At 35.8% G+C, this 288358-nt stretch overlaps 1 protein-coding gene and 1 long non-coding RNA gene across 2 annotated transcripts; one reads left to right on the top strand and one right to left on the bottom strand.

The window, feature by feature from the left end:
• Window positions 1-64209: 64209 nt before the first annotated feature.
• On the bottom strand, window positions 64210-269219 carry CPNE8 (copine 8). Its single transcript, XM_058558514.1, has 20 exons — window positions 268719-269219; window positions 240885-240925; window positions 239228-239274; window positions 218134-218237; window positions 210839-210878; window positions 196466-196542; window positions 169239-169302; window positions 162517-162620; window positions 157769-157873; window positions 156337-156378; window positions 130334-130409; window positions 125732-125785; window positions 124636-124697; window positions 108710-108756; window positions 102141-102322; window positions 94816-94943; window positions 81854-81956; window positions 80181-80238; window positions 74832-74905; window positions 64210-66090 (listed from the first exon to the last, which is right to left on the bottom strand). The coding sequence occupies exons 1-20, from the start codon at window positions 268853-268855 to the stop codon at window positions 65902-65904; spliced, it is 1734 nt and encodes a 577-aa protein (XP_058414497.1). The 5' UTR covers window positions 268856-269219; the 3' UTR covers window positions 64210-65901.
• LOC131416194 (uncharacterized) lies at window positions 141769-148685 on the top strand. Its single transcript, XR_009222555.1, has 3 exons — window positions 141769-141810; window positions 142475-142595; window positions 148328-148685. It is a non-coding gene; the product is annotated as an uncharacterized LOC131416194 (long non-coding RNA).
• Window positions 269220-288358: the final 19139 nt, after the last annotated feature.

Raw genomic sequence — 288358 nt, 5'->3', positions numbered from 1 at the left:
AGCTTTGTTTGATTTTCTCCTGTTATTCTGTCTCATGTCATTTTAATTCATAGCCCAGCCAGAAAGACCTAGAGTGGGTATAGGACATGTCTTCCTCCCCTACAGGGGGCTACTCTCTATTCTTGTTTCACTATTGAACACATGAGGAGTTAAAATCCTTTGATTTTATCCTTTTGTTATAAATTTCTATCACAACTCTGTTTGTCATACTAGTAATAATAGAATTGATTTTTTTAATCCAAATTTTAAGACTTTATATTTACCCCAGTTAAATATCACATGATTACACTGGGTGCATGTGGCACTCATGAAAACGTGCCATGCAGATACTCTGCTGTAGGGAGAAAAGTTGATTGACAGTTCCAGCCTCTGCCATCTGGATCCACCAGTGCCTTTGCACAGAAGTCGTGTTATCCCTGGCTACTCTGAGTAAATGACTGAACACAATGCGGGTGTTAGTACAAGTAATTCTAGCTTGAGGACTTCCCCTATCTCTGGCCAAAACTCAGTAGTCTGAGATGCTTCCTATCCAATCCTTCCTTCCTCTCTCCTTTTGCAGGTGTCAGATTTGCTTTACAATCTGAAGGCTATCCCTGCCTATTTCTGTTTCCTCCCCTTTTATTGTTAACAAATGTTTCCCCCAATAAAGCTCTTGCAACTGAATTCTACGTTGGCATCTACTTCTCAGAGGACTTGAAATCAGGCAGTAGGGTGGGGTTTGGAAACTGGCTCACTTGCCACAGTGGGCAAAGAGGAAGCTATCCTCAATGGTAAGTAGAGTATGGCTAGTTCGTGGTTCAGGGCACCAGCCTAAATGCTGAAGATTTCATGGATACTGACCTGAGAAGGCATCCCAGCGGATTTGTAATCACAGGACCAGGAGCAGAATTTGTCACCCCAAAATACGTCTCTTTAGCATAAGAATTATTTTATGCTGATTATTTGTAAGAAACAGCAGACACAGGGAAAGCTCTGAAAACCTAGAAGTTACCCATTTGTAAGGGAAATTTGCAATTATAAGAGAAATCTCCATTTGTAAAGATGGCCCCCTTTCTGTACCAGGAAGGAGTGGATGACTCTAAATCTCTAGAAACTCTTATCAATAGAGAAGGCAGTGACTTAAATCTGCATAACAACTTTAGCCTTGTTTGCTGTGCTTTTCTTGGTAACCACCCATAACTGACCTCATTTTAACAACAGGACCTTAAAAGCTATTTTTCAGGGGCTGTGAGCCAGCCAGGAGCATATGCAGAAGAGAAAATTTTGATCTGCCAATCGAAACTCATCCTGCCAGCTCTTCCTCATACCAGCCTGTCCTCCTTGATCCCTTAAACCTTATCCCATATCCTGGATTGGGGAGACAGAGTTGAGAGCCTATCTTTCTGTCTCCTTACCAATTGATTGCATGATAAACTGCTTCTTCTCTCAAAGACCAGCGTACCACGATATCAGCTTCTGTGTGCATCATATGGCGAGCCCTTGCTCAGTAACAGATGGGAACACCACAAAGAGTGGAAGATGGGCTACAGCCAAGAAGCACACTCAGGATTTGATAGAGAGGCACAGCCCCAGAGACTTCTCAGCCAAGACAAGTCTGTTATGCTAAGGTTAGGGCCCTGATCTGGGGTTCTGAAATATGGAATTGGAACATCTCAATGAATGCATCTGAGGATGTTGACTTTAAAAAACTCAATGGGTTTGCAGAAATGGCCTGCAAAGTCCTCAGGGCTTACAGACATGGTTCACCCCTCCCTAGTAAGAGCTAGCATCTCTAAGCTGGAAGATGCTGCAGAGCCTCCACCCACCCCCCACAACGTTAACAGTTGTCAATCTCCCTCCAAGAGCTCTTTCTACCTACTTTACTGGCTTCCAGGCCTAAAACTAAGACTAAATTTCAGCATAACCTAGCTGAGTATGTGCTGGGTTGATTAGGGAGGAAAGATATCATATACTGAAGGAACTGCAAGATTTAGCTAGAATGTACCAGCAAGATCTAGAGGAGTTCACAAATCCTGGGTTTGGGTTTTGAGGATGTTTGATCAAGGGGACCAGGACGCAAGCATAAATAAGCAAGAATTCATTGAGTTGGGGTCATTTACTTGGTATATGGGAATTAACACCCTGGCAAGAACCCCAGAGGACCCTTGAGGGCAAAGTCACTGCTAGGTGGCTATTAGAAGCCCAGAGAAAAGATTAGCTTGAGTTGAGTGAAGTGGAAATGACTGAATTTCCCTTATAGACAGTAGAAAGGAGAAATGAAGCTGATAGCAGTGAGCATATTGGAATGGATACATTATGTGAAGTCAGAAGACTTCAGAGGGTTATGTTCCATGTGAGAGTCCAGAGGACACACTTTCACCAAGGCCATCAGGAATGTACCAGTAAGAGGGGCAGTGGTGACTGTCACCTGCAAGTGACAACTGAGAAGTAGTCATGGAGCTCATTAATATCCATGTGGATGATGAGGTTCCAAAGAAATAGAGGCCAGCTGGCAGCACTTAACTGCCAGAAGTCAGTACACCACAATTACCATAATGGCCAGTAAGGTAGGAGGGACAGCCAAGGAGTCATGGTGTTGGTTAATAGAGCACAGGCAGCCAACAAGAGTGCCAATTAACATCTACAATCAGAAAAGTGCAAGAATGAAGGAGCAGGAGACTGAGCACATTTGTCCTAATAAAAAAGTCACAATAGCTTGCTCAGTTCTAGGATCTGAAACAATTTTCAGATCCAGAACCCATTGACTGAAGAGGTAGTTGAGTCCTTAGAAGGAAGGACCCTGCAACCCTGTGGCAAGTATATATGGTAACGATTGCCCTAGTCCTTTCTCCGTGAGGACCCACAGACATTTACTTGGGTAACTGCATCCCCAAGAAATGGTAATGTCCAGACATTTAGGGGACTATTAAATATAAGGCCTGAGTTGACATTAGTATCTAGAGTCCAAAATAATCATTGTGATCATTGATTACCAATTTATATTGCATCTGTGGACCTATGCAGTAGTCATTTTTCCAGTATCTGAGTATATAACTGAGATTGATATACTAGAGAATTGGAGCAACCCATTGGGTCCTTGGCTTGTGGGATAAGAGCTATCATGGCAGAGAAGACTAAGAGGAAATTTCTAAAATTTCCCCCACCCCCTGTAGCCTAAATACTAAATTGAAAACAATATTGCATCTTATAGAGGATGACAGATGCTAGTGTCACCATTGAAAAGACAAAAATACAGAGCTGGCTATCCCTATTATATCTCTGTTTAATTCACCAGTCTGGCCCCTGCAGAAACCAGATGAATTTTAGAGAATAACTGTAGACTATTGCAAGTTCAGTCAAGTAATGGAAGTGATCAAAGTTGCATAGTGAAATGTGATATTATTGCAGGAGCAGATGAATAAGACCTCAGGTACATAGCAAGTAAATTCATTTGGTAAATGTGTTCTTATCTGTTGTGATTAGAAAAATGGAATAAAACAAAATATTAATTTAAAGTTTGACTTTAGGGTATATTAACTCTCCTGTTTTCTATGTAATATAGTCCAAAGATATCTGAACTACTTGGGCATCTTACCAAACATCACATTGATCCATTACATTGATGACATCATGCTGATTAGACAGGATGATCAAGAGGTAGCCAGTATGGTTGAGGCCTTGGTAGGACACATGCACTCAAGCAGGTGAGAGAGAAACCCTACAAAGAATCCAGGAATTAGCAGTTTCAGTGAAGAATTTAGGAATCTAGTAGTCAGGAGCATACCAGATTATCCCCTCCAAAGTAAAAGACAATGCTGCATCTTGTATTCTCTATCATAAAAATGGAAGTATAGCTCTTGGTAGGCCTCTTTGGGTTCTAGAGGCAACATATCCACAGCTAGGAATATACCAGGTGACACTAAACGTTACAAGCTTTGAGTGGGGCCCAAAGCAGAAAAGATCTCCACAGTAAGTGCACGCTATATGTAAGCAGCCCTGCCACTTAGGTCATACAATCTGGCAGAGCCTGTGGTATTAGAAGTGTCAATGACGAGAAAAGTTGCAGTATTCCGTTTATGGTAAGCCCCAATGAAAGAATCCCGATCCTGCAGTGAAATTTATACACATTTTCAGAAATAGCTTCTGGCATGTTTTTGGGCCCTGGTAGAGATGAAACATTTGACCGTGGTGCACCAAGTGGCCATGCATTCATAACTGCCCATTATGAGTTGGTTTCTTTTGGACTTACTAAGTCAGAAATCCACATGGTCCCAGTAGCAATCCTTTGTAAGCTGGAAATTGCATATCCACTATTTAGCCCAAACCAAACCAGAGGAGATGAGTAAGATATAAAAATAGATAGCCCAGACCCCCATGTCAACCAATACATTTTCACTAGCGCTCATCCCTTAATTCACCCCTAATACAGTGTATTGTGTCTTATATGATGAAGGAGAAGAAAAAAGATTGGTTTTGGAGTATGGGTACAAATGAAAAATTAGTTGCAGCTGCATGACAGCTGCATTACACATTTAAGGATGCCACTGAAAAACAGTGGAGAGAGAATCCACCCAAATAGCAAAGCTACGGGGAATGTACCTGACCATCTACTTTGTGTGGAACAAGTGATTTAAAGTGAGAATATATATAGATTCCTAGTAGGCAGCCAATGGTATGGCCCTCTGATCAAGGGCATGAAAGGGAAAAGACTCGAAAATTGGAGACAAGGAGGTCTGGTTGAAGGCCTGCAGATGGACGTATGGGAGCTGGCACAAAGTGTGAAGATGTTTGCATCATATGTTAATGCCCAACGTAAAGCATTCACTATTGAAGAGGTGCTGAACAACCAAGAAGACAATATGAATCAGGTCACCTCACTGCTGACACAATAGGCACTAAAGTGAAATGGTCCCAGTGGTAGAGAAAGAAGCCTTATATTGGCCCAGAAGTTTGGATGCTCACTCCTGATCTAACTACTGCTGCCTCTGAACTTCTAAACTGTCAGCAACAGAGACCAATGCTAAACCTCTAATATGACACTACTCCTCAAGGACCAACCAGCCTCTTGGTGGCAGGTTGACTGCATTGGGCCCAATGACTTTGGTTTGAGGGCCAAAGTCATGGCTGAAGCTTTTTTGGAACGGCACAGCAGTCTGAAACCCTTCCTGCCCAATCCTCCTTCCCTCTCCATCTCCGTTCACAGCTGTCAGACCTACACTGAGTCCTGAAGGTGCTTCCTGCTTGTTCCTCCTTTCCCTTCTTTATCCTTCATAGGACTTTCCCCCACAAAAATGTCTTCTACATCTAGCCCCTTCTTGGGGTCTGCTTCTTGAGGACCCAGACTTATACATGACATTATTACATTAGTTAAGATTATTTGGAATGATGATTCTCTCATCTGCCATTTTAGCAACATTCATATCAATGCAAACTGTTGGGGGAATGACTCTTAACAAATCTCTTGCAGTTTATATTATCACAGGGGTGAAATTTTTTATTGTTGGCTATGTGTTTTCAGTTAGTTGTGAATCCACTCAAATGCCATGTACTGCAAATATTTAACTTATGCCTGAAGATGTCATGAGTTATTTGTTATAAAAAAAAATTCTGGAGTCAAAATACAATCTATGTATAAAAGTCTCATTAAATGTCAATGAATTGTTAAAAGAAAAGTGGGTGGTCTGATACGAATTGTCCTTTGTCTACTATTGGTAAATCCTTCTTATCACTGCATTGTGGCCTGCATCTTATAATTATAAAGCATGAATTATTTTACAGAGTTTTTTTTTTTTGGTGCGGGGGGGTAGCATTAGCCTGTCCATGCACATGGCTCAAAATTCAAAAAAAATAATAATACAGTGGAAAGTCTCTCCCATATCTGTTCAGATCCAATTGTTTCCCACCTCATGAAAAATCAATATTATTAACTTTTATATATTCTTCTCTTCTTCCATAGAAATTAAACACATGCACACTCATGTTTTGCTCTTTTGCTGATTTCCAGATCTTGGATAACTTTCCCTATCAATATTTGAAGATTTCCCAGTCTCATTTTTACCCCCAAATAGTATTCTCTTGGCTAACTGTACCATAATTTATTTAACCTCTTTTATGTTGATGACTCTTATCTTTTGTTCAACACTTTGCCATTAAAAATAATGCTTAAAGAGAAAACATAAATATCATTTTGCATATGTGTGAGTATATCTGTAAAAATCTGAAATAGAACTGCTTTGTCATAAGTTGTACATTTGTAGTTTTGATATTGCCCAATTTTCCTCCACAACAATTGTGCCAATTTGTAATCCCACCAGTAACGCAAGAGAATTCCTGTTTCCTCACACCCCCATGACCACAAGAGCTTATCAAACTTTTGACTCTTTCCCATTCTGGTAAAATATTTTATGTCAGTGTAATTGTAACTTGCATTTTTCTTACTAAAAATATTGTTGGATTTTTTTATGCTCTATATGCATTTATGAGCCATTTGGATATCTCTCTCTGGGTGTTCTATGTCCATAGTCTTTGCCCATGGTGGAGTCTTTTTCTTATCAATGTTGTAGCAACTTATTAGATTTTAAGAAAATTAGACCTTTATCAGCTACATGATTCACAAATATTTTTCCAGATTTTATGTAAATTTTTTTATTTGTATGGATTCGAATTTGTCACGTTTCTTTCACGGCTTCAAAGTCTTGTGTCATAGAAACAGATTCTCCACCACAAGACTATAAAAGAAGTCTCCCACAGATTATTCTAGTACTTTAATGGTTATGTTTTGTACATTCAAATCACAGGCCCATTTGAAATATTTCTCAAGTAAAGAATTGGATATAAATCCAACTTCACAGTTTTTTCTAGTAGCTAGTCATTTGTCCCCAAATCATTCGCTGAATCATTTCCCATTATGATTGGACACACTACTATTATCATATACTAAATTCAATGTGTATATACTCTACTTCTGTATTTTCCACTGTTCCATTGTTCTATCAATTTGTGCACTAGTACAACATTGTTTTAATTTTTCAGGATTTAAAATATCATTTAATACTTACACTAAACTCCTTCATTCTTTTTCTTCTTTTTATCAGAATTTTTCTAGCTGTTATTATTTGTTTATTTTTTCCGTATTAAATTAAGATCAGCTCATCTATTGCAAACGAAGACACATTTTCTGTTGAAATAGAACTGCATTAAATATACAAATTAACTTAGACTTAATTAGATGCTTATAATGTGCATCTACTTATCCAAGAACATGGATGATTTTCCATTTCTTCATCTTCTTTTGGGAGCTTATTAATTTTTGTAGATAAATCATGCATAATCCTTTTAGTGTTTGTTTTAAATATTTTATCTTTTAGTTGCTATTGTATGAGGTCTTTTCTTCCATGATTTCTTCTAACTAGCTATTAATTTTATACATGTGAACTATTGATTCATTTATACAGTATTTATTTTTTGCTCATTTCTTAATTCTCTTACATTTTTGTAATTGTTTTGTATTTGAAACAAAATTGCAAGTTGTTTTAATTCTCTTGTGGTTTTCCAATAATATAAATAGATTAGCAATAATTTTATATCGTTTTTTCCCAAATTTTATACCAATAACTTATTTATCTTTTCTAATCCCTTGGATTAGTACCTCCAGTACAATGATAAGTAACAGTGATGATAAAAATTATTCTGCTTTATTCCCTGATGTTAATGGAAATGTTTCTAGTGTTTTCTCATTAAAAATGATGTTTGCTTTTGATCTAAGATAAATATAATTTATCATTCTCTTATACTTTTTCAAAATTGATATTATATTCACATAACACAAAATTAACCAATTTAAAGCAAATAATTAGGTAAGTTCATCTACTCTATTTTATTAAATTTTAAAAATAAATAATGGGTTTTGAATGCTCCTACAGCATCTATGAAATATGGGTTTAGTTCACTAATATTTTATTTAGGATTTTAGCACTTGTATTTGCAAGTGAAATTGTTATTAATTTTCTTTTTGGTGAATTATTTTATGTTTTTTTGTTTGTTTGTTTGGTTGGTTTTTTTGTGAGGAGGACTAGCCCTGAGCTAACATCTGATGCCAATCCTCCCCTTTTTTCTTGAGGAAGATTGGCCCTGAGCTAACATCCGTGGCCATCTTCCTCTACTTTATATGGGATGCCACCACAGCATGGTTTAACAAGCGGTGTGTCGGTGTGCGCCCGGATCTGAACCTGAGAACCCAGGGCCGCCTCAGCAGAGCACGCGCACTTCACCGCTTGCGCCACCGGGCCGGCCCCCATTTTATGTTTTGATATCACAGTTATTTTGGCTTTGTAAAAAGAATTTGAAAGATTTTCTTTTTTTCTATGTTTGAGATGATTTTAAATGGCTTTGGAATTATTTGTTCTTCAAAAGTTTGATATAAGTCAATGTGAAACAATTTTGGCCTGGTGCTTTTGGGAAAAGCATGGAACAGGACATTTTGACAAATTTCTCAATTCAGATTAGGCATAATCATTCTTGGTCTTTGTTTTTCCTTTAAATTTTGCCATTTCTCCTGTCTTTAAAATGTATTTGCATAGAGAGAGCATATCAGTTTCTTGATTCTTTTGATATGGCTATGGTTATCCTTATCACTTCTTCTTTGTGTATTTGTGATTTCTCCAGTTAAAAAATGAATTAGTTGGGGGCGGCCAGGTGGCATAGTGGTTAAGTTCACGTGCTCTGCTTCAGCAGCCCAGGATTTGCAGGTTAGAGTCCCAAGCACGGACCTAGGCACTGCTTATGAACCCATGCTGTGGCAGATGTCCCACATATAAAGTAGAGGAAGATGGGCACAGATGTTAGCCCAGGGCCAATCTTCCTCAGCAACAAGAGCAGGATTGGCAGCAGATGTTAGCTCAGGGCTAATCTTCCTAATCAAAAAAAAAAAAAAAAAAGGAATTAGATTATTATTGCTTTATTTTATGACTGTTCTTTTAAGAAACAACTTTTGGATTTATTTATTGGTATAACTGTTTTTCTCTTTTGCAATTTATTAATTCATGCTTTTATTTTATTTTTTTTCTTTCACATTCTTTAATCATTTTCCCCTAAATTTCTTAAGTTGGATGCCCAGTTCATTTATTTTCTTTTTTCCTTGTAATTATTAAAAGCTATACTTAAATATAGTACAAATTTTCCTTTGAGCACAGCCCTAACAGATTTCACGTATTGCATTTTTTCTGGATATTCTGAACATTTTCTAAATATTTTTCTGGATATTTTAAAATTCCACTTTATATTCTCTCTTTAAATAATTGTCTAAGAGAAAGTTCTAAAACTTTCAAGTTTTAATGTCTTTCTTTTCTAGTTTTTAAATTAATTTCAAGTTTCTTTGAACAGTGAGAAGAGAATATAATCTATACTATTACTTTTTGACATTTACTGAGGTTTTCTTCCTAATACATGGTCAATTATTGCAAATGTTCCATAGCCACTTGAAAAGAAGGTCTATTCTCTTTTTAGGGTTCAGAGTTGAATATTTATCAATTATATTTACTCTTTTATTTATGTAATTTAAGTCACATATATTGCAGTCATTTTTCCTTTTTTTGTCTACCTAGACTGTCATGAACTAAGAGAGAGGAACCAAAAATTTCTATTATAAACATATCTTTGTCTATTTCTCATTGTATCTCAGAGATTTTTCCTGTATGAATGTTGATGGCACACTATTTGGTGAAAATATGTTAACAACTTTTGTCTCTTTACTTTCCACATTATAAAGTGCTCTCCTTGGTCTCACATAATGTGTCTTGCTCTCAGTTAGACTTTGCTTGATATGAACACCATAATTCCTTGTCTTCATTTTTCCAGTGCACATCATCACTCCTTTTTAACTTTAATCATTTTGAGACACTTTACTTTCGAGTGTCTTTTTTCATTAGTGTTGGGTTTTATTTTGTAATCCATTCAAATTTTTTCCTTTTATAAGTGAGCATAGCCCATTTATGTTAAATAATATGACAGAAATGTTTGGTCTTCATTCTCTTATACTTTTTCAAAATTGATATTATATTAACATAACACAAAATTAACCATTTTAAAGTGAATAATTCAATGACATTTAGTATACTAATATAGTATATTTAGTACATTATTGGGCTGCTCTGTTGTACTTGCAAATATTCTTTGTAGCATATTTTTAAATATGTTGTATAGATTTAATAAAATCCTTTACTGTGCTCCCCTTGCTTGTGTGGGTGTGTCTTTATATCTTAAGAAGGTTTCTATTTTTATTCTAATTTTACTTTTATAACTAAACTTTATATAATGCGTTTAATTCTGTTTCCTACCATTAGCAATATTATGTCTGTTACCTCAAAATACACATGTATTTATCTCTTACTTCTAGACAAAGTTACTAGATCATCTCTTTGTTAGATGAAGTTCATTATCTTAAGAAAGGCCCATTTTTTTACTTGGCTTTTGTATGATCACAGTGGCTGATCTATCATGTTTTTTACTTGAAAGACAAGCCAGCAAGGATAAGTAGCCATGGAGTTTTTCTTCCCAATATAAAGATTTTTCTCTGTCACCCTTGTTCTTGATGTTATATGCTATGGGTTCGAGTTTTACACTTCAGGATACACTCCTCAGTTTCAGTAAGCGTATTTTTGTTGTTTTTTCCTGAAGTCTATAGCCGCTGCCAACCCTTTCAGTGGGGTCTTTTTCCTCCCCTTTCTTTCGTGTGCCCACCTACTCCATTTATATTCTGTTGGACATCATTCCAGCTGTTCGCGAATCTGGAGTTTTAGTTGACTTCTAGTTTTGCCAAAAAATAGATTTTTATATTTTATTTCACATCTCTTTGTTGCTTATCAATTTCCAGAAAGAAAAGGATAAAATGCTGATGTTTTGTGAGGATATTCAAGCAGGAGGTCCAAACTCTTGCTTTTATAATCCATCCTATCACAGTTTTGTTACAAGGATATCAAGCATTCTCTTGGCTTTGACAGAATTTGCCTCTTTGTTTACAGCTTTCTGGTGCCCTTTTCATTCTTTGTAATTTTCCAACTGCTGTCATGACTCTGAACAATCAGTTTTGCAAATTCATTCAGCAGATTGGCTTATTATCTATTGGAACCAGATATTTGAATTCCTTGAAAGCAGGCTTCCTCTCAGTTCCCTGGCTAACTTGGATTTCAATGTCTATTTTATAGTATTTGTTCTGTTCTTTAAATTCTGTTCTATTCTTTCCATTCTAATTCTATTCTAATTTCTTTGCTAGAAAAAAAGCAGAAGCAAACTGAGAACACAAAGGTCCTGCTTTCTCTCTGTCATCTATTGACATTGTTATCTTCCCCATGCAGCATGCGATCCCTGTCTGTGAAAAGAAAAAGAAACCCTGATTATAAAATGGAAATCTGGCTCTTTTATTTATTTATTTTTTTGACATTCTTACATTGCTTTCTAAGTGCTCAAAAAATGAAATATACGTCTTGGAATCAGCTACGCTACCTAAGTGTTCATTTTTAATAAATGCTAGAATGAATATAATGATTTAATATTTTATACAGGAGATTAAATTTCTCTGTTTATCATAACGGTCTTACCCTACACCTTTAATTACACAATCTTTATCATTTATTCTCTTTATCATACCTCCCACTGTCATCCAGCCTCTAACACACTGAGATTCTTTCCGGGCATCAATGCCTTAAGATTCTCTCTGAGGCTATATTCCCTGATGTTAACCACAGTTATGTTTCATTCTGCTAAATTGTAGCTCCAGACTACCTTTGTCTAAATCATTCATTTGTGTCTTCACAAGGCTTAATGTTGCTTAATTCATGTTGCTAAAATCATCCTTTTGGCTATCATTCGCTCTCACTCAAAACTCACTAATTTATTCACTTCTCTCTATATCAAATTTTTAAACTGCAAAACCAACCCTTTCTTCAAACAAAGGTTTAGATGTAAGTAAAAATATGAACCAGCTATAAGATATTTTCAATATATGTCCCAAATAATATTTCATTATCTACGAGCAGGTTTTGATCTACTCTTTCATCACAGTTTAAGAAAGAGGAGACACAATGGCTACCACCTCAACAAGGAGAGCAAAATAATGTACAGGGAAGTCCTGGCCAGAGAGGAAGAAAAACCCCAACATTTCTGGCCAAATGATTTATAATGCAATGGATAACAGGAGACAGAGATGAGAGGCAGGGAAACCTGGGTCCTGTTGCCTCAGCAGATTTCAGTTTGGAAAGGTAGAGGTATGTTCAGTATATTAGGGAGATGCCCAAGGCAGAGTGCTTTCCTTTAGATTCAAGTGTAGGATTCTGGGAGGAAAGCTCTGTACCAGGCAGTCTTCAATGGGCATGAGGCAACTTCAGGGAAGTTAGGCAGAGGGAGTGTCTCCCTTACACAGTTGATTGATCCTTCCTCAGTTCCCTAGGAGTCTGCATGTTGAATTAATAGCCAGCTGGCCTGCCAGGTTCACAGAAGTGGGGGCACAGGACTATCCACAGAGGCTATAGCACTGACACCCCAGGCCAGGGGCAGGGTGAGGTATATAGCAGATACTCAGAGGCATCTGCAGGGCAACAGGAAGAGAGAGGAGGGAGAGGCCCCATAATTTTCTCAACCATAGACCTTAGTAGCCATGTAAAAAGAACACCCAAGTATTCAATCAAGCCAAGTGTAGCTCAGAAGATGCCAGCAAGAGCTCAGCTAAGCATCAACACATGACCAAAGCATCCTCTGAATGCCTAGATATTGTATATTTCCCTCCCTCCACAGCCCAATGCCATTTAGAAGAGGAGCAGGGGGACTGAACAATCATTCCAGAAAAACTGTGTTAAACCAGATAGTTTATGGAAGTCATTAGATTGGGCTAAATTCTGCCCCTGGTTTGACTAATTTTTGGTGTGTGTGTGTGTTAACTTCTACCCAGTAGGTGGGAATGGTTCATGAGAAAGATCAGGGAAGTTTTAGAGAAACAAAGAAGCTACTTTTTTTTGAATATAGAGTATGGCTTAATGAGTTTGCAACATCTCTAAAAAGATGATAGCAAAGGTGCTCTGATTAAATCTGTGGTAAGAGGTATATATTTATTTTCCTATATTTTTCCAATAAAATTGCTTTCATTTACATTTATTTTTTAATTTATATTTACTTTTAAATATTTGTGAGATATTTCAAATAGAGAAATGGAAAAAATATAACAAATACCAATCTTTATACTCATTACCTTTATTTCTATAACTGAACAATTCTATCTTTCACAATATTCCATCAAGTTAGCTTCACTTATTTTACTTTTCAGTTAAAGTGCTATATTTACTGTAGTATTTTTGCATTTATTAGGAATTTAAAAGTCTTCTTATTAATAAGTGTCCTTTTAACTTCTAATATTTTCATTGGAGAGTTATTATTTTGGTCAGCTCACTGTATAAGTTTTGAGTGGTCTAACCCAATCTGATTTTTCCTCCTAAGTTTTGCTATTTTTAACATGTGATTGTATAGAATACATATTTACTCATTTTTTCCAGGAACACTTACATTAGGTTATTTGAGAAATGCTATATATACAATTAGAGAAGAAGAACTAATTAGGTTGGTGACCATCTCTACTCCTGTAGAGATCAAAACAAAGTAGCATCTTTCCTGCTCATATCTAGCATCATTCCAGCTTGTGTTCCACCTGACTCGCTGAATCTTTTTTCTGTTAAAAATAATGGGAGCTCTACTCTGTCTTGTCCTTCTGTGCTTTCAAATACCTCAATAATTTATTTCATTTTCATCTTGATGAATTGCATTTGTTGGTCACCTTCTCTAGCTTACCAAGAGTATGCTTAATTATGATATTATGACTCCACAATCATAACAAATCAGGTTTTGTTTTATTTGTTCAACTATTCAGTAAGATCTTAGAGAATACTCAAAAAAAAAGTGAAGCAGATAAAAATCTCACAGACAGACCTCAAGGGTCCTATACTCCTCTTTGGTTGACATCACCATAGTCACCGCTTTGGGGCACTAATGCTACTTCCTGGTTAAGAGTGTGGTTGTGGGGTCAGACACCTGGGTTCAAATCCTGGCCCCACCATACTGGCTGCGTGATCTTGGGCTAATTCTTTACCCTCTAACCTTCAGTTATTCTGTCTGAAAAATGGATCATCTTCCTCTTGAGATTACTGTGACATCTGCTGTGATATTAATTGAAATAACACACATAAACCCTGGGCACATACCTGACACACGATGAGGATGCAGAAATATTAACTATTATTAGCCTTGTATGAGCTTTTGAATGTATAGTTGGGGGAAGAAGAAAAGTTTCATGAACTTCTGAAGAGTAATTTTGCTCTTGGGTAAGCCCCAGAACACAGACACTCTTTGATATTGCAAATAATAGAACACAACCACATAGATTTGGGTTGTGACCATCATTTTAGAAAAAACATAATTTTCTCTTATGTATTGTTATAGTCATTTAACTACTCCTTTCATTACATTGATAAGAACTCAAAATAGGATCTCTTGGCTTCATGTTTCTCCCCTTTCGTAGTCAGTGTTGAGAGTTGATTTTTCTTCTATACTTGCTTTTGGCTAAACATTGTTTTGCCCTTGCCCTCACACTGTCTGTTATAAGCACTTACTCTCACATAAAATGGCTTGCTGTCACACAGGCACACCCATATTAGCAGTCTGAACAGCTGCTGTGAAAGCAGGAATGGAAATTGGGGAGATTTTGCAGTCTTGCACATACGTGTTACCAAGGAAACCATCTATGTGTTAGCTCCCAGTCAGGCTGGCTTTTGTTTTGTGTCTTCAGTTCATAGGAGGAAAATAGAAGAAACTCAGATTTCCTAGGAATGCCTCTTGAACAATAGTTAAACTCTAATTAAAAAAAAAAAAATCATAAACCCCACCAGTACCAGAATGCAAGTAATAGAAGGGAAAGTAGACTTTCAATGTCGACCAAAATTCATCATTAACTTTGATAAAAATGCATTTGAGATTTCAAGTACAACAGCCAGATAGTTGACAGGGAGCAGGGAGTTCACATTACAGCAGAGGAGGTGCGACTGATTCATCTTCATTTCCAAAGAGATTGTCATGAAGATACTGTCAGGGGATAGATGAAAAGGCAGAAGACTGGCTCCTTACCCTGAATTCACCCTTAACATCTTGGAATCTCAATGACCTTAGGTTTAAAATGAGCATGAAGATACCTTCTCTGTCTGCCTCAAGTTAGAAAATGGATGTGAGATACATTGTAAACTGCTGAATTGCTATGTAAACAAGTATATATATATGTGACTTTTCTAATTTCCTAAGATGTTGGGAAAATACAAAGTCAAATTATTTTTTTTAAAAAAAGGAATAAATTGGGTATGCTTATCCACAGTTTAAGAATGAGAAAAAAGTAATAGGGATTTCTAAGACCAAAGATTTAGAACTTTACTTGTAATGAGACTGCCCAGAGCAGAGAAGATTAGGACCTAGAGATTATAACAGTCTCTTAGCTTTAGTTTCTGATTCAAGACATTCTTTGCTATGGGTTATTCTAAATGCTTCTAACAAACTCATTCTGCCATTGCCTTGATCAGTAACTTATGTTGTGTATCTCTATGATCTATCATGCCTGGTTTTTAAAGTCCTTCATAATCTAATCTCAGTCTCTTCAGCTCATGTCTCTTTATTTTCAGCATGTATTCTCTGTTCTTAGCATGTATAATTTATCCTACCCCAAAATCAAGTCATAATCATTTCTACTCTATTAACTATGAAATATATGTCTTTTAATTTTAATATTTGCTACTCAAGGCAAATAGTCTGGAACATATAGTAGGATCTTCATAAGTATTTGATTGCTCAGTTAGCCTGACAGCACCTGCCTTCTCAGAATCATTCATATCACCACCTCATGAGGTCAACATCAATTTCTCAATCAATATTTTTTAAAAACACAAATTCCAAATTTGGAGAAGTTAGAATTAGTGTACAAAATGACAGAATGTATTTTGGCCCAAACTCATATGCAATGGAAGGACTGAGTCATCATTGCAACAATCACGTTACTTTTTTCTAGAAACCCATTTATCTTCCTGGGTAACTAAAGCATTCTTATTATATATAACCTTGATGACAGTCATCTTTACTTGCTATATTAATATCTGTTGGTAAAAACAATTTTTCTAAAACCAAAGAAAATAAGTCACTATATGTAGTAGGATTTGAAATCACACAAAAGTGTATGTTTAAGTCTTGGTTCTACCAGTAAGAAGATATTTATTGGGCCAGCCCTGATGGTCTAGGGGTTAAAGTTCAGCATGCTCCACTTTGGCGGCCTGGGTTCAGTTCCCAGGCATGAAACCACACCACTCATCTGTTAGTGGCCATGCTGTGGCAGTGGCTCATGTTAAAACAAAAAAAAGAGGAAGATTGGCAACAGATGTTAGCTCAGAGTGAATCTTCGTCAGCAAAAAAAAAAAAAAAAAAAGAAGAAAACATTTATCCTGTCTAGATGTGTTAATCTAAAACTGGAAGAATATTACCAAATTGATTCAGTTGCAATGAAGTTTAATATATGGCAAACCACAAAACATCATATGGTACCTAGTACATGATCAACAAATGGTGGCAAGTTACTCAAAATTCTTGAATGTCAACTTAAATTTTAATCTGTGAATTTTCAAAACACCTGAGAGTCTTCTACTTTCTGGAGGAGACTGGTTCAATTTAAAAAAACTGTAAAAAAACAATACAGACTCACAGTTTTAAAAGTTCCTAAAGAACATCAAACCTAACTCTTCACTTCCTGATATCTTAAATAATTTGGAGGCAAAAATCATTCTTAATAAACGCATTACCTAATAGACTCTCCCCACTTTCTTAATTGAGGAGAAAATTATCTTTTCATACAAGAATTAAAAGGAAATTATCTCCTATTATGGAATAGAACTTCATAAAAGATTATTAGATGTTGGGGCTGGCCCGGTGGTGCGGCGGTTAAGTGCACACACTCCGTTGCGGCGGCCCGAGGTTCGCAGGTTTGGATCCCAGGCATGCACCGAGGCACCGCTTGTTAAGCCATGCTGTGATGGCGTCTCATATGAAGTAGAGAAGATGGGCACGGATGTTAGCCAGGGCCAATTTTCCTCAAGAAAAAAGGGGAGTATTGGCATCAGATGTTAGCTCAGGGCTAGTCCTCCTCACACAAAAAAAAAGATTATTAGATGTTTATTAACTTCCTTAATTTCTAGGGACACTGTAATAAGTGCCTGCATTTTAGATAATCTAGATTGTCTTGCAGAGTGATTTCTTTGAAAAAGTAGTAGATCTTCAAGTCAGATGTGTAAACAAAGTGGTCTCAACATAATGACCCACTTCACTCCTTTTAGAATTAGCATGAGACATTTAGACCTCTCCCGTCAACCTAAGTTTAGAACATAGGGGTGGAACATCTGTGGTCAGTATTTCACAGGATTTCAAACCAAGAGACAAAGTTACTTAGAATCTCTATTGGTGTTTTCTCTTCCCCTTCACTGAATATCCTACTGCCATGTATAATTCCTCAAAGCTTCCGTGCTCTCACAAGCCTCTATACCACTGTACATGTGCTTTCTTCAGCCTGCAGTGCCCCTTCCCTTGGTCCAACTGAACAATTTTCACTCAATCTTCCTAATTTGTTTTCTGTTCTCTCATAACACTTCATGCAAGCCCCAATTAGTCTACTTCTACAATTTTTTAGATAATTTGCATACCTCCATTATTAAATGTTGAGCTCCTGGACAGAATTTATCATGGCATATTTAGTCTTATTTCCTCATGACTTAGTACTATGCTCTCAGGTAGTAGTCAATAAATGTTTGTTGTATTGTTTAACAGTTTAAGTGGCTTTACTTTCCATTGTAAGTAGGATAATTTTGACACAAAATCCAGGAGTTAATGAAAAGAAAGGTCCTGTATCTGATGAAAGCACAGAAAGAAGAGACTTTGAATGAGAAGATGCTTAGGGAGGCAGAGCCATAGCCCAAATGGGACTAACTTGAGAACAGTTCAATTCTGAAATTCAAAGAGAAGAAAGACTTGTACACAATGCGAATCTTCAAGTCATAAATATTTTCTCTCAAAGTAATGGGGCTAGTGCGAAACAATATAAAAACAATATGTGTAGTCAAGAAGCAGTGCAAGAAAGTTGAAGTTGGCATAAATCAGATAAGCTGGGATATTTGGAATGCTGGAAATTCAGATGGTAACTGTACGTGGGAATATGTTATCAAACTGCACTGATTAGTTTGTCATATTTCTTGTGCCTTTGTATTTCCAGCTAGAACTATCCTTTGTGGATGCTAATCTTGAGTTTTTTGAACTTCAGTATTTAAGTGATCTAGTACTCAAAATTTCTTCCCACTAAGAGGAAGATAGCCAGTTAATACACCAGAGAAATATTCTAATAACAAAGCATTACTATCTTACTGCTGTACCTGGTGTATTAGTTTTCTATTTATAGCCATAACAAATTACCACAAACTTAATGGCTTAAAAAATATTAATTTATTATCTTACAGTTCTGTAGGTTAGGAATCCAACACAAAATCAGTTTAATGGAGCTACATTCCTTCTGGAGGCCCTAAGGGAAAATCCATTTCCTTGCTTTTTTCTAGCTTCTAGAGGCTGCCCACATTCCCTGGCTCATGGCCCCCTTCCTCCATCTTCAAAGCCAGCAACACAGCAGCTCTCTGAGCTTGCTTCCATTGCCACATCTCTCTTCTGCCTCCTTCCTCTACTTTCAAGGACCTTTGTGGTATATTGGGACTATCCTTAATAATCCAGGATAATCTCCCTATTTTAAGGTCAGATGAATAGAAACCTTAATTCTTCTACAAGCTTAATTCCCCTTTACCATGCAGCCTAACATATTCATAGATTCCAGGGTTTAGGATGAGGACTTCTTGGGGGCTGTTATTCTGCCTCACACACCTGGTAATGGAAATGTTTTTAGCCCTACTCATAAAGAACATATGGCTTAAAGGTTTCCTTGTGGCCAAGGTCTGCAGATTTAAGTATAAGTTAAACAGTGATCATATTCCTTGTTGTATTTGGCGCAAAAGGAAAACGTCCCTATCAAACAATTTTTACTTTACCCTAGCCACCTCCTTTTAAAATGTATACTCTTAAAGAATATTTTTCAGAATTTTCATAGTATGTTTTTAAATAAACCCAACAAAATATTGTAGAAAGATTTGCACTGCTGACTTAACTGGTCTAGAAATAGATCTGCAAGATGTTTCTATTGCTATGTAGGGCACAAGCAATCACGATTGTATTTGCCATTTTTTGACAGAGAAATGATATTAAGATCATTATCAATGTTAAAAATTATATTGAAACCATTATTAGTTTTTGTTTAAAACCTACTCCACTGTATTCAATTATGCTTGAAAAGATCAAAGGGGAGAAAAGAAAATCTTAGTTTCTGGAAAGAAACCACAGAGGATTTACAGGGTCTTCATAATTAAATTGGAATAAAACCCTGTGTTTGAAAAAGACTATTTAAAGCAAGTCATAATGCAGACATTAAGGGAGTTCTTCGGAAGAGTATGACATAGTTAATCTACAGGGGCTGAAAGCTCAAAACAGCAGGCTATGTTTGATCTCGGTTGGATAAAGTTAAAGTAGATAGACATAGAGCAGGAAGTCCCACAGAAAAAAGGGAGATGCTAGCAAGCAATTAATCTCTGTGCTCTGATAAGCAGTCAAGGACTAGAAATATGATTACATAAGTAAATAAATTTTTAGTTAAAAAATTATTTGCTGTCTAACTGAAATACTAGTTACTTTCGAGTTGAAATGCATTATCCATACCAATCTGTCCATTTAGTAATAGCCATCCAAGAATAAAAACAATTATTTTAAATAATGAAAGTACCCACAGTGTTTAGTAAATCTATAATTATACAGCTATACCATTATATCCCATGTTTCAAATTAACCAGATGTTGGCCCTATCTTCACAAACTTTATAGTTTGAATGATTTGATGTTAGTATGGATATTCATAAGAAAAATTTAAGCCTAATAGTGTCACCAGAGATAGTGTACCAGGAAGAACATAATTCAGTATAAATAATATGTACTGGTACATTTGAGACTGACAAACAGTCACACTCTTACTAACTTAATTTAAAGAGTGTCATTGCAGGAAGGAAGAAGAAGGAACTGCCTACTAAGGCTGCACATCCAGATGTCATAAAACATTGAAACATCACTGAGGTTACTGTAGTGACTGCAGCAATCTTCCAAATCAATCAAGCCCCCCAGATGACCTTTCTTACTTCCTACTCTAATGCCACCACCATTATGGTGACTCAAATGTTCTCTACCTATTTTACCTACACCACTCTCTAGCTCGTGACTTCTTCTTAGTATCTTCTCTGTTTGTATTTTGGCTTTTGCCTTAGTCTTTCTGTATCTTTTATTCATGTGCCCCAAGACGAAGAGAATCTGAGTGCTTTAGTAGTTACATCCAATAGAGATGCGCTCGTTTATCAACACAGATGAGAGATTTTGCAAAGCTCTCATAGTGGCCCATTTTAAGAGCCTCTGCTCTCTGCCTTACGTCCAATCCACTGAGACCAGGGAGTGGATTCATGTGGTACAAACGTAAAAGGAAGCACCCGTGGCTTTTTTTTTCCTAACAGAGGATTGTAAACATGACAGGAAATCAGAAAGTTTTATTTTATTCACATATAATAAATATTCTATGGAATTTTGGGAATTGTAATAGACTAGAATTTTAGAATTCCTAGAATGATGACCTTTAAAACAATATTCACATCCTAACCAGGTAGAAGCATGATACAATTGAAGTGGTGTGTGCATGTGTGTGTGTGTGTGTGTGTGTGTAGGCATTATTCATTCACTCATCCATTATTGGGCATTTATTGAATGTTGGCTACTATTCTTTACATTGAGAATACAGTGATACATCAGGCACACATTTTCTAAGCCCAAAGAAAGCTTAAAATCTAATGGAAGAGAAAGCTCTTAACCACAAAATCAGAAAAAGTAATTTCAAATGTAACAAGTACTATTTTCACATGCTGCCACAATCAAACATATCCAAACCATCTCCATCTGTATCTTTATGCCACGTCTTCCCTCCTGTTACTGTGGATCCATGACCCCTGATCCTACTAGGACTGAGTCTTCAAGTTGTGCACTGGATGACACACCCAACTCAAGGTCACTGTTACCACAAGTCTCCCTTTTCTCCCCTAACTCATCAATTTTTCCTTCTCCATTTGATTATTCTCATTAGTATTAAAAGATGTTATCATTCTTCACATCTTAAAAAACAAATGTTCTCTTGGGGGCCAGCCCCGTGGTCTAGTGGTTAAGTTTGGCACAGTCCCCTTCAGCAGCCCAGGTTCACGGGTTTGGATCCCGAGCGTGGACCTACACCACTCGTCAGCCATGCTGAGGTGGAAACCTACATAAAAAATAGAGGAAGATTGGCACAGATATTTGCTCAGGGCTCATCTTTCTCAAGCAAAAAAAAAAAGAGGAAGATTGGCAATGGATGTTAGCTCAAGGTAAATCTTCCTCACCAAAAAACCAAAAAATCCAAATGTACTCTTGATCCCACATGCCCTTCTAGCTACAGCCCATCTTCTATGCTTCCATGTACAACAAAATGCCTCGAAAGGATTGTCTATATTCATTGTCTCTCATTTCTCTTTTCTCATTCTTTTTTGCTGCCCGGTCCATCTATTTAACATCTCATTGAAGCTGTGATTGTGAAGGTCTCCAGCGACCTCCATCTTGCCAAATTATAGGGTCAACTCCAGTTTTCTCTCATTTGCCCTATCAGCAACATTTCCCATCGTTGACCATCTTTCCTCTAAAACATTTTTTTCACTTTGCTTCAGGCACACAAACTTCTCTTGGTTCTCCTTAGACTGGGCTCATGACTCCTCTTTCTCCTTTGTTGATCCTCATCATCCCCACATTAAGTGCTTAAGTCCCTAGTCCTTGGGCCTCTCCTCTATCTGTACTCACTATGTACGTGTGATGTGTACAGAGATTAAAGTTTCGATTGGTGGTTGCTGGGGGGGGAGGGGGGGAGGAAGGGGGGTGAAGGGGATGGTTCGGTACATGTGTGTGGTGATGGGTTGTAGTTGGTGTTTTGGTGGTGAACATGATGTAATCTGTGCAGAAGTGAAGGTGTAGTGATGTACACCTTAAATTTTTACAATGTTGTAAACCAATGTTACTGCAATAAACAAAAAATTAAAAAAAAAAAAGAGATTAAAGAAAATTTAGTTCCTCTCTTCAAGGACTTTATAGTTGAGTGACATAAAAGGAAAAGAAAATTAAGAGTATTTCAGGTATGAGTGACCCAATTAAATCCTTGTCTATTACATCCTTACATATAGATTCTGTTTTTGCTCTGAATCATCATAGTTTCAACCCAAAAGAAAAAAATTACACACATGCATCTTAGTGAGCAATCTAGATTTCACAGATGATTATGCAGGGAAAATATGGAGGAAGATTTATAGCAGAGCCAAAACAAACATATTAAAAGTTTTTATTATACAATTTTGTTTTGCAAAATCTCTGTCAACTGTCCAGCCACAGGAATTTTATGTTTTTATTCTTGTTGTCATTTGTTTTTATCTCTTTGGATTATTTGTGTGGATTTTTTCTCTTTTTCTCCCTCTCTTTACTCAACATTTTTGTTTACTCTTCTCCTTTCCTTGATTTCCTCCAAAATTTAAAATTGTTCTCTTCTCTATCATGAAAATAATTTAAGACCTTTGACTTCAAATCTTACGTACCCATACCCCATTGTTGCACACTATTAGAAAGGTTACTCCAAGTATCAGAAATCCATACTCTTGGAAGACAGTTTGCCATTTATATTTTGCTATTTGAATACGTTTTCAGCAACTCAAAATATTAGTTAGGTTTTCATTATGCTGCCTGTAACAGAGAAGCCACAATAGCAGGATCTTATACAAAGTATAAGTTTATTTCCTTCTGTCATAAGAGAAATCTCTTCCTTCACTCCCAAGCTGGTTTGATATGCCATGGAAACAGTAACTGAAATCCCCAAACTTTATTGCTCTGCATCCTCATAGGAGGGCTCTTATTCTATGTTTAAAGATGGCTGCTCAAACTCCAGACATCTGTGTTTCAATAAGCACAATGGGCAAAACAACAAAGGAAAGGGATGACCTCTCCGACCTCTCTTTAGGAATGTTTCCAAGAAATTGCACATACCACTTCTGCTTAATTCCGTTTGCCAGTGTTTCTCATTCGGTGACACAATAGCTTCAAGGAAACCTGGAAAATTATTCGGGGCATTTATGAGTCCAGCTAAAACCTGAAGGTTCTATTATCAAGAAGTAAGGAGAAAATGGATAGGTGGGGAAAATTAACTCACTCTCTGACCATGTCACCATTCATCCAAAAAGGTTTATTAATCTTTTTCTTAAAAAAATTTAGTAATATCTCCCATTAAATTTTGGTGAGTGAAATTCTCTCTAGTCTATATTATCTATCATCTATCTATCTATATATCTATGTAGGTATCTATCATCTATCATCTATTTATCTATCAAATTTATCTGTCTACTTACATATACATCCATCTAGTTATCAAGTCAGCAACTATCTATTTATTTTTTTAAACTGCATCACTGCTTCCTGCTTTCTCTGGGCAATCAAATTCTAAGATTTTTTGTTGTTATTATCAACAGTTAGAAAAGTTGCTTAGAATGAAGGTAAGGGCTGTAGAAACATTGGAACTATCTGGGAGTATTGTAGTTGCTTGGCACATGGGATTAATCAGCAAAGCTTTGAAAGTGTGTGGTGACAGCCATAGCCTCTCCATTGCTGCACAGTGTGCTTGGTACTAGTCAGATAAATGCTTGTGTTAAAGCTAAAGCAGTGCATATGAATCTGATGGGGAAATACAAGAATATCTCATCAGTACCAAAACAATTCCCTGATGAGAGGCATCAATTTACAGTATTTCCTATTTTGAGCTGTGTAAAGAAATTGATTGATCTCCATTATTATCTGTAAATTTCATATCTCTTTTTATTTGCAACAAAATGAGAGTAATTGGAGGTAGAGATCATGGCTTCAGAGTATGACTTTATTTTTCTTAAAATTAGCAATCAAGAGCTGAAAGCCTCTTTCCCTATTATTCCTCTGCTCATATCTAGTTCATTTAAAATAAATAATTAGTACCCCGTTACACTCAGGTGCCATAATTCCAGACCATACAGCATCTATCAGAGTGCTAAAGAAAGAAGATGACTAATCTTAATCTGCGTCCGGGGTCTTACAGGTATTATCAATGTAGGTGTTAAAGGTACTGAAGCTAATGGCAAAGAAGTCGCACTGGTTCCTTGGATGTATGTCAAGGAGAATGGGGACAGGATGTCTCAAGTAGTAAATGAAAAAGTAGTTTCCAAGAGTGTGGCAGCCTATACTCATGGGGAAAAGGGTGGGAGCAAAGTTTTCTCAAGATAAGAGTTTATTCACCCAGATATGGTGAAAGGCAGGATTCCAACTAGTGTACTTGTTTAGAAATTTTTATGATAAACTGAAGACTTTAAAAACTGAGAATGGCTTTTCAAACATTGGCTCAGAGATACAAAAAATCTAAACCCCAAAAATGTCAAGAAAAAGAGATCTAATCCTACTTTTTTTTCAATAACCACAAACATGTTTTGCAAATTTACTTGTAAAAAAATCTTACAGAAATCGGGACTCTTAAAATTTAATGTTATTTCATATGGAATACAATTACCAATCTTGCCTTGATAACTAATTAACAATATTCATTCTGTGGTCTTAGTAGCAGCTAAGTAACTATTTGAATTTTCTTTATTATACAGGAGAGTCGTTAATTTACAGAGTCTCCATGTTCTCCCTTCAGTTGATTATTAATGGCACTACTGATAGTAGAAAATAATTTGTCTTAAAAATTTGCATGTGAAATTTTGTTTTTACAGTTGATACACAAGAATCATTCTCTCTTCATCTGCACTAGTTCTTCATTTTGTATTCCAAAGTAGGAATCTTCACTCTTTGAAGTAAACGGAAGGAGAGTTCCCACAATCCTTTTGAATTTACTCCTCCCTAAAAAATTCCTCCCTAAATGGAATTGGAGGACAGCAGAACATACAGAATTCTGCCCATCATTCTTTTCTTTTGGACCTACCAGCATGCATAGAGAATATATTTGACTCAGTTCCTGATGTTATCTTGTAAGAACACTGATATCAGGACTCAGAAATGCCTTCTAGAGATAAGACTGAGGGAATCTGTCTTCCTTTCCCTCTCTACCATCCGGTCTGTATGGGCATAAGACAGCTACCCGTGGTGTTCCCAAGGTATAGAATTGCCGTTGCTAAGAAGCCTGAGGTGGTTTCATATCCAAATCACATTGAGTACTTTATTTTTAGTGGTTTGATCTCCTTTAGTGCTCAGTTGCAGAATCAAGGATTATTAGAGCTACTTATAATTTATTTCTTGTTTTATGTACATAACCACAAACATATTTCCCTCCTCTCCCTATTCCTTAAAATTTATACAGAAGCAAACAAGTAACGGTAAAATTTTTAATTTAATCCTAAGATTATAAGATATCTAGGTGGTAATGGTGATAGAGATAGAATAAAAATGAACATCACTCTAAGAAAAACACAGTGACAGATGGAATTTTTGTGTCTTTCTATTCGGGATATTGTAAGTCACATGGGACAGTTGTATTTTCTTAGTAAAGAAATTTTATTTATTTTTATTTTTGTCATTATTGGCATTGAGAACTTTATTCATAGAATCATATGTATGTATGCTGAATCATATTTATGAATGCTGAACAAACAAAGATGTTGACTGTACTATAAAGTAGGCGCACATCCATTCCACTGTCTTCTATGTTCCCGTCTGTGTTACAGGGACTGAGAGGTGAAGTAGTTTTCCCTTACAACTAGGATTCTGGATGTGCTTTTGGTTTTGCCCATGAAATTTACTCCCATAAGGTTTGGAAAGTGGAAATGAGATGGAGATCATTTTACTGTGGCTGTGACAGCTAACAAGAACGTTCTGACAGTGAAAAGTGTATGACGAAATGTGAGGCAGTTACGTCAGCAGCAGTGATAGAAGCACCAATCACAGCTTCCCACCTCTGGACCACAACTACAATAGCGTGACTTGGAAACCAATTGCCGTTGGAAGACTTGCATCTTTCCTACTCTTCCAACGATTTTGTAAGCACCTTTATTCTCTCTATTGAATCTCTTTCTGTTTGAAATACCTACGATGTTTTCTATTTCCTGCATGTAACATTGCTTAATATACCATGACACTGGCTTTATGACATTGAGGAGACCTCAAGTTTCTTCACTGTAAAATGCTGATTATGATACACTATAAGGCTCTGTGAGGACTAGAGAGAAGGTGTACAAAGTGCTGAGTTCTAATAAGTATTCAATAAATAATTGCTATTTTCACCGACACTAATTAATAAAGCATTTTTGTTTGAATATAAAGTACATCATCCCTTTATGAGTGTCCTATTATATTGTTAGGTCAAGAAGAATACTACAGATGAATATGTTTTTGTTTTATAGTCATTTCCACAAATTATAATTAAACGATTCTGTGATTCCCTGGAGTATATTAAGATATTTTCTTTGGAGTTTGTGGAATAATTTCCTGTCCCTCTACCTATCATGCAATCCTCCTGATTATAAATCAGGTTGGAGAGATTATAAAGTTTTCTATTTTCACAAGGATTACCATTCACCTCTCCTTTGTTCACGAGAACGATCTGACTGAGAAAAAAGGGAGATGAAAGCCTGTTATGCTATTCATAGATTTGGAATTTTTCCTCTGGTAATTTATGCAACATAGATTTGCCACAGCAGAGGGAAATGTCATTGAACTTATGCTTTGATTGTGTGTGTGTGTGTTGGATTCCATAAACCTAGAAATTTCTAAATCTATTCTCCTGCACTATGTTGAAGTCTGAAGTTGAAACACGCAGCTTCTTAATCTTTAAAATAATATCTTTGAGGAATTTGAGATCCACATTCCTCTGTAATAAAGTAAGAAATAGAGAAATCTCTCTGCATGCTGCTGTGAACTTTGACAAGCGTCATAGCTAACTGGTCATAGCAGCAGGATTTATTTCTTTCACAGAGGTTTGTGTTCTGCCAGGTGGAAATAATCACTAAAAATAAATGCCTCAGGTTTAAAAAAAAAAAAAAAGTGTTTGTCTTTTTATCGTGCTTACTCTGGCTTTGAGCGGTCGATTTGTTTGGTATCCCATCAAGTCAGAGTAAAAGGGCAGAGGAATGTTTGGAGTGAGATGAACTGTGACTAGTTCTAGATTTGTTTGGTTTGCAAATTGATGTCAGCTTTATAAACAAACCACCAGGGATTTCAAGAATTAACTTGTAAATATGTTGAGAACCTTTATTTCAGGGTATTTTCTTCCTCCACTCTTGCTCTCTCCAAAAACTGAGTCTTCAATTTCTACAAACATTTGGTCAAATTGACAATCCTGACTCATTTAGGGATCAATAAAAATCTGAGGCTCAGCTCTTCAGTTGGAACACATTACTGATGAGACCTAGCAGAGTCCATATGTCACGATCTGTAGATACAACTATGACTTGACTCACCCCAGCATTTACAAAACCTGGAATAGAGAGTCCCTGAAATTCCTATCACTGATGAACTCACTTTAGAATCTAACAAAAATTCAAATGTACTAGCATCATTTATCCATAATAACACCTTGGGGTTTTTTTGCATATCTATAGTTTCCATAGTCTCTTTATAATATCACAATAGTAAATAAAATCCTATATCCAACAAAATTGTCCTTCAAAAGTGAGGGAGAAATTAAAACATTTCTAGACAGCAAAAGATGAGGGAGTTCATTACCACTAGACCTACCCTGCAAGAAATGCTTAAGTGAGGCCTGCAGGTTGCAATGGAAGAACACTAGATAGGAACTAGAAGCCATATGAAGAAATTAAGATCTCAGTAAAGGTAAATACTTGGGCAATTATAAAAGCTAGCGGTATTGTAACTTTGGTTTATAACCCTACTTTTGGTTTTTTACTTTATTTAAGAGACTAATACATTTAAAAAATGATTAGTCTAAAAGCTAGTATTATCGTAAATTTGGTTTGTAACTCCATTTTTTGTTTTCTACAAGAAAATTATTTTTGTTTTATTTGAGACTGATGCATTGAAAAACTTTATAGTCTATGTTTTGGACTCAAAGTATAAAGATGTAATTTTGTGACATCAATAACTAAGTGGGGGTAGGGTGGAGATGGACAGGAACAAAGTGTTTGCACACTATTGAAGTTAGGCTGGTTTAAATTTAAATTGGAGTGTTCTATTTTAGGATGTTAAACGTAAAAACCCATGGTAACTGCAAAGAAAATAGCTATAAAATGTACACAAAAGGAAATGAGAAGGGAACAAAAACATTTCACTACAAAAAATCAACTAAACACAAAAGAAGACAGAAATGCATGAAATGAAGGACAGAAAAGAACTGTAAGGCATACACAAAACAAATAGCAAAATGACAAAAGTAATCCCTGCTCATTAGTAATTACTTTAAATGTAAATGGATTAAAACTGATCTCTCCAATTAAAAGACTGAGACTGGTAGAATAGATCAAAAAGACATAATCCAACTATATTCTGTCTACAAGAGACTCACTTTAGATCCAAAGACACAAATAGGTTGAAAGGGAAAGGATGGAAAAGGATATTCCATGCAAATCATAACCAAAAGAGAGCAGGGTGAATATACTAGTATCAAACAAAATAGACTTTAAATTAAAAAAGTTTATAAGAGAAGAAAAAGGATATTATATATTAATAGAATGTTGAATACAGCAAGAAGATACAACAATTATACTCATTTACACATCTAATAACAGACCATCAAAATATAAAAAGTAAAAACTGACAGAATACAAGGGAGTAATAGTTCTATAACGATAGCTGGAGACTTCAATACTTCATTCTCAATAGTGGATAGAACAAACAGACAGAAGATAAGTAAGTAAGTAAAGGACCTAAACCCACAATGAAACAAGTAGATGTAACAGACATATACAGAACACTCTACCCAACAACAACAGACTACACATTCTTCTCAAGTGTGCATGAGACATTCTCCAGTATAGACCATATATTGAGATGCAAATTAAGTTTCAACAGATTTAAAAAGAGAGATCATACAAAGTAAGTTTTCCAATCACAACAGGATGAAGTCAGAAATCAATAACAGAAGGAAAACAGGAAAATTCACAAATTCATGGAAATGAAACAGCACACTCTTAAACAGCTAATGGATCAAAGAAGAAATTATAAGAGATATTAGAAAATATTTAGAGATGAATAAAAGTAAAAACACAACACACCAAAACATAAGGGACACAGTGAAAGCAGTCTTAAAGGAAAAAATTCATAGCTATAAATGATTAAAAAAAGAAGAAAGATATCAAATCAAGAAACTAAATTTACAACTGAACTGAAGGATCTAGAAAGAAAAGAACAAACTAAACCTAAAGCTAGCCAAAGGAAGAATAATAGATTAGAGCAGAGATAAATAATATAGAGAATAGAAAGACAATAGAGAAAATCAACTAAACCAAAGGTTGGTTCTGTGTAAAAATTAATAAAATTGACAAACTTTTAGCTAGATGAACTAAGAAAAAAAGAAAGACGACTCAGATCACTAAAATAAGAAGTGAATGTGGGGATATTACTACTGATTACAGAAATAAAAAAGATTGTAAGAGAGTACTACAAGTAATTGTACATCAACAAATTAGATAACCTAAATGAAATGGACAAATTCCCAGAAACACAACAAGGCTGAATCATGAAGAAACAGAAAATCTGATTAGGCCTATAACTAGTAAGGAGATTGGTGAAAACAGGGATTCTTGCCTTGTTCTTGACTTAGACGAAAAGCTTTCAGTTTTTACCATTGAGTATGATGTTCTCTATGGGTTTTTCATAAATGGTTTTTATTATTTTAAGGTTATTTCTTTCCATGCCAAGTTTGTTGAGTATTTTTATCATGAAAGGATGTTGAATTTTGTCAAATGTTTTTCTGCATCAGTTGAGAGGTCATGTGATTTTTATCCTTCACTAGGAGATGTGTAAGAATGAATCTGTTTTCACTTATCCATCTTTTTTGAGCTTCTGCAATCTGAAAAATAATAACATTATTCAATATTGAAAACTATCTTCTCTTGGACAGTTATCTTTCCAATCTTCTCTTTAATACTAATTCTGGAATTTCTATTACTATATGTTAGATTTTTATTCATTATCTTTCATGTCCATAAGTATTTTCATCTCTTTATCTCACTGTACTTTGTTCTGCATAAACTGCTAAATCTATTTGCCAACTCACTATCCAGTTGAATTTAATGTTCCATATAACATGTCCGTTGTGTTCTTAATTTTGATACCTATGTTTGTCATTATGTTTGAGATTTGGCTTTGTTGCACATTTAGTTTTTTTATTTCCATACTGCTCTCATCATGGGTTTTATTGTTTCTTGTAACTCTTTAAGAACTTTAAATATTAATATCTGATTGTCGTGTTTATACCATTTTTATTCCTAGTTTTTCAGATATTAATTTTCACTTTTGTTGCATTTGTTGACTCTTTTTGCATTGTAATCAATTTTCATGTCTAGTCTGCATTTTTTTTATTGTATCTCATCTTTAGTAAGAGTGGATTTTCTTTGTGGGAGTCTCATGTATTGTGGGCTGTAGCTTCTGCTGGGACCAATGTTAATTTATTAATATTTGGCTTTCTACCTCATGAAGAGTAAACGTTCCGACCTCATAGCATGTGATTTGGGATTGGGATTTTCATTTCTCCAAATTACATTCTTTCCATTTATGGATCTGGTAATTGGCATGTTTCCTGATGCTTCCCTGGGTCTGTGGTTTTTCTGATCCAATTTCCACAGACATTGCAGCCAATAATGACATCCGTTTTTTGACTTTGCAGAAAGTTCAATTCCAGCTAACCTCCTCATGTGAAGCCAAAACCACAGCTCCTGTTCCAACATGAGGAACAATACTCCAATCTGTCCACTTTATCCCAGCTCCCATACCTCTGAGCCACTTCAGTAACGCCTAAATTTCTGTTATGTTTCCCCTTCATTTACAGCAATGAGAAAATCTCATTTCATTCTTCCTAGTGAGTGTGGCTGTGTATTTTTCTAATGTATTTTTGTCTTGGAATTCTGTTTTATCCTGTAGAAGTATAATATTTTTAGGAGTTTTATAGCAGTACAGATCAGAAGAATAGTGTTAACTGAGTTTTCCATATATAACCTCCTTTATCCACTTAATAATCAACACAGACATATTTGTATGTGATTGACCTTCTATTGTATCATTTTTACTAATTAAGACTATTTAATTATATTTATGCATCTTAATTTATTCAACTAAATCCCTATTTTGGTTGTGTCCAGTGTTTCTTTCTCATAAAAAATATTGCGTTACACAATTTTTTTCTCACATTCAGTAGAAAAAAATCAAAGAATATACATAAAATAGTAACAAAGCCAAAAAGAGCAGAAGGTTCTAGAAAGTAAGTGACAATAGTCAATGAAAGAGTTAATACATGTGAGAGTACCAAAATTTTTCTTTCTCTGCGGCAATGTTTTCACTATATCAAAAGAGTTTGTTTGTCTTTTGGAAATACATTTGTTGGTTTGTTTTTGCCAGCTATCAATGGTCCAGAAAATGAAAGAATTTGTAATAAACCAGGACCAAATTCCTTTGCTGGCACTGTATCTCAGAAAGAGACCTTTATGCTCTCAGAAAAACATTAACGTGACTGGAGCAGACATCACTCTTTCTTTCTTGCTGCCTTCTTCCTATTTTGAGGTGCCTGGCGGATGGTAACATATTGCATCCTGAGAAAAATGACTTTTATCAGTCTTGAAAAGGGGTGGCAGTGGTGATTAGGGTACCTCAGCTGAAACTCTGGTAAACTCGTTGGAACTAATCCCCCAAAGTGTTCCTAACACCATAAAAGCTATACTTGCTTATCAAAGCTGAGGCAGTCTAGCACTCTTTAAAGCTTCCAGAACTCTCTTCCATCTCAGAAGCAGTCTATTTCTATTACACGGAGTAGACATAGAGATATAACTAAAAACTTCCATAAGAAGCAGAATAAAATATTTTTTAAAATAAAACAACAAACTAACTGCAATTAAGAACACAACACATAAAACTAAGGATAATATACAGCACTCAAGACAAATGCTGAAAGAGACGAAGGAAGGGAACAATTAATTCCTACTGCTAATTTCTTGGGAAAAAAGTCGGTGACCCAATTGTCAGTGACCCAAAAGTCATTGGAAACCAACTCCATCATCTTTACAATCAAGGTTTTCTTCATAACCTGACAGTAGACCCAAGTTCTTAATAGCATTTCTTTCTACTCACTGTGGTCTACGGAGAGCAGATCTTCTAATACATTTTAAGTTGAAGATACTGTACTTTATTTTCTATTTGAAGGTCCCTTTTTTACTCCCACAAATAATGGAAAGCTAAACTGCCTTCAGCTGTCAATTGGTTAACTGATTTGAGCGTCTGTCAGTCACACAAAATACTCTTCCTGCTTGCTTCCGAGTTTAATTAGGTCCCTATAGTGTTACATGAAATGCAGCACTGCTTAATTTGTGGTGCATAAGCAATCAACCCAAGCAGAACTGAGTCTTATAATTTTTGATTTGGTCAGTAGAGGTCGGACAGGTTAAGTGACTTGCTTAAGTGACAGCCAGGACTGTCAGGCTGTTCTCAGGAAAGTTACTCAGGAAAGTCCTCACGGGGGAGATAAATTCTAACCAATTTTGATATACTAGAAGAATATAATTTTAAAAGGGAAGTAGACCATCCTAAAAGGAAGAAATAAAATTTAACATCTCTTCAAAGGCAAGAATTCTTTTTTTAAGTATAATAAGCAGGGAATAGAAGCACTTTTGCCTAACAGAGGAAATAGCAGAACAGGCGAGACGAGAACAATCTTCTCATCTGTCAAATGTGTGTGTATTTCAGATGGTTTCTTCATATAATCTTAAATTGCATAAAACTTATTGTGTATTAAATATTAGAGACAGCCTATCCATTGGGATATTTGAAGGAAATGTGGTGGGAATTTTTAAGTATTATTGGAACTGTGTAGGAGATGTGTTAGTTTCCTATTGATGCTATAACAAATTACTACAAATTTAGTGGCTTAAGACAGCACAAATTTATTATCTTACAGTTCTGGAGGACAGAAGTCAGAAATGGGTCTTACAGGATTAAAACCATGGTGTCAGCAGAGCTGTGTTCCCTTTGGAGATTCTAGAGAATTCGTTTCCTTGCCTTTCTCAGCTTCTAGAGGCCATCTGCATTCTTTGGTTTTTATTCTCTTCCTCCATCTTCAAAACCAGCAACACAACATCTTCAAGTCCGCCTTTCTCTCTGACCTCTGCTTCTATTGTCACATCTCTCTCTCTCTCTCTCTCTGACCCTCCAATCTCCCTCTTAGAAAGATCTTTGTGATTATATTGGGTCCACCTGTGTAACCCAGGATACTCTCTCCATCTCAAAACCATTAACTTAATCATGTCTGCGAAGTCCTATTCCCATTTGAATAAGGAAACATATTCATAGGTTCTGGGTATTAGGATATGGATATCATCGGGGAGTTGTTTTTCCATCTATCATCTAGAATGAGTATTATTTAAAACTTTTAAGGTTTATCATCAAATAAATAAACCGCCATTTACTTTGTGAATTGTTACTTTGTGAACAATTTACAATGTTACCGCACCAGGTCCGTTTTTGCCCGCCGCCCAGAAAGCCAATCACCGAGACGACAAGATTGCAGAGAGAGAGGGTTTAATCACAAGGCAGCCCAGTGAGGAAAACGGGAGAAGAAGTCTCAAATCCGCTTCCCCGAAAATAGGGACTTAGGGGTATTTATGGGGAAGGAGGGCAAGGTGGTCTGAAATGATTGGAGGTGAGGAGAGATAAGGTAACTGATGATCTGTGCAAGGGTAGTCAGCCTTCATGTTTCTTCGTAGGAGGCATCTTCACAGAATGGTGGCATTAGCATGCCCTGAGGGGGGAGTTCCAACCTCTTGCCATCAAAAGGGCCCAGTTGACGGGTTGGTGGTCTCAGTCCCACCTGAAGTGGACAAGGGGCTCAGTTCCTGAAAAAAAAAATAGTTCAAACACTCATTACCATGGTAACCTGGGCTCCAGGGAGATGTCATCTATAGGAACCTAGTGGGAGTCAGATAGCATATTGTCCAAACAGCACAGTTAACAATAAGTTTCTCATGCAGATTTAAGGCCTTGCCTTCCATTCCGATAAGTTTCTAGGTAAGACCATCCCCCCTTCTTCCTTGTGCAGGGAAGAAGATACCTTTACAAATGGAGATTTTCTTTACAAATGTAAATGTCTCTCATAAAGGGTAACTAGAACTAAGAATGGGTTTAGCACGACCCACTCAGGTACCCAGAGATGTCTATAGTAATGGCCTTTTCTGGGGGCAGGCCTCCCATCCCAAACTCCTTTGGTCAGTTAGTGGGAGTGGGAGTCAAAATGTCATTCAGGCAGAGACATATTTTGAGTTCGCAGATTTCGATGCCCCACAGTTACTAGCTGCTTAATCATCAATGGCTGTTTGCAGGTTTCAACAAGATATGAGAAAGTTGATAACATTTTATCACTGCAACAATGTCTGTCACCAATAATAATTTAAATGTGCCTTTCCATCACCATCATCGTAAAAATCCATCTACCAATGACAGCACACATTGTGTATCTTTTAGGTATCTTTCTTGCAGTGGTTCTTAACTTCTTTTTCGTACAGACCACTTTGAGAATCTGGTGAAAGTCATGCCTCTCCACTTGCAAAATGCACCTGTGGGCACATTCACCACATTTGTATACATATACAACTTTATAAAGCCCATTCATGGACCGTAGGGTTCAACTGAAGAATCCTATTTTATGGGGTTTTATGGATCATCCATTTACTCATACATTTCAGGACATTTCTGCTCTTGGAATAAAGCAATTAGATGGAACAAATGATAAGAATGAAGAGTATTAAAATCTATGGCTCCATTTTAGGGCAATTCCTTAACTAAAGACTTTGTTACAATTCTACACATAAAATTAAGCATCTGTGTTGGCTTTCAAGATTACTTTATCACTACATATCATGTAGTATAGGCTTACCAGATTATTCACAACAGAAGAATCCACAGTTAACACAACTCTGCATAATTTGAGATCCGAGTATCTAAATCTGTGATACTACAAATAGCCATCCTTCTCCTCTTTCCCCTTGTTTCTCCTTTTTTCTCTCTTTCTTATTATTGTTCCTCTCCTATTCCTCTGGCTTTTTGCCTTAGGGCTACTCCTCTGTTCGTTAACTTCTTTATTAAAGAATAAATCCAGGTCTAAAAAGGAGATGAAATTCAAATTTTTCAAATTGACCACTTAAGAATAGCCTGGCTGCGTGTTTTAGTCGGAGAAGGAATTGATAGAATTTCTATAATTGTTTGAGTACTGACCAAATAGAAGTATCAGTCTATAACAAAAGGCTATCTTCTCCAATGGTGCCCAAGGCAGTCTTTTTATTTACCATTTACAGAGACCTTATATCACTGGCTATTCTACTCTAGAAGCTACTGCTGTGCCAGTGATTTTAAATATATTTACTACAGGTATAGAAGTGAAGAGAAAAATTCATTGAAGTTCTGCATAACTGAGTTCATAGAACTATATCAAACATTACTTATTAAGTAAGTCTTTTCCATTTTCCTGAGAATTTAGGTTGATGCAGAAGAAGAACTGGGGAGCCTTTTAATTATATATTTATTTATTTGGCACTGGTTCCATGTGACAAGCACTCTGAGTGTTTTACAGATGCTAACACATTTACCTTTCCTAACAGCCATATAAACTAGGTACTATAATTATTCTCGTTTTACAAATGAGAGAATTGAGGCACAGAAAATGTAAAAACAGAGCTGGGAATGGCCAAGGCCGGGTTTTGAATCCAGGGAGCATGGCTCAAATAGTCATAATCCCTATTTTCTGCTCCTTCTGTTTTAATAATCGAGGGGATAGTGGTAAGAAATAGATGTTGTCAAAACAAAATTCTTAAGGCTCCAATAGAAACATATCACCAATGTCATGCAACTCCATGCTCATAGCTAAAAAGTCTTTTAAGATTGAAAAAGCACAGAAAAATAATTTATTTTTTTCCACTCTATTGAAATATTTAAAATATCTACACTACATTTTTAACATTTAGTCTACAAAAAAATTGTTCTATGTAGAATTAAATCTCTCAAGGTCCATCAGAATTACCTTAGATAATGGTTAAAATGCTGAAGCCTGGACCACGTTCCAAATCAATGGAATCAGAGTCTCCAAGATTGCAGCCTTGAAATATGCATTTTTAATACACATATCAGTTTATTCTAATGTTTTCTGAAATTTGAGATTCTATGCTGTCTAGGATGAAATGTTTTGCCACTATCCCAAAAACTTCACATTCTGTTAAAATGTACTAATATGGATATAGAGTCTAGGTCAGTAACAATGAGATAGATTCATTGGAGACTTAATTTAACCACACCTGGAATGCTGAATGCAAAGCTAGACACCATCCTTTGAGGGACATCAAGTTGGCAATATTATAGAGACTCCTGAAAGAAGTCTCCAGGATTATGATGGCTTGAACCCTGTACCATGTTCTGTATTATTTCTTCTTACTTGTATAATGGAAGGAATTCCTGCATTAAATGTCAAGTCTCTTCATCAATTTATGCATTCATTTATTCATTCAATTAAATTTATTGAGTGCTAAGTGCTGGGGATATATCAAGGCATAAATCAAAGTCCTTTTCCTCACGAAGTTAAACTTCTAGTGGATTGTCTAGGATTGAATCAGATACTTTAGGTATTAATTAGCATTAGGTTCAGCTGTTATTGTTATACCCTAAATAACAATGGTTTAATTAAGATTAGAGTTTATTTTTATCTCACCTAAAAATCCCCAAAATTGGCCCAAATAGATAATCTAGGACCCATTATCTTTTATTTTGTTAAAGCTCTGTGCATAGCCTTCACCTTATGATCCAAGATGTAACATCACTAACCAGGAAATAGGAAGGAGAAAGAAACGAAGAACAGTGGGTCAAGAGAACATGTGTTCTTTCCCTCAGGGGAAGCACTTCTGCCTGTACATCATTTGCTGCATGGCAACATCTAGGCAAAAAGGAGACTAGGAAGCATAGTCCTTAATTCAAGAAGTCACAGCTAAAAATCAGGAATTTTAGTAACAAAAACTCAGAAAATGGTTATTGGGGGACAGTTGTTAGACATGGGACAATCAGCCCCTTTGGCCTCCAAAATACTCAGGAGTACTCTCTCCTTCTCACATAACAAAATAACCTCCTCCTAAGTGAGACATGCCAATGTCCCATCTCCTCATTGCGTCCGGCCCAAAATCCAAGATTTGGGGGTGATGCATATCTCTTGCCATTTAACTCAATAGTATCTCTTTATGATCTATCCCATAAATTAGAAGACAGTGTTTTCCCTCATTTTATTTAATATAATATGGCAGAGTCAGAACAAAAAAAAGGCAATAAAAATTTGTATATGGAAAAGAGGAAAATGAGAAAAACACACAGATGCTGATCCTTAATTAACGTTATCAAATTTCTATGGGCAGACATCACAAAGACTTTCTTCTATGATAAATAAAGTCCTTGGAGAGCCCATCTTACAGCTTCTAGTTCATTCTCTGGGGTGAAATTTCTTATCTGTTCACCTCCACAGTCCCTGGATCTGCCTCTAGAAGTTTCTCTGAATGCCTTTTTTGGGACCTGCACACTTTTGGGACCCAGTGGTATTATTGGATGGTTGAGGATTAAGGGATTTCTTTAGAAATTAAACAAGCTATTTCAGACCAAACTGGGTTTCTTTAGCAAAACAATTCCCTTAAAAAGGTAATAAGCAACTGATCTCACTGCTTCTGGTCAGTTCTACGTGTGAATAACCAAATCCAAAGATCTCATTAGACATCATTTTTTAGCCTGGAAACTCCACCTTCTACTTATTGATGACTGCTGCCCATTCCCTTCTCTTTCGTTTAAATTGAGCATATCTTGAGGCCATATGAAACCACAGACTTGGGCAGAAAGGCAAAATCATTAATCTACTTTTTGCTTCTTCCATTTTTTGACAGAAAATCCTTAAAGGAAGCTACTTTAAAAAGCTGTTTCAGTCTTTATCATCTAGTAAGTCATTTTCAGCCATCATTTATAACTGTTTCAATTTGGGGTACAGAGTAGTTGGTTTTTTCAACCATTCAAAACCCCAAATTATAGACTTCCATCCATTTAAACACAGATCATAGATGAAAGTGCCTATTTTAGCAGAGTTATATTTTCTTCCATCCCTACTTTGTTGGAAGAGAAAGAAGCATCCAACATAGATGACATATTGAATTTTTCCTATTATTTCTCAGTGGGTATGTGGACTACCTTTCAAGACATCAATGGCAACAGTTTAACTACTTTTTTTTGCCATAGCATAATAAGGGTCACCAGCTTTCCAGTCTGCTATGTCTGTACCTTTCCTACTTAATACCTGACAAAACAAATGCCAAATGTTTTAGGTTCTGTTGCATGCAGCATCCCACTTTGAAGTTAAAATTTGTTTTATGTAAAATTAAGATTATCTATACATGACAAATAAAAATCAGAATAACATGGAATTAAATAAGATAGAAGTCTATTTCTCTCCTACATAAAACATCTAGAAGGTGATCTAGGACTCATGTGGTCCTCAAGATGTCCTGAACATCTTACTATCAAGTTGCACTTACATGCATAGATTCAATCTTATGTATCTGTTTTCCAGGCGGTAAATACGAGATGATTCCAAAAAGAAGAGGCAGACACAATATGCTACAGTCTCTTAAGGATATGTCACATGACATTTCTGCCTATACACCTTTTGCCAGATCTTAGTCACATGATTACATAAGTGTACAAGGAAAGCTGGAAAATATAATTTTTACTCTAAGGAGGAGCCATATTTTCAGCTAAAAATCAGGGATTTTATTATCATAGCAAAAGGAGAGAAGTGGATATTAGGATTCAATTAGCCATCTCTGCCACGTTCTATGACCATTTAAACTTTAATGATATATGATTTCAAAATACACTGGTTTTTTTTTGAAAAGATTGCATGATCAAGATCTTCAAACATAGGCTAATAATTGTTCCTTACTTGGGCCATTTATTCCTTCAGTCAATTAATTAGTATTAATCACACCCAAATTCATGCTATATTATTTAAAAGAAAATAAAAAGAGACAAACACTGACTCAGAACAAATGAACTTACAATTTGATTAACAGTATAAGAGAACTACATAGTTATTAGAAAAAAACTAAGAAAATGTACTTTAGGATCAGATACTAGCCCTCTATAGTTATATTCTTAATTATAGGAGTTTAAAGAAGCATGAGATCAGGGAGGTCTAATTTTACCCCTGGCTGCACTTGGGGAAATTCTAAAAATAATCCTCCTATAAAGTAACCCAGAACCCACCTCCTGAGAGCCTGATATAATTTGTCTGGGTTCAAGTAGGGACACTGGAATGAAAAACAAAACAAACATCAAAAAGCTCATCATTGATTCTACTGTACAGCCATCACTGACAATCACTGACTTCTGTCATTAGAGAAGATTTTGTTGAGGAGGTATAACTAAACCTAACCCACAAAGGATGGATAGATTTGGGGTTGGTAGATAGTAGAACGGCAAAGTAGAAATTGGGCATTTCAGACCAGCACCAGGAAAATGTCGATGTCTTTAATGTTTCCTTATAAAAAGCCATGCCAGCCACCCATAAGTTTAAGAAAATTATGCGTATTCCATCACCAACACTCCACGTCCATCTTTGATCTTGTTTAGATTTGTTGCTTTCCTCTGATGATTTATATACAGATTCTTCCTCTTTTTAGGGCCTTTTCATGAAGCAGTCATTGGGTCTTCTATTTGACTTCTCCCTGTATCTGCTTCAACTCCTTATACTTTAATTGTACAAACATACAGTCAATTCTGGCCAAATATTATTAATCTGGGTACCCAACCTAAGTTTCCCTGATACTTATCACCACACCCACCATCCGCCTGCATCCAGGGAAATGGAATGGCTTAGAAAAAGCTTTAACAAAAACAAGTGTCATCCAGTATGTAAAGTTCTGATTATAGATTATGAGTCTCCAACTCTTTTAGTCTAAGTGACTTCATGTACAGATTTTTAAAAATTCCTTTTTGCTTCCAGTATGTGGTCTCTATTCTCCTTAGACAGTTCACTTTTATCTGGACTACCAATCTCCATACTTTTTCAAGGGTCAGCTCCAAATTCTGTTTCTCAATTAAGTAGTCCAGTGCCTGTAGAGCTGATTGGGAGAATGCCAAAGTTGGTAGAGCAGCACTGTAGATACACCTTCTAGTTCCCTGGTTGACACTTGGAAAAATCCCGTTATTAGATAGTCTGTGATGTGAACTCAAAATGACCCTATGACAACACCTACTATTTTCCAGAAGTATTTGGAATTTAGTTTACTTATTTCAAGTAACTTGTTCTCAAAATTACCTTTCTTGTAGACTCAGGTCATTTTACATTTATTCTTTTCCAAATATGCTCCACATTAACTCTGAAATCTCTCCTCCAGAGCTTGGCCATATAATTATGTTGATTGCATTCTCATTTCTTTATTTCCAAAGTGCACCAGGTAATTACAGAGGTGCAGCAAAGTCTATGCTGGGTTCAGATTCATTTACTGTGCTAATAAAAGGTTTAACCCTTTGGTATTGGCAACTTAGTGGCTCTCCTTTGCATATGTGCCTAAATCTTATAGCATAAAGAAAATTCCTATAACTGGGAGGCTAAATTAATAATCAAAACAGAATTATTGATGGCATTTTTTAAAAGATTAAGATATTCAGATTTGATGCATCCCTCTTACTTGCCACCAGAGATGCAGTCACCAAAGCAAACTTAATCAGAAAATAGAATATTTTATAGCTCCTACGAAACACAAACAAAATCACTTTTCAAATGCAAATCTTCTAGAGTCTACTAGATACGGTAAATACGACACAGAATTTAAATAACGAGCTCTTGCAAACTAACCATAGTTATAAGTGCTGAATACCAGGAATTATTAAAAAGCAAAGCTATGAATTATTTGAAATTTTACATGATGTGATATGCCCACGGAAGCAGACTTTGTATACAGATACGCGTTCACACTATATGATCTGAGGTTTGTATCAGCCTAAGGTCTGACCAAAGAAGATGCAACTCTTCCTATATTTTACTGACAGAATTCTTTAAAAAGTATAGGAGACAGAAGATTTGACATAAGCCCTAGGATAACAAATGACAAACGACAAATATCAAAAAATAGACAAATACAGACATAAAATTTTTGCGTTTGCTTATAGATCCAACCTGCCACTCAGGAGTCTCAAACTTTAAAAAATACTTTGTCCTTCATCTATTGGCTAAGTATCAAACTCTACTGTCTTTAACCTGATTTTTCTTTTTTGAAAAAAAAGAGAGAGAGAGAAAGAATAAGGAGAGAGTGTAGTCATACAAGATATTTGAGCATATCGAAATACCACTTCAATTAAAGAAGGGTGGTACTGATGTAGGCAAACAGAGAGATCAGAGAAAGTGGAACAGGACCGAATATACTATATAGGGAATTTAGCATATAAATATCAGTGGGAAAAGATGAAATATTCAATAAATTTTGTTGGGACAAATAACGAGTAAATAAACCCAGTTCCCCTTGTCATCCATTATATCACAATAAATTTTACGTGGACCAAATATTAAATATTAAAAAATAAAGTACTAGAGAATGCAAAGGCAATAATCTTTGAGGGGATAAACTCCCTTCTACACGAAAGAAGGAAACTGAAGCTATAAAGTAAAGAAATAACAATTTTTACTGCACACAGTTTTAAAGTTCCGTATAGCCAAACACTATAAAGAAAAAATTTTTTAATCTAGAAAAATTATTTGCAGTAGGTGTAGACAAAGCACAAATTTTCGCCATATATAAAGAACTCTTCACGTTAACAACAGCTCCACCATTCCACATGTAGGAATTTATTTTAGATATGCAAACATGGGTGTGCAAATTAACTTCATTGAATGATAAATCTAAATACTGATTAATAGCAGATTGTTTATTACATGATAGTATAGCCAAACAGCCAAGAAAATATGGCACAAGCAAATAAATTATGGTTCACTGGCAGTCATAAATTAATTAGTCAATTAATTAATATTTATCTCTATGCATAAATAAAACATCCAATATATCCATTGATAAAGGCAAATTTCAGAAAAACAAGTATAATATAGTCATATGTATGTACGTAGAAGGAAAGAATATATCACAGATGCTTGTAGAGGAATGGATTGTGTGAAATGATATGAAAGAAACTGCAAACAGTGGTTACCCCTGAGGAGAAACAGTTGAGGACCCGGAGACAGGAAGCAGAGATGTACTGTTGACTTTAAACCTATCTGGACTATTTCATTTTACTCAAATATAAAAAAGAACTGGAAAACTCCAAAGAGCAAATAAACATATCAAGTTCTTCTGCTGTTGTTGCCTAATGCTTAATGTCCAAATGTTTTCCTCAGATCCTCATCCCTGGATGACCATTCTCTTTGGCCTTGAAACTGCTTGTGAGTTGCATCAATGAAGCATGTTTCTGTAGAGACTGACCCTGACTTTTCAAACTTCATTTCTTCATCAATAACTGCAGCCCAGGCAAACTAATCCTAAAGCCTGACATGAAGGTGACCACAGATTGAGGCAATTAATTCTTGTCAAGAACAGATGCATTCACTCTGAGTGCTCAGTACAAACTACCATTTGCCAAGCATATTACCACTGCCAAGGCTTCGCATGGGCTGCAGATGACAGTTTTATTCAAAGATTTCTGCCCTCTTAGCCAAACCAGTAGCTCCTTTGTGGCATCTTATTGGCTGACATTGAGAATTGCAAAATGTTAGACCTTTAAGAGACCTTGAAAATAATTTAGTCCAGCTCTTTTATCTGGTATATTAGGAGTCCAAGACTCAGCAATAGCCTGATCACTCAGTCAGGTGAGGACAGATATGAAATTACTGTTTCCTAAGTTCCAGTGAAGGGCTACTAAAAGTGGACACAATGGTGCTAGAAATCCAGTAATTTTCAAAGATGTAGACAGATAACTCTTGCCTCTTCCTTCTCCTGATCTTTATTAACACTCTAACTGAATGGTTTGGATGAAATTAAAATTTCATAACAATGGCATTTCTGTAACAACAGAAATTCTGAGTCCTAGCACCATAATTTTACAACTGTATAATCTTGGGTGTGCTACTTAGTCTCTTGATCACTCAGTTTCCTTAAATATACAATGGGAAAAAAATAACAATGCCCACTTCATAGAGTGGTTATGAGAATTAAGTAAAATAATACCTGTTAGGGTGAGAAAAGTACCTGGTGTGTGAAAAGTACTCAGTAACTACTAGCTCTTTCTACCACTAATACTATTATTATTACCAGTTCTTGGAATTTTCACCTGTTCTCCTAATGTGAGTATCTGATCCAAAATTTATCTGGTTTATTGAAATAACTTCCCAACATTCTCTCCACACCACAATGTTTCTTCATTCTTTCTCATCATTCTCACTGCTGTTAGCACTAACTTTATATGACGTTAAGTCTGGTAATGTTATTTCCCTTGTAAAACCTTCACTGGCTCCCTATCATCTAGTTAAAATCTAACCCCCCTGGCATGGCACACAGGCCATTTGTGTTCTGAGAAAGCTAACAGGTCATTGTAAAACAACAGCTCCTCCCCGCCTCCTCATGCATGATAAAATTATAAGGAAGAAAGAATGGTAGGTTTTGACTTGTTCTATCTTAACTTATAGCCCAGCCTCTTTTATAATATGACCTAATGGCATTAAAGTGTGATCCTGTGTAAAAGTTTTAAAGATATTCACATTTTGGATTCATAAGTTATAAAAAAAACTGTATATGTTTTTCATGTAATTTAGTTCATTGTATTTAGATTCAGTAGGTTTGGAGATACTGTAGAATAACGCTGATATGATGTCACATTTATGTGGCTAAACTGTACATTTTATAACCTTTTTCGACAGTGTAAGGGCCTAATGGTAGTGCTGAAAACCCTTAAATATCTGTATAGTCATATCTAGCCCAGAACTTCCTCCTTGGTTTCAGAAGTCTGATCTGAGTGGACACCTGTACATGGAGATACCACAGGTATTTCCAACTTGGCAATGAAATACTGCTTCACCTCCTTTATTCTCCATTCCTATACGAAGCATCAACATGCACCCAGTTCCCCCAACCAAAACCTGGGATGCATTTGATATTCCTTCTTCTCACTTCTCTCCAAAACTCAATCTGTCACAAATTCCTTCCTAATTGCTTTCAAAATTGTCTTGTCCTCTCCCTTCCAACACTCATTACTCTCATCATGCCTTCAGGCGCCCATCATTTCCAGTCTGGATGATTGCAGTGACTTCCCCCCAAAATCTCCCTGCCTCTAGGCTCATCCCACTCGAGTCTATGCTCTTCACAGTTACCAGAAGAAGATAGCTGTAATAAAAATCTGATCTGTTTAATCCCCTCTCAAAATCCTTAGTAGCCCTCCATAAAGCTTTAAGACAAAATTCAAATTCCTCAACCTAAGATGTAAGGTCTTTCATAAATCTTCTCTGATCTACCTCTTTAGACTTACCCTTGTTTCCTTAAATATATCCTTTACTCCATCCATATCTAAGTATTAGTATTTCCCTGCATGCTGTGCTGTTGCACGCCTCTGTGCCTTTGTACTCTTAGTCTTTTTATCTGGAATGCCTGTATCATTTTCCCTCTGCTACCATCCTCATTGGCTTAACTCATTCCTCCACATTTTTAAAAAGTAGCTTTAGTGTCCCTTCATCTCTAGGAAGCCTTAGTAACCCACCTGAATTAAAAGATATTCTGCGCTCTGTTAATCCTCCTGTGAATACCCATTTATAGCACATATCACATTTTCCTAAAATTATCAGCTCTCTTCTCTTTCTATCTCCCTCTGGAATATGAGCTCCTTGAGGATAGGGGCCACACATTATTTACATTTGCATTCTCTAATGCACTCACAGTGCCTGACGTTTAGTCTGTAAGGAAATCCTAAAGTCAGTGTGGCAGTGGCTGCAAGATTATGGAGCAATTCCCACAAGAAAGAGAAGCATGAGCATCCCTCCACTTTAGGGAGGGTCTCAGCTTGATTATATTAAGTAAGTTAGGAGATTTCCTTACACTGACGCTCAAGAAATATATTTTACATAAATGCATGAATGAATGAATGAATAACAAGAACTGAGTTCTATTGGGAATGCTTCATATTTCTTCCAATACATGAGCCCCTTCCCAGGCTGCATATTGTCAGATTCTACAAGAAGAAGGACTTCCCAGAGGAAGGATGCAGTTCTAAATCCATTATCACATAGACTAGGTGCTGTTGCATCCATTCATTGCATGTGGAATCAGGTGATTCTAATTATCCACATGGGTACCTCAGAGGGCTGCTGAATTTTCCATAGTTCTCATAGACAATTGTGAACGAAAGATAGAAACTATCTCCTATTGCAACAATGAAGGAAAATAGCATTTGTTTAGCAATAAAATACTGTTTTGTTGAGTTTGCTTATTCCCTGTCAATGCCTACCCCTCCCACACATAAAAATATCAAAACCTGGAAGTTTAAAGATTTTTCTTCTCATCTGAGTTGTGTGTCCTATTTTATTCACCCAAGAGACTTAGTAAGATAAGAGTGTTTTTATAGCAATTACCTAAGCCTTGCTTTAGTACAGAGAGTGGCCTATCTGAAGGAGAAAAAATGTCTTACAACTGAGTATTCCATCACAGATTTCGTGTGATAATTGTTTGAAAAGGACTGTTTCTCTTTATGTACATAAATCTCCTCATACTCAGGAAAATGGGTAAGCTATAAACATGATGGATTTTATTCACTTAAAGGAAAAATAAGCCATGTAGAATTTTTGTTAAAATACTAAAACAGATAGAATGTCTGTAACACCAACAACAAAAAATTGCAAGCCTCTTTTATGTTAAGAATCTATAACCCCCGAATAAAAGATGTTAAAAACATGTCTGGGTAAGTTAGTTGAAACTTGTTCTCCCCCCATCCAAATATTCTAGTTTATTCCTTTATTTTTGAGAATCTAATTCTCTAAACAGTGATGACTATGTGTAAATGATATTTTGAAATGGATCAATCCAGGGGCCAGTTTTATGAACTTAACTCTTGTTCTCTGGCTTTCCCACTAAGACGTAAGTCCAATGAGAGCAGGAGCATTTTTTATTTTTTCTATTCACTGCCAAATCCCCATTACCCTGTGTAGCTTCATGCAAATTGTAGGTTCTCATTAAATATTTGTTAAGTGAATAAATGGCATCCTTTGCGATAAAAAGTGTAGAAGTTAGGAGGACAAGAAATAACCCATTCAATAGAGTTAAACAAGTAATGCTTCATTGCCTATTTAATCCATCCAACAAGGTTAAATGGGAAATAGAGCAAAGAGAACATATATAATGCTGTTTGCACTAATATCTGACCAGTTATGACTTTGGATAATTTATCTCTCTTTTTGGAAGGGATAATCAGTCCCAGAGAGGCCATATTAAAGCTGTAGTCATCCAAGTCAGAGTTAATGGTAGAGTCATATAGAGTGGTGGCAGTGGAAAATGAGAGAGTTAGTGGATTTAGGAGGTATTCAAAATAGAGAATAGACCAAATAGATTGAGTGACAAGACGTGGGAGGAGAGGACGAAGGTTTAAAAGTGATTTCTGGGTTTCTGGATTGAACATGTATGTTACTGTTTACAGAGCTAGTAATTGTTTCCTTGATTGGCAATGGCAAGAACCAACATTGTTCTAACTCCCAAGTTGCAGCTAGGCCTCATCCAGAGAGAACACACTTGAACAGAGTAGCTTCAGTAGATGCCCTTGCCTCTCTTACTAAGTCATCATCCTTGGAGAGATGGTAATTCGGAACAGTGCTAGGGTATGGCAAACGCATAATTTGGATTTCAACAAATCCACCTGAGGTATGAGGTGTGTGAAAAAGTGGTGTTAGCTACAGCAATTAAAAATCAAAGAAGAACAAGGCAAATTTTGGTGAGAGTGTTTTTATGAATAGCTTTCCATTAACAATGTGTTTCAAACTAAATATGTCTCTGAGAAAACCCTTAAAAGAAATTTATATCAATCAGGTATTGAAGCACAGATAAAATTGACTTGACTTTGTATATTCTCATGCTTCAGAATACTCTCTCCGTCTTAGTATTTCAATAAACAATAAAACCAAGTATTAGTTTAACACATGACTGCTGAATAACTTTCAGTTCACTCAAGGATTCTATGATTTGAACGTTGAGTTTAAAGCTAAGACAGAAATTTTCTGTAGCTTGATAAGAAAGAGAGAGAAGTGAGAGGAAGGAGATTTGAGCTATTTTTCACTGGGTAGAGAATGGCTACAGCTATCAGGCATATGGAAAATGCAGATTTAGTTGATGCCATTAGAATTATTTTCTAAGACTTTAGAATGACTATCAAGATTTTCATCCCATAAAATTGCTAATATACTGTATTAGTTTGATTAAGTGTGCTAACCACAGCAAATATTCCTTGTCCATTCCCTCATTTTTTTGACAAGCATCCATGGATTACTCAGTATGAACAAACACTGCTAGGATCTGGGGTTTAAAGACAAATTATACTTATTATTTCCTCTCAAAAAGCAGAAGCATCCTTAGAAGTGAACAGCCACTAACTCCATGATGACAGCATTATGTCACAAACACTGTGATCAAGAATGTACCGAAGAGAAAGGGCAGAAAAAGGCTATGTTTTGGGAGTAAAAGTTAATTCAACGAAGAAGGGGAGAGTGAGAAGAATGAAAATCCTAAAGTGAGAAAGCTGAAGGCTCACAAGCATGATGTCCAAGGGAGCTACAGAAAGTCCCACATGATGAAAACAAAGATGTGTGGGGACCACAGTGGGAAATGAGCCTGAAGCAGCAGGCAGGAGTCAGGCATGTTATTAAGAACCTTGTATGCCAAGAAAAGGGGTTTGGATTTTATCCTGAAAGCTGTGGGGAATTATTGAAAGATTTTAAGCAGAGAAGTGACATAATCCAATTGGCATGTTATGAAAGTTGGCAATCAGACATGAATTGGCAGCAACAAGTTTTGAGGAGATGGAGAATTGTGCTTGCAAAGATCTACAAATATAATAACATGCTTAGGTCACATTTGATGAATGACAAACCTTAACTAAAGTGAAGAGTATACAAAGCATCAGTAGGAATTGGTCTGACCGTGGAGCAGATCTATGCTCAAAAAAAGAAAGAAAAGTCTTAGCAATGGGAAGACAAAATGTAAATATATATATATATAGAAAGCAGTTTTTGGACTACATCCTAGGGAGTAATAAGTAGCTGAAGTAAATGGTTTGAAGCTGATTTGCCGGAAACTGCTATTAGGCCTTAATCCCCAGCAAATGCCCTGTGGTCTTGTTGCTAATCTCAGACACTGAGAAAAAAATAACCAAAGGTGTATTGGGGTTTTAGTGGGTCACTCAAATTTAATTGCCAGTGTGAAACACTTCCAGACACGATTAGTTTTTACTCCAGCTATCTTGCAACACAAATACCTGAAGTAGTGAGGCCTTGGTTTCATATAATATCCAGCTGAGAGATAATGAGACTCTTTAATAATCAATAATAATATCTAAATGATGCTAATCGCCTTCATTAGAGGCCATATGCTTATTCAAACAATGCTCTTTAATAATTCCATGCATTTACTCAAGCAAGTTATGAAATTGGAAATTTTATGAAAACATTCCCGAACAACAATAGCAGGAAAAATTGGCTGAAAGTGAGTTAGAACAAATAGGAAAATGTATGAAAAAATTGTAAATCCCATATCGTTTTCTTTTTCTTTTATTATTTTATTTTTCTTTATTTCTATTGCCCTTTATTTTAAAATAAAAGGATACACTTAAGTTTTTTAGAAAACCAATGAAAAATAATACAGAAATTAACAAGAACTGTAAAATTCCATGGAGTGGCTAATATATCGATAAGGGAAAAATAGTCATCGGTGAGGTTCACTATGGACCAAGCAACAGACTAGCCAACTTATCTTTCTACACTTGTTGTTTACCACATTTTTGAACTTAATAAATGTTTGTCAATCTCCTTATGAATTTCACCTTGTTCCCTAATCCCTGCTGCCCCTGAACGTAAGCTAACATATGGCTCTCTTTGCCAGGGTCCTGCCTAAAAACCCTAGCCAATGCTTCTTTTTGTAGATTCGTAATGAATTCATGCCACAATTGTCCAATTATAAGACTAGTGGATTAAAGAGGGATTTTGGGTGAGCTGCAATAACTTTCAGAAGTTTATTAACCAAAAGTTCATTGTTGGAAGTACTATGGAAGGGGTCAGGAAGATGTGCAGCAAACTAGGTAAAGCATGACTCATGGAACAAATGATGTTTTATACTATCTAAAGTAATTGAGACTTCAAATAAAAAATGAGGTAATTCTTTTAGAGTAATCTCTCTTACAATGTTGGCTCCTATGGATCATAACATGTGATGTTTAAAAAACAGTTTTGTTGAGGTATAATTTATATACCATAAAATTCATTGATTTTAGTAAACTTACAGAGTTGTACAGCTATCATCACAATGCAGTTTTAGAACATTGCCATGTTTTGTTACGTTTATTATTTGGCAAAATCAACGTGTTTGAGATCTTTAATAAACAGAATAAGGTAAGAATATATCAGAGTAAGCCTAGGTCAGGTCTACCACTGGGCTCAAACCATCTGAGGTTATCAGGTGAATGGGTGGATTGAACCACTAAAGTCTAGTTACAGGAGGAAATGTGGCATCTCCTTCAGGAAAATCATTACAGAGGAAGAAGCAGCCAGAAATAACCAGATTTATTAAGTAACAATGTGTTAGTCAGCACAGGGACCCAGGATTCTGACTCCAAGCTGGGGTATGTTACTAGAGATCTGTTGTTTCTTCCACTCCCATATTCAATTCATGCCCAGTGGCTTTTTACCTGGTATATATTAGGCACTAAATAGATATTTGTTGACTGAAATATTTTTGAATGAGATAATTTGATTTATATAGAGGGAGCCAAAGAGCAGGTTTTGAGACAATAGGAAATATGGCGCAATTTAATAGAATATACCACAATAAGGGAAAGGGGGCATTTTATCTACTCTGCAACAGGACACTCAGCAGCTTTGGCATATGCCAGTTCCATTAGTTGGCTGCAGGAAGAAACCACACTACCTGCAAAGAGAGAGAAGTACCTGTGGACAAAGTTCAACCCGGGAGACGTGGTTTGGTGAAGGATCAAAGAGGAGATATGAAGAGTGCGACATCGAATCTTCCTCAACATATCAAGGTGTTTGATGAATCTCAACAACCGTGGAGAATAAGAGACCCTGCTCTCCTTCTCCACCTCCTTCTCTGCCATCCCTGCTCTTCTACTCGCTCCCTCCTCAGGGCCTTTTTGCTAACTGTTTTTCTTCATGAAATGTTCTTTTCTCCTTGATCTTGCGGCTGATTCTTTGTCTTCAGATTCAGTTGAGCTCCTGACTGCTCAATTTAAAATAAGCATCCAAACACTTTCTGTCTTATCACTTAGTTTATTTTCTTCGTTGCACTTAATATACAATAAAATCATATATATTATAAGCATTATGTCAGAAGACCGATGACTTGAGGGAAATAATAACAAAGTAACTTTAGTTGGATTAAAACTTTATGTTTTTCTTATAAAAATGTATTGCTAAAAACTTTCTATTACATCTCCAAGAGGTCATCCAGCTCTGCTGTTAAATAGATCCAGTAAGAGAAGATTTGCTATCTCCCAGGTCAAGCCATTCTGTAGTCGAAGGATTCTAAATTTTTTTATTTCTCATATTGATATAAAACATGCTTTCTTATAACTTTACAACTAATCCTGCTTTTTTCTCTTTGGAGCTACATAAAATAGATTGATGAACCATATTTACACATTCGTTTTTTCCAATATTTGATGGAATATAGGTTATTGCAGATCCAATCTTTAAACAGGAATGAGAACATTGTAATATTCTGGGAAGATGGTTTCTTGAGAGCTTATTAAATTATCTAGGTAACAGTAACCAAAGCAATACATTATCAGACAGAGAGCAAACATGAATTTACTGAAGTCACTAAAATGGTTGGTTGGTCCTTCATATTGCTGCCATGGAAATGGCGGGGAAAGCCTTAGGCACGAGGCAGAACAGATGCAAGCTCATGATGGTGGGCTGGACTGGTGGTTAGTAGGCTAAAATCTTCATCTTACAGTTTATTTTAATCAGAGGATGAAGAAATGTCAACCACTGAAAACAGCTTGAGGCTTTCAGAGCTATTTTTCTTTAACCTATGAAGATATTTTGTGCCCCAAAGTAATATCTTTCTGCTGTCTTGCTGCTTTACGTTGAGACTGGAGGAATTATTTCCATCATAACACAGGAAAAGAAACCATCTATGAAGCTATTTGCAATACTGAGTATATAAAAAAGGGATCAGAACAGTGAGAAACTGTTGAGCTTTATGCTTTTCCTGGAAAAGTTTGTAAAATGGGTGAAATATTAAAAATTTTTCTTTGAGTTAAATTTTATGCCCATGGTTCTGGACTGTTTCTATAATTTCAACTCACTGGACATTCAATTGGTTTAACGTATATTTATTGAGCACTGAATGTGTACCAGGCTCTGTGCTAGCTGTGAATAATCAACACAAAAATGCAATCACTGTCCTCAGAAAGCTCACAGTATGGTGAGGAAAAAGGCCTGTAAGTGAAAAAATATAAGTGTCACAAACACAGTTGTGAATAGGAGTACCGAGCAGTGGACCTTGTAGGAAGATACACAAAGGACATCTGTCCCAGTCTTGGAGGATCAGGTAAAGATCCTCAAGGAAATGATGTCTGAAATGACACCTGAAGAAGGGAAGGAATTAACTAAGAGAAGGAGGGTGGAGAATGTGAATGGGTCTACAAATATAAGAGACCATGACTCCCTTGAGACACAGCAAGGAATTCAGCATAGCTGAAGCACATGTATCAAAGCTGAGAGAGATAAAATTATAAGGCTAGAAGGATGAACAGAAAGCATATCTTGAAACATTCCGTGTTTGGTTATAAACCAAGGAGGAATAAAAAGCAAATGATTTCTCGTTCATATTCTCTGATTTCAGATTCCATTGCACCTGTGCAAGACCTCAGTTTTTCCTGTCCTATGTTTCACCATCAGACTATGAAATTTGATAAATATTTGAATGAATGAATGAATATTGCACATTGACTCTACTATTGCTCTAAAGTCAGATAGATGCCTGTTAATTCCTTTTCCTACAACTTCGGTCTTCTTACTTCCTCTCCTCAAACAATGTTCAGATAAAGATCAACTCTTTCTCATCTAGTAAATTTAATTTACTCATCATAAAAAGGGCATATTATTTGTCTTTAGGAAACCTTCATTATAGTAGGGAATACAGACGTGTTAATAATTCTAGGAGCTTCCATTTCTAACTAAGATTAAGGAGCTGTGACAAAGCAGTACTTTCACACACACAACAAACAAACCTAGAAAAGCCAAAGAAGAAGAGAAGGAGGAGGAGGAAGAAGAAAAGAAAGAAGAGGAGGAGACGGGGAGGAGAAGGATGAGAAAGAGAAACTTGTTGGAAGTCAAGTATATAAACGTTAGTAGGGTCCCTCAGCCTAGGATACTGTCAGATACCACCTCAGAGGATTAGGGAAAGGGTCTAAGAGGCAATGATGCCAAAGCTGAAGACTAACAAGCATCCAAGATCTCGGGAGAGAAGGGATGCTCATTTAGTTAAGCTCAATGTTCTTCATTGATATTTTTTCATTGGGGGCATTTGCTGATTCTTGTCTTGGTGGGGTGGGGTGGGTAGACAGAATGCTAAGATCAGAGCGAATCCAGCCAAGATTTAAGCAATCTCATGGAGCTAGAAAACAAAACTTAGAGTTCGGAGCCACCATAAAGGAAAGAACCTAGTAAACACCCTACAATCTTATTTGGAATCCTTGCAAATGTGCCTTCTAGAAGGATGAAGCAGAGGTAGAATCAACCTAATAGAGGATGGAGTCTTGCCTTGAAACAGCTCAGCCCTTGATTAGATTAAGGTGATCCACTCAACATAATCCATCTACCTACCTGTAGGAAAGTATAAGGAATATTCTATGGAGAAACAAACAAATTTTCTGGAAATTCTATGTTTTCCAGACATGGTTCAAGTATTAAACAAAAATTACTAGGCAAACCAAGAAACAGGACAAGAGACTAAAAAATATATATAAATAGATCCCTCGAAATCCTAGATATTGAAGTTGTCAGAACTAAACTTTAAAATAACTGTGGTTAATATGCTCAAAAAATAGAAAAGATGATGGAAATTTTCACTGAAGAACTAAAATTTATAATATATAACCAAATGGAAATAAAAAATACAATACAATCATGTGCCACAAAGCAATGCTTTGGTCAGCAATGAACCACATATGACAATGGTCCCATAAGATTAGTATCATATAGCCTAGGTGTGTAGTAGTCTACACCGTCTTGGTTTGTGTAAGTACACTCTATGATCACACAACGAAAAAGTTGCCTAAGAACACTTTTCTCAGAACTTACCCCCAACGTTAAGCAATGCATGACTGTAATAAAAATTGAGAATTCAATAGATAAGTTTTACAGGATATTGGACTCAAGAGAAGATTAATGAAATTCAAAATAGATTAACAGAAAATATCCAGCTGAAGCACACAGAGAAAGATGGATGGAATATTCTTTAAAAATGTATAATAAGTTATAGGACATGTAACTGAAGTCCCAGAAAGGAAGAAAAAGAGAATGATGGAGAAGCAATATTTAAAAGGATAATCACTGATAATTTTTCAAAATTTATCAAAAATATCAATCCATAATTTCAAAAAGTTCTATGGACCCAAATAAAAAGAAAATAAAAGGGAAACTACACCTGAGTACATCATAGTAAAATTGCTGAACACCAAAAACAAAACATAACTTTTTGTAGGGAGAGGAAGGCACATTACCTTTAAGGATAAACTGTAAGTCCTAGAGAGTTGATTTCTTAACAATGGAAGTAAGAAAACAACAGAATGACAACTTTAAAGTGCAGAACAAAAGAATAAATGTCAATCTAAGACTTTTTGCTCAGAGAAAATATCCATCAAAAGTGAATGCAAAGTAAAGACCTTTCCAGAAAAACAAAAATTGAGAGAATTTGTCACCAGTAGACTCTCAATAAAAGAAAAAAATACCATTCTTTTTTTTTTCTTGCTGTAACATTGGTTTATAACATTGTATAAATTTCAGGTGTACATCATTATACTTCTATTTCTGCATAGATTACATCATGTTCACCACCCAAATACTAATTACAATCCATCACCACACACATGTGCCTAATTATCCCTTTTCTTTCCTCCCTCCCCTCTTCCCCTCTGGTAACCACCAGTCCAATCTCTGTCTCTATGTGTTTGTTTGTTCTTGTTACTATCTACTTCTTAATGAGTGAGATCATACGGTATTTGACCTTCTCCCTCAAAAATAGCATTCTTAAGGCAAAAGGAAAATTATCCCAGATTGAAATACTGAAATGCAGGAAGAAATGAAGAAAAATGGAAAAGATATGTGGGTAAGTATAAATTAATACTAACTGTACAAAATTAATCATAGTATTTTATGAAGTTTAACATATATGTAGAATTAAAATATATTTTGACAAGATCATAAGAATTCAGAGTTAAAATAGTCTATGACCCTGGCATTATTTGAGATGTGGTATAAGTAATAGTTTCTCTGGAATCTAATAAATCAGGATACATATTACAATCTATAGTAACATTAAAAGAAGAGTCAAGGAATATGTAACTAAGAAGCTAACAGACTGGTAATTTTATTATGAAATAGCAAAAAATACTTGATTAATCAAAAAAAGGTCAAGTAAGGAGAAAAAACAGAACATAAAATGAGTGAAGCAAATTTTTTTTTCCTGAGGAAGATTGGACCTCAGCTAACATCCATTGCCAATCTTCTTTTTGTATGTGAGCCGCCGCCACGGCATGGCCACTGACAGACAAATGGTGTAGTTCTAGGCCCAGGAACCGAAACGGGCCACTGAAGCAGAGTGTGCCGAACGTAACCACCAGGCTACTGGGACTGGCCTTGGAGCAAATTTTTAAAAATAGTAAGATGGTAGATATTAACCTCAATGTATCAGTAATTACATCAACTCCTACTCTGGGAGATTATTTCCCTAATAAACTTCATGTGCCCAAATCTTACTTTTAGGCTCTTCTTTAGGGGAGAACACAAACTAAGAATTTGGGGTCCTATTCTGCAAGGTAGGGAGAACCCCAGGCAGGAGTGGCTGTGCAGAGCCATGGGGGAGATTGATTGTCAGACTGAATGTAGCAAAGATTGCCAGATTTATCAAGTAAAAATACAGGATACCCACTTAAATGAGAATTTCAGATAAACAACGAATAATGCTTTATAGTATAAGTAGGTCCCATGCGATATTTAGAAATACTTGTAATAAAACATTATTCATTGTTTATCTGAAATTCAAACTTAACTGAACGTGATGCATTTATCTGGCAACTCTAGTTGCAGCCTTATCATTGATAAAGTTATCCGTCCCGCTGGAGAACGTGACTCAACCTTAGCATCATGCAGATTTACCCATTCATAGCATTACCCCAGGCAGGCCTCCCACTGCAAATTCAAAGCCTGTACCTGGAGAAGCGGAAATATAAATACAAGTAAATGCTGCTACTAAAAGAGAAGTCTTAAATATAAGGATAAGAAAGACTGAAAGTAATAGAATGGAAAAAAGATACACTATGAGAGTACTAAGCAAAAGAAACCTAGCTTAGCTATATTAATTGCAGACAGAGTAAACTTTAAGACATGAAGCATTCCTAGGAATATGCTCAATAGAAATGGATGCATATTTGTTTCAAAAATCATGGACACTATTAGCCATAATCTTTCTTCATTATGTTCCAAAGCTTAAAATAACCTCAATGTCCATCAAAAAAGAAAGAAAAACAAATTATGATATATTAATACAATGGAACACTATACAGAATTTTAAAAACTGCTATGCACAGGCACTTGGAGAAATCCCATAAACAAGATATTAGATGAAAGAAATAATACAAATGAATACAAATTGTGTAATTCCACTTACACAAAATTTGAAAAAAAAAGACAAAACTAACCTACAGTGATAAAAGTCAAGATAGTGGTGACTTGGAGGGAAAGTTTGTGATTATGATGGGGCAAAGAGAGAACTGCAGGTAATATATTTTTGATCTGCATGGTGGTTACGTAGATATGTTCATCTTGTGAAAATGCATCAAGCAATGTGCTTATGATTTTTGCACTTAAAGTGTGCTTAAAAAGCACATTTTTAAGTATATTATGCTTCAATTAAAAAGTTATATCAAATAAATAGATATCATGGTATTTAATGTGCTAAATAGATACAAGTATGTAGATATACCTGAGCAGAGCTTCAGAAGATGAGTAGCAGTGAGAATGTTAAAAGATTGCCATGTGGGAAAGCATGGAGTATGAAATGAATGGTATATGTGTAGAACTGGATGCACTTTAATACAAGTTGCATTTCATGTGGGAAGGAGAAGTGGCAGGATATGAGGCTGGAAGTACAGGTAATGCCAGCTCGGTGTAGGTCTTGAAGGCCATGTGCTTCATATGCTCCTGATGACCCAACTCATTCTCTTAGCCTCACTTCTGATTTCAGCCACAGCTGGGTTAACGCAGGCTTCAACTCACTTTATGCGGACAATGTCTGACCTCAAGCACGCACTGCACGTCTTTAACTTTTCACCCTGGAAAGGCTCCAACGCCGTAGATGCTGGAGAAGCCCATTCCTCAAGCACGTGTGGGCAGCCCAGCAGTGCAGGGCACTCTCACCAGCAGAAGATGGGAGCTTACAGATAAATGCTTCTCCCAGTCAGTCTGCAGGTAGACGATCCTGAGAAGCACTCTATATGTTCCTCAGAGGTTCAGGGGCAGGAGGGAGCCTTGTTGCCTTCAATGACTTTGATAATTTACTCTTATAATGTATATCCCTGTTTCCATCCCTCTCCCAAGTCCCTCACTCCCACTCCGGGAGATTACCTTCCTAATAAACTACCAGCACCCCAGTCTTTGTCTCAGGTTCTGCTTTAGGGGAGGACACAAACTAAGAACTGTGGATTCTATCCTGCAAGATAGGGAGAATCGCAGTCAGGGGTACCTGTGCAGAGCCATGCAGGACATTGAATAACACTGCAGGCAGTGGACTCATTGGGAAACTGTTGGGGTCTTTGAGAGGCTGGATAAATCACCCCCTTCTCTCAAGCAATAAGAAATAGGACAAAGAAGTAAAGCAGATGGGAGACAAAGCATTACCTTTCTCTGTGGCAAAGGTCATATTGGAGAATGTGATTCATGTCTTTAGGCAAATGGGCTTTCTGTTAATGAACCTCAGACTTAGACAGATTGGCTCCCCACAGTGTTACGGTGGTAAGACCTCTCCACTGCAAATATAGCCTGCCCTTAGACAGGTAGAGCAGAATATGTATACACAGCCTGGAGAAAAAGAGGCGTTGATTCCTAGTAATCTAACGAATGCAGGAAAGCATTGTTGAAAAGCAACATTTGAGCTAAGCTTTGGTGGATGAGCAGCGTTTTGACAGGTGGAGACAGAGGTTACATGTGAGATAGTGCTTTGTAAGTGATTAAATGCTAAACCAAAGTCATTACTATGGTTTAGGAAATAGATTATCTAACGGCGGATATAGGTAAGATTTCGAGTATTTATTCATTCCTTCTTAGAAAGTTAAATGGAATTCAGTCTTGTCAAATGGTGGGTGGAATTCTGAGCTAAAATGCCAATATGTAATAACCACAATCCTCCACATTTCCTCCCCACAGCCAAATTCATATTCATTAAATCCTTCTCCCTTGTTGCTAAGCAGAGGATGCAAGAATACATTACAAATCATACATATTAGCACAGTAGGATTTGCAAGTCAACCTGTCCTATTATAAATGCAGTTGCAAAGTTATAACCTTCTGTGTTCTTGTCCACGTTCTGTACAGGCTGGGAATACTTCCCCCTGGATAGAGAATCAGCACCGGGAAAGGCAGTGAATGCTTGTCAAGCATTGTCATTTCTTCCGTACCAAATGCACTTGTGAATGTGGGTTCGCTGTTGTGTACACATAGATGCAGGTACATGTATGAGTGAAGGCATATATTCACTCCCCCTCCCCACACGCACGCACAATCCACTTGGAAATACACAAAACACAGATGAAATGCAAAGGTAAGGACACAGTATACTTTTCCAGTACTTAAAATATAAATTCTTGCTGCTTTCGTTTTAAGGTAGAATGTAGGCTAACATGCTTAAAAGATTCTTTAATTTTGTTTTGTTTTCTTTTATTTAGTATGCTTGGTCAAAAGAAATTTCAGGGCAGAAATGAAATAAGATCCTGGCATCTTGTGAATATTTTCTTTTCAGATCATACCAAGTCAGGACCTGTGGCTATCAGATGTGTCAAAGCTTCATTAATCTCTTCTCTGCTGCTGCCTGCCTGCCTTTTGACCATTTTACTGCTAATTAGCCCTGAGAACAGGTAGAGAGAGAGAAGCTGTTGATCTATTCATTCCCTTTCACAGATCTGGTTTAGAGGAGGGATAAATAAATGTGGGAAAAGTGAGGTTTGGTGCTCTTTTAAGGTTTACTGATCTCTCTTAGTCTGGATACACTGACATTCAGGCTTATCTTAAAATATCAAGTCATTAATGTCATTCTCAGTGATCAGTCTTTTAATTCAATTCACTTTCAATAATTCAATTGATGACCTACTAAGTGCTAGGCCCTGTGTGACATGTTAGAAGAGTGAACAAGACTTGCCTGCTTTCTGCTATCATGGAGTTGCTGAACAAACCTGAAATACAGACAACAAACAAGTAATTAAAAATGTGGTAAATTGGGGCTGGCCCAGTGGTGTAGTTGTTAAGTTCATGCGCTCCGCTTAGGAGGACCGAGGTTCGTAGTTTCAAATCCCGGGCACGGACCCACGCACTACTTATCAAGCCACGCTGTGGCTGGCGTCCCGCATAAAATAGAGGAAGATGGGCACAGATGTTAGCCCAGGGCCAATCTTCCTCAGCAAAAAGAGGAGGATTGGCAACAGATGTTAGCCCAGTGCCAATCTTCCTCTCAAAAAATTTTTATAAAATGTGGTAAATGATGGGAAGATAAAAACAGGGACACAGGCATGAGGGCACACACAAATAAACTCAAAGACATTCACAGAGCAATGGGACTGGGCTTTATCTCTCATCTTTCCCATATCCTCCAGGTTCTCAGGCCAAGAGAAGAATGGCGAGAATATGTGGCTGACTTAGAGTAATGGCTAAGCTAATGACCTGCCTTTTTAAATAAGAAGCTGAGGTTTTTCACTTGCTGACCAATCTCGCAGAAGGCTCTTTGATAGCTCAGTTCATCAAGTTCATTCAATAACTTCCTCCCATCAGGCTCATAAAGGGCCAAGCTTCAGGATGTGCTCCAATTAAAGTAATTTCTATCATTGAGAGAACCACAGAAGGATAGTGCTTTAAGGACCTTTATAAATATCACCCAGTGATATGGATGATAAAAATTAGGTTTGGATATTTAACGATATTTTTCCAAAATCAGACAGCCAAGATGGAAACTCAGATCGTTTGACTCCAATATATGGCATGGTAATGAGTTATTCTCCTTCTGGTGAAGCTTCTAGTGATTTTATAACCAGCGTGTAGAAAAGGCCAAGTACATATATAATCCTTTGGGTTTAGATTTCAAATCATTGGTTTAAAACTACTATACATCCTCAGAAAATAAATGAAAAACTAAAAAGTACCTATAATTCTTCATCTTTCCAGACTGCCATTTGATGACCTAACTCAGAATTTGTGAACTGATATCATAGATGTTTTTTGTTAGTTCTGTTTGTTTAGGGACTTGAAAATTTGTTCTTGATGAACCCAAAGGAGTTTTTAGTGATTGTCACTTTGTTTTCTCAGGGCTCCCTCACTTCCTTTTAAATCTTCTGGTGCAGAATTATCTAAAGGGTGTGTCGAATTTGCCCATCTCTGTATTATAGAATATGCCTTTGCTATTGTCGAAAACGATGAAATAGTGAAATAATTTTAGTAATTTTAAGTAGATTCAGATTTAAATATTTTTTAAAAGATTTGATAGATGCTTTATTTAGTGTTTCTTGTCAGAATTATCTTGTGGAAATTGTAAGAGTTATCAAACAGCTTGTTCTCTGTCAAAATGACTGAACCAGTCTTATCACTTCTATTAATTCACTTATTTTGGAGGCAGGAAGGATCTCTGCAAAGGGAGATATTTTTAGGCCAGCCCTAAGCATATTCCTTCCTTCATCCTTCCTCCTAATTTGTAAGGTCAATGATATCCACCTCTTTGACTAATAGCAAATCCTATCCGTATAAAATCAGCTTATCTAAATACGTTAGGAATGCCCAGCAGGCCTGTTTCATGGAAATTAAATTAGTGAATAACTTTGTGATGAGAAAACCAGGAGGTCATGACCACTGTTGCTTTAACACTAAATGAGCAAATCTTTACATCAGTTTGCTTTTGCTCCTTCCATGGGAAGAGCTCAGTGGTCATCTTTCTCTTAGATTTCAACATTCAGAGCAGCTCCAGGAAGTAAGGACAATGGCAGATGATGGGGTTGGGAGTGGTTCCATAGAGCGTGAAGTAAGCAACAACCCTGCCTTGTGACCTTTGAAGATGTTTCCTGTCAAACTGTTCAGAAGTCTGCGACATGAATTAGAACTAGCATGTCTTTAGGTAATAATCTTAGCACAAACAATATGTTTGGAGACTTCTGTGTATTATGCCCGTAAATTTTGTTTAATTACAAATAAATATTTCCCTGTAGTAAAATGATCATTGCAGGTCACATCAATTTAAAGAAAAATAATTTTGTTCTGGGGCATTTACCCTGCTCTCTATTGGCAAACACTTCTATTGGGTGGCTTCTTACTCCAGTTGTGAAACTTAAACTCTGAGATGTGGACGTTGCTAGGTTGATCATCTATGAAAAGAGTGACAAGCATAGCTCAGGCTTGTATTTATTGTTTCTTGTTCCCCTTTCACATTTTCAAAGGAAGTCCTTTCCAGCATTTGTCTGCTCATGATGTACCAAGTCTTCCCTCATCAAAATCATATCTTAAGAAAGGAACTGATGAGGAAAAGCATTTTCGAAAAAAATTCTTGGTGCAAACAATTACATATTTATAAAATGTGCTTATTAATTCTTAAAAGTTCCATGTCTTTCATCTTAGCATCTCCCTATATTTTGTGGAATGAAAGGATTTGCCTATTGTTAAATGATTTTCAGGGATCAGCAGAGCAAAAGGAGGAATATTTGGTAAGTAGATGGGGTGAGGGGCACAGCAATGCTGAGTAGGAGGGGAAGTCATCTAGAATTGTGTTGATTCTAAGGGGAAAAAACATCAACTTTGAATCCCTTTGATTTTATGCTTCAATGTCCTGTGGGTCATCTAGTGACACAGAGATTAAGGAATCCGTTCATTCTGTGAGTGGTAGAATGTTTGTGAGGAAGATGACTGAAAAGAAGAAAGTTTTCTCAGAAATTCTATAACGCAGTGTAAAAAGATGTACACGAATGAGGTAAACTTGAGATTCTCACGAGGACACTCACTGCATGTTCCTCTGGGCCTTGCTTTCCACAATAGATTTGTCAGGGAGTTGCATATGGAATATTCTTTCAATTTAATTGTAGTACAATTATACTAGGGAATATAAGTAGAAAAAGATTAAAGATGGAACCTCTTATAAGCAAAGATTATTTGAGAAATAATGTCTGTAATACAGGGCTTTCCTCCCTTTTTCAGTCAAGAGTTACATTTGAAAAAGGAATATTTGTAAAATATCCTGAAGTTCACCAATAAGGATGCCAGAGGCTGGGAGCCCCAACTACCCTAAAGTGTACACCAGTAAGCCATGTGCAAGATGTGCACCTGTAAACTATCTGTGACATACTAACGGGAAAGCTCTGTACACATGTAACTTTATACAAGTAGATTTCCATCCTTTCAATCTTTATTAAGTGATACCACAGGCATCCAAAGAAAACCAATTTGATCCACAGCTCTGTTTCTTTATTAGGGAGTGTATCTGATTTGTGCAAATGACAGAAATTAGTCTTTGAACTTTTAATAAGTATCTTGCCCTTCTGTGTCAATTATAGATATAAGTAGCACAAAGGCATAAAACAGTTAAAATGCACCCATAATGAGAGGAAAGGGCATGCTCTTCAGTAAAATTTTGGGTAGTTGATGGTCCTCTAAGAAATAACCACATCAATCTTATCCTTGTGAGAGAAATCTCTTTACATCCTAAGCTGATGATAAGACACAGTATTAAAAATGTACACTAGTCCACCTAATTATCTTCACTAAGTCTGAAGAATAAAATAATCTACACTCCAACTCTACTCCCACACATACATACACCACCATTCAGAATCATATCCACCTCTTCTTTTCTCCCTGTATTACATGCTGGAAGACAGAATTTTAAAAGTAGTGATTGAGTCATCCCACGTTCTTTAACTGCAGCAGGTATAGACCCCATTTACACATTACAGTAAACTGGGAAGCTTTTAAAATTTACCTATACCCAGGTGCCATTAAATCATATTCTCTGGTGTTGGGGAGACAAGATGACCCAGACAAAGTAAAATAGTTTATAAGTAATATGAGGTAACAAATACACTAAAACGCAACGCAAAGGTGAGTTCATACAAAGTACTGATTATTGGTAGCTGACGTTTTAAAAGAACACAATTAAGAGGAGTTGGGGCTTGAGCTAGAAGAGGCAAAGGATATTCTAGGTGGAGGCCCAAGGACAGAGGCTGACAGAAAGAAAGAGTATGAACTGTGCCTGAGACTCCAAATGAACTCAGATTGGTTGGGGGAAAGTGATGAGACAAGTCTGGATAGATTTAATATTCATTTAGGAAGCAATGGGAATTGATATTATATAATTGAGTGAGACCAGGTGATGGAGATGCTAGAACAGAAGGTCAAAGGTTCATCCTGGAGTTAAAATGGTTTTCATTAGAGAGGAAGGAAATGGGATTAGAGAGATAAGACAGCATTTAAAGCCTTCTGGGGTTCTTGAGGGTGCCCAATCATAGCCTGCTTTCTGCCACAGGTTTGATGACTTGGAGCTATCATTCTTCTCTCAATACATACCCTTCTCGTTGCTCATTACCTTCATGTCTAAATACCCCAGATACGTAGTTTGTATGTGCAAATGTTGGTATACATTTGCGTTTATAGAATATGTCTCTGAGACTTTGCATTGCACGTCCCCTAACGGCAACTCACAAAATTTGAGTACTTGTGCAATGGTAACAAGCTATATAGTCTTGGATAAATCATTCAACCCCTTCAGTCTTGGTTTCTTCATTTGTGCAATGAAGAGACAAGACTAGGTATTTTCTACATATCTCTATGTATTATCGTACATAGAGAACTAACATCGCATACGTTTCTGATGATTATTCTCAGCCATACAAAGGATACGATTTGTGACTGAGATGGTTTCATTCTTAGCCATCCACCCCCACTAGGTTTGGGCACACCATTATTAGATAAGAAAGTACACATCTTTCATTTTCTCTGATCAGTTCAAAGAAAAATAACTGAGTTTGACAAGCAAGAAAGAATATTGATCTTATTTATTTCTGATTTTTGGACTGATGAATGAAGGTAAATAAAAAATCTGTAGGTTAATAAACTATATTGGCATAAATATTTAAGATCAGTAAAGAAATCGTCAGACTCCATGTCATTCATACATAAAATTTACAGAGCAAAGTTATCCTTTTAAAGATTTTAATACATACTTAAAAATGGACAATTTAGTATTACATAATTGTATAATATTGATACTGTTAGATATGTGGATGTATATATTTTTCTTTTCAGTAAAATAGTTTCATGCTTATAAAAGTCACCCTAAGTCAATTTGGGACAAAGAGAACAACATACAGTAGAAATAAACCAAGTAGTAAATAGGGTATAAATAAGGAAAAATATTATAAAGCAGTTACATTGTTGACACAGAAGAAAAAAATAAATACACTTTTCTATTATTTGAAGGCAATTCACAATCATTTCCAGGAATTCTGTGAGAATTTAAGGCCATTTGTTCTAAAGAAATGCTTTAATTGAGACACAACGTCACAAAACTGTAATTCTTGTAAAAACTGTACATGCAAAAACTCTTTACAATTAATTGTGGACAGGCAGATCAGTAGATAGGAGTAGGTTATTTCACAAATGTGTTGTGCACTAAGTCACATGGTTGTGTATATTTAACTGGGAATTTCACAAAAAACTTCCAGCCTGTGCACCCTGCGTGGCAACGTGGAAAGGTGATTGATTACAAGGAACCCAAATCAAGAGAGCCAGTATCCCTTTGAATTAAAATATCTAGACAAGGTATAATGGAATAAAAAGTTTAAAACTTCTGCTACATAGTTCACAGTTAAATATTCTGGGTTTTAGTCTTTCTAAATAGCATTATAATATAAAGACGCTACTTTTTACACAAGGTATTTTCTGTGCATTTACAGTTCACGATGTTTGACTTTTTATTATTTTTACTTAGCACTACAAAACAAAAACTGACTGCAGTCTAAATTTAGAACCCAAACTCCATGAAAAATGCATGTTCTTACGGGATACACATCTGCTAAGCTTAAACTCCCATACTCGGCAAACAGTGCAGAGAGACTGATTCATAAGCAGACGCAGCTTCATAAGACAATTCACTTACTAAGAAATATGAAAGTATCTTTCCTTTCCCTTGTTTGCAATTGTATTTGTCCAGACAGTCATTCAAAGAGATATTGCTCTTGTGATTATAGCTATTGCAATTTAGAAGACAAAGGATTCAATATTCAAAACTCTTATTCTTAAGAACAGTTATAAAAGTATTGAAATTTAAAAAGTAGTAACATGTAAACATTGATACAGAGAGACTGCCTTCCTATACACACAGCAGTCGAGGACAATATTTGAGTTAAAAACATAGTTTGTGCTTTTTCCCAACAATACATTGGAAATTAGCTGTTTCTGTCAAAAAAAAAAAAAAAGTTAAAGATTCAGAGAAGACATCCATATTTTGCTTCAAGCATTTAAACAATTTTTCTGTTGCTCATGCAACAATCATATTTACAGTTTTGGTTTAGGAGGAGAATTAATTTTGGATCCCAGAAAGCATATTAACCAGTACTGCTGAAACCCAACTGAGAAAAGTTTATCTCATTCCCTGGTTCGTGACAGAGCACCAGGAGCAAAGAATTGACTCAGCAGTTCTAAGTGATGTGTAGTTAGCATTAGCATCTCAGAGCACAGTCATATTTGAGTCTGCAACAGATGTGTAGGTGGGGTGTACGGGGGAGGCGCAGGCGATGGTTTGATTCCTCGAGCCCTCATGTAGGAGAGAAACTGCTCAGGGATCTCGGCTAGGACATCTTTAGCCAATCTAGCCATGCTCAGGATGTGGTTTCCGCTTCTGTCAATATAATCCCTGAATGGCACGAACTAAAACAAAGGTGAAAGAAAGTTATTTCACAAACTTTAGCAAGCTATTTAACAGACACAAATATCAGCACATGCTGATGGATAATAATTACCAGGCATTTTAAAGATATTTGATTCATTACAAATAGCTATAACAGAGACCAAAATTTTCTAATATATATTTTATCTAAAAAGGGATGTAATTGTTTCCCCCCATAACTCATGTCTCCTGGTCTCGATACACCCATCACGTTGCTACATGTGTTCTGTAGTTTTGAGTTCTGTACCTAGCCTGACTCCCAATAGGATGGAGCACTGATCCTCCTCAGGGCTCAGTTTCCTGTCAAATGGAGTTAATAGATGACTAATTTCAGCTTTCAATGCAGAAATATTACCCAACGCGAGGTAAAAAAAAAAATAGTGTATATCGTTAAGGAGTCCTAAACACATGTAAAGTGTTTTTAATTGTTACTTGAATATCAAGGGCCAGCCCTGGTGGTCTAGTGGTTAAGATTCGGCGCTCTCACTGCTGCGGCCCGGGTTCGTTTCTTGATCAGGGAATCGCACCACCATCTGTCGGTTGTCATACTGTGGCGGCTGCGTGTTGCTGTGATGCTGACAGCTATGCCACTGGTATTTCAAATAACAGCCAGAGTCACCCATGGTGGACAGGTTTCGGTGAAGCTTCCAGACTAAGACAGATTAGGAAGAAGTACCTGGCTACCCACTTCCGAAAAAAACTGCCCATGAAAACTCTAAGAATAGCAGTGGAGCATTGTCTGATATAGTGCTGGAAGGTGAGAGGATGGCGCAAATGATTGGGCAGTATACAGCTCTGCTGTACACAGGTGTGCTAGGAGTCGGAATCGACTCAACAGCACTAACAGAACATCAAATCACACGGACAATGAATATAAAATTCACACAGTTCATATTAGTAGGAACCTGATATATTCAGTACATTGAGTCTTGCCCCAATCTTGGTTTTTTTTATATGTTATGTGGAAAGGCAAACAAACAAACAAAAGAACTCAGCATGAGATTTTGGCATATTTCTTATTGAAATATCATCATTCTTATTTTTACATCATATAAAAATGGTGGCTATATCTTTATGTAAGCAATTATGTGAGAGCCCTTATCAGCTCAGCACCAAATACTCTGGCAATAGATTGCTTGATTTCACTCTCATTTATAATGGTTACTTAAGTTAATAAACATCGTGCTGTTTGAGGGCATTAGTTCAATTTCCCCTTAAAGACATGATGATTCTTGAAGCAACTTGGAAATTTTTGGAACTGTTAATGTTGTGATAGTTTGGGAACACAGCAATTTTAGGTCTTAGATAAAGGCACAGTGAGGACATTTTAGGAGGTGGAATAATTTCTAAGTATAATATTTAAATGTTTGAATTAAATCATTTTTTTTCCTCCATAGAGTGAGCACCCTCTCATCTCATACTGTAACAGAACTATTTTAAATTTATTTTGAAAAACTCACTTTTGATTTAGGCAGTTATCAAGATGTGCTTTCAGAAAACAACTGTTATTAGGAAGTAGGTTTTAAAATGGTCAGGTTGCCAAGTTAAAATTCATCAAATAGCAGGCGTAATACCTTTTATGCAGTGAAAGCAGCCTCTTTTTTCTTTTTTTTTACAGGGAAGGATTCGCCCTGAGCTAATATCTGTTGCCAATCTTTCCTTTTTTTTTTTTTCCCTCCCCAAAGCCCCAGTACATGGTTGTATATTCTAGTTGTAAGTCCTTCTAGTTCTTCTATGTGAGCCACTGCCACAGCATGGCAACTGACAGACAGGTGGTGTGGTTCCTTGACCAGGAAATGAACCCAGGCTGCCAAAGCAGTGAGAGCACCGAACTTGAACCACTAGGCTATCAGGGCTGGCTCAAAAGCAGGCTCTTTTAAGGAAGAGTTGAAAATCACTTCTCTCTTTTTAAAATAAGACACACCATAGGCAGAAGCATACCTATACAACTATAACTATACCCTATCTCTGTTGCTACCAGGAGGAAAACTCAGCACAGCTTTTAGAAAAGTGTGATAGGAAGGTGACAAGTCTTTCTCTTAGCCCTGTAGGTAGCTAAGTAAGGGTAAGAAAAGACTAACAGAGCGAATATAATCTTCAGCTGAGAAGAGAAATAGGCAGATGTGAACTTTTGTGAAGTCATAGTATCTAACTTTGGACAAGACTTGACATTTTTAACAAAAAATCAGAGGTGCAAAAAAAAGCTAAGGTTTCTTTTTCTCTCTGAAACTATAATTAGAAAAGTGAGAAAATAGGAGTCAACATAGTTAAGGATTAATGAGAAAAAGATATCTAATTGCAGCTATAGTTTATTTCATCTGTATTTCAAAAGGCATGGTATTTTAAAAACAAACATTGAGTAATGTCGGTATGGTTAGTAAACGTGTAATTATTTTTTAAACTATTTTTTAATAGAGTTCAGGTTTTTGTTTTCCTTTTTTTTGTGAGGAAGACCAGCCCTGAGCTAACATCCATGCCAATCCTCCTCTTTTTTTTTTGCTGAGGAAGATTGGCCCTGGGCTAACATCCATGCCCATCTTCCTCCACGTTATATGGGACGCCACCACAGCATGGCTTTGACAAGTGGTGCATCGGTGCACGACCGGCATCTGAACCCGGGCCACTAACAGTGGAGCAGGTGCACTTAACCGCTATGCCACAGGGCTGGACCCTAGAGTTCAGTTTTTCAAAATTCTGTAGCTAATACCTACATTTCAGGGAAGTGACAACACCTCTGGCAAAAGTGGACACTTCTCTAGGGAAAGGGGAGATCTCACCTGCTAGTGTCTTTCCTTTGCTCAGCTTTGCTCTAATATTTTCCTTTGATTCTTTACCTTTCTCCTACACCACAGACATTAAACTCATTTATCTTTTTACCCCCTATTCATACAAACTCTGGAATTGGACTTCCCAGGTTCAGAGGCTGGTTCTGTGGCTTATTAGCTGCACGATCTTGGACAACTTACTTTCCACTCTTTGCCTCAGTTTCCTCTTCTATAAAATGAGGATAATGATAATAACCTCTACTTCATTAGGTTGTTGTATTAAATAAGTTAACATGTAAAGTGCTTAAAACAGTGTTCAACTCATATTATGTACTATATGTGATAGCTGTCATTATCATCATTACTATGGCTATTCATCCATTTGTACATTTATATTTTCAATATAAATATGATCTATTCTTTAATAGTTTTTTATTTACATTCATATCAAACATTAAATGGAAGGAATATTCTTATCAATTTTATCTCTTTCAAAGTCAGGTACACTACCAGCATTGTAATCTAAAACAGTAATTCCTGGCCTTTTTGTTATTTTAAACACCTGCTGTTTCACCTTTCCAGCAAATGATGTAAGATGTGCTAACTTTTTTTATTGAAGTGAATTAAAATTCATTTTTAAGAATGTTACAAAACTCTGGAATGTTAAAACTAAGATTCACAACCACTCTTCTGACAATACTTATAGTTCTACTCATCTTTAAAACATGTTTATAAATAATGGGTAAAAAGAAATCTTAGTTTCAGCCAAGGGGGGAAATATAGATCACATTTAACTTAAGTTTGTTAAGTGGGGGCACAGATCCTGTTACGCTCCTTCAGTATTAAGGGACCTTGCCCCCCATCCGGATCGAGAATCACTGTCATCGAAAGTTACTGTTATCAACAGGAGTACACCCCATCCACATGTGTGTTGGGAGCAGACAAAAACATGTTGAGAACTTTCTACTCATTAACCTAAATTATCTAAACCTTTTCCAAAGGAACATTCATCTCTTCAGTCACGTCAACAGGTACTCTCCTCAGTGAGAGATGAAAATGACAAGGGACTTCATTTCCTTTACCTCTTATTAATGTTGAATCTTACAGTTTTCATGACAAAATATGCCCCCTTTCTTCTCAGAACTACTGCTCGATATCCTTTTACAATCAGTTTTCCACTCAACTTCTCAGACCACTCTGTTTATTGTCTCTTTTAATCATCCATTTCTGACAACTGTCTCTGGGGATCTCCTGTTCAAAATAATGCCCGCATATTTGTGAATGCGTGTTGATCATTGACTCTTACCACAATTTAACCTAGACTCTTAAAATATCCAGTTTAGAGGAATAAATCAATTTTTCCTTTGTACTCATTTATCACATTCATATGAAGAATACCAATAAACGCATTCTGTCTGTAGAAATATCTATAAGTTGATACTACTACATCTCTTTTTGAGCATCCATTCAGTACAAGGAAAATGTTCCACATGGCTGCTCTCATGGCGGGCTTTGCCTATTTGTGAAAACAAGTTTGAATCAGTTTGGGCAAATGGGCTCTTAGTTGCTGTTCTGCTCAATTTTACTTGATTGTTCCCACTGTGCAGAGCTCCATTAGTGATTTTCAAGTCTCAGCCTTCAAGGTTATTATTCTCCTTTTAATGGAAAATATGATTTAAATATAATTTTTAAGGAAATGATAGGCTGGCCAGCAGCTGCATGCAACCAGGAGAAATGACACTGCACTATACACAATGGCCAATCCATAACACAAACAAACAAACAGAAAGCCTTCTACATATACTGATTTAAGAAAATAACTCATTTCACTTTTAGAATAACAACCACACGATCTTATCCTGCTTACTGTTTATACTGTAGTCATATGAGATTGAATCTTGAGGCAATGAATATAATCACACACAAGGCTGACTACAGCCTCATATGTAAAGGTACAGCTACTGTGAAATAGTCACATAAAAATGTCACTATTGACATTCCCACTGGACTATGCCAATGTACTAACTAATAATAATAACTGATACTGACATTAATGCATTTATTGAGCAACCAGTAGGTAGGAGGGCTTCTGCTAAAAGACACAAATATAATATCTCATTTAATTTTTATAAGCATGTTATCTATATTTTGAATTTACAGAAGAGGAAACTGAAACTTAGAGAGTTTAATTAACTTATCCAGGATTAGACAGTTATAAATAACAGAGTCATTATTTGAACCCAAATTGATCTGACTCTGAAACATTATCCACTACAGCAATATGAAAAGGAAAATAGATCCTAATAATCTCAGAGTTTTACCTTTTAGGAGAGTAGGTGTGTTATAACAGAAAGAACACAGGTTTTGGAATCAGAACTCTGTTGGAAATTTGGATCTGCCAATTTATGACTTAAACAATTTTGCCCAAGTTGTTTAACATCCCATCTTGGGACTCAGTTTCCTTATTTATACATTACTATAAGGCAAAAAGTGGTCAGTATTTTTAAGAAGTTATAAAGTGATATGTGAATAAAGTGAAGGAAAGGGGAAATTAGTTCAAGTGTGTGAGAGGGCTTTGTCAAAGGTTGTAGAGTGGGCAGTTTCAAAATGTAGGATTTTAATCGGCACAGATGAAGAGAAAGAGTATTCCAGGTAGAAACAGAGAAAATAAAAGCAAAAACAATGGAAATATGTCATAAAATGACAGTTAGTTGTCTTATTTGTCTAGACAAAGTGTGTGTGTCTGTGTGTGTGGGTGTTTGTGCGTTTAGCTAAAGAGGAAAATTGGGGTCAGGTTATGGAGAATCTTAAACGCTATGCTTAGGTTTCAGAACAAAGTTATACAGAATGCTTGTTAAGATCTTTAGAATCAGATATTTTAAGATTAAATCCTGATTCCACTTCTTACTAGCTAGGTGACTATAGACAAGAGGAATTAAACCTCATATCTTCTTTTGTAAAATGTGGTAATCAAAGTACCTGTCTCATAAACTCAAGTAAGGATTGAGTGAAGTAATGCGATAGCTCTTAGCCTGCCTAGTATATGAAGGACTTAATAAATGATTAAATATTATTATTATATGAAGAAATTGGATGCCACTTAAGATTTGACATAATGAAAACCCCATCTACTACCCCCAACTGTCCGCTGAAACTCAGCTACCTTAAGCATTTTTTATTATTTGCAGCCTTAAGCTTTTGTTTATCCACTTAAGAAATTGGAGTGTCACTATTATCTTGATTAGCTTCAACATGTAAGACATTGAAAGTAGCAAAAAAGTAAGAGAGCCTAAAAAGACCCGATTTTCTGATAATATTTTACCCAGCAGTGTTTATAGCATTGATTAGAATGGCTTAGATATTTTCTGATGTTGGGAAGGTTGACAAGGTTATCCTTGGTGTGCCCTTGCAACTCCAATATTCTAAGTATTCAAGAATATTTCTATTCTTGAAAATAACTCATTTGGAAAACGTTTTAGTGCATGGTACAACCTAGAAAACTGTGATTGGTGGAATGTTTTTTAAACCTCACTTAAGGAAGGAGGGAGGATGCTAATTCTTCTTCAACGCAATGTGATATGTAAATGATTACCTTGCTTACTATTTTTAAAAGACCAATTACCATTTAGGAACTTTGCCATGAAATTCGAAAAGGTGCACCAAATCTCCTTAACTAAATGTAGGCACGTAAGCCAAGATGTCACTTTCATTTAGGAGGCTACCAATTCTCTGGGAACATTTTAATTTCCTATTCAGTATGTGTAAGATCCAATGGCTCTTTCAGTTCAACTTTATGAGGTAGAATCCCTTGAGTGTTCACCTATACCCCAGGTGCCTTCAAAATCTTTGGGGATCCCAGTGTCACTTGATAGTGGTAGACTGGTCTCAAGGACTCTGACTTTCAAGGAGAGGAAACATATAATTATACTAATATATACCTTATACTGATGAGTATTAAAGTATTTTCATGTGTTATTTCCTCTGAGACTCACAACATCATGGAAAGAGCAGAGATGAAAGAATTTAAAGTCTAGACCTAATGAAATAAAGGCTTAGAGAGACTTATTGACTTGTTCAAGACCAGAGTGACAATAATATAATTTCATAGATCTGGGTCCTATGTCAATATTCTGTCCAATGTAGTGTATCCATTGGGAAGCGAAATACTTTTGTGATCAAGGGCATTTTTATTTTATAAATGCTAATAGGCATGACTTTTGGTTGTCACTAACATAACACATTAGTCCTCTTAAGGGAAACCTTAATGATATGAGCAATTTTAACTACTTCTTAAGGGAGAAAGTAATACCACATTTCTCATAAGCATCATTTAGATGAGACTATGAGATATGGAGTTGCCTCTGTCATCTTTGTAAAAATGCATTATCAGAGCAACCTAACGCATTTGAAAGGACTTCAAATTCATGCTTCCCTTCAGTAATTTGATTTTTTGGAAACTGTGAGCCAGACATTAAGGAGAGCTTTTAGATAAAGTGTAATTACTTGGACCTATAATTATGTTAATGAGGTTAAGTTGAATAATCATGTGTCTAATTATGAAAACAAAACACAATGAGATTCTTAAACAGATGACCACATCACCATGTTCCCTTTCTCAGCTGCTTTTAACCTAATCATTCATGTATGTGTGCTTTTTACTCTACCAAGAACATTAGGTTAAAAATTTAAATCATAATTAACTGTTTTTTTAAAATAGATATTTCTATTTGAAAATTAAATTTTACAGACTGATGAAGAACAATGCTTTTTTAATCTTTACCAACTTAATCTTTATGTTATCGTACTTACAGATTATTTTATGTTATTTTCTCCTTCAAATTATTTTAATCATTTTTCTAATTGTATTTTACTGAGTTCTATTTCAGGAATGTATTTTATATACATTATCTCATTTAATCTTTACAATAATGCCAGAACATTGAAATTTAGAAAGCTTGCCCAAATTATCACAGTGGACAATCCAGGATTTGAGCCAAATTCTGTTGGATTCCAAATTAAATTTTCTTAATCACTGTATTATGGGTGAATATATAGATTATTATTTAGGAGATAATACTGAAGTCCATTGTTTCCTCCTCCAAAACTTTTATATCATGTGCTTAAATGGTACTGAGACCTTCTTCCCTTTCCTATTTAAAAAGATGTACTTCAAAGTCTTTTTTCCCTTTTGATATCCTAAAAGATATGGAGACTCTGAAGTATGCAGAAATTTAGTTGAATTAACTCTTTGCTTTCAATTATAAATTTTAACTATATTGGTTACTGATTTTTTCCTTTCTAGTCACTCCCAGAGTAGTAGGCTTTACTTAAGTATTTTCTTGATTCTAATAAAATTATGAATCATATACGTATAATATATATTATTATATTTTATTATATATATTAATTATGGTTTTTATATTACTGTATTATTATATATTATTTATATATGACATATTTTATATATAATTTATATATAATTTTAAGATCTATTTCTCCACATTTATAATCATAATCTACAGGGGAAATTGAAAATATCTATATTTTTGCTTTTTTTCCTACTACGTTTACTTACTCTGAATATGTATCAGCTGTCTTAAAATATATTTAGTTTTTGATGAGGACTAAATAATGAATGGATAAGCATCATTAAAAAGCCCATTATGTTTTTAGCTTCTAATTTCACTAAAGATCTCAATAATATTTTCTGGTAATAATAAAGCAAGAAAAGGCACTTATTAACATTTCTATTTTGGATATGGTAAACCTGAAGTACAGGGGAAGGACCTGGGTCCTTATTCTAGGCCCTGTTACTACATGCACCAGAGAGAATCAACCAATTAAATTAAACAGCACCTGAGACTCCTGATTTCAATTTAAGTTGTTTATTTACAAATCAGAGCTGACACAGGCTCTTCACCATGCACAAAATAAATAATTTTCATTAAATTTCTTACCTGCACAATGTCCCTTTCAGCATATTTTCCTCTGGAGGAAACTCTTATATTGTCTCCATCCAATTCGATCATTGCTTGAAAATAAAATAGGATCATTTATCCAGTGCATTTTAGCCATATACTAAGACAATGTAGGCAACAAGGAAATCAAGATGTATGAAGTAGCAATACGTCCTCTGTAAAGGGAGAAAGCTTATTGATCTCTTCATCTTCTAAGTCAGTTTTCCCACAAAACTCAGGACTGAGTACAAATTTTACCAGTGAAGCAAGCAAGCCAAGACCTCATGCAACCCTTGGAAAGATGAGAAGAGCCAACGCAGTATAGAAGTCTTTAGGTACATCTCCCCATCCTAGGAGTTCTCAATTCTGGGTTACATGCTTACATGACTGATTGGGCAAGTCAGGCTAATCAATTCAATTTTAATTTTTTCTTTCTAATTTAGGAAACTTGGCACTAATCATTACAGAATTTCCAATAACAACTTGAACTTTATTCTCGTTGAAACTACAAAGTTATATATCCATATTGCCCAATTTCCACTTTATAAATAGATTTAAAAACAAACAGGCATTGGCTCTGCTCTTATATTGATTGGACAAAGTATAGCCTTTCTGAAGTAAAGTATGATATTTTTGTTGGTTAAGAAACAATTTCAACATTACAGACATCAGCTGGTATTTGGGAACGCTGTGATATAATGGGACAGCTGGTGATACAGTAATGTTATGCTGCAATTTAGAACATTTTCCAGAGTTTATTAAGTTTTCAGTGAGAATTCTCTAAATAATTAATTACATGAGGAATGCTAATTTGTGCTTAAAGTATAATTCTATTACCGATAATTCATTTTGTATACACATGACTTTCACCAGACTCTGGAGAGCCACTTGCAATTATGTTTGCCTCTTCACCTGCCAAAATATATTGCTCAATCAGAATACAATCCTCACCTTTCTGTTATTTTCTTCAGTGCCTGGATAATGCATTTGGGTTAAAAATTTTGTTTTAAATTTTATTTTTCTACATATCTTCATGAGTCAATGTGTGGGCTGAAGCATCACTAGTACACATAATTGATAGCCACCACTCAATAATTTGCTTAGATATACATGTCATAATTTAGTAAAATGTGTACATGACCAATAAGAAGGTAATTGACTTATTCAGAATACAGAAGACCTAGTTTTTCTCCCCTCCTTATTAGAGACGAAAATAAGAGAATTCATTATACTCAAATATTTTCAATAGTTAATTCCTCCTTTTGGTCTAGGTTTGTTTTCAAAATTTTCATATTACTTTGAGACATAAATATACATTGATGGTGACATGCCAGCAACTGCAGAAACTTCTTTATTATCTTAATTTGCTAATAACTCATAATCATTACCTTATACTCACTCTAAAATGGAAAACAAGAATTAGATGATAATCTGAGTCTCACCTCCCCACAGTCCCTTACAGTCTCCATTGGCCTTTGTGGATTTTTCATTCCAATTAAAGAAAATGACAGTTAATCAGACAATAATGTATTAGAATGAGATCCCATAAAATAACTTCCACTTTTCAGCATGTTCTTCGGGTTAGAAGGGTGCAGGTAGCAAGAATGGGAGGCTACACTTTTGAAAGCAGGAAGAAGAGAAATGGTGTTTAAGTGGTGGAAGGGTGACATTCACCCTTCAGGTTTTCAGATCATCTGGTCCACCAAGGAGCCTGAGATTATAAGCCCCAGTTCCCCACCAGTACCTCTCCTTGCAAAAAAGCTATATGAGAGATAGATCTGCACTTCTTTCTAGCCATGGGAGACACAATGAAATTAGGACTCCTTCTACTTCTCGCCTTCTCCCAACTCAGATCAAAGCAGGTAGCCAGATGCTGCGTTAATTTGCCTTTTTGCCTTTTCAGGATGAAGAAATCCTGCCTTGAGAAATCTTTCTCTTAATGAAGGTGCTTTATAGAGGAGTGAAAAATCATTGGGGGAAAATTATACAGAAAGTTTTACATTGTTCTTATTAAAATACAGAAATAAGAAATTTGAATACTCATTAATCTAATAGTTTATTCCTATTTCATCTACCTTCAAAGAATGAATAGCAAAATATTGCCTCTCTTGTCCATGCAAATAATGTCTTTCTGGTTAAAAATGTGTAGATGTTGGATTTAGGTGGTTAAATGATAAAATCTGCAAGTTTTAGGGCTGCCTGGTGTAGTGGTTAGGTACGTATGCTCTGCTTCAGCAGCCAAGGGTTCGAGGATTCGTATTCTGTGGCCAGACCTACACACCGCTCATCAAGCCATGCTGTGGTGACGCCCCACATACAAAATAGAGGAAGATTGGCACAGATGTTAGCTCAGTGACAATCTTCCTCAAGCAAAAAGAGGAAGATTGGCAGCAGATATTAGCTCAGGGCCAATCTTCCTCACCAAAAAAAAAAAAAAATCTGCAAGTTTTGTTTCAGTCTTTTCCTATGTCAGTTTACATGTGTGATACATAAACTTAATCTGTGGTAGATTTGGAGGTGCAAGAGAAAGGTTATTCTGATAGGATAGCAGCAATTTGAATGTTAAGTTAGAGATTTTCTATATTAAACATGAGTATTCTGTTCTTTTCTTCATAGTCATGGAGGGAAGAGATGTGTTTTGAGAGGAAAGAAAGAAAAATACTTTAGAGAAGCATCTATTGTCTCCTAGTGGAACAGTCTACTTTCTAGTACTGGGCCTGGAAGATTTTCTCTCCTCTAAAACCTCCATCATGATGCAAGCAGAAGCCAGGTGGTACAGGAGCCTAATTCCCTGTTTACATGTTTGTTGGAGGAAAGTTTCACTCTAACTCTGTGAGGAAACTCTCCTGGGAAGGCAACTTCCCTCTTTCTCTATAATGTTTACTTACTTTTCCACATGGAAAGAGGAGTGATTCACGGGATTATTAAGATTCAGGAGAAAGAACAGACCTTGATTCTCTTTCTTTTGGAGAGCCTATCCTCAGGTTGAAGGCAATTTCTCCCTGTGGCATGTTTAATAGGCAAGGCTCTGCCCCTGAATGGAGGAGGCCTGGAGATGAGGGGTGAGGTCATTTAATCTTGGGGGAAAAAAGGTAGTGAGAGGTCTGGTTCTGTGTATAGGTTAACCCAAATTCTCCAATTCTGCATTGCTAGCAATAAAGCTTATATTCTGGTGTCTGTCTGAGTGATTCCTGCATTTTTTTTTCCAGTTAGTTCAGAGAGGGAAATAACGAATTATCATACCTCAAAACTCTAATAAATAATTCATTGGGAACAAAAGACATGAAGAAAATAAATAGCCGTGGCAGTTGAGTGAGGGTAATACCCAAATAGCTGTGCCTGCCACTCTGAATAGAAATACACGACCAGAGGGCCGGCCCGGAGGCTTAGGGGTAAAGTGCACGTGCTCTGCTACTGGCGGCCTGGGTTCGGATCCTGGGCGTGCACCGACGCACCGCTTGTCTGGCCATGCTGAGGTGCCGTCCCACATACAGCAACTAGAAGGATGTACAACTATGACACACAACTATCTACCGGGACTTTGGGGAGAAAAGGGGAAAAAAAGGAGGAGGATTGGCAATAGATGTTAGCTCAGGGCGGGTCTTCCTCAGCAAAAAAAGAGAAATACATGACCAGAAATATACATCAGGAAGGGTCTGTGGCTCTGTCTTCATACATTATGTGTGGGGATTCTTGAAGAACAAGTGACTGAGATTTACCATCTCTGGGGTCACACACCTAACGGTGGACTTCCATAGGAGTTTGGGAGACCTGAGATGTACTCAATGAGAGGTGCATCCTTGAGAGGCAAAAGCAAATTAGTAGCGAAAGAAGAAAGCCTGAGTTATTTTAACCTAGCAATCAGTGACGTTTGTGAATCACAGTCTATCACTGATTAATGCAGATGATCAAGTGCACAAAGTGTTAACAAGAAAGATATGTCTTAGCTTTCCTGACTCCAAAGAGGTGGCTCAAATTCATGCCTGAAGCACAATGCAAACAGATGTGAATACACAGACAATGTTAGGAGAAGCAGCAGAAATTAGGGCTAAATGACTTTTGCTTTAGAAACTGGAAGATTATAATGATGCGAAGGGTGACCAGCCAAGCATGGAATCAAAGGTAGGAATTTCCAAAGTCAGCAATATGCCTGCCTGTGGTGCTTTACCTGAGACGGACTGATCTATACTATCCTCATGGAGGAGGCACTGGTGGTTAAATGAGAATCATCCCAGTGATGATCATCCTATAATTAGCCACCTACACGCCTAAATTAACCTGTAATGTACCAAAGGGTGTTCCAGATATTCTATAATTATTCTCATTTCCAAAGTCCCACGCTAAATAAACTGTCATTGTTGGTGTAAAAACACCTGAACCAGGTGAATGTCATGTGGTCATACAGTTGCTGTCTAGCATAGAGTTCTCTTAAAGGAATTCACCAGATGACTAGCAACATGTCCTTAAAGAAGTTTACCAGAGGGGAAGGGGGGAGGGAGGAGGGCGAAAGGGATAATCCGGCACATGTGTGTGGTGATGGGTTGTAATAGGTATTTGAGTGGTGAACATGATGTAATCTATGCAGAAATAGAAGTATAATGATGTACACCTGAAATTTATACAATGTTATCAACCAATGTTACTGCAATAAACAAAAAATTAAAATAAAAAAATAAGAAGTTTACCCAGATCGCTAGTTACACAAACGCCTGTCACTTAATTGGCATTTGAACAAGGCCTGGGCCAAACAGAAAACTGAGTATTAAGTCAATTTAGCATAATTATATAAAGTCACATTAAATCTCAGATGGTCAGTTCCATTTTCATCTTACTTTGCTCTTTCACGTAACAGAACTTATGTAGTTATAAAGCTAATGTCTAGCAACTAGCCAGGGTCTGGAAATCCATTAAAGTAGTATATTATGCTTGTGTTAACATTTCTATTCACAACCTAATGGTTTATTAATTTAGCACTCATTCTTCAAGGTTTTTAGTGAACCCAGAGTGTGTTTTGCCTTGGGAACAAAAACTCAATTTATCACTTTGTCAGTCTTAAGACATATTATTTTGAGGTACAAACCATCTCTAATGAAATGGAAAGCTACATGTTGAATTAATCTATACTAGAGAGATGATGTTCTACTTAGAGGACAATCTTTTAATTTGCTCACCTCGACAGACCTCATTGTGAGATATCTATATTTATGTCAACATGTACGTGAGCATTACACACAAATTCACATGCACATTCACATTCTTACATGTGAAAAAGAGTGATAGAAACCTAAGAGCATGTTGCATCAGATTTAATAAACTCCCAGGGAATACTACTGAAATTTTATTACTCACCATCAAATTCTGCTGGTCCAACACCTACTATAATTATTGACATCGGAAGTTTTGAAGCCTTCAAAGAGAACACACAATTAGTTCACAATCAAGAAACTGAGTTATTAAGAAAAGAGTTAAGAATTAAGAAGAAAATATCCTGAGTTTTAGTTGATATTTTTTCACAGATGTTCATTAAATAGTTTTGAACGTATTTAAAATTAACTTGATTCCACTTTTATCCTTTCTGAGCTCAGTACATACACTAATTCAGCAGGATGTTCTTCAGGAATGATCAGCCTTGAATAAGATAAAAAATAAAAAGCATGGAGCATCTGCTCTCACTTGCTACTCTCAGCCAAAATCTTCCTAAGCTGACTTTGGGTATCTTTGGTCTCTTTTTTCATGTTCTGTCTCCTTTCAAAAATCTTTCAGTTTCTAAAGGGAAAAAAAAAGGTGCCATATTTGTGAAACAGTAGTACCTCACTCTACTTCATTTATACCCAGGGTTAGGAAAAGCAATTTCCATAGTAAATGAGTGAATACAAATGATAATTACATCAAGTTATTATTAGTATGATTAATTGATGTATTAAATATCCATGAGATTGTGTGGGATACTGAATATTTGATGTTACGGTATATTTTTCCATCATATGTATCACTTAAATAATTTAATGATAAGAATGTGAGATCCAGCAACATACAGATGGAACACTACAGCAACCACATCTTCAGCTATAAAGGTCCCTGAATTATGAATAATTGTTCCTCAGTGCATCATGTCCTATTAGTTTAAACCTCAACAATTAAGTCCATATTTTAAAGTGTACACTAATGTCACTGAAAGAATATAAAGAAAATCAAGATAAATTCAGCCCAAGTGTGTCTAGTTAAAAAATAAACAAACAGATAAATGTGTAAGCCTTTACCTTTCCTCCTTTCTATGTTTAGTTTTTCTAAGTGTATGTCTATAAAGCATTTGATTTTTTTCCCCACATGTAATTATTTTTTTCTCACACCAAACAGCTAATTATATTTCCTCTATGCTATTAATAATTATGAGGTATGATAAACAATTCATTCATGCAACCCATTTTTATTAAATTTCTACTTTGTGCCAAACCTGGATATAGAAAGGTAAGTAAAAACAGATAATTTTATAGATTGCAATCTAGTAAATATAGATTTTATAGATTATAATCTAATAAAGAAGACAATCAATAATCATAAAAAATAAACACATAATTAGGAATTATAATGAGAAGAATGGTTTTTTAATCAAGTCCAGTTCCTATCCAGTTCTATAGAAATAGGAATTAGCCAGCACAGTTCTCTGGGAACTGAAACGTAAATACTAAGAAATAATCTGTACAAATCGTAAGATTGTATACAAGTAGGTCAAATTAACAGAGATAAACAGACTCATGCACATGAAGATAATGCTATTATATTATTTATTATTTTTTTGCTGGAAATAATTTTGTTATAACTCAATTATCCACACTCCTTAGCTTAGTCCTTATGGATCAACGGTAGAATGTGAGTTGTCTGGATAAGGTTAAGAACGCAATCGGCTGCAAAGGCGTGGACATTTTGTTTCTCTGTTAAGTCAGATAAGTAGACTCTAGTCTCAACCTAAGTAGCACCATGCTGTCACTTAGCCAGCCCAAGACTGAACGACCCCTACTCACGTTAACTATGGACTCCTTAGTTTGAGCCATATCCGAGATGACACCATCTGTCACAATCAGGAGCACAAAATACTGGGAGCCATCCTTTACGGAAGAAGCGTATCTGAAATGCAACCAAAAGTTAAGGAATACCATAGAAAATAAAACAGTTCCTCTCTATGTGATGGTTGCTAAATATAATTTAGAATAGTCAACAAACCTTTTAATCTCAAGAAAATATTTAAACATATGTTAGGAGCTTACATTATGCAAACTCTGAAAATATATGTTTTTCTGAAACAGCAGACTGGAATAACAGAAACATTACTACATGCCAGCACACAGAAATGCCTGGCTGCCTTAGAAGATCATTCACTAATAAAAGGCGAGCTGGATGACAGTATGTTTAGCACAGAGAAATGGATATAGATTTTGGAAAACAGATATCCTGGCTAAGCAACACATTACGTGTACGATCATCAGTAAATTACCTTAAGCTTTATTTCCTTACCTTTAAAATTGAGATAATATATCTTTGTATTACTGAATGAATAAAGAAATTGCATGTATGATACTTAGTATACAACACAATTCTATAAGTGGGAGAAATAATCAAAAATGCTTTTTGTTTCGGAACTAGACAGAGGTGAAGGTTGCACGACATTGTGAATGTGCTAAACATCATTGAATTGCACACTTTAAAAAGGTTACTTTTATGTTATGTGAATTTCACCGGAATAAAAAAATGCAATAGAAGAAATGCTTTTTGCCACATCCATAATTCAAGTTCTTAATACATGTTAAATTGATGAAAGATGGGAAGAATGATAACAAAGACAAAAATCAGTTATGTAATAAGAACATATTCTAGCACTTGAAGAAGTTGATCAGAATTCTCGCCAAATGATACTCAGTAATTTAGAGGGGAATTTAACAAATATGTTGTATGTTATTATATCTCTTTTTCCCATCACCTTCTATATTCTGGGTATCTAGATTATATTCTCAACAAGGATAACTTTTATGATTTTTAGTACTTAACTAGTATGCAGTTCATATCCAGTAATGAGAGAGCATTACCGTGCTCTTGGGAGATAGAGAATAAACAAGAAGACTTTAGTCTACTTTTGTAAAAATCTTTGAGTAAATCATAGAACAACTGGGTTCAAGAAAAATCCCATTGATTGGCCAATGAAATTCCTTCACAACCTGAAGGACTCTAAGTGATCAAGTTTGAACAAATCTGGGACACACTAATAGCATAATAAGTCAGGGCAAAACTTATTTCTTGGAGAGCATAACTAACAACCACATCAACAAGAAAAAATTTACAGCTTTGCCATAGACTACAGAAACTAATAATTCCCTGTGCTGCTAATAAAATGATTGGTAATTTTACAGATTGATGAAGAGAATACAGTAAGTGTGGCATGTTCACACCCTGTAAAGATAATGTTGAACTGGTTCTACAACGTATGGCCAAAAATATTCCCACAATATTGAACGATTGATCTTGGACATTAAGGAATTTGTATTAATTTGACACAATCAATGGAAAACAATCCAAAGCAGATAGATATAAGCCTATTCTCCTATTTTACGCTTAATTCTTTTTCTTAAGAAAAGAAGTCTGATAACCTCCCTCAGGAATTCATTTTTTAATTTTTAAATATCCATTATATTTTTTGTTTTAAAAAAGCATTTCTTACTGACTATACTTCAGAAACATAGGGTTTTATATTTCATGTGATTAATGGAAGGCTAAAAATAGCAGTGAGAAGAGCTTCTACGAGTACAACAGTATGGCTTTTATGCTTTTCTTACCAAGCGATTCTCTTAAAATGGCAAATTTCTACTGGATTCAAAAGCAAGATGAAAAGTTGAATATTATACAGTCTTGTAAATACCACTTCAAGTGGCTTAACTGTCTGATTTTCTTTCTTTTTTTTTTTTTGTATTTACTTTTTATTTCTCATTCAATGCTTCTGGTTACCCATGGAGAAAGTCTCAGTTGTTGTTAGTATGTCTTTTTTCTCCAGCTTTATTAAGGTATAATTGGTGTTAATAAAACTGCACATAATTAATGTATACACTTTGAGGAGTTTGGACATATGTATACACTTGTGTTACCATCAAAACAATCAAGGTAATAAACATATCCATCACCTCCAAAAGTTTCCTTGTGTACCTTTGTGTGTGTACGGGTGTGTGTGGTAAGAACACATAACATGAAATCTACCCTCTTAGTAATTTTTTTTTTTTTTGTGAGGAAGATCAGCCCTGAGCTAACATCCATGCTAATCCTCCCCTTTTTGGTGAGGAAGACCAGCTCTGAGCTAACATCTATTGCCAATCCTCCTCCTTTTTTTCCCCAAAGCCCCAGTAGATAGTTGTATGTCATAGTAGCACATCCTTCTAGTTGCTGTATGTGGGACATGGCCTCAGCATGGCCAGAGAAGCGGTGCGTCGGTGCACGCCCGGGATCCGAACCCAGGCCGCCAGTAGCGGAGCACACGCACTTCACCACTAAGCCACAGGGCCAGCCCTCTTAATAAATTTTTAAGTGCATAATACCTTATGGTTAACTAGAGGCACTATGCTGTATGGCAGAGCTCATGAATTTACTCATCTTGTATATCTGTAATTTTAGACCCATTGAACAACTGCTTCTCATATCCTTTCACCCATCCCCTGGTAACCACCATTCTACTGCCTATTTCTGTATGTTTGACTATTTTAGATGCTTCATCTAAAAGGAATCATGCAGTATTCATCCTTCTGTGACTGACTTACTTCACTTAGCATAATGCCTTCCAGGTCCATCCATGTTGTTGAAAATGGTAAGACTTCCCTCTTTTTAAGGCTGAATAATATTCCATTGTATGTATATACCACATTTTGTTTATCCATTCATTTACCAATGGATATTTGGATTGTTTCCATGTCTCAGCTGTTGTGAATAATTCTGCCATGAACATAGGAGTGTAGATATCTTTTCGAGATCTGATTTCGATTCATTTGGATATATATGCAGAAATGGAATTGCCAGATCACATGGTAGCTCTATTTTTATTTTTTGCGGAATGTCTATACTGTTTTTCATAGTGGCTGTACCAATTTACATTCCCACCAACAGTGCACAAGGGTTCCAATTTCTCCACATCTTCACCAACACTTGTTATCTTTTTTTTTGGCTGGGGAAGATTGGCCCTGAGCTAACATCTGCGCCAAACTTCCTCTATTTTGTACGTGGGTCATCACCACAGTGTGGCCACTAACAAGTGGTGTAGGTCCACGCCCAGGAACCGAACCCGGGCTGCCAAAGCGCAGCGTGCTGAACTTAACCACTAAGCCACAGGGCCACCCAACACTTGTTATCTTTTGACTTTTTGATAATAGCCATCCTAACAGGTGTGAAGAGATAGCTCATTGTGGTTTTGGTTTGCATTTCCCTGATAAGTAATAATATTGAGAATCTTTTCAATACATGCACCTCTTGACTATTTGAGTGTCTTCTTTGGCGAAATGTCTACTCAAGTCTTTTGCCCATTTTTAAATCAGGTATTGGTTTTTTGCTATTGAGTTGTAGGAGTTCTTTATATATTTTGGGAATTAACCACTTATCACATATATAGTTCACAAATATTTTCTCACATTGCATAGGTTTCCTTTTCATTTTGTTGATGGTTTCCTTTACTGTGCAGAAGCTTTTTGGTTTGATGTAATCCCATTTGTTTATTTTTGCTTTTATTGCTTGTGCTTTTGGTATCATACACAAGAAATCACTGCCAAGACTAACGTGAAGAAGGTTTTCTCCTATGATTTTTCTAGGACTTTTACAGTTCCAGGTCTTATGTTTAAGTTTTTACTCCATTTTGAGTTAATTTTTGTGAGTAGTGTAACATAAGGAACCAATGTCATTCTTTTGCATGTGGATATCCAGTTTTCCCCAAACCATTTATTGAAGAGGTTATCCTTTCCCCTTTGTGTATTCTTGGCACACTTGTCAAAGATCAGTTGACTGTATATTTGCAGGTTTATTTCTGGGCTCTCTACTCTGTTACATTGGTCTATATGCCTATTTTTATGTTAGTTCCTCACTGTTTTGATTACTGTAGCTTTGTAGCACAGTTTTAAATCAGGGAGTGTGATGCCTCCAGCTTTGTTCTTCTTGCTCAAGATTGCTTTGGCTATTCAGAGTCTCTTGTGGTTCCATATAAATTTCAGGATTGTTTTTTCTATTTCTGCAAAAAATGCCATTACATAACAATATTAATTCTTCCAATCCATGAGCACAGGATGTCTTTATTTGTGTCTGCTTTAATTTCTTTCAACATTTTATAGTTTTCAGTGTAAAAGTCTTTCAATTCCTTGCTTAAGTTTATTCCCAAGTATTTTATTCTTTTTGTTGCTACTATACATGAGATTGTTTTCTTAATTTCCTTTTTGGATAGTTTGTTGTTAGTGTATAGATACACAACTGATTTTTTTGTATGTCAATTATGTATTTTGCAACTTTACTGAATTCACTTATTAGTTCTAACAGGTTTTTTTGGTCTTTAGAGTTTTCGACATATAAGATCATATCATCTAAAAACAGAGATAATTTTACTTCTTCCTTTCTGATTTGGATGGCTTTTATTTCTTGTTTTTGCCTAATTGCTCTGGCTAAATCTTCCAGTACTATACTGAATAGACGTGAGAGAGTAGGCATCCTTACCTTGTAGATCTTAGAGGAAAAGCTTTCAGTGTTATACCATTGAGTATGATGTTAGCTATGGTTTTTCCATAAATAGCCTATGTTGTGTTAACATAAGTTTATTCTGTACCTAATTGGTTGAGAGTTTTTATCATGAAAGGGTGTTGAATTTTGTCAAATGCCTTATTTGTATCTCTTGAGATGATCATATGATTTTTGTCCTTCATTCTGTTAACGTGATATATCACATTTATTGATTTGCACACTTTGCACCATCATTGCATCTCAAGGATAAATCCTCCTTGTTCATGGTGCATGATTCTTTAATGTGCTATTTTACTCAGTTTGCTAATATTTTTGGTTAAGGATTTTTGCATCCATGTTCATCAGGGATATTGGTCTGTATTTCCCTTTTCTGTGGTGTCTTTGTCTGGCTTTGGTATCAGGGTGATGCTGGCCTCATAAAACGAGTTTGGAAGTGTTCCCTCTTCTATATTTTTTGAAAGAGTTTAGGAAAGATTGGTATTAATTCTTCTTTAAATGTTTGGTAAAATTCACCCGTGTAGCCATCTTGCCCTGGGCCTTTTTTTTTTGTTGGGAGGTTTTTGATTACTGATTCATTATTTGTTATTGGTCTGTGCAAGCTTTCTGTTTCTTCTTGATTCATTGTTGGTAGGTTGTATGTTTCTAGGAATTTATCCATTTCTTCTAAGTTGTCCAATTTAGTGGAGTACAATTGTTTAAAATAGTCCCTTATGATATTTTTTATTTCTGTGACATCAGTTGTAATATCTCCTCTTTCATTTGTGATTTTGAGTCTTTTCTCTCCTTTCAAAAAACCAACTCTTAGTTTCATCAATTTTTTCTATTGTTTTTCTGTATTTTCTATTCTGTATTTCATTTATTTCTGCTCTATATTATTTCCTGTGCTTAGTTTGTTCTTCTTTTTCAAGTCTCTTGAGGTGTAAATTTGGGTCATTTGAGATTTTTCTTCTCTTTTAAAATGTGGTGTTTATCACTATAAACTCTCTTAATACTGCTTTTGCTGTATCCCATAAGGTTTGGTATGTTGTGTTTTCATTTTCATTTGTCTCAAGACATTTTCTAATTTCCCTTTTGATTTCTTCTTTGACTCAATGTTAATTTTCATTTATTTGTCAGTTTTCTTGATTTCTTTTTGTTATTGATTTCTAGGGTTTTTTTTCCATTGTGGCCAGAAAAGATACCTGGAATGATTTCAATCTTTTTAAATTTGTTAAGACTTATTTTATAACCTAGCATGTGATCTCTCCTAGAGAATGTTCCAAGTGTGCTTGAAAAGAATGTATATTCTGCTGCTGTTGAGTAGAAGGTTCTATATATGTCCGTTAGGTCCATTTGGTCAATAGTGTTGCTCAAGTTTGCTATTTCCTTATTGATTTTCTGTCTGGATGATCTATCCATTATTGAAAGTAGGGTATTGATGTCTTCTAATATTATCATATTGCTGTCTGTTTCTCTGTTCCGATATGTCAATTTTAGCTTTACATATTTAGGTGCTTTGATGTTGGGTGCATACATATTTATAATAGTCATATCTTCCTGTTGAACTGACCCTTTAAAAAAACTTCATTCTTTTTCATAAAAATTGTATATATTTAAGGTGTACAACATGAAGATTTGACATACATAGTGAAATGATTACTACAGTCAAACTAATCAACATTCATCTCTTCACATAGTTACCATATTTTTTTGTGTGATGAGAGCACCTGAAATTACTCTCTTAGCATATTTCCAGCATCCAATACAGTATTAACTATAGTCATCGTGCAATAGATCTCTAGATTATTCATCCTACATAATGCAACTTTATACCCCGTGACCAACATTTCCCCATTTTCCCTCCCTCACTGCTCCTGATAACCACCATTCAACTCTCTGCTTTGATGTATTCGACTTTTTAAAATTCCATATATAAGTGAGATTATGCACAAATAGCAGGCTCTCCTTTTATAAGGCTGAATAATATATATATCACATCAACTGACTTTTTTATCATTATGTAATGACCTTCTTTGTCCCTTGTGACAGTTTCTGACTTAAAGTCTATTTTGTCTGACATAAGTATGGCTACTCCTGCCTGCTCTCTTTCGATTACCATTTGCATGAATAACTTTTTTTCATCTTTTCATTTTCAGCCTATGTATGTCCTTAAATCTAAGTTGGGTCTCTTGTAGACAACATATAGTTGGGTCTTGTTTTTTTAATCCATTCAGCCACTCTATGTCTTTTGATTGGTGAGTTTAATTCATTTACATTTGGTTTTCTTTTGATTCATCAGAAAGTATACCTAAGAGAAGGGGTGAATATGTTTATACTACCAAGAGAGTTATGGATAGAGCCTGAAGCAGACATAGTAAACTTGGAATTTCTCTGAAGTTTGTTGTTTTATCTTAAAAACTCATAGAAATTTTGTATTTTACTTTATAATACATATGTGCTTGTATTAACGCTTTATATTTCTTAACTTTGGGGAAAATTAGTGTTGTAGAAAGAAACAAATGTTTATTGTGTGGCTCTCACTACAGCTAGACACATTAATTTGAAAATAAATTACATTTTACATAAGAACTATTCAATCCATTTAGTCTTTATCATCATTAGCACCATAAATTAATCTTTTTACACTATTCATTGTTCCTATGGCATTTGCTCTACACATTGGCATATTGTTGCACTTTGCAAGTAAATCTAAATTTCAAATAAAATAATATTTTGTACTATCATTTCTTCTAATTTAGCCTATTTTAAAATATTATATATTTATGATAAACTAATTAAACTGCTACAAAAATGTATGAAGTAGAAAGTAGAGGCTGATCACACCCCAACCCTTCTTCAAGGAGGTAACACTGATATATAACTTGCAGATTCAAATTATATTTTAAAGGTATTAAAGAAGCTTGCTTCTTAAAGGAAGCTGATGATAAATCTTTTTGTAAATTACCTAATTAAATCTCATTAAAAGCCTGCCAACTGTCTTTTTTCACATACAGGCAATCTATAATTTATATTTTAATATTACCATGACAAATCTGAGGGAGAAGTTAACTTTCTCAGAGTTTTAAAATCAAATACATTTCTTTAGAGTCTTTGTCAAGTAAGTTTCTGGGATTGGTTCTATAAAAGTTCATAAAAGGTTGGCTCAGATTTGTGGAATATTCTTTCAGCTCATTATTAGTTCACAGGAAGCAAGAGGACAAGATAAGAAACTGACTCAGGCGTGTTTTATTTAAGTAGTTTAATTTTGATATACACAATGAATTAAATCTTTTTAATACTAAATGAAGGGATGCATTTAAATATTTCAATACAAAGTAACACAGCAACTTTTCTGTTACTAAATTGTTACCCAAACTACTTTTGGCAGTGTAATGAAGTGACCAATTGTATACACAATGATAGATAGTTTTGTTGCACTTTCTTCTGTGTGTCTTTACCTCTGTAGCAGAGATAGAAAGGTTTAAGTATGCAAGTCATCATAACAGTGATTTGGAATCAGATTATTCTGTTTGGAATTTTAGCTCCACCACAAATGGCCACTCTCCATATTTATCTTGTCACCAGTAAAATAGGAATAATAACACTACTGTCATCTCTTAGAGTTGTGAAGATTAAAATCTACATTCTAGCACGGAGGTTACTGCCTGAGATAGACTATAATGATTGCATAATGATTGTTGTTTTGATTTTATTATTATAAATCATACAGATGGAAGAGATAAAATATAACACATTCTCTAGGCTAATTTTAAAATTTAGTTGTAGAAATTCTAAAATAAAGAAATGTTATTTCCTGAAAAATGAAAATTAATTTTAGCTCATTATCTGGGTCCTGGAACTTTCTCAATATCAGAAAAAAAGAAAAAAATACAAAAGTTTAGTCAATATTTGGAAATTGATAGATCCCTCTTTAATTAAAAACTGAAATGTGACAGTCTCAAAACAAGTAACTGGTTAGGCATGGGAAAGAAATGATTAATAATTAAGAAACAATGAATATTATGTAAGGTAAGTGAAGAAAACAGGGAAATTTTCATGATAGCTTGAAAAGAGAATTGATGTTTTCACTGGTGTATTAGTTTTATTTTTGAAGTAATAAGCTGATAAAACATACCAACAAAACCTATTTCAAATAATTTGAAATTACTGAGGTAGAATTTTAGATGAAAAGAAACCTTTGAAAAAATTACCTAAATAGGAACGTAAAAATGATAATTGCCATATCCAAGAGGAAAATGAAATTAGTCAGGGCATGAGGAAACCTCTCTTTTATTCAAACCACATATCTATAAATACATGATTTCCTTAACATTTTTCTTCCTACTATTATTAATTAATGAGATTTAAACAGTGTTACAGACATTACATATATTATTAAGTTCATATATGGAATGACTTGAAAGTATTTACCTGATTTTAAATTTGTTTTCAATTTACAACATAATGGTAACACATTTCTCTTGTGGTAGCTGTGATGGTTAGTCTTATGTATCAACATGGCGCTATAATATCCAGTTATTTAGTCAAATGCTAACCAAGGTGTTGCTGTGAATGTATTTTGTAGATGTAGTTAACATCTACAATTGGATGACTTCAAGTAAACGAGATAATCTTTTATATTGTGAGTGAGCTTCATCCAGTCAGTTGAAGGCCTTAACAAAAACTAGTTTCCCAGAGAAAAAAGAATTCTGACTCAAGACTACAACAATATCAAATCCTGCCTGAATTTCCAACCTGCCAGCTTGCCCTACAAATTTCTGACTTGCCAGCCCCTACCATTCCACGACTCAATTCTTTAAAATAAATCTCTTTATCTATATATGTACATCTATATATCCTATTGGTTCTGTTTCTCTGGAAAACCCTGACTGATACAGTAGGTATCAATCACAATTGCATTTTCCACAGATCGTTAAGATTGACTAAGCATTATCATTAACAGTTTCTTTAGTTTCCTATTATAACCTTGCTTATTAAAATGTACTCATAATGTATAGTAGACAGAAAGTTCAATTGAAGAAACAGGTGTGGATTTCTCAGTATATGTAAAGTATTGTGTTTTCTATTCTTAGATATATATGATAAGGCCAAAATTCCTGTCTTTAATGTGGAAAAGATCTACAAGTAACAATGGAGTAGGATCAAATTAGTAAGTGCGGTGACAGAGGTAGACATGGAGTGACATTATAGACCAGAAGAAGTAGCAATTCTCTATGACTTAAGTGCAGCACATTTGGGAGAATGTGGAGGGAAATGAGCTTGGATGAGTGGGAGGTAGTTGGATACTGGAAGTTCTTGAATATCAAACTAAAGTGTTTGGACTTAAATTTGTGACAAGGCATCAACAGATGTTGAGTAGGATTTTTACATCATTTGAAATGCTGTTCTCCGGACAGCTCTGTGAACCGAGGACTGGGAAAGCAGGAAATTAGAGAGAGAGGGTTGGAAAGCCTCCAAATAACACATAAAACCTTCAAGTTTCGTAAACTTGATGCCTTGGGTCTTGACTATTTCACAATATTGTTATCTCATTATATCTTCTCAAAAGTCAATAGTTTTACATAAATTTCAGTTTTAAAAATGAGCATGTGCTTAAAATTATTATTCTTCGAAAGAAAAAACAATGAGCATTCTTCAAAGTGCTTATAGAGAACTATTATAAATAACTAAGCTTTTACTAATATAGAAAATACACTTTTTAAGGGGAAAAAAATCAAGCAAATAAAAAAGTATGAATATGTATTTGCTTTTGACTTTGCAAAAATAATTTTTAATGACAAATATCTTAACATATACAGAATTCATTTATCAGAAGTTCATTGAGTACTTATCTCCTATACACTGGGCGTGGTGAACTACTGTTAAAATCCATTTAAGAGTGACAAAATGCACTGGGAGTTTTATATAAATAGAGGTCATATACACTGTAACTTTTGCACTTCTCTCTCTCTCTCTTTTTTTTGTGAGGAAGATCAGCCCTGAGCTAACATCCATTCTAATCCTCCTCTTTTTGCTGAGGAAGACCGGCTCTGAGCTAACATCCACTGCCAATCCTCCTCCTTTTTATCCCCAAAGCCCCAGTAGATAGTTGTATGTCATAGTTGCACATCCTTCTAGTTGCTGTATGAGGGACCTGGCCTCAGCAAGGCCAGAGAAGTGGTGCGTCGGTCCGCGCCCTGGATCCGAACCCGGGCCACCAGCAGAGGAGCTCACACACTTAACCGCTAAGCCACGGGGCCGGCCCGGCACTTCTCTTGATTTAGAAACAAATAGTAGCTTGTCTGTTAGTTGATAAATTTTTTGGATGACAATTTTGGGTCAGACAGAAATTGTCTGTCTTAATAAAACCTTAAAAATAAAATTAAACATAACTCTCAAAGATAAAAGAAAGGAGAAAGGTACTTCTTATACAGATTCATAATAAGAGATATTCAAATTGTATTGGAAGGAACAGATGACTCCCCCAAAGCTGTATCTTACTGTGTTTCTTATTTTCTCTCATTAAAAAATAATAATAAAGAATTATTAGACCATAAATTATTTTCAAAGAGTCTGAAAGTGTTAGCTGGCAATTACCCCTGTATTTGAGAATTTTAAAAATGCTGGACAAAACATAAAATTAGTAACAGAACAGAGCCTACAGTTTTAAACAGTATATAGAAACGCACCTAGAAATTTTATCTACAAGCTTAACTTTTACAGTAGAGATGTACCAAGACAAAAAATACAAAATTAATTAGTAAGCACTGATAAGAACATTTATAACTAGCATGAGTTCACACAAAATAGATCCTATCATTTTTCTGTTATCTTTTTATAAAAAACAGTGATCTGTATGGTAGTATGTGAGAGAGAGAGCCAACTATAATTTATCTTGCATTAAAATTATTTTGGATTCTGCTTTATTTGACAGCCATCAAAAAACTAGGAAAATAGAATATAGATAACACTACTAATATAGGCTAATACAATAAGCTAGGATGTGTTTTTCAAATTACAGGTAATGCCCATTAGTGGATTCTGAAATCAATTTTGTGGGTCAAGATCTGCACTAGAAAAAGGAATTGAAAACAATAGGATGCCCTATAAATAAAGAGAAAATATGAGATAAGGATAAATATTATTTCATAAATAATCTTTTTTTAGTTATGTGTGTACAGAGTTGAGATGTAAAATTCATAACTTAGTACAGATTGTTGATGAAAATATTTGAAAAACCTGAGCTAAAGGGTCATACTCAGAGAATGATCATCAATGTATCACTGTCAACTCGAGGTGGAGTTCCACAGGAGAGGTCCACTGGGGTCAGCCCTGAGTGCAGCAGTATTTTAGCATCTTGTCTATGTCCCAGATAATGAAAAATAGAACACATTTAAGTTGTTGGTGATGAGGGAGATAGTAAAGAACCAGAACCTTCAAACAGAGAACTGAGGTTTCATATTGCCTATACATTGATAAACCGATCTGAATGCAGTATTTTTTCAAGTTCTGGTTACGTATTCAGAAGGATACGAGATACAAGAGCTATGCTTGTTTGATTATCTAACAATAAGGCAGAGTTTCATAGGATTTGCAACTGGGTCAAGCCAAGCTTTAGAGATTTTAAAAATGATGTCTAATTTATTTATGCACTAATAAAAAAAATGGTAAGTAAGCATATATAGATTTTTACATTTTAACATTTTTTTCCAGAACGTGTACTTGGAGTCATAAGCAATTATACTCTGATCTCAATACTATGTACTATATACAGGTAGAGCTCTGGGAATTTATAAAATTAGCTATTACATTAATTTCAGAGAGGTTAAAATAATGTGCCCTATATACCACTGAAAGTCTTCAGTCATCTTTATGGAATTCAGTCTCTTATTATCTCTACGTTACTATGGAATGTAATATTAGACATAAGTGATGTACAGTTGAGAGCATGATCGATCTCGTTATGCTCTCATGGGTGCCTTTTCAAAAAAAAAACACACACATTTTCCTTGGTTGAACAAATATAAGTCCTAACATAACCCAGTATATATTTCTTCACTTGAGATTTTGATGTAAAGTTCTTAGCAAAGTATCATGATAGCTCAATGGAGACTCTTTCTACGGTATATCTTTTTCCTCACTTTCTTGGAGGTGAATTAGAAGAAAGCAACTTTTACATGTGGAGTCACGCTAGCAATAATGTTACGATTTCACTGTGGTCCGGTACACTAGAATAAATATCTTGTCTACTTCCGCTTACCTGGCTACGTGATTAATTACAGGAGCAAAGTTGGTTGGCCCATAGAGTTGTACAGATTTCAGACTTCTATAATAAGCCTCCATGACTCCCTCAATGCCTTCACAGTAGGGGTTTTGAGGGTTCCCATTCTGTAGAAAGTTACAGGCAAAAAACAGTGAAAAAGTAATAGTGTCAATAAAGATCAACTGGAAAAGAGAATAATACACATTGATACTCATAAAGATTTTTTTGGAAGAACACTCATTTATATATTAATAACAACAACAAAAAATAAAGTGGTCAACAATACATTACAATATACTATGTAGATTGTGATATGTTGATATAACATGCAATCATTAAAAACGGATACAAAAAAGGGCAGGAGAAAATTCTAAATAATCTTGACAAGCTGAATATCACAACATTTTATAATTAATAATATCTTAGTTTTACACAGGTCTGTGTACATATAGAGATGAACATATCAAAATCCTGAAAAGAAGTAAACAAAATATTAATAGTGGTTAGCGTTAGGTGGTTATATAATTGGTGACTTTTATTTCATTCTTTGAAGTACTCTATATGTTCGATTTTTCTGCAGTGACATGTACTAAAACCAGAAAAAAATGCTATCAATTCAAACAGGTTTACTTTACAAAAGGAAAATCGTGAAATATCTGCTACACGCACATTTTCATGCCCCAAATGATAACCTCAACTAGACAAGCGTTCAGAGGGAATGTAATTTGATCTGAGAAATATCAAGACAAGATAAAAGGAAAAAAATCAAAGAAACATATCCATGTTGTTCAAGGGAAATGGAGCTTGCTACCAAGAAGTTCTTATTCTAGAGATGGCATCCAGAAGGGCAACTTTGAAGCTGGAGACCTAGTCTAGCTTTTTCATACTTTGAATGCTCTGTTATTATTGGGTTTGATTCTCCTAGTTCAGATTCCACAAATAACATAAATAAGGCTGTGTATTAGTTATCTATATACGTAGAAAATTACCGCCAAAATGAGTGGCTTAAAACAATAAGCATTTATTATCTCACACATTTTTGGGGTGTCAGGAATCCAGGAGCAGCTTAGTCAGGTAGTTGTTGCTCAGGATCTCTCTAGAGCTTGCAGTCAAGATATGGACCCAGGCTGCAGTCATCTGAAAGCCTGACCAAAGTCAGAGGATCTGCTTCACTTACATGGCTGCTGGCACGAGGCCAACCTGAACTGTGCATAAGGCTGACTGAGTGTTCTCACAACATGGCCTAGCTTTTTCATACTTTGAATGCTCTGTTATTATTGGGTTTGATTCTCCTAGTTCAGATTCCACAAATAACATAAATAAGGCTGTGTATTAGTTATCTATACATGTAGAAAATTACCCCCAAAATGAGTGGCTTAAAACAATAAGCATTTATTATCTCACACATTTTTGGGGTGTCAGGAATCCAGGAGCAGCTTAGTCAGGTAGTTGTTGCTCAGGATCTCTCTAGAGCTTTCAGTCAAGATATGGACCCAGGCTGCAGTCATCTGAAAGCCTGACCAAAGTCAGAGGATCTGCTTCACTTACATGGCTGCTGGCATGAGGCCAACCTGAACTGTGCATAAGGCTGACTGAGTGTTCTCACAACATGGCCACTAATTTCCCCAGAATGAGCGATCCGAGAGAGAGAGCAAAGAGGAAGCCCTAATGCCTTTTATGAGCCAGTCTCATAAGTTTCATACCATTACTTCTACTTTAATCTATTTGCTAGAAATGAGTCACTAAGTGAAGCCCGCACTCAAGGGAAGGGGAATCAGGATCCATCTCTGGAAGATGGGGGGATATAAAAAAATGCATAGAGGGACCAGTGCCATGGCATAGTGGTTAAGTTTGGTGTACTCTGCTTCGGTGGCCAGGTTTGCAGGTTCGGATCCTGAGTGTGGACCTACAGCACTTGTTGGCCATGCTGTGGCGGCGACTCACATACAAAATAGAGGAAAACTGGCACAGGTTAAAAAAAAAAAGGTAGATATATTTTAAAACACAGTAACTGTATTTTTTTTTTTTTCTGAGGAAAATTCTCACCCTGACCTAACATCAGTTGCCAATCTTCCTCTTTTTGCTGAGGAAGATTAGCCCTGAGCTAACATCTGTGCCAATCTTCCTCTATTTTGTATGTGGGATGCTGTGACAGCATGGCTTGATGAGCAGTGTGTAGGTCCACGCCTGGGATCCAAACCCATGAACCCAGGCCACTGAAGCAGAGCACATGAACTTATATTCAGTAAGCATATTTTAACATAGCAATAATTTTAGCATGTATGTTTTTACCTGAACAATCACAAGTGACTAGTAATTTATAACTCAAATTTGTTGAATTCTATACACCAAGCTTTATATTAAAATATTTACACACATTATATTATTTTTATAACAACCCTAAAAAAGTAGATAAAATACTATCATCATCTCCACTTTACAGATGAAGAAACTGAGGCACTGAGAGCTTAGATATTGTGCCCAAAGTCACACACCGCCAGTGAGAAAGCCAATATTTGAACCCACATAGTCTAACTCCAGAGCCCAATCTCTTCACCACCACCAGGCACCTTGTTATGAAATCCTAGGCATTTGGAAAGATTGGGAATTTTAGAAAACTAAGCCAGATGTTACCAACCACTTCAATTTTTTCATTTGTGAGCCAGAGATTTACACCCACTTTTGCTTTTTAATTTTGTCTTTTCTTCAAACGCTTTATTAATTAACCCTCACATAAATCTTTAAAAACATAAAAATAATAAAAGTCTTTATCTTATGAAAATGGTTACATGAATTGACTGAAATTAAAATGTAAAAGTTTAATATTTAGCACAAAGCAGTTAAAGGTTGGTTTTGATGTTAACCTGAGCTGACCTATTTAACTTTCCTTTAAATAAAATTTTACAATGTTCTTTTCCCTGGGTAAGGTATGAAGCTAATTAAAATTAAAACTCATTATTGATTTTGGGCTTATAAAAATGTATTATACATCTGCCTTAAGGGAACAATTATAAACCAGGATAGTTCTGAGCTACTTTTTGATCATTTTAACATTTTGACTGAGGGTTTATATTTCTATAAGACTATGTATTTCCTCTATTCCTCTGGAACTGAAATTACCAAAGTCACCATTTTTCTCACCACTTCATTTATCTTAGTGGAATGATAATTATTGGATGTTCTATTCACCATTGTGGGATATTTAAAGCACTGATTTCTGCATTAGTTCTAATTCCATAATAAATTGTTCTAAGATTTCCTCATATGCCTTGGATGATAAGAATACTTTATTACATAAAATTATACGTTCTTTTTAATATATGCTTTGCATTCTATCAGGATTCTTTTAAATCATTTACAACCATTAAAATGAGATTTTCCTCTAAATGATAGAGCTGTAATGAGTTATAAAAAGAGTTTTGTCTTTTTTAAAACTTGTTTCTTAAAATAATTATGAAGGAAATTAGTTTTTGCTTGTTAAAACAAATTAAAATAGGCTTATGTGTGGATCTAGTACAAAAGCAAAACACAGGATGTTTTTGAAAATAAGTGCATTCAATTTTTTGTTTGTTAATAAAGAGGGCAATGGATGCCCTATTTTATATTTCCCTTTTAATTCACAATCTTTTCCATTTATCAAATAATGAATGTTAATTTGTAGAACACATAGAATGTATAAAGAACAGAATTCAAAACGAGCAATGACTCTACCACGTAGATTTAAGGGGGGAGTGTCCAGCTCTCACCCGTTTTTCCCTCCATTTGGCTGCCTGGGGATTTAGATTCAGTTTTGAGAGAGAATCCTATAGTCTCTGTTAATGCCTCCAGCCTGTAACAGCCTTCAGCAGGGCTAACACGCCGAGGAAATGCTGAAGAGAAGCTGTGACGAGCTGTTGCTTTACTCTTTGAAATGCATCTGTTACTGTCTAGAGATTGCTTAGAGTGGGGAAAAGCTGAGCGCAATCTCCCTTTTATTCAATAAATAAACATCTATTGAGCTTCTATTTTATGCATACAGTGTTAAAGACCCTTGGTTATCAAATTATTAGCATCTAGTTGGGAGAAAAGGCATATACATAAATATTAAATTGCACAGATTTCTATAAATGCCAAAATAAGAGAAAAGTATGCAAGTGCTTTTAGATATTTAGTAGGAGAAACCACTTGGACAGATGTAGCATTTCTCTACTGATCAATGCAGAAGACCTTCTTTTAAGGGTCACTGGCCACACGCCCAGTAGAAGTACTGCCTCTAACGCCCTACACTATGGTATTTTCAGTTCTAACACCAACATAAGGAGTTATCGAGAATCACAACAAGAGGAGAGCAATGACTTACTCTTTTCACAGCCAAAAGTGCTAACATGGTGATTCTAGGACATTTTTCCTTTCCTTTTCCCACTATATCTGTTCTTATACATATTTCACATGAAAAGCTGGGGTTTTCCTGAGACCCTTTTGATTGACCAAAGCTCAATTTCAACATTGGTGCTAACCCAAAACTCACACACCAGGATTTAATTTTTAAAAAGGCCTCCCCTGGTATCTAAAAGATTGTTTGAACTTGGTGTGATAAATAGATTAATGGTTGTCAATATATATCACAAATTCTTACCATGGAAATATGAGGGTTTGTTAACATCAGATAGTACATTAATTGCCAGATTGACTTGGGACTGAGGTTTTTGTATTTGCCATTTTTGGCACCTATAGATATATATTGCAATTATTTAGATGAGGTTATCACAGAATACTTTAATAGAAATCAAATCAAATACTATCTCATTGAAGACCTACTTAACCTTTGTCTGCCTTTCTTATCCAAGAAAACCAAGAATGCTTTGAAAAAAATTAAACTAATATAATCATTAGGTAATATTAAATTTGAGGCATTACTATCACTATCATCATTGTTGTTTTCATCATCAATTTGGGAGACTATTTTTCATAAATTTAAAAGGGTATAATCTCTATCCTATAAGTATTTGAGCTGGGATCAAAGAATCATTTAAGACGCAAACAATAAAAAAAAAATCCTTCCTTAGCAGTAGATATTTGCATAGGTTTGGTTACAAGGAATGAATGTAGAGCTAGGAAAAGCAGAGAGGAGAGGATTAGAGGGAGAGAGAAAGGAAAAAAAAATCATACACGAGGTTGAGAAGACACTTACGGAAGGGAAATTAATAAACCTCATTTAGCTTAACATAATTATTCCTTTTCTTAGGCTTTAAAATAGCTCATGACCTTTTTCCTGAGGCATTTAAGACTTAAGATCACATGAGTGATTTTCATGGTCTTATAAGTTCCTGAGAGATTTTAATTCTCTAAGACACAACAAAATCCCAACAGATATTCATTTTTATTTGACATCGGGAATGTGGCATGTGGGCTATTTCATGGAAGAAAAAATTAAACCCTCCAGCAACCTTTCCTGAAATTGTGTGGGCGATGAAATAGAAAAGCAAGAATAAATATAGAAATAAAAATGCAAAAATATGGCTCTTAAAATATATTTAAGGAAGATGAAATCTAGTCACTTAAAAGCTTCTGAAAGTGTATGTGTGTGTGTGTATATATACACATATACGTCATGGTGTTAATAAAGCACATTTCTGAGAGATAATATTACAGGTAGGTACTTTTATAAAATGTGGATTAGTAGTGGTTAAGAGAATGGATTCTAAAATAAGACTGATCTGGGTTCAAGTCCCCTGGAACCCTGGCTAACCTCTGAGCCTCTGAGCTGAGTGCAGTCTTTTTACTGTATTCAATATGAGTGGCACTTGCTCGAGTGGCACAATGTGACAGCCATGACCTATGTAACACACAGGAACTTTATAAAGATTATATAAGAAAACAAGTGTAAAGTGCTTAGCTTTATACTCAGTAATTAATAAATGGTAATATTATTATTTACTTTTGTCTATTTTGCTTGGAGAACTTAAAAAAAATCCCTATAATGATGATGCATTGCTTTTGTAATAAGAATAAAAACAACAAACAAAGACCTAAAAAATATTGGAGATGGGAGAGTTTACCTTTTACAACACACAGAGGGTAGGCTAGGGAGGCACTTCTATTAGGAAAAGCTAAATTTTTTCCAAAATGATAGCTAACCATTTCTATATTGATTTTTCTATTATTTCACCAGAAAGTGTAAGTAAGAATAAGGCTGACTGGGCCTACAAGTATTATCTTTGTGGAGTTTATTTTGAAGGTAGACTGCAGCACATTGCTTATCTGTAACCATATAATACGGAAGTAGATCTATGTAAATTAAACATTAACTAGAGAAATAATTATTTCATTCACATCTATTCCATTATACTGAAATCATAATTAACTATAGCCATAAGTATTGCTTCACATTTGAAGACATTAATTCCAGCTGTAACTAATCCTTTAAATTTGAAATATCATTTTAGAAGATGATAGATTAAGGATAGCCACACAGTCTTTGATACTCCTCCCATTGAGAGGTGAAGGTTACTTCCCCTACCTTGAAACTGGACTGGCCTTAGAACTCGCTTGACCAAGAGTATGTGGCAGAAGCAGCATTCTGGGACTTCCAAGGCTATTGTATAAAGAACTTGGTAACCTCTGCTGCAGCCTTTTAGAATACTCACTCTGGGGAAGCTGGCTGCCATGTACGAAATCTGACTACCATGAGATCACCGTACTGTGATGAAGCCCATGAAAACAGCATGGGCAGACAGTATGCAGAAAGAGAAGAAAATGTCCAGGCAACCCAGCTATTTCAGCCAACCCAGCTTGGGCATCAGACATGAGCAAGGAAGCCATGTTAGAGGACATGAAGTCCCAGGAGACATGACATCGAGAAGAACTGAGGAATCCAAGTGACTGCCAGAATGAAGCCCAGATATACAGCTCTAGCCAAACAATTCTAGCCATCTCTAGCCAATCAAGCCATCCCCAGGTGAAGCCCCAGACATTCTGAAGAAATGCACCATCCTCCATTGTGTTCTGCTCGAATTTCTGACCCACAAATCATGAACACAACGGAAGGGTGTTGGTTTACACCTCTTGTTTTAGGGAGGTTTGTTAGGCAGCAATAGAGAACCATTAGACATCTGCTTTTTATAAATCAGATGCACTTTAAGTAGATTTATTGCTAATCTATTTAGCTGTCTTTTTTTCCATTAACATCACACATCTATATCAATCATTTACCAATATTGAGCTGAGTCTACAGTCACAAAAGCTTGTTACACGATTGACTTAAGCATAAGCAGCAAACCAATAATAAAAGATCCGACATATTATTTTTTTCAAAATATCAAATCATTGTGATATATTCTCACCAAAGCAAACTCATGAGATATCCTTCCATCTGGAGGCAGTTTTGCACCGAAACCTAAAGCTGGGAACATTTTATCACTGTCATAATCTTGAATGATTTCTCCCACTGCTTTCAGTGCCATCCCATAGGCATTCAGTTGGTAAGGATTCATGTAGTGGAGAGAAGTGGGCTGGGCAGGATTGCCTGAAGACAGAAAAAATATTTCAAACATGAGTGATCAGGCTAAAGATGTACTTTTTTTGACAATATTTTTCTTGATATCTATTTCAGAATGAAATATTTAAAATTATCTTTTCTGTCTACATCCATCGTGTGTCAAATAGCTTCTCTTTGGATGGATATTAACATGGAAATATTTATTACATTATATCAGACATGTAGAAAGTTTCCCAAAGATACGCCAAAGCATATGCAGACTTTCTAGAAATTATTCCTCATTGTCAATGCCACAGGCTATTCTTGAGTTGCAGTTCCAGAAGAAGTATAAATGCACTTTTGTTAATCTTATTTTACTGTAATCTTTATTTAAAAAAAAAAGAATCATGTGCCTTTAGCTTGAATCCTTATGCCTATAATCATTAGAGGACCCACCCGATTTAATGGGCTTCAATAATTCTGAGGCCTTCCTAAAGTTGTACCACAAACATAAATTGAATATTTGAGAAATATCCCAATTTATCACTTATGGAAAAGGAGAGCATAGTGATTTTCACCTTCAAGCTAATTAAATATCTAGATCTGAAAAATTATTCAGAGTCTCTAACTAGACATTAAGCTAGGAGCCAGAAGGCCCAAACTGGAGTCTTGCCATTTGCAGGACAACATCTATAAAATGCCTGCAATAAATCCCACCACAGTGTTTACTGGGAGAACAAATGAGATTATATGTGTGGAAATGATTAAAAATAATAAAGCACCATAGAAATGTAAGGTTTAAGACTGTAGTTATTGTCTGGGTCATCCACAAGGTTCTGAATTTTCAATAAGCTTATACTATGTAGGATGTTGCATTTGAATAGAGATGAATTTGAGAGAAAGTAATATATGTGCTACCACTCAAACACAATGAGATTCACACTGAGTTGCCCTAATTACCAGCACAAAGGCAGCCTGAAAGTCCATTTAGTTTCTTAAGTGAAAATGGAAAGTTAAATGGGACTTGTAACAGCACACAAAGCTCAATTCAGCCTTAAAACATTGCCTGAAGAAGGAAAGCCTCAGGGCATAGTTCTTTTCTGATAAGGAAAAATAATAATAATAAGCACTTGAGATCCAGAGAGAAACAAAAGAAAGGAGAGATCTCCCTTTGGTTTATAATACATATAATTAGACTCAGAACATTTTTGGTTTAAAAATAATTTATTGTACAAATGCATTTATATTTCCAAAGGGTTACCAGCATTCAAGGGCTGGTTCCACATGACACAATTTCTAAAAAAGTGTCTTCTGACCAAGATGTCCTTAATGTGTCCCTCAGCTTGACTAAACTTTAGACAGGTTTCTCCTGACTACAGGCCCTTGACTTCCCTTTTCTTAGAGCATTAACTTTAGAAAACTTATAATTGTAAATCCTTTCTCTGCCCCTTTGAGGTGTAAATCTTCTACAGCTCAGGAATGTCTCACGAAAGAGTCATTACCCAATGGTTGCAATATGGCAACTAATACTATTTCACTAACAAAACCATTAAGAAGTTAAAATAAAAATACTACTAATACCCCAGCATGTCTCAATTTCTTAGCCTATCATGCATAGCAGGGCCTGATCCTACCCATTCAAAGACGTTGCCTATCTCCTTCCAGTATCTTCACCCAGACCAGTCTCTTCACTGTACCACTAATGATACCTTCCTTCCCAACCCTACCTCTCAAGTTGCCACCCTGTCCTGAAATTCACTTTCTTCTCCTCCAGCTTACATCTCACATGCACCAGACAATCTTCCTTGTTTGCGCCAGCCCTTATTGTCTTTCCTTTCCTCCTATTATGGCTCTTGTGTTCTGCACCACAAGATTTGGCAATTAAAAAATTGCCAAATTAATAGTCAACCCCTTGAATCTAGAACCATGTTTGTACGACCTCTGTCTCTGTAACATAGGAAGAAGGAACTTGTAGTAGGTTGATAATATTGGGGCCCAATGAATAACAATAATAATTATAATAGCTTGGCATCTAACATGTAGTGAACACCTTACTTCATATCTCACTTAATCTTTTTTCAACAAGCTTATAACATGGGTACTTTTATTCTACCTATTTTTCAGATTAAATAACTTGTCCCAAATCACACAGTAATAATTGGTAAAACTAAAATATGAATCTAGGCAATCAGATTCCATAGTCCTTACTCATAGCTATAATCCTTAACGTAAGGATTTTGTAGTATTTTAAATCCTGAATATTATCAAACTATATCTGATTTTGTTTTAGAGTTAAACTATGCCTTTGTGAAAAATCACAGTTGAATAGACTCTTTTTCAAAAAGCTTTATTGAGATATAATTCACATAACTTACAATTCACCCATTTAAAATGCACAATTCAGTGACTTTTAGTATATTCACAGATAGGTACAGCCATCACTACAGTCAATTTTAGAACATTTTCATCACTTCAAAAAGAAACCTCATACCTATTCACTATCAATCCCTTATCATTCCATCCACCCCAGCCCTAAACAACGACAAATCTACTTTTTGTCTCTATTAAATTGCCTATTCTGGACATGTCGTATAAGCAGAATCATATAACATGTAGTCTTTTGTGACTAGCTTCTTTCACTTAGCATAATGATTTCAAGGTTCATCTATGTTCTAGCATGTATCAGTACTTCATACTTCATTTCTGTTTATTGCTGAATAGTATTCCACCATTGTTATGAATATACCACATTTTGTTCATCCATTTATCAGTTGATGGACATTTGGGTTGTTTCTACATTTTGGCTATTATGCTGCTATAAACATTGGTGTATATGTTTTTGCATGGACGTATGTTTTCACCTCTCTTGTGTATATATCTAGGAGTGGAATTGCTGGTCATATGGTGACTCTGTGTGTAACAACTTGAGGAGCTGCCAAAGTGTTTTTTAAAGTGGCTATACCATTTTACATTCTTACCAGCAGTGTATGAGCATTACAATTTCTCCACATCCTCACCAACACTTGTTGTTATCTGACTTTTGGATTATAGCCATCCTAGTGGGTGTGAAATAGTATCTCATTATGGTTTTGATCTGCATTTCCTGATGCCTATGTATGCCAAGTAACTTTTTCATGTGCTTATTGGTCATTTGTATATCTTCTTTGGAGGAGCGTCTATTCCATTTTTTAATTGGATTATTTGTCTTTTTATTGAGTTAACAGAGTTCTTTATACATTCTGGATACAAGTCCCCTATGAGATATATGATTTGCTAACATTTTCTCCCATTCTGTGGTTCGTCTTTTCACTTTGTGAATAGTGTCCTGTGAAACATAAAATGTTTTAATTTGGATGGAGTTCAATTTATCTATTTTTTCTTTTGTTGCTCATGTTTTTGGTGTCATATCTAAGAATTAATTGCCAAATCCAAGATCATGAAGATGTATCCCTATGTTTTCTTCAAATAATTTTATTATTTTAGCTGTTACCTTTAGATCTTTGATCTATTTCATGTTAATTTTGTACATGATGTGAGGTAAGGGTCTAACTTCATTCTTTTGCGTGTGGCTTTCCAGTTGTCCCAGCACCATTTGTTGAACAGACTATTCTTTCCCCATTGAATTGTCCTGGCACCCTTCTGAAAATCAGTTAACCTTAGACACATGAGTTTATTTGTGGAATCTCGATTCTATTTCATTGATCTATACATCTATCTTTCTGCCAGCATCACAGTGTCTTCATTACTGTTGCACTGTAATTAAGTTTTAAAAGTGGGAAGTGTGACTCCTCCTACTTTGTTCTTTTTTTTCAAATCTGCTTTCGCTCTTCTGGGTCCTTTGAAACTCTATGTGAATTTTGGGGTCAGTTATCCATTTCTTCAAAAAAGGCCTTTCAGGTTTTGATAGAGATTGCAGTGAATCTGTCTTTCACTTTGGGAAATATTGCCATCTTAACATTGTTGAATTTTCCAATTGATGAACATGGCATGTTTTTCCACTTATTTAGAGCTTTAGTTTCTTTCAACAATTTTTTTCAGAATGCAGTCTTTAGAGTACAAGTCTTGCACTTAGTTTGTTGAATTTATTTCTAAGTATTGTATTCTTCTCATTACTATTATAAATGGAATTTCATTTTCAGATCATTCATTGGAAGGGTATAGAAAAAGAATTGATTTTTATATACTGATCTTCTATCCTTCAATCTTGCTGAACTCATTTACTAGTTCTAATAGATTTTTAGTGAATTCCTTAGGTTTTTCTATATATAAGATTATGTCATCTGCAAATGAAATAGTTTTACTCCTTCCTTTTCAATCTGGATATCTTTTTTTTCACTTGCCTAATTGCCCTGGCCACAACTTCCCATACAATGTTGAACAGAAGAGGCAAGAACACACATTCTTGTCCTATTTGCCATCTTAGGAGGAAAGTATCCAGCTTTTCACCCTTAAGTATGGTATTAGTTATGGGTGTTTCATATTTCCCTTCATAAGGTTAGTAAGTCAACTGCTATTCCTAGTTCAGTAAGTGTTTTTATCATGAAAGTATTTTTGACTTTGTCAAATGCTTTTTCTGCATCAATTGAGATGGTCATGCGGTTTTTACATTTTCTTCTACTGATATGGTGTAAAACGTTATTTGATTTTTGAATATTCAGCCAACCTTGCATTCCCAGGATAAATTTTACTTGGTCAGGGTGTATAATTCTCTTTATATGGTGCCAGATTGGGCCAGCCCCGTGGCTTAGCGGTTAAGTGCGCGCGCTCCGCTGCTGGAGGCCCTGGTTTGGATCCCGGGCGTGCACCGATGCACCGCTTCTCCGACCATGCTGAGGCCAGGTCCCACGTACAGCAACTAGAAGGATGTGCAACTATGACATACAACTATCTACTGGGGCTTTGGGGAAAAAAATAAATAAATAAATAAAATTATATGGTGCCAGATTCAGTTTGCTAATATTCTGTTGAGGATTTTTATATCCATAGCTATAAAAGGTATTGACGTTTCGTTTTCCTCGTCTTATGATGTCTTTGTCTGGTTTAGTTATCAAGGTAATACTGACCTCATAGAATGAACTGGGAAATGTTCTCTCCTCTTGTATATTTTAGAAGAGTTTGTGAAGAATTGGTATTAATTCTTCTTTAAATACTTGGTAGAATTCACCAGTGAAGCTGTCTGGACTTGGGCCCAGAGAAACTTTGTGGGTAGTTTTTTTTTTTTATTATGGATTCAATCTCTTATTAAAGGTCTATTCAGACTGTGTATTTCTTTATAAGTCAGTTTCAGCAGTTGATGTCTTTCTACTGAATAGATTTTTGCTCTTCTAGTTGTTGTGCTAAGGTTCATCAGTGAACGTAAGGTAGTATTTTAAACCAGTTGGACTTTAGGTGTTATTTCTATGTTTCATATTTTACTGAATAAAACACATGAGTAAAAATCATTAACTTGAAGTCATAAGATGAGCTGAATTAGAGTTTGGTCTCCTCATCTGTATTCCTAACTCTAGTGGTAATAAACCAAGAAGTATTTATTAGTAAAGAGATTCTCTGGATCTGAGTTTTCTCATCTGTATAAGACGACAGTTGGAGTAAGTGATCTCTAAGATGATTTCTTACCTAGAAATTCTATTATTTTGTGAAATGTGAGTCAATGTGAGGTCAAGGGAATATAATGTGACAGCCATAAGTACAGTAAGTAATTTTGGGAAAAAAAACCACCTAGATAAATATTGACTGATGGCAACTTCTGGTAAAAATTAAATACTGAGATTTTTGTTTTTATGATACATAATAACTGATTTCAAATGATTGCTCCATTTGAAACAATGTTGCTTCAAAATAAAATTAAAAGCCCATTATCTTTTCTTTCTTAAAATGTTTAGTATACAAATTATGAATATCTATACATGGGGTAATAAAGACAGTCCCTCTGAATTCATTAAAATATAAATGTGTTAACAAGAGCAATTCTTAAAAATAAATAATCAAGTAAAAACGAAGCAAGTTGCATAAGGTACATGTATTTGAATTGCATTTTTATAAATTAATATACACAAAAGTACTATAAAAATGAGGATTATAATTAGACACACTTCAGAATCACAGTTATGAACGGAGAAGAAGGGAGGGTAGAAGAAATGGAGCAGGGTAAACGATGAGCTTAACTAGATCTAAGATTTTTTTTTTAAAAAAATGTGAAACAAAAATGAGAATATTTCAATATTTAATAAATTTGAATGGAACTACTATACACTTTTGCTGTATTTCTTATATATTCCTTATACCTAAACTATTCCATCGTATTAAAAAGAAAAGAAAAATTATCTGAATTTTACATGAAACTGTAGGAATAAAAGATCTAACCTCATGAAAATAAATATTTATTTTTCACTTAATTGCTGATAATTTTTATTAGGAGATAGTCATAATACTCACCATTTGATGCTGTAAAATCAATAGCCACTGTGAAATTGATTTGTGTTCTAGAATATAAGTAAATAAGAATCATTAATAATTAAATAACCTCATAAAAAGGAGTTTGATTTCCATTTGTATTATATTTTTTAACATCACTAATTTTCTTAAATGTTATTACTAGCAACTCTGTTGCAGTTCACACTGGAAAGCATCAGATAGGCCGTTTTACAGGGTAAGAACTTGGCAAAATACCTTTACAATCATACAACTGTAAAATGAAAAATAAAGTGTCAGGACTAAAAACACTTATTGGGAGCACAATAACAAAGGGAGAGGCTCATAATGAAGAAGTCAAATTGCAAATAACTCTTTCTCAGTCTCCAATGTCAGCATTTATTATTAATTTGTTTTCAAAACTATCCTGAAGTCAATGTGAAATTATTATGCCCTTAAAAATGTGGCATAGCTAAAATCATTTCTAATAATATCATTCCTTAAATGATGTAATTCTTTCTAACAATCCTGAAAACACAGGATTTTCTTCTGTTTTCTTCAGAAATGCAATAGTATTTCAGATACTGATCTACTAGTACAAATACTATCCTCAGTGCTCACAGCCTTCCTGTGTGTACGTGTGTTTATAGATATACATAAGCATTTATATAGATGAAATTGATTATATATGTATACTTTAAATTTTCAGCATACGGTAGTTACCCCAAAATTGTTTTATTGAGTTATTATTTTTTTCTGATAGAAACCAAAGAGGTGGCATTCAAATAAAAAATTCACTTTTGCATATACTTCTGACTCTTTCTATATGCAATTCCACCACCTTTTCACCAAAGAAGTCATAAAAACACAAATAAGTGACAATGATATGATTACTGGGATAAACTGCAATCACATCTAATTTAAAAAATAATTTTTATTTCTTATTTTTATTTTTTTGGTGAGGAAGACTAGCCCTGAGCTAACATCCGATGCCAATCCTCCTCTTTTTGCTGAGGAAGATTGGCCCTGGGCCAATATCTGTACCCATCTTCCTCTACTTTATATGGGACACCACCACAGCATGGCTTGACAAGTGGTGCATGGGTGTGTGCCCGGGATCCGAACCTGCAAACTCCGGGCCGCCGCAGCGGAGCGCGCCACTTAACCGCTACGCCACCAGGCCAGCTCCTTAAAAAATAATTTTTAATTTAAATAGTAAATCATTTGAAAAAATGAATACTCAGACTGTTTTTAGTAACAAATTACTTTCAGAACACTGCACAATTGATTTAACACTTTAAAGTCTGGAACTGTTGTTAAAATGGTGGTGGTGATGATGATGATGGGTACTACAGCATAGAGTTCTCTTAGTATAAAGCATAGTAATATTTCCTTCTTTCCCTAAAAATTCAGCTTAAAAAGTCCTTAGTACCATTTGGGTATTGAACAAATTCACACATTTTTTTCCTAAGGAATGATCAACCTTTTGTGCTTTACATTTAATAAAAGCTAATATAGATTCTCTTTATAGCTATATGGTAATTTTTTCCTCAGAGTAGAAATTAGGTTTATAGGTTAAGAATATAGGCTAATTTGGAGTATAACACTAACCAGTATGAACCAAAATGAGTTAAAAACTTTTAGAAAAAGAATATAGTGAGACATTTGGGAGAACATTTTGAGATAATAAATTCCTTTGAGGAATTGAAAAGAACAGTCACCATCAGCATATTGCTTTGTCATTCTGCTGCTAGGGAGAGAAATGACTGTAATACAGAGTGGTGTGGTGTATTAGAAAGGGAACAGCTTTTGAGTCTGAAAGAACTGGGTTTGAATTCCAGCAACCCAGTTGCTGACATTAGCCAAGTCTCAAAACTCAGAGGGCAGGTGCCTGGCACACAATAATAAAGCAAGAGCTGACAGAAAAACTACATGAAATATTATATATATATACACACATATATATAAAATACATATTACATGCATACACATTATATTATATATACAATGCGTTTTTACACAGCTTATATCAAGTAACCTCTTTTTAAAAGAAGATACTATTATTCTCCTTTTACAGACAAAGAAATCTATGCTCACAAAACTTAATAACTTTCCACATGAGTAATAAATGCCAGTATTGGAATTTAAATTCACATGTAACCTCAGTTCATACTCATAAACTCAATACTACTCTATTTCTACAAGTAAATATTTGTAAACTGCCTGGTTGTAATAAGAACACAATACAGGACAGTGATTACTATGTTACAAACCTAAAAAAAGATACTACACAGATATCCTTAATGATAAAGATGCCAGGACATATTCTCGTGCTTGAACAAATCTGTCCTTCTATCAAGTATGTTATCAAATACATAAATGACAAAATTATCAGCATAAGTGCCTTTTTACGCTATTTTACTCAAACGAAACCTCCCTAGGATGAAAAATAACTGTCAGCTTCAAGAACATGTGTTTTAGCACCTTATGAAGGTCAATTTAGGGTTGAGTCTTTAGGCAATCTCCCTTAGGTTGTAGGGATAGACACTTTGCCTTCATCAACTCTCTCTTATAACGGTGTCTGCACAATACTTTCCACATATTGGAACCTCACTGTGTTTATTGAGTGAATGAATGCATTCATTTTATGATTGTTTCTAATATGCTTTCCAGAGTAGCCCAGGATGTATAGCATAACCATCAACTTCTTAGAAGCATTAGTTCAGATAATAAACTTCAATAATCAGAGATACAAAGATCATTTCAAAGCCAAATTATGCCTAGCAAAGCTACAAAGAAAAGATATGGTTACTAACTAAAGAAGTATACTGTACATAAGAATAAAAAAAGAGAAAGGAGATACTTGTTTTTAAACTGCCTTACTAAAACCTCTAGCTAGCTAAACAAACTAAATTACAAAATCAAGTATGTTAGGTATAAAAAAAAAGTGAAGTGTAAAAAAAATAAGAAAAAAAGAAAGAAGGAAGGAAGGGGGGAGGGAGGGAGAAGGGGGGTAAGGGAGGGAGGCAGGGAGGAAAGAGGAGGTGGGGGGAGGCAGGCAGCACCAAGAGTATCTCTGAAGCTTTGAAGCCTACGACAGTCCAAGATTAAGTAGAAAAAATTGGTGCATTTAGCACTAAATGATAACAAAGACCATTTGGTAATCATGGTGCAACAGAGAATCTCAACAAGTAAAACAGAACCCTTGATGCATATCTAGTGGTTGATTGATTCTGAGATTCAATTAATTCTTTGCCTCATTCTGCATGTCAGAAAGAATCTCACTCGTTTACTGTTTTGAATCAGCAGTATTTAAATCAGAAGAGAAATATGATGGCTCATTACATAAAACACTTCATGCTTGTGATGGTCTCTTAGCCTGTTATCACACCATTTGGATTTTTCTATTTAAGAAACTACGACAATTATTTATTGAGCATCTTCTGATTGCCAAGCACTATGTTAAGTGAAAAAGAAAAAATGGGAGCAAATCAAACACTATCCTTGAACTCAAAGAACTTACAATTCCAGCTTTCTACTATTAAAAACAATGACAAAACAGCACAACAGTTTATCATTGAATTCATAATCAATAGCATAGCCTATAACTCAACTGTGCATTTACTGTGGATAACAGCTTGTTCATTCCCATAATTCCTAAGAGTTCTCATTCATATTATAATGTATGCGTACCCTACCAAGTGTCACAATCTATGTATTTTGAAAATATTAACTAGTAAGTGTTTTAAAGAAAGTTGCTAGCAATACTATAACTTTAGGCTATAAGACAGACTTATTGAAGACTTTGATAAATGATTTATGTCATAAAAGAAACCAAACAAAACATCTTCATCAGTAATCCTGTTACCCTTTTTGTTTTACGTTTTTTATTTATTTATTTTGCCTTTAATATTGCTTGAAGTCTAATGTTACAGGAAAAAAAATCAATCATGTGTCAAAGTAAAAAATCTGAATTCACACAAGATGTCTCCTGACAGAATATTCATAAAACTATCACATATAAATTCTCAAAACATTTCGCTTAGCAAGTGTTACTTTAGCTGTCATTTTATGTTTTAGAAGCAGACAAGAAAGCATAGGATTTCAAGAAACCTAGATAGAAGTACAATATTCTAGAATATAAAAAAGGCATGCCTGCCAAATTTCATGAGTTAATAGTAACATTACATGAGACTTCCCAATGCAGATGTCCTAGTAATGCTAAAATATATACTTGGAAAATATCCCTATTTTATTCTGCCACCTTTCCAAAAGCTGTGAATGTCAGATAAATCAGATGTCAAGATGGAAGATTTAACTAGCACAGCAAAGATTTAACTAACTAGTTTTCCTTAGAAAACAAGTATATATGTGCATGTCAAAGAAAACTAGACATACGCATGCGCACACACACAGACGCACACAGTAATACCATCTTAGATAACTTTTCCATAGCTGTTATCATGAATTAATTATTGAGAACTAACAATTGTGATGGGGTGTGCAGAAGGACTGTTTTACTTTCTTTCCAATTTCAAATTCTGTTCAGTTGTATAAACTGAACATTATCAATATGAAAGATGAACTTTCCCCACCCTTCTTTAAATTAATCTTGACAAATGCAGATTCAGATCCACTAGCTGTTGGAATGTAGAATCCATAAATGCAGTTGAGATGCCCACTCAGCTCTATATTCCTCTCATTCTTACCATGCCAGTACCAAGACTGCTTCTGCCTTGATTTATTGATATGTACTCTAGTTCACACTTGGGTTCTGGAACCTTCCCTGAACCCTGAACCCGTGGTTCACTTGCCTCAGGCACTATTATTTGACCTAATCCTTCTCGACCCTAGCTCACCATAGGCTAAACCTTGAACCCTTTTCTGTCTTATCTTTTCCCGCTTTCTTAAAAGTAGTTCAACTACCTGAATGACAACAGACAGCTGCCTGATTCAAAACTTTGCTGCATCTTCAAAATTCCTGTTTTCCATGCCCATAAACTACTCACAGGATTAATTGCCCTCAACAAGTGAGATCTGCTAGAATGAGGACAGGCTTTGAGATACACAAACGCAAATTCAAATATAAATACATTCACCTACTTGCAATGTGATTTTGGAAAAGCTATTTAACCTCTCTGTACCTCATTTGTAATGTTAAAGATAATAAAACTTTCCTTGGATTGTTGCTGTGAGGACAAGAAAAGCATCTATCCTTAGTAGGCACTCAATAAATAGTTGTTATGATTATTATCACCATTACTGATGCTAGTTTTTCAAGACCCAAGTTTAGCATACTTCTTTGAAAACTAGAGTGTGCAGTGCTTAGCAAATTTCTGGGTCTACTACAGTTTCAGGTTATTTCTCAGAATCTGACCCTCCCATGTCAGATTTCCTTTCCTTCACACCAGCTACTAAGGTCCCAACCTGCCCACCCCAAAACTGCACCGTGAATGATCTACTCTTGTTAGAAGGTGTTATCTGGGCTCTTCTTCAAACAAAATCCCTCTGCATGAAGTAATTGTAAGCTTTGACTCCTGCCTTATTTTCCTTTCTATCCTGCCAAAGATTCTGGATTTCTAATGGATCTATGAAATGTCAAAAGTAAGAATAAAGAAACTGGAGACAAGTGATATGATTCCCCAACTGTTTATGCTAATATTCCTGGTCCTCACTAAATCTAGTATTCGTAAATTAACAAACCTTTGTGCCTTCTCCAGACTTTGAAGGTTGATTTCAGTATTTTTTTAGCACAGTAAGAGTGTTCAAAGATACAGCTTCACTAGGAGGCAAGCTGATCTTCCTGCAGTGCAATAACTCCTTCTTAAGGAAGGTATACAAAATGGCCAACCCTTTTTGAAACGATTAGTTTAGAAAATATCTCATAAGTGACATAATCAAACAAACAAACAAAACAAATAAAATAAAAAATATCAACTCCCAACCGAAAATAGAAGCACTATCCAATAGAATCCCCTTTAAAATGAGGTAGGTGCTGAAGAGGCAATGAGGCCTAGTAGAAAGATTAGGAACTTCTGAATCATAGACTGGAGTTGGAATCCTTTGCATAATTACCAAGTCTCTGAGTCTCAATTTCCTCATGTGATAAATAGGTGATAGCTACTTGGAAGTTCTCTAATTATTAGAAATAAAATTCTGAAGTATCTTCACATAATGAATATTCTGCATGCTGGAGGACAAATCCCTTGAGCAACCCATGTCATCCTCTCCTAGTTCATATTAATCATTTCCTCTGTTGGGTCAGAAGAGATAGTTCTCTGTTTACATTAATGTATATTTCTTTTTCATTAATTCTTCCCATAGTGTTGGTCAGTGGTATGTCAAGGGTGTGGCAATGAACTCCTAATTGGTGTAGGCAGTAGGAGGTGCGTTGTCTGTAGATAACTTGGAAACAATAGTGTAATCTACTAATATACAGTCTACATTTTAATATCACTGTATACCAGCAATTCTAAGCAATATCAGTGATAAATCCTTCCACCTTACCACAACCTGCCTTGGTAAGCCACTCTTCTTTGTTTAACTCTGTTTCTCCTTCCCCCAGCCCCCAACCTTGCCCTCCAGAGAGAAACTATCTTAGAGACAGCGTGGCTAAAAGTGCACACTCTGATCATGAAACATAACTAACAAACTGCCTGATACAAAATAAACTGTCAATATTTTGGCTAAATGAGCACTAGTTCTGATGATGAAGTATACAGGCAGTTTCCTTTGACTTTGAGATGAATAGCTCTGAAAAAATCATTTGAAAAATAACATGAGCTGGCAATCACATCACAATCTTAAAAGATTTAACGAGATATTGCTAGACTATTCAAGCATGCACAAAAACTAGAATCATGCACTAACCAAAACAATGTTTATGAGTCTTCTTAATATTTGTAAAAGTTTGTTTTCTAAATCTTACTTTAGATGAGTTTAGTTTAGATATGATAATGTTCTATGTGAATGTATTTATAGAAGGCAGAATGGCTTTATTTTTATTAGACTTATCCCCATTCAGCACCGCAGAGTTTAGCTTTCCACTGATTTGACGAATGCAAAACCCTTGCATGCCCAACAAGAAGCATTATAAAAAATCCTGGACATGTATATTCAGTTTTCAAATAAGAAACTGGATTAGGAAAAAAAAAAAAAGAATCTTATAGTGTTGCATGTTCTGGCAAGATGTGTTCCCTGAGGCAACATATCCAATAAAATGTTAAAATGTCCCCAGTTTTATCAAACTAAGGTAAACATTTTACAGCATCATTGCACTTGCTTTAAGTATTTCAAGGAAAAAAACCTTTATGGGGCTTGTTGATAACCGGACTTACTGATATTCAACTCACCTTTAAAAGAAGTGGTATCAAGAAGCCCACTTTAGCCTTTAAAATGAGCTTATGATAGGTAGGTAGCTCTTTATTTTTTTATAAGACTTTTTATTTCTTTTGAGTGAGATATAAACCTTTGATCTATAATTTCAGGCAAGTTTTAGATTCAGGGTCAAGAGTTTGGGTCGAGATTGACTGGAATGGAAGAAATGTCCTGGCATTATCCTCCAAAGAGAACTGAACTATAAAAAAATGACTTTTACTGACTTTGTAAATTTGAAGATATCTTTTTCTCTCTCTGTCTCTGATAACTAGGACAATTACCACTGAAAATATTATGATGATTAAATGAGATAAGACATATTGGAACTTTAAACAAATTCAGACTACTCAGAAAAATGATAGCTAGCATTTATTGAAGCTTAACTATACGCCATGTAATCCCCATAGCCATTCTGCGAGACTGGCATTATTATTTTTATTCCTATTTCATAGAAATGGAAGCAGGTTATGCTAGCAAGAGGTAGATCTAGGATTTGAACTAGGCAGTTAACGCCAGAACCCAAATGCTTGGCCACTACTATGTGCTGCCTGAATTAAAAGCAACCCCTTCTTTGCAACTGACTTGACTTTTTGCCAAACATTTACCTCTTATTTTGATTCTTTCCCAGAACTTGCCCACTTTGCGTCTCCCCCCGATTACCTTCTCTCATGCTCCCTTTCTGTTAAGATGTGAGGAAAACAAGTATTTCATGCATCTAATCTTGATCTTGCCTTTCCTCCAAGTCACTAAAACCCAGATATACAGTTAAGCTGAGATAATTTCTGGCAGAGGCAACACAACAGCATTTGTTCTTATCCCAGAAAGCCTGGTGCACCTGTTTTGTTTGCTGATTGTGGTATGAGGCGTAGAAAGAGGAAGGTCACAAGATGATAAAATCTGAGAGGGCCAGACATGGGGGTTTGTAATCCAGTTCACTGAATTGTCACACTCTTTGTTTAAAAGTCCTATTTGTCTATGTTTCATTATGCTAAGAGATTTGGGGATAAGTGTGGAAAGCCAGGCTTAAAATGGCTTTTTAATTAATCTATATTTATTCAGTGGCTACTTTGTGTTCAGTTCTATAAAAATATTGTAAAATTGCCTGCCCCTTTGAGAAGATAAGTCATACAAATGGACAATTAAAATGACACCCAGGGAAACTAGCAACCACTGAATATAAGTGGTAGGGACTTGTGTAGCTCATTGGGACCAGCTGGATGAGAGTTTGGGCTTTCTTCAGAGGAAGAAAATGACAGTCTGCAGACTTGCAAGTTTCTAATACACTCAATTTTCTGATAAAAGTGTAGACTAGGGTTTCAGGTTGACAAGAAATTCTGGTAGCTTAGAGGTACTCAGTGTGCACTAGAATTTGTGATCTGTTTTCCCCCTTCATCTGTCAGTCAAAGAGATGTGGAAAATTTTATAGATATTTGTTCCTTGGTCACGTTAGTGGTGGAATGAAGAGTTTCATGAAGACTTGAAAGTCACAGAGGACTGAAGGCTGGACAAAATCAAATTGAAATTTACAATTCTGCCTTCAGATACTTACAGTATGAGCTGCTGGAATATGGAAATATATATTCTCCAAATCTGTAGAGGTCAATAAACTCACTTCATAAATAATAATAATTATAAAAATGATGCTATTGCCCTAAAGGAGTATCTTAGATTTCAGAGCAGTTTCTGATTTTAAATGAAACTGACATTGTCCTTATCAATGATAATTGGGATATTCAATGCCATAGATTAAGGATTACTGAATAAACATCTTTAGGTACCAATCATATCAGACTTTTAATATTAAAATTATTTCTTAACAAGTAAAGAGAAATAAAATAACCACTGGGATAAATGTACTGACTATGATTAAAAATAATAACCCCAAGGTCAATAATCCAGAAGAGGCAATCAGCTTTTTTAACTCTACAGTAAGACCTCCTTTGTGAATATTATTCTTCTATTTATAAAATAAAACTCGACTACTTCAAGTCATAAAATGCATCTTATGCTCCAGGAAAAGCATGGTACTGCTTAACAAAAAAAAAAGGCCTAAAGATTAGATTTTTATTTCACAGCATATTTGCATAAAAATTGGATCTTGGCTGATTTAGAATGCATCTGTCTCATCTGTTCACTGTGTACCTGAATCTATAAACCTGTCTACTGCAGCTAAACGCAGTGGTTGAGTCATTGAGACAATGAATGAAAAGTAACAAGCTAACAATATGGTTTCACAAACAATCAAGGTTATATTTTCATGTAAATATCTACATCAATAACAAGTAAAGTAATGGAAGCCTAGACTATCCAATACTAAGAATTAAGCCCATAAAGAAGTTCCTTTGAAGGGGAAGATATTAAAGGACTATGAAAACAATTTTGTTTAATATTTACATGTACTCATTCTTAACTCTGAATAATTTCTACTTGGATTCATGAGAAAACAAATAACTTTTATAATTTTCTATTCAATTCTTTTTTGTGAGATGAAACAAGAAGAGAGGTGAAATTTTAAAGTGCATTTCAAGAATTTCTTTCTAAGAGTTGAATCACAATCTGTGAGCCCTACGTATTCCACATCAGTCACCTGTCTTGCCCCCTTTCTCTATTCTCATGCTCCCATACATCCAGTGAAAGGGAAATGGTTTGTCAAGTTAATGTAGAGAACAAAATTAATACAGGAAAATCTCAACCAACTTCATATTGGATGGCTCAGAGCTAGCCAAAGTGCCAATTTAATTGTCGTTATTCATATTTCATCTGATGATTTTTCACCCTTTTTGAAGACCTCCAGCTTTACTGTCAATCAAGATTCAGCATAAGTGTAACTCAACAATAGTTTCTCCTAGACTAGAAAGGGTATGGTGAGTAGTTCCCTGAACAGATGCCACTCAAGTTAGCAACAATGATGCTAACCCACGTTAGCAACAAAATAATCCACAAATACCAGTAATAAATGCTGATATCTTGGTATTTTAAGTTAAAAGTGAGTAGTTACTAGGATTTATTATAAAAATCAAACTCAATTCAATACTTTGTTCCAATTGCTTCTGAAATATCTTTTTTTTTTTTTTGCGTAAGGAAGATTAGCCCTGAGCTAACATCTGTGCCAGTGTTCCCCCATTTTGCACGTGGGTCACTGCCATAGCATGGCTTGACAAGTGGTGTAGGTCCGCGCCTGGGATTTGAACCCGTGAACCCTGGCTGCCGAAGCAGAGCATGTCATACTTAACCACTATGCCACATGGCCAGCCCCTGAAATATCATAATTTTTTAGAAATACGGTGAGGCATCTCTTCAAAAAAGCTAACCTTGAACATTTCCCAAATCTTCAAATGTACTAATATGACCTCCAAAATAATACTTGAGATTGCTTGGTTGACTGCAACCCAAAGTGTTCTTTTACTGTTCTTCTTCAGTGTAATCATAGGGCAAAATGCAAGGCCAGATGGCTAAATTAAGAAGAGTCTCTTTAGATGTGTGCTGAAAAGTAGTAGTTTCAAAGACCAACATGTGAATATTGGGTAAGTTTAGTTGAAGCATTGACCCCACTAAAGGATTCTGCTCTTCTGCCTTCTGTCCCCAGCTGAAAATACTCAATCCTTTTTGGCGGGACGGGAGGAAGAGGGAACAGAGGAAAAGCAAAAGAGTTCTGAAATCTGTTTCCAAACACACAGCTGGTTAAATAGGGGCTTTTACAAAGGACATCAAAATGGCTAATAAACAGGTTTCACAGATTAAAAACTGACAATGACTTATAATGTTTGTCTATTAAATTAGCAAAATTGAAAAAGGAGTGACACTATTCAGTGAGGGTAAGGATATGTTAAACTTCCATACACAGACGTTAGAAGTAGAAATTATTATTATTACCCTTTCAGCAACACAATTTAGAAATATCTAACAAATTGTAAAATATATATACCATTTCAACCATCAACACTATTTCTAGGAAGTGACCCTGTAGACATGCTTAATGAAATGCACAAAAAGGTATGCACCAGGGTTTGACATTGTAGCCTTATTTATAACAGGAAAATAAAATGGACACAACTAAAGTGTGTATCAACAGGAGATTTTTACACTAAAGTATGTACATCTATACAATGGAAAACTGTTAAAATAAGGTAGATATAAGTACTGACATGGAAATACATATACACAATATAGTTAATGACAAAATATACATTATAGAATATTGCGCACAGCGTGATCCCACTCTTATAAAAAATAATGGTGTGTGTTTGAGAATAAACAAATTTCTAACAGTGATTATTTCTGGAGAGTATGATTACAGAGGATTCTAGCTTCATAATAAATTATTTTTATTTTACCTAACTTTTCTTTTTACCATTTCATGTTTATGTTTATGTTTATAATGTGAAACACAAATATAGATATTTATGTTTAAAATTTGGGTGACATAATGCTTCTTTCTCCAAAACCTGAAAATAAAACACTAATAAAATAAAAGTATTCTGTGGTTTCAGAAAAAACTACTACAAAGAGTACTAAATATTACTAAAGTGTTCAACAGTTTTCAGAATTGTTTTAGTGCAAGAGACTAGAAATTCTGACTGTTTTTTATGAGTTAACAGCCATTATTGAAACTATACATAATTAATTGTCAATTATTACAATTAATTCTAATTGAAATGAGTGTAGCTCATTATATTCTATTTTGCTATTATTCAGAAATTTTGTATAATTATGTGTCTGCTTTTAATATGACTTTCTATCACTGCAGTGCATTTATCTACTTGGAGGATGGGATTTCTTAATAGCAACTGCAGAAAGCCCAAAAGACTTAACCATGTCTAAAACAGATGAAAAAAATCGGTAGGAAATGTATCAAGGAAAATAAAAATAATTTACTGAAATATTTGGAATAGATGTTTGTAGCTACATTTTCACATTGGTTTTTATGTTGGTGTTCTCCATTTCAAATTGCTATGATTTGTTATTTTCATATCAGTAGAGATTTTTAAGAAAGATAGGAACATGAGACTCCATTTTTCATTCTTATAATTAGAGTTCATCAGGTATTCACTGATCAAGCCCCATAACTCACAGTTAAATAAAGTGTAAATCTTCATAAATATGTAATAGTAAAATTCTTAGGTATTCTGCATGCCAAGGCATCACCTCCCTTTAGGCTATGTAAATTAAACTGTATTTTTGACTGGCAGCAATTTGACAGTAAATATTAGTTATACAAAGACTGAAAGTTAACAGTACAACAAGTAAAGGAATTTCATTTTAATCATTTTTTTAAAAAACAGAAGATTATCAATGTGAGTATTACTCATGAGAGAAAGTGGGAGAAGGAGAAAGGGGGTGAGCAGAAGGGGAAGGGGGTCACTGTAGAGTTAATTCCCTTGAGGCACTTAGCTCCGGGCCTGACACACAATAAGTGGTCAGCAGATGTTAACTATTATTATATGCAAATTACACTGTATAGTAAGTTGATAGGTAAGAATAAGTCTTCTGTAGGAATATAAACAACAACTTCAGAGGGAAGAAAAATAAGATACCATTAAGGCCATGAGAGAGCTGGAAGATCTGGTTGAATGCCATCATTTTACAGGTAAATGTAAGCAGGCAAAATGTAAAAAAAAAAATTATTTTACAGTCTGTGTAGAACTACATAGACTCGTGAACTACAGGAAACTAAAGTTTAGATATACGAAATGATTTGCCTGTCGTTATATAGCATGAGGGGTGCCATGATAGAGACGGATCTCATCACATTATTAATAAAAATCAGAATTTCAATTTTGTGTCCAATTTCATATAACAAGTCCTTAAGAGCAAAGACACATACAGACACATAATTCAATAATTATTTTGCTTGAACATTTGGGTTTGCATTATCAAAAAGGACAATATATTAATAAGTCTGTATTATAAATTTTACAAATAGTGATAGGTAAATATGTAATTGTAATATATTTAAAAGATATATACATTTATTACATACATCTTCATATAAAAATAATGTATTTGGGGCCGGCCCGGTGGTGTAGCAGTTAAGTGCACGTACTCCGCTTCGGTGGCCCGGGGTTTGCAGGTTCGGATCCTAGGCGCGCACCGATGCACCACTTGTCAAGCCATGCTGTAGCGGGGTCCCATATAAAGTGGAGGAAGATGGGCACAGATGTTAGCCCAGGGCCAGTCTTCCTCAGCAAAAAGAGGAGGATTGGCGACAGGTGTTAGCTCAAGGCTAATCTTCCTCACACGCACACAAAAAATAAGGTATTATATGTAGATAATATTTTTCATGTCCTTTTCAGATAATAGGATTGTAAAGAAATTAATATAAGTCCAGTTAGATTAATTATGTAGTGAAGTTCAAACTCTATTTCCCTAGGCCCCAGTTGTAAAAAAAAAAATGGGTTCTTATAAAAGTTTTGGGAAGCCAGGGCTGGAACAAAGTGTACCTCACAGGTTGGGGGTCCAGGTATATGCTGACTTCTGGCAGAAAAAGGTCACTAGCATTTCTTCCAGCCCAGGCAGTGCTATAAGTAGGAAGTGTGTAAGCCAAAAAAACAAAAGAATCTTGGAGGTTGTAAGCAGCAGAAAAATATGACAGTGTGATATAGTCAAGACTGCCATTGCTCTATGTACTGCAGAAACTCATTGGCTCTGACTAGCCCTAAGGATCCTCAAAAGGAGAATGTGAACAACCAATAAAAGTGATTCATTGGTAACATTCTGAAAATGTCTTTTACTGATAAACTCACATCAAAATATTACTAGATTTGCACTGCTGACAAAACATGTTGGGTATTTCTTTCATACACACACACACACACACATACACACCCGCTTTACAAAGCAAAACAAAACTGAAAAAAATTTTAATATTTTAAAACTTCAAATCATTATTCAAACACGCGAATTACAGCCAGATATATCAAGCACTTTTTTTAGGTTTATAAAGAGTATAATAAGGGATTTCTATTATCTTATCCTCTCTCTTTATCAATTAGTATCTATAGCTACTAAGGAGTTTAATTATCTATACAAGAATCTGCTTTTTATAACAAATTCGACTTTCTATTTTCCCATCTTCTAAAGTTAAAAATGTGCACAGACATTGGAATAGTAAGGGGAGTTGGCAAACATTTTTTCTACTTAGTACATTTTCCTTTAGCTTTATTGAAACAAGCGTCACAGCTTTTGAGTCTGTGTAGCCAGGTGGCAGGTTGCAAGATGCCCATATATAGCAAAGATTCCCCACTTAGGCAAGTATAGCTTTGTTTGTTTTGTTTCCTTAACTAAGAGCAAAAAGAGATAAGCTTTCTGTTTTTGGGGAAACTATCTTTGTTCCTTTGGCCTTCTCATTCTCTCATCCCTTTCTTAGGCCTGACGACATTCCATTAGTGAATCAGTATTAGAAAAAAAAAATTGCTGAATCATAATTAGGAAGCAATTCACATGAGTGATGTCTCCTCTGTTATTTGTCATGAAGTTACTAAACACATTCAAATTTGCCTCTCACCATTTTTGTATATTGTAGACACAAGGTAATAACAAATAAATTAGAATATGTGGCCATTCTTGACTGCATGGTAATGAATGATTGTTTCAATCTCTGGAGATGCTAGGTGAGGTAAAAAATAGGGACAAGTAGGTTAAAAATAGGAACAAAATTGAAAAAATTTCCCTATTTACTAGAGTATGAGAATCCACAGGGGCCGGCCCGGTGGCTTAGCGGTTAAGTGCGCGCGCTCCGCTACTGGTGGCCCGGGTTCGGATCCCGGGCACGCACCAACGCACTGCTTGTCCGGCCATGCTGAGGCGGCATCCCACATACAGCAACTAGAAGGATGTACAACTATGACATACAACTATCTACTGGGGCTTTGGGGAGAAAAAGGGAAAAAAAAAGGAGGAGGATTGACAATAGATGTTAGCTCAGGGCTGGTCTTCCTCAGCAAAAAGAGGAGGATTGGCATGGATGTTAGCTTAGGGCTGATCTTCCTCATAAAAAAAACCAACAAAAAAAAAGAATCCACAATACATTACCAAGACAGACTCTGTCTAGACTGTGGAAAATTTCACAAATGGTTACAACAACCATTTTTTTCTGAAATGCATTCCTGCCTGGAAGCCTAGGGAGTAACTAAATGACCGTTTACCATCCATTTCTGCATTATGATTTTATGACAAGATACATCCTTTAATATTCTGGAGCTAGAATATACATTTACAACAAGCCCTCAAGCTTGTCTTCTATTTTAAAAATAATAAAAAGTGCAACTAAAAAGTCCCATGTGTTAGGCTAATGAAAACATTCTATGAAAGTGCCTATAATAGCTTTATCTACAACTATTATTAACACAATAAAGTGTTTTCTCTTGGTCAAAGAAAAGTTACAATTTTCCCCAAAAGTAATAGCTTTTGGTATATAAGGTCATCCCTATAGGTCTGAAACAAAAGTGCAATAGGTCTGCCATCAAAATATAATAAAGGTGATCATTTCAGTTGCCTATTACCTAGTGGTAACATATGCTACACACATTGAAAGAAATGCTTAAGCAATGAAAGAATTTCAGAGAATGACTTACCCTCCCTTAATATAGTCAAGGAATGAAACTTCTGTTTCTACCAAAAAAGAGAGTAAGGTTACCTGAAAAAAAAGAAAAGAAAAGAAAAGCAAGGCAGAATTAACTGCTAGTACCAATTACAACCCCAAATGGACTTTTTTCTATGAGAGAGAAAATCATATTTCCTAGCATTTTGAAAATCAGTAAAGATATTATTCTTTATTAAAATCTGCTAGGACTGATTATTCTCACATTTAAAATGATCAGAAGGAAAAGGGCCAAAAAAAATTAACTAACTCTTTTCTATGACCAGTTTACTTCCTTTGAAGAACAGTATGAAAATTATCTACAAGGGCACTGTGCTACTTCCCATTTTAGATAAAAGGAAAGATGAAAGGGAGTTGGAAAATGGTTAAAATCAAAAAAATCAAAATCCGTGAGCTAAGCTATATAATAAGAAATGTGTATTTTTGTCATGGTCCTGTACAGAGGCCATCTAATATTTTAAGTGTCTTGCTTTATAGAAATCTTTAAGAGATTAGAGAGAACTAAGATTTTACTTCTCCCAAGGAGAGTTAATCTTGGGATAAAATCTTAAGAATATTTTTTATCAAAATAGGATGATTTTGATTTTTCACAATTTTAAGAAACTTTTACCTCTGCACCCTCCTGCACTGATTTCGTCCACATTCCCCCAGAGTTGTAAATTTTAATGCACTATAAATTAGCACTCTCATATCCTGTAAAATGAGTATTAATAGTTAAACATAGTCTATAAAAAATATAATATTTCTTACTACTACTTAAACTTTTTCACGTCTGCTTGATGCTCTCTAGTGTGATTTCACTGAATGAAGAATTCATAACAAAACTTCAGCTTCTGTCAGAGGCCATACAACCCCTGCAACAACCTGCAGGAAGCTGGGTCACTACTCCTATAAGGAATTCTCCATTTCAACCATTCCCATAGCAAATTAATTTTTCTGTCATATACCTTCATATTAAAATCCTAAGTGAAACAGCTCAGTTTTTAGTTGCTTCTATCCTGATAAAAAATGTTACATATTTTTTTATTCTTTATTTGAATCCTTAATGAATAACATAAAATTTGACTTACTGTTCCTGAATTGATATATTTTTTCTTTTTTCCTTTCTTTTTGGGATTCACCACCTTAAAAAGCAGATGAAACAATTAGAATGTGTTAGGTTTTGTACTGAAATACTTTAAAAATGTGTAGTTCAACCTAGTGCCTTGACTTCTTATATATTTATTCATTCACAAATGCCTTCAGTATGACTTGTGGACATTTATTTTTTCCACCTGTTTTAGACATCGTAAGTCTTTCAGGCTTTCTGCCCTTGCTGTTAAGAAATCTCAACCTCCAAGTAGATAAATGCACTTCAGCCAAAACTTCCCTGCAAAAGGGAAGTGATCATTTTTTAAAAAAAAATCTTTTTCAGTAATATTCTTCTCAACCACTTTATGCACTGATTACCCTACCCATATGCACCTTCTTGATGTGAGAGAGACCTTTAATATCCAAGGTGCTAAATAACAACGATTGCTTTGTAGAAAAACTACACGTTGCTAAAGAAAAATATATCCAAGAGACACAATTTTTTTATTAGATTATATACATTAACACAGTAAATCACCCAAATATGTAACTATTTAAAGGTTCTATTGACCTAACTACTGCTTTATAATGGTAGTAATTTCCACTAGACACCCAACTATATAATAATTGGTAAAGGTCTGCTTTGTATATAAAAGATTGAGTTTTTGACTCTTTATTCCGTGAGGAAATATTATTGCACTCCTATATTTTACAAGATACTGGAGGATATAAGAAATGTAAAGATGAATAAGACCCGTCAATCTAATGGGATAAATAGAACACGTAAATGCCTTAAGAGAGGATCCTTCAGCACATCTCAATCCAAAGTACAGAGGAAGCATTTTGACAGGGAAAGAAAGATGAAAGAAATTATATATAAGTATTATTTGAGCTAGAATATATTAATTTAAACTAGGGCTCCAATAAAAACAGAATAGAGAAATACAACATTCTAGAAAGATGAAAACGTAATTGGCTCAGGTTGGCTGGAGCAGACAGCAAATACAAAGAGATTAAAAATGAGACACTCCTGTCTGTGCTCCTGGAGATCCTGAAAGGGCCCTCTATTCAGCTCCAGCCCCCTCACAGCCACAGTCCACCAACAGTCCTGCGGGTTCAGGGTCCCAGTGGGAAACAATCCTGTCTGCACACCCGGGGATCCTGAAAGGGCCCTTTACATAGTTCCAGCCCCACCCAGCCACAGTCTATGAGCAATCCTGACAGCACAGGGACCCGCCAGGAGACACCGATGTCTGCACTTCAAGAGATTCTGAAATAGCCCTATGCTTATTCGGCTCCAGCCCCTCCAACCTCAGTCGGGAAGCAGTCCAGCCCACCCAGGGACCTAGTGGGAGACATGCCCATCTGTGCCTCTAGAGCCAGGTCTATAGACCTCAATCTTGGCTGTGGAACAGCAAACAGCCTGGGGCTCAGTTCCAGCCCCTCTCAGCCGTGGTGCAGGGATAGTCTTGCCCACTCAGGGGACCTATCCGGTCATCAGGCAGGAGCCCTCCCAAGGACCTGGTGGGAGCCACACCTGTCTGTGCACCTTAAATAGCTACATGTTGAGGACTGAGGACCCAACTGTGCACCTTGAAGAGCTTGGCCTGGTGCCACCGTACTGAACAAGGTCCTGGAGCCAGTCTCATCCACCCAGAAACCAGACATGATCCACTCCCGCCCAAGCCCCTGGTAATAAGCATGCCAACTGCAGACCAGACCGCAGACCTAGCAACAGCCTCAAAACCAGCTCCAACCCAGCACTACTGGAATTCTGCAGGGAATCCAATCAGTCCAGGGAATGACAGAAGAAGGTCTTTACCTGCCAAAACCAGTCTGTAAAGCTGTGGGGGCTTTTAAAAGCTTGGGCATGTTGCTGAGGATCTAGAAGGCCAAGTGCTTATGCAGGACTGTGCACATGGCCAGGAAAGACCTTGAGGAAATCCTAATCTTTCATCTCTGTCTGACTGTGAGGCTGCTTAAACAGCAAGTGAAAGCCAAGGCAGAGTTTTGCACTGTTGGAGCATATAAGGAGTGCACCAACATCAAGTCATGTGCTCACCACTAGCTAACCAGGCCAAGACTTCAATGGCCCACACAACAAAGAAAACAGACTTTATAGAATTAGCCCAGGAAAGTCACTAAACAAACAGCAACAACAACAAACCCTGGGGAGGATCCAATCTCCAGTGTTACTACGCTATGTTTTTTAAAATTTACAGTATTCAACAACAACAAAAAAATACAAGACATGCATAGAAACAGGAAAGTATGGCCTAAACATAAGAAAAAAGCAATCAATAGAAACTATCTCTGAGAATGTGCAGATATGGGATTTATTTGACAAAAATCTTTAAATCAGTTATTATAAATATGTTTAAAGAACTAAAGGAGACTATGCATAAAAAATTAAAGAATGAAACAATGTCTCACCAAATGGAAAAATCAATAAGTAGATTAAAATTACAAGAAAGAACCAAATAGAAATTCTCAACTTGAAAAGCATAAGAACTGAAATGAAAAATTCACGAGAGAGGTTTAACAGAACATTTGAGCTGGAAGAAGAAATAATTAGTGATCTTGAAGATTGGTCAATTGAGATTTTCTACTTTAAGGAACAAAAAGAAAAATTAATAAAAAAATATTAACAGAGCCTAAGAGATCTGTGGGACACAAACAAGCATAATAACGTATGCATAATGGGAGTACCAAAAGGAGAAGGGAGAGAGAAACGAGCAGAAAGAATATTTGAAGGAATAATGGCTGAAATTTCCATGGTTGCCTCAACAAAACTGAATCCCTTGTATGTGTGCAGAAAATGAAGTTTCCAATGTATTGGACCAAGAGCTGTCCATTGAAATCCTAAAACTACCTGTACATAATACATAATGGTCTCCGATTTTCTTCAGACTTATCTTTTCTATTGACAATATGTATAATAAGAAAACATTCATATTTGACATTATGGCACAAATATCCATGCAGAGTATTTAATAAGGAATAATTGTTACTAAACTTCTTTGTCATCTCATCAGATGTGGCACCAATCTCCTCATTAAGCAAGCTTTGTTGAATAAGATAGCGCCAAAGAACAGAAGACATTATAAAAGCTGAGCAACTCAAAGTGGTTGATCTCTGGAAGGTTATGTGGTGACTGGCAGTAAATGAGTCCTAAGTACAAAGAGGACTGGTATGCGTATGTGGTTCCTCCTCAGCCTTGAAAGCAGGCAGGGAAAACAGGCATCTATATAATTACAACCTGTCGTATACTACTTTCATTGCCTGTTTAGAGCCTTATTAATATTCCTTCCTTGGAAGACCCAGATAGAAAAATCTATCCATTACTCCATCTTTGTCTTTGCCTGGGAAGCTTTCTTGAGTTGAGTTTTGCACCCCTCTGCATTATCTCATAGTCCACTAAGTATACAACTATCTATATATAGCACTTATCAAGACACAGTAGACATATTTCATGTGTTTGTCTCACCCATTAGACACTGAAATTTTTATTCATCTCTATATCCCCAGGGCCTAATATAGAGTGTCTGATATAGAAGCCATGTAATAAATATTTTATTTATAAGTTAATAAATAAATGAATGCATGGAATACAACTGCTTTAGCCCAGAAAGAACATGGTAGAAGGAGATTCCTCCACTCTTAACTTAAAAGAGGTTAATTTTAGTGTCAATCTGGCAGGAAACACTAAATATTGAGATATGCTCCTTTAATATCAATGCATATTAAATTAAAAAATTATAGAGATTGTACAGATAACTTAGCTCAAGGATTGACAGTGCTAAAACATACCGTATGCTCCACACATATCTGGTAGTTAACTGGCAGGGTAGGTTTCAGGCAGAAACAACCAGTGTGTTTGCTTTAATAACTTAGATTTCTCTAATGACTGAGTCATACCTTCTCATTCCCTTCAGTCTTCAACTAAATACAGTGAAGGTGCTCAGACACACTAAGCAGACCACAGCTCATTTAATAAGACCATGTGTACACAACTAAAATGTATGCTGTTCTCTTTTTATTAAAAAAGGGTTGAAGCGGCCAGCCCCAGTAGCCTAGTGGTTAAGTTTGGCACACTCTGCTTCAGCGGCCCAGGTTCAGTTCCCAGGAGTGGATCTACACCACTTGTCTATCAGGGGCCATGCTGTGACGGAGGCTCACACACAAAATAGAGGAAGACTGGCAACAGATGTTAGCTCAGGGCGAATCTTCCTCAGCAAAAAATAAATAAATAATAAATAAATAAATACAAAGGGTTGAGGGAGGAGGTTGGTAGGAAGGCAAAATATCAAGGCTGAAGCTTAAGGAAAAATAAACTTGCACCCATATTGAATTTTTTTTAATAGAAAAAGTTTAATAGGGAGGCATTTCTAAATCTCTCAAAGTAGATTTACAAGACTATGTGACTTGAAGGGAAATAATATCATTTAATCTCAGAAACAAGTCTGTTCAAAATGTTTAAAGATTCTTACATATATTGGTACTCAGTTAACCTTTGGCAATTACCCTTTGCAAAATCTACTTTTGAAGCACAAATTTACTTATTCCAGAGGAAAATAATAATAAAATAAAATTCCTCTTACCTCATATACGTTGAATTGTGATTGCCCTCTAGAAAGTTCCCTATAGCTTGTCGTAAATTCTCCAATGAAATCATGACTAAAATTAAGGGGAAAAAAATTTATATAGTATTAACTTTCACACGTTTGGCAATTATAATTGCCAAAGCTTTTTAGAAATGTATAATTTAATCATGAAAAAAATGCTTGATATTATGAACATAACTTAATAACTTGTGATAATTTAAAAGAGACTGATATGTAATTTCATTGTTCTTTAGCCCAAAATTATGCATAATCAAAAATTACATTAGTATTTAAACAATATTTAATTTACCCCACCAATATTAATATTTCAAACAAGCATTTTAGCTCATATCTCAAAAACATTTCATCCTCTATGCTATCGAAATGATTATTTATTAGGATGAAAATTTAAGACAGTCAAAAATTTGTTATTATCCATATCAATAATCACAAATATATAATATACAAAATCTTCAAATACTCCTATGATCAAGATATAATAGGACAGCATTTTTAAAAGAGTATCCTGTGTTAACATGGATAATAGTCACTAAGCCTTGTTTTCAATAATAATAACTTAAAAGTACACTGCTAATACCAATACGGTTATTCCGAATTTTTTCACCTTAATGCAATCGCCACTACGTTCTCAGAAAGCAGAACTTCTACAGACGCCTTTTCAGTTTAGGTGGGGAGGGGTAAGGATTGAGTAAGCATGTCTTAGTTCTCACTATAAATCCTTATCAATGTGATTATGAGGCTGACCTCTGCAACTGTAAAAGCATGTTATGCATTCAGCAATTTAGAGAGGACTTGTATTCTACTACTCTGCACTAACGTAATGGCCACCACTAGGTTGAACACACACTGCTGAGAAACAAGTGCCAAATTCTGGTATTCAATGCAATGGTGAAACATAATGCATGAAAAGCAGAAGATGACTGTAGGAGCTAACGTAGTATAACACGCATAAGGGATGTCGCTGCTATTTGTATCCTAGAATTTAAGCTTGGCCCACTCGCTTTGCAAATGCAAGGTGCTCATTACTGTAAAAATGGATGTTTTCCCAAAACTCCATGCAGGTTTATGCTTAACTGTGAATCACTAAAATGCACAGAACCTTCCATAAACCTGATGACCAGTAACAAGCAACAAACAAGTTGTGTCTACAGCCAAGCAAAACACTGATTTCTAAACATGGGGTTTCGGACAGAAAACAAGCTGCCATTAATTTTAGTAGAGTTTTTGCAATAAGAAATGTTTTTCAAAAATTGATATAGCTCGTCTATCCAGCCTCCCAGTTCCCCCTTACAGCAAAGATCTTGTACATATAACACAGTAGGCCATATGGCGCATCCCTCTTTACACCAGTATCACCTTGACCTCTTCTAGATTTAACTTTCAGAAGCAGATCTACAAACAAGAAAATGGTAAAAGGAAATATATTTGCGTTTATGAACCCAAACCCATAGCACTCATCTTTCACATTACATGAGGAAAATTACAAAACAGTACTTTTATGCTACTTTTTTTAATATTTTTATATTTTTAATAAATGAAATAATTCTCTTTGATTTCAGAAGCGCAAGCTCATAACCGTGAAATCTTTCACTGCAATCTTAAAAACTCTGAGATATGGAGATTATGTTTAGAATCTATCCTCCTCCATTGCTATGCATGTTTCAGATATATTAAGTAATAATCACTGAGATAAAAGGTTTTTTTAGAGCACTTTAAACACAGCACTTTGATACTAATATGTGGACAAGACTTTTATATAACCAGGCCTCACCACACTAATGGTGGGAACCTAATATAGAGGCGTTAGAAAATGCCTAGATCATTTAAGGTCTTTTGGTAGTTTTCTGATTGTGCAAGTCCTACCCCTGTTTTGTTAATTGTTTAAATTCAATGTTCAGCTCTTATTGGTAACACTAAACTCCTGCCACGCAGCACTAATCAAAACTTAGTAGAGAGAAGCAAAATTTACTGGTCTCAAGTAAATGCACTTATTCAATCAAGTCTCGAGGACATATAATACTTCCATCAGAATAAAGCCATTCCAACACAGTAGCAAATCTGGACCCAGTTGCAATGGTCGGGTTTACTATACTGCACATTGACATGTCCACGTTGAAGTCATTGTGGAACTTTCTAAGAAGCAGTTCTTTGATATTTGGTTCTGCTTTGTTCCTGTTAAATTTGTTACTCTACAGAATTGAGCGATGAACAATGGGGTACAATTCTCTTTGATCTCCATGCTAGGAATCTGTGCTGCTCATGTGTGTTTCCTATTCTGAAAAGACCCTGTTTATCATGAAATGGAGATTTTCCCTTCTGAGGTAGTTGTTAGAGAGCTTAAGCCAAATTTGTGGCTCTTTTCTAGCAGGATGTGTCTTCACGATGTGCTGTCCTCTGCAGACTTTTCAGATATCTCACTCTTATTTCCTCTTTGCTTCAATTTCCTCACAGTTTATTTTGCCATGTCTTATTATACGCCTTCTTATAAGATTCTGTGGATCCTTTCCAGAATAAGACAGGGCATAAACAAATGAAAGAATGAATAACTTTCCCCTCATTCTGAATCTTGTTCAAGATGATTATTTTGAATAAAACACTGAATTTGCTTGTCATATAAATGCAATGTTCTCCTGTGTTGTAGAGGAGAAAATGTAGAGTCACAAATTGCATTTCGGCCTCCAAGACAACATTCTGTGAGATAAAGAAAACACATCATTGTATCTATTCAGATTCAGAGAAATGGATGATCAAGAAGAGAGGATTTGTCAAAAGGTCATAAATATAAGGCAGTAAGTGGAGACAGCAATAAGAAAGCCAAGCCTAGATACAAGGTGCCACGTCTCAAGAAGAAATCTGAAGAATTTGGGAGGATAAGTGGATAGAGTCTCAGGTCAATTTTGTTATAGATCTCTTGGAATACATGGAAGTTTTTCTAGTTTCCTTTGTAACCTGTCATATCTCAAATACTATATATTAAATCATAGGTAAGTACCCTAAAAAACTATTCTAGGTGGTTTTCACTGATTTATTCCTATCATTCTTTTTCCCTATCACCTATTCCCAGATTCTACTAAGATCAAAAGAAAGAAAATTTAATTTGCTTTAATATTTTTATCTGCTCATGACTGTCAATACTATAACATTGAAACAATTCTCACTATACAGAGAAATACGATGGAAAGTACTTTGATAATAAATTACAACCAACAACTTCCTTGGGATTCAATAATACTGCTTTGCTATTTCCTGTTAATTTAATTGCAACTAAAATAATTATTCTATAAGTCTCCAGCTCTCTGACTGCATTTACAAAATAAAGTTTACTCCAGAGCTGTTTATCTGATTTGTGCCTGTTTGCATCTCTAATTTTTTCCATGCTTTTTTATAATTTACATATGTTATGTCAAATCTGAGGAAATAAAGAGATACTTAGAGCAAATGGATTAATATAGCTAGTACTTTGGCTCTAAAATGCCTTGTTTGAGTAAAGTGATTAAATTGTTGAATAAAATCTGTACATTATAATCATTTCTAAGCTCTATTAATAGTGGAAAAATGAGTACTATGTATGTCCACATTTACATCTGAAAACTGTAAGACAGCCACTAGTCCCTATTTAACAAACGTGTCCATCCTCCCCTGCTTTTGGCATCTGTTTCCCCTGCATCACTTATCTTTTACTCTACAGATTAGCTATTTCCTACAAGAAGCCTTTTCTGTTTCATGCCCTTCCTCTTGGCTCTCAAAAAATCCTCGGTCTCTCATTACACTTCCTATATTGTATTATACTCATTGTTTATATAGCTCCCCTATTAGGTTTTAGCATACTTGGAGGTAAGAAAGCTGATAAATTCATCTCAGTATTCCCAGCAGCTACCCCAATGGCTGGTACCCAGTGAGCACTATTGTACGTTACAAATTTACTCATGTTAATATCACAGTCATGCTGTGATCTTACCTTGCTGGTAATATTAATAATATTAACAATTTTTCTTCACATCAATTATATTTAGTCCAAAAGAATGGCACAAGTGCCAAACATATTAACGTGGCTACTCTATCTCCTTAAAACAGCTCTGAGAGTAATGCAGACAACTGTTATTTTCCCACAGAAATGCATCCACATAATTACACCAAAGGTACAGAAAAAAAAGGTAGAGAACATTGCCTTTTGTTGGCATTTCTGATGGTTTTCCTAAAGGCCACCCTGCCTTGGGCACAATGGATGATGCTTATTTTCCTTGCAGTCATTAAACTAATTTTCCACATAATGTGTACAAATGGCAAATACATACTGAATCCACTGCATCACTTTCTCTATCACTATGCGGTCTTCAGTAAGTTAGTCAACTTTGAGGTCCTTGTATCTGCACCCAAAAATTGGAGGCAATGCCTATTTACTGTTTTGAAAATAAACCCGGAGAATTCATTTGATTCATTCTGTGAAAGGTGTTTAACTCCTTAAAAAAGACACCATTAAAACACATTTTTCTAATTATTAAGAACATAACTCCAGACATCTATATATGTAGCTTTAAGGAACTTTTAATCAAAATAACTTGTGAAGATGTAATAGGTTTATGAATTGATATTTTGGAGCTACACAAACACCTGTGGCTTGTACTGTTCTGCTGAAGAATGCTTAATTCATTAGGCATACCTCGCCTTTGGAGTACATCACAGTGTGATGTGTTTCAGGTGTGTACTGAAGGATATCTCAAATGAAGATTTGTACACAAATTATACATTAAATACAAATTCTCTAATTGGGATGTTGAAAAGATTTCAGCACGAAAATTATCATGATCTTTCCTATGGGAAAAACAGCCCCAGATACTGTCTCTTCCGTTTGTATTTCAACATAATAATTTCCCATGTTCCTCCATCTTGTCTAATGTGTCCCAGTCCTAGCAAGCACAGTGAGATTTAGGAAAATAGCAAAAGATTGAGCGGTTACAGAAATGACAGATGCTTTTAATTGAAGTGTAGTTATGGTGACCCTAATTTAATGGATAGGTTATAGACATTTTTACTGCTCAAACCTGTATCTGTAAGAGGAGAGCAGCGATGTTTTTCCAGAGGTGACTGAAACCAAGCCATTAATTCCATAATTACAAGTAAAATATACCATGGGACTTGTGATTTCCTATGACGGCCACAAAAAGTTTTCATGAGTCCAGAAAACAACATAACAGCTGTCTATGATTTTGCTAATTTTCTTTGCTTTTCTTCTAGTTAAAGCCTTTGACTTGGACACAACTTTTCAGCATCTAAGTACGCTTTTTCTTTTTGCTGAGGAAGATTTGCCCTGAGCTAACATCCACTGCCAATCATCCTCTTTTTGTATGTGAGCCACCACCACAGCACGGCCACTGACAGAAGAGTGGTGTACCAAAACCAGGCCACCGAAGTGAAGCATGCCAAACTCAATCACTAGGCCACCAGGGCTGGCCTAAGAGTGTTTTTTTTTAACGAGATAACACTAGCTTTCATTGATTCTTAAAGGAAGTAGTTCTATTTAAAAATTTCAACAAAATCAAGCCTTCTTTGCCTTGTAACTTCCTCAAATCCTGATGGAGACTTTAGTTTCCTTTAAAAAGTCCAGAAATATGACCTTCAAATATTCCTAGATTATGAACTGGTCTATTTCTAAACCTACAGAACTATTATGATTCTTAATTAATAGCCCCAGTAAACACAGATTATAAGCACATTCTGACAAAAGTAATTTTTTTCTTCATAAAGACCCAGTTTATGTTTTTACTGGTAGAAATTATCATACACAAGATCTATATGAATGTACTCAATGTAGAAGTGATCATTTATCTCCAGCTTTGTTGAAATTTTAAATAATTTCATGAGATTTACAACTTCTTTGCTCCCTCTGTAGATTACAATAATACTTCTGGGCCTCCAAGAGGGAAATAGATATAATCATTCTCAAATATTAACAATTCAGCAAGAGAAATAGGCTAATTTTATCAGTCTTATCCACACCTACTCCTTGATCCATTTCTAATACAGATAGAAATTTTAAAAGATATAAATACCATATGTGTATAAAATAAGTCCGATTGCCCTTTTGAGTATAAACATATATAAAATTTTATAGAATAATATATATTACATCTACATAATCATACATTTGAAGGTTTGTATTTTACCTATTATTATTTAATATTTTGTTTATTAACTTTATTTTCACTTATTTATTGTATCTGCCTAAAGACTTGGATAAATCACATTTTCTAAAATAAAGACAATATTTTTAATGTGGTTTACATTGATATAGCAAATGATATCTGCCATAATAAAGGAAATGTTCTACATGATGATTTATCACATTTAAGCCAAAACTGTGTGCCTACATAGTTACTCCAAATTAAAAAAACATACAGGATATACACATATTTTTAAAGTATATTTATAATGTTAGATTACCTAAATTGCATGTGTATCTATTAGACATAGTGTAAATTTTAACTACACATAAAGTCTAACTTTTGTTATATAATTACCTTTAATTCTTTTCTATTGCCTCTAATAATCTTAATGCACCAAAATATTTTCAAGCAAAAACTCCTCATTCAAATTAAAATCTGTCTGATCAAATAAAAAGCATTATCTTATTTAAGGCCATATATTCTTAATATAAAATAGCTTTTACCCAGCAATAGTTTCACACTGCAATTCAATCCACTGAAAGGTAGGACGTAGTTTCTTTAGCCAGCCAGGATCTTTGGATATTTTTCTAAGTTATATGAATTAGAAAGTTGACTGAGATACTGTCTGAAGTTAAAATCTTCTCCAATATCACGGACTTTTAAATATTTACGTCATCCATGTCACATACCTTTTCTTCTGTAATTTCAAAGTGATTGAATACTAGCTTTTATTTTAGAGAAGAAGGTCTGTGTGATCCAGTATCCTGTTTCCAAAATTTAAACTAACAGCCAATGAATGTTATTTAGTTCAGAATAATGAGAACTAATAATAATTAATATTATTATAATAAACAAAACAATAACAAAAAAGAAACAGGAGGAACATTAGCATAAAATAATGATAAATTTAATGTTGGCCAAAGGATCAAAGTTAAAAAAAAAATTGGACACTAAATCTCTATTCTTGCACCTTTTTGTTCTTTCTCTGTCACTGGTCTGTAGTCAAATAAATGCAATTCAAAGTAATCATTTCTTTTCCAACATATTAATAACTGATACCTTTATTTAAAAAGTTTAAAAAAAACTGTCATAAGAAGAAAAATTAATTCATAGTGTTAAAAAATTTTATTTTAGCTATGCCTCATATGCTTTTGTAAATTGTTCATTTACATACTAATATATTTCTGGGCTAGTGCTGAATATAGATTGGTATATTAGTATATTTATATTTTACTTTCTTCACTCAAAGTTGCATGAGTTCATAGATAGATCTATCTACTCATCTATCTAGATTTGATATTATACTGCTAGCTTTCTTTATTCTCTGTAAGCTTTCACTACCACTGTATGTCATTAAGAAATAATAATATCATCTTAATTTGTCTTGTTTTTTCACAATGATTAAGTCTGGAACAGAGGAATTCTATCACTGCTCAAACCAAGGTTCATATTTTGATAAGAAAGCACAAGGGAAAAAAATGTGACAAGAGTACAACACTCTCTCACACACACCCACACACACACACCCACACACACCTATATAACACACAACTCCCAGCCTGAAGTAGCAAAAGTTGGCAAATTGCACACTACAGTCCACTGCTACCCAAGGTTAGGGTCTTTTCAATGGTGAACAATCCCTTCTTTGCCTCTGGAGTATCCTCTCCACTCTGTGTGTTGGGACACCACTTCCCACAGGCGTGCCAGAGTTGCCAACAGACATCATAAGTGTTCTAGCTTCCTTGCCATCCTTGCTTGTGGAGCCAGCTACCAGTTTCCATGCTCTTTCTGGCCACTGGTCTCCATACTGCCCATTATCTTCCTAACAGACTAAGGGACTCCAAAAAGGGCAACAGGGATCAACTGCTAGGGGTAAGTCACAAAGAGGAGATTAAAGTAAATTTGCTATTGAAATTCTTTCAAACATATGGGGAAAAATGCACTTTGGAGAGCTTTCTTTGATCAGTGTCAAAGTCTTAGATTTAATAGTCTTACAAGCCAAAAAAAAAAGAAAAGGTGTGTCTACTCAGTACAAAGTTATATGGATTATTGCTGCTGTAGTTTTTCATCTGTATAGACAATTCAGATAATTCAAGTCTGAAAAGCTGTCATCCCACCAAATTGCCTAGAATATTTATCTCAAAAAAAAAAAAGTAATTCACAAAATTCACTTTTATTTTGTGCTGTGTAGACAAGGTATTCTTAGTAAAAAATGTACGTTACAAATTTTAAAAATGATCATCTCATTTTGGCTAAATTTCACACTTAGAATTGACAAGAGTTTACTGTACTCCTTGACAGAGATCTCATTTGGCAGCTCAGAACTTTCAGATTTGAAAGAATTTCAGTCTCTGGAGGTTGTTTGCTTATTTTTATACTAATATAAAAGTAATAACTATTTCTGAACATTCAAGATTTGTAAGGTTTTCTTTGAATTCCTATATAATGGAAAAAAATGAAAATTATTTTCGTACACTACTTATGGAGAAACAAACTTTTTAGGTATTTTGAGAGGCTTTAATAATTCTTTACGTGATTTTTAGGGGTGTTACTTGTATGATAATGGCTTTAACAATGTAAATATCTTCAAAGTATTAAAATATGGAAATAGGATAGCCCACCTCATAAAGTTTGTTGTTGTTGTTACAAGCTTGAATAAATTAGTATATTTTTAACCAAGTGAGGCTCCAGGAGACTATGAAGCAAAATTTCAGAATTATCGAGTTCTCAAGAGATACAAATCTAAGACATTAATCAAAGAATTGAAAGCACTGAATGAGTTAGTGTTCAGGCTGCTTAGATGGGATAATATCTACTTAAAGAAGCACTTCCTTTTCAATAATAGGCATAGTAGGAAGCTTGTCCCTAAAACACCTTATAAAAATCTGTGAATTTTCTAGTGGAAATGAAATAAATATCCATGCAACCCAATAAAAATAATGTCTCCCTATTTGCTCTACCTTTGAGTTCTACTGACTTTGGGTAAGTCATTAGGCTTTCTAGCAAAATTTTCTCATCCCTCAAACCCACAAAATACGTTTTCCTATTTACTTCAAAAAAAGAGTTGAGTTGATTAACTTGAGTTGTTCTGAACAACTCACCAGAAATATGCTTTTAAGTTTTTGGAAGAAAGGAAGTATCTTAGAAAATGGCCATAAATGCAGCCTTAATCTCAATATATGTTAAAAATAATTTTAGAGATTTAAATATAAATTTATAGGGGCCAACCCCACGGCATAGTGGGTAAGTTCAGCGTGCTCCACTTTGGCAGCCCAGGTTCACCGTTCAGATTCCGGGCGTGGACCTACACCACTTGTCATCCATGCTGTGGCGGCGACCCACATACAAAATAGAGGGAGGTTGGTACAGATGTTAGCTCAAGGCTAATCTTTCTCTCACAAAAAAAGAGGAAGATTGGTAACAGATGGTAGGTAAGGGCAGATCTTCCTCAGAAAAAAAAAAAATTATATATATATATAAATTTATAATACATATGTTCCATTGGCTTACTCATTTAGACTATGCTCTAATACATGCAAACATATTAGCATTTGATCTAAAGTATATATGGTAGATTCTTTCTACATATTAAATATCTTCTATACTTTCAGGAAAAATAACACTAAAGAACTGTTTATAGTTTAGATAGTAATGACTTCAAATAGGCATTGTGAATATGTGAAGATTTAAATATAAGGATATGTTTCTATAGATCTAAATAAACATTCCAATCGTGAATTCACTTTAAACATAAACCATAAGGAAAACAGCACATCAGAAATTTCTTCCCTGGCTTGCATGTTTACTTTGTTCTATCTACGTACAAAGTTACAAATTGAGGCTAAAAAATATAAGTTAAATTTATATCTCTATCACAGGATTATAATCATAGAATAATACTAGTAAACCAAGCAACTTAGGTGGCACACTCTATAAATATTCATATACTTGTATTTGTTTACAATGTTTTATTTCAAGTGTGTATCAACCCGTAGATTTAGAAGATTTAGTTTCTGGAAAAGGTTGCCAGGAATTCTGCAACACATCTTACCACAGTATATACAATTGTAATTGATACATGCCATTAGTTAATTATATGTTATTAATCAGAAAATCCAAAACTTCAGATTATGTTGACATCCTTAGAAACATTATATAATAAATATTAATCATAGGAATAATTGTGATACCAAAAAAATATCTAGTTCTTTTTAAGGACCATACTTACTAGGCAGAAAACAGTTCCTGAGTACTTCCTCTAACTGAACCTTAATGCCAAATAGTTACATTTAGTCTGTTTAATATACACATAGAATAGATAAGAAAAAGCAAAAGAATGGCTTATTCTCAGAAATTCTTTGATGGCGTCAAATTCAGTGCAATGCCAAAGATGTAAATTTTATGTGGTGTTAGCTTAACATTAAAATGTTGCTAATTTTTAGTAGCATAAATATTAATGTAGACTTTATAATCTGGTTTAAACTATAATAGAGAAATGATTCAAAATATTATGAAACATACATACAAAAGAAAGTCGTGTTTTCCATTTCTAATGAAGTGGATAATTGAGGCAATTACTTAGATAATTAAAATACATAATTATCTGTATATTTCAAATAAAACTATTTTGAGGGCTTTGTTTTCCCTCTTCAACTTGCATGTACAGACACAAGTTAGAAATTATAAGTACCAAAGCTATGTACCCAAGAAGGATGGAACTAAGAATGTCATGGTTGTTATTACCTACTACTTAATGAAGGAAATCATACGGTATTTGACCTTCTCCCTCTGACTTATTTCACTTTGCATTATACAATGAAGTACACCTGAAATTTTTACAATGTTATAAACCAATGTTACTGCAATAAACAAAAAATTAAAAAAAAAAAAAAAAGAAGGTCATGGTTGAACACCAGAGCTTAAGTATAAAAAAATAGAGTAGAAATGTTTGAAGGAAGAGAGCAGCAAATTGAAATTTAGGACATAAAATATTTAGGGAGCTCAATTTTTACCCATACTAGAGAGGCATGTATCAGTCATCTGGTCAAAAAATTTTAAAAATAAATAAATAACACTAGTACTCCAATATGTTTGAATATTTACCAAAGCTAAATTTTCATTGGTAGTGATAATATTCTATGTGTCTTAGTTTTCCTCCAGATCAGCAACTATAAAATTTTCCTTTCCAAGCATGATTTAACTGTAACATGAATAAATGTCTAAAATATATTTTTGTCTTTTTTAATTCTCTCAGGTTATGTCTACTATAGTCATCATCCAATGCTAAATGTAAGAAGAACTTGTGTTTCAAAGGGAAGATCGAGGACTTCTGAATATCATGTTCCATTTTTCCTACACGAAGAAGCAAAGGATGACGGGAGATAAAAGCAGTGCTTAGAAAGACAGTTATGACAGAGAATAATTCAGTTGAAAGCCAATGACTACTTGACAGTCATGCAAAATGGATGAGTCATTTCCAGATTCTGAGCCTTAATTTTCATATTTAAAAAGGAAAAAGAAGAACAGTAATATTCCTTATTGGGATTTTTTTTTTTTTTTTTTTGAGAATTAAGAGGGGATGTGTAAAATTGCTTAGAATATCAAATTAAATTTAAAACTCTCATAATGAGTGATCACGAAATTGGGTCAGCAGGCTATTTTATAAAAGCAATTTATATAACAGAAAGACCACACCACAACAGTCTCTCTTTCCCATTCATATTCTCTCTCTCTGACTAGCCAAATTCAATGGAATATTAAAATTATTACAAAGCAAAGGTATTTGGCAAATTCATGGCTGTAGTGAACTTCTTACTTGCTAAATTTTAACAAATTCTTTTTCAGGACTTTGCTGCTAAAGCTTAGTTTTACGCGTATTTGGAAGACTAATAGGTGACTGACGAACACTGTACAGCTACACATGTTGGTAACACAAAATCTCAAATTGTCTTAGTGTTTAGAATCACAGAGAAAACTGGGTGACCATTACATACCAATAATCATCCTCTCGTATAAAGGACAAGCATCAATACTATCAGAAAGTCTTCATCACATCCAGAAGTTTCATTTCACTGGTAAGAACTTTATGGCCAGCTCTGCCTAAGTTTCTCCCAAAATTTTGATTAAGCAATCACATATACTTCTATTGTCTCAAAAAGATCTTTTAAGTAGAAGATTCCCCAATTTACACCTTTAATTTATACTCCAGCTTCTCTCCAACTCCCTACTCTCACATCTCTAACTGCCTGACACACATCTCCACTGTGACATATAATTTTAAAAAGAGGAACTAGGGGTAGGAAAAAGTAAAGGAAATACAGTGAATGGCAAAGTCTTTAGCCATGCAATCTTGGGAGAGATAAAGAGAAGCAGGGTAAAACCTAGCCAGGTCTTGGAAACATGTGTATCTATTAGGAAGAGAGAGCTGAGTCTTGTGTAAGAAGGCACAACAGAATTAAGCTGATGTGATCTGAAATGTTTTCATTCCTCTGGAACCATGAATTCCAGTATTGCCTGATTGAGACCACCCACTAGGTTTACATTTGGGAGTCTCCTCATCAAAACTAAGCAAAAGCTAATATAAGAAATTTAAATTTGCCAAGTCCAAAACCAAGTCCATCATATCCACCTTTATCCCCACAAACTGACAAGTTAGCAACCCCTTAATCCCCTATTTCTGTCAATGATGCACATTTTTCACTGTCAACTATCCACAGAATCTGAGAATTCTAACAGTGGTTCTCAACACAAATCTACATCAGGATGACCTGGGGAGTGTTTTTTAAAACAATTCACATTTAGATTGTAACCCAAGCCTAGTGAAGCGGTGTCTGGAGAGGCGACATTTTGAGAAAAGCTCTCCAGCTGTTTCTCATGTACGCCTCCAGTTGAGACCACTGCTATAAATGGTCCACAATGTTTCTGGCAATAAGTGAGAAAATTTAAATACATTTTACTCTTGATTACAGAAAAAGATCAAGATTTTCTGTTTCATAGAATGGAAATGTCACTTAAGATCATTACAGAGATATGCAAAATATTTTCAATATAAGCAAAGGGAAAACTCTTCTGAGCATGGATCAAAAATCTTTTGGGGGGCCGGCCCGGTGGCATAGCGATTAAGTTCTCGTACTCCACCAGGGCAGCCTGGGGTTCGCAGGTTCGGATTCCAGGCAAGCACCGATGCACTACTCGTTAAGCCATGCTGTGGTGACATCCCATATAAAGTAGAGGAAGATGGGCATGGCTGTTAGCCCAGCACCAATCTTCTTCAGCAAAAAGAGGAGGATTGGCATCAGATCTTAGCTCAGGGCTAATCTTCCTCACACACCAAAAAAAAAAAAAAATCTTTTGGGATGCACATGGTAAAATTACTTGAAGTCACAAATATGTTAATCAATGCAATATTTTATCCAGTAACTTGGTGGTCAAAAATGATTACCATGAATGGGGAAAAGAGGTAAGCTTTGTGTTTTTTTCTTTTGAAATCTCAATACATTTCTCATGCATGTTATAATATAAATAAGCTGTAGTTTTTTTCAGACTAATTTTTTACAAAATTACCAACTTGTAAGAGAGTCCAAAGGATATCCATATGCATGAGATAACAAAAATGACAAAAACAATGTTGAGTTGCTTCAGAGTCAAATGACTGAATATCTTGTCTACACAAGTGTCAGTCTCTCAAAATGGTATTGAAAACTGCTTTCTTTCATCAGGAGACTGTTGTTTGGCTAAAAGCATCTTTATAAGAAATTATTCTCGAATGTTTTAAATATAACAGAAACAGAAAGGTTTTCATTTTACGGACAAAAACTAAGGACCCATAGAGATGCTAATAGGAACTTGAATCAATATCATCAGCCGTAAAGCAGGCGTTACCTTAATTTTTATGGAGAATAAAGTGCAATTAAAAGTTTCCTCTTTGTTACTGCTCAATTTCAAAACAGGATCTAGAATCCCATATACAGAAAATACAGACTGAATTTGCATATGATTTAGATGTTTTTGTCTCCTGAACTAATAAGACGGGAGTACAACATATATTAATTTAATGAAAGAAAAAAACTAGTTTCTATAAAAAGGAATTGGAAACTTGACATAAACAGGTGATCTGTGAGCCAGTTTAATTTTTTCCACCTCATTCACACTTAACTCTAAACCTCTATTCTTGGAATATAGAATCCCACCCATCTGATCTTCCCATGCTTCTCACAAGCAACAAGATTTTCTGGATTTATTTTAACAGAAATAACGTCCTCTACTAGCAGCTAATCAAGCTACTATTACCAATATTTGTAGCTATTGCCAAAGATTTTCCAGATAGAACCTTTGTAATGTTGTTACTTCTCCCCCATTGTGTATCTCTCTCTCAGGGTACTCTCTGCTTGCTTTCTTAATCATCTCCCAATCCCACAGGCAAAGAGGTACGAACTGGATTAGAAATTGAGCTCTCTAGTCACACTGTGGAACTGGAGAGTTATGATGTCAAATTGATTTATTTACAGTGTTGATTTTTCTAGATATTTGGTTGACATCTTTTTCTCTTAATCTATTTTAAGAGCTCATGGTAAAATTTTTGAGAATACAGAAATGCATTAAAAAAGGACTTAAAAGGGTACTTAAGGGGCTGGCCCAGTGGCGTAGTAGTTAAGTTCATGTACTCCGCTTCTGCGGCCCAGGGTTTGCGGGTTTGGATCCCCGGTGCAGACCTATACACCACTCATCAAGCCATGCTGTGGCGGCATCACATATACAAACCCGCAAACGTGACATCCATTGGCATGGATGTTAGCTAGGGACCATCTTCCCCAAACAAAAATAAAGGAAGATTGGCAACAGATCTTAGCTCAGGGCCAATATTCCTCACCAAAAAAATAAAAAATAAATAGATAAAAAATAAAAGGGTACTTAACCTCACCACCCAGAGATAACCTTTTTGATGGTTAATGTATCTTTTCTATTTACATATTTTAAAACATATCCCAGATACTGTGTAGAAAGCTACACTGTCCAATAAGGGAGAAATTAGCCACAGGTAGTTACTGAGTATTTGAAAATGTAGCTAGCATGAACTGAGGTTTGCTATAAGCATGTAAAATATATACTGTATTTCAAAGACTCAGTACATTGAAAAAGAAAATATCTCATTAATAATTACATTAATCATGTTGAAATAGTAATATTTCAGATATATTGATTTAAGTAAAACATATTATTAAAATTAATTTCATCTGATTCTTTCTACCTTTTTTTAATGTGGTTTCCACAAAATATGACTCATATGAAATTTCTATTGGGCAGTGCTGTTATAAAGTACTCTGAATTTTTCACTTATCATTTTATTAAAAGGATATCTCCAAATAATTAAGCACTCCTAGAAAACAATGTTATTATAGACACATAACATTCTTTTTGATAGATGTTTCACAATTTAATTTGGAAATTAATTTATGTTGTTCTATCATAAATTTTCAGCATAAGTTCTCTTTTTCAGGTTTCTGATAATTACCTTAGAATAGATTCTTGGAAGTGAAATTGGTAGATAAAAATCATAGAGGTATTTTAAGGATATTAATACATATAACCAAATTGGTTTCCCAAAATTGTACCCATTTATAATCCCTTAAAAATATGAAAATACCTATTTCAATTCACTCTGAACAGCACTGATTACTATATTTTAAAATATTTGCCATTTAGTTTAAAAAGTTATATGTTATTTGTTATATATAAAGCTGTATGTTTTAATTTTTACTTTGTTTTTGTTGATTACTAGTAAACTTGAATTTTTTCATATTTTTCCACCATTTGTGTTCCTTTGGTAAATTGCTAGTCTTCACACCTTTGTAACTGGATGTGGGCATTTTCTTATTGTACTACAGCTCTTTACATACCAAAGAAATCTTATGTTTAGTATATATATTGCCAATTTATTTTCCAATAGTCTTTCACCTTTCAACTGTATGATATTTTTACATACAAAGCTTTATGTATTTAAATCTACAGACTTCACCAAATAGCCAACAAACTTATGAAAAGATGTTCAACCGGATTGGTTATCAGGGATATGCAAAATGAGATATGCACAATGAGATATCCATAAGAATGCTAAAATTTAAAAATTGGATCTAAATGTTGGCAAGAATATAGAGCAACTGGAACTCTCATACAGTCCTGGTAGTAAGGGAAATTGGTAAAACCATGTTGGAAAAGCCTTTGTCAGTATCTACTAAAACTAAACACAGGCACATCCATGACCTGCTTCTAGGTAGATGTCTAAATGGATTGAATTTTACCATATAAAACCAAAAGACATACACAAATACATTGATGCAGCACTAATCATAATAATAATAACTCGAAAAAACCCAAATGTCCATGAATAGTAGAATGAATAGACATCCTAAAGCTTATTCATCAGCAGAACACTCTAAAGTAATTGATATGAACAAGTCACATGTAACAATATGAACAAACCTCACAAACTTAATGCTGAGTTAAGCCACACACAAAAGAGTACCTACTATGCAATTCCATTTATATCAAATTCAAAAACAGGCAACACTGAACTCTGACAACAAAAGTCAGGAAAGTGGTTACTTTGCAGGAGGGGAAATAATGAATGGGAGAGAGAAGAGAATGCCTTCTGCAGTGCTGGCGAAGCTGTTTCCTGACGTGGGTGCTGAATATACCTGGTATATTCAATTTGCTAAAATTCATTGAGCTGAATATTTATGACTTGCGCACTTTTTTATCTCACATTATAATTGACTTACAAAGTTTATTTTAAAATTGGATTCTTTAGCTCCACCTCTTATTATGTTTAGAAATCCCTTCCAAATTTGGCCATTATTTCATAGTCTTCTATTTTCTTTTCTTTGGGTTTTATTCTCTCCATTTATGTGGAAATTATTTTGATCAATGGTATGAGTTTTGATTAATTCTTAGGTTAGTATGAATCTTTTACATAAATTATTACAAATCATATAAAAGGCTCAATTGGTTATTTTCCAATTTATCATTCTTCCTATTCTTATTCTAAAGTAGAAACTTCATTGCCCTTGAAATAACAACCTACTTCCCTAGCAGGTCTCAGCCTGAGTTACTGCAGAATGTTGGATTCTGAAAGCTATAGATTTTAATAATAAATCATGTTTGCAGATTAAATTAAAAAGTAACATTTTCGATAACTTGAGTTCTTTTTCTATGCCAAGGAGTTAACCCCAGTTCAACAACGGTGGCACTGGAGATATAAAACGATTTATGTTGGAAAGGTGGACTTATTACCAACATCCTTTCTGACACACATTTATAAAACCTGAGCTCCACCAATTTGCCCTCATTCCAGAGCTTGCTGGGAGGTTTTGGCCTATTCTCAACAGTCCTCTCTATAAATTCCCTTTCTCCTATTTCTATGGCTATGTAAACTCTACAACTCTGTAAGTCTTCCATTACTATGATTCAGGCTTTCTTTAGTTCTTATTTCTTTTCTCTTTCCCTAAGCTGCATTGTAAAAAATATTTTCTACTGTTCTGTTGCTCTCTTTACCATTCTTTTTGTATATGTTTACCTTGTTTTTTTAAAAAAGTACTCCCATAACTTTGTTGTACAAATTATGATACTGTTGCAAAATAAATACTGATTTAGCCTTGTAACAAATATTTACCCTCTTCTTCTCATAAATATATTTATTTCATCTTTTAACCTAGTGGAAACTGTAAATAATTACAGAATTAACTTTAGGAAAATCATGAATTCATTCTAGTGACAATAATGCCATGATTTCATTGTTTATTTCCTACAGATGCAGGAGTTGGCAATCGACTGACATGGTGGATAAGAGCAAGGAAGGAATCAATATGATAATCTTTCAAGTCTGCAATCCTGGGATTGTGGTAATGCCTAGAGATAATATTCAAGGGGTGTAAATCAGTAAAATCAAAGTAAATGTAAAAATACAAAAACATTTGTCTACTCACCCATTGTTCAGAGTGAGTCTACTCTAGACCCATTGTCTACTCTCTTGTGTGCCTTCCTACTACCCAAGCTTCCAAGGACCTTCCCCTGGGCTCTCCAGGCCAGCAATTAAAAGGTTGAACCTGGAGGCCAGCCCGGTGGCATAGCGGTTAAGTTCGCACGCTCCGCTTCAGTGGCCCGGAGTTCGCAGGTTCGGATCCCAGGCGCGCACTGATGCACTGCTTGTCAAGCCACGCTGTGGCGGCGTCCCGTATAAAGTAGAGGAAGGTGGGCACAGATGTTAGCCCAGGGCCAATCTTCCTCAGCAAAAAAAAAAAAGGGGGGGGGAGGATTGGCATTGGATGTTAGCTCAGGGCTAAACTTCTCCACAAAAAAAAAAAAAAAAAGGTTGAGCCTGGCAAACAAAAGGGTTTCCAGGACCCCACTCCTATTGTACAGCTCTCATCTATTTTGATGGTGATAAACATGTTGAATACCACCCCTAGTAATCTCAAAATGGAATAAAATCTACCAGGGGAAAGACAGATTTAGTGGTGAAATCAATGATTAATTCAAAATTGGACATAACTAAATAGGCTCAGTCTCCTTCTTGTAAAATAGAGTTAATTCTAAAGATTCCTTCCAGTCCCAAGGACGCTAACATTACCTTATATCAAAGTTAGAAATTAATTTATATTCCAAGTTTGACTGATGACATTCTAATGGAAGCGAATTAAACAGTACAGTGATCAAAAATCAAAATTTACACTGTAAATGTATTTGTTGATTTGAATTTGATAATTCTGCTGCTGAGTTGGTGAAAGTCATCAGTATTTGAACATGGAATAAAGCAGAAAAATTAATCTGTATGACAAGAAGATCATAGATATATGAATATAAAATCTAAGACATCTGCAAATGATTAAAAGAAAAAGACAGCTGAATTAATTACTCACTGCCTGAAGTGTCACTAGAGAAATAAAAGCTCTAATATTATTCAAGATGACTTCACAATTTCAAGTAAAGGGTAGAAAGGAGATAAATAACAAGCACTGACGGAGGATTGAGTGTTCATTAGAAAGACAACAGTTATTTCAAATATTCTGTCCTGTAATATTGAAATAATATAGCAAGAACCTACTATAGTAAAGTCCCTGTAATCTACACTGTGAGGAATAATAAGACAAAACACAGACAGTCCTTGACCCTAGGGAGTTTACAATTGAATATGAAAGATAAAGTAGAAACAAACAATTTCAACATAAGTCATAATGTGTTAGATATGCTAATAAACATTCTTAAAGGGTAAACACAACACACAGGAGAGAGGGATTAAATGAATTTAGATGTATAAGGAAAGCTGCCAGACAATTCATAGCATTGAAGTTGGGCCTGAACAGAAAACCAACAGGCAAAAATGAACACAGAATGGCTTTCAGAGTTTTGAAGCTATCTAAGCAAATATTTGGTGACGGAAGAGTAGAGGGACATCTCTGGAACCGCGTGGTGGAAACTGGCTCAGATGCCACATGCTCAAGTCTATCCTGAAAACGTCTTTTAGTAAAGGGCCAGTGTGAAATGTTTATATGATTTTCCTTAAAACCTTATTGAAAAAGAGAAAAAGCTTTTTTCCTTGAAATATAGATCTGAAAGAATCCACAATCATTCAAGGTGAGCGGAAGGATATAAAAAAAAATATTAAGGAAAATTAAAATATTGTTGTTATAAAGACTGGAGTTTTTTGTTGTCACATCACTTGGCAAACTGTTTAGCATATAATAAATGCTCAGTAATAGTTTCTCCTAAAATTAATTAATAGAATTTCTACTGAAATTCTATAAATAAATAAAGACATATAGAAGTAAAAAATTGATTACCACTTTAGGTATCGAATATCAACATAAATAAATCAGTCTCTCACGAGGGCAAGAATTATAGATTGAAGGGAAAAAGAGGACCAAAAACCCACAAGCCACATGTGAAAAAAATAATTACCTAAATTTTTAGTAGGTGGAAGAAAAAATAGTATTTCAGTAAATAACGTAGATTATGAAATTCCATTTATCAACATTTTCTGAAAGTCTCAAAGAAGTGCTAGGTAGTAAAACAATGAAAGGCTGAATCTTGTCTATTGAATACACATTCAGGACATTCAGGGTTAATGCAAGCCAACAGCTATTGTTAGAGAAAGATTAATTAGGATAAGTGAGGAAATTTAAAATAAATGCGTAAAATATACAAGGTTTACACATGTTCCTCCGAAATGAGTTATTATGTCTTAGACAACTTACAAGAAAGTTCTCGAGTGAAGCAGTGGACGAAGAATCACTTATTTCACACCATGATGATACATAATCACAGAAATGAGACATCAAGTGCATTTATCAATTATTATCTTCAAAGGTAACATACTAGAAAATGATAGCATTTGTATAGCTTTTCACAGATAAATGAAGTTTGCACTTATAATAAGTATCACTATTTAAAATGACTACATTTGGTAAAACGCAGAGTGGTAATAATGAAACTTTCACTCTCCCTGTTCAGCAGACTTCAAAAGCTGCATTTTATGATTGGTAGTTCACTAGCTCAGCGTTTTCATCAAATCATCATCTTCTGGGAGATAGCGATCTACTCGGTGGCCCATTTACAATCAGTCCCACATGAGAGTCACATGGTTTTAATGCAGAACTGTTCCATTAATGCTCCCTGAATTTTAAATTAAGCCACAAAGTCAGCTGAAGCAACTTCAAGCAATTGAAGCTTTTCCGATACCACCGATTGCTCTGTAGCCCAGACAAGTCAGTTTCTCAGCACGTCAGCTTTTCAGTTGTTAAAATGAGGTTAGTCTTTCTTCATGTCCCTTGAAGAAATGGTGGGAATTATGGGGATGGTTTTAGTAAAGTGGCTTAACTTGTTGAAAATTAAGTACATTTAAACTGATTTATTCATACCGAGGTCAAGCAATGCCCCTGCACTCTGAGACCATCCTTTGTCAATGTGTTTAAATAAAAAAACGACAAATGACGATATTTCTTCTATTCTAGATTAGCTCAGGATACCCATTTTTATGTCAACTGGTTACTTGCTCAACAGTATTACCACCTTTTTGTATGCCTCCTAGATGCACAAGATGTTTGTTACAGAATTAATTTCAAGTTGACCAACTGAGGCAAACATGCCATCAGATTTCCGACCCAAGATCACACCACTTCCTGAAGTTCCTAATCTGAATATCATTATCACCTCAATTATCTGAAGTACCCTAACTAGTAAAACAAAATGTGATTGTAAGCAAGTAACCCTGTCAAGCATTTTTCACGTGAATTTTTGACTGAAATATTCTCTTTAGATTGAAAGATCAGATTACTTTATCGGTTTCATATGGTTAAATTTATACACAAAATAATACAGATGTCTGACCAGTTTTTCCCTGCTTTATAAGGGGACAATTCTAAACTTCTATTAAATGCAGACAAATAAAACTGATTTAAAAATAAAATGAATAGCTGATACCAAATTACTTAAGATGATATTACATGGACTTCATTAAACTCCACATGGTGCTGCTCAATATGGTAGCCACCAACCAGATGTTTCTATAGGGCACCTGAAAAGTAGCCAGTCTGAAATGAGTTGTGTTGTAAGCATAAAATATATACTAGATTTCAAAGAGTTAGTCTTTACATTTTTTTTGCATTTACATAAAAAATGTAAAATTTCTCAATCATTTTATATTGATTCTACATTAAAATAACATTTTGCATATATAGGATTAAATAAAATATATTATTAGTCAATTTCTCTGGTTTATTTTTGCTTTTTAATGTTACCACTAGAAAATTTTAAATTATATATGTGACTCACATTATATTTCTACTAGACAATGCTGGTCTAGCTGTCAAAAAAAAAAAAAAAGAGGGAGAATCCACTGAGCAAATAATCTTTTCTAAAAAGAGGAATCAAATGTTCTCAATCTAGATATAGAATTCAAAAAATGATACACGTACAGGATTTATGACAAATATTATGGATGACAGGTAGACAAACAAGAAATAAGAAACAGTCTCTGCTGATAATTACATTGTATCATGAAATATAATGAGTGTCATATCATATTCACTCTGATTGACGAGAAGAACATCTACATTAGGAAATTATATCAGATAACCAAAAATACTTGTAACAATATAATAACCATATGTTATTCTACCATGCATAACCACAAGCTGGAATATCAACTTTTATAACAATTCACAAAGTGACTATTATTATTGCATTATAAAACTGATATCCAGATTTTATACCTTTTATGCCTCATTTTTATTGGAGACTAATATGCCTTTCAAATTTCATAAATAATATTATTTAGTTGAAAGGGTTATCAAGAATTATTTAATCACGATTTTAATTTTGCTTTTTACATGTTATCCACGAATAATCCATGATGATTTTGTTAACATTGAAAAAAGGCTGCTTTAGTGCACATGGATTATATAAAATTATACACTGAAATTTTTTATACTAAAATATAGATCTATATTTTGGATTAAAGAAAGAACACTTTACCCCAACATTAAAAAATTATCAGACTGCTTATAAAATTACAATATATTCCCCCAACTATTGTACTAATCATATAATTCATTTCCAAGGAATATTTAAAGTTCCCTCTAACAATTTTCCCCTCCCAACATCATCCCCTTTATTGTCAGACAGTCTTGAATTCCTCAGGTTTCTTTTGAACATGCCGTTAATGGTGGTATATTGAAGTGAAATTTAAAAATAAATCAATATTGGATCCACCACCACCACCAATCTTCCTCCCCAAATAGCTGATGATCCAATGACAACATGAGCTTACAAAATCTCAATATCTAAATATTTTCTTTCCTTCTAAATTCATATCTCAAAAGCAAATCATTTTTTATTGAAAAAAATTTCCCAATCTACTGACCCAAATTCTTCACTTTTTTTAACTACGTTTCATAAAGGACCTCTTTCTCTGTCTCTCTCTCTCTCTTTTTTTCTCTCTATCTCTACTCTCTTTCACTTGCTCTTGCTCTCACACTAGCTCTCATTCTCATAATCTAAGACAGCTCTTTTATACATTTCATTGACCCTTTCATTTCATTGTTCATTAGGATTTTTTTTAATCTATGTTACTCATTTTTCTATACCTAACTTCGTGTTACATAAGACTTGCTACCTAGGAATGCTTCATCCGTTTTTGCAGATAATATAAAATGTCAGAGAATAACATACTTATGTTAAAAGTTTTCTTAAATAGCTCCTGCATTCTTCTTAATCACCACATTACCAATTAGCAAAGAACCATAGAGTAAGACTTATGACCAGGTTGAAGGCTTTTATTTAAATGCCAGAATCTACAATTGTAAGGCCCCAGCAAATAGTGTATTAGTTATGAGCCAGCCCTGGGGGTCTAGTGGTTAAGATCTGGCACTCTCACTGCTGCAGCCCAGGTTCATTTCCTGGTCAGGGAACCACACCACCCATCTGTCAGTTGTCATACTGTGGCGGCTGAATGTTGCTGTGATGCTGAAAGCTATGCCACCGGTATTTCAAATACCCATGGTGGACAGGTTTCAGCAGAGCTTGCAGACTAAGACAGACTAGGAAGAAGGACTTGGCCCTCCACTTCTGAAAAAACTGGCCATGAAAACCCTATAAATAGCTCCAGAAGGTGAGAGGATGGTGCAAAAAGACCGGGCAGCGTTCAGCTCTGCTGTACACAGGGTCCCTAGGAGTCAGAATCAACTCGACGGCACTAACAACAAAACAACGAAGTTATGAGTGCACTGTTGGAAGCATACTACCAGGGCCTCCACTATTTATTAGTCGTGTGACCTTATGCGTGTTACTTCTTTGCCTTGGTTTCTTTATCTGTAAAATGATATCAACATAGTACCTATCTCTTCTTGTGAAAATTAAATGAGAAATAACATGAAAAATGCTTAGAGAATACCTGGTACATTGGAAACATGGAAACAAATAAATCATATGCTGGGTAGGAATGCTCAAAACTCCAACATCAAAAGAAAGGATAATTAAATTCCAAGGTAATTCTGATCCCCAAAGCTATTCAAAATTTTTGTGGCTCAGAAGTAGACTAGAGACAATAGTAGAGTCATAAAAACTCACCTTTCAAACAAAACAAGAAAATATCTACAATTTCTGCAAATTTAGGATAAAATGCTCACAGATGCATATGAAATCTGAATTTACATCCTTCATTTCTAAGTGGTCAAATTAAAACCATTTCCCCAATTTCCTAAAATTACTAGGGAAAGGCCACCACTTTTGCCCATTCTCAAGTAAAATTTAAAATAGGGTAAACCATACAGGGCATAAAGTCCTACTTTACTCAGATTGGCATTATTTCTTTTTCTATTTATTCTGAGGAGCAAAACTCACTTTCTCACTAAATAAAGTTTAACGAAGCAATGGAGCATAAGTCCCTTTGGGAAAACATAAGGTTTTCTACTGAGATTTCTCCAGAGTGCACATAGAATTCTTGTAAAGGAAATCTAAATAAATAACTAATTGAATGAGTCATCTGGCAGAAATGTATAGCTCAGTGGTATAACATGGATCATCTCTAAGAGTAAACTTCAAACAGTGTTAGGACGCTTTAGCACAATCATGTTTGGGACATAACTTGAAAATTGAAATCAATTATTTGGTGATAGCTCCATCTCCCTTATCATTCATTGAAAAGGAGAAAATACTAATTAGGCCAAATTCCAGGACACCTAGTGGACCATGTGTGTGAGTGAGTGTACGGGCAAATGTCATCTACATGGTTGTGTGTGGCTCTCCAATTAGGCATCTTCCTACCCATGTAGCAGAAGGGATGAGGGGAGGTGCCCCCTCGGGACAGGCCACGCTTCTCGATCGAACTTATTCCTGTACCAACAGGAGTGCTCAGGTCTCCAGACACTCATCCCTTTGGGCTTGGCTGCTGGCTTATATAAAATGCAGAGAGACTGGCCTTGCTTGATCTTGAGCTTTCACACTCCGCTTCAGCTCCATTCACCAGTGAGCTCTGAGCTCAGTGGAGTGTAGGACATTAGCCAAGTAAAATTGGGTGCCCTTTGCTTTCCCACTTGTCATTCTCCTTTGGCATCTGTATATTCAGTGTCTTCAGGAACCACCTAGAGAGGCAATTATCTAGGGCAAGGTAAGATTTGAACATTTCTGGGTTCCTTAGTTTAACATCATTTAAAAATACTTCAAAGTCAATCAAAACAGTGGAAAAATACTTAAAGAAGAAAGAGAAAAAACAGTATATTCCCTCTCTTTTAGTCTTTACCATCTGCTGTGATATGCAGAGGGAGACCATGATTTTGGAGCTCTCAACTATTTGTACTCGCAATCACCAGACATAATTCCAGAGTTTTGTTTCCTAGTTTGTTTGTGAGGTGTGTGTCTTTTTTTGCTGTGTTGGGGGGTACTTAGGTGTGTTCCCATGAACGATATGGGATAGGAAGGTTATAGGAATCTTTGAGAATATGTGAACAGAAATTTGAGAATCACTACTCTACAGCTATAAAACAAGACATCTTTAAGTTGAACGCAATGAGGAATCATCAGGTCCAAGTTGAAAATGTTTACTATGTTACTGGAAATGAGGAAGATCTCTATTTTATTCTCTAAGTTGAAAAAATTACATTCATTCTTAAAATCTCACGTAAACACCTCAGTAACATTTGGAAAAACAAGACAAAATCTGCAACCTGAAAATTAAAATTAAAAAACGTGGCCATTTCAGTACACTTGCTTGGTAAAGCATAGTAAATTTCAAGAGTAAGAATAAAAGAAAAGACAACGTCTTACCTCCCATCTCGATCCCAGTCATACACCTCTACTTTGATTGTTCTGTCCACGGGGAAAACATACACACAGAGTAAAGTTACTTAGTAAGGTCAAAATAACATATGATTGAGAATTAAAAAATAAGTCGCAGATTTTCGTAGATAAAATATTGTAGGCTTGTAGGTTTCACAAAATAGTTTGAAGTTAATTTTGCTAATTTTATTACTATATTTCAATTTATCTTAAAATAGGTTTCTAAAATTTGTATTGGGTCTTTAAAGAGAGTAGAGAAAGTATATGGGAAAAGCATGTACAGTTTGACGGAGCGCCTCAATAGGGAGGTATGCAGCTATTTCTCTTGAAAACCATTGTGTTAGAGTAGAATTTCTCAAACTCAGCATGGATCAGAATTACACGGAGGGCTTGTTGAAACACAGATTGTTGGACTTCATGCCCAGAGTTCCTGGTTCAGTAGGCCTTGGTTGGGGCCTAAGAATTTGAATTTCCACAAGGTTAACTGGATGATGCTGATGCTGCTAATCAGGAACCACATTATAAGAACCACTTTGTTAGAAAAAGAATGAGTCCAGTTAAGCAAAGTTATGATCTTGTTAAATGAATAAAATGACAGTCAAGTGGTAAGATAAATTTTCAAGTAAATTTAATGACAGATTGGTAATCTATAGTTCCTTCTATGATATTGGTTAACAGAATAAATTCACATTTTTCTAATATATAAGTAACAAGATAAATAAAATAACAAAGAGATTGAGTTTTTACTTTCTATTTATTTATTTTTCTTTTGGGGTGAGTAGGGGTTTTTATATTATAACCTTATAATCAACTTTCATAAGAAAAAGGAAAAAACTTTGATATTAAGAAATCTTCAGGTATTTTGTGGGAATATCTTCAGGGCCTCTTCACCCACCTACTTGTAAAACACCAGAATCTCCCTGTTCCATATCTGTAGAACTTTTATGATTCAGTAACCATGAGAGCAACGATGCCAAATGGCATTTTCAAGAGTATGTTAGGGTTGATAATATATCTGGTCATAGTCTTGTATCTATTATATATTTACTTATTCCATCCACTCTAGAAAGATAACATGAAATGAAAGCCTTGAAGCAATGAAAATTCTGGAATGACTTTGAATAATATGTTAAGATAAACTAATATTCAATATATTTTTAGCACTTTGTACATTTTTTCTTGTAAAATCAGTCAATTTAACCAAATTTTAATTAGCTAAACTACCCCTCTTCCCCAAATCATTGTGGATTAAAAATAAAGTTACTTTTTAAATTCCGAATAAATCATCCATGCTTTTGTAAATACACATTTACACAGGTAAAGAAGCTACCTTAATTAAAAAAAAATTCAACTCAGATTATTGGATACAAAATCTATAGTGAATATTCAAAACTCTCAGAAAAGTTGTCATTTATTTTACCTGTCATAATCGCCATTACATAATGCTCTGACTGAGATCTTGAATGCTTGCCATACAGGATTTAGAGTGTTTTTGACAACTTCCGTTTTATGACAAATTGTAAAACTGTAAAAAAAGAGGTTTTCAGTTATGTTCATGATTCAATTATGAAATATTGTTTTAGTAGTCTTTCTTCTCTTTTTTTGTGTGTGCAGAATAAATTTTGCCAGTCCCTCTATTGCTGCTATATCATTTCATAAAAAGAGATTTGCGGTTTTAAAACTTTAAATATTAGCTCACTTTAATATAAAGCAATGAGATTTTGCAATAAGTTTACCAAAAATGATCTTCTGCAAATTCAATAAATCCTAAAGATGCTTTGTAAATAATCTCTATAAAAATTGTGATGACATACTGATAAAGTGAAAAATATCCATGAGTCACTAAGAATATGAAGGTCATATTCTGAGAAGAATAGTTTTGTTGGAGTGTTGGGAAAAACCTGATTGAAATGAGTTTAAGAAAGAGAAGAGGAACTGAGGCAGCGTGTGTAAATAACATTTTTGAGGAGTTTAGCTGTAAAAAGAAAAAGAGAAATTGGGAGTAGCTTAAAGAGAAAGATTAGTCAAGCAAAATGATTAGTCAAGCGAAAAAAGTTTTGTTACTTTTTAATTTTTTTCAAGATGGAAAAAATGACAGCAAGGTTGTATGCCAAAGGAAAAGATCCAATAAAGAGGAAACAATTTGTGATGTGTGAGAGTAAGGGGAGAAAGGCTGGAGCAATGTCCTTAGGAGATGAAAGTGGATGGGATCCAGGGCATCAATGGAGGAGTTGGCCGTGGGAGCACAGATAGTCAGAAACGCAGGAAGGTTCATGAAGGCAGAGAACACAGGTAAATGTTGTGATGGGATCATGAAGAAGTTTGTCAGTTGCTTCCATTTTCTTATGAAATAGGAAGCATGATCATCAGCAAAGGAGGAAGAGGACAGAAGTACTGGTGTCTGGGAGGGAGGGAAAGTTGAGGGATTAAGGAAAAGGAGTAGGATTCCTGGGGAGCCTTGAGGGCCCATTTAAGATTAACATCATGAATTTATAGTGAGACTACTCAGTAGGTGGTTCTTTCTTTATTTAAACTGTTGGCTCTATATATCTAAAGAACTGCTGGAGGGAAGGAAGATAGCAATTCAAGAATACACAATAAGGGAGGAATCCACAGAGCCTTAAACTTAGTTTTCTGATTCAAATTCCAGTGTTGTTTCCAACAAAACGTTCAATCTCTAGACATCAATCAGGTCCTGGAAATGTTCTTGCCTAATGAAAATTTATGCTGGAGTGCATGAGCTATAAAACATTTAAAATGATCTTGGTTAGAACCATACCTAAACCCAGCCCTCATTAAGACCTTAGTCATGACATGTTCCAAATGCAGGCATCTCTCTAACAATCATGAGCATGAGATTATTACATAATTACCATAGTGACATACTGCACCTAACGCCTACAAGAAAATATTCTCATTTTGAAAAGACTTTGAGTCCATTTTCCTCCTCTCAGGCAAGCAGGGTTTGTTTCTATTAAGAAATCAAATAGACGTAATATAAAGGGATCAAGTATTCATTACAAGACTTATGGCATTAGTGCCATCCCCTTCCTGGAGTATCACCACCCATCTAAAGAAACTCATGTTACTAAGTTGACAGAGCTCAAGAGAACATATCTGTGGTCAAATGTGCTCAGAGCTGACTTGCCTGAAGTGATTTGTGAACCACTGGGAGCAAAAGGCATGAAAAGAAAGACAGAGAAGACTGGAAAAGGACAATCAAGATATTTAAAGTAGAGGGAAGAAAAGTCAAGGGGTAAGGGAGAAGTAGGCAGGGAAAAAATAGAGCGAATCAAATGAGAAAAGGCAAATGTACACAAAAATGGTTATGAAAAATTTATAGGGACAAAATTACATGTATTGTTTTGTTTTAAAAACAGGCATCTGCCTCCTTTCATAACATAATACTGTACATTCTTAAAGATCTACAAAGGGGCTTTCTCTTCTTCTCTTGTACCATATTCTAACATACACCAAGTCTTTGGTATGGTGGTAGATAGAGCTAGCTAGCTAGATAGATGATATCAAGATAGAGAGACACAGAGAGAGAGAGAGAGAGAGAGAGAGAGAGACAGAGACAGAGACAAACCAACGGACCACCTTCCAAACCAACGTGCTCAACAATCTACTGACTTTCTGGCCTCTTTGTTTATGGTTAAATCAAAACTTCTGTTATATTCCTAGTAACACCAGCCATGGTAATTAAATACTTTGACATTTGAAACTTCTCCTCTTAAGAAAATGACTCATCTCTTAGTGAGATACTTATGAACCAGGTAGTCATCTGTCTTCTGTTAATCATTCTCACTTGTAATGCATTAGAGGTGATATAGACCACAAAATCTCACTAGTAATTCCAGCGCTACTGTAACTAGTGACAATTCTAACAGGAGTCTGATGTAGCTCTTTCTAACATTCGGGAGTATTGCTATATAAACATAAGTGCGTATGTAAGTACGTATTATAAGAAAAAAATTTTACTAAATAACCTATATTAAAATACGTTTTAAATGAAGCCATCTACCAAAAAAAAACAGCTATATCAAAGGAAAAGTATTACCTAATTATGAATACTGGTCATGTTACTAAATAAATGTGACAAGAAAATATGAATTTATAATAGTATATTATTAAGGTTTTTTATTAATGTTTCTAGTAGAAATCACGTTTTACTCTTTCTTATAAAATGAGCCGTAAACACACTAGGCAACAGGCAATTTTTGAAATAGCTCCATATACAAATAAATGTTAAAAATCAAACTAAAATCTTGGCAGTTAAAGATAGAGACTTACACATAAAAAGTGAGGAGTAAAAGCATTTTTACTCATTATATATATAAACACATTATATATATACACACACATTAATATATATACTAACAACATATATATAAACATATTAATTTATATTGTGTATATAAACACATTACATATATATAAACACATTAATACATAAGCCTTAATATATATATTTGGATCTAGCTGGTGAATTAGTTTTCTGTGTGTAAACGTAAGTGGAAAGTTTTCTGAAATGAGACTTAACAAATTTTAGCAATTTGTTTCTAAATGATTTGAGATTTTTGGATTAGTTGTACTTTTTCCTTAGTATTTTGATTTCATTTAATGAACAAGTTAATATCATTTTTACAAGCATAATAAATTTTTCTAATATAATTCTCACCAGTAGCATTGAATGTGTTATAGACTGAAATTCTAAAATCATACAACTAATCTTTATAAATAAAGAAAATTAATAAGAATAAAGATATAAAATTCAGGAAACAAGTAGTTTAGACAGGAGGAGGCATAAGAACATTGTGATTCAACAATTTTGAACTATTCTTTAGTTTTTCTCTACCTTTGAAATAAGTGGCAAATAGCATTTTCTTCACTGTCCAATATTTTTCACTTTGGATATGGATAAAATTAGTGTTCAGGTGGAAACGCTACTTTGACATTTTTACCACCAAAATAGAAGGGCAATACGTAAAATCCAATAATATGACACCATAACAAAAATAACCAACAGTTGCCCAGTAGCTGCACCAACAAAAATTGCACAATAAGTAACAGTTTATACTGCCAAGTGTATTCACTTTAAATAGCAAACTTTCTATTTTTACGTAACATTTTATACACTCATTAAGATTAACATGTTGCACAGTTTCATTTGTAAGTGTAGCAGTGGTGACCATTTTTTTTCATTCTATTCCCCTCATTTTTAATCTCCAAATGACATTTTCTTTAGCTAATATTTTATTATGCATAGTTAAGGAAAACAAAAAAGAAACATTATACTATAAGATAATAATAATAATAACAGCTAACATTTAAATTCCTCTTATGTGTTAGGCAAGCTTCTAAATGTTTTTTGTGTAGTAACTCATTTAATACTCTTAACAACCTTGTGAGGTAGCTATGATTATTAGCCCGTTTTACAGATGAGGAAACTGAGTTTCACATGGATTAAAAAACTTGCCAATGGTCCCATAGTATTAAGCAGCAGGATTATGATTTAAATCTAGGCAACAGGACCTTAGCTCATAATTTTAACCACTAAACTTTCCCATGAATACTGACAGCACAATATGAATCACAGAAAAGAATAATAAAATACATTTAATGGTAGAATCATACATATTAAATTATAATTTATAACCATGGATACATTTTCAAACCACACAGAAAAGTCTAATCATGACTGATAAAAACATCTAAATTACTAGAATGTAATGAAAAATTTTATTGAATGTTAGACTTAGATATTATTGGGGGGAAAAAAATACCTGTAGTATAAAAAGCATCCCAGAAATCCCTATCTTTCTCCAAGAAAATGGTTTGAGATCAATTCTATAACAAAATACATTAGTTTCAGCATTTTAGATTTCTGCAAAAATATAATTTCTCCATACTATTAAGGCAATATTATAATTTTAGGAAAAGTAAAGAGGAAATGTTTCTAGGAAGCTGAAAATCATTCATTTTAAATATCAAACAAAACATAAAATGCTTATAAAGTTATACATTATTATTGACATACAAGCATCAAATCAAATTTTAAAATACCAAAATATTTTACTGTTTATCAATTTAATGAGCTTCTCTGAGAAAAAATAATTCAAATATCATCCTTACCAAAGAGCTAAAATGCATAAAAGATAGATCTACCTGCCATCTTCATTACTTCGATAAAATACAAGAAAAGGATCCGATTTTCCAAAGAAGTCCTTCTTGTCCAATTTGTTGGCACAAAATTGCATCAGAACAGCATCCTATAAACAAAATGAATAAAATAGCTCAAAACCTGGGTTATAAATAACTAGACACTGCAGATCACAAGCAAGACTTGACAAGAAAACAAATTTGCCGTTTTAATGCAAATGGCCAGGTATGCGAGAATTCCAGAGAACGTAAAAAGCTAGATGACTTTAGGTATCCAATATTATAATACAAGATCTTCATTCACATCTTTAATTATTCAAGCACACATTTTTGGAACATAAGTGTTTCTTTAATTCCTCAGGAGCTATTTACTAAGCATCTACTATGTATTAGATGTTGAGATGTATTAGATGATTAGGTGAGGCACAAGACAGACCCAGATTGACCACACAGTTTGCAATCTAGAGGGGAAAAAGGTTCCTTCTTAATTATACACAAGTGCACTACAATGTCTCTATAGTTACATCTCAAAATAATTTCTATTATATTGGGCTTCAAGAAAAGTAAAGCACTTTCATTTTCATCTGTAATTTAAACTACATACTTGTATATTAATTATTATGCCAAACCAATTATTTTCATCAATTTATATACTCAAGCACTCACCGTCTACATGGTTTAGCTTAAAGGGAAACAAGTCTTTAAAGTAAACAAAGTGTATTATAAATCAAGGAAGTTAAACATTATTCAATTAGGTAGGATAAGCATTTTTAAAAGGTAGAAAATATACAGTAATTTAAAAATTAAAATCAGTATTTTGGGGGCTGGGCCTATGGCCTAGTGGTTAAGTTCAGCGCTCTCCACTTCGGCAGCCCGGGGTTCAGTTTCTGGGCACAGACCGACACCTCTCGTCAGCAGCTATGCTGTGGTGGCGACCCACATACAAAATAGAGGAAGACTGGCACAGATGTTAGCTTAGGGTGAATCTTCCTCAAGCAAAAAGAGGAAGATTGGCAACAGATGTTAGCTCAGGGCCAATCTTCCTCAGCCAAAAAAAAAAAAAAAAGCAGCATTTTGGGTTTATTTGGTTTTTTAACTGAAAGGAGATGCTAAGCATTTTGGAAAGAAGTGGAGGGTCAAAGTAATTCAGATTAAATCAAGAGGTCACAGTTTTAGATACTATTTACTGACAATGTTAACAATGACTAAAAAGTCACTCTCTTATTCACCACTTCTTTATTTTGTAGAGTCCAGCAATACTACTAAGCAACCACCTAAAATTCTCATTTCCTTTCAGTAATTCCAGAACACTATACAAGAGATAATTATCTCTCTCTTTTTCATTCATTCGTTCATCTACTTACCTACCTAAGATTTCACAAGCAATACTCGGTTAGAATCTGGGAGTAGACAGAGGAACAGGACACATCTCTAGACTTCTGGTTTTCAAAAGCATTAGTAGAGTGTCATTTTACTTTGTTACTTAGCATATAGATGTGATAACTTCTATATGCCAGAGGAACACTCATAATAGAGCAGGAAATGTGCTTCTAGGCAGGCATAGTAACAACACATGTTTTAAAGAAAATTAAAAGAACAGAGGCAAGGACAATATGGATATCACTATCACCTCCAACCTCTCAACCATGATCACTTTTCAAATTTGAGGTTTACAGATCAAAAATTTCTATACTATCCTTAAAAAAGCAGGGAGAGAATTATGCTGATGATCCAACTACAAAATCAAGGCAAAATGGAGAAGGAAGGATTGGTTTTGTTTTTCTGCTTTGTTTTGAACGCCCTTTCACCTTCACATATACTCAAATGCCCTTGGGAGAGAGTGGTTTTCTAAGAACATGAGACAAGGACACTGTTCTTGCCATAGAAAAAAAATTGCTCCTTTAAGACATTCTCCCAAAGCACCTGAACCAAAACACAAACTACCAAAAAACATTCTGATATACTTAAAATGCATAATAGATTACTGAAATGTGTATATTAAACTTATTGTGAATAAAACTTCAAAGAGATTAAATATTATTAAATATGCATTTTCAGTCTGAAGACTGGTAAACATTATACCAAATTGCAATTTTTCAAATTATATCTCCTAAGGCTTGCAAAACGAAGAACTGATTCAAAATAAAGATTTCTTTCAGTGCACCAAATTATATAAACTTGTGAAAAAAAATTTTTTTTTTTTGCAATTACAGGTTAATAACTTAGCAGGGATTCCATCTGTATAAAGCACAAAAGAAATCTAACTTTTGGGGAAAAAACAAGTATTTCCTTACTTTTAGAAATATACAAGCTTCATTGCAAAGTGGTATTTTTGTTGGTTTTTTTGTTGTTGCTGAGGAAGTTTAGCCCTGAGCTAACATCTGTCGCCAATCTTCCTCGTTTTTTGCTTGAGGAAGATTAGCCCTGAGCTAACATCTGTGCCAGTCTTCCTCTACTTTATACGTGGGTCACTGCCACAGCATGGCTTGACGAGTAGTGTATGTCCGTGCCCAGGATCTGAACCCACAAACCTGGGCCACCGAAGTAGAACGCATTGAGCTTAACCATTACGCCACAGGGCCAGCCCCTGCAAAGTATTTTTTTTGTAAATCTTTTATGCTTAATACCATCTGAAAGAATCTTAAGACTTTTCTTCAATACTCCACGACAATGTAACAAACTTCTTATTGAAGAAACCCATTTGAATGTATCCCAGACACTTCTAACAAGTTCAAATGAAAGTTGCTTCTCCTGCAATTTTCCCAGCTCAATTAGTGGCTTGTCATCCACTCAAAGTACTCAAGGAAGCTGTCCTTGACTCCTCCCTTTTCCTGACCCTTTTCTAATCCATCACCAAGTTGTATGTACCATTCTATCTCTAAAACATTTCTCAAATCTCCACTCCAGCCACACTGGCATCATCTTAGTCCAAGCCAACCTCTGTTCTCACCTGGACATGCACAGTGGCATTTATTCCTTTCTCCCTCTTTCACTCTTGGATTATCCTATCCATTCTCCATCCAGCAGACAGAGTAATGTTCTTAAAACATGAAAGAAATAGCACTGTTCATAATGCGTCAAGGCTTTCCCTTGCTTTTAGGATAAACACAGAATCATTAACATGGTCTAAAAAGCCCAACACTAAACAGGCTCTGAGCAGACTTTCCCACCTTCATCGGTCCTCAATCATCTCCCACTCCCAGCCCCTTGCCGTCACACACCAGACACACTCCTTTCTTTGCCTAGGACCTTACACAAGCTATACGTTCTGCTGGAATTCTTAGCCTTTGGCTGGCAAACCGTTCCTTAGGGATAAGCTTAAATGTCATTTTCTCAAAGAGACCTGCAATGACCCCCTCCCCAATATAAATTAGATTCTCCATTGTACTCTCTCATATTTGATCACTTAGTATTTATCATGACATATTTATTTACCTGCATCTGATTAATGTCCGTCTTTCCCACAAACTACATGCTCATTAAAGACAAGGACCAGGGTTGTTTGTTATTGTTGTTGTTTCTCACCATTGTACTCTAACCATCCATTCTAGGGACTAGCACATTGTTCATTTTATGAATATTGTTCAATCAATCAATCAGAATGAAAAATACTATTTGTGGATATTTTCAAGCTACTTTTAAAATATTGAGTGAAGAAATATTCCTAATATGACTTCAAAATTACATTAATTCTTACTCTGGCATTTGAGTAGATATATTACAAAAGTTGCATTTGAAATAAACTATGTAATACTAGGTTGAGATAATCAGGATTACCACACTAAAAATAAACATTTGTATAAATTTATAATGTACACATCTTTCAAATGCTGCCTCTTTTTTATTCTGCAGGGTAACCATGTGGGGAGGTATTAAGATGTTTAGCACTTTACAAATGCAGAAATTAAAGCTCCAAGAACATAACTTCACTCAGCTGAATACTGAAAGAGACAAAACTGAAATTTAGGTGTCCTGATTCCAAAGCTTACGGTCAAGTTAATAACTAACGATGTGTTTTTTGTTTTCTGTTTTTTTTTGGTGAGGAGATCAGTCCTGTGCTAACATCTGCCAATCCTCCTCTTTTTGCTGAGGAAGACTGGCCCTGGGCTAACATCCGTGCCCATCCTCCTCCCCTTTATATGGGACGCTGCCACAGCATGGCTTGACAAGCGGTGCGTCGGTGCGTGCCCAGGATCCGAACTGGTGAACCCCAGGCCACCGCAGCGGAGTGGGCGCACTTAACCGCTTGCACCACCGGGCTGGCCCCAGCAATGTGTTTTAAAGGGAAAAAAATGTCAGTTTGTATGATTTCGAATGTGAAATAAAATTATTTCATTCAAAATTCCAAATGACAATGCCTGATATTTTTAAAGTACCCTAAAATGTACATTTAAAAGCCATTGTCTCTTTAACTATGAACATTGCTTTGAATATACTCGTTTCTTCTACTATACTAGCATAGAAATATTATTTCAAGGTTTATATGTCTTAATGATGCTAATTATCAGTAAGGCTGTAGCTAAGAATCAGAAGATAGGACACATAAGTGAAGCTACATCAAGATTCTAAGCAATATTTAAAACAGATTTATAATTTCTAAGTATGAGAAATATGTTTACTTATTAAAAGATAATTCCAGATGTTCTGAAAGTTTTAGTAGTAGAAAGAGTAAAAATGCCTCTAGATCACTATTTAATACATTCCACTTCATTTGTATGGAAGCTTTGGAAGAATTTCTCCTTTCTTCGAAGCAAAACAATAGAATTGAAAGCGGAAGATATTTGAGATGCAGCCTGGCCATAGTCTATGCCCTTGGTTTCTTGCTTCTATTTTGAAATAAAACTAATAATGTGTTCATTGGCATATTTAAACAAAATCATATTAATGTCAAGATTTTGACAAAGTAGCATAAAGAACACATATCTTTTTGACCTTGAACTTCTTTTTCTCTCTCCTCCCTCAGTATACAAAACACATATGATCATAGACATATACAAATTCAGAAACAAGAAGTATAAAAGATGATTAGATGAAATAATTAAAAGAAATCATTATGCCATTTTAACTAAAAAACAGGATGGTAAGTAATATTTCCGCAATTAAATAATTTCACTATTTTTTGTAAGGCATTTTTATTTATTTATTTATTTATTTAATTTATTTATTTTGTGGGGAAGATCAGCCCTGAGCTAACATCTGCCAATCCTGCTCTTTTTGCTGAGGAAGACTGGCCCTGGGCTAACATCCGTGCACATCTTCCCCCACTTTATATGGGACGCCGCCACAGCAAGGCTTGACAAGCTGTGCGTCAGTGCGTGCCTAGGATCTGAACCCACAAACCCTGGGCCAACGCAGCCGAGCGTGCGCACTTAACCACTTGCGCCACCGGGCCGGCCCCTGTAAGGCATTTTTAGTATACATAAAATGCTTTTGTATATATTATATTTTCAGATTTAACATTATTGTAGTCCATTATCAGAGCTGGGAGAATATTTTAAAATAATCTAGTGACTGGTTCACATATTTGGCTTTTTGCTTCCCCTGAAAATACAGAAAGTAAAACAGAGCAGTTCAGAAACACATTATGTATATAAAGCCATAGGGATTATCCAATATCAAAGTATTAAGTTTTTGGTTTGCTTTGGAAGTTTCTGTTCCTAAAATCATGAAGCAAAAATTGAAAATAAAGAGCCCTAGAGATACAATCTAGGGCAAACTATTTTCCCCCACAAATAACAATTCCTAGGGATCTGCTGGGCCACATTAAACAGACAATATTGACTTCGGATTCAGCGAGCCGAATTACCTCCAGTGTGGAGTGTCATAGGTATCACCTCATTTCTTGATGATAGTGAAATCACTGAATGTGAGTGAATGGCTATATCAGCAAATCACAACTAAAAATAGCAGTTTTCTAAAAATATCAATGATGCACTCTATGTCGTCATACTCCTAGCTGGAGCAGTAGCTGGTCCTTTCTTCAAATGTGAGCTTCCCAAGCTAATAAAAGATAGGACCCTATATAAGCTCTGAATTAATTTAATTAGAAATATGGAAAAACAAGTCTGTTATGCAAAAGGGCTAAAGTCAAGTGAATAGAAATATTCCTTCAGAATCACACATAAATCTTCAAAATTTCTGCAAGAACTGAAGTGACTGGTACAATTGACAATTCCTTGTATTAATGCCCCCAAAATGATATTGACATTAGGTTTTATTTTAATAATTTCTATTCTTTAAAAAGACTGTTATAATAACTGATTATCCTTTTTGGACTATAGCATGTAGTCTCTCTGGATAAGGTACTAAGCATCTAAAATGATATTTTATGGATTATAGAATTATATAACACAAAATTTTAAGTAATTTTTGCTAAAATTACCCAAGAATTAGTCATTTAGGTATAGTTTCAGAAATGTCATTTCAAAAAAGTGTTGGAGGGGCCAGCCCGGTGGCACAGTGGTTAAGTTCGCATGCTCCATTTTGACGGCCCAGGGTTCACGGGTTCAGATCCTGGGCGTGGACCTACACACCGCTCATTATGCCATGCTGGGCAGCATCCCACATACAAGGAGAATTGGCCTGGATGTTATCTCAGGGCCAGTCTTCCTCAAGCCAAAAGAGATGCAACAGATGTTAGCTTGGTGTGAATCTTCCTCACCAAAAAAAAATAAAAATAAAAAATAAGTGTTGGAAATACTTTTTAAACCAAAGAAATATTTACTTACTCTGCAACAGTTTAATTCCTCTGCTGTAAGTATGATTGTACCACATTTCTTCCCTGGAATTCCTCTAAAACAACAAAAAATATATTTATATACATTAATATTTTATACTAACATTATATAATATAAACTAATATTATATATTTTATTTTTATGCAACCAAATAAAGAGCATACACTTATAGGCAGGCTCTTTCCTAACAAAATATATTCCCAGTTTCAACCTTGAGATAATCCTATAGATCCACATTTCTTGATGAAGCTAAACTTTGATCACATTCAACACGTCAATCCTCTGCCTAAGAGTCTTAATAATGTCATCTTGTCTATCACACATAATACAATATAATAATCTAAAACATAATAAAACTTTCTCCCATGGTTTCTAAGATTTCTATTATGTGATTAAAACCTATTCCTGATTTGAGTTTCAATATTTCTTGCTCCTTTCATCAACATGATTCATTATTTGTGCTTATTTCTTCTTTGTGCCCATTCCCACGCCCTGACATACCATAGCATGTTAACTGTTCCCTATTCTGCCTCAAACTTTCCATATCCCCAGATGAAGTTCTATTTGTTCCAAGAAACCTTACCCCAGTCAACCTCACACAAAGCTGGGTCTTCTTTGCATTCCAACTACACTTAAAGTCAGTGCCACAGGTTTAAGCTTTTAATTATTCCTACATTGTTACAATCACATATTTTTACCCTTCCTTTTCTCAAGTTGATTATAAGCTCTACAAGAGCAAAATTCATGACATAAACCCCTTGTAAACCAACAGAACTAAATATCTATACATAGGTTATCAATATATAAGGAAAATACGTAGTACATAAGTAAAATTAAGCAAAGTAAAACTCGCACTCAATTTTCTTTCTACATGTCTCTGGTATATTGATGCTCATATAGCTTCTAGCTGACATCAAGAGCAAAGTCCACTAGGAAAATGCAAGGTGTGTGCATGGGTTCCCTGCTTTACATGAGGCACTACAGAGACAAGTCCATGAGAATCCTCCAAAGAGTAAACCTAATGCCCTAAAGGTATACTTCATGCTTCTTTTGTCCTATCACAAACCACAATTCAGACTCTTCTGTTTGGCCTGGGAGCTACAGGTTGTGGAATTAGAGCCCAACAAGTGTTTTTGTCCTCAAGAATATAATTCATCCCTGACAATCTATGCCACCATGTATGCAACAAATACATAACCCCTTGTTCTCCACGTATAAACAGATTGGAGTCTTAGTATCTTGACTGGGAACAAAGTAAAAGAATGGAAGCTTAAATATTCTGAGTTGTGAATATATGAATATATGAATGTACTCACACTACAACTGCTCTATCCTCTCTTTCTTCCTATTCTAAACTTTCTTTTGGAGACCACCACTCGGTCTTGAGCTAAAAATGCCCTCTCACAGCTTGTGCAGGAAACTGCCTATCACAAAATCTTGTTTCCTCTCTCTCTTTACTCCCCATTAGTGTAATTGTACATGTCAGGATCTTCAATTTTCTCCAGGTCTTAATGACTAAGAGATCAATTAATTTGTCCTTGCATGTTTTTTCTTAGAATATTACTACATCATTTTTAGCATCCATCCAACATCTTAATCCATTAGTTTTTCTAATCCAGCTGTACCTTTGTTTCTTCTTTCTATTTGCGAACCACAAGATTTATATTTTTAGCATTATGTCAAACTAAATACTCCAAATGAACATCTACCAGAAAATACTTTAAAATGCTGAATAAAATTTGCAAAAAAGTCTTTATAAAAGCTCTAACATTCTGGCAAGAAAGTAAGGACCAATCAGAAGCTGAAGATGGAATGCCAGCTCAGAAAGAACATTGGAAGCTGAAAGACAACTGAAAAAGAATCTTCAATGGTTTTAAAGAAAATAACCGTCACCCTAGGAATGTATACTGTGTATATTTCCTTTAAGAACAAGCATGAACAATAGATATTTCCAAACAAATAAAAACTGAGTGAATTTATGTCCAAGCACCTTTGCTTCAGAAATTTCTAAAGGATGGACTTCAAACTGAAAGAGAGTGATCATGGATGGAAAGTCTACGATGAAAGAAAAAACAATAAAAGAATGGGCAAACAAAAAATATGGGCAAATCTTAATAAATATTGACTATAAATCAATAATAGTAAGGTTAAAAAATAAATAGCAAATACAAATGCTAATGATAGCATTAATCAGGAGGGTGAGAATTTAAGTTCAAGTCTTCTGATGTTCTTTAATTGTTCAGGAAAAAATAAAAGATGCTTTAAATTTAATAGAATTTGAGAAATGAAGTAAATGTGTTTAAACACTTCTAAGAAACTACAATTTTTTAAGGACTTTATAATCTAAAGGTTAGTAAAGGAAAATTGTGGGATAGTGCTTTAAAAATACAACCAATTCAAAAGAAACTCCAGAAAAAAAGGACAGAGCAGATGAGAAGCACTAATTAGGTGACAGAAATAAATCTAAAGGAATAGCTACTAAGGTACACATTGATAAACTAAATGCTCCAGATTAAAAACAAAGGTTGTCATTCTATATAAAAAAATAAAATTCATCCATAAGTTATTAATAATAGACATCAAAATTTAAGGATTTAGAAAATTCACAAGAAAAGAAGGGAAAGATATACTAAGGGGAAAAAAACTAACCCTAAGGAAAACCGGTGTACCTACATTAATAGCAAACACATAGATTTTAAATTTAAAAAGACTGCTAGAAATAGTTACTGAGTAATGACAAAAGATTTAATTAATTAGGATGATATAATAATCTCAATATTGTATGCATCGAACATTATAGCTCCAAAACATATAAAGCAAGAATTGACTGTACTACAAAAGGATAAATATACCATTACGTTGAGCAATTTTAAGCCGGCAAACCTTTGGCCAGTAATCAAGGCTAACATTACCAGTGATAAGTCATGTTGATATCACGTACCCCTAACATAATGTAATAAGAATGGCACTTCACCTTTGTGGCCTTCCCCTCCAAACCCATAACTCCAATGACTTCTAACCACGAGAAAAACAAGAGACAATCCCAACTGAGGAACATTCTAGAAAATATCTGACTAGCACTCCTCAAAACTGTCAAGATCATCCAAAACATAGAAAGACTATGAAATTGTCACAGAACAGATGATACTAGGAGACAGGATGACTAAATGCAATGTGGTATCCTGAACTGAATTCTGAAACAGAAAAAAGACATTAGTGGAAAAACAAGGGAAATTCAAATGAAGTCTGGAGTTCAGTTAATTGTAATGTATCAATGTTGGTTTCCGAGTTGTGACAAATGCACCATGGTAATGTAAGATGTTAATGTTAGGGGAAACTGGGTGAGAGATATACAAAAACTCCCTGTACTATCTTTGCTACTTTTCCGTAAATCTAAAGCTATTCTAAAATAAAAAGTTTATTAAAAGCAATGCAAGGCAAGAAAAGACAAAGGCAAGTTGAGGAAATATTCCAGGTTAAAAGAGACTAAAATCAGGACTTGATGATATAGGTATGATTCGATGTATGATTCTTGATTAAATTTTAGACTGAGGAAAATGGCTATAAAGGACATTATTGGGATAATTCTTGCAATTTGAATATGGAGTGTGGATTAGATGACATCATTGTATTGTTATGAAGTTTCCTGATTTTAATCATCATATTGTGGTTATGTAAGAGAACATCCTTATTAAGAAACAGACACTCAAGTATTTAGAGTCTCCAACTTTCTCTCAGGTGGCTCAAAAAAAAAGAACTAGAATATGAGAGGGGAGATGAGAGGAAGGGAAGTGGGGGAGAAAATGATAAAGCACATAGGACAAAGTTAACATTTGTTGAAGGTACACATTATGGGTAAAGCGCATACAGGAGTCTCTTTACTAGAGTCTTACCCTAGCAAATTTTCTGTACAATTGAAATGATATCAAAATAGAAAGTTACTCAAAAAAAATCCATTTTGAAAATAGTTTCCCATACTTGTATTCTCCCATTATATTTTGTAACACATAGAAAGAATAATAGAACTCATCCCCAAAACAGCTGAAGATACATCTCAAGAGAATTATTAGAGATGAGTAATCCTTTCCAAAATTGAGCACATGAAGAATAAATGGCCTTTTGAGAGACTGGGTGGTTTGTTTTTGTTTGATTTGATTTGTTTTGCTTTTTGCTGATTGCTGCAGTTGGGTTTTTTCCTAACTGCAACATGTTTCCATATCTCTTACTACTTCTTCATTACCTCTACCACTGCCTTAGTTCATACCTTTACACTTTCACTTGGGTTACTGCAGTTTTCTTGTTCCTAACTGGTCTCAGGCGGGTACTCCTTTAATTTATCCTCTCCATTGATGCCAGATTGATCTGATCATGAATTCTAATCATGAAGCCTTCCATCTTCCAGTGGCTCTATATAGATCCTACAATAATTTCAAATTTATTAATTAGGACATAATATCCTTCATAAAATGCAGTCACTGTTAAGTCTCTAATTTCATCTTTCCTGCCACTTTTCAACAGAGCCACACTTTTAGTTCCCTGAATCCATAACAGATGTTTCATTTCTCCCTGACTTCACCTGGAATACTCACCCTACCAACCACTCAAGGACCCTTTTTCATCTTGGTGATTTCTACTCATTGTTCAAAATTTGCTTTAACTTATGGAACATTTATTAAAATTGACCACATATTATGTCATAGAATATTTACTAAAATATCTGACACTTATTGGCCAAAAAAAATTGTTAGCAATTAATGATAAAAAGCAATTTTTAAAACAGTTCTGAAAATCATTATTAAAAGAAAGAATAATGGAAAAGAGAGAATACTTAAAATTGTACAATAATAAAAATAACACCTATGGGATTCTACTAGTTTAGTATTTCTTACGCAAAAAATATAAACAGAATGGTATTAAACAAAAATCCAGCAGTGTGTTAACAAAAGATAATGTAATAGCAACACAATAATAGTAAGAAATATCAATATGCCACATTCAATAATGGATAAAACAACTGTATAGAAGATCCATAAGGAAACAGAGGACTTGAACAACACTACAGACCAATTGGACCTAACAAACATATACAGCACACTCTATCCAATAACAGTAGAATATCCTTTCTTCTCAAGTGCACATGGAACATTCTCTAGGAGAGATCACGTTAGGCCATGAAACAAATCTTAACAAATTTAAGAAGCTTTAAATTATAAAAAATATATTTTCCAATCACAATGGAATGAAATTAGAAATCAATAATGGAAGGAAAATTGGAAAAAATACACAAATATGCAGAAATTAACACACACTTAAACAACCAAGGGGTTAAAGAAAAAGTCACAAGGAAAATTAGAAAATACCCTGAAACAAATGAAAATAAAACACAACACACTAAAACATATGGGATGCAGTGGAAGCAGTGCCAAGAAGAAAGTTTATAGATTAGACCAGAGATAAATGAGAGAATAGAAAAACAATACAAAAAAAATCAATGAAACTAAGCATCAGTTTTTTGAAAAGATAAAAAAAATTGATCTTAACTCAACCAAGAAAAAAAAAAAAGCACTCAAACAAATAAAACCAGAAACGAAAGAGGGGACATTACACCCAATGTCACAGACATAAAAAAATTATAAGAGAATACTATGAACAATTGTAGGCCAACAAATTGGATAACCTAGAAGAAATAGATAAATTCTTAGAAAAACACAATCTACCAAGACTCAATCATGAAGAAATAGAACATCTAAACAGACCAATAACTAGTAAAGAGATTGAATCAGTAATCAAACATCTCCCAAGAAAGAAAAGCCTAGGATCATATAGTTTCATTGGAGAATTCTCTCAAACATTTAAAGAATTAACATCAATTTTCCTAAAATTCTTTTAATAAATTGAAGAGGAGAGAATACTTCCAAGTTCATTCTATGAGGCCAGCATTACCCTGATACCAAGCCAGACAAAGACACTACAAGTAAACTACAGACCAACATCCATGATGAATATTAATGCAAAGATCCTAAATAAAATACTAGCAACCTGAATTCAACAGCACATTAAAAAGATTATACACCATGACCAAGTGGGATTTATTCCTGGAATGCAAGGATGGCTCAACACATTAAAATCAATCAACTTAATACACTTCATTAACAGGATGAAGGGCAAAAATGTGATCATCTCAATGCAGCAAAAGAATTTGACAAGATTCAATACTCTTTCATGATTAAAAAACACTCGACAAACTAGGAATAGAAGGAAACTAACTTAATATAATAATAGCCATATGTGAAAAGCCCACAGATAATCTCATACTCAATGGTAAAAGACTGAAAGTTTTTCCTCTTAGATCATGAACTCTAAGATGCCCACCCTCACTGCTGCTATTCAACACCATTCTGAAAGTTCTAGCCAGGGGAATAAGGTAAGAAAAGATATAAAATGCATCTAAATTGGAAAGGAAGAAGTAAAATTATTTCTGTTTGCAGATGATATAATCTCATATGTAAGATTACATATAAGCCCTAAAGATTCCACATTAAAAGAAACTGTTGGGGAGGCCCAGTGGCGTTGTGGTTGGGTTCACGTGCTCTGCTTTGGCGGCCCAGGCTTCGCGGGTTCAGATCCTGGGCACAGGCCTACATACCGCTCATCAAGCCATGCTGTGGCGGCGTCCCATGCACAAAATAGAAGAAGATTGGCACAGATGTTAGCTCAGGGACAATCTTCCTCAAGAAAAAGAGGAAGATTGGCAACAGATGTTAGCTCAGGGACAATCTTCTTCACCAAAAAAAAAAAAAAAAAAAACTGTTAAAACTAATAAATAAATTCAGCAAAGTTGCAGGATACAAAATCAACATAAAAAAATCAGTTGTATTTCTATATACTAACAATGAGCAACCCAAAAAAGAAATTAAGAAAACAATTCCGGTTACAATAGCATCAAACATAGTAAAATACTTAGGAATAAACCTATCCAAGCAGGTGAAAAACTTTTACACTGAAATGTATAAAACATTGCTGAAAAAAATTAAAGAAGACACAAAGAAATGGAAAGACATCCTGTGTTCATGGATTGCAAGACTTAATATTATTAAGATGTCCGTACTATCCAAAGCAATTTACAGATTCAACACAATCCCCATCAAAATCCTAGCAGCAATTTTTTCAGATATAAACAGAAAAATTCATCCTAAAATTCATATGAAATCTCAAAGGACCCCAAATAGCCAAAGCAATTTTGAAAAATCAGAACAAAGTTGGAGAACTCACACTTCCTGATTTTAAAACATATTACAAAGCTACAGTAATCAAAACAGTGTGGTACTGGCATAAAGACAGACAAATAGACCTATGAAATACAACAGATAGCCCAGAAATAAGCCTTCATAAATATGGCCATATGATCTTCAACAAGGATGCCAAGACCACTCAATGAGGAAAGGACAGTCTCTTCAACAAATGGTGTGGGGAAAACTGTATATCCAAATGAAAAAGAATGAAGTTGGATCCTTATCTTACACCATACATAAAAAATCAACTCAAAATGGATTAAAGACTTAACCATAAGACCTGAAACTATAAAACTTCCAGAAGAAAACATTGGGGGAAACCTTCATGACATGGACCTTGACAATGATTTCTTGAATATGACCCCAAAAGCACAGCAAAAATAGACAAATGGAACTTAAAATGCACCACTTAAAAACTTGTGTGCATCACAGAACACAATCAACAGGATGAAAAGGCAATCCATGGAATGGGAGGATATGTTTAATGTTAATTTGTCCCATGATTCATGGCCCTCGCATATGAAAACACATTCACCTGCTCCACAGGTCCCTGAAGGTTTCATCCCATTACAACATCAACTCAGTTCAAAATCTCATCTAAATCTTATCAGTTCAAAAGTCCCAAATCTCATCATCTAAATCAAGTGTGGTTAAGTCTCTAGATATAATCTATCATGGAGCACAATTCCTCCCATCAGGGCACCTGTGTTTCTAAAGAAACAAATCATCTGCCCCAACATACAATCATCGGTCAGGCATAGGATAACAGTTATAAGCATTCCAGTTCCAATAGGGGAAAAATATAAGGTAAAATGAATGATCAGTCCAAAGCAATTTTGAAATCCAGCTGAGCAAACTCTATTAGTTTTCTGTGGTTTGTAGCTCCAAACTCTGGGTTATTCTTCCTTTTTTATGAAAGGTAACAAGAGACTGCAGCTGAGTAGTTTTACCAGCCTATTTCCTGCCAGTAGAATTTGAGGGTTCCAACACCCTTCTTTCATTTGTAGTCTCTCTCTTTCCGTCCAAGCTCTCGGTGTTTCTGCTGGCATAAAGTTCTCCAAGAGCTTTGTGGGTCTCTTGTGTATGTCATAGGGACTCACTCCATCTGACAAAAATCTCCTCCACAGATCATTCTTCTATCTATCTTCTACACTTGAAGGTATTTATTATAGCAGCACCCCACTTCTAGCTACCAAAATATGCATTAGTCTCCTATTGCTGCCATAACAAATTACCATAAACTCAGTGGCTTAAAACAAACCCCCCCTTTCATTATCAGACAGCTCTGGAGGTCAAAATTTCAGCCAAGTGCTCTGCTTAGGGTTGCACAAGGCTGACATCAAAGTGTCAGCCGGCCTGGGTTCTTATCTAGAGGATCTGGGAGAGAATTAACTTCCAAGCTCAATGAGTTTGTTGGCAGAATTCATTTCCTTCTCATGATTTCCCTGTGGTCTCCTACATCTTCAAGCCAGCAAATGCAGGTAAGACACTTCTCATGCTTTGAATCTCTGACTTCCCCATCTGCTGCATCTCTCTGACTTCCTGTTCTGCCTTTCTCTTCTGTTTTGAAGGGCTCATGTGATTACATTGAGCCTATCTAGATAATTCATGACAACCTACTTATCTTAAGGTCAGCTGATTAGTCATTTTAAATATATCTGCAAAGTTTCTCTTGCCATGTACAGTAACATGACCATGGGGTGTGACACCACACAGCAAAGGTCATGGGGGCCAAAATTTTCCCTTCTTTACCACACATATTCTGTGACCCCAGAATTTCATTTCTAGGCATATAATAAAAAGACATATAATGATTTTTATTGCAGCACTGCCCATAGAGAAAAAAAAACAAGAAACTACAAAAAAGTCCACCAACTTAATATTAGGTAAATCAGTAATTCATAAAATGAATAACTACACAGCAATGAAAAAATGAATAAACTACAGCTAAACCACAAAAAAGTCCATTGACTTGATATGAGAAAAATCTAGTCATAATTTATAAAATGGATAAAGCAATGAAATAAATGAATAAACTACAGCTTCACACATTCACATATCACCCATTACATGGATGGTTCTCACAAACAATTTCGAGCAAAAAAAAAAAAATCAAATCACAGAAAAATGTATAGTATAATTTCAGTTATATAAGTTGAAAAACATGAAAAATGAAACATCACATTTAATAATATTATGAAGGAGATGCTATCAAGTTTAACATTTTTCAGAAAATTAATCAGTTTATGCTGAGCTGAAAGCAATAAGTCATATCACTAAAGCGGTATGTCTTTGGTAACATAAAATGTTTCCTGCCTTAAAATATCTCCTTCATCAGCCTTTCTTAAGGTTTAAAACTTTCAGGGTCTCAGATTCATCTTTAGACTGTTTACTTGGTAAATTCTTTTTCATTTTTCAAAGCCCAATTCAAACGCTGCTTCTCTGACTCCCATAACTAGAGTTAATTAACCCTCTCCTTCTCCACCTTGTAGATACTCCTACTGTGCTACAATGAGACCTAGTACATAGAGACTGTATTTAGGAGGTTAAATCCCAAGTACATCAGTTAATGACTACGACCTTGTATGAGTTGTTTAACTTTCTTGAAACTCAGTTTCTTATCTGAGAAATTAAGATGATAATGCAGTTTTAAATATCAAATGTGTATAAACACAGCACAGAACAAGTATTCAATAAATTATAGTTGTTATTATGTGTTGACACGCATCAATCACAAGAGCAGTGAGTTCTGGTAGGGGAGGAATTATGCATTGCCATCTCTGTACGACTACACCTAAAGACTTCTGGCACTTATTAGATGTTCTCTAAGCATTTGTTGAATTGAATTGCATTTGATTTAAGAGAGTGATTTCAGAAGCCGACGAGTAAACAATATAACTCAATATGGATAGACGAGAAGAGTAACAAACCAGTAGCACACTTTCAATACAACCTTAGTACTGATTCGTTTATTATAGTACTAGCTCTCTGACGAATGGGCCAAAGATAATAGGATGCAGTGCATTCATTGATTGAGGGCAGGGAGAGAGAGGTGATAAAAAAATGAAGGGATAGTCCATCATACAAAATGCTAGGCAGCTAAAGGGGCAGAATGAGAATTCTAAGTGTTTTACCTGTAAAGGTAATAGAATTAAGGGATAATCTTCAACACAAAATTTACTAATGACATATGGTTTGGACTAGTCTTGACTGCTATTTGGGTAACAAATACCCAAATTGGAAGGGGGAACGGAGGGGACAAAGGCTCTAGTACGGGCTAGTTCCTAAGTGGGTAAAAGATAAATCAAGACCTTTTCCATGTTAAACCACTCTATTTCAATCGGGGCGAGAAGAACTCAAACTGTCTGGATTAACTCTTTTTTAAAAATTAAATTTAAAAAAAGTTAATGTAATTCTCAAAGTTATCTGGTGGCACAATAAAGTTATCCAGTGGCACAATGAAGCGTTTATGTAATACTGCACTAAAATTTGGTAACACCTAAATAATTAATAGATGAGAGTTCTGTTTATACTTGAATTGTGAGAGGAAAAGACTTAGATCTTAGTGGGGAAACAAATTATACAAATAATTGACTGAAACTTGCCCGGTAGTGATGTAAGCTATGTGATAAGTAAAAATTAATTTGTTATTCATCAACATTAATGATTTTAATCTAAGAAGTAAACTTAACATGAAACTATGATTTTTCTGTTAGTGTATGAACACTTCTTTAATCCCCAAATGAATTATTCATATGATCTTATTTCACCATCTTATGATACTAATATATGAAAATGATAGTCAAATTGACTTTCTGACTGTGAAATACTAATGAAAAGAGAACTTTGTATTTCATATTATTTATAGGTCCAAATAGCAAAACGAATATAGATAGATCACTTAGCTTTACAGAATTGCAATACAAACAGAATAAAATTCATTTACTTATTTATGCAACAAATATTTGTTATCAACTTATATGCAAGGCATGGCAACTAGTACTCTCTAGGGTTCAGTAATATAATCATTTAAAAAAGATGTATTGAGTGCTTACTCTTTTATAGGCATTGTGCTAGGTAGTAGAGAAACAGATAAAGTGAAGAAGATTTAGTCCCTAGCCTAAAGGAGCTCAGTGGGAAGATAAACAAACACACAGTAAAGACGCTGTAACTGATGCAGTAACAATAAAGGATGATGAATATTATAACTGAAATAAGACGCATGTGCTAGAACACCAAAAATGGGGCATTAACCCTCGTCTGGCAGAAACTGACGAGGGTTTTATATTATATTATAATATATATTAATATTATATTATATTAATATAATTAATATATAATTATATATATTATATATAATATATAATATATATAATTAATATATTATAATATATAATATATATTATAACTGAAATAAGACGCATGTGCTAGAACACCAAAAATGGGGCATTAACCCTCGTCTGGAGATTTTGCATAGATGACAGGAACTGAGTCTAACAAGGTGAGTACATACTGGCAAGCAGGAAAAAGTGCAGAAACGCCTTCCACACACGGGGATCAGACATAGCAATGTGAGAATATGATCCACTGAAGGAAATGCAAGTTGTTCAGAGAATAATATGTGTTTGGGAATATTAGAGTACACACCTGAGTCTCAAGCGTTATTGCAAAGAGTTGAGTTTTCTCCCCTAAAGCTTATGGGAAAGAATTGGAGGATTTCAAACAAGGAAAGGGAGTGAATTTTAGATCTGACTCCAGAACTGGTGCATGCAGATGGGACTAATGCAGACTGCAACTACAGACATCAAGGCCGGTTGGGAGAGTGGCATAATTATCGAAGTAAGAAAGGTTGCTGCACAAGGGTAGTGGAGGTGGAGATGGACGAGGGATTCTGGAAAACTTGGTTACTTATTGGGAAAGGAAGGAGAAATGGAGAAAGAGCATAGTATGACTCCCAGCTATCTTGCTTAGAAAACTGTCTAGTGATGCTATTACAGAGAAAGGACAGAGCAGGAGGAGTTTTGGTGATATAAATGGCAAATTCACTTTCGGGGTATATTCAGTTTGAGATTTCTTTGAGACATCTATGTTCAGTGGGCAGTTGCACACATGCATCTAGAACCAAGGAGAGAAATACGATTGATAGACGATGTGAGCATCAACGGCATATAGCTGACAGTTGAAATCAGGGCCATATCAGAGATCATCCAGAGGAACATACCCTGTAGGCTGTAAGTCTTAACCTTTGTTGAGTCACAGACACATCTGAGACTCAATAAAAGCTACGAGAAAAATGTCACCCAGCATTTTGCACACAATTTCAGGTCATTCTTGGGCCAGTGAAGGAGGGTAAGAGGACTTCCAGGAAGCCAGGAGGAAAACTAGGAGAGATGGTGTCATGAAAGCAATGGGAGAGGAGCTTCAAGGAAGAGGTGGTCAATAGCACCAAAAGCCGCAGAGAGGCCAAATCAGTTGAGAATTGAAAGCACCTGATGGATATGGCACAGAGGTGGTGCCTAGTCCCAATAAGCCATTTGAGTGGAATCATGAAGAGCGGCTTGAAGAGGGAGTGGTAGCTGAGAAGCTGTACAAGAGTCTTTGAAGATTATTTGCCATGATGGGAAGAATGGAGAGAGAGCCAAAGAATAGGGTAGAAGCACAGCTGCGTGTCTGAGGGATGGCAGGGAGAAAGCTGAAGATATAGGCCAGGTCCCCAGGGATGTCTGTGTGGAGTGCGATCCAGGGCTCAGATGGAGGCGACTGTTTAGGTGAAGAAGAGAAATATGCTCAACTAAACCAGGAGAGAAAAAGGTAAAATAAATCTCACCTGTAGCAGACAGAAAACTGAAGAAAGATTAAGGGGCCAGACCTGAGTTTTAGAAAGCTATTCTGTGGATTTCTTCTCTTGATTTTGGTTAAGGTATTTAACTTCTCTAAGTCTCACTTTGCTCCTCTGCAAAATATAACTGATAATCTCTATTTCGCTAGGTTGAGGAATGATTAAATGCTATAATATATGTAAAGCTCTTGGTGCAGCCTGATAGAGTGTTAAATAACAAATACAGCCCAAATCTAGCAACTAATACTATTTGGTATTATATTCTCTGAGAGTAAAAGGTAAAGTTGTAAAAGTAGAAGGCTAGGGGGTGAGGAGAGGAGATAGACTTTGAAGAAGGTTATTTGTAACTTTTTGTAAAGGCTGTTGAGGAGACAGGGAAAACGTGCCCACGAGGGTCACAGAGCATTGAAGGTGGAGCTGAGCCTGGAGCCCAGGAGTCAGTGGTGTCACCAGACCATTTGCTTCTGTGCTAGGACCCTATAGTGCTCAGACCACCTGGGCGGGATTGCAGAGAAGGTAAATAGCTGGGGTTGATGGCATAAGATATCAAATGTTTCTTGTTAAACAAAGAAAATCAAAGCCACATACATAGCCCAATAACTGAAAACTCTAACATTCAAGTGGAGAGAAACTTATTTTTAGTATGTTAGTTTTCTTTTGAGATCTAATTACAAGAGGAAATTATGTCATTTCCAAAGGCAAAGATAAAAGATCCATGCAAGTCCAGTTTTTTCAAAACTAATGATTCATTTAAATCGGATGCATTTATCTTTCTATGCAATATGTTTTATCTCTAAAATATTAACAAAATGCCATTTCTAAGATTTTATTAAACCAGGTATCATAAAAGGAAATATACTATGTTCACTGTTAAAATAAGTCATATTTTAAACAAAGTATAACCTTTGTTTAAAATTTGAAACACTGTGCTCATCAAGCAATCCATCTGTTACCCTGTAATTTTTAACATTACAATTAAACTAAATGTGATCTCGTTTTATAGTTAGAATGTAAATGTTGACGTTAAAAGGAAAACAAGATTGTTATTATCATGGTACAGAATCACTATGAGTACAATCAATGATTTGATACACAGTTTTTCAGTAACAAAAACCAAGTAAATTGCTCATAATCTCTGGAGATTGAGATTTTCTTTGGAAGTAATTATTGATAAGAATGGTGTGATCCTAGCTCCTAAATACCACATAAGTCAAAAATTTTTAAGAAATTACTTTCTTTGCTTGTGATAAATTAGTTCTAGCCATCTATCTACAGAAATATTAGGTTGCTAATAACACTAAAAGTATACTTTGCATTCGTAGTGTAGTAAAACGCATATGCAGCAATGATATTATAATCTAAGAATTCTGCTCCAAGTTCTGGGAAACTGAAGCACAAAGTTATAATGAGAGACACTTAGAGTACTTAACAAAAGAGGAGAAGCATAATAGTGTGACTATTATTCTGGAAAATTCAGTTCAATAAACATTTATTTAATCCTAACTACTTACAAGGCACAACAACAGGTCTCTACAATATAGAGGATATAATGGTTTCTTTTTAAGTCTTTTGACAATTGTTACATGAAGAAAGGGGTGGGGGGCGGGGATGTATTCAGCCTCTTGATTGAATTTTAGAAGGCTGTTTAGGTGCCTTGCTCCAGCATGCTGTGGAACCCACGTGTGTTCGCAGAAGAATTAACAAGAACAGAACAGGAGCATCTACTGTGTATTCCTTTGATTAGTTTTTTCAGTAGACCTGCTTAAGAAAGGACAATAGAGAATTTAATACAAACAAAAATAATATGAAAGGAAGAAGGAAAGAACGCTCATAATGCTGGGAAAAGCTAACAATTCAGTTAGCTAGAAATGGTATTTATATTAAAAAAAACTGAATACATTCATGCAAATGACTAAAAATATGTTGGAATATAGATATATTTGGAAATGTCAGTTTACTAAACTGCCCTCCATGTTTAGAGTCTTTCATCAGAGTTAACTCAAATTGAGAAAGAGTAATTCAATTGATCTATCTCCAAGATTACAGGGAGGGTCCAGTCAATATTGCTATCAAAGCAGACAGTTGAGTTGCAAAGATTATTGAGATTTTTCACTTACTAGAATTTATTCTCAGGACAGCCTGCTGCACTGTGAGAATCTACCTATACCTAAAATGGCACCATACCCCAATCAAGGTTAATTATTCACAAAGGCTTTTTTAAAATAAATAAATAAATAAAAACACTAACAATATGTTTAATCTCTATTCCTTCCGAACTTTGATAGGGAAGAAAGCAGCAGAAAGCTCAGAGTTTTTAGAAATGGAAGCAAGTCATCCTGCATTACCAAATGGAAGAAATGACCAAGAAGTATGAGAACATGGTTCAGTTTACTTGTCAATACACTGTGAATTCAAAATGATGATTTTTGAGAAGATAAGGGAAAAAAATCTGATATACTTATTTACTTCTTTCCAAAACTAGATATGGATTTATTTTTAAAATTTTGTCCAATAGTCTTTCTATTTAGATTATTTTGGCACTAAGAAAATTTAATGCTGCTCCTGGAGAAAAGTACTTTCATCTTAGTTGACCGCAGAAAGAGCGGCTGCAAGCCCCCTGGACATACCTGGCTGGCCCTGGAAAGTCATATGTCTCCTTACTTAGAGGGTATTGCTGTCTTCTCAGTAATCACAGGGAAGAGCAGAGTCTCAGTGCACATCCTACGGAAGCCTGGAGTAGCCCATAGAAGCTGAGTGTTCATGACCCAAGATGGACGCAAGAAGCGGAAACTTTTGAGGAGATAAGCACTATTTACCTCAGGAAACAGTGGGACACTGGACTGTGCCTGAGGAGGAGTTGGATGGGGAAGAGATAATTAGAAGGAATCTCATCCTTGAAATGACCTTAGTCAGAATGGATGTCCCTTGAAAGCTCTTCTCACCATCCAGAGATGTTCTTGACTTTTAAGTAAATACTTTTGTATTACTAAAATGGAATATAATAAAAATTTAAATTTTCTTTCAAAGCTGTACATAAACATATTCATTTATTGAAGGCAATATGGTGCTGTCGTTAAGCATATGGGCTCAGAAGCCAAACAACCCTATTTGAAGCTGGTTTCTCCTGAGTCCTTGTCTCGGTTTCTTCCACTGATGAACGGGGATAATAACAATGTCCACCTACCACATAATGATGCTATGAGGATTAAAGAAGTTACTATGTGTAAAGCAGGTAGAATAGCAACTAACACATTATGAGAACTCAATCAAGTTAGCTGCTGGTATTATTTTAAAAAATCATTCACTGCTCCCTTTCACTTGCTTAGAAGACAAAGAACCAGTTGAGTGTAAGTATAGGAGCAGAGACGATCCCCAAATGTTTGGAACAAACATTCATCTCGACAGTGAGTAAGAGCTCAGACCAAGATGCTTATTCTAAGGTTGGCCCATAAAAGTCTTTTCTCACCTACTAGTTTGCTTAACTATAGAACTAATATTCCTAGCCTGTATTTTGAATCTCAGAATCAGCAAATTATGCCATACACAGGAGGAGAGAAAGAAGAAAGGAGCAATGAATTTCACTGTAGAGAAAATTGCAGTCTCTCTGCAAGATTTTACCCCAACGTGATTTCTAAACATTGTCTATAAAAAAGGTTCTAACCCTTTAGAAACTCATCTGATATTTAAACTAAGTGAAACTAGGAATGTTTATTTAATAAAAGTAGGTACTATTTAATTTAGAACCCATCTTCCAAAACAACGCAGATCATGCCTTATTCATTTCTTTCTTTCAGTTAGGTTTTTCTACCATTTTTCAACCCAACCAAGGAATTTAGGCAAATACAAACAAAAAAAATGTTGCAAAGGTTTATACTCCGGGTAAACACCAGCATCTGCAATACAAGGATAGAATGACTCATCTACTCCTAAAGCTTATGATCACTTGTGGCAAACTCAGAAATGGATGATCTTCACCTTAGAATACAGTACATCCATCCACCCAGTTACTTGTGTAAGAAATCTGAAAGTCATTCTTGAAATCTTCAACCAAGACTACCAGCCTACCACCAATCTTTGTGAAATAAACTTTCAAAACATATTTTGTGTGTGTGTGTGTGAGGAAGATCAGCCCTGAGCTAACATCCACGCCAATCCTCCTTTTTTTTGCTGAAGAAGACTGGCCCTGGGCTAACATCCGTGCCCATCCTCTTCCACTTTGTGTGGGATGCTGCCACAGCATGGCCTGACAAGCGATGCCTCGGCGTGTGCCCGGGATCCGAACCCAGGTCACCAGCAGCGGAGCACGTGCACCTAACCGCTACGCCATGGGGCTGGCCCCTCAAAATATATTTTTAATCAGCCCAATTCTTCTCATCCTTTGAACAGGATTATTTCAACAGTAATTAACTTACTGATCTTTCTGTTAACTACCCACAACCATTCTCCATACAGAAGTGAATGAACCTCTTCGAACAAAAATCATGAATTTTCCCACTGCATTTAGCATAAAATTCAAATACTAAAAATGGCCTATATATTCCAGTCTAAGCCAGTCCTCTAATCTTCATAGGGTTTATATTAACATGTAATTATATTTAATTGTGTGATTATTCATTTAATGAATAGATGGTAAACTCAACGAAGACAGGAACGACTCTGTGTTTTCATAATTGTATACCCAGTGGCTAACAGTTTCTGGTCCATAATGTATTCTCAGTAAAGATTTGTTGAATTAAGTGAATTAAAAGAAATAATAAAGAATCTCTAAGACCTCTACTACACTCAGCTTGTCTGACAGAAAAGTAAACAAATCTAGTCAGCAATATAGTCTATACTGTAAGCACTGACATAAAATGATTTTGCCTTTTGTTTTTCCTTCTTAAACTGGGGTTCCTATGGAGTTACTTGCACATAAGCGTCATAGAACAGGAAATCTAACATCTAAATCAGAACAACAGATCAACCATTCTAAGGCTTGTCTCTGATGATGACATTAAGGGCTATTTTGAGAAAAATTTATTTATCTTACCTATATCTCTCATGACTGGCCATATCCTTTACAAGCCTTTCTATCAAGAAGAGTTCTTCATCTATGGGCCTATAGCTATAACCACTGGAATTTCTGAGTAGAGCAGAAGGGTGGGAGCTTGCAGCTGTATACAGTCTGCTTATTTGGGTTAAAACAATTAAACCTCGCAAATCCTTCCAGAAAATGAGGTCAGATCCATGAATGAATGTAAGAAAGTGGTCCAGCATAACATTTATTAAATTTCCGTTATATGGAAGACTCATAACCTTGTGCAAGATACAGAAGGAAATGTACTGAAATTCCCTCTACTCTTGGCCTTTAGAGAAAACACAATTTTTCATTTGGGGCTCTCCCAGAGGTAGATAAATGCTTTTCTCTAGGTCCATGAAGCATCTAACACCTCTCTAAGATGCAATCAGTGGGTCAATTTTTAACATGTGGCATCACAGGAGAATTACTAATATGTATTCACATCTATGTGATCTTTGCAAAAGAGAGAAAAATAATTTTTAAGTGATACTGAACTCTAGATTACATTTTGCAATTACATATGAACACAGGCCCAAAGCTTTAGAAATTCAGGACATTTCCAACAAAATAATAACACTATCTTATACAGGCATGCCTCAGAGATATTGTGAGTTCAGTTCTGGACCACCACAATAAAGCAAGTATCTCAATAAAGCAAGTCAAGTGAATTTTCTGGTTTCCCAGTGCATACAAAAGTAATGTTTACACTAAACGGTAGTCTATTAAGTGTGCAATAGCATTACGTCTGAAAAAACAATGTACATATCTTAAATAAAGCATACTTGATTGCTAAAAAATGCTAACCATCATGGGACCCTTCAGCGTGTCATAATCTTGCTTCGATGGTGATGGCTGCTGACTGATCAGGGTGGTGGTTGCTGAAGGTTGGGGTGGCTGTGCAGTTTCTTAAAATAAGACAATAACGTCTGCTGCATTGATTGAGTCTTCCTTTCACAAAGCATTTCTCTGTAGCATGCAATGCTATTTGATAGCATTTAACCTACAGAAGAACTTCTTTAAAAATTGGAGTCAGTCCTCTCAAACCCTGCCTCTGCTTCATCAACTCAGTTTACGTAATATTCTAAATCCTTTCTTGTCATTTCAACAATATTCACAGCATCTTCACCAGGAATAGATTCCATCTCAAGAAACCACTTTCTTTGCTCATCCATAAGGAGCGACTCCTCATCTGTTCAAGTTTTATCATGAGATTGCAGCAATTCAGTCACATCTTCAGGCTTCACGTCTAATTCCAGTTCTCTTGCTATTTCCAGCACATCTGCAGTTACTTTCTCCACTGAAGTCTTGAACCCCTTAAAGTCATCTGTGAGGGCTGACATCAACTTCTTCCAAACTCCTGTTAATGTTGATATTTTGACTTCCCCTGAATCACGAATGTTCTTAATGGCATACAGAATGGTGACTCCTTTCCAGAAGGTTTTCAATTTACTTTGCCTAGATCCGTGAGAGGATGGAGTGATTCCATCAGAAGAATCACCATGTATGGCAGCTATAGCCTTTAGAAATGTACTTCTTAAATAATAAGACTTGAAAGTTGAACTTACTCCTTGATCCATGGGCTGCAGAATGGATGCTGCGTTAGCAGCCATGAAAACAACATTAATCTCGCTGTACATCTCTATCAAAGCTCTTGGACAACTAGGTGCATTGTCAATGAGCAGTAAGAGTTTGAAAGGAATCTATTTTCTGAGCAGTAGCTCTGAACAGTGGGCTTAACATATTCAGTAAACCATGCTGTAAACAGATGTGCTGTCATCCAGGCTTTGTTGTTCCATTTATAGAGCACAGGCAGAGTAGATTTACCATAATTCTTAAGGGCCATAGGATTTTCAGAATGGTAAATGAGCATTAACTTAAAGTCATCAGCTGCATTAGCCCCTAACAAGAGTCAGCCTGTCCTTAGAATCTCTAAAGCCAGGCACTGACTTCTCCTCTCTAGCTAATGAAAGTCCTAGATGGTATCTCCTTCCAATATAAGGCTGTTTGTCTACACTGAAAATCTGTTGTTTAGTGTAACCACCTTCATTAGTTATCTTAGCCAGATCTGGATACCTTGCTGCAGCTTCTACATCAGCACTTGCTGCTTCACCTTGCACTTTTATGCTATGGAGATGGCTTCTTTCTTTAAACCTCATGAACCAACCTCTGCTAGCTTCAAATTTTTCTTCTGCAGCTTCCTCACCTCTCTCAGCCTTCATAGAATTGAAGAGAGTTAGAGCCTTGTTTTGGATTAGGCTTTGGCTTAAAGGAATATTGTGGCTGGTTTGATCTTCTATTCCGACCACTAAAACCTTCTCCATATCAGCAATAAGGCTGTTTTGCCTTCTTATCATTTGTGTGTTCACTGGAGTAGCACTTTTAATTTCCTTTAAGAACTTTTACTTTGCATTCACAACTTGGCTAATTGTTTGGCGCAAGAGGCCTAGCTCTCAGCCTATCTCAGCTTTCGACATGCCATCCCCACTAAGCTTAATCATTTCTAGCTTTTGATATACAGTGAGAGACGTGCCGACTCTTCCTTTCACTTGAACACTTAGAGATTATTGTAAGGTTATTAATTAGTCTAACTTCAATATTGTTGTGTCAGGGAACAGAGAGGCCCAAGGAGAGGGAGACAGATGGGGAACAGCCTGTCAGTGGCGCAGTCGAACACACACATTTATATATTAAGTTCGCCAACTTATATGGGTGTGGTTCACGGCAGCCCAAAACAATTACAATAGTAACATCAAAGATCACTGATCATAGTTCACCATAACAAATATCATAATACTGGAAAAGTTTGAAATATTGCAAGAATTATCAAAACGTGACACAGAAACACAAAGTAAGCAAATGCTGTTGGAACAATGGCACCAATAAATAGACTTTCTCTACACAGGGCTGCCACAAACCTTCAGTTTGTAAAAATACAATATCTGCAAAGCACAATAAAACGAGGTACACTTGGAAAACCCAACCTAATGAAAAGCAGAAATTTAACTCACTTCCCCAATTTGATTGTTTAGCTCTACACTGAAAATAGACAAAATAGTTTTTAATATTTATATTTGGTTTACACTTATTTTAAATAAATGTAATCAAGTTTGGTTGAAAATTGCCCTTTATGTAAGCTTGCTGAACTCCTAGCTAAACAATTCTCCAAGGAAAATAAAGACAAAAAAACAGACAGAAAGACAGGAACAAAGGGTGGGAGTGAGGGAGGAAAGGGGGGAGGGAGGATATTATTAGGTGATTTGATTTAAGAGGTCTTTCCTACAATATATTGGCTACATTTAATAACAACACGATATTAAAAACCACCATTTGAGTGTTTATTAATTTCCAGTATTCTCCATGACAATTATATAAAGTATTGCTATTTCTTACAGCGACTCTTTTAAAAGTGTATTATTCATATGTTTCAGGAGAGGAAACTGGAGCTAAGGAATTTAAAGCAATTTGCTCAAATGATACACCTAATAAATTATGAAACCCAGGTCTGACTGCCCCCGAAGCCCATGTACTATCAACTCCATTACGTGGCTATTTACTTATCTCCAGACTAAATTCTTCATAACAAATATGACCCACAGAGATAAAAATACAATATAAATGTGTAAATTTTGTAATATTATATTACAAGTTAGTAGCAGAGATGAGACTAAAAACGTCATCTTCTGATTCCCAGCTCAACATTCTTTTTAATAAAATAAACCGGAAAGTATAACAACATCAATCTAATTTTCAGGGAAGTTAATAAAGTCAAGACACCTTTGAAGGTCAAAGTTTCCCCCACAGTTGACGATATTTTCACATGCGAAAAGCTGCACAATAAAGACGCGCTGCTTTATTGCAAATTTGTATGTTTCTCACCTTCAAGACTAACTGTTCTCCTATCCCTCCTGCTCCTCCTCTCCCTTCTCCCACTGACTCGTGATCTCTACATGCGCTCACAGCCACAACAGAGTTTTCAGGATAAGGCCACATTTGAGTTAGATCTTTAAGCCAAGGCTTTAAGGCTCTGCCTCAAGCCCTATTCTTCCATTTTGGTCTTCTGCCTTCTTCCCAAGCTTCCTTTCTACTTTGTTCCTCTCCCCATATTTCCCCATGTTCTCTTGGACTTCGGCACCCATTGGGCTGGATCCCTGAACCCTATGTCAGAGTTGGGATTCCTGTGTCCATCAGACAACTGCAAGCTGGTCTTCCAGTTACCATCTGCCTCTGAGTCCCTGTCCCTGTACTCTTCACACCTGTCAGGACACTCACTGATACCTCTTGGATCCCTCCCTTTATCCTCTCACACTACTGACTGCCTAGATCACAAGCTGCTATAGCCAGCCTACAAAGAACATAATCTTTCCCCTTAGCCAAAGTAGCTGGTTCAGTTACCCCTGGAGTTCCCGCTCCTCCCCATAGTAACAATCTTCTTTCTAATCACAACCAGTCCCTGCCTTCTTGCCCCATCCTTTCATACAGAACCAGTCAGGCCTGGATGAGAGTAACAGGAACAAACAGGTCTATTACTTGATGAATATAATAAATACTTTCCTCCCAGAGGAAAGAATGGCAATCTTTCTTAAACTGGTGCTGATTCTAGCATTTTGGAAGGCTTTGCTGAATCCACCACTGAGATCCCTAAAGATAGAAGAAATAAGACTCTCTGACAGCATCACACAGAAAATTGGATACAATCTCACAGCATGAGAAAACACACTGCTGAATGAGTATAATGCTAAATAATAATGAGACAATCTAAAGAGATGAGCCGATGAGTCATAGGAAGACACAGTAAATGCTGCAGACAAATTAAGTAGCACGAGACTCATTTTAGGAGGGTTAGGGAAAAGACCAAAGTGTAAGATGGAATTAAGATATGAGAAATGTGTTTGCTCAAAACTTGAATCCAACAGAACAGACTGTTGGAAATTGTGAAAATCTTGAGCTGCTATTAAAAAGTAAACAAAATTCTTGATCATCAATTTCAAAAAATTTCACCAAGTTCCTACAAAATATTTTTAAAAGAATTTTTATTCTCATAATAAAACGAGAAAATCTATTTTTTAAAAGTGACAATAACTGAAGTACAGAAAATAAAAAGACGAGTTTAAATTTAAATTCTGATTATTTAATAGGGCATGAACCTATATACAAGAAACCATTTTTCCTTTGTAATAAACATAATTTAGTTTTTAAAGGCTTGATTAATAACAAATAATTTAAAGCTCTAGTATCTTCGCTTTAAATATCTGAATTTTATAGATATCATCATTTTTAAAAGACCACCTCTGAGGCCTTTAAGAAGAAATTATTCTGAATACCTTAACGGAAAATAATTTAAACTAGGCCATTTAAAGGGAAGAAAACAAGGGAATATTTTTGAATAATTTAGAGTATAAATGGGAAACTAATTGGAAAATAAATCTCTAATCTAAAACAAATTGATAAATAAGCATTAAATCACTTGGATGATGCTATTTAAGATAAATAATATTTGGGACACAGAAAGACTTCTTAAATTCAAGATGAGTCAATTTTGTTAATTACAGATGCATTATCTGCCTCACGAGATGTCCTGTGTGGCAATTTCGAGGCCTATACCCATCCAGATAGGGAAAATCTCCTGACTGCTTAACAAGATTGCCAAAAGTGGCTGCAGCAGGAGAGTGTACAAATTCTATTTCTAGCTGCAGCCATGAGAAACAGACCATGAAAAACAGTAGGATGTTTACTGACCATCCTGCAATGTTATCTTTAACTAGATAGCTAAGCCCTGGCCAGGGCAGGTTCACAAGGGAGGAGAGGGGCAGGGGGAGGTAAAAAGGACTATGAGCTATGGATGTAAGAGCTACATTGTTAAATACATATTATTTCCCCAATGCGAACTTCTTCATCATTTCTGCCATGCTTTCACATATTCCACTATTTTTATATATTATGTGATAAAACTTGGAACCTTTAGAATTTGTGTTTGTCATCAGGCTTCCTGTCAAAGAAGAAAACACTTTCCTGACCTTGCATCATCTACAATATTCTCCCTGGCTCCAACCTTTCTTCCAAAGCCATTCCCTCCTCCACTGAAATGTGGCATATCATCCAATCTTCCCATCTCTCCCCATCATCTGTCCATTAGATTGGTTCAAAACATCAAGTACATGGAAAAGGATGTCACTGGGCAGGGGTTAGCAGGGATGAGTGTGGAATCGGAAAGCATCCATAGAGTGCCCAGCTGCTATAAAGGACTATTTCAACATTATGGGCAGAGAAAGATTCCATGCAAACAATATTTCACTCCCTTCCTCATCCCAATTATGCCTTTTCAAAGAAAGAGTATGAATGGTTTTGATTGCTTTTCATTTGAGGGTGAGGTAAGGGGGTAAAATGCCATTTGAATAGAAGCTGCATCTTCTCTCAAAGCACTTGAACTTCCAAGAGCTCAAGACAGCATGCTTAGCCCAGTGGACCTGGTCCTTCAATCCACCTACTACTCCCTTTCCTCTAGACACATGCCTTCCATAGCTAGAGTTTTTAATGAAAGCCAATATTTTCTCAAGCAAGAGGGTGAGTGACTACAAAGTGGTTTTTTCCCAATCCAGCGTTCACCTGGGTTGGAGTAACTGCTCTGGTGAGAGCACATGAATATATTACTGGATGCTTTGATGAATAAATGCAAAATATCCTTCCACTAGCAAGCTAACTGCTTTCAGTTTTACTGTCCTGTTTTTTTTTTATTAATCTCCTATTTGAGTTCCCTTTCATCTCTTTCCTTTGTTCTCTTAATCTCAAGTATTCAGTTTAATTCCTTCATGTAATAAGCCACCATTCTGCAATTCTTACAGTTTTCTTCTTTGTTTCTTTCTTTTGTAACCAATCTCTTTGTTACATCCAAGCCCTACATTTCATTACCCATTTAGAACTAACACTTGCTTAGCTAAACTTACTTAGAAAAATAAAAAAATCTCTCACTGCTCAAACAATAAGCCCACCTCTAAACCCTTTTCTTAATGTTTATTTGCCTGAAAAGATTGCCCAATAACATCAATGGCTGAATAAAAGATTAGTTACATATACTTTAAAAAATTGAATGAATTGTACCTTTTTCAATAACAAAGATATAATATCAACACTTTTAATAAACTTGCGTAAATTACAAAATATCCTATAGATGTAGCAAAACGTGTAGTTACAATATCTCCACGTTGTCTGAACAGGTTTCCAACGCTTTGCCTCATTTATGCTACCCCCTCCTCAGCAGGAGCTAAGAAAAATCTAAAGGGCATTGCATCCTTTCTGATTATGTAAAATGATCATGACTCAACTGCTAGCAAATACTACCAACATTTACATATTCTGCCAATCATTACTCTAGGTATCTTCACCCTTTAGCATGAATTTGTTTTCGTTGGTCTTGTCTAGTGAGAACTGCTGAATCAGCTGAACAAGGACCACATCTTACACTATATTCTACTTACCACATACCCCAACCAATATAATATCACCTTTTTGACATGTCTCCAGACTAATATAACGGTGATTTTTCCACTGGGAAAAATTTTATGCAATTTAAGAGTTTTCTGAAATAAGAGTTATGACTTCCTTTCATGGAGAAAATAACATCAGAGAAAAATTTCCAATAAAATTATCAATTTAAAAATGAGTGCCAGTTCCATAAAAATCTCTATTCTGTTGCCCTGAAATAAAAATACTATATTTTAACTGCTTTTGTTTTCTCTCAAAGAATGTCAAAGGCATCCTTAAGGTGGCATTGTATACATTATTGATTCTTTTTTCAGCAAAAAAAAAGGGTAGATTTAGTGATCTTCCAAAAATCCTCGTGGGCCTAAGTCACTAGACTAGAAAATGCAGTGAGAATTATATACACTTAATAAAATATTTATATTTGCTATACAAATTACTTATTAAAGTGAGCATAAATACATTTGACTCATAAATTTCCAAACTCTATACTAATGTGAAAACAAATTACACAAGAAAAGAAAGGTAGTTGATATGAAAAGTTTTCAAATAGACATTCGGTAATAATTTTCTGTGATAATCAAGTTAAATCAAAGAAGTTAGAACGCATAGACTTATTAGCCCAAGAAGTTTGTGCATAGCACTGAACACATTAAGTATAAAGTTCAGTTTTACATAGTTAAAGTAAGAATGATGTCTCAGTCATTTCAAGTGTTTGATGTCAAAGGTGAATAGATTTGTGGAGTTTTAACATTTATTTTGTGAGTCTGAGATTCTTAAAATACTGGTGAAGATACAGACTTCGATATTCCCCAAACCTTTAGACATTGTGGTTCGCTCTGCAAATGCCTTAGTATTTTTCCTAGATCTTTTGATTTTTATAAACAGTAAATATAACAGATTATATTTGAATCCAAATATAATCAAGATTAAGATGGGGGAAGAAGGAGGACAAGGAGAGGAAAAGATCAGGGGAAATGTCTAGAGTTTGTTTTCCACCCTATTTGGAACTGGAGAAAACAGGATCATCCCACGCAATTGATCTGAAAATGAAACATGAGCTCAGGAATTGAAGATGAAGGTGAAAGCTATAATTCTTCACGACTGCCTTCTCTTAATATTTACACACTTACTGTCTTCCTTACGGACAAATTTTGTAGTAAATTTACTATTAAAATCTCAATCACTAAATATACATTTATTAAACGTATGGTATAAAAGGGGTGCTACATATAGTCCCTGGCCCAAAGGAGTAAAACCTTTTGCAAAAAGTACTAAATCTAAGACTTACTAGCACAACCAAAAGGAAAACAACACATTTTCTTATTTAAATCTGCTCATTTCATTTTGCGAACATTTTGTAGCAGGGCATATGACAGCTAACATATAAATTATCCTTTACAAACATGTCAAAATTATTTGCTGGAAGAAAAAACCCAAATAAGATTTTAAAACCCACTTTTGGTCTACAACCATGTATTCATCAATCCGAAACTGCCAAAATAGACACTGAAGAGTTAACATTTCATTGTCTGAATCAAAAAATACTTACACTATTGGCTTTTCCAGGCGACTTCCCTGTGAACCAACAATCTCCCCCAATGTACAAAACACTTGTCCCAGAAAGTCCTAAAATAGACAAAAGGATTAAAGCTCATAAGTTCCCAAACTGTCTTTTCACTATATATTTTGTACATCATATTTGCATTGTTTTCATTGCTGAAATACTGAATTCCCTAACTTCCAATAATAAATAAAATAAGCTCAATATGCACTAATATTAGCATGTGATTTTCCTCTAAGTTTCCACAGCCCTTTATCTTTTTAATAACAGAGCAGGCTTGTTATTGTGAGTATTTAGACATTGCATTTATTTTCTTTTTTAAATTAAAATGACAATGGAAAAAAGTTCCAGGATTTGAATGCACAATTGACTTGAGTTTGGACGTCTCTGAAACTACTAAGCTTTTGGCTGAAGAGGCAAATCGTGACAGCACAGAGCAGAGGTGGCTAAAAATACCAGCGATACTTACAGAGAGGGCATGTGATGTCATGGCCACAACTGGGGTCCAGAGCCACACAGCCATACTGCCCATGTCTACTGCAGTACCACCACTGACTACCTGTGACTGTGGACAACTAATTAAGCTCTCCAATTTCCTCATCTGTGACAGGTATTAGTCCCCCTCACAGTGTTGTTTTGAGGGTTCGATGAGTTATTGCATGAGTTAATATTAGCACATATTAAGTGCCTAAAAATGTGTTAAGTATAATACATTATAAAGTTCATTAACACACAAGTAGATGAACCTTATTTTCAAGACTCAGAATAACCTTGAAAAATGAGAAGTCTGTTATTAATACTTCATTTCACATAGAAAGAAACTAATCATCTAGGAAGTCTTCCATGTTTTAGACAGTGAGTAAATAGCAGAATCAGGACCAACCCAGATGTTCTGATTCTAGATTGATATGCTGCCTAAGAATTTAAAGACCATAAATACAATGCAACTTCACATGCCAATAAAATAAGGGCTTCAACATCATCTGGATATGTGGGTCAAGAAAATATGGAGGTGTTTCAGGGAGAGACACATTCTCTAGTTTAGCCTGTATGTGACTCCAATCTGTCCTACAGGAGGTGGGAGATCTTCCTAAATTGTACAGTCAACTGGCCCAGGAGAAGCCCTAAGAATGATGGACAGAGAAATGACAGCAAACAAAATGTTGCTTTAGATTTTACTAAATAAAATTTTAAAATGCCTAACAAATCACAAAAGTAAAAACTATGCGGTTCAGTGAAAAGAAAGGGGAAGGAGACAGTGCTCTAAGTCTCATGAGGGAAAAAAGTACCACTGTAGACTAGGATAGTCAGGGAAATATTTTCCCAAAGGAAGTAAGCCTTGAGAGCCAGGTAGGAATCAGATCATGGAGAGAAGAGAGCTGGACATTCTAGTCGAAAGGGAGCAGAATTTGCCACCTCAAAATATGCTTCTTTGACTTAGGGATTATTTTAGGCTGATTATTTTTAAGAAACAGGAGAAGCTCTGAAAACCGAGTTAGAAGTTACCCTTTCGTAAGAGATACTTACTTTATAAAGGAAATCTCCATTTGTAAGGGTGTCTCCCTCCTGTACTAGAAACTGGAGGATGATTCTAAATCTCTAGAAACTCTTATCACTGGAGAAGGCAGAGACTTAATCTGCCTAACAACCATACCCTCCTTTACTATGTTTTGCTTCAAAATCTCCCACAACTGGCTCCCTATCCTCCAACATCTTCTTTTGTGTTTAGCTGGAGATGGTACTTAAGGTGATGGCTTGGGCCATTCTGGAGAGTTACTTATGTTTCCTTGGTATCTCCCATGCATACAGTAGGCATATATGTTATTAAGCTTCTGTTTGTTTTTCCCCTGATAGTCTATCTTTTTTATTACAGCAGGGTCTCAGCCAAAAACCTAGAAGGGTAGAGGGAAAATTATTTTTCCTCCTCTGCATAGTCCTAGAGAACAGATCAGAGTTACAGGCAAGAATGTAATGAAAAAACAGCAGGCCTCAAGTAAAGGGCAGAAATGAAGATGAAGAGCCAAGACTGTGGAAGGCCCTCTTGGCTAGGCAAAAAAGTTGCCTCAGGATAATCACAAGGAACCGGAAGTGTAACCACGGGCCCTCCAGGACCAGTTCAACTCACCCATCTTATCAACAGAGTAATTAAGAGTGGTTTTTTAGGAACTGAGACCCCTTGTCCAGTTCAGGCCTGTTGAGACCACCAACTCATCAACTAGGCCTGAGCAAATGCTCGACAAGTGACCTTTCTGACGTCAAGGAGCTAAAAACTCCACCCTCAGATCATGGTAATGCTGCCGTTTGGTGAACATGTGTCCTATGAAGAGGCACGAAGCTGGACTACACTTGCGCAGATCATTAATTACCTCACTTCTCCTTACCTCCAATTATCTATCTCCATACTTCGGACCGCCCTGCCCTTCATCCCATAAACTGTGCACCAAACCCTGGATGGGGGAGACAGACCTGAGAGCATACACTCCTGTCTCCTTGCAGATCGATCTCACAAAATAAAGCTACATTTCTTCTCCCAAAAGCTGATACTGTAATAATTGGCTTTATTTTATGTGCATCGGGTAGGAAAACTCCATTTGTACGGTAACAAAAGCCTTCAGCAATGCAGGGACACCATTAGAATAGCACATTCAGAAGATTACTCAGGTACCAGTTTGTAGAATAGACTGAGAAGTGAGGAAATAACGTGGCAGCCACATCAATCAGAAGGCGATAGTAGTTAATAAGAAGCCAAGTGTTAAAGCCCAAACTAAAGTTGTAGCAAACAGTAGGGAACAGTGCAGAGAAAAGTGACAGGATTTGGTGTAAACTGTACTTGCATATGGTGGAGTGCGGGGCGGTGGGGAGAGGAAGAGTGAGAGAGACAGAAGATAATTCTGCATCTGGAACTTGGTGCCTGACAGAACGACAATACCTTCATGAAATTGCAAATCATTTTAAATTTTGCTTCCAAGTAGGTAAAAAAGTACTTAAGGTAAAGCCTTGACATATTTAAATGAAATATCCTTAATAATAACATGTCTTTCCCAATTTCAAAACAGACTTTACAAGTATGTTTATGAGTTAAAAAGCCTAAATTTCTCTAAGTCTCATGGCAGAAAATTAGCGCTGAATACTGAAGATTTGGAATATCTCATTGCTCTTCTGAGTCAGCAGCAAAAACTCATATGGGGGATTCTAGAACTCTTTTCTAGAAGAAATAAGGATACAGATATTGATGGGCAGCTGCACATGCTACATATTAAATCGATTTGGCCAATGGAGTTACAAGTCTCAGTAAAAGCTGTTCTGTGCTATAACTACTCAAGAACACAAAACAGAAGTATTGAGCATATCCATATTAGGATAGACACATATCAACAAACAGAGAACACACAAATATCATCATTCCAGACCAAAAAGAAATTAAAATAATAAAATCAATAAAATGTGCAACAAAAAGATATGGTGTGAATCTATACACGTTATCTCTACAGTTATTGCACACTTTGTCCCTAAATATTCATGGCATTTACGTAGTTATTACACGTCTGCTATGTTTGTGAATTCCCTATCAAGCAATGCATTCACTACTCACAATGCAAAAATCAGCACATAATATTTGTCAACTACTCCCTGTGTTGGAAAGCTCTACTGAATCCATTTTTCAGTCATCTCAAGGTTCACATTTCCTATGCATTTTACACAATAGTAGTAGTATAATTAGTGTCCTTTAGTGGATATTTTTAGATATTTTGGTCTGTGGTTAGATAAAGACAGAAATAAAAACTAGCTATAACACGAACTGCTTTATTGTTTCTTATTACGGTGCTGTATTCCTGCTGATGAGTCTTTATAATTAGGTCATAATAGAATTTCCAGTAATAATTCCAGGCACCTTGCCACAACTCTTAACACACACATAGACCAAATCTAGTTTAGAGTGGCTGGTAGTAAAGAAATGCTTCAATTTATTCAATCATATTAACTATTGGGCTTTCCCAAAGCTGACCATGGGATCGATAAATAGTTGTCAAATGAGTAAATATTACTTTATAATCTAAATAATACACAGATAGAACTTAGTTTTGAAATATGTTCAAATGGACATAAACTGTATTGTTAGTACATAGGATGCATTCTACCACTCTTTAAAAGTACCCAAATATTACCCTGAATCCAATGTGCTGGTACTAAAGCTGAAAGACCTAGCAGTGAGAAGAAAAAAGCAGAGAGCATAGCAAGACAAAGCATTATAACAATAACATGAGTTTCACATTGCGTAAGTAGTTAAAAAAACTTAGCAAATCAGAGGGAGTGTTTGGATTATTCCCATAACAATCTAAATCTAGTTTTATTACTAGCACAACACAGCTCAAAATCCAAGGAAACACTGCCATACCATCAGATTCCAGCTGATTATTATACAAACACATTTAGATTTCTCTTCTCTTCCCTGTTAATATTCAGGGGAATGTCTACTTTAACTGTATGCATGAAGATAATATTCTAATTTCTTTAAAATTATTACTTTATTATTTCTTTTGTACCAATTTTTACTGATCAATTCCATCCATCTACATTTTATATTATATTGTAGCTAGCTACTTATCTGTATTCATGAAAATTACATTAATGCTATGTGCTTTAATAATTCCACATATATAAAAAGGTAATTTACCAAGTGGTTTTGTTTGTTGGTTTGCTTGCTTGATGCTAGGTACCAGTATTAATGATTCCTATATATTCTTTTTAAAAGATCTTTTACATACATACATACATACATGCATGCATATATACATACCTTTATTTATTTAGCAAAGCAATATAACATACTCCTTAAGAGTGAGAATCATGAGGGTCTATACTGCCTGTGCTTATATTCTGGCTGAACCATTTGCTAATGTCTCTATGCCTCAGTATCCTAATCTATAAAATGGACATAATAAATAATATCTACATATTAAATTGTTGAGAGAACTAAATAAGGTCATATATGCAAAGCACTTAATAAGATAATGTATGCAAAGCACTTAGAACAGATATTTGGAACATGGTAAGTGTCTAATAAATATATGCCTCCCCTCTCATTCCTACTTCCTTGGAGTTAAAAGGATATTACTACATACGCAAAACTTACCACTTGCCACTAGATTCCAATACTGGAGATACTACAATTATGTGAATAAATTATATATTTTCTTTTCCAAAACCACTTTACATGCATGGTCAATACAAATGTTCATTTCAAATGTCATTAGAAAATCCAAATGTGTCCTATACACTAACTTATCTTACAGTCATGTGCCACATAATGACGTTTCAGTCATTTCAACATTGTTTTAGTCAATGACAGACCGCATATACGATGGTGGTCCCATAAGATTATAATGGAGCTGAAAAATTTCTATTGCTTGGGGACTTTGTAGCCACCCTATCGTGGTAGTGCAAGGCATTACTCATGTGTTTGTGATGATGCTAGTGTAAACAAACCTATTGTGCTACCAGACGTATAAAAGTATAGTGCAAACAATTATGTGCAATACATAATACTTGATAATGATAATAAATGACTATGTTACTGGTTTATGTATTTACTATACTATACTTTTTATCGTTATTTTATAGTGTACTCTTTCTACTTGTAAAAAAAAGTTTACTGCAAAACAGTATGCCGTGTTACTCTGGCAGCAGCCTCATACATCTTGTGTTTACCATGTATCTTGATTGCCTCATTTCTTCTTGTGCTTGATTTAAGTACACTCTATGATGTTCACACAATAACAATATCACCTAAGGACACATTTCTCAGAATATATTCCCGTTGTTAAGTGACGCATGACTGTAGTATACATATAAACACATATAAATAAAAGAATGACATTTTTAAAACAATGGTATAATGAAACAAGAGGCATAAGTGAAACTTCTGATTTCTATACTATAACAACGCTAATCAATGCATGTAGTCTATCATTAGCATCATCATAAACAATCTCATAAGCATTCAATGGTGCGGCATCTTTCTTCTAAAAGGTCTACAAAGAAAATCTTTAAATGGCTTTCTTGCTGTATAAAGTGATCAATGAGTATCTGAAATATAATATCTCTAATTAATAGATAATTTAAATTAAGAGATATTAAATGCGCTTATTGATAGCTAAGTTTTCATAAAGCACAGTAACTGGGTGCAGTCAACTGTTTAGGAGTTAATCATCCAATTTCTTGATAACAGTGACGATTTGCCTCCATTTATTGTTTTTACCCATCTTGTGATCATTTAACTGACTCTAAGCACATTCATGCTAAGCCAGTAAGAGCAAGAGAAAATAAGTGATACAAAACTTCTTGCTTTTATAACATTTTAATCACATGGAAAAACACTGGTGAGGAAGTTTGTATTACCTGTGAAATTTTATTGTTGGCATTATCTACTAATATTCTATTGCTGGTACTCCCTGCTAATATTGCTGGCTTCCTTTGTATTTAATTAATTCATACTAATCACATCAACTATAAAGACTGAGGTGTGACTTAGTTATATGATGCACTATATCCTAATATGGCAATCATTTATAATAATGGAACATGGTGCTTCTTTGCTCCAGTAACGACTCCTACTTTCTTAATGGTTGTTAGCACATCTATACGTTGTTTTGGGAATAAGACAAACTCAACATGAAACAACTGGATTCAATATTTTAGTAGAAACAGTTTCTCACGTTTTGACACTATAATAATAAAACTCTTTTCCTTAAGCAAGGATTTGTCTTTTTAATGGATGGATAGATCTCACAAACCAAAAATGCCAATCTTACTTCCAAGAGATTAATAAAAAGTTCTAAACTTAGACATCAGTAGTTAAATAAATACCATTTCAAAATTATTCTCTAAAGCTGAATTTATTTCTTTCTTTTCCCCCAGCACAATTGTAGATTTTCAAAGTATTTTTTTGCTTGCTAAGAGTCCAAATGAAAGCAGTTAAATAAGACACTGAATGAAAATTAAGCTTTTCATCAAAGTGGGTGGTCAATGACCTAAATTAACCAATTTTTTAAAATTATCCACAAACATACATATTTAATACTTGCAAACCATACAATAAATAGATTTTAAAATAAAGCTATACTATTCACAAATATAATAAATCTATGGAAAATATTTACCTTCTTGAGGCACATCACTTTTTGTATAATACCAGTTCTTATCAGTAAAGAAGTGAGAAATGTAAGACGCTAACAGAAAATAAGTAAATATTCTACCTGCTAGTAAAAATCACGAGACAGTCAGCAGGCCAAATAATTAGAAAACTTACTAAATATTATTATTAAATAATATGAAATATATTATAACATTATTAAGTAATAATATTAAATATGCCATAATAGTATTACACAATATCATTATTAAATACTAGGGCCTAAGTAAGAGCCAGTTTAACCTGCAAACAATCTCACCTAATATAACTTAATGAGTGCTGCAGATACTGTCATCAAACCTACCTCAGGCATTGTCTTTATCTCTGTCTCAAAGTCTAAGACAGATTATGTAAGATCCTATTGAAAATGCAAATGGCAACACAATCCACTTATAGAGCATCAGTCATAAATACTTTAGCTCAAATCTGTTTATAAGGCTCGCTCTCATCATCTAATGAGGTCCAGAAAGCATGTAACATAGAAAAAGAAAATTATTACTGAAAAGGCACCAGAAGAAACACGGAGAGCTCTTTTACACAGAAAAGTCAGGCAAGGCCTCTCAGTAAGTGACAATTTAGTAGAAATCTGAATAATGTGAAGGAGACAAGCATGTGAATATTTGGGACAAAAGTATTCCAGGTAGGAGAAAAAGCAAAAACAAAGTCCCTGAGATAAGAATATATTTGGGTTGTTGAAGGAAAAGCAAGAGGGTCAGTGGGGCTAGAGCAGAATGAGCAAGGAAGAGAATGGAAGGAGAGGAGGGAGACAGGGGCCCCTGAAAGACTGTGAATTCCACAGTAAGTGTGGAGGGAAGCCATTGGAGGGTCTGAACTGGAAAGTGACATGTCCTGACCAGCCTTTAAAGATAATAATTCTGGCTAATCTTCTTCTATCAAATTTCTAAATGCTGAAGTTCCCCCAAGGTTCTATCCTATTCTCTTCTCCATTTATACTTTTTTTAGTTGACTTTATTAAGTTCCAACTCTATAGGCTGATAGTTCCCAAATCTCTATCTCTAGTCTCCAGACATGGCCTAGTCAATATTTCCAGTTAGATGCCACCTGGGGTCTCAAACTACATACACCCGCCCTGACCAATGATTTCTCTACCCTCATCCCCACCACCTCAATCCCTTCCTCTCTAGTGTAACCCATTGCAACAAACTGGATCACCATTTATCCAGTTCCTCTCACCTAGGAGTCATTCTAACATCCAAGTCATCAGCAATCATATCACCAAATATATTCCAAATCCGACCACTTCTTTCCACTTCAAGAGCTACATTCACCAAACATTGTTCACCTAGCCAAATTACAGCAGCCTTATAACTGGTCTCTGTTGGTTCACAACCATGGGAGTTTCCCAAGTAAAATCTGAAAGTGGCCCCCATATATGGAGGGCAGGAAGAGACCAAAAAAAGAGGCAGAGCACTCCAGCTTGTCTTGGATGGCTGCAAGAACCGTAGATCTCCATCCCGTCTGCCAGAATCTTAAAAGTTTATAAAGGCCGTAATAGGGTTCAGTCATATATACTGTCCAGATGGTCTCAACAACACATTACTCTCTCAATGTTGTGTCCTTGAAATGGCTCCAACTACGGGAAAAGTGAGCAGAACATACATTCCAAGGACAGGGGAGAGGGTGAGGAGCCTCTGATTGCCCGGGTCCAGTGCAAGGGTCAACCGGCAGTCACATCCTCTCAATGACCTCCTCCAACAGTCTCCTTAAGTCCTGTCTTGCTTCCCATTCTCTACTTCAGCTGTCAGTCATTATTTAAATATATCAATCAGATTACAGACCAAAAATCCAAACTTTTTTTTAACCATGATCTACAAATCTCCGATCCACCTGAATCCTATGTACCTTTCCAAACTATTTCATTCCGCTCTCCTCATCATTCACAATATTCCATGTATAGTAGCTATCTTTCAGTCACACCAACATTCAAATTCTTTCCTGACTCAAGATCTTTGCACTGCCATTCCTTTTGCCTGGAATGCTCTTCCCCTAGATTTTCAATATTCCTTCCTTCTCTTTAATAAGTATACCCAGGGTGAGAACTGGTGCAGAATCATGCTGCCTGGTTAGCAGAAACCTAAGCTTCTAGGTAACATGCTTCTTCAGTCACTCTCTCAGTATCAACATCTTATTAATATGAGTGCTATAAAGAGGTAAGTTATTTTAACCATTTATTTGCATTTGTTTTTATGAACAAATATACCCACTCCACCTCCCCAGCTCCAAAAGGTAAGCTGTTTTAGGACAAGGACCTTGTTTGCTTTATTCATTGCTATATTCCTCAGCACTAGAACAGCACCTGGAATATATTTACTGCTTGCCTGATTGTATGAATATACATTAGAATTCACTTCAGTTATATATGGGTTAAATTGGCTTTTATTCTAATGAAAGAATCTTGTCCCACTTATAAATCTATTCCTATGAGAAAATGCATTTCATGGTGCAAACAACTAACTTTCAAGTGAAATTTTCAAATACAACAGGTCTACAGGTAGAAGTTTATATATATGACATTTAAAAAATATAATAAAGAACATGCACAACTTCACTGAAGGCTGATGTTTTGTGGTCAAAATAATCAAATGAACCACTAAGACATCTAAAACAAAAATTTTAGTGGGTACTTTCCAAGATCAACCAAATGGATAAATGTATTTTGGATTGGTGGATATGAAAATTTAGTACACAAAGTACAGTTTCAATGTCATCTGGTCCAGAACACCAAGCGGAACCCTAGATACACCAATTATGAGCCTGTTATTAATCTTTTCATTAATGATTTGGCTGATGCAATTAAATTATGCAAATGAAAATATGCTATGTAGTTCTGCTAACGGCATTAAGATGAGTGGGCTCAACAGTAACTTAGAGAACAAAATGCCAGATTTTGTTCACAGGCTCTAACATTTTGGGGGGATAATATTTTAGTAAAGTGATTTCCTTAGAGAAACATAAAATGGATAAATCCTCTAAAGAAATATTTAGAGGATTTATTTATGTCCCTGGATTCCATAAGTCAGCCTGGAGCACGATTTTCCTCCACTAAAAATTTTTCCGCCACCAATAGAATCAAAGTTATACTGATCCACTGATCCTTTATCCACTCACCTCGTATTCATTTGCAAAGTTAGAAATCTAAGGTACAGTTCTATATTATATCTCCATTTTCCCTAATAGTACGAAAAATTTAAGAATTTGACCCAAGATCCTTAACTACTAGAAACCAAATACAGTCATCCTGAAAGGGGTTTCTTTCAAAACTATCAGAAATGAGAATGAAAAAAAAAGACTTTATTATTGTTAACTCCAGGAGTCTCTCCTGCTATCAAATTCCTTTTGTAAAAGATAAGTGCTGCATTCCACATGTAGGCCCAGGCACTTAGCATTCTTTCCTAAAAGGTTCCAGTTTTCATTTCACTTTGCAAAATTGGCAAGTAGACAACCATACTTTTAAAGAATCGTATCCTCAGGGAGTAGACCAAGCTTGTTTATTGGTACGTCTGATGTTCCAAATGCCTCCTGAATTCCTTTTGGGTTGAATGAGTTACATACTCTTTTACCCAAAAGCTGTACTTGGATGCTTTCAAGTAAGGGAGGGCTTTTGTCGTTGTTAATTTCTACCAGAAATTCAAGGCAGTCATCTCTAACAATTCTTGTAACAATTTAAAAACACAATTCCTCCCTCTTTTGACACACTTCATCCACTTATAAGCTCAGGCACTTATTAACTAATTTGTGTTGCTTACTAAAAATATTTAAGATAGATGACACAGAAAGAAATGTAAAGCATACATTAAAATGTGAGATAATATAAGCCACAGGAACTATAGGCTATGCAATACTTTAGAGAAAGGTGATGAGAATCTGAACTAAGGCAGTAACAGCAAGAACGGAAAGAGAAATAATTCTTTGTTAAAATGAATAGGATTTGGTGACTCACTAGATGCAGCATGTGAGACGGAAAGAGGTTAACAATCGTTTTCTAAGTACACTATGTTGACGATAATTCTCAAGATAGATAATACAGGCAGAGAAGCAAAACTAGGATGGAAAAGGCAATACATTTTAGAGATTTTAGATATATTTGAGTTTCAGGCTTTTGCAGAATATCTACCAGTCAATATCTAACAAGCAGTTGGAAGCTTGGATTTGCTGTGGTGTATAGAGGGATAGATACTAGGGAGTCATCAGGGTAAGGCGTGGAAATGGTTGAGTTCTCCCAAGGAGAGCTTATACAGTGAGAGGAGATGAAAATAAAGCCATGAGAAACACTAATATTAAGGGAAAAGAGGAGGATGAGAAACTAAAAAATGATAGATAATGAGTAAACAGAAAGGCAGGAAAAGAAGCAAGGGAGAAGTTTCCATGGAAGTCAGGGGAGGTATTTCAAGAATAGTCAAGTGTGTCCAAAATAATAGAGATGCCAAGTAACATAAAGAATGAAGGGGGAGTGGGTAGCCTGATGGCATAGTGGTTAAGTTCACACGCTCCATTTCGGCAGACTGGGGTTCACAGGTTTGGATCCCGGGGCGTGGACCTACACACCGCTCATCAAGCCATGCTGCGGCAGCATCCCATACAGAGGATATACAAAATAGAGGAAGATGGGCACAGATGTCAGCTCAGGGTCAATCTTCCTCAAGCAAAAAGGGGAAGACTGGCAACAGATGTTAACTCAGGGCCAGTCTTCCTCACAAAAAAAAAAAGAATGAAGAGAGGCCACAAAATTTTGATCTAACGTGTGTCAGAATAGTTTAAGCAGAAATGAAAACCAGAAAACAGTAACGTAAGTTGAAGAGAGAATGAAAAGGAAGTTAGGATAGAAACCCAGGATGTTCTGTAAAAAAGTATGGTGAGGAGAAGATAGTAAAAGAGACATCATGAGGGTAAAGTAGAGTCAAGATAAGAATTTTTACCATGGGGTAGACATGACAGTTTTCTTACAGGAAAAAAAAAAAAAAGCCATTCTACAAAAGAAAAATATTTGACAAGATATGTATATTCACGGCTTCTACAAGACATACATCATATAGTAATAGTCATTATCAACTATTAAGGAAGATATAGTTAATCATGTTTGAGCTACCTTACTACCCCCTATATTACTCTCTGCCCTGAACGCAAGGCAACTATGTTGCTAAGAACCAAGTTACCACCTTCACCCTCACCCTTAAAATATTCAACCCCTTAAGGTCCTTAACTGGCCAGTTATTATGCCCTCTGAAGAACAGCTGGAACTGAGAAACACAGAAATTATATTCGGGGAGAGTGGGCACTTGTAAGTCTACGTCCAATCGAGGTTAAGGAGGTTATTTTTCCTATGTGCACAATGATGAATAAGCAGAGAAATTTGGTCTTCAGAGAGAAACAGAGGCTCAGAGAAAAGTCATAGTGCAAAGAAGATGCGGCCTCAGAGAGAAAGAAAAAAATGAAGAAAATAGCTGTCCCAGTCCCAATCCACCATGGCTGTTTCTAGCTGCAGTTCCCAGAAGGGCAAGCTACATGTCACATTTACGAGATGCTCCTAAATCCCTGTAATAAACCACCTACGTGTGAGATAAGGGAATGCATTTTCTTTCCTTGAAACTAAATAATTTTGACTAGAAAATACAGTTCGTTTTTCGATTCTTCCAATGAAACTTGGAAAACTTTCAATACAAAGCTATGCAAATAAATTTTAAATCTCCAGCCACATAGAGACAGAGATTGGATTGGTGGTTACCAGAGGGGAAGGGGGGAGGGAGGAGGGTGAAAGGGATAATTCGGTACATGTGTGTGGTGATGGGTTGTAATTAGTATTTTGGTGGTGAACATGATGTAATCTATGCAGAAATAGAAGTATAATGATGTACACCTGAAATTTTTACAATGTTATAAACCAATGTTACTACAATAAACAAAAAATTAAAAAAAAATCAATCAGACAGACTGTTCTTTGAATCTTTCTTCAAATGATTCTGCTCTATGCTTCACAACAAAAATAAATACCATACCTCCTTTAATGAAGGGAAGGAGTAGTAAATTATGATTTTTACCACCATACCCAGGCTTCCAGTTTCCCCAAATCAGTCTCTTAGCTTGGGATCATCCCTTATTATCCCCCCCTTCTCTGAATAATGACATTCCCCCTCTGCAAACTACACTGGAAATCACATATATATATATATATGATATATATATATATATCAGTCTATTCTAGTTAATAGCCTACAACAATGGAAAAGTGGAAAATCTCGCCCTGCGGAGCCTCTGGGCATGGACATTAGTCCAGCTGGCCTCTCAACCCTGGCACAGCTGGCTTCTACATCTATGTACTCAGATTTCACTTGGAACCAGATTCCACTTGAAACTTCTTTCAGAATACTCTTTTCACCCCCATTCAGCCCTTCCTACTAGATCGGGCCTAATTCCATTCCCACAGGTCAATAAACAGGCTGATGGAACCACCAGCGCTCAGCCAGAGGATCTCACGCTCTTCCCTCTCTTCCCACCTCTTTACCTGCCTAGCTCTGCCGCCCCTGCTGCTCCTGAACCTGGAACTTTCCCCAGGTAATGGCTGTTGCCTGGTGAGCAAAGCTCCTAAGAAAAGAGGAATGGAAAGATCAGGACCCCAAAAGAAAAAAAAAGAGACTGTAAGTGACTTGAGGACAGACTTGATGTCTGTCTTGCTCATACTGTACCCTCAGAAATAGGCTTAGTGACTCGCATGAGAAGGTACTTGGAAAATATTGTTGAGCAAATGAACTACAAGGATAGCAGAATTGCAAATCACTCTGCCTTCACCTAAGTACCTCCCATTCTCTCAGAAGTAAAGTCTCCCTAAAAGACACAGGCTCACTATTTCATCCTGCTTAACCTGATCCAACTTCAAACATTCCAGGGAACTGACATTATTTCTTTATAAAAAACAAAAATAAAAAATAAATAAATAGGATTAATCCATTTCACATAAGGAAGGTGTCTTTCTTTTAATAAGCTCCTCCAAATGTTATTCTAGAGTCCTTTAAAAATGTTATTTATTTTCTATGACAATTATTATAAGAAAAGTTATGGAAATATAATATTAATAAATCAACATAAATATCAATTATAAATCATATAATTTATACTATGCAATCATCATAAAGAACATAAAAATATAAACTTACATGTTTGGACAAGTTGGGACTCTTTGAATCAACATCATACCTAAAAGATTAAAATACAAAATTCAAATTATTTCCATAAAATACAGCTAGAGAAAAATATCAGTATTTTCCAAAAAACATAAATAATATAAAAATGAATCAAAATTATATCAATGGGGAGAAAGATTTAGCAAATTTGAAAGTTTCTCATAATCTGTGGCCTACATGCCAATGGTAGAATTCACAATCCTTGGGTGCTTTTATTTCTACAACCTGAATATTAGTCCCAGTATTTTCACAGTCATCAATTCTGCTGCTTAATAGAACAAGTTAATTATGAATCAGCAGTATGCTAATACAGTTCAAAATTCCCTAAAAACTGAAATTCCTCTTCTCTGGATGCCATTACAAAATAAACAGGTGCTGGTAACAGGGTGTCATTTGCATACATCGTAATTCTTATTTAATATCTAAAATGCAATTCTTAACTTTGAAATTTGGCTAAAATAGAGAGACATTCTTTTTCCCGAATCACAAGATTTCGGGAAACTGTATACTTACGGAAAGACAAATGTATTTATATAGGACTATTATATGCCCTATTTTTGACCAGTTGGTACTGGAAATAAAGAATTTCTTGGAGAAATCCTGGGAAAACATCACTATCACTTTAGCACCTCGTTTTAAAGAATTTGTAGAAATGGAAAGATTGCTAACAGTCAAAATAACCTCAATGTGCTGAATTCTTGAACAGGAAAATATTTGTGTTGGCTCCAGTCTCTCTCCCAAATCACATTCCTTTCACATTCCTTGTGCACAGCTTCCTACCAGAAATTAACTGCCTTTTCTTTTACTGTTAATTAAAGTCATCCTTCTCACATAACAAGAATGTTTCCACAAAGAAACAAAGTATCTCAATCAATAATAGACAGGGAAACAGATGATGTGCCCTGATGCTGGGCAGAGGTGCACTTACTTAATAGCAAAGAATGTTCACCACAAACTGGCTTTAAACTTGGATGATGCAAATACCTGCCTCAGAAGAACTACAAATTATTCTCCTTCACAGGAGGACATCAGGGCATTCTGATCACTCTCAACAGATGTAACCTAGAATTTTATATTAGCAAATTGCCAGCATCTACTGAAGACCTACAGATGTTAGTACAAAAAATATTTCTTATTCAATAAATTTTTCTTATTCAAGACAATTTTTGTAAGAGTCAGATCAAAATTAGTCACTGCAGCAATACCAAAAGTGAAACCTAACTATGCTGGCTTTTTCCCAAGAATCAGTCCTGGAAACTATTTTCTATAAAGGGTTTAGTGTGGACTGAAGAGAAATAACATGGTATGTTCAGTTCAGTTCAAAGAAGCAAAAAGAAAAGAGTTTATGTTTTCATCACAAAGAGTTTAAGTATTTTCAAATACAATCCTCTTTCATTGTCTTTAACAAAGCTTTTTTAATGTTATTATCTCAAAAGTAGGTAATTTACAGTATACCTCTGAAGGCTGCAGATAATATGTTGGATTATAATGCATTTGAAATTACCATGACTTGCCTTTTAATGGAACTTTCCATCTAACTTTTCTTAACATATCAGGACTACTCTGGTCCTCACCCTCACAGGTCAGAACATAAACACTACATCTTAAATGGTTAAAATGTGCGTGTGTGCGTGTGTGTGTGTATGTGTTATGAGTGTCATATTCTCCTTAAGGAAGAGAGAATACATTGCAAAGTAGGCAGCTCAGTAGTTTACCCCTAGGACGGCGCATCCCAGTGCCTAAATTTATGAAGGGCAATCTTGTAAACAACTTCATCCTGCTATTGAAGTCTTACTACTAGCGTACTAAATTGGCAGTAACTGATTTGAGTGGCTCCTAAGGATTATGTTTTCTATTAGAGGGTAACAGATGTTCACTGGAATGTTTCCTGTATTTCTGGAATTCCAGCTAAGGCCCAAAGGTGAAAAGGAAAGATGCTAAGTATCCCCTCACGCTCAGCTCAGGGCTGCCAATGAGTCAGTCTCCTTAGGTTCAGACCCTTCTCCACAGTTACTCAGAGTGACAGGCTATTCTCTGCCTCTTAGGGGGCAGGAGGAGGTTCTTTCCACTCCCCCAAGCCAAGTGAAGGGGAGCTCCAAAATCTGAGGTGCTTGTGAGAACGGGAGAACAGCATCTGGTTCCCCAGTCAGCCAAGAACCAGCCCTAGGTCCACCCTAGGGCTGCCAATGGAAGAGAATGTCAGGAAACAGTCCTAGGAAGGGCCTTCTCAAAGCTGAGGAACAAGGAAGAACGTCCTTTTTAGTCCCTCCACGATGAGGAAGACAAGCAGGGTGCCTGACAGGTGTTCCCTGAGTCTGCTACCCTCTAAGGCCTAGATGTTTCAGGAGGTAGGAGACCCACATCTCTCTTCCCAGCTCCCCTGCCTTTCTGTTCTTCCGCCTCCCTTCTCTCCTGCAAGCAGCTGAGACAATGGCTGCAAGTGAGGGGAGAGGAAGTGAAGAACTTTGGATTAAGTTTGTGATTCAAGTTTTAAAGTGCAGAGTATATAACGACTAACAAAATGAGATGGTTCTAATCAACAAAAGTGACTGAAAAGTCATGAAATTAGACCTTGACATTGTTAAGGGAGCCCTTAACCAATGGGGAAAACTGGAATTGACAGTGTTGGGACAAATTATTGGAAGAAATAAAACAATTTATTTTCCCCTAAACTGTTGAGAGCCTTGGAAATTAGGTTGTTAATAACATTATACAGTTCATAATTATCACCATTTAATTTATCAAGAAGGAAAATAATTTGCTAAGTAAGTCAAATCTAGACTTGAAGCTCCCTTGTTGGTGCTCTGGTCTAAATGGAAAAACAAGAGTGAAAAGGGTTATATTTCATTTTTCCTATTTCCTTGAGCAACATGGCTACCCACACTTCTTACTCAAAGACGTTTTTGTCCAGCTGTTCTGTCAATAATAAAGTTTTCAACTGTGACAACAAAACGATTTGTGAAGTACTCATACTATTCCCAGTGTGATAATTATAACAAAACAAATACCAAAGTTTATGACTTTGTGATATATACATAGCATGATGACAGAGACTATGTCTCCTGAATGAATAAGTACACATCAGATCAAAAAGGCAGGAGAATTTTAAGACTTATAGCTGATAAACTAGTCTTAAAAATATATCTCATGGGGTCGGCCCAGTGGCATAGTGGTTAAGTTTGTGTGCTCCACTTTGGCGGCCCGGGGTTCGCAGGTTCGGATCCCGGCACAGACCTACGCACCGCTTATCAAGCCATGCTGTGGCAGGCGTCCCATATAAAGTAGAGGTAGATGGGCGTGGATCTTAGCCCAGGGCCAATCTACCTCTGCAAAAAGAGGAGGATTGGCAACAGATGTTAGCTCAGGGCTAATCTTCCTCACCAAAAGAAAAAAACCAAAACACAAAAAATATGTATCTCAGGCATATCAGTAATATATATCAGTAATAATAATAATTACTGCGGATTAATCAGAACTTACAGGAATTTGGGCCAGTGGTGCCAGGAATACATACTCATTTTCTCTCTCTCTCTCACTTGCTTTTTCTCTGACATTATAATTTTCCATCAGCTTTGAAGGTTAAATAAAAAAGCTCCTAATAGCCATTTCTCAAACCTTCTGTAATACACAATTATTTAGAGCATACACTTCAAAGTTTCTTTTTTATTGTTTTTTAGAATTTTGTAAAACCAATGGACAGATTAACTGAATAAAAAACAATTCTGAGGGCCAGCCCCAGTGGCGTAGTGGTTAAGATTGGCATGCTCTGCTTCAGCGGCCAGGGTTTGGCTCCTGGGCGCCGACCTACCCAACTTGTCTGTTAGTGGCCATGCTGTGGTCGTGGCTCACATACAAAAAGAGGAAGATTGGCAGTGGATGTTAGCTCAGGGCAAATCTTCCTCAGTAAAAAAAGAAAAAAAAATTCTGAAAACCATTTATATCTATTGGCCAATTTAGACTACTGTATTCTTCAACATTGCTATTCCCTCAGGGGCACATGTTCCTGTAAATATGTTAGAGTGTTTGCGGTAGTTCTCTGGATGATGTGGGTTGAGATTACAGGTGATTTTATAGCCTACTTTACCCATTTTTTATTTTCCAAATTTTCTATAATGAACATTTTTTTCCAGGAATAACGCATTGGTAAGTCAAAATTTAAAAACCAATCATAGGTATAGCAGATACACATAACTAGTAAACAATTACACTGTTTTCCATACTTATTTAGGTAGATATGCTGGAAAAATTACAATGTAAAAAAAAAATGAAAGAAAGCCTGCTCTCACAGGTTCAAGGTGTTACGTGAGATATTCTAATAAATGGGAAATCCAAAGGAATTAATTAAAGTGATATCAAAAATACTACATGAACTAAGAGAATATACTTGTTGTCTTTTTTGATAAGCTTCTCCAGGTATTGCTTTCTCTGGTCCTAACTTTGAATTTTTCAGAGATCATATAAAATTGAAATAACATTTGAATCAAATTTCTGAAATTAACCAAATACATTCGAAAGGTAAAATGAAACTTAATTCAATTTTGCAATATGCTTTCACATTTCAAACATTACACAATTTCTGTGAGAATGACTATAATTTTTAGAAAAAAGGAAAGCTGAAGAAGTTAAAATATATCAATTTACCTACACTAATTTCTGTTACTTTATTTCTTCTTGTCACACTGAGATAAAATAATACAACATGCTCCCATTCCAATCAAACATAATTCCCTAGATATTCTTACTTTTGCTTACTTAGATAGATTAAATATATTCCATTATATTATTATATTCAATGTGAAGTAGATTACTTCAAACGTACACTTTCATCAGTATTAGATAACCAAGGCAAAACTAGAAATACCCCGGTTTAGACATTACTTTTAATCTTCATAAAATTTTAGAAATTCAGGTTTGTACCATTTAATTATAAACTATTTTAGGCCAAATTTGACTTATTGGAGAGCTCATTTACTGGCTAACATTTGATTGCTATCAACCTCTTGAGAGCATCATTTCTTTTCTTTTCAGTCTACTTGTGCAATTCTATAATAGCTACAGTTATGAATATTAAGTGATAAATGATAAGCAGGACGTGGACTTAAGAAATCAGTACAAGGAGGGCCAAAATGAGACAAGAGTGTGGGAGAGTGAGTGAGTACAGTCACCTGGCAGCAGCTGCTCATGATGGTGACAAGGACCTGTTGGCAGACAGCAACCAAAAAACAGAGAAATGGTTCTAAAAGTCAGAGCTAACATATAGGCGAGGAGTTCAGAGAACTAACAAAGCATATAGGACCTCTAAGTTGGTCTCAAAGATTACAACCAAGCAGTGAGTAGTCTTGTCCATAACCTTTCACCCTAAAATTTGACTCTGAGTAATTTACATTCTGAAAATGGAAGACAAAAAATTACAAAAAATTTGCATACCAGGATACTCACTGCAGGATTACATGTAATAGTAAAAACAGAACCAGCCAAAATGTCCCTCAGTAAATGTTTGGCTAAATAAATCACGGTTTTTTTGAACAATGAAAATTATGCAGACATTAAGATGAATGAGATATATATACATACATATATATATATATATATATATAGGCATAAAAAGATATCTAGAAAAATACACGTAACAGGAAAATACTTGAGATTTTCAAAATATCGAGATTCCCATATGCATGCATATCTTTTAAAAAAAGATATGAAAGTATATACATTGAGTCATTTACAGTTTTGGTTGTGGTTTTCTGTTTTTTTTGGTATTAGGATAACAAGGAACTTTTACTTTTTAAATGCCTATATTATTTAAAGTTTATAATAAATATTTACTACTTCTAAATGAGAGAAAACAATACAGATGAATGAGAAAGGGAGGGAGAGAGAAATGGAAATAGAGAGAGAGAACAAAGACTCATGAAATGGTGGCTGGTTTTAGGATACAGTTAAATCTGAAACTACAGGGAAAAAATTAAGAGGGTACCATGCTGGGGTGAGAAAGAAGGAAAATTCTTAAAAACAATTGCTATGAAAGCCCTGAACAATGGAGAATGAAATCATATCCTACATAATTTATATGTTTGTTTTTAAATAACAACACTGTGCAATCTCCATGATAAATTTGATTTATTTATAGGAAATCATTACATTCCACTTGGTTTTTTTTCTCATGAGCCTCATTTTTATTATTTAGAAAGGAGTTTCAAGGAAATAAAAACCAAATGGGGCACAATCAATTGTATTTGATAAATATAATGAATACTTAGAACTCCTATAATTCTTAAAGTAAACGGCCTGGTATAAGATTCTCCTTTTTTAAACAGAAGCACTGCAGGTTATTTTACTGCAACACATTTTACAGGAAAATGAGAAACACTATTAACAGTAGAGAACTTTTTTTCTTATATTAGGAGGCAAATGGTGACATTTTCAAATAATATATTGATAGCTTTTGTTATCAAAAAATATTTATAAATTGTGACAGCATGGTACACTTTATTGTTTTCAGCCATTTAAAATAAAACATTTATCTTTTTAAATACTTGTGATGTTCACAAACTCTAATTATTTTGATATATTAAGCACATACTATAATATGTGTTATACTTTTCTCTCTCAATATATTTCCTTTTAACAATACTCAGATACTTCAACAATCACCACAGTTTACCTCTGTGGAACCAAAACTCAATAATTAATACCTTATAAGCAGGCTGACTCTAGATTCTCTGTGGATAGGGAACTGAACTTAGCAATAATATTTTAATAGGCGTGATTCAGCATCAAAATAACAAGAATATTAAAAATATTAAAAGGTCTGATTCTAGCATCCTGGGTCTTGGAAGTAGGAGGCCAGGAAGGGATCTAAGGAAGCCGTAGTTAGGCAGAGACCCATGTACTATACAAAAAAGCAGCCGAGAGAAACTTACAAATCTGAGAGACATCAACCATGGGAGTAAATGAGATCACCTTTGAGTATATGCAGAACTTGTAAGAAACCCACTGAGGCATAAGATAGTTTGAAAGAATGTCCATATATACTGCCTTGCATTTCTACATGGTTAAATTATTCACTTATTTTTCAATAAGCATATAGCCGAAAACCTATAAAATGCAGTGCTGGGACAGTACTCAGGCCACACTCTAAACAGAATTAATCTGTTTTCCTGCCAATATAATCTAGTATTCAGAGCAACCATAGGACCCAGCCTTATGTTATGAAAATTGCCTTTAAAAATCAATTTTTTAAAAATGCGAGTGTTACTAGAACTTACAAGTCAAAGCGAAGATTCTCTCTTTCTTCAAAAAAGTAGTCCAGAATAAATTTTCTTACAAAATCAGGATTTAAAGTATTATCAATTACTTCAGTTCTTCCAAACTGTTGAGAGAGAGAGACAGGGGTTAAAATCAGGCCTTGCATGGTTTACTTATTATAGTATAGTATTTAGCATTAATACAGTTCCTGGAAAACATAAGCAATAAATATCCAAATGACTTGACAAAATAAAGCCCTTCAGAAAAATTTTTAGAGATCAAATCATCCATCTTATTCACTCATAGAATTCAGAAATTGAGGGCTGAGTTCATTCAAATTTACCAGAAAAGCTGCTTCTGGAAATTCATATAAAAAGCCATAACACATCCTCTCCTCTTCTCCCCACTTGAAAGCCAAATCCCTTTCTAATCAAAAGAAGCTACTTATACATTAAATTTAAATTTATCACAAATATTTTTCCTAACCTAGTGTGTAACACTATCCCAAGCAACACATATTCTTACAATTGGAGGAGTCCAAGTATTCATAATCAAGCAGTCCTCTACACAAAACAGGTTATTAGCCATGTGTGGGGGAGAACTATCTTATAATCTATTATGCACTTCAATCATTTGGTTTTTGCTTTGTCTTGTTTATTTTTATTTTTATTTTTTTTGCTGAGGAAGATTCACCTTGAGCTAACATCTATTGCCAATCTTCCTCTTTTTTCTTGAGGAAGATTAGCCCTGAGCTAACATCTGTGCCCATCTTCCTCTATTTTGTATGTGGGTAGCTGCCACAGCATGGCTGATGAGTGGTGCAGGTCCGTGCCTGGGATCCGAACCTGCGAACCTGGGCTGCCAAAGTGGAGTATGCCAAACTTAACCATTATGCCATGGGGCCAGCCCCTGGTTTTTGTTTTGTGTTATTTTCTTATGATATCTAAATAGCCAAAATGGGACCTACGATTCTTGCATGTTTTTAAGCTAGTGTATTGCACTTTTGCTTGGAAAAAATAAGTTCTTCCATCTTAAGGGAAGTGAAAACCAAGAAACAAAAGTCCACATCTAGTCGTCCCTCCTTTCAGTGTGAAGGAAGGCCATCAGACACTGCTTCCAAAGATAGAGCAGAAATATATACTTTCTATCTCTGTTTTGCATTTGGCTTACATTCTTCCCCTTCTACAGCCGTGGAATTCTAATGAGGGAATTTTAACCTTTACTTCTGACCAGCATTATGCATGCTGTCTTATCAGAGAACCAACTTTTTGTTAAAGTTTAAGGAAAAACTATCTTTTTAATAGGAATAAGAGAACTATGCTAATCCACTAAAAGGTGAAGGTCATAGTTCACATAAATTTTGATAATAAAACTGTGGTACAAAATATTGATGACAAGGGATTTACTCTAGCTACTGCTAACTAATTACTCAAAAAAGAACTAATTTGCAGAGGCTTATACATTGGACAATGTTTTATATCATGGAACAACATCATGTAGGCAAACCATAACCCAGGTAACTAATTCAACATTTCAAAAATATTGAACATTTACTTCAAACAATAATAATAATTACAGCCACCATTTATGGAGTATTTAACTTTGCTCCAAGCACTTTTCACACATTACATTAAATCTTTACCATAACCCTGCAAGGTATGTATTACTAGTTCTACTTTATAGATGAGAAAATTGAGGCGGAGTGTTCCAACCTAAGTCCCTTTGGCTACGAGATCTACATTCTTTCTAGGACTCTCCTCTGTTTCAGCATAGAACATGTTAGGCCCTGGGAAGATTGAAGATGAGCCTATTTATGGTTTTTAATTTTAAGGGAATGAGAATAAGAGCATGTACCAAATAACCACAGGCTGGCAGTGCCCATGCACCCAAAAAGAGCAGTGCAGAGGTCAAGGAGTACAAGTCTGAACCAGAGAGAGCATGGGCCCTCCCAGCCTTTCTACTGCCTAGAAGCACAATGGTTTCCAGACCAGAGCAGAGAGAACCAAACTGGCAAATACACAACACTCTCAAAGAGAAACTCAGCCACCACCCAAATCCCTCTTATGGATTTTACTGAAACCCATACTCAGAGGGAAGAAGACAGAGTGAAATTCCCCAGGGTAAGGTCCATTGAGTTGCAAGCCAGCAATTCCTCAGTGCCTATGATTAAAACCTCCACAAGCCTGTTTCTTAGGGAACACTGGCTTTTCAGCAATATGGGTGGCTGAGTACACGTCACTACCTCAAGTGAAGATTAATATGTAGCTATTAAAATTTTAGCTAATCATTTATAAATCATGAACATCTATTACAATATGCCTTCCGACACACAGCCCTGGAATTGCTTTTGACGATATCACCAGTGACCCTCGTATTGCTAAATTCAGTGGTCAGTTTTTGGCCCTCATCACGCCAGACTGCCCAGCAGCATCTGACACTGCTGTCCACTCCTTCCTTCCTGAAGCAGTCTTCTCTGGCTTTTTGACACCACGCTCCCGTGTCCTTCTTCTTCTGCGATTCTCAGACATGCAGTCTCTCATTGTCAGAGCACAGTTTTGGCCCTCTTCATGTATCTGTCTTCACTCTTCTACTAGGTTATTTTATCGATTCCTTTGGCTTCAAATCTCATCTATAGGATGATAACTTCCAAATGTACACATCAGCCCAGATTTGCCTGAGTATAGACTCGTGCTTGCCACTGTCATCTCTGCTTACTCTTGTTCCCCCTCCAATCATCCTCCATATAACATCCAGAGTAATTTTTTGAAAAACATAAACATGGTCATGCAATTTCACCACCCTCAAAGTCTTTAATGACTTCCCATAGTACTTCAAATAAAATCTCTTTTCTTTGGTCTACAGGACCTGGCCCCTGTTTACCTCCCGAACTTCATCACGGGCCAGCATCCCCTGTTTCTGTCTGCCCCTGTCAGCTGGCCTTCCTTAGATCCCTTTACACCTCAAACCCTTCCCATCTTATGGCCTTTGCACCTGCTATTTCTTCTTCCTGGAACACTCTTAACCCCACTCTTGCATGGCTAACGTTTTTTCATCCCTTAAGCCTCTGCTTATATGTCAGCATTCTGGCTCTAAACACCCAATCTAAAGTTGGTCCCCCACCCCTAAAATTATTCTCCTTCATAGCACCTGGTTTTCTTTCCTTCATAAAACTTATATTTTGGTATTATACTTTTATTTGTTTGTTTTATATTTTCCTCACTAGACAATAAGCTCCATGAAGGCACAGGACATACAGATCTATTGATTTACACCTGTACAAAACTGAACAAATGTTAACTTAAGGAGATCTGCAATATATTGTTCAGAGAAAAAAATCAAGGATAATGTACAGTAGAATATCAAGCTTGATTAAAATATGTTTATATATATATATACAGATAAAAATAGAAGAAAGTATACCATAATATAGCAATTATCTAATTGTTATTTTTTCATTATGTATTTCTGGGTTTTCCTAATTTCTTGCAATAAGTATGTTTTACTTTTAAAATCAGAAACATAACACTTTTCAGCAGTGTTCCTGTTTTTTAATTCATTCTATTATGAAAAGTGAAAATTGGCAATAATAAGAAATCCACAGATATATTATGACTAGTTCAGCTCATGGGAAATATGTTGGTTCTTTCCCAGAGGCTGGAATATATTAGCTATCAACCAAGTGATTAATCTTTCTGACATGAAATGAAATTTAAGTCTTAGCTAATGCCTTATACTTCTAAATAAAAAATTTCTAATTCCTTGGAAAATGTACAGTTGCATATAATTCTATGCAGATCAGAGAAGATTAGAATTTTGAGGAAAGATAATTATTAATAATATTTGTTGATGGTATACACCCAGAAACAGCTACATTTGAAAGAATTGTAACTTGTACCCTAAAAAACCTTTTTCTGAATATCAACAATCCTGAATTGTCGGAAGTTCCTACAAACCTGATTACAATAATTCCCGTCACAATGAACATATCCAAATATGTGGACAGTCAAGCACTTTCACATAATTATACAGTGTTAAGTTTCATCATCTCATAATTAGAAAAATATAGAAAAATGTTCTTTTATTCACCAAATGTGAAAGTTTTCAGTCATTTGAAAAACAGTATGTGAACTGTTAATTTTGCTAGAACATAAAACATTGTTTCTTGTAAAACTTTAAGCAAAAAATAGAAAACAATTCACAATTAAGTCGTTGAAAGTTTTCCTTTGTTTTATGCTTGAGCTAATCGGATAAATACCTACTTTTCCTATTTAGGAACAAATCTTGCAGAAAATGATAGAATGGAAATACTTCTGATTTCTGAATCAACTAATTGTCAAACCGCTTCAGAGGAGTAGTACTGGAAAGAAATTCATCTATTTATGGCACCAGGCAAATGAACTCTGTTTTGAGAAAAATGTTCATAAAGGTTTACTATATTGTGAAGACCCAGAACAACCACTCAGTCTCATATTCATTTGTCAACTCAAGTGAAAGTGATGGAGGGAAAAGGTCATTTGGACTAGCACACATCTTTATTTCAGTTATTATACTAGAATTAAATCTTAGTAGCAGTGATATACAGAGGACAGTCTCCAGAGGTTAGACAAAAAGACTATGTAAACTGAGGAGTGCAGACAGAATATTAAGATAAATTCAATTTAAAAAAACCTCAGTTTAGGTTTTCCTGATACATATCCAACCTGCATAAAGGATACCCAGCACAAGTGCACCCATGGGTGCACACACGCACAACACCAAAAGTGAAGACTTACATTCTTACACACCCCCTCTCAGGAGTTAGAACCGGTTTACCAGAGAATCCTTGGACCTTTTCCTCTGAGGAAAAGAGATATAGTTCTGGCATGTAACTCACTATCCAAGACATTTTTTAACAAATCAATGATCTGTAATTCACTTAATTATAAGAAGACAAATAAAAAATCTGAAGGCTTTATCTAGATCTTACATTAGTATAGACCAATGAGATGTAGCCATAGATACAGATATACATGTACATACGAACAAACAGAAAGAGAAATAAAATGACTTCCTTCTAATATTCTTGGTTAAGACAATATTTCACATAAGGGACTTTCTTTCGTTTTTTAGGATCTCCTATTTTTAGGAATGAATCTAAATCATTAACCAGCAAAAAAAGGACACTTTGATCACATCTCTATAATTGTCACACATAAAATATAGACAGGACTACAGTCCATCAATTTTTTAAATTATAGTATTTTAAAACCTTAGATAAAATATTTTATATTAAATCATACTTTAAAAAATAATATTTTAAGGAACTGCTTTTACCATGTCATTGCTTGCTCTTAATTCTGTGATCAGTGACATGTTTTACCATCTAAAGAGAAAAAAATTGGACTTTATTTATCCAGGATGTCCTTACTGGAGATTATGGGTTAATTTTATCACATATCAGTTAGATTTTCACTTATACCAGACAAAATATTTTTTAAATGAATTGGGCAGATTATTATTTTACTCTACCCAATTATTTCTAATTAGATTACTTTATTTAGATGATTATCTAAATTCAATTGAAAATAAACTTGAAAAATGTATTCACACCAACCCTGAAGTTTTTGAATATTTAAAAGCAGTTCTACTCACAAATGCACAATAAATGTTGTTGACTGACATGCATCAAAAAGTAGGCAACAACGAATTTCATATACTGAAAATTAACTTTTGATCAATTATCTTTAAAATCCTCCAAATCAATAATTCCTAGATTTTTGTTTTAGAATTATTAAATTCTATTACTGTCTTTCTTAAGATTTTGCAACACTCTTTCTCTCCTTCCTGAAATTATTGTGTAAGATAGAACTTTAGGCACAGTTTCAGCACCGAGATTCTTAAATTCTCAACGCTTAATTTGTAAGTGTTATTCATTTTAACTTTTCGTTGAGAATTTTGCAGGAAAATAGAAACATCACAAAGCTGTCTGAGAATTATTTTCATTCAAAGCGGTCAGAACAAACTTTTAGTTCTGCCAATGGCAAATTAGGTGGTTTCAGACCAACTCTTCCACTGAGAATAACTAGAAAAGTGAAACAAAATATTAAAATAATCTTTATGAAGGCACCAAAGAGCTAACAAAAAGGTTTTTGTGGAACCAAAAACCTGGAGTAAAGAGGAGCCCTGTAAGGTCCCGTGTTTGATAAAGGGAAGCCAAACTGAGCAAAGACTTCCACAGGCTCATCAAGCTGGGGGAGACAACAAAGTTTTAAAAAATTCACAAAAGCAGTGTATATATGTTCATTCTATATTTCTTTCTACTTGTCAATATGTTTAAAAAAATTTTTTTAAAAAGAAGGATCAAAAAAAATAAGGCAGCAAAGGTTTTGGATTGGGGCCCCCAAAAGCTAAAACTTCCCCAGAAGCAAAAACAAACCCACCCTGGAGAAATATAAAATCATCTAAAACCTCAAGTTAGCTCTAATTTTTTCTATAGAATATTCAGCAATTATTACCAGGCGTGAGGATGTCTGCCTCCAGCTCTAACGGAGTCACTTGTAATAAACCAACACTCCTGCTGAGAACCAGGAAAAGTAGATAATATACAAAAATTTATTGGCTGATATTATTGTAGAGATGCAAAAGAAGCCGAGAGTTGAAGGGCCCAATGCTGCAGAGAAGGAAAGTTAATTAAGGTGAGCACAATTTTTGCTTGGAACAAACAGTGACAAAGAAAGAGAAAGTCCAGATAAAAATGGAGAGAGAAGCAAAGCCAGGAAGTCTCAGCAACGATTAGCCATAGTTTTGAAGATTATATAAGTGAAAAGGAGAGCTTTGTGAAGTTAGAAAAGCTATCTGAACTCAGATTCCTTTTAAATTTCAGGAAGACTAAAGATATCAAGGTCTAATTACATTCCAAGTTACTATTAAAAAAAGAACATTTCCAAGGTGCTGGCCCCATGGCCTAGTGATTAAGTTCAGCGTACTGTGCTTCGGCGGCCGGGTATTCACGGGTTCAGATCCTGGGCATGGACTCACACCACTCATCAGCCACGTTGTGGGGGCAACCCATATATAAAATAGAGGAAGACTGGCACAGATGTTAGCTCAGGGCAAGTCTTCCTCAGGAAAAAAAAAAAAAAATTTCCTACAGGAAATGAGAGCATGCCAAAAGATAAACTCAAAAATCAGATCAAAACTGTAATGCAGAATTTCACATGGAGCTAAACACATAAAGAAAATTATAGAAGACATGAAAGAATAGTATAAATCAGAATTAGAAACACTGAGAAAGGAGGTGATAGAAACAAGGAAGAAATAGAGGTAAAATGAAACATTTTAGAAATGAAAGAAAGTAGTAAAGACACAAGAGTAAATAAACACAATAGACAATGCCTTAATTGGAAAGAAAGGTTTTTGTTTTTAAGAATCAAAAAGGATAGAAAGAGTTGAGAGAATGTAGCAAATTTTGAATACAGGCAAAGTGGATCCAACATATGATAATAGAAGTCCATGAAGAAAATCAAAGCAAAGAACAGACAAATATTAAAAATTACAATTCATTAGCACATGACTTAAAGAAAAATAAAATTAGATTTGCATCAGACTTTTTGACAGAAATGCTTTATGACAGAAGAAAATGGAATAATATATTTAATATACTCAAGAAAAGAAAATGTGATCAAAAGATTTTATATTCTTCCTGTTTAAAAGGCGTAAATTATTATCAACATACAAGAGCCGGGGAATATTGTTCCCATGAGCTTTTCTAAAGAATCTACTAGAGATTGAGCTTTAGATAACCAAAATTACTAGAGAAACATTGACATGTGGAACAGTGGTGAGAACTACTTACAGAACTAAGACTAAATTAAGGATAAAAGAGAGAAAATAAAGTATGCAATGGCAATATGGTCTCATAATGCTGATATAGGACAACATTATTCCAAGTAACAAGTGAAAATTCCCAGTGATCTAGGCACTAAGCATCAATGATTACTAACACCAAACAAGAGTGAAAACAAGACACCATTTGCCTCCTAGTTCACACCGCCACCAATAGGTTTACTAAATGAACTGACCCTGTGTGTGATCAACCTTCTGATTCAATCTGTCAAATTGAAGAAATACAAAGAACAGAAAAACACAATGAATCGCATCATAAGCACATAGTCAGTAAGATCCCAGCTGTGGAACTGTAAGTCAGATGGTCTAGACACTCTAAGAGATAAGTTGTAAGAAAAACAAAGAGATGGAGAGAAAACTGTAGATTAAAACAGACAGAAAATACGTACCAATTCTTTTTTTAAATGAGCAAGACTAAACTATAATGTTGAGAGATGCACACTTGGATGATAAAACTGTAAATAAACTCACACACACACATAAGTCATTACTCTTTGAAAATAGAGAGTGCTCTGATTAGGAGGGGCACATAGAAGGACTTTTTGGGGTGGCTGTCAAAGTTCTATTTCTTGACCTTGCTAATGGTTACAAAGATGTTTGCCTTATAATAATTCACTATGTTTTTCATTTTTTGTACTGTTTTCTCTATTTTTTACAATAAACAAAAGAGAAAAATAAATGCAAAATAAAAGACTTTCCCCTCTAAAAATAATTGAGACAATTCATTGACAGCATAACTGCAAAACTGCACAAACAGAAATTTTACAGAGATTTCTTTATAAAGAATAAAAATGATCCTTGAAGGAAACATACAAATGCATGAAAAAACAAAGAGCACATGATAGGAAACATATGGAAAATATAAAAGACTATTGATGATATAAAACAACAATAAAATTTCTTGCATTTTTACATTGTATGCAAAATTAACATCACAGGGGCCAGCCCTGAGGCATAGTGGTTAAGTTTGGCATGCTCCGCTTCGGCGGCCTGGGTTCTCAGGTTTAGATCCCACGCATAGACCTACATCACTCGTCAGCCATGCTGTGGCAGCGACCCACCTACAAAATAGAGGAAGATTGGTACAGATGTTAGCCCGGGGCTAATTCTCCTCAAGTGAAAAAAGAGGAGGAATGGCAGCAGATGTTAGCTCAGGGTGAATCTTCCTCAGTCAAAAAAAAATTAACATCATAAAAATGGCACCAAAGATGGGAGTGGAGATAGATAAGGAGTTAAAATGTTTGAAGGACCAAGTATTTTCTGGGAAGTTGTAACAAAACTAATTTGCATCAGATTCTAAAATATCAAGACTATATGCTGAAATCTTTAGAGTAACTAATAAAAGAATAGTAAAAGAAAGTAAAACTAACAAGCTAACATTGTGAAAAATGTATATATTTAGTCAAATCCAAAGAAGGAAAAAAAAAGAGAGAGAAAGAATTTAAAATATGTGAATAAAATAAAAAGAAATAGTAAAATGGTAAATTTAAACCCAAACAGATTGGTAATGACATTAGTTGTAAATGATCCAAACAGTCCAAATAAAAGACAGAGATTATAAATGTAGATTTATTTTTAAGCCCAATTATCTGCTGCTTAAAGAGATACACCTTACATATAAAAACACAGGAAAGTTAAAAGTAAATCCATGAGAAAAGATAAACCATACAAACATCAAACAAAAGAAAGATAGTTTATTCAAATATCATGCAAAGTAGAATTTAAGGCAAGAAACATCACTAGAGAATAAAGCCCTGAAGTGAGGAACTGCTAAAGAAATGACAGGGGCACTTTTAAAGGAAACAGAAGCCAGCTTGAAGGTGCTCCCATTGGGCAAATTTGGGACCATTTGAGCACCAAAATAAATGATAGTAACATATGAAAATCCATCAAATAAAAGAGGAAATCATGAGTCCACATTTATAAAATAAATGAATAAATTAAAAGTTTAATGAGGAAGAAGTTTAACGCTCTCAAAGTATCTCCCCATATATTCATTAACTACCTTCCCAACATAACTCCCAGAGTCCCTTCGCAAAATCAATATTAACTACAAAAAGGAAAAAGTAACTCTTTTGCTGGAGAAGGCTAGCAAACACCAATTTCAAGTGATCAAAGTTAACCTAACCAGAAATAAGGCAAATCAAAATCTGTACCACCAGACAGGATATAATGAGAAGAGCACAGTATCACTTTTGTGATATTCTATCCAAAGTTGCATCATGACGGGGAAAAAAATATCACATAAAGTCAAAATGAGAGAAATTGTACAAAGTAGTTGGCATTCCAACTGGCCCTGATGGTCTAGCAGTCAAGATTCAGTGCTCTCACCACTGCAGCCCAGGTTCCTGGTCAGAGAACCACATCACCCATCTATAGGTTGTCATGCTGTGGTGATTGCATGTTGCTGTGATGCTGAAAGCTATGCCACTGGTATTTCAAATACCAGCAAGGTCACCTATGGTGGACAGGTTTCAGTGAAGCTTCTAGACTAAGACAGAGTAGGAAGAAGGACCTGGCCACACAATTCCAAAAGTGGCCATGAAAACTCTTATGAATATCAGTGGAGCGTGGCCTGATATAGCACTGGAAGATGAGGGGACGGCGCAAAAAGAGCCAGCAGGGTTCTTCACTGCTGTACACAGAGTCACTAGGAGTTGGAATCAACCGGACAGCACTAACAACAAAGCTGGCATTCCATCTTCAAACGTGTCAAAGTAATCAATGTAAAAAAAGACTGAGAAACTATTCAAGATCAAAAGAGACCAAAAAAAAAAAAAAAACAGGTAAATGCAATAGGTAATTCTGAATGGGATCCATTTCCTAAAAGATATTATGGAGGGTCCGGCCTGGTGGCGTAGTGGTTAAGTTCACGTGTTCTGCTTTAGCAGCCTGGGCTTCGCAGGTTTGGATCCGGGTGCGGACCCACACAATGCTTATCAAGCCATGCTGTGGCAGGCATCCCACACATAATGTAGAAGAAGATGGGCATGGATGTTAGCCCAGGGCCAACCTTCCTCAGCAACAAAATAAGAGGATTGGCCACAGCTGTTAGCTCAGGACTAACCTTCCTCACCGGAAAAAAAAAAAAAAAAGATACTATTGGGACAATTGGTGAAACTTCAATGGGCTTTTAGGATTAGATGGTAGAAATATGTCAGTGTTAGTTCCCTGATTCTGATTATTAGATTATGTTATGTAGGAGAATGTCCTTTATACAATAAAGTATTCAAGCACTATAAGCATCACATTGGCAACTTATTCTCAAATAGTTCAAAGGGAAAAAATTGTTTGCAAACTATATTTGCAACGTTTCTATGTTTGAGATAGTTTCAAAATTATAAAAAAACACTTTGAATCTGAAAGCTAATAAAAGTCTAACATATCAAAACTTGCTGGATATAGTGAAAACTTCTTTAAAGGGAAATTTATAGCCTAAAATGCATAATTAGAAAAGAAAAATAACTGAAGATAAATGTTAAGTTCTCTACCTCAAGAACTTAGAACAGCAAATTAAATTTTTTTAAAAAGTAGGAAAAAATAAAGATAATTGCGCTAATCAATGAAATTTTTAAAAATTAAATAGAGATAACCAACAAAGGCAAAAGTTGATTCTTTGAAAAGACTAATAAACTTGATAAATTTCTACCAAGATGGATCAAGGGTAAAAAACAGTGAAAATACAAATAATCAATATCAGAAAGCAAAAAGGGGAGCATCATTTTAGATCCTACAGAAATTAAACATATCTTAAGAGTATATTATAAGCAACTTTATGCCAATAAATTTGAGAATTTGGGTGAAATGGACAAATTCCTGGAAAAACTGCATATAAAATTGACAGAAGAGGAAATTGAAATCCAAAGTAGACATATATGTAAGAAAGAAATAGAATCTGAAATTAAAACATTCCACAAAGAAATAGCCAGGCTCAGAACACTTTAGCAGCAAATTCTTCCAAACATTTATCTAAGACATAACATTAATCTTTCACATATTCTTCCAGAGTATAGAAAAAGAGGAAATACTTTCAAACACTTTTAATGGGGTCTGCCTAATCTTAACAACAAGTTTATGCCAAGGAAGAAAATTTATAGGTCAAGATCACTCATAACATAACACAAAATTCTAATAAATATCAGCAAAGCATAGCAAGCAATATATTATAATGATAATAGATCAAGAATCAATTGGATTATTCCATAAATATATTTATTTTAATACTGAAAATCAAGCATGTAATTCACCACATTAACAAAATAAAGAAAAATCATATAATCATCTCATAGATGCAAATATATGAAAACTTTACCCCTAGGATCAGGAACAAGACAAGGACACCTCCTATCAACACTTTCATGCAACACTGTATGAGAAGTGCTTGTCAGTACAATAAATACTATGATTAGAAAGAAAAAATTAAAATTCATTATGTGTGAATCACTCTAGTTCACGAAGGAAAATTTTTTTAATCCACAAACTATTATTAGTAAATAAACTGAGCAAGGTCACTTCAGAGTTATTATCCAAAAAATAAAGAGATATTTTATAAGCCACAATAATAAATAGAAATGAAAAATGAGTTACACTGGCATCAAAAATATATCGTATCACTAGGGGTAAATCCTATTAAAGTTGTACAAGACCCCTACATAGAAAACTATAAACTATTATTCAGAGAAACTAAAGAAAACATAAATAGAGAAGTATCCATATTCACAGATTATAAGGCATACTATTTTACATATTTCAATTCTCTCAAATTGATCTACAGCTTCAATGCAATCTCAAATCTCATAGGGTGTGTGTATAAATTAAGAAATTCTAAGATTTCTATGGAGATGTAAAAAGCTAAGAATAGCCTAGAACACGGTTCAGAAAACTACAGCCCATGAGCCAAATCTGGCCTGCCACCTGTTGTATAAATTAAGGTTCTTTGGGGGCATAGCCATAATCAACCATTCATATATTGCCTACTGCTGCTTTCATGCTACAATGGCTACAGAGACCATAGGGACCGCCGAGCCTAAAATATTTATCCCTGACCCCTATTTACACCTGGTCCTTTACAGAAAAAAAAATTGCTGACTCCTGGCCTAGAAAATCTTGAAGAAAAAGAAAAAACTACAAAGCCCACACAACCAGTTATTAAGACAGAGCAGTATAACACAACGGAACCCTCAACAGGGCCCTCACATATAAAGTAATTTCATTTACGGCCAAGGAGATATGATTGTACAGAAAAGAATGAAAATCTCTTCAATAAATGCTCCTAGGTCAAGTAGATACCATTTGGAATCAAAGCAAATTTTCCCTCAAGCCAAACACAAAAATTAACCCCAGAGGAATTATAGATCTAAATATGAAAGTTAAAACAATAAAACTTCTTGAAATATAACATTGGGAACACCATCATGGCCTTCGGATAAGAAAGATTCCTTAAACAGAACAAAAGCACAGATCATAAATAAATAAATTGCTATGCTGACCTAAATTAAAAATGGGAACTTCTGTTCACCAAAATATATGGTTCAGAAAATATATGGTTCAGAAAGTAAAAAGCCATGCTCCAAAAGGAGAGAAGATATTTGCAAGACATATCAATAACAAAAATTCCTATCCTGAAGATATAAAGAACTCCTAAAAATCAGTCAGAAAATAAGCAGACCACCCGAACATACACTTCATAAGAGGACAGTCAAATGGCCAAGAGGCCTACCAAAGGGTGCTCACCCACATTACTCATCCGGAAGTTAAAATGAAAACAAGATATCTTTACACTAACCAGAATGGAAATATTAAAAAGACTGATAATACAAAGCACTGGCAAGGATGGACTGCAATGAGAATGACAGATGGAAAATTCTGGAAAACAATTTGGCAGTATCTACTGAAGATGAAAATATGCATACCCGCTGGCTCAGAAATTTTACTCCTACATGTACAGACAACAATAATACATAAATATAAGATCTAAAAGACATGTACAAGAATGTTCTAATCAGTTAATCACAACATTCAACAACTGGATACAAACCAAAAGTCTATCCACAGTAGAATGGGTAAATAAATTGGGGTATATTCATAAAATAGAAAACCATACAGCAACGAATATGAACAAACTATTGCCATGTGCATGGATAGATTCCACAAGCATAATTCTGAGTGAAAGAAACTAGACACAAACAAATAAATACTATATAACTCTATTTATATATGGCTAAAAATAGGCAAAATTATTCTATAGTGCTAGAAGTCAGGTTGGTGATTTAACTTGGGAGGAGGGAAGGGCACAGTCAGAATTCCTGGATGCTAGTAATGTTCTATTTCTTGATCTGGGTGGTGGTTACACGGATGTGTTCACATCTAACAAATTCATTGTGCTGTGTGATTCGTACACTTTGTTTGGGTGTGTTTTATTTCAATAAAAAGGTATGTATTAAAAACAGAACAGAAATACAGCCATAAAAAAGAAGCAAATTATGCCATTTGAGACAATATGAATGAATCTTGAAGGCATTAAGCAAGTGAAATAAGTCAGACAGAGAAAGACAAATACTGTATGATCTCACTTATATGTGGAATCTGAAAAAACCAAACTCAAAGAAACAGAACAGATTGGTGGTTGTGAGGGGCAGGAAGTGGGAGAAATGGGTGAAGGTGATCAAAGGGTAAAAACTTCCAGTTATAAGATAAAGATAAATAAGCTCTTTATCTTATATGTAATGTACGGTATAGTGACTACAGTTGGCAATACTATATTGTATATTTGAATAGATTTTAAAAGTTCTCACCACAAGGAAAATTATATATACATATATATAATAAATATATATATCCATATACAAATAAAACTATGTAAGGTGATGGGTGTGTTCACTAGCCTTATTGTGGTAATCATTTTGCAACAAATACATATATCAAATCATGACGTTGTACACTTTAAACTTACACAATCTTATATGTCAATTATATCTCAATAAAGCTGGAAAAAATAAAATAAATGAAAACAGAACAGCACAAAATAATTCGAGACCAAAATTATTCTGGACTTGTTTCTCAACTAAGAGTCAGCAAAGTTCTGTTGAAAGTGTGATTCTTGTTCAATCAGTCACAAAACATTGACAGAGCTAATAGACTTCAACTTAGCCTGATAAACTATGGGCAACTTATATTAAGCCACGGCTTCTGGGGCCGGCCCGGTGGCTTAGTGGTTAAGTGTGCGTGCTCCGCTGTTGGCAGCCCAGGTTTGGATCCCGGGCACGCACCGACGCACTGCCTCTCTGGCCATGCTGAGGCTGCGTCCCACATACAGCAACTAGAAGGATGTGCAACTATGACATGCAACTGTCTACTGGGGCTTTGGGGAAGGAAAAAAAAAAAAAAAAGACGATGATTGGCAATAGATGTTAGCTCAGAGCCGGTCTTCCTCAGAAAAAAGAGGAGGATTAGCATGGATGTTAACTCAGGGCTGATCTCCCTCACAAAATAAATAAATAAATAAATAAATAAATAAATAAATAAATAAATAAATAAATAAGTCATAGCTTCTAATTATCTATGACCAGGAATATTTGTAAAACTATCTTATGTCCTTTTCTAAATAGAAAAATTTTAAGGCCAATCTGCAGTTCTTTTTCCAAAACTGGTATGGCTGACATTGGGAATCCAAACGAACGTACACAGTATTTTCTTTAGGGACACACAACATATTTTTGCTAAAACAGCAATGCCTTAAGACTGACTATACACTCCAGAGAGTACATTGGTTTTACAAAGTTCCTTCAACCACATGCCACACAACTGTTCGTCAAATGTCTTCTGTTACAATCCCCGCAGTCAAGCACAGTGGAGAAGTTGTGATAGATATAGTGAGGATTCTTCAAATATCTACTAGAGGAATACAGTCTCTATAGATTGAATTCTCAGCAGTATATTGTAATTAAAATCTTTTTTTAAAGAAAAGAAAAGAAAATCAAATCAAACAAAAATGTTCAGGTGCTCTGCAGCATGAATCCAATAGTGAAGACTGTGTTCATGCCACACAACACCCTCAATGGTTCAGCAACAATGATTGCCTATAGACTGTGGGGAGCTTCCTCTGTCCTGTAACAATAACTTTAGATGTTCCACTCTAATATTTCTATAGAACAAAAAGCAGAGAATGAAATGAGTATCCCCTAAGCTTTCAGAGGAGAAAATAGCATGTTTTCAATGGATGCTATAATTCAAATTCCAAAATATGTAAAGTTACAATAAAGAGCAGCAGAATAAGCAGTGAGCTCTCATAACTAGTTAGCATGGCACACAAATGTTCTTGTATGAAAAATGTGACCTTTGTACCAAATGATCTAAAGGGATTCTCCTAACTCATAAATTCCGAAACCGTGACAGTTAAATGTGTGCCTGTACTTGAGGGTATCCTCAAATTTATCCTTTCAACGAATAATAATTGAGCACCTTCTAAGAACAAAGCCCTGTCCTAAATGCTGTGGTGTGGGAGCTTGACCTGTAAGGAGCACTGAGTTAGGAAGTGAAGCTAAGACATATAAGAAAATAAGTTCACAAAAAAGTCCTTAATGTTTGTTGAATGATATAAAGTAGAAGGTAACACGGACCATAAGAAAGATACAGAAATGATGGGATTCTAAAGGTGCAAGGAGGAAATTCTAGTTGTGAAGTTTAGACAAGACTAGCAGGTAAAGTAACATTTAAACTGAGCTATGAAGAATTCTCTCATCCTTTCTGAATATGTGTGTGTTCATATATTATACATATATTATTCAGTATGGAGATGAATAAATGTTAAAATAGCTCAATGTCAATGGAATGGTACAGAAGCAGAGACAATGTCAAACTATAGTAATCAGCATTTGGTGGTAGATTTGCCTCCAAACTAAATCACTGTGGGTTATAACAACTTCAGCTCGCTTTCTTTCGTCACATACTAACTTAGGGAATCTGGAACCAACTCTATAATTATAAATGTTTAAAAGTAATCCATAAAATAGATTACCTATGGATAACTAAAATTTAACTCAAAGAAGTTAATTGCAACATTTTCAGAACATCTCAAAGTCAACTGTTCATCCTTAGGGATGTTACTTTGCTATTTCCACTTGCCACTAAGAGGTTTACATATTTTCATAATTCATGGCACCTCAGTATCATTTCTAGCTCCAAAATTATTATGCACTGAAATATCATTTTAGTTTTAAAAGATCAATTACTTCAAGAGCTTTTGATAATTCACAATCATTAGATAGAATTTATTGAAGCTATGCAGGTAATTCTAATAGAGTCAGATATAAATTTAAAATTGTATATTTCAACTACAGATTGATTTTAAATAAATTTTTCTATCCCTTTATTTGGAGCATTTGTTTCAAAATATTTTAAGATCTCTCTTTTTTTATTCCTCTTTACTATCTAAAAGTAATTCATCCCAGAACATAAAATTATGTGGCTAGTTACTACATGCTTTTGCAGAGTGCATCTAAATTCAAATACAAACACAACCACTATGTCACTGATACAGTGTTGATACCTAAATTAGTAAATTGACTGTACAGACACACTGAAGTTGCTGGTAAAATTCTCCAACTATATGCATGTCCTTGAGGTAGAAATATGTCTATTTTAAAATTTTGTCTACCACTGTAGTTACATAATAGTCACCCAATAAATAAGTCAAATTAATAAATGGGTAGATATATTTAAAATTATTAATAAGGTATCTGTAATATTGTTTTACTTATCTGATTCCAAATATCCTGAGATTAATTATCAGAGTGGTTTTTGCTATTCCTTATAAAATAATGTTCAATACTTAAAAGATAATTGGAAGAATTGACAAAATGACTAGAAAACTCTTTTGAACGCGATAGCATCGTAAATAACAGACTTGCAAGGAAATTAGAGCTAATCCAGCCCAAATTCTTTCCTGATGAATCAGTCTAGCCCTTGTTTATAAATTCCAGTAACAGGATATCTGCTACACTTCCAGCATACAGGTCTAGGAAACCCATTCTGCTGTGAGCTACTCTAACTGTTAAAAAGGTCTTCCTCACAATGGATTAAATAATGCCTCTTTGTCTCTCTATCCTTTGGGCCAAATTTTTTGCTTCCTCCTTTTTTGTCTCAACTTCAAGTAAGTGTACCCCCATTTCTAAGTGAAAATACTTTAAGAGTTTGAAGACAATTATTATGACTATGCAGAGTCTTTGCATTTTTCAGATTAAACATTCCTTTACTCACATGGCATAGCTTCTATGCCTTTCTTCAAGATGGTAGCCCACCTCAAAAATATACTTGGCATTTTGATGGTCTCAAATTGAAAAGCAACCCTCCGGATTTGCTCCCACCAGAGCAAGATACAACAGTATTTGATTGAATCACACAAAATTGCCAACACTCAACCATTTCTGACCTACAAAAATGACAATTACATATAGTTCAACATAATAGCATTATCTTCCCTGATGTAAGCACTGCACATCCATCAAGGCATCCTCAGATTGCATTAGCTTTTTAGCAGCTGTGTAACACCACAGCTTCATATTAGGTTTGGGGCCAAGTAAATCCCATAGGTCATTTTCCCATCAACTCCTGGGCTTATGCAAGGAATATTACAGAATTTTATAATGTAGGAATTTACTTACCTGCCACCTACTAGTTTTGATATCCTTAGAAAAGTTTTTTGATCTCTTAGAATCCCAATGTATCCTTAATCATATAGTGCTTACTATGGGCCAGACACTGTTATCCGTGGTTCACATTTAATCCTCACAGCAACCATGTGAGCTAGAATCATTATCATCATTCCCCACATTACAGATAAGGAAACAGAGACACTGAGAATCAAGTGTATTCCCTTACCCACTACATCATACTGGCTCTCAAAATAAGGAAACTGTTTTTCTCAAATGGTTTTGTGGGGATTTAATAATATATATAGCGTGTTTCATTTGTTTACCCCTTCTTTTATCCAGAAAGTTTAATTGGCTGCTAAATATAAGGGACTTTAGCCCCAAAATCCTTGTCTCTTGCATCTGGCATTTCCTTTCTATTCTTCCAGACCATTCTCTAGTTCTTAACACTTTTAATTCTTTTGAAACGCTGTCTATTGAAATTGCCGCTTAACTGGTATCTCCCCATCTTCATCCATCTGCTCCTCCCTAATCTATATAATTCTGGATCCTATTCTCATTACTTTCCCAATTTCTACTTTGTTTTTATACCTCCTTTGAGTATTATTCCCTCTTACTAATACTTTTGACTCCTTCAAAGAGAAAAAAATAAACAAGTAAAATATTCTGTTTTCTGTTTTATTTTAATATTATGCCATTTTCCCTAAATAGTAGGCCTCCTCTTCCTATTTGTCTTTCATTCAGAGACAAGCTTAGAAAATAAGAATAAAGCCCCAAAGATCAATTTATAGAATTTCTTTCCATTAATAAAACCAGACTGTGAAGGCTGGGATAAGGATTCTGCAAAGCAAGGTAGTCTGATAGTAGGGGCTCTAGAGCCAGATGGCCTGGGTTGAAATCCCCACTGTGTTATTTACAACTGTGTAACTTTGGTCAGGTCGCTTAAGCTTTCTGAGCTTCAGTTTCCTCATGTGTAAAATGAGGATCATAATTGCAACTATCTCTTAAGTTTGCTGTGCAAACTAAATTAGTCAAAATATCTAACGGCCTTAGAACAGTTAGTCATTATTATTATGAAAGACCTTGTAAATTAAGTAAGAAATTTATATCTCATTGCTTAGGCAATAGGAAAGCCTTATCATCAGAGATTTGCATTGGCCTAGTCCTGTACCTTATGGATACTTATCTCAGTTCCTTTATTGGTCCCTCAAGTAATGTAATTTTCTGAACACTCCTAGTAAATGCTCAGCCCCATCTAGCCTGACACCTACGGTCAGTCAGTAGTTCCACTGGATTGTTCCAAGCCTTTGAGAAAGGGAACTCTAGAGTGAATGACAAGAGACAGCATGTCTTTTAGGAAAATAATCAAAGGAATAATTAGACAGTGGAACAAGAGAGAGGAAGGGAATGGATTGAGGAGAAGGAAGTAACAGGGAAGACAAAAGATAACATGGATCTGAATAAATGAGGTGGCTCATCTACAATTTTTTTTTTTATGAAAGAGAATTCATAACACCGGATAACTGATTAAATGAGGAAGGTCTGGGAGAGAAAGTCAAGGATGGCAACAAAAACTGCAGTTTGATATTTGGGCCATATTTGGAGCAAAGAAGAAGCAGGCATACAGTAAGACAATGAGTTTGCATTTGGATATGTAGAGTTGGAGATAAACACCAAATACCCATATGGAAATGTACAGAAGCAACGAGATATGAGAAACTGGTGCTCAATAGCCCACCGACCCACTATCAGTAGGGACAATTTTTGAATTGGTTTATTCTCCCAGTTTTGAGAATAAATTGCAATGATCTCTTCTTACCCTCTCTCTCACAATTGAGATACATGAGTAAAATGGCTGACTGTAAAGCAATCTGTGGCAACAAATAGCACGAATCTCACTAGGGAAATCTCACCAGAAACTGTAACCTCATTAAAATAATGCATTAACTTCCTGAGATAACCAGCAACTACACACAGATGGAAATGTCTATTATTTTAATATGTTCCCCTCTCCTCCAGCAATCATCCTTCCATTTGAATGCGGACATCCACTAGAAAATAAATTAACTCAAGTAATAATTCTGCCACCTTGCTTTTGCTTCACTAAACGAAGTATATTTATATTAGAAAACTGACTTTCCACTTTATTTTCAAATAAATTACTAACTGGCAAAAAGCAGGTGATAGTTGATATTAAGCACCACATTTCAAACCCTTTAAATGTGGTATTTTATGAAAATCAGCAGTTGACCTCTAAAAGTGAGACTAAGTCCACAGACTTCAATTTCCTAAGGATTGCAACACATTAAATTTACGTAATAGATCGCAACACTAAATTTACTTTTGACTGAGGAAAATACAAGTTTCAAAGCTAGAATGTTCCACAGGAAGGTCATAAATCAGCCAAATATTTAGGATTATTAAAAATGAAACACAAAGGTTACTTTCATAAAATGAAAAAAAATTCAATCTTTGGGTTGAAAAAGACAACTAAAAACAGAAAAGTATCATCTTCATCAAATTATAACTTATACCATATCTTCCAGCACAGTGATTTTTTAAAAAGAATTTTAATTGTTACCTCTCTCCATTCTTTATTTCCAACTCCTTGTACATATAAGACACAAACTACAAAAGAAGGAAAAAAATATATATAAATGTCTTTTATAAACATCAGATATGAACATATACAATTTATTTTTCAGCTGTCCAAAAACTACATCAAAATTAATTCCTAATTCCTAGCCTTACTCTTGCAAGAAAATTGCTAGTAAATCATCAAATGATTAAAAATTTTTGTAAAGAGAGAAAAAAACTATATCAGATCTTCAGAACTTAATATGCATAGAGCTTGGCACATAAAAAATATAATAATTATTTGCTAATGACTTCATCTGCATTACACTACAGACGTAGATAAATTTTAAAACCATAGTTTAACACTGAAATATTTCAGTATGTTACTAGATATAAGTCAAAAGCTCTTCCTAAGATACCTACTGTGCTCAAAGCCATCATAGGAAGGACAACCTAGAGCAAATCATACACTATATTTCGTATTTGCCATTCCCACCCTTAATATTTGTAAACAGGTAAGAAACCCTGTCAACCACAAAAAGAAGTAAAAAAAAGGGAGATTAAGAGTTTGGGATAAAGATTAAGGGATTAAAAAAAGTTCTGCCCATTTGTCAAATGAGCCCCAGGAATTTTTTAATACCCACAAATTGTAATGTCTTTTCCCCAATGACTACCTCAAGAATTCTTCTAACATCTAACAAAACCTTTCCCTTATAATTAAACCACATTGGTTCACACATTTGTAGAGATGGAGAGTTGCTGGGTATCAATTTCTAAATATTACAAGATTTGTAAACACTGGCTTACTTTTACATTAATTTATTTAATGATTTAATTAAATGATTTAATTAATTTAATGATTTATACATTAATTCTGCTGTTTTCTAATTCAAACAGTGTTTTTCATTTTACAAGTTACCTCCGATTTTCAATATCTCTAATTAGGAATCAAAAAATCGAGCTCAGGGGCCGGTCCAGTGGCACAAGTGGTTAAGTGTGCGCACTCCACTGCGGCGGCCCGGGGTTAGCCAGTTTGGATCCTGGGAGCGCACTGAGGCACCGGTTGTCAAACCATGATGTGGCGGAGTCTCATATAAAGTGGAGGAAGACAGGAATGGATGTTAGTCCAGGGCCAGTCTTCCTCAGCAAAAAGAGGAGGATTGGCAGATGTTAGCTCAGGGCTGATCTTCCTCATAAAAAAAATAAAATAAAATAAATCGAGCTCATACAAGAAGATGTTACATATTTCATTTGGTTGTGTATGCCTTTATATACTGCTTTTATTTACAAAAAAAAAAAGGAAAAGTATTGCTCTATGACTAAATCACTTAAAATTATCCTGCATTATGGTTGTCTTTCAAATACAGTTTCTACCATATGATCATACCATGAGGTTGTAATTTCAAAGTGAACTGTCCTACATTGGCGTCATCTGTATTTTCATCTTATCCTCAAAGTGCTAACCAGCTCCCTCTTTAGCCAGAGTACTGCCCAGGTAGATAAGAATGCAGGGCTTGAGACCATCCCCCTTCTTGCTTTCTAGGCTTTAAAAGAAATACATAAACAAGAACTATGTGCTTCATACAATTTTTGCAAAATCAAGTAAAGTAAAGTAGGTAAAATAAGTAGACTGTTTCAAAAAGCAAGTAATAGATACTTACTTGGATCAGACTTCGAAAATGTGTCTCTGTCAAGAAGATTTCTGTTGAATAAAACAGAAAATGTTAAAGAATATAAGGCCAAAATGTTTATATAAATATATATAAATGTGTATATATATTATATATGTGATATATATTATATACATACATATGACTAAATAAAAATTTGCTAAAGATCTGCTTGTGCTTATTCCAACTGAACATTGCTGGAGTTCAAGAAGCCCGAAGGGGCTTATTTGTTCAGCCTGGCACTGTAGTTAGCCGATAACAAGACTCTCCACATTCTAAAAGTAAAATCTCTGTGGGAGAATTAACTGTTTTAGGTTTCCTTTTATACCTTCACTAATGAGGATATAGATGCTCAGAATGTTTCCTGAATTGTGAGTTGTTACTAATGCAAAATGGTTTGAGATTCAGAGCCCACAATCACATTGGTCCATAAAATTAGATGGCAACGGCGAAGGGTCATCTATTGACATTTGTGTGATGTCAACCCACATGAGCTTTATGCTGCTATTGTGGTTTGAGAATTTAAGATGAAAGTACAGATCTTGTTTGAAGATTCTTTTCCGTAGAGGAAAAGATTAAAAAGGTAGACAAGGCTATTACTAGCAGCTATTTATTCTTTTTTAGAGGTATTTCCACATCTACAACAGAATAAAAATGGAAAATCAGAAAGTGTGAAAGTCTGGATTCCTCTGATATTGGGGTATCCTGTTACCTTCAGTGATAGTAACACAGTCCTACACTTTATGCTCGTAACCATAACCCTGAGTAATCCAAAAAAAGTTAAGTTCAGTATGCTCTGATTAATAAGGCAATTATTAGAAAAATTTTCATCTAAAACTAATTTTTTTCCTAAAAAGTGATAATTTGAAGTTATATCCTTATCTGAAAAATTTGGCTATCTAGAATGATGTCTCGAAGGTTCCAAAAGTTAAATTTGTATTTCATCTTCATCCTCCATTAGTTGGTAATAATTTGTAATAGCTAGATTACATTCCATGTTTAATATTTATATTAGAAATCTCATGGTTAAGCTGTCTTATTCCTCCACCAGGACTGCTATTCATGTGTCTTTATCTGTACTGCCCTTGGTATCTGAATGGCCTTCTTTTTTCATATCAATCTGATATCCTTTCTTATTTCAAGTTCTCAAAAGTTACTGCTTCCATGGGATCACTGAGAAAATAAAAATGTAGTCAACAAAACAATGCAGCACAAACGAAAAAATGAGAATGTGTCTTGGAATACTCCTAGAAAGAAGAGATAATTTCAAACATATTTATACTTGGAATTAAGTCAGATTCAAAGACAACTACTCAGAAATCAAACTAAAATAATCCTTCTGTCCCCTAAGCAGACACCACAACTCCAGCAAAGGTTGACAAATAGTAAATTAAAACATTTTCATTTGAGAAATTACTGTGATATTCACAAAGGTAGTTTTCCACTTAAGTGGAAATTCTCCAGCCCTCCCTGTGTCTCCAGCTTTTGCTCATTGAGTGTCCTAAAACAATGTTATTCAGCCCTTTCTCTCCAAGTTCATAAAAATCAAAGAGAGATGACAGTGCAAAATATTACATGTGGTTGGGACTCAAAAACTATGTTATGTACGCATTTAAAAGAAAATAATGTGATTTCAGTGCCCTATTTATCTAAAAAAAAACCCTACCATTTTTAACTACAGATACAAAATAATGGATTTCTATCAACAATAAAGGTAAATATATATATATATATATTTTGTGTGTGTGTGTGTGTGTGAGGAGATCAGCCCTGTGCTAACATCCGCCAATCCTCCTCTTTTTTTTTTTTGCTGAGGAAGACGGCCCTGGGCTAACATCTGTGCCCATCTTCCTCCACTTTATATGGGACGCTGCCACAGCATGGCTTGCCAAGCAGTGCGTCGGTGTGCGCCCGGGATCCGAACCAGTGAACCCCGGGCCGCCACAGCGGAGCGCGCGCACTTAACAGCTTGCGCCACCGGGCCGGCCCCAAGGTAAATATATTTTTAACCATAGACTTCACTGGTCACATTGTTTCTTCCAGCCATTATGATCCATAATGATAAGGTCAAAAACAAAGAAACAAAAATCTTAGATCATTTATATGATGAGAAATAAAACTCCATAAACTCTTCATAACTTAGTCCCTGAAAATTGCAATTTAACTTTCCCATTGCTGTTTGACAATAAATTTCATTTATACTTTGGTCATATGAATATAATAGAATAGACTATCTCCGACTAGATTTAATTCCCAAAAGACTACTTTATTCAAACATAAATGATTTTAAAAGTTTGGAAAAGGCAAATATTCTTAAATGCTATATATACTGCAAAAGACCAGTGATTATCACAATGCATCATAAAGTTTGGATTTATGATAAGAATGTAAGATTTTTACCTTCCCAATATCCTATTAGAAACAAAGCACATTCACATTAAGTAAAATGAGATAGGTATTATTGCAAAGCCCATTTTAGAAAAAAAGAAACTAAGCTGAGGCTCAGAGAGACTGAGAAAATGAATAAAAGCACACAGCCCAGTATAGAATAATCCAATGGAGTCAACCCTTCTGAATCCGATTTCCCTGTTCTTTACAAAATGCCAAACTGTCTAAGGAAGTCCAGAAGAAACAACTTATGTTCCTAAGCACTGGAAATGTGGAAGGTCTACCATTATACCTATTGGTTGAGCCACTAGAGTATAAAATAAAATAGATTCCTGTTCATAGACTAATATAAAGAGAGATGTTGCCTATAGAATTGGACACGAGGGTAAATCTAACTGTACTTATTCACAGCAAACTACCTTTGTTTTCTATATGAGGCATTTTAAAAAATAACACACACACACACACTCACACATATGCACACACACCTCATCAGCTTTTATATGGAAAAACTACTCTTCCCTCCATGGGGTTGTCGTTTGCTTGAGCCTAAAACTCGTAATTGTCATGCCTATAACTTTACACCTATAATTTTATAACATGATGTTGAACTTCAACACTACGTTAAAAATCCTGAACGTGTCTTTCTAGATTTAGACAAATCTAAATTTAGCTAAATCTAGATTTAGCCAAAACAAGGAAGAGAGCAAATTCTTGAAAAGAAATTATGGGAAAAATACAATGTATGAGTCAGAAAACTTAACTGAAGAAATAACCTAATCAAAATTATAATCTGTGAGTTGTCTGAGTTGTTCTAGTAACCACTCATCCTCAAATTCCAACTAAACGCCTGGACTATGGACTGAAAAGAGTATGACTGAAATAGCATCACTAAAGCTGAGGCCCAACCAAATAACTCTAACCTGCATGAAGAAATACCAGGTTAACAGGAGACGCCTATTTTGCATGAAGCCTGAAATAGGAGAATAGATGAGCAACAATTTAGTAACATCTCTCCAGGACCATCCAGGAGACAGGCTTCCCTGACTGTCCCCTTCACCGCTGAATCCTGATAGATATTAGTCCCTTACGACAGAGACTGATACATCAAGCTACCCTCACTTCATGACAATAGTCAGTTAGCTCATCTGATTTTGTGCTCTGATTTGTGCTCTGCCTGCTTTGATTCTGTGCTCAACAAGTTGCTTTCCAATTTTAAGATAGCTTCCCATAGAGTTATTAGCACAGAACTGCATTGAGTAGCTGACACAAATATTACAGTTTTCTTGACCATTATAGTTTTTATTCTCAATTGGCATTCTAAGACCTGTACTGAACAGCCAGTTCACCTCTTAAAAGGACATCTCAGGTTTATCTTGCTAGAAAATAGCAATTCTCTTTAAACTTCAGTGCAATTCTGCAAGTATTTGTCAAGCACTCTATTTTCAAGACCTAACTTGCACACGGAAGATATAATAAATATTAAAGACATGTTCCCTTATTTCCAGAAGCCTGAAATTTACTAGGAAGACAAACTCACAGATATAACTTAGAAGGAATATTGGATGGTATATAATATAATAGTTTACTATGAAGAGAAGGAAGAGAAACCTAAAAAGAGTCAAATTGATTCAGCTACAACCAAAAAAAAAAAAAATCAGGTAGCATAGTTAGCTTTTATCCCAACTATTTTTTAAAATATACTAGAAAAAAACAATTTTTAGGTGTGTCTATATAATTAGAATAATCTAAACAAATATATATCTTTTTTGGGTGTGTGTATGAGGAAGATCAGCCCTGAGCTAACATCCATGCCAATCCTCCTCCTTTTTGCTGAGGAAGACCCTGGGCTAACATCTGTGCCCATCTTCCTCTACTTTATATGGGATGCTGCGAGAGCATGGCCTGAGAAGCGGTGCGTCAGTGCACGCCCGGGATCCAAACCCGGGCCGCCAGCAGCAGAGCGCGCACACTTAACCGCTACGCCACGTGGCCAGCCCCTAAACAAATGTATATCTTGAAATAAGTACCTTATTTTTAAAAATCTCACGTACCCTTTTCTATTATATATAATGAAGCTTTATTAGTGGAAAATAAAAATTCCTAATTCTTCATGTGTAAAATGAGCATAATAACATGATCTATTAAGGTAAAAGTGATTTGTGAGTTAACCTAAAAGTTGCAGGCCAGCTGCTCTTTCCTATTCAGTAAATGAAATCACCTAACACATACTGTTCTTTGATAGTGCAGTAAACATTGGATTTTTTTTTTAATTCTTTGAAAGGGAAGCAAATATTATCCTACCACGGATGCAATTTGCAAATTCACTTGGTATGTACTGTGAATTTTAAAGCTAACAGTTTCAGAGTAAAGACAATTTTACTATTTGTGACCTTTTAAAGTGCTAATTTAATAAAATATACAATATACTTGTTTTAGGGAATGTCTTCAAATTGAAGATATGAAGTGAGTTCCAAAAAGCAGTGCTATTTGCGGCCAGCAGAGCTTAGACAACATGTAAGGGGCTCTCCTGCTATATCCGAGTGGAATTATTCTATTTAATTTTCAATAAGAACAAAAATATAGCTTACAAACAGAGCCCAACAAAAAACCATTCTATTTAATTTTCCATAGGAACAAAAATATAGCTTATAAATAGAACCAAACAAAAAATTGTTCTATTTAATTTTCCATAGGAACAAAAATGTAGCCTATAACTAGAGCCAAACAATGCTTTATCACTTTACAAACATTTACCAGCATAAATTGTCCACATGTGGACAGAGAATCACATCTCTGCATCATATAATCTCCCCCAAAAATTGTTCTGTATCTATAAGCAAAATGATTCTGGATTTAATTAAAATTTAGGAAATTATTAGGGGCCTTTTATTTACCTATTATTCAGTGTAGTCTCAGGACCATTGACCACCTGCAAGGTCTTGACCCAATATTGCTTAGGCAGCCATAGAACCTAGCACAGGCTTGCACATAAGCAAGGGTTCAATGAGAACCTAGTGAATGAATGAACCGTTTCAGCATCCAATCAAAAGCGTCAGCTTTTTACACTCCAGGTACGGTGTGGTGTTCTATTATGGAAAGAAGAGTAGAAGAGGAAGGTGGCATTTAGGGCCTTTGCCCTAATAAGTAATCCATTAACTAAAGAAACCCAGGAGTGACTGCTTTACTGGGATTATAAACAAGCTCCCTGTCACCGGGATTTATAAAAGATATAAAAAATAAATATATTTATTTAAATGCACATGCACATAAAATAAATATATATATTTAAATGCACAGACACACAAAATGGTTTTCAAAGTTTTTTTTTTATAAAGACAAGAAATCAAAACTTTTTTTTAAGTAACTGAAAGGAAATCGATCCAATCTTTGGAAGTGATTTGAATGTAATATTTAATCCTCTCTGACTCATTTATTCATTCTTTATTTTATTCATTAGACAAACATTATCACTGGAAACTTAGCATACAAATTTAAGAAAAAAATATTTTTCCTGAGACTACAAACTACAATTTCTTTTTCTTTTTTGTTTTTTGTGAGGAAGATCAGCCCTGAGCTAACATCCGTGCTAATCCTCCTCTTTTTGCTGAGAAAGACCGGCTCTGAGCTAACATCTATTGCCAATCATCCTCCTTTTTTTTCCCCAAAGCCCCAGTAGATAGTTGTATGTCATAGTTGCACGTCCTTCCAGTTGCTGTATGTGGGACGCTGCCTCAGCATGGCCAGAGAAGTGGTGCGACGTTGGCCAGAGAAGTGGTGCGACGTTGCACACCCGGGATCCGAACCCAGGCCGCCAGTAGCGGAGCTCGCGCACTTAACCACTACGCCACAGCGCCGGCCCTGAAACTACAATTTCTCTGACAAGGAGAAACAGATTATGCACAGGCAAAAAGTGAAAGCTTTAGAAATAAAAAAATGAAGTATTTTGAAACTGAAGCTTACTGAAAAGTTGAAGTCAACTAGAATCTAAAATTTCAAGTAATTCTGAAGGATGGGGTCATTGGAAAGTACTTAAGATTATCTGGCTTTCAAGAAAATAAGAAAAGACTTTCAGATTTGAAGTTGTGCAAATAAACTAAAAATTCACCTCAACAGCTTCCTCTCATAGCCTGACATACAAACAGAACTTTATCACACATGATACATATTACTCCCCAAAAAGTGAGAATAAAATAAACTTTATTTTTCAGTTTTTGCTGAAATTGGTGGCTTTTTTTTTGTGTGTGAAGAAGATTGGCCCTGAGCAAACATTTGTTGCCAATCTTCATTTTTTTCTGAGAAAGATTGGCCCTGAGCTAACATCTGTGCCCATCTTTCTCTATTTTTTGTATGTGGGACGCCGCCATGGTTTGATGAGCAGTGCATAGGTCCGTGCCCAGGATCTGAACCTGCAAACCCGAGGCCGTCAAAGTGGAGCACACAAACTTAACCACTACACACCGGGGTCAGCCCCCAAAATTGGTTTTTTAAAGTATTTATTTATTAGTACTGTTGAGCTGAAAAGGTCAATGATAAAAATACAGTTTCAATCTCTGCATGGGTTGAATTTAGTTTAGATACTAAAAGAAATTTGAGGGTGAGATAATTAACAATGAAAACTTTTATGTTTCTCCTGATGCATTCACCTATGATTGATATTCTTGGAAATTACTTAAAAAGAAACCCGGGGCTTTTTCAGAATCTGACATATCAGATTTGGTTTGCCTATAAGGTAAATAGAAGAACCCATTGGTTTCATGTAATGTAGGGTTAACTCAGGGTGATCTTTCAGAAAAAGATACAGAACCCAATCCTTGATTTCAGTGGAGAAGACAAACATAACATTTATGTTAACAAAAATAGGCAGAATAAAAAGAAACTGAGAACAGGATATGGGTCTTCTTAAGAAACTAAAACTCACATATAAAACTAATCTCATTTTCTTTTCCCTGATGTTGTAGCTCTTCTATTTCCTGTCTCAGTGAATGGCAACCGTGGAAGGCAGAATAATGGCCCCCTAAACATATCAGCTCCTAACTCCTGGAACCTATAAATGTGACCTTATTTGGGAGAAAAAAGGTATTTGCAGATGTGATTAAATTATTGATCCTGAGATGAGATTTTCCTCGATTACCTGAGTGAGCCCTGATTGCAATCACATATATCCTTATAAGAAGGCAGAGGGAGCTTTGACACAAACAGAGGAAACAATGATGTGAACAGAGCAGAAAGAGATTTGTAGACTCTGGTCTTGAAGACTGAAGTGATGCGGCCACAAGCCAAGGTATGCCAGCGGCCACCAGTAGCTGGAAATGGAAGGATTCTCCACTAGAGCTTCCAGAGGGAGAGCAGCCCTACCAACACCTTGGTTTTGGCCAAGAGATACTGATTTCAGACTTTTTGGCCTCCAGCACTGTGAGAGAATAAATTTCTGTTGTTTTAAGCCAACAAGTTTGTGGTAATTTGTGACAACAGCCACAGGAAACTAATACAGCAACATTGTCCAACCTACTTCTCTTCTAGGCAAGATCCCGGAGCCATCTTCCCTTTTCCCTCTCCCCCTAATGCTTCCCCCACCTTGGCTTCTGCTTCCAAGTCTCGACTACCCCCCAGACCTTAGAGCTCTTAACTGGTCTTCCTGCCTCCTGTCTCTCAGTTCATTCACCAAGATGCCTCCAAGAGAAAGTCCTCTATAGTAAAACCCAACCAAACAACTCCTTAGCATAAAACCCAGTATCCACAGAAACTCCAAACTCCTTAACACAGCACTAAATTCCTGCGACATTCTGACCCCGGCTTTATCCCCAGCTGCATCTCCATCCATATTCCACATCCTAGACTCAGCTCCAGACATAGAATTTTGCAGTCCCTTAAGCTGATATTGCCTCACATTTCTGTACTCACGTTTACCCATAGCATTCTTCCCTTTCCTTGAAATTTCCTCACCAACCTCACTCTTGCTGGGAAATGTGAATTCCTCTTTCAACCTCTCCTCATTGCTGCATCCTGGGCAAGTAGAACTGATTATTCCCTCCTGTGTGTCCCATCATACCCAACGCAAACCTATATCACAAATTCTACATCTACTATTCATTTACTGAGCTGGGTGCCAGGCACCGTGCTGAGCACTTTAAATAAATCATTTCATTTAACCCTCGCCATAATCCTAACAAACAGCAATTATTATCAGAATCCATTTTTCAGATGAGATGATAAAATTCAGATAGGTTAAATAAAGTGGCCAAAGTCACAAGAATAGTAAGTGCCTAAGGTGCATTTTTGTAAATTTTGGATTGACTTTTGATTTTGATTTTGATTTTTTGATGCTTGTATTGGTTATACTGAATATTTGTCTATGTTATTGAGAACAAAATGAAATGAACTGCAAATAATGTTATCATTCAGCATCACTTTGGAAGTTTTAGGGAATAAGATAAAATAAAAATGAGACAGTATTGGAAAGAAAACAAATTATCATTATTTGCAGGAGACTTAATTTTGTACATAAAAAACAAGAGAATTAATAAAAGCTTTCAAAATTAATAAGATAATTCAGTAAAGTGATTGGAGGCATGATAAGAACATATAGGTCAATAATTTTATAAATTCTTAATAATTGTCCTATCCAATTTGGACTTCTGGGTAGTTATCTGTTGCCTTCAATTGCTGAAGTATGTGAGGGCTATGCAGCTCTCTTTCACTATAATCTCACTCCCAAATGCTGTTACCATGAAAGCAAGTCTCAGACCAAATTCTGCCAAAGAAACAAACATTCATTAGCAAGCAGGACCCAAAATAGTCATGCAATATGCTCTATAAGCTTAATGAAGTTCCAGCTCTCTGTGCTTTCAGGCATTCCGAACAGCACCTTAAGTCACATGTGACAATATTCTGATGGCAAGATTCATCTAGCCTTCTGGTCAAATCAGTCTAGAGAATCCTCTAAACATTCTGAGCCTGTGACTGAGGAGTCCTGAGGCCTAGGGCCCCACTCTAAATGGCATAATCACAGAACCCACTAGGTATGTATGCCCTGTTCACTTTTATGCAATATTTCTAGCTAATCTACATACCTTTATTGAGACAGCTTTACTCAGATATCATTCCCATACCATAAAATTCACCCTTTTAAAGTGTAAAATTCAGTGGTTTATAGTAAATTCGCAGAGTTGTGCAACCATCACCACTATCTAACATTAGAACATTTTCATCATTAGAACATGCTCCCCCCACAAAAAAACCCTGTACCCATTAGCAGTCATTTCCTATTCCACATCCACCAGCCCCTGGTAACCACTAATCTGCTTTCTGTCTTCATGTAGTCACCTATTCTGGACATTTCACATAAATGGAATCATACAATATATGGTCTTTTGCAACTAGTTTCTTTCACTTAGCACAATGCTTTTAAGATTCATCCATGTTGTAACAAGTATCAGTACTTCGTTCCTTTTTATTGCCAAATAATATCCCATTGTATGGATATACCACATTTTGCTCATTAGGTAATATACATTTGGGTTGTTTCCATTGTTTGGCTATTATCAATAATGCTGCCATGAATATTTGCATACAAGTTTTTGTGTAGACACATGATTTCATTTCTCTTTGGTATATAACCAGGAGTGGAATTTCTGGGTCATATGGTAACTCTACAACATTTGGAGGAACTGCCAAACTGTTTCTCAAAGCAGCTGCACCATTTCACATTCCCACCTGCAACACATGAGGGTTCTAATTTCTCCACAACCTTTCCAGTACTTATTGTTGTCTGTCTGTCTTATTAAAACCATCTAGTGGTGTGGAGTGGTCAATCCACATATCTGATCACCATACATTTCACTAGTAAATGAAAAAGTCATTTCTGACATCCAAAGTAATTATAAAACCCTCTGGTGCCAATCAAGGATAAAGATAGTATAACAGTCCAGAGTAGCTACTTCTGGAGTGTGGACTCCTGATTTGACCAATGTATCACGTCCAAAGTATGTGGCCTGATTAGGATACTTCAGGTTTAACACTACAATCTAACACACGCATCTATATGACACTGTCTCTGCTGAAATATTTTCAAGTAAATTATAGAAAATATAGTATCAATTAGAAAAAAACTGGAAGAAAATGTAAAATGATATTTTTAAAATCTTGGCATGAAGAATACTTTTTAAGCTTTACACAAAGCCCAGAGAAAAGGTTAACTTATTTGATAATGAATGCATTTTAAACTTGAATACAGAAATGATACAATAATTAAAGTTAAAATACATTTGTTACATATATGATGATGATAGATAAAATGTCAAAGCTATAAATATACAAAGCATTCTCTAAATTAATGAAAAAAATATCTAAACGCTCCACAAGTAAAATGGGCTACAGAAGTGAATAGGTATTTTATAAGAGAAGAAATACAGTTAGTCATTGAACATATTAAATGAAGTTCATCTCCAATAATAAGCAATGACATGCAGATAAAATAAATAATAAGAGTGTTCGCCTGTGATATAGATAAACAAATATTAGCTGCATGAATTAGGGCTCATTTAGTGGTAAGTGACATAAAAGAGGGAAATTTATGATGAAAATATGGAGATGTTTTATGGAGCCCAGAGTCAGGAACGTACCTGAGCCTATGGAAAGAATTAAAACAAGAACAGGAACACGAGGCCCTGATAAATCATCAGAGACCAGCACCACAAGGCAATGAGCAGGGCTCCACAGGCAGCAGGCAGCAAGACCACATGCCAGGCCCTGTAGCAAAAGGGCATTACTGCAGCTTCCCAGTGGCATGTCAACAGCGACAGTTTACCAATAGCAGAGAGGGCTCTGTGGAGGCAGCAGAGAAAGAAAGAGGGATTTACTGGAATAGCAGCTGAGGTCATTCTTTTAGAGAGGTGCACTTGAGTTCTGGCTCTCCAGGCAGGGGGCACCAGGCTTGCAGATAGAAAGCCAGGTTCAGGTATTAATATCCAAAGTGGAAAATCCAAGGAAAAACTGTGTCCATCTTGTCTACGTCATCATAACATGGATATTAATGGAAGCATGCCTTGTATATATATCTAAATAAACGCACAGAGCGATATCTGGTTGGTATGATCTAACATTGGGTGGAACTGGGGGTGATTTGTACATTCTCTTTTGTTCTTTTCAACGCTGTTTGGTTTGTTTGTTTGCATGTTTTCACAATGAGCATGTAGCACTTTTTTAAAAATTACAGATTTTTTTAGAGACCCTGCACTATCTTCATGATGTGATCTACTATTTTCCAACTATTTCTGTTGAATGCCATTTTAAAAATAAGAGTTCCTTGCTAAGTGACAGGAACTTTCTAAACACTTTAATGATTTTATATCATACAATCCTCATAGCAACTACAGTATATGAGAAGGAATTTCTATCCCCATTTAAAAACCAAAGCACAGAGAGATTAATTTATCTAAACGCGCATAGTTGCTAACATGGAGCTGCAGTTTAAATCCAGATCTTTCAATCTCTAAACTTGTGCTCTGCTCCTTAATATATTACACCAGTTCCCTGATTATGTTACAACACTTGAGATTGTGTATCATCACTTTCCTCAATCCCTCCTCCTGCCTACTCTACAAGCAGTAACCACTTTCAGCTCGCTTGCTAAAAGCAAGGTAGGCAATGAGCTTGCTTGCACATATTTTTTGTGTGTGTGTGTGAGGAAGATCAGCCCCGAGCTAACATCCGTGCCTATCCTCCTCAAGACTGGCCCTGGGCTAACATCTGTGCCTGTCTTCCTCCACTTTATATGGCATGCCGCCACAGTGTGGCCTGACAGGTGGTGCATTGGTGCGCGCCCAGGATCCGAACCCAGGCCGCCAGCAGCAGAGCGCGCGCACTTAACTGCTACACCATGGGGCCGGCCCCACTGCTTGCACATATTTTATTTTATTTGTTTTTTATTTATTTTTTTTATAAAGGGGGTGGGCAGAGGTAGCTTTTATTTTATTTATTTTATTTTATTTTATTTTATTTTATTTTATTTTATTTTATTTTATTTTATTTTATTTTATTTTAGTGAGAAAGATCAGCCCTGAGCTAACATCCATGCTAATCCTCCTCTTTTTGCTGAGGAAGACTGGCCCTGGGCTAACATCCGTGCTCATCTTCCTCCACTTTATATGGGACACCGTCACAGCACGGCTTGACAAGCAGTGTGTCAGTGCGCTCCCGGGATCCGAACCTGGGCTGGCAACAGCGGAGCACGCGCACTTAACCACTATGCCACGGGGTTGGCCCCAACTTGCACAGAGTTTAAACAATCAGCTAGATTAGCAGTCTTTCAGGATTTATTACTTCTCCCAGAGTCAGTGCATGAAGCATGTCTGTAGGTGACAATCACTCGTCCTAAAACCAAGAGCTGATGAGTGTGACAGGTCCACAAATCACCAAAAAGTAGAAAGCTGAAAGCTAACACTACTCTGACCAACATCAGCTCAGATGTTGCTGCCTTCCAAGCACCACTCCCAAAATATATTGGTCACATGACTAGGTTTTCTAACTCTTTGTTTCTTTGTCTTTTAGCTGCTGAGTGATATATTGTTTCTATGTGGGGAAAAAGTAATGTATCTTCAGGCTCAACATTTCAAAAGAAAATCTTTATATGCAGGGTTGTCTTGAGTGAGCTCTCTTTAAGATTTATCAATCAATACATAGATATACCAATCAATACATACATCATCAATATCTATACATCTATGCCAATCAGAAAAATAATATGCCTATAAAGGTAAGGCTAGGTCGAGAGGGTGTTGTTTTGTTCTGTCCTCCAGATTTTAAATAAAGTCTTCTGTGATTTCTTTGGATCATTGATCATTGAACAATTCATTGTTCTTAAGAGCAATCTGAGCCTAGCAGAATCAACAACAGAATTTAAACAGAAGAGGAATGAATCTGGAAAGGAAATTTGTTTGTAAGCGTAAATGACCAGCTGAGCTAGGGCGACTGAGAATAATTTTTTAACATGTGTCTGTTATCCTTGTCACAGATGATTAGACCAGGAATTTGCCCCGACTCAAAAACTCATCTAAGTCCAAAAAAAAAAACAGCTCAGTAGCAACTATGAACCCATGCTGCAAATAGTTCTACAAATCCTAAAAAATAACGAAGTGAAACAGACATAGGCAATTGTTCAGCCACAATTGATTTTTTTTTTATTTATTTTATGCCAACCATAACTGGAAAGCATTTCTGCATTTATGCCTTCCGGTCACGGACTCCATTCATCTGGGATGCTCTATTTTCCTTTCTTCAACTATACACTGAATAAATAATTATTAAGCACTTTCTATATACAAAACATTGGACTAGATACTAAGCAGATACAAAGGTGAATAAGACACAGTTCCTGTCCTACAGGAATTTATAATTTAATAATTGGCTAATACCTCTTTCAAATGTTTATTCAACAAGCACTAAGTTACTAAGTGACAGAAAAAAGATTTCATGTTGGAGACTGTTATATGAACACATGGGCTCCTGGCCCTAAAATATTTATATTCCATTAAGGGGACAGATTTGTAAACAAATATGTGCAGCAAAATGTGGAACGCACATAATAAATTCATTACAGATACAGAAAAGGAAGGATAGTCAATTCTAGGTGAAGGATCAGGGAAAGTCTTCATTGTGAGAGTGATGTTTGAACTATCAATAGAGTCTATGGAGTGAGGTAATAAAGTGCAGCAGAACTATTCCCATGAGAACGAAGTCCTGAGCATCATGGTTCTCTCAGGAAATGCAAGTGATGTGAGTTTAAGAGACAGTTTAGAGAGGACAGTAGGGAAGGAGAGAGTCGTGGGACGTGGAGAGAAAAAGATGAGGCTGAAAAGCTAGGTCAGGGTGTGGAAGACCCTCAAGGACTTACTTCATAGGAAATTAATGGGTTTTAAAGAAGAGGGTAAGAGCATGATGGTATCTGCCATTTTTGAACAGGACTCTGGCAGCCCAATGTGCAGGATTCGTGGCAGGGAGGAGGAGGTTGGCCAAAGTAAATGGGAGGTTGGAAGAGGCAAGGAATGCGTGCCACAATCTCTGCAGGAGTCAGACAGGTCTGGACCCAGTCAAAAGCAGAGTGGTCAGCCATGTTAAAGACATGATGTAGAAGAGGCAGAAGTTCAGGGCTTGGGCTCAACTGGCAGAAATTCTACTGGGGTATTGAGAGCATAGAGAAAATGGTGGGGAGGACTTATGCCCTTGTAGGGAAGCAAACTGGAATTTCAGGAGTACTAATATGTAGTTTGAAAAATCCCTGAAGCAATGCTGATGACGATAACCCTTGTTTAGAATAGTTGGTTTAGACCATGCCCCCAAAATGAAAGTAATACAACCACACAGTAATTTCATTTTCCAAATCACAGTATTTTATATGTGTGTTGGAAATGTTCATTATCATCATCATCACCATCATATATTAAACTAATTCATCCATTTATTGCCCTCTTTGAAACAAAGTGGCTTTATAATTCTGTTTTTTTCTAATTTTATAGTTAGAACCACTCTTGAAGTCAGTGTCTCTGGAAAAATTTGATGTAATCAGGGAAGACATAACATTTTAGGTTAAATATAACCAATTGAGCACTTAGATACTTCAGCTGTGTTACAAGCACCTAGGAAATTATTTAGGCAATCCAACAAAACTTTATAACTAGACAAGTGTGAGAAATGACATGATTTATGGACAGTGACTTGACTTAATAGTGACTTGACTTAAACGTGATCATGTTTTATCTGTGCATATGAAAACAAGTTCTGTTTTTCTCCTTTTTTCTACAGAAAGCATTGTTTCCTCGTCCGTTTTCCTGTTCTCAACATTTTTTTTTAGTTGAATATAGGCTTTTCTAAAATTTTGTCTTACCACATTGTGGCACAAAATTAAAACTAGTGGAACAAATACACAGGGAAAGCACGTTAGCAGATGAGAAACCTATTGCTTCTTGAAGAGGCCAGGCCACCAGTAGCTCTTCTTACCCCAGATTATACCCAAGTGAAACCATCATGTCTTGCTTCACTTTATCAGTTCAATTTAACAAGTAATTCATTAGAAACATCTTTCCCCAAGACAAACCTTTAGGTCAAAGATATGCTTATTTATTTTCCTATTTCGAGATGTTATATAGGATATCAAACATACAAATTCTATTACTTCTCACTTTGTCTCCATTTTTTTTTTGCATACTATTCATCCCAGATTAAACAAGCAAATCATCTGCCAGTATTCAAAAAGTACTGTGTCTACTTCTAGAACTAGCTTTGCTGTGCTTAGAGACAAAGTAAGTTAAACTTGAAATTACCTATTTGTTTCTCACATCTTCACAAATGAAACTTTATTGAATGTTTTATATTAACTAAGATTGAATAATTACATTTTTATTAAATTGTATGGTAAAGTCAGTAATTTTAATGCTCTTACTGTGTATATAAACTAATATTTTTTAAGGATATAGACATACACAAATTCATGGGTGTCCAGATTCATTCTTCCAATGTGTCCATCAGGGAACAAACAGTTATTGAAAACCTTCTATGTGCAAAGCACACAGTTACGTTTTGTGAAAATCAATGATAAAACAAATACACACTCTTAAAACTGGTAGGGGAGACAGACATGCAAAAACCTAAATAATTACAAGCAGAATAAAATAAAAGTCCAAGAAATGTGGTGTGGGAACTCAAAGGAAGGAACAATTATTTACAGTTGCAGGAGTCTAGGAAAACATCACGGGTTGCTATAAGTGAGGTATACCTTGACAACAAAGGATAGGCTCAGAAATGCGAAGGGGTGGGCAGGAGGCTTTTCAGCCTGTCTGAAAGCATCAACCATAGTGAGAAATGAAAGGATACACAAGGGACTTGGAGACTAGCCAGTGCTCCACTTGGGCTGGAGTCCACGTCTGAGAGGAGACTGGAAGGGGCTATGGGCAGGATGAGGAAAGACCCTGAACACCATGTTAAGGTGCTTGGATTCTATTCTCTAAGCAGGGGGAAACACTGAAACTTTCTGCAAAAGGAAAATCACACAATTCAGTCTCTAGGATGCTAACTACACAACACGTGAAAAACAGACCAAAGAAGTGAATTCTGGAATCACAGAGAATAATTCAGAGAATATTTTAATAGTCTGGGAGAAAGCAACAACTTCCTAAACAAGAATGGTGGCAGCAGGAATGGGAAGGAAGTGACACTTTGGAGAGCTGCGTAGACAAGCTTCAGTGATTGATCAATAACTGTAAGTCAAAGGTTATAACAATTAAAAAGTAACAGTATACAAGGGCAGGCCTGGTGGTGTGGTGGTGAAGTGTGCACGCTCCGCTGCTGGCTGCCCGGGTTCAGATCCCAGGCGCGCACCGATGCACCACTTGTCAGGCCATGCTGTGGTGGCGTCCCATATAAAGTAGAGGAAGATAGGCAAGATGTTAGCCTAGGGCCAGTCTTCCTCAGCAAAAAGAGGAGGATTGGCATGGATGTTAGCTCAGGGCCGATCTTCCTCACACACACAAAAAAGTAACAGTATACATGCCACATAGTATTGGTTCATTTTATTTCAAAAGTCGACTATAGCACTCTTTCCCACAAAGCCCAGATGCCCCCTAGGAATCCCTCCAGTTACCACTCCTGGCAGCCAGCACTTAGTAACAATTAATCAGTTAACACAAGATTGAACCCACTTGCCATCTCCACTATAAGCTCTGTATTTGCCACAGAGATATAAATGGTGTGAAAAAAAGGTAACATTACAAAGGTAAATTGCAAGAAAGGCACAGATAGTTATCAACATCAAACATTGCTCATTTTCAGGATGAAGAAAGGTAGCTATAGATCCCTATTGAGAGGAAAAACTAGAACAGCAACAGCAGAACTTGACATCCCTTCGGGAGACTATTAAGTGAAATAAGGACTTGGAACTAGGAAGTGGTTGGCATTAGAAATAATCTACCTTAACTTAATCCCTTAAAAAACTCAGACATTAGGATTAGGGCCTAAATTTTCAAATTGGCATTGACAATCGATCACAAGACTTCCTTCAATCAGAGCATGTTTACATTTTATTTCAAGTTCCTGCCTCAGTACCATAGAATTATCAAGCTCCAAGTGACATCCCAGGTCATCTAGACCAGAGATTCAACCTTTCATAGGAACGAGTGCCCAGAGAAGTGACTAGATTGTCAGAGGTCACAGAGCCAGTGTCAGGAACAGAATAAAAGCTCAGGGATTTCCATTATACCTTGCTGACACACTCCATAAGAAAGCAAGAAGTCACATAAATGACATTCAAATGACAGAATGGTTTAAGTGAAACAAAGAAACTGAAACCATTTAATTCAAATTATGAGACAAATCTTGAGTTGAAAGGCAATCCTCTTTTAGCTGGTATATTTCAAACTTCTCTCCAAAAATATTTTTAAATTCACCAATTTAAATTACCAATTAAGAGAAACATTCACAAATAACTTAATATTGATTATGCCTCCTTTTCCCAATGCCTACAAAAGGCTTTGGATGAAACCACTGGCATAAAAATCAATTGAGATCAACTTTCTAATATTTCTGCTTCCACAATTAATTTAAAAGTTGAGATAGCAAGATAAGTCGGATAATATGCTCCAAAATAGTAGGTAATTTACATGGGCTTAACAAATACAGTTATCGTTTTGGTATAGTTCTCAGGTATCACGTTGAGTCTCCCTCATTTGCTCTCACTCTACTAGCTCGCTCGCTCTCTCGTATGCTTGGCTTTATAGCTGGGAAACATGAAAACAGAGTTATATACATTGATATGATGCAATAGTAAGGAGCTGTGGGCAATGAGAAACAAATTTCTCAAAATGGTTCTAAAACCACCATTATGCTAACTAAGGCTCAGAAATGTGTTGGTTTCAACCAGTTATGGCAATTATAATCATATCTGGTTCATTACGCTCTGACATTTGAGATGGTTCTTAAAATTAATGTGTCACTTGTTACTTGTTATATATATAGACAGAGAGAGAGGGAGAGCAGCTAATTAGCAAAGTAGAAAATACTGACTTTTACAAATTCATGTCACAATTCAGCCAGTCAGAATAGTGTAGTGACATTTTCAATATCTAAGTAATTATTTTATTTACATGGAATTCTGAAGAACATATTCGTCATGAAAGGAACGCTGGAATTTATTAATGTAAAGCTAGCAAGTTAAATGGTGACTTCCTCGTCATTAAGAAAGCAGTGGATTGAAATGACAGGGCTTGGGGTCAATTCTCAACTCCAAAGGCAAATACAAATGTCATACACTCAATTCAATTAATTTTCCTCTACTTTTAATTTGCCTAGTATATCACCTTTCTCTAGCATTTAGCTTTCATCTCACCTGGCCTGCTGACTTCCAGTTAAACAGTCCTCTCATTACTTAATTTTCCACAGCTTCATTAGGTAACAGCAGTGGAAAAAAGATAAGAATCAATACTTGGAAATTAAACATCAAATTGTTAAAGTTTATGCCATTCATCTGAATTGTTCTACCCACAGCTCTCATCAGTTGGAGACAGATAAAATGCAAAAGAATTCCGTATTCGTCTTTGTGACAGTATTGATATTGGCTATTGTAATTGTGTCTCCCAGCTTTGTAACTTTTCAGTCACTAACACATCAATACTGATAGGAAAGAGCCCCATCCTTAAAGCCTAAAATAGAGAACATAGGGAAGAGTGACAGCATATGGCCAGTGGTCAGAAAAATACACCTAAGAATTAGACATATAAGGACTCAACCTTGCCACCTCCTAGATGTGTGACTTAGGCTATTACTTCAATTCTCTCTGAACCTCAATCTCACCTGTAAAATAGGACATAACATCACCTGTTTTACAGAATTGTTGTAAGGATTGAGTGAATTAGCATACGTTAAGTGCCTTATACACTGCCTCACATAGATTTAGATTTTGACATGAATTTAAACAAAATGTATAACAAATGTCCAAGCTGTCATGTTTTTGCCCTATTAGTACAGCTTGTGTTTGAATGGCTTTACTGTCTAATAAATAGAAATATTTCCCAGGTACTATCAATGATATTTTGTTTCTTCAGAGTTTCAGGAAGTTATCTGGTAATTCCCTCAGAATATTTGCAGTATTATTCTTTACAGAATAAACTTGACAAAATGTCTCACAATTTGAAAAAGAACGCCCAATAGCTGATGTCGCCGGCTGAAGAGGCATTACACTGATGATTGTCATAAGTTTGAAAATATTAAGGTATTGTGTGTCAGACAGCGGACATCGGCCATTGGGACAAGGCACCTTTTAAATACGTCTCATTTTATTATTGGCAATAAATGCTTGCCCACCTTCAGCCTGTGCTATTTTCTACTCGGATATCTGTTTTATCACATGTCTGACATGAAAGAGCTGTCTAAACGTCAGCCTGTTGATTTTATTGGTTATATGCAAGATTGTGCTGGAATGTCCTCTCACCCTAAAACTTTGTTCTTAAAGACTACCTCCTACCTGTCAAATCCCCTTAGTCCAGTCTGACTGTGTGTGTTGGAGTGGGGAAGCCGTGGGGCGGAATCTGTAGAAATTGAGTACACGTTTTCAAATCCACACTCTTCTGACCACTGTTTTACTCTACATTGCCTCCACATTTGGGTCTTCAGCCTGGGCTATAATATATGGTCTTTTACGTGCAGGTTTATAACTGTTACCTTGTATTTCATGTTTCTCTGACTCCCCAAATGGATTGTAAATTTGTCCAAAGTACAGGTACTCTCTCTTCCATATGTATGCCGCCTGGTAATATATTGATAAGAAACTGACATAAGACTAACCTATCAAGTGCTTTTCTCGTGACAGACATGTGCTGAGCACTTTATAGACTTTATTTCATTTACTTCTCCAATAGTTCTATAAATTTAGTTTTTAAATCATTTCCATGTTACTGATTAGGAAATGAGATTCCACAAGTTGAACTAAGTTACCCAAAAGAACATTCCAAAAAGGGATAAAAATGGGATTTAAAGACATCTGTCTGACTCCTAATTCCATTTTCTTGCTGTTATACTCTGCCGCCCCAAATTCTGATTAATCTTTAAACGCAACCTTCTCATGGGAATAAAAGTATTTAGATAGGTGCAGCCAGTGAGTTTAGACTTGGCTCTGCTTATTTAAAGAGCAATGGGGGGAAAATAGCCAAAACAAGCTATTAAAGTCCCCTTGAGAAGATAGCTTATTAATAACTCCAGCTCTAGAAAACTATCCCCAGGAAAAAAAAATCATAGATGTCACCAAGTGTTTGTAAATAAGAATCTCATCTGTGGCATTATTTTAAACAGTAACTCTTTGAAATAAATTTTGGAAAATAAGAGATAAGTTAAATAAATATAGTATACCCATAGACTAGCCTACTTCACAGGCATGGAAGGTTATATTTCCAAAAACTAATGAGAGCAATATCTATATGTTGTAATATTAATAGAAAAGTTGCAGAAGATAAATTGTGTAGAATATAGTATGATCTCATTATACAATGTGAGAGCATACACATATACACACATACACAGAAGATATGACTATAAACGTGATCTTATAGATGAAAGAGAAACTAAATGCTCATAGTTTGATGAAATAGTGGGTGATTTTTATTTATTTATTTTTTTGTGAGGAAATCAGCCCTGAGCTAACATCCATGCCGATCCTCCTCTTTTTGCTGAGGAAGACTGGCCCTGACCTAACACTCGGCAGATCTTCCTCCACTTTATGTGGGACGCAGCCTCAGCATGGCCGGACAAGCAGTGCATAGGTGTGCGCCAGGGATCCGAATCTGGGCCGCCAGCAGCAGTGTGCGCGCTTAACCTGCGCTTAACCGCCACGCCAAGGGACCAGCCCCTAGTGGGTGATTTTTATTTTGTGTTTATATCCATTTGTAATTACTGAGTCTTTAATTAATGTGACAAGCAGTGTTTTAACTTATGTAGATGTATTAACTTATTTAACCCTTGAAACAAATATAAGATGTAGGGGCCATTACTATCCCCAGTTTACAGATGAAGAAATTGAGGAACAGAGAGATTAGGTAACTTTCCAAGGTTTCACAGCTAGTAAGTGGTAGAGCTGCCCTAGTTCCACACCCACGCTCTTCTAGGCTAAGCAAAACCGGCTCTAATAAGCAAGCATTACTATTCTAAAACAGGCTAGCAACTGAATAAAAGCCCCTTTCCGAGGAATTGTTTTTCTTCCCTGCCTTGAGTAAACTCAAATAAGGAATGCAGGCTTCTGCCTGTTATGCCACAAATAACGTACCTAAAAGAGCACAGCTGTTAACACCCTCTCCTGTGGGGCCCTCCTTCGTGAATTGCTTCTAGACTGACATTCTCCACATCCCAAAGCCCCAAATGCTAAAAAATGCAGGGCAGACCAAAATATTGATGGCGCAACAACCTGAGTAAAACTCTTCTCTGCTAAAACATACCTGGGCAACTCCCACACTGAGACTTCAAAATCGCAGTCCAGAAATGCCCCTACAACAAATTTCTCTGGAACTCTGGGGCTAAGGCAAACCCAAACATGGCCCCAAAAAAGCACTACATGGTGATTACAATTTTGAACCTCAGGACTTCAGGAACTGCAGAGCCGGGAGAATAGGAGGTTACGGCCATTCCACAACTTGACTCTCGGTTTACCTATCATATGCCTTGTTAACAGGATGATACGCATTCTAATTTCTGTCACTTGTAACAATTTTATAATTTATCAGTTAGCAGCATCATGTGAAAACCTATTTACAGACTAACTTCAAACTTTCTGTCTGACTAAAGAAGGGTAAAGTGTGTCTAAGAGATAAACCAATACACGGGGGTGGAGCCCCCAAGTGCTGTGTTTGAAAACTTTGATTCTCTTCCACCGAAGATAATCACAACGGCAAGGTGTCTGCTTCAAAGTGGGCCAATTCCCACTGCACCACTCAGATTCTCTCTCTTGGAATCTGAATTTGCTTTCCCAGGCTTTCAGTTAATCACTAAGTGTAGCTGGATCTATAACATGTAAACTTGCAAAGTATATGCCACCAGTGGATGGAGAAACAGACAAAAAGGCTTCCACGTAAGAAAAGAACAAAGAAGATGTGAAGAGGACCATATGAAAGGGAGAAGAAAGTAAAAGGCATTCAAAATTTCAGTCATCTTTCTGTTTCATTCACAACACACTTGCAGGCTCTCAAAACCTTTCATATTGTAAGATCACACAACCCCACTTATTCCAGCAGAGAAGCAAGACCAGAGACAGTGCTGAACTTGACACTATCATTTCTAACAGTGACAACAGCAGCAACATCTTCCTTTGTATAATGCCTTATCTTTTACAAAAGGCCTATAAACAGTGATGTGGAAGTATATGGTTAACAATGGGTCCTCCCCAAAAAAGCTGAATGCATAAGCATATGTGTGTACCTAATTTATTACAAATTTTACTGACTTAAAGTATGTGTAGCTGAGCACAAAATTTATATATAATTTTTATTGTAAATTCCATAGAGTTAATTGAGTCCCAAAGAATGTCTTAAGTGTAGACAACAAGAAAACAATAGATCAAACACTGATTTGCAGTGTTTGCCAATTTCTGTGGTGTAAATATTCCCAGCATGGCCAATTTCAAGCTACCAGTGTGATGTTACTGAGCACGGATTGAGATGAGATGAGCAGTAGCACATGACTGCATAGTATTTTCAGCACAAAGATTAAAAAGATAGAACACAGATGATAGTAAAGAGTATAGATAATAGTAAAATGTAGTAAAATAATTAGGAAGTAATAACTGTTGAGTATGTCTTAGTTTTTAATATACTTTATTTAATTTTAGATTTATATAACAATTTTTAATAATCACTTCATCTAACAACTGGCACACAAATTCCTATCTCAAGGCCATTTAAGCCAGTTCTGACGCACCACTGAAAAGTATCCTCCTAACACGTTAGTAAGGCGGATATTGCTAATCCAAACCAGGTGACTACAGTCACAGAGTCATTTACTCATCAAACTAGTAGATTAAAATTTTTACAGTGTAGGGTAATGCTAAAAAAAGCCTGGTACAAAACTTCCAAAAGACAGTTCATAAGGCTTGAATATGGGGGTCTAAGAAGCCAGAGGTGCCCGCAGAGCCTGACAACATCCTGTTAGCATGGTGGGATGGGTGGAACAAGATGAGAAAAGATCACTAATGACACTATCCAAAGCAAAGACGAACTTCTGATTCTACCATGCACAGGACACTAGGTTCAGAATTGATTTATTCATAGATTTGTTCATTCCACCATTATTTTTTTTAAAAAAGTTTAGTGGGTATAACCAGCACATGGTGAACTTGTTAAAAATCCAGATTCCTGGGCCTTAGTCCCAGAGATAAATTTTGATGCAACGGATCTTGTGTGGGGCCTAGGAGTCTGTATCTTAACAGGCAAACCCCCGTCCCCATGCCAGATGATTCATTCAAAGAATTACAGCATCCAGCATTTATGGACTACATATTCTGTGCCAAGCTCAGAATACATGGACACAAAAGAGAGAAAACTTGTCCTCAAGAAGAATACAGAGACCAAGAATTATAATATAAATACTGGTACATACCAGCTGCTTTGGGAATACAGCAAAATCCAGCTTGGGAGAGGAGTCATGAGAGAAAATGATGCTTGACCTGAGTCTTGAAGAAGGAACACAAGCTAATCAAGAACAAAAGGGGAAGGGAGGAAGGGACGTTCAGGGCACAGAGAGCGGCATGCACACAGCCACACAGGCAGAGAGAGTTTGATCCAGCAGGATAGCAAGCAGTACATGGTTTGAGACCGTATCTCTTATTTGTGTTTTGCAGCCGCATTTATCTGGCACGATCTTTGGTGTACAGTAAACACATATTTGGTAGATTATGTTCAGTCAGAGAGTTCATGTAAGGAGTGGTGGCAGATTAGGCAAAAGAGTTATGGCAGGTCAGGAAGGTCTTTTTAGAATGTCTAGCACAAAGTAGGCACTCAATAAATAGCCACCGAGTATTCTTCCTTCGACACTAGTGTTTAAAATTAGTTTTATCACCATTATATGATTATTGCTGTGACAGGACTGACACGTGGTAGCTAACCTACAAAGTCTAGAAATACAGAATGCTCTCACTGTTTTTATAGCTGATAAGCTAATTTCTCAATCAAAGAAAATGACAAAAATCATCAAGATAGTGTTTTAGAAATAGTGCAACAAATCAAGTTCCCAGGGAAAACAGGTGATTACCGCATATTATTTTCCCCATTGGTTTACTTCATTCTATATTAATCTGTTTTCAGATTAAAATGGGAATGTGGGAAATGTTATTTTATGTTACTAAGGTGGTATCATTTCAGCTATAGAGATTTTAACTAGGTAACCCAATTAACTTAAAAATCTATGAATCAACATAATAAAGAAAAATGAATGAAAGAGCTAAATAATGGGCAGAAGGGAAGTCAGAGAGTATGAGGTTGTTTACATAAACACAGCTAGCAAAGCACACTTGTCCCCCTAACACACAAGTTTGTACTCACTACAAACCCTCCATGTGTACTGTCTCTTCTCTAATACAAACCATGCCCATCTGTCTTGTCTTGTCTGGTCTGCCCTCAAGCCCCATCTCCTCTGTGTAGTTTATTCCAAGCACTTCGTTCCACAATGATCCCTTCCCTCTCTGTGTGTGAACCTCATCTTTGGATTTAGTCCTACATTATCATGTGTTATGTGATATTTATCTCCCAACCAGATTTTACATTTTCAGAGAACTTCTCTTGCATTTCTCATGGAGCATGGCATAATGCTAGACACAGAAAAGTCACTCAAACACTTAGCGAGTGAACAGACTAAATGAGTTCCACGAATTATATTTAGCTTCAAGCTTCAACTGTTGATTTTCTTATCTCCCCCAAAAATGAAGATGAAAACGTCATAAAGCTTTTAAAAAGCCTTAGATTGGGGACAGTTGAAAGGAAGTTATGAAAAGGGATTCTATTCTTGAGTTACCTTTTAACTGTTAGCAAATCATCAGAGGTCTCTGATATGAAAAGGCAAGGGAATTCCTTGCTCTGCTTGCCCACTGTAAGGCTGAGGGGCCTACAACTGTGCCCTGTTGCTATGGGAAATACCCACAAACATCCTAGGAAATGTGCTCTTTACGCACATCAAAGAAGAAAGAGAAAGAGGGAACGAGTATCCCAAGGCTGCCTCCATCCTTGTCTTCTTTAACCAGTTTACTGAAGCTAAAAGAGAGGGACTATTTACAGAATTCCATAACTGAATCATATATAATACATTTATTCAATAAATATTATTTCTAATATCATAATAGCTAACATTTTTGAACATTTTCTTTTGCATCATACATGGTGTAAGCACTTTTCAGACATCATCTTATTAAACTCTGATAACACTCTATATAAGATAAATACCATAATTATCCTCATTTTAGAGATGAGGAAGCCTAGATTAAGAATTTCCTCCTAGGTAACAACACGAGTAAGTCACAAAGCCAGAATCTGCATCCAGGTCTCTTATGTCAAAGCCCAAAGGACACCACCATCTATGATTACAAGATTCATTTCTCAACAACACAAGTACTTGAGTTCTCTTTCAGGACCTTTTTTCTATTGGAACAGTTAAAAATAAGACACCAAATCAATGGTATGAAAAAAGGCCGGAACAGGGAATCTCCAGGGTCTCAGGTAGCAAGCTGAAACAAACTGGCTTGAAGCCAATTGACAGGATTCCCAGCACACCCACAGCAAACAAGCATAAAAAAAAAAGTGGTTAAATGTGTACCCTCTTAGCAGAAAGATCGTCTAAGATATAATTTCCCCATCACTCCTATAGAGCTTACAGGAAATTCAGATTTAATTTATAGCATTTTTACATTCATTCCATATACAGGCCACATGCCATTCAGAGTTTGCAGGATGTTCAGCAGAGGATAAGAATTCTAGAAAATGCTATTATTGTAGGACTTTTGGCTATGCATTATCTGTACATATTAATAACCTCCCTCTAGCATCCAAAGCCAGCTTCAGAGAAAAGAAAAAGGCCTAGAAATTAATGTCTAGAGAGAGTTTTCCATACAGCTTCACCTGTTCAATTGAAAGAAAGAAATCTCAGGGAGCACTTAAAGCAGTGACCACAATAAGGCAAGAGCTTAATGTTAGCCATCATTATCAGCATTATTGTTTCCAGAGTCTGAGGTCAGCCTTAAGAGGAAGCAAGCAATCATGGGATATAGTTTCAGGGATAGCTAAAGGTTATCCCCTATTCCCTAATTAAAACGTCTACTGGGGTTGTTGGTGCTTGAATTTTTACACACACACACAAATCCATTTCTTTGGCTTTAGACTTAGTCTTGTGAAAGTGCAAAATCAAGTACCACTGGGTTGACAGCATTTCAAGCTTCAGGGTTTATTTACATGGAAGATTACTCATGTTTATTAGCTTTTTTCAAGGCAAGTTTTGCTAAGGAAAGGAAAGGGAGGACTTGAGGACATTAAAAAAAATCGGGGGGCAAAAGTGGACAAGAGAGAGGAGAGTTTTCCACCGAGAGAGATCAAAATATGCAGACAAGGGAGCGGGCTCTGGAGTCAATATTATAATTCGCAAATCCTCCCTTTCCTTCTGTTGCCATTATCAATTTAGTGTAGTCTGCCCATCTCCTTCTCAAAATCTTCTGCGATACAGCAATTATGCTGCTTTATTTACAGGGAAACTGACCCAAAGAACGTCAAGCAAAGGAGTTGTTATAAGCACTCAAACGTGTCTACTTGCAGGCAGAAAGTCGTGACTTCCCAGATTTCAGGTAAGGCACAGATTCGTCTGCAAAGAGGCGAGAGCCTGGATGTCTATCTATCTGGCATAAGGCACAAAGCCCGGAATGGTTGGGGGGAAAGCAAGCAAGCTGGACGGCTCCAGGAAGTGGGTGGGGAGGAAGCTGCCGAGGTGAGGGCCAGCGGTGACAATAGCAGGTTTGCACAAGGCTAGCAGAGAGAGTTCCGGGCCGTGCAGCAGTCCCAAGCGCTTTCGGCACAGCTTCCCCTTTCGAGTCCCGTCATCACTCAACCGTACTGCTCGGGTTTGGGACGTAAAAAGGGCTTGTGAGGTGGGCGGCGGCCGGGGTTCCCGCCGCTGAGTCACAGCCCATCCAACTTTCACAGCATTCCCAGAAAGAAAAGAAGTCCCAGTCCCGTAGCCCACCGCTCGCTTCTAGTTCTCGCTCTCCGCTCGGTGTCACTCGAGCCGGGGGTGACTCCAGACCCACAACTGGGGTGTTTCCTACTCATCGCGCAACTTCTCACCCGCGCAAAGCCTCGGGGTACCCCAAGCGCTTCCCAAGAGCTACCAACCCGGGAGATGGGAAGGCAGGAGGAGGGAGCGGAAGGGCTGCGTTCTCACCTGCAGGACACGGACACCTCCACCCGCGTGGCCGGGATGGCCGCGCTCAGCTGGTTCAGGTCCCCGATGCCCGCAGTGCTGGTGTAGCGGCTGTCCATCTTGGGTGGCGGCGCCGAGGACTTGTCCGGCGCCCACATCCAGAGCTCGGGCAGACTGAGGGCTCCGAGCCCAGCTCCCGACAGACGGGGATGGGGTGGAGGGTGGAGGCAGAGGAAGGAGGCGGGGGCAGCTCACGGGAAGCGGGAGGGTGGGGGGAGGCAGACCTCTGCGCAGAGGCGCGAGGAAACCACGAGCCAGTCCCGGCTGCGGCTGAAGCTGCCGGGAAAGTGGCGCCCGGAGCTCCCGGCTGCCCTGCCCCCTCTTTGCAGGCGGTGGCCCCAGCGGGGGACACTCCGTGATCCTTTCCTCGCTCTGGGCGTCTGGCTCTGCGGAGCCACGGGCAGCCTGGTGGGGTAGGTGGCACCAGACCCAGACACCAAAAGTCTAGGAGAGCAAACCCTGACCCGCTTTGCTTGCGGTTTGGGTTTTGTCTCCGCCTCTACACACCCACACCCGCCTCCTGGGCCGCGACTTCCCTCTCCTGTCAATCAGGTGCGGACCGGAATGTAAGGCAGTTCCCTCGCCTGGGTTGGAAGCCAGAGGTGTGGTCGCCTCTGCCTGTTCCTAACTCGCCCATCATAAGTCCACTCCTGCCCACGCGCGCTGGTCCTCACCTCACCCTCAGGGCCCACGGAGGTCCCTCCCACTATGCCTTCGGGCAGATGAGAGCCCAGTCCCCGCTGCTGGACTGCCCATCCTCGGCCACTTGAAGGTTGAGACCATGGGACTTGAGGACGATCTCCAACCTTCTGTACGCTATGGTAAAGTGACACAAATATATGGGACAAGGCAGGAGGAGAGTGGACTCTAACGTGGGGAAAAAAAAAAAAAAACTTTGGGATTTAAGCGAGCCATCTGGTTTTCCTCTTCCCTCAGTGCTTCGGAACATGGGGGTCTAGTAGGTGGGGCTCTTCTGCGCCCCCTCGTTTCCAAAAGCATGGGAGTTCTGCCCTGAAACTTGGAGGTCACAAGCATAGAACGCAGCTCCCTCACCCCGACTCCCACCTGGCAAGACTTGCGTGAAACTGGACGGACGGAAGCAGAGAGGAGCCGGAGTGAGCGCCGCGTTTGGGAAACTGGATTCCGGGGCAGCCAGACTGGCGCCAATATGCAGAAGATGCAAAAGCAGCGGGAGATACCCGCCGCTCCCCTCCACTGCAGAGACCTTGACGGCCGGCACCTTCCCTCCTGCCTCACCCGTGCGCCTGCGGGTCCCCGAGCGCTCGCCACCAGGGGGCGACGGAGAACAGGACGCGGCGGACCACGAAGGAGAGTGGAGAGGGGGCCGCTGTCTGTCTTCCTTTAACGCGCCAAGCACGGAGTTTCCAGCTGGCTGGACTAACTCAGGAAGGAGCCCGTTTTCATGATTGAGGACCTGCCATACGTTGTAACATTTTAATCCACTTGGGGCCACCTGCCTAGAGACTCTATAGAGCTGCGGGTGGGGATGTGTGGGCGCAGCTTGCCGCTTCCCCCTGCCAAGTATCCTTTCCGTGTTGCCTTCTTGGTTTCCTTTCCTGCTCTCCCCACCCACCGCTTGTCACCCTTTAAGTCCAGAGGTTCTTTTTCTCTTCCTCTTTCCGTATCACAGATTAAACAGTAGTTTATTACTATTTGGAAATGCGCTAAAACTCCAGACATTTCTATTATGCTGCCCAAAATTAATTTTCGGAAAGAGATCTACGTGTAGTTTTTTAAGCTAACCAGACATTTTATGGAAGCCTACTGAAGAAATGAAAGTTGAGAACTTTAAAATAGTACTCAACCCATACGACCTTTACTTAATTTTTTTCACTTTCTAGGGCTATAATTGATATACAATAAACTGCACATGTTTAGTGTACCTTTTGATAAATTTTGATGCATATATACTCCTGTGATGCGATTACCACAATCAAAATAATTTTTTATTTTGGTTCCATCACCTCAAAAGTTTTCTCATATCTCTTTTGTAAGCAGTCCCTCCTTCCACCACTAAAAACAACCCTGCAGGCAACCACTGATCTTCTTAATATCACTATAGATAAATTTGCATTTTCTATAATTATATATATATGGAATCATACAACATGTACTATTTTTTGTGTGGCTTCTTCCACTGAGCAAAATTGTTTTGAGATTCATCAGCGTTGTTGAGTTTATCAATAGTTCATTCCTTTTTTGTTGCTGACTAGTAGTCCATTTGTATAGATGTCCCACAAATTGTTTATGCATTCACGCATTGGTGGACGTTTTAGTTGTTTCCAAGTTTGGACTATTACAAATAAAACTGCTGTGAACATTTATGTACAAGTCTTCATGTGGACATATGCTGTCATTACTTTTGGGTAAATATCTAGAAGTGGAATAGCTGTCATATGGAATGTGAATGTTCAACTTTTTAAGAAACTGCTAAACTGTTTTCCAAAATAGTTTTGCTATTTTCCATTCCCACAGCATTATATGAGTTCCAGTTACTTCATATCTTTACCAATACTTATGTTAGTCTTAAATTTTAGCCAGTCTCATTGGTGTATAGGAGTGGGCTAATGAATAATAATGTCATTATAGGACTCATTGTGGGTTAATGATTAACGACGCGCATATTTTCATGTGCTTATTTGCTATTTGTATATCTTCTTTGGTGAAGTGACTATTCAAATCTTTTGCTCATTTTTATTGGGTTATTAGTTTTATTTTTCCTGAGTTTTGAGAGTTCGCTGTATATTCTATATAGAAGTCCTTTATCACATATGATTTACAAAATAATTACTGCCACTCTGTGGCTTATATTTTCATTTTCTTAACTATCTATCTACCAAAGAGCAGAAGTTTCTAATTTTGATTAATCCAGTTATTCAACTTTGTCTATTATCAATTGTAATGTTAATGTTGAGTCAAAGAAATCTTTGCCTAATCTGAGGTCACAAAAATTATCTTCTATGTTTCCTTCTAGAAGTTTTATAGTTTCAGGGTTTACATTTAGGTCTATGATCTATTTTGAGGGTTTTTTCTTTTTAATCAAAGTTCTCTTTTTTGCACATCAACATCAGATTTTTCTATCGTTTGTTAAAAAGGCCAGCCTTTCTCCATTGACTTGTCTTTGCACTTTTGTCAAAAATCAATTCACCATGTATATATAACTGAGTCCATTTTTGGACTCTATCCTATTCCACTGATCTATTTGTTTCTCTTTAAACCAATACCACAGAGTCTTGATTACTACAACTTTATAATAACTTTGAAATCAGGTAGTGTAACTTGTCCAACTTTGATCATTTTAAAAACTCTTTTGGGAGAGAAGTCAAGATGGCGGCATAAGGAGACTCTGAACTCACCTCCTCCTGCAGACACAGCCAATTTACGACTACTCATGGAAAAATTACCCCGAGACAGAACTGAAAACTGGATAAGAGGAACTCCTGCAACAAAGGACAATCCTAATTGAGGTGGAAGAGGCAGAAACTCCCTTCTGGAGAGGAAAAACACCGCCTTCACAAGCCGCAGCACTTCACGGCCGCCCGGGAGCAGCCCACAGGTACGCAGCCCTCCCTGGAGGAGCGGGGCCCTGAGCCGGGAGCACCCCTGCTGTGGGCAATTTTTGGAACCAGCACAGTCGAGACGGGTGGCGTAATATCTGACTTTGCCTGCTACTAAAACATTGGGGAGTACCCCCAGAAAAGCTGGTTCACAAAGAAATTAAAACCGGGTCTTAAAGGGCCCACACGCAAACTCACCCGTTTCAGAAAGCAACCTAAAATCACCAGAAAGAAAGGTGCATAGTGCTTTGGTGAAAAGAGACTCACCTGGTAGGCGTTGAGTGCATCTCAGTGAGAGGTGAGACCTCTCCAGGGACTGGGACATTGGCAGTGGCCATTGTTGTGGCCTGGTGTGGGCATGCTGACACAGACGCCATTGGAGTTCTCCCTGGGGCCTGCTAGCCCAGGGTCTGCCCCACCCACTAGAGCACCAATTTAATCCAGCTCAGCCAGGGCAGGCAGCCCACCCTAGAGACTGGCCCCACCCAACAACAAGTCCTCAGGCAACTTGTGGGCCTGCATAGCTTGGTGACTGGATTCTCTGCAGCCTGGTGACTGAGCTGACTTCAGTGGGGCAGGGTGTGCACAAGGAGTGGGTGGAGAGTGTGGGGTGGTGGTGGAGTGTGTGGGGCTCCCGCCGTGGAGAGACTGGGTCCACTTCAGGAGGTTGGGGCGTGCACATGGGGCAGGACTGTGTTGACTGTGTGTGTGGACCTGTGGGTGGCAGGGCTTGTCAGCTGCAGAAGACTTGTGCTTCTCAAAGACCCACATAGGGGGTTTGCCCCACCTTCCAAAGCCTGAAACAATTGGGTGCTCCCATGCCTGAGGCCAGCCCCACCCAGCTGCAATCCTCAGAGAGCTGACAAGAGACCTAAAGGCTGGAGGCTTATAGCAATTCTAAGCCCCTGAGCCTAACAACCTGCCACGCTGGGGGCCTACTCCCTTAAAAGAAATACTGCAATACAAATGTGGTGTTAGAAGTTGCAGCCAACTGTGCTGGGGTTCCCCACACCTGATAAAGAGACTGAAGGGCCCACAACAACTACAAGCAGCTGAGCATTACAACAGCTGACCAGGAGCATAACTCTGCCTACGTGGGGACACACAGGGAGAGCAAACAGGCCACAACAGAAGGACATACATAGCCCACATAGGGGTCACCCCTGGAACATTGAGAACTGAGGGAAGCACACTGCAGGCCTCCTAAGCCATCACTTATATAAGGTCACCTATCCAAGAGCAGGAGACGTAGCTGACCTACCTAATACGTAGACACAAGCACAGGGAAAGAGGCAAAATGAAGAGGCAAAAGAATACATTCCAAGTAAGGGAACAGGACAAAACCCCAGAAAAGGAACTAAGTGAAACAGAAATGAGTGACCTACCCAACAGAGAGTTCAAACTAGGAGTGGTAAGGATGCTCACTGATCTGGGGAGAAGAATAGATGAACTCAGTGAGAATGTCAACAAAGAAATGGAAGATATAAAAAAGAACCAATCAGAAATGAAGAATACAATACTAGAAATGAAAAATTCACTAGAGGGACTCAAAAGCAGAGTAGGGGATACAGAAGAACGGATCTGCGAGCTGGATGAAAGACTAGAAGAAATTACCCAAGCTGAACAGGTAAAAGAGAAAAGAATTAAAAAGAGTGAGGACAGTCTAAGGAACCTCTGGGACAACATCAAGCACACTAACATCCGTGTTACAGGTGTCCCGGAAGGAGAAGAGCGAGACAAAAGGGCAGAGAATCTATTTCAAGAAATAATAGATGAAAACTTCCCTAACCTAAGGAAGGAAACAGACATCCAGGTACAGGAATCACAGAGAGCCCCAAACAAGATAAACCCAAAGACGCCCACACCAAGACACATCATAATCAAAATGTCCAGAATTAAAGATAAAGACAGAATCCTAAAAGCCACAAGAGAAAGACAAGTTACATACAAAGGAAACCCCATAAGGCTATCAGATGACTTCTCAGCAGAAACCTTACAGGATAGAAGAGAATGGCATGATATATTTAAAGTGCTAAAAGGAAAAAACTTACAGCCTAGAATACTCTGCCCAGCAAGGTTATCATTCAAAATGGAAGGAGAGATCAAAAATTTCCCAGACAAGCAAAAATTAAAGGAGTTTGTCACCAAGAAACAAGTGCTAGAAGAAATGTTAAAGGGGCTGATTTAAGGAGAAAAGAGAAGACCACAAATAGGAAAAATTACCTATTTCCATGATAAGAGGGTAATGGATACAAATGCACAAAAAAGAGGTTAGATATGATATCAAAAACATAAAATGAGGGAGGAGGGGAGTTAAAGAGTAGAGCTTTCAGACAGAGGTCAAACTAAAGAGACCATAAATTCTGTATAGAAAGAGAAAGGAACAGAGAAGGACTACTAAAACACTGAGAAAAAAAAAAAGTTAAAAAATGGCAGTAAGTACATACTTATCAACAGCTACTTCAAACGTCAATGGACTAAATGCTCCAATTAAAAGGCATAGGGTGGCTGACTGGATAAAACAACAAGACTCATATATATGCTGCATACAAGAGACACACTTCAGACCTAAAGACACTCACAAACTGAAAGTGAAGGGATGGAAGAAGATACTCCACACAAATGGCAATGAAAAGAAAGCTGGGGTAGCAGTACTCATATCAGACAAAATTGACTTTAAAACAAAAACTGTATAAAGAGACAAAGAAGAGCATTACATAATGATCAAGGGAACAATCCAATAAGAGGATATAACACTTGTAAATATCTATGCACCCAATGTAGGGGCACCTAAATATATAAAGCAATTATTAACAGACATAAAAACAGAAATAGACAGTAACACAATAATAGTAGGGGACTTTAACACTCCACTTACACCAATGGATAGATCATCCAAACAGAAGATCAATAAGGAAACATTGGCCTTAAATGACACACTAGAACAGGTGGACCTAGTAGATATATACAGAGCATTCCATCCAAAAACTGAAGAATACACGTTCTTTTCAAATGCACATAGAACATTCTCCAGGATTGATCACACATTAGGCCACAAAACAAGTCTCCATAAATTTAAGAAGATTGAAATAATACCAAGCATCTTTTCTGACCACAACGGTATGAAACAGGAAATCAACTATAGGAAGAAAATCAGAAAAGCCACAAATACGTGGAGATTGAACAAAATGCTACTGAACAATGACTGGGTCAACGAAGAAATCAAAGAAATCAAAAAATACCTGGAGACAAATGAAAATGAAAATATGACATGTCAGAATTTATGGGATACAGCAAAAGCAGTTCTAAGAGGCAAGTTTATAGCAATACAGGCCTATCTCAAGAAACAAGAAAAATCTCAAATAAACAATCTAACAATGCACCTAAAGGAACTGGAAAAAGAAGAACAAACAAAGCCCCAAATCAGTAAAGGAGGGAAATAATAAAAATCAGAGCAGAAATAATGGAAATAGAGACTAAAAAAACAATAGAAAAAATTAATAAAACCAAGAGCTGGTTCTTTGAAAAGATAAACAAAATTGACAAACCTTTAGCTAGACTCACCAAGAAAAAAAGAGAGAAGGCACAGATAGGTAAAATCAGAAATGAAAGAGGAGAAATTACAACGGACACTTCAGAAATACAACAGATTATAAGAGAATACTATGAAAAGCTATATGCCAACCAATTCGACAATCTTGGAGAAATGGATAAATTCTTAGAATCATACAACCTTCCAAAACTGGATCAAGAAGAAGTAGAGAATTTGAATAGACCAATCATCAGTAAGGAGATCGAAACAGTAATCAAAAACCTCCCCAAAAATAAAAGTCCAGTACCAGACGGCTTCCCTGGTGAATTCTACCAAACATTCAAAGAAGACTTAATACCCATCCTTCTCAAACTCTTCCAAAAAATTGAGGAGGAGGGGAAGCTTCCCAACTCATTCTACGAAGCCGACATTACCCCGATACCAAAACCAGACAAGGACAACACAAAAAAAAGAAAATTACAGGCCAATATCACTGATGAACACTGATGCAAAAATCCTCAACAAAATACTAGCAAATCGCATACAACAATACGTTAAAAAGATTATACACCATGATCAAGTGGGATTTATTCCAGGTATGCAGGGATGGTTCAACATTCGCAAATCAGTCAACGTAATACACTACATTAATAAAATGACGAATAAAAAATCACATGATCATCTCAATAGATGCAGAGAAAGCATTTGACAAGATACAGCATCCATTTATGATAAAAACTCTGAATAAAATGGGTATAGAAGGAAAGTACCTCAACATAATAAAGACCATATATGAGAAACCCACAGCTAATATCACCCTCAATGATGAAAAACTGAAACCTATCCCTCTAAAGAACAAGAACCAGACAAGGATGCCCATTCTCACCACTCCTATTTAACATAGTACTGGAAGTCCTAGCCAGAGCAATCAGACAAGAAAAAGAAATAAAAGGGATCCAAATTGGAAAGGAAGAAGTGAAACTGTCACTATTTGCAGATGACATGATTTTATATACAGAAAACCCTAAAGAATCCACCAGAAAACTTTTAGAAATAATAAACGAATACAGTAAAGTTGCAGGATACAAAATCAACGTACAAAAATCAGTTGCATTTCTATACACTAACAACGAAGTAGCAGAAAGAGAAATTAAGAATACAATCCCATTTACAACTGCAACAAAAAGAATAAAATACCTAGGAATAAACTTAACCAAAGAGGTGAAAGATCTGTACACCAAAAACTCTAAAACATTGCTGAAAGAAATTGAAGAAGACACAAAGAAATGGAAAGATATTCCATGCTTTTGGATTGGAAGAATTAACATAGTTAAGATGCCCATACTTCCTAAAGCAATCTATAGATTCAATGCAATCTCTATCAAAGTTCCAACAACTTTTTTCACAGAAATAGAACAAAAAATCCTAAAATTTATATGGAACAACAAAAGACCCCAAGTAGCTAAAGGAATCCTAAGAAAAAAGAACAAAGCTGGAGGTATCACACTCCCTGATTTCAAAATATACTACAAAGCTATAGTAACCAAAACAGCACGGTAGTGGCACAAAAACAGACACACAGATCAATGGAATAGAATCGAAAGCCCAGAAATAAACCCACACATCTATGGACAGCTAATCTTTGACAAAGGAGCCAAGAACATACAATAGAGTAAAGAAAGTCTCTTCAACAAATGGTGTTGGGAAAACTGGACAGCCACATGCAAAAAAATGAAAGTAGACCCTTACCTTACACCATACACAAAAATTAACTCCAAATGGATTAAAGACTTGAATGTAAGACCTGAAACTATGAAACTTCTAGAAGAAAACATAGGCAGTACGTTCTTCGACATCGATCTTAGCAACATATTTTCAAGCACCACGTCTGATGGGGCAAGAGAAACAATAGAAAAAATAAACAAATGGGACTACATCAAACTAAAAAGCTTCTGCACAGCAAAGGAAACCATCAACAAAACGAAAAGACAACCTAACAATTGGGAGAAGATATTTGCAAACCATACATCTGATAAGGGCTTAATCTCCAAAATATATAAAGAACTCATGCATCTCAACAACAAAAAAACTACCAATCCAATTAAAAAATGGGCAAAAGACCTGAACAGACATTTCTCCAAAGAAGATATACAGATGGCCAACAGACACATGAAAAGATGTTCAAAATCACTAACTATCAGGGAAATGCAAATCAAAACTACAATGAGATATCACCTCACACCCGTCAGAATGGCTATAATTAACAAGACAAGAAACAACATGTGTTGGAGAGGATGTGGAGAGAAGGGAACTCTCATACACTGCTGATGGGAGTGCAAACTGGTGCAGCCACTATGGAAAACAGTATGGAGAGTCCTCAAAAAATCAAGGATAGAACTACCATATGATCCAGCTATTCCACTGTTGGGTATTTATCCAAAGAACTTGAAAACACCAATTTGTAAAGGTACATGCACCCCTGTGTTCATTGCAGCGCTATTCACAATAGCCAAGACTTGGAAGCAACCTAAGTGCCCATCAAGGGACGATTGGATAAAGAAGATGTGGTATATATACACCATGGAATACTACTTAGCCATAAGAAAAGATGAAATACAGCGATTTTTGACAACATGGATGGACATTGAGGGTATTATGCAAAGTGAAATAACTCAGAGGGAGAAAGTCAAATACCGTATGATTTCCTTCATTAAGTAGTAGATAATAACAACAATAAACAAACACATAGAGACAGAGATTGGATTAGTGGTTACCAGAGGGGAAGGGGGGAGGGAGTAGGGTGAAAGGGATAATTCAGCACATGTGTGTGGCGATGGGTTGTAATTAGTATTTTGGTGGTGAACATGATGTAATCTATGCAGAAATAGAAGTATAATGATGTACACCTGAAATTTATACAATGTTATAAACCAATGTTACTGCAATAAACAAAAAATTAAAAAAAAATAATTTTTGGGGGGCAGACCCAGTGGCATAGTGGTTAAGTTCGCACACTCCACTTCAGTGGTGCAGGGTTCACGGGTTTGGATCCCAGGCATGGACCCACGTACCACTTGTCAGGCTATTCTATGGCAAGCATCCCATGTATAAAGTAGAGGAAGATGGGCACAGATGTTAGCCCAGGGCCAATCACCCTCAGCAAAAAGAGGAGGATTGGCAACAGATGTTAGCTCAGAGATAATCATCCTCACCAAAAAAAAAAAAAAATTCTTTTGTCATTTTCAGTTCTTTGCATTTCCACATAAAATTTAGAATCAACTTAGCAATGTCTACAAGATAATCTTGTTGAGATTTTGTTTGTAATTGCATTGATTCTATAGACTGATTAGAGAAGAGTTGACATCTTATCAAAATTAGTCTTCTGAACACTATATATCTTTGAACACTATATATCATGAACACTATATATCTTTCTATTTATTTAGGTCTTCTTTAGTATCTATCAGCAATGGACTGGTGTCCTTAAAGGAGAAAGAGATTTGGAGACAGACAGCCACAGGGGAAGAAAGCCATGTGAAGACAGAGACAGAGACTGGAATTATGCTGTCACAAACCAAGAAATCACCAAGGATTGTCATAACCACCAGAAGCTCGCTAGAGCCTTCGAGTAGAACATGCCCCTGCCAACACCTTGATTCCAAAACCATGAGAAAATAAATTTCTGTTGTTTTAACCCCCCCAGTTTGTGATAATTTGTTATAGCAGCCCTAGGAAAACTAATGCATGAAGATAAGACTAATTATTTCCATTTTGCTGATTTTTTTCAAGTTAGTACTTTTAAGTTCATCATATTGAAGTAAGCCTTAAATGACAAAACTTTTAAAGTATATTCAAACTCTTTGTTAATATAGTCAGCACAATACATAAAGAACACAATTTTAAAAAATAATTTTTAATAAACTAATAAATATTACAAATCATGACATGTCTATTTCTTTAAACTTATTTTGGAGAATTTTTAACAAAAAGTTTGTATTTATTAAAATGTATTTAAATAGTACAAATGACTCTAGAATGTGCTACAAATCAAAGATTAAGTTTATTTACTGAAATTTATAAGCAGTCAATATTCACTAAGTCAATGATTCAGTAAACATTAGATGAATGTTTACTATGTGCTAGGCGTTGTGCTAGATGCTCCTTCTGGCAAGGAGATGCATAACTGGGTAGAGATTATACTAAACAAATCATTGAGTTCTTTCCATTTCTGAGATCTTATTATTCCACAAGATTAGAGAAGACCTCAGTCTGTAAAATAAATTGTCAGTGTCCATTATTCTTCAGAAGCATTTATTTACAAAATAGCCTGGTTAAAAAGAATCAGCTAACTTGAAAGAGCATATCCTTATAAGGGCAAAGTTCATTTACCTCATCTGGCAAATGGTGTGTCAACTCACACAGAAATCCAAAACAAATTGCACTGAGCAGTTCTTCAGGCTGCAGCCACATCAGTGGAACATTTGCTCTGTTGGACCCAACAACTATTTCACCCCGAGATAAGTCACAAATACCAGCATTGCCATATGCTCACCTTCAAAACGTCCTTGGGAAATTGAACAAAATAGTTAGCTATGTCATTACTTAACCTCTGTAGATAGCTGCATAATTACTGTAGCCACTTGACCTGCTCTATGAAGGCACAGCTTATAAAATAAACATATAATAACAAAGAATGGATTAGCTGTTTAACGATGGGAAAGGGGCAGCTGAGGGAAGACGTTTCGATGAGTGGCCAGAGCACTGACTTGCTAACCATTTGGAGATGATTTACCCAAAGGGGATCAAATCTGCGGATAACGTAATCATTTCAGACATTAATCAGTATTACCAATACTTTTAGCTTGAAGTTACCTTTATGACTAAATAAGATCAATATCTCACCGATCTTATAAATATGACCTTTCTGATGGGTAAGCCAGTCAGAAAAATGTCACTTTTAAAATATTATAAATAACAGCAAAATTAAGATATGTCATGAAATAAGTGTCCAGGAATGTTAAATCCAATATTCTCATCAAGTAACGCCCTTCTAAGGAGGGATCTTGGATGGTTATTTATGTAAACCTATTCTCAAGAAAATTTCTTTCTTGTGTTTGATAAATAAATTTTACACTCAAGAGAGCACTTAGAATACAGAATGCTTTCAATTTCAGGATTTCATACTTAATATTTAAGCATACAGAAAAACATATTTCAAATTATGCTTTGAAAGTCTTGGGTTGGTTTGGATAATATTTGGTTTTCCATTATCACAGAGTCATTTGGCTCAACCACTGGCGATTCAGTAAAGAGATGTCATAAACTTGTGGGGGTTGGGGAAGGGGTGGATCAGGAAAGTAATCTAACTGAGGTTAGTTATCTTTCTATGACTGAATCTCCTTTTTTTTTAATGATAGTATTTCAGTTATCTATTGCTGTGTAAGAAGCCAGTCCAAAAGGTAACCACTCAAAACAACAATGGTTTTACTCTTTTTCATGATTTTTTGGGTCAGCAGTTAGGGTAGGGCTCGGCCAGGCAGTTCCGCTCCATGTAGTATCAGTTGGGGTTGTGCACACGGCTGCAATCAGCTAGAGGCTGGCTGGCCTGGAAAATTCAAGAAGGCTTCATTACCATGTCTGGCAGCTCAATGCCCTTCCTCCATGTGGCTGCTCTGTGATTTCTCCTCATTCAGTATTCTAGCCCGAACTTCACAGCCTGGTGACTGGTTTTTCTAGAGCCAAGGTAGAAGCTACTGGGTTTCTGAAAGGCTAGGCCTGGAAGTGGCACAGTGTCACTTCCACTGGTTTCTATTTGTCAAAGCAAGTCATAAGACCAGCCCAAATTCAAAAGGGGCAGGGGAGGTGGCTGAGGTGACTTAAAGGGTGGAGCATCATGCATATATATTGGGAGGGAAGGAATTGATAGCAGTCATCTTTGAGGACTACCCACTAAAAATAGTCAATTCAATTAAAGTTAAAATAATCATATATTCCTCATTAAAAAAAAAACAAAAAACACTGAACTAATTTTTCCACTGCTTTAAATTGGTTTTGCTTGAAAAAGTAAATCTATATAAGGAACCAGAAACCTCATAGTATACATTGTAATGAGTACGATAGCAGTAGTAAGCAAGGATTCGTCTTCAAGAATGGCTTTGCACGGTTAAGTGCGCACGCTCCGCTGCTGGTGGCCTGGGTTCGGATCCCGGGCGTGCACCGACGCACCGCTTCTCTGGCCATGCTGAGGCGGCATCCCACATACAGCAACTAGTAGGATGTGCAGCTATGACATACAACTATCTACTGGGGCTTTGGGGGGAAAAAATAAATAAATAAAATCTTAAAAAAAAAAAAGAATGGCTTTGCTAATGACATGTTGAACAGTGAAGGAAGAAATATAGAAAATATAAAGAATATGTTCCTTGCTTTCAAGCCTCTTAGTTTACTGTGAGACCCACCATCAACTTGTCACCCAGCAAAAAATATTGAAGAGCAAGAAATAAGCAATGACTTGTCATGAGATCCTGTGGTACAGACGGACGTGACTGACAAGGAAAGACATGTTAGTGAGAAAAAATAACCATTAAAACTTTCCTGGAAAAATGAGACTTGTTACTTTTTAATAAATCAAAGGAGAAGACAGAACAAGATAGATGAGGCTGGAAATATGAGCAAATATAGAAGTAAAAATAAGTATTACATATATTTGTACAGTAGTGAGAAGACTGAACTCACCACAGAAGAAGCATGCAAATTTGGGCAGAGTGAGGCTATCTTAACAGACCTTGTATTTAGAGAGAAGATACGTGAAAGGAGAATAAGATAAAGTTATCCAGTCCTGCTCTGTCCCATAGAGTAGCCACAAGTCACAAGTGGCTATTTAAATTTAAATTAATATTAAATTGCATTTTAATATTTGAATTAATTGCAGTTGCATTAATTGTAGTTCCTATTGCATTCAAATGCTCAACAGCCACATATGGCTAGTGGCTACCCTATTGGATAATGCAATTATTGAACATTTCCTTCACAGCATAGAGGTCTATTGGATAGGGCTGACAATTTGCTCTACTTCCTGATATTTCTGAAATCTAGTCAACTTTCACTTCCCCTCTGCCAACACCGTTAGTTCAGTTTGCTACCGGGTTTCACCAGGGGTAATGCAACACTCTCCTACCTTTTCTCTCTATTTCCAGTCATGCCTGTCTCCAATCTGCTCCCCATTCCGCAGCTAGAATGTACTTTGTAAAGCATTAATCTGGTCTTGTCAAATCCCTCCTGAAATCACTCATGCCATCCTGTTTGCCTGGAATATTCCTCTGTGCCTCTTTCTCTAGCTAACACATATACTCCAGGTCCCAAATTAGATGTTACTTCCTCAATAAACCCTTCTCAGATATCTCTAAGCTTCACTATTCTTTCTTTAAAAAGATACTACCATCTATGATACACAGTTGATGAAAATTAGAGATGTTATGTGATTGATTTAGCACTTAACACTTAAAATGAGAGTAGTGATGTGCTTATGGTGATGATAATAATTTGGTGATGATGGTTTAGACTCTCTAGCTCTATTTTCTCATGCAAGCTATCCAATGTAGCATTCCAAGAAGTGCCACCTATATGCCAAGTAATAATTTAAAATTACCTACATAGCTCATATGACTAAAGGGAATCTGCATTCACTCTAATTCACTTGGCCTTCCCTGAACCATTCTAACCTGCTTTGCTCCTCTGCTCCTTGAAACTAATATATAGATCTTCTTAACATCATCTTTACTTGGTCAAACTCCTTTATTTATTTATTTTTAATTGAGGTAACATTGGTTTATAGCATTATATAAATTTCAGGTGTACATCATTATATTTCAGCTTCTGTATAGACTACATCGTGTTCACCACCAAAAGTCTAGTTGCCATCCTTCACCATACAAATGTCCCCCTTTACCTCTTTTGCCCTCCCTCGACCCCCCTTCCTATTCATCCCTCATGGCCTATCTAAAATGTCACTTCCTCATGGAAGTGTCCAATAAGTATCTTTGCATTCCTTTCAATAATTAATCTAACAGGACAACTTACTTTGTGCATAGAAAAGAGAGAAAGATGAAATTCTAAGATACTTTTATCTAACAAAGAAAAATGGCAGTTTACATTTCTTCCAGAGTTATAGACATTCATTTAAATATGATTATTCAAGATAACCAGTTAATATTAAGAACCTTCATAGAATAGAACCTACACTCCTTGAAATCCCCATGTCTTTGAAAAGGGCCTGTCTTAAGAATTTTACAAGGACATATTTTCATGATTACTAAACACAGAGCTGGTCTTAATTTTTGTGAATCTTTTCAGCCTCCAAATTTATCTAAAGTTTCTTCCATGTAGCTTTTCACTAACTCTGCTGATTCAGAGAGTTTGATTTTTCAAGGCTGCCAGAAGAAATCCATTTGCAAGAAAGAATCAGGAAGGGCAGGCCTAAAGAATTCTGAATCTTATCAAAAGAGCATAAGAAAGAAAACAGTCTTATAAAAGGATTATGAAGTCCAAAATATTTTACTCCTACAGGAGCCTTCCTTAAATGCCCAAAATAGGCTGTCACACAACCTTTTATTTTTAACTATCATAATTAGAATAATTGTTGTGTGAAAATTTGCTTAATACCTATTTTCCCTGCTAGCTTTTGAGCTTCAAGAGCACGGGGACCCATCTTTCTTGTTCACTGATTACCTCCTGCACGCAGCATCCTGACTGATGTGAGTCAGGGGTTGCGTGGCCAGTGACTATTGAAAGTGTCTAAATTTGCTTTGATATATTGAGTTCCAGCCAGAGCTGAACACTCAGGGGGAATGTCCAACAGGCATTTGGGGCTGTAATGAGGGAACAGGATTGTCAAGGTTGGAGTCAATAGCTTCAAGTTAGTAGTTGAAGTCAAGTATTTGGGTGAATACTCCAGGGAAAAAGGAAAGAGGAATAAAAATAAGGATCAAGTCTGATGATTGTCTGCCTTGGGGAAAGGAGGACAAAGAAGGCACTCCACCAGGAAATGGGTGGGAAAGAAGCACTTGGATAAATAGGGGAGAAAAATCCCAGAATACACGCTAAAGACAAGGAAGAATAGGCTTTTAAGGAGAAAGAGGCCAATGGGATCCTAGCAGCAGATGCTGCAGAGACCACATTACTGCCTGTGTTGTTGTTGCTGTGGGTTGCCTCACTCTCTTTCATGAGCAGTTACCAGTATTACAGAATCCTCTAAAGATTTTCAGTTAGCATTCCAGGTCTTTCAGAATCTTCTGCTGAAATGCTTCTGGAAGCTCAGTCTAGCCCCACTTCACCACCTTTAACATGAAGCCCACCCGACTCCAGAAGTCATCAGCACAGAAATAGGTCCCAAGTAAGCAATTGCGTTGCTGAGACCTCACAGAGGACCAACCCCCTCTGGCATTTTACGGCCACAATGTGTGAGAAACTAATGCCTAATTTTCAAACTTGATTTAGATCTCTCCTAGAGCAGCGCAGATAAGCGTAAAGTAGTATGTGGTCAGAGTCTACTTTGGTTTCTTTCTCGCTTGGACAATTAAGATGTGCAACCATGCAAAAGAATAAGAATTTTGTTGGAAACGAGAGACTCACACAGAGCAAAGACTATAAATCTTGAGTAGTTAGTAACAGTGAAATTAACATTCTTCTGGGATAACATTTTGGTATATTTGAAAATAGTTATTTTAGTGCGAAAATGTTAAAATTTTGAAGGAATTTTCTCTAACTGTCCAAGAGATTTTGGCAGAACTTTGTAATTCACAAAACTGTTTTTCATAGCCATGATAATTGCTGTTAAATTTGCCATGATTTGTCACAGTAGATGGAGTATTTTCTATTCGAGTTCAAATAATTAAATCATTGTGCTTCCCAAATGAGTCCTTTAGAGTGTTATCAGGTTTATAGAAAAAAATTGGGTTTTTTTGGCTTTCAGATATTGAGGAAAACTTTTCACAGTCACTGAGAATTGTAACGTTGGTTTAGAAGGAAGGACTTGAGTTATTTATTCTAAGAGAATGTGCTGAAGTTTAGTTTCTGCTTTAATAAAAGGATAATTTATGGCATTCGTTAAGCTCTTCTTTAGTTAAAATTCATCTATCAAGAGCTGTCCAAGAAACAGTTTTAAATTTCAACATCATGAAATCTTCCTATTTTTGCCTGTTGATGCCAAACCCCCGTAGGTGATACTTTTGCTAAATAGCATTGATTCTATTAAGGAGAGCTACAGTAGGAAATCCTTCTGTTGAAGATCCACACGTATTTTATTGACTAGAGCCAAGTTTTTGTATTATGTGGTTTTGTTTAGCAAACATAGACAGTGAAAGAAAGTAAAACATTTCGTCTATTTAAGTCAAAGCAACTTATTTACATGGCCTGACTGTGTCTCTGGACTTTTCAAATGCTGGTCTGGTTGGTCCATGTCATTGAAAATTATCTTGCTGAATTAGGAGATTTGAAACTTAAAGTCTCACATTTAACTCAGCAATACTTTTCTAAGGAAGTAGTTTGAGACTTCCTTTAAAAACACCATTTTACCGTGTTAAAAGTTCAAATAATTTTTACAAACTCAGTGTTCATATGTTACACTCTGAAAGTTATTTCATTTTTTTAAAAAAGCAATCAAATAGAATTCAAGATTTTAAATTTATTTCCTAAAACAAAAAGAAAAATAACCAACAACCCAATAGAAAATAATGAGCAAAGGATGGAAATAGTTCACAGAAAGAAAATGCAAATAGCTCTAAAATACATGAAATGATGCTCAATCTCACTTAAAATTTAAGAAAGCAATTTAACAATAGCTGAAGATACAACTTTTTTCTGGTAGATAAATGTTGTGACACTGTGAGAGACACCCTCATACATTGTTGGTAGAAGTGTAAAATGGTGTAACCTTTATAGAGAACAACCTGGTAATATTTATCAAAGTTAAAAATAGTTCAATTGAATATCCATTTGAAAAAAGAATAAACTTTAATTTATACCTTATACTATACACAAAATTTTACCCAAAATGTATCCTGTATCAATGTAAAACCTAAAATTATAAAACTTCTAGAAGAAAACATAGGAGAAAACTTTTATGACCTTGGATTAGGCAAAGATTCCATAAATATAACACCAAAAGCATGATCCATGAAAGAAGAAATTGATACATTGGACTTCATCAAAATTAAAAATTTCTATTCTTTGAAAGATACTATGAAGAAAATAAAAAGTTAAAGCACGCAGTAGAGGAAATATTTTGTAAAACATATATCTGACCAATGACTTGTATCCGGAATGTATACAGAACACTCAAAACTGAATAAGAAAATTAACAACTTCACCAAAAAAGACATACAAATAGCAAATAAGTGTATGAAAAAATGTTCAACATCATTATTAGAAAAATTATTTAAAAATTATATTTTTACTAGAAAAATAAAAAATTATAGTTTATGATTATAAATTAAAACCACAATGAGATACCACTACACACATATGAGGATGGCTGAAATTAAAGAGATTGACCATATCAAATGTTGACAATGGTATGGAGCACCTGGTACTCTCATACACTGCTGGTGGAAATGTAAAATGATAGAGTCACTTTGGAAAACAGTTTGACAGTTCCTTAAAAGTTAAACATACACTGACCATATGATTCAGGCATTCTACTACTAGGTATTTTCCCAAGATAAATAAAGCACATGTCCATATGAAGGTGTATATGTGAATGTTCATAGCAGCTTTATTTGTAATAGCCAAAAACTGGAAACAAAAGATGAATGAATAAAGAAATTATGATACATCTGTACAATGGAATAGTAGTCAACAAAAAAAAGGAATGTATAAGTCCACCTGGTCTTCCATTTCAGATCTCACTGAAGAGTTTTTCTGTACCGTTAAGACTTATTTTCAGTCTGAGAAGAATGTTTTTCAGTGGTTCTGTTGAATATGCAATTCTCACGCAAGTATTTCTATAATTATCCTGTTTCAGTTATAATACAGTTTCTGGAACAATAGGACTTTTATTATATTGCTGTATCTGTTTTAATAGAAGTTTTATTACAGAAATTATGGTAGAGTCACTTATGAATCTGAGGTTTTTGTTTCAAATTGCTTATAGGATGGGAATTCTTTCTCCCAAGTAATTTTTTTTTTTTTTTTTTTTTGGCTGAGGAAGATTCAACCTGAGCTAACATCTGTGCCAATCTTTCTCTGTTTCGTATGTGGGTGGCTGCTAGAGCATGGCCACCGATGAGTGGTGTAGGTCTGCACCCAGGAATCAAACCTGGGCTGTCAAAGCAGAGTGTGTCGAACTTAACTGCTAGGCCACAGGGCCAGCCTGTCTCCCAAGTGATTTTTACTTTAATACTGCTTTGGATTTTTGACGGGGAGTTTTTTTTGAACTTTTGTCTGTTTAGGATTTTGTTCAATGGCAGAATGTTTTCTTCTGCTCTGGTACATAT

Source organism: Diceros bicornis, chromosome 17, assembly GCF_020826845.1.
Source record: "Diceros bicornis minor isolate mBicDic1 chromosome 17, mDicBic1.mat.cur, whole genome shotgun sequence".
Taxonomy (NCBI): domain Eukaryota; kingdom Metazoa; phylum Chordata; class Mammalia; order Perissodactyla; family Rhinocerotidae; genus Diceros; species Diceros bicornis.
Note: the sequence above shows the minus strand (reverse complement) of the source record. Positions and strands in the feature narration are given on the sequence as shown.

Coding starts and splice junctions, on each gene's coding strand:
- CPNE8 (XM_058558514.1), bottom strand. CDS start 268,855: ATGTGGGCGCCGGACAAGTCCTCGGCGCCGCCACCCAAGATGGACAGC. Junction 162,621..169,238: donor AGGAATTAAACTGTTGCAGA/GTAAGTAAATAT, acceptor TTTTGTTTATAG/GATGCTGTTCTGATGCAATT. Junction 80,239..81,853: donor CTAAGGAGTCCATAGTTAAC/GTGAGTAGGGGT, acceptor TTCTCTTTGAAG/GCTTCAAAACTTCCGATGTC.